We start from the raw sequence: 288358 nt of genomic DNA, 5'->3' as shown, positions 1-288358 counted from the left end.
CAAGTTTACATTCTCCGAGGGAGGCCCCGAGCTGGGAGCACTGATGACTTCTTTGGGGAGGGCGGCTGAAATCACTAACGCCAGCCCGATCTAACTAGCCTGTGTAGTTTTAAGTGGTCTAATCAGCCCCGCTTTTCACAAACACAAATAAATAAAAATTGACATTACATCGGGCAGCAATATGGCATGCCCGGTGCAATTAGAAGCAGCTGAGCTTACGCACCCCACGGTTTACAGAGAAGGCAGCCATGCCCTGCACTCTGGGGACACATGTCTCTGTGGCTTCTTAACCTGTGTTCCTGTGCAGCAATTCCCAACCCCACCCCAGGGAGTGGGGGTGCGGAGTTCTTTCAGACGGCTCCAGGATCCATATGTTACAACAGCCATGTCTCTAGATGGCCTAAAATCCTGGCTCCCGCGTCATCTAGGCCTAATTCTTAAGTGTGCACACATCTATGGGAAGCTTTGTTCCTAGGTATTTTCTCAATTAACAGATACGAAAAGCACAATGACAGTGACAAAGTCTTTCAGGCTAACAGAGGGTTCTCAAGCTCGTAAGTGTTGGATCCCACTGCTCTAAGGTGACAGAAGCTCCGGACTTTATTGGAGTCAAGTTAGAGACTGCCATTAGCCACGTGGGAGAAGAAAAGGAATGACAGGGGCTTGAGAAAGGACAGGAGTCAAAATACCCTGTCAGCTCCAAGGCTGGAGCTGTCCTGGGAATTAGAGGTGCTTCAGACCTACTGTTTCTCTTACCCAGAGCCCCAGACTCTGGCCTTCCAGCCCAGGCTCCCTCTAAAGCATGTTCCACACTCAGCAGTTGGAGTGATCTTTCTAAAACACAAGGCAGAATGTTATCCCCTCCCACCCCCGTTTTAGCGACTGCCACTGCCCCGGGCATGAAGCCCAAACTCTTTCAAGTGGCTCCTGGGATTCTCATCAACACCTATCCCTGCCAGGTGTAGTGCCCATACCTGTAATCCCAGTACTTGGGAGGCTTAGATAAGAGAATTGCAGGTTCCAGGCCAGCCTCAGCAACTTAACAAGGCCCTTGGCAACTTAGTAAAACCCTGTTCCAAAATTAAAAAAAAAAAAAAAAAAAAACAAGGGCTGGAGGATCAGAAGTAGAATGGCCCTGATTTCAATCCCCAGTACCAAAATAATAATTTAAAAAACCTTATCACCCCCATTCACCTCTGTCCTCCCCACTCCCTTGGCTCCTTCCCAGGATCTCTGCCTTCTTCAGCTACATTAAGTCCCCTGCATCATTTCCACCTCCCCCTCTGCATTTAAATACATTTTCACCCTCAGCCTGGAACACTTTCTCCCCTCCTTTGCCTGAATAACTTGTCTGGTCTCCCAATTTCAGAGCTGGGTTTAGATGCCACTTAGTTGAAAAAGTCTGCTGGAATGTTCCCTCTCAAGACAGGGGTAGGTATTAGTTATTCTTCCTGTGGGTCTAGCCCCCAAGTTGTGTCTAAGGCACATGAAACATGGCTGACTCCTAAGCCTTCTCTATCACCACACTTGAAAGCTTCAGGGCCTGAGGATGAGCTTCCTATGTTATCGTGTCCCTCCGGAAGGACCTCAATGAACAGTCTCTGAATGAATGTGTTCAGCGAACATCTTTCCCATTGTGATTGATGAATGATGTTTGAGGCAGAGGAGCCTCTCAGTCCCCACCCCATCCCATTACCACATGTGACAGCCACTTGCACACCAAGCCCGTATTGTTCTCAACATAGGTGCTAGCTCTTGCTAAAGAACTGAGTAAAAACCTTCAGACAGTTTTGGCTTTGGTTGCAAGCTCTTGGAAAAAGAGATGTTTGAGTTGAGGGAAGGAAAAAAGGTAGGAAGGAAGGGAGGGAGGGAGGAAGAAAAATCACTAAATGGAACAGACAGAAGAAGGAAGAGACAGCTAATAAATTCACAACCTCCTTCATCCGCCCTCTCTCCCCTCTGAGCCATTTACTAACCAGAAACCTATTGATTCTCTCATGTCTGTCTTGAAGTCATAAGATGATGCTAAGGGCAAAGGGTCCCGTGCCCAAATTTACCCAGCAAACAATGGAAAGAACTGAAACAGAACCCAGGTCTCTAAAGTCACGGGCTCTACCACACTTAGGCCTGGGCATATACTTCCCTGGAGGTTGGGCCAGACTTCAGAAGTAGCCTATGTGCCCTTCAGCCAGAGACGGCCTTGGTAAATATGTATTGCTTCTTGGCTTGCAAAGCAAATATTTACTCAAAACCCACATAGCATGGTGCATAAGTTCCTGACAGCCCCAGGCAGTTTCTAACTCACTTATCGTTTATTTTTAATTTGTTTTTTAGTGCATATATTTTCTGCGTTAGACCTGAATAAACAAAGTTCAGAGTAGAGGCCGGTTGAACTGAAAAGTGGTCTATACTTAAGGGAAAGAAAAAAATTAAAAAAAAAAATAACCCTAGTCTCTGTGCATTACCTCTAAATTCCAATTTCTCACAAGTATGGAAGCAAAATACCAATCAAGCCTGGATGGAGTTAACGCTGCATTTAAGTGTAGCATTTGCAGCAGTGCCACTGCTGACCTGTAGATAATGGGCTAAAGGTCTAAGGATGCACAAAGGCCCACAGCACGCGTACTGTGGCGCAGGGTATCTGGGTTCTGATGAGGACCTTGTCTCTAAGCAGCTGGTGACCTGGAAGAGTCACTCAGTCTCTCTGAACTTTAGTTTCCTCATCTGTATAATGTGATTAACGATAGCTTCCTCTCTGATTCTCTAGATATTAACAACAGACGGAGCTACAGGTCAAGCCCAATATCTATCCACCAAGCATTTACCAAAGGCCTGCCAGGGGCCTGGCTCCTCTAGGAATGAGCGGACTGCAGTCGGCAAAATGAAACCCTGCCTTGGCGGAGCCAGACAGGTGAGAAGCAAAAAATATGTAGTAAGTGTAATATTAATTTTTTTGGTACTGGGGATTGAACCAGAGGAGGGGTCTACCTTTGAGCTATACCCTTTTTACTTTTTATTTTGAAATAGGGTCTCACTAAGTTGCTGAGGTTGGCCTCAAACCTGTGATCCTTCTCTCTCAGCATCCTAAGTACTGGGATTATAGGTATGTACCACCATGCCTGGCTACCCTTTGGTTTTCTTTATGTGAAACCTGACAGGGGTTCTCAGCCTTGGTCCCTTGCTGGTTAATACCTTGCCAGACTGTACTTTCCAAGAACCACAGAAGAATACGTCTTTTGATCTTGGGTTTTGAGCATAACTGGGAACAGCTGGGGCCCCTGACAAGCAGCCTAGAGCCATAGGCTGGCCCACATGGGCCAGGACAGCCATGTAGGAGCCCGTGTTCTGGGGGGTGAGCCGAGCAGGGTGGACGCTGTAAGAGTAGCACAGTAAATCCATCCAGGGCTTCGAGAGCTTAAGCCTGGCCCAGAAAGCATTGGGATAGGAGCAAAAGGAAAGAAACATTTATGTTAAGCGCTAACTGCTTCTTAAACAACTTCTTCCTAAATCCTCACTAACCTGCAAAATAGGGTTACTATTGTATAGAAGAAACTGAGGTCCAGAGAGGCTGAAGAAATTGCCCAATGGCACATAGATGTTAAGTGCAGGTTGGGGATTAAAACCCACTGACACCAAAGCTGGCCTCTTTCCATGTCACCATGACTGTTGTTCTCTAATGAGCTACATTGTCATGAAACAGGACTCACTCCTGTCTGGAGTTGGGTATTTGAGGTAGTTCAAGTATCATCTTAGGAGTCTGGAGAGATGGCTAGATTCTTCAGACAGATTTGAGGTTCGGGCCGAAGTTGAGGTCCATGTTGCCTGAAAATTCCACTGATCTGAACTCTGAAAAGTATCTCATCCTTACAGATCCAGCTACACTCTGCAGACTCTGCAGGTCTCCTGGCACTGAGTCTCCTGAGTGTCTTTACATTACCCCAGCACCTGCTGACCCACCTGCCTCTCCTGCCTGCACTGGGCTGAGCAAGTCAGAGATGTTGGCTCAATCCCTGTGTCTCTGCAAATCTGTTAACTCTGACGTGTTTTACAACCCTCTGCCTCTGCTTGCTTCTTCCTCCTTGGGTTTGTTGAACCCCACTCTCTTTCCCAGGCACCCTTGTTCATGAAATATCATCTGTAAATATGGGAATTTCTGCACCAGCTCCACATACAAACTGTAGATAGCTCTGGAGTTGTTTATAAAAACATCCCTGGCATTCCCCACACGGCGTGGTTCCACGTCATGCTCCACTTGCTGGCCAGGCTTGCCAGCTCGATAAGGAGCCCTTTATTTGCCCTTTAGGGAAGTTATGACTCACATCACCAGCTTTCCTTCCTTTTCTAGAGTTTGTGTTATCCATAAAAAGGACCATTATGAAAGTCATGGAGAAGATCGATCCCAGTCCTCAGTTTTAAACCTTCTCTTGTAGGACACAGCTAATCAATGATATTTTGTGGTCACTTTTCTTTATTAGGAACAAGGTAGATTAACTGTGAGCTGGTTTGCTTGATCTGTGACCTGTCCATTCATTTTGATACTAGATAGTTTCATAAGGGGCTGGAGACATCAGGTAGAGTCTAGTTAGCAAAATCAAGGATTGGCTAGCTGATATTTGGATTGGAAATTGTAGTTGTTTGCTGATTAGCTCAACTTCCTATAGCCCTGGGCTTTGGAAGAAAGACCCTGATTTTTATCTCCCTGAGAACAAGTCAGCATCGCTCTGCCAGGCTCACTAACCACAGACCTGAGGTCCAAGTAGCAAATATACAGGTATGAAGAGCATGAATGGGTTTCCAGCCTTTGCAGGAAGAACAGCTCTAAGCAAGGCCCAACCTTTAGCTCATAGCTAGGACATTAGTTATATGTCATCTTTGAACCTCAAGCATAGTGTAAGCAGCAAATGGGATCATATTAATCTATGTATTTATTCAAACATGTTTACTCACCATCCACTCTACCTGAGACCTTTTGCCAGGCACTGAGCATGCAGATAAGACAGTATTGTGCTCATTGTTTGATGATGCTTCCCAGCCTCCCTTGCAGCTAGGAATGGTTGTATGACAGGTTTAATCAATGGGGCATGGACATAAGTGATGTGCAGCACATCCAGGAGTAGCCTATAAGATCCGCTTCACAGTCCTCATATTTAGTTTTTATCTTTTTCTCATGTTTGCCAAGGAATACAGAAGGTTCAGAAAGACTGATAGCCCACAAAATGAAGGAGCTGTAAAATGAGTGGATCCTGGGTCCTTGATCACTGCCTGGAGCAGAGGCCGCTCCCAACCCCATGCTCTCTGGCCTTAATGTGAAGAGAAATAAGCTGCTACGACAGGAAGGGACTCAAACCTGAGGATCGTTTGTTGCATTGTTTGTACTGCCCTTCACCTTTTGCTCACTGTGTGCTCAGCACAGCTTGCCTCTTAGTGTTCCAAGAAAGACAGGCCACCCAGAGGGCCCTTCAGTTTCCTTCTACTACCTCCTTGTTTTGTCTGTGTCTTCACTCTTGCTTTCTCCATTAAGGATGAAGCCTCCACCGGGGACTTTGATCTCATCCCCTACAGTTTTTCATCTGCATTCGGTTGACCATCCTCTGCCTAAAAATACACATCCAACTCTCCTTTCTCCTTAAATAAAAGAAAGTCACCAGGCATGGTGACGCACACTTGTAATCCCAGCATTTGGGAGGCTGAGACTGGAGGATCGCAGTTCGCGGACAGCCTCAGCTACTTAGTGAGGCCCTCGCAACTTAGTGAGACCCTGTTTCAAAATAAAGAATAAAAAATAGGGCAGGGGATGGAGTCGAATGCCCCTGGGTTCCATCCCCAGACCCACAAAAATAAATAAATAAATAAAGTCTCCTACAGGAGACTTGGCTAATTGCCCCCCCCCCAATCATTCCAGTCTGAAGAGATGGCCTGATTTTTCAGACACGTTTGGGGCTCAGGCAGGGGTCTGTGTTTGCCCAGTGCTCCATTGATTGGGCCCTTTGAAGGGGAGACCCTATCATTTTAAATAAAGTACATGGGAAGCTTTTTGCCAATCTTGAATCCCTCTAATGCAACTGACCTATTCATGTCTGACCCTTCATGTTTTATTTTTTTTTTTTGGCTTCCTTTATTTTTTTATTTTTTTTTTGGTAATTTATTTATTTTTTTTAATTAATTTATTTTTTAAATTGGTGCATTGTAGTCATATATCAATCACATTGGAGTACAAGACTTGAGAGGATATACAAGCACACATCATCCAATTAGCCCTCCTCCAGCCCCCGTCCCATTCCCTCCCCCTCCCTCCATCCCACACTTCTTTGGTGATTTACTTTGATACATTTGTTTATGTACCTCCTGCATTTTAAAGAGGCTCCGTCCTCCAGTATTACATACCCTCTGATTGATCACATTAGTTGCTTCACTATAGGGCCCTTTCTATAGCTCAACCTCTTCCTGTTGCCCTTTTCCTCCTAGTTATTGCTGATTAAGAGAAGCATCTGATTTATATTTTCTGCGATATTTCTCTGTGCATGCTGCGTTGCAAGTACCAATCCCACTCTTGATGGTCCCAGTAGTGGCCTGGCTACTCAGTGGACTGATCCAGACCTCGCTGGCTCACGCAGCGGCCTTGCCTCATGGGAGGACCCAGTTCTGGTCTCGCTGGCCCCTGAACCGGTCAAACCCCTAAGCTGGCTTTGGTCCCGACCTTGGAGGCCGCAGGAGTGAACTTGCCTCACGCCAGGCTCCGATGCTGGCCATTGACCCCTGCACCGGTCTAACCCCTTGGCAGGATTCCAATCCCGGCCTCGGAGGCCCCAACACTGGTAATGCCTCACGGCAGGCTCCGATGCCGGCCTCACTGGCCCCAGCACCGGCCTAACCCCTTGACAGGCTCTTATCCTGGCCTCAGAGGCCCCAGTACCGGCCTTGCCTCACGGCAGGCTCCGATGCCGGCCTCACTGGCCCCAGCACCGGCCTAACCCCTCGGCAGGCTCTTATCCTGGCTTCAGAGGCCCCAGTACCGGCCTTGCCTCACGGCAGGCTCCGATGCCAGCCTCGCTGGCCCCAGCAGCGGCCTAACCCCTCGGCAGGCTCCGATCCCGGCCTCGGAGGCCCCAGCACTGGTCATGCCTCAAGGCAGGCTCCGATGCCGGCCTCGCTGGCCCCAGCACCGGCCTAGCCCCTTGGCAGGCTCTTATCCTGGCCTCAGAGGCCCCAGTACCGGCCTTGCCTCACGGCAGGCTCCGATGCCGGCCTCGCTGGCCCCAGCAGCGGCCTAACCCCTCGGCATGCTCCGATCCCGGCCTCGGAGGCCCCAGCACTGGTCATGCCTCACGGCAGGCTCCGCTGCCGGCCTCGTTGGCCCCAGCACAGGCCTAACCCCTCGGCAAGCTCTTATCCTGGCCTCGGAGGCCCCAGTACCGGCCTTGCCTCACGGCAGGCTCCGATGCCGGCCTCGCTGGCCCCAGCACCGGCCTAACCCCTCGGCAGGCTCTTGTCCTGGCCTCGGAGGCCCCAGTACCGGCCTTGCCTCACGGCAGGCTCCGATGCTGGCCTCGCTGGCCCCAGCAGCGGCCTAACCCCTCGGCAGGCTCCGATCCCGGCCTCGGAGGCCCCAGCACTGGTCATGCCTCAAAGCAGGCTCCGATGCCGGCCTCGCTGGCCCCAGCACCGGCCTAACCCTTTGGCAGGCTCTTATCCTGGCCTCGGAGGCCCCAGTACTGGCCTTGCCTCACGGCAGGCTCCGATGCCGGCCTCGCTGGCCCCAGCACCGGCCTAACCCCTCGGCATGCTCCGATCCCGGCCTCGGAGGCCCCAGCACTGGTCATGCCTCACGGCAGGCTCCACTGCCAGCCTCGTTGGCCCCAGCACCGGCCTAACCCCTCGGCAAGCTCTTATCCTGGCCTCGGAGGCCCCAGTACCGGCCTTGCCTCACGGCAGGCTCCGATGCCGGCCTCGCTGGCCCCAGCACCGGCCTAACCCCTTAGCAGGCTCTTATCCTGGCCTAGAGGCCCCAGTACCGGCCTTGCCTCAAGGCAGGCTCCGATGCCGGCCTCAATGGCCCCAGCACCGGCCTAACCCCTCAGCAGGCTCTTATCCTGGCCTCGGAGGCCCCAGTACCGGCCTTGCCTCACGGCAGGCTCCGATGCCGGCCTCGCTGGCCCCAGCAGCGGCCTAACCCCTCGGCAGGCTCCGATCCCAGCCTCGGAGGCCCCAGCACTGGTCATGCCTCAAGGCAGGCTCCGATGCCGGCCTCGCTGGCCCCAGCACCGGCCTAGCCCCTTGGCAGGCTCTTATCCTGGCCTCGGAGGCCCCAGTACCGGCCTTGCCTCACGGCAGGCTCCGATGCCGGCCTCGCTGGCCCCAGCACCGGCCTAACCCCTCGGCAAGCTCTTATCCTGGCCTCGGAGGCCCCAGTACCGGCCTTGCCTCACGGCAGGCTCCGATGCCGGCCTCGCTGGCCCCAGCACCGGCCTAACCCCTCGGCAAGCTCTTATCCTGGCCTCGGAGGCCCCAGTACCGGCCTTGCCTCACGGCAGGCTCCGATGCCGGCCTCGCTGGCCCCAGCACCGGCCTAACCCCTCGGCAGGCTCTTATCCTGGCCTCGAGGCCCCAGTACTGGCCTTGCCTCAAGGCAGGCTCCGATGCCGGCCTCGCTGGCCCCAGCACCGGCCTAACCCCTCAGCAGGCTCTTATCCTGGCCTCGGAGGCCCCAGTACCGGCCTTGCCTCACGGCAGGCTCCGATGCCGGCCTCACTGGCCCCAGCAGCGGCCTAACCCCTCGGCAGGCTCCGATCCCGGCCTCAGAGGCCCCAGTACCGGCCTTGCCTCAAGGCAGGCTCCGATGCCGGCCTCGCTGGCCCCAGCAGCGGCCTAACCCCTCGGCAGGCTCTGATCCCGGCCTCGGAGGCCCCAGCACTGGTCATGCCTCAAGGCAGGCTCCGATGCCGGCCTCGCTGGCCCCAGCACCGGCCTAACCCCTCGGCAGGCTCTTGTCCTGGCCTCGGAGGCCCCAGTACCAGCCTTGCCTCAAGGCAGGCTCCGATGCCGGCCTCGCTGGCCCCAGCACCGGTCTAACCCCTCAGCAGGCTCTTATCCTGGCCTCGGAGGCCCCAGCACCGGCCTAACCCCTCGGCAGGCTCTTATCCTGGCCTCGGAGGCCCAAGTACCGGCCTTGCCTCATGGCAGGCTCTGATGCCAGCCTCGCTGGCCCCAGCACCGGCCTAACCCCTCAGCAGGCTCCAGTCCCGTCCTCGGGGGCCCCAACACTGGCCTTGCCTCACGGCAGGCTCCGATGCCGGCCTCGCTGACCCCAGCACCGGCCTAACCCCTCAGCAAGTTCCGGACCCGACCTCGGAGGCCCTAGCACAAGCCTTGCATCATGGCAGGCTCCAATGCCGGCCTCGCTGGCCCCAGCATCGGTCTAACCCCTCTGCAGGTTCCAATCCCGGCCACGGAGGCCTCAGTAGTGGCCCTGCCTCACAGCAAGCTCCAATGTCGGCCACTGGCCCCGGCGCCCGCCTAACCCCTCAGCAGGTTCCGATCACTGTCTCTGTGGTTAGTATTTCAAAGGTTCCAATTGTAATGTATCAGATCTCTGCCTCCCCCAAATATTGGCCACTGGCATTGCCACTGCCTCCACCGTTTCAAATCCTTCCCAGGCTCTTTTTCCACTCTGAATGTTGTCCAGTGTTCCTAAGCATGCGTGATGGTAGCATTCGACATTTGGTGTAATTTCTCCAAAAAAATAAAGTTGGTAAGATCCGGTTTCTGCTTCTCCTGAATACAAGTCTCTACCACCATCGCGAAGAACTCTTTCAACACCGCATTTCTCCTTGGTCTCCGCTAAACTCTCTCCTTATATGTGATGTCTGAGATTCTTAACAATATAGAGAAATAGCAGTCCTCTTTCACGGCGAATTTTTCCATAAGTTCCAGTGCATTTAGATAAGTTTTGTCTGCATCTCCAGTGTCCTGGCATCCATAATGGCTTTCTTACCACCTCTCCGATATTTTTCTTTATCTTTTTCTGTTCTGGGCCCGGTTTCTCCAGGGGTCTGGCGTGCTACTCGCAGTTCGGCAGGGGCCCAGAGTCCCGCGACCCGGGCCCCATCTGGCGTGCCCAGCCCGCGACCCCCGCCCAGAACCCAGCGTCTTACTGGGTCCGGTTTCTCCAGGGGTCTGGCGTGCTACGCGCAGTTCGGCCCGGGGCCCAGGGTCCCGCGACCCAGGCCCCGGCTTTTGTGCGCTGCGCGCGACCCCTGCCCAGAACCCAGCGTCTTACTGGGCCTTGTTTCTCCAGGGGTCTGGCGTGCTACTCGCAGTTCGGCCTGGGGCCCAGAGTCCCGCGACCCGGGCCCCATCTGGCGTGCCCAGCCCGCGACCCCTGCCCAGAACCCAGCGTCTTACTGGGTCTGGTTTCTCCAGGGGTCTGGCGTGCTACGCGCAGTTCGGCAGGGGCCCAGAGTCCCGCGACCCGGGCCCCATCTGGCGTGCCCAGCCCGCGACCCCCGCCCAGAACCCAGCATCTTACTGGGTCCGGTTTCTCCAGGGGTCTGGCGTCTGACCCTTCATGTTTTAATTTATTTGGGTTGCTATAACAAAATGCCATAAACAGAGTAGCTAATTTATAGATAGGTAATGGAAGCAAAAAGTTAGAGCTATATAACTTCTGCAAGGCCAGACAGCTGGCCAGGAGCGGATCTGACAAGCCCAGTGCTTGCCCATAGGCTATCTTGTTTTAAATTAGAAAAAGATGACCACTTAGCCAGGCACAGTGGCACTCATGCCTATAATCCCAGTATTTGGGAGACTGAGACTGGGACAATAGGAACACAGGTTCAAGACCAGCCTCAGCAACTTAGTGAGACCCTGTCTCAAAATAAAACATATGAAAAGGACTGGGGATATAGCTCAGAGGCAAAATGTCCCTGGATTTAATACCTGGAAAAAAAGAAGAAAGGAAGGAAGGGAGGGGGAAGAGGAGAAAATGATGGCCCTTTCTCTGGGCAATGCAGCCCCATGTCAAAGTGCATGGCTTGGCAAAAGAGGACGCATCTAGCCCTACTTGTGTGCCTTCTCACAGGGCACAAAGTGCAGAAGCACTCATGGAGTCAGAATCCAAGCCCTGGCCTCTCTGACTCCAGAGATGTTTTTTCTCACCAAACCCCAAGGCCCTACCACACCCAACACTGTGAGGATTAAAACTAAACAGATTATGGATGTATAGCACTTGGCTCAGAGTCTGGCAAGTAAGAAGTACATGAAATAGGGCAGTGGCCATTATTATCACCAGTATTATTCATATCAACATCCTGATCCGCTCCCAGGACGTCAACAAACCCATTCATCAAACACTTAATTGTCTCTCACATGCCAAGCAGTAGGCTAGGTGCTAAGATCACAAAAATGAACAAAACATGGTTCCTGCCTCGCTGAATTGGAAAATCTAACAGGACAGAAAGGCACACAGACAATGAACTAAGATAAAAATGCTAAGTACAGTGGCAGAGCTGGGGTAAGCCCCGTGAGAGCAGGAGGGAGGGGGAGGGATGGGACCCAAGGCTGGCTTGGCAACAGCCTCAGAGAGGAAGGGACATCACTAGATGTTGACTGGTCTGGACTAGGAGGGGAACAATCCAGAGGGGTGAAGCTGCAGGAACAAGAGCTAGAAGTGTGGACATGCTGAGGTGTGTGCCCTGGAGTGTGTCCTAGCCAATGGGTAGTCATGGTAGTACCCAAGCCGGGCTGGGGCAGGTCAGGTCTTACTTTGAGGAAGCAAGGCCTGGCATCTAGAGCAGTATTTTGCACCTAGTAGGTGCTTAGTAGACATCTGATGGATGCAGCGATGGATGGAAGAAAGAATGGATGACTTGAAGGAAACTTTTTACCTCCTGGTATGAGTGCTGGGACATTCAGATGTGAATTTCAAAAGCCTCTGAAGTTGTGTAAACAGATATGCTCACATATTTATTTTAATCCAATGTGGAACAAACTTGGACTTAGATGGAAAATTATTCGCACCAAAAGAGTTCCTGAAAAAAAAAAAATTGCTGTCTGCCCCTACAGCCCGGAGGCTGAAGCCTAGCAAAGAATGTGGCTCGGGGAAGCAATTTATCACATGACCCGGCCACAATTTCAGCTACTGTGGTGTGTCCATCCTTGACTCTAATGCTTTCTAATCCAAGCTGGTGCTCCATTCAGGGATTCTACCTTCTCTGCAGCATGCCCTTCGTATTTCTACCTCCACGCTCTCTTGGAGGTCCAGGCTCCTATGAGAAAGCCTCCTTCCAGTTCTTCCCAAAGCCCATCCATCCTTCAGGTCTACTTCCCTTCAGGAAGCCTGCCCTGGCAGGAAGTGATCTCTTCTGCCAACAGTGGTTCTGAACACTCTCTTGCCAAGAGCCACTGCTCAGCAATTTACTTTTTTTTTTTTTTTTTTTTTTTGGTGGCACTGGGGTTCCTGGAAACCCTTCTACCTCCGGGCTACACTCCCAGACCTATTTTTATACTTTTTAAAATTTGAAAACAGGGTCTCCTAAGCCAGCGCGTCTGGCTTCGAACATGTGCGATCTTCCTGTCTCTGCCTCCCAAGTGCGGGGATTACAAGCGTGCGCCACCACGCCCGGCAGCAATTTACGTTTCTTATTCCTTACGCTTAATCCTCAGAACAGGCCTATGGAATAAGGACCACTGTTACCCCAGGTTTACAGAAGAGGGTACTCTTCACATATCAAGAGCTAACCACGTACTAGACAGTGGAATAAATGCTTTTTATGAGTCACCTGGATTATCCTCACAACGGCCCCAGTAAACTGATGCTGCTACTTCAATTCCACAGCACTGGTAAGAAAGCGGAGGCTCAGAGCAGGGCGTCTGTCCTGTCCCATAGAGATGAGGAGCTGGTTCCAGGGTCAAATCAGCCTTTTGCCTCCAGAGCCCCACTGACTTCCCAGTGAGGGTGATGATGTACCTGGGGTCACCCTGCAGTACAGGCAAGCCAGGGGGCCACTGGCCTGAAAAACCATGCTCCATCCCCTGTGCCGAACGATCTTTCATCCAAACCACCCATTTGGCTCTTTTTATTGTTAATAAATAACATGTTTGTTCCTGTCTGACTTCTCTAGTTGGATTGCAATTTCCTTCTGTGCCTTTGAGATTCCAGTATCCTCAGGATGCCAACAAAGAGCCACCAACATGTAGATGCTTAAGTGCAATTGAGTAATTGTTGGATTCATGACACACTCAACGATGGACATAATCTTGTATTCTCTTGAGTATGGGGATGGATGTTTGTGTGAATCAGCAAACCAAATTTATATTGTAGAAGCAGCGACTAAAGCCCATTCACTTTTCATGTCTCATGAAGTAGATCCCAGAATAAAAAGCATTAAATTAATGACCACATACTCAAACTAATAACAACAGAAAATTTTTGAAATGTGTATTTCTCTTGAAGGTGGGTTGCCTTCCTTGAAGCCTCCCAAGTATGTAGAATACCAAGAAGTACTTACTCTCTAAGTACTTCTCATCAGTCAGTCCACAAAGACACATTATATCCTACACTAAGGAATATATTTGTTAGGTTTTGGTCCCCAGACTCTTGTTACTTTAGTCCAAATCTCATTGATTTTACATTGGACCTGAGTTCTTTATGTGAATTTCCTCCCTCACTAATATAAGGACCTACTCCCTGAGAACAGACTGTAAAGTTTTGAAACAGCTTTCTACACGAGAAAAAAAAATATTTTACTGCCAGACTTTATTTTTTCAGCTCCTTCACAAGAGAGGTTGAATGGTTCCTGCAGGTTTTCTTAGCCAAGGACCAGCATTAATCCATCATGTTGTCGCCCCCTACTGGTGGCAATTGAAGGTGGCTTGCTCTGTAAGGTGAAGGCTGGGGCATTTTGCTAGAAAACATCAGATACTTTTTGCAACCAAGAACAGTTTGTTTTTAATAGTAAATCTGCCAACGCAAGGTATATATGTTTTATTCACCTCAATAAAAGGCTTTCCTCCATTCTCAGAGCCCTAAAAAAACTAACTGTACTATCAGTCTTACTCCCACTGCATCCCAATCATACCTAAAATTTCCAACACAGTCTACAGCTTCATTCTATCAGACGTGCTCCTGAGAAGTTCATCTTTGTTACTTGTGCACCTAGCATAGGTCTTGAGACGTAGCAGGCATTCAGTAAGTGATCAGAGAATACAGGTATGTGTAAGGGAAAGAAGGAAGGGAGGGAGGGAGGGAAGGAGGGGGAAAAAGAAAGGCTGTTTTTTTTTTTTAATATATCCCTCTGTTAATGACAATCTATAGAGAACTGCATTTATGTACAAAACCATTTAGTTATCCAAAAGTGCTTCGGGACTTTTGCCAATAGATTCAAAAGTGAGTAAAACTGTTTCTCCCCTTTCTCCTGTAGTTGAGCAGAAGTAAAAGATAAAAGCCTGGCACTGTTTAAATTGGGGTCATCAGGCTCTCAGACTAACAAATGTACTTTTCACTTTTTTCTTCAAGGTTCTCATTAATTCAAGGCAGTTGAGTTATTTTTATCTTTTCTAGATGGCGCAATAAAAGAAACTGGCTGTGCACAGCTCTAGTGGATGTTTTCAGGCTGGGCTGGCCAGCAGCAGTCTCCTTTTCTGCTAGGGGAATGACTAGGTAAGTAGCCTGGGGCGGGGGCATGCCCTGCCTCCTTCTCCTGAACTCCTGGCAGCTGCAGACCTGGCATGTAACCCAAGGTCAGTCAGCCGAAACTCTTGCCCTAGACTTGGGCTTATGAAGGGATGACGAGAGGTCATTAAAATTCTTTTCAAGTAATAGTCATGGGGGGTGGGGGTAGTCTTGACTGGAGTGGCCATGTCTGCATCAAAACGAAGTGTCCCAGCCACAGCTCCCACCAGATGGTAGTGGTTGGGGCCCTAGTTCTTGGCCTTCAGGAGTGGTTATGGTTCTAGTCTCTATTCCAAGATGGTCCTGCATGTACTCTGGAAATTCTGTGACTTCCAATCAATTCCTCTTTTGACTCAATGAAACCAGAGCCAGTTTCTGTACTTTCTCTCTCTCTCTAAAAAAAAAAAAAAAAAAAAAAAAAAAAACTAATATAATAGCAACCAAAAGGAAAAGAGAAGAAAAATGAGAGAAAGAGGGGGGAGGGAGGGAGAAGGGAAGAAATAATTAGGGAGAAGGGAAGAAATTAGGGAAAAGGAAGAAGAAACAAAGGAAAAAAGGAACCTGGAGTCCTCTTGTGGCTGGCAGATGGGTGCCTAGCATGTGCTCACTCATAGTAGGCACTCCGTAAGTAAATAAAACAAATCCTTTTATTAAACAATAAAGTACAGAATGCATGTTTGGTAGTCTCCTCACCAGGTCTCTGTCTCAACTCTGGGAGTCCTTTAGGGGTCAGATAACCCCAAATCAACAGCTCAAAGTGTGTGGTCCACAGGCCAGCAGGAACCACCTGGGAACTTGCAGAACTGCAGAATATCAGCTCCTCCCCAGACCTACTAATCAGAATTTGCGCTTTAATAAAGTCCCCAGTGACTCCTGTGCAGATTACAGGTTGGGAAGTGCTAGTCTATGAGACCAGGGTTAAGTTACTTCCCCTCTCAAGTCTCAAACTTTTCATCTGTATGAGAATAATAAGACACAACCCATATGCAGGATAGAAACACATAAAATTGTTATTTTAACCATTTTAACCTATAGAAATACCCCTTCCATATAGTTCTGCCGAATGCTTTCAGAATTAAATAAAATTCTCCATAGGAAATGTTTACCACTGTGCTGGCACAAAGATGAGATGCACAAATCTGTCCCCAGCCTTCCTTCTAGAAGAAACTTTTCAACTCAAGTTCTCCATGCTCAGGACATTGGAGGTAAACGCCAGTATTTCTTGGAGAGAAGGTGGTAAATTGATTGACAGAGAGAACTACAAACGATTCGACTCATCTGCACATTATTTCTCATGCATCTGCTCCGTGCCAGTTACCATGTAGATGCTGAGGACACTGAGAGTCCTCAAGAGAGGACAACCTGGCCATGCATGCGGTCAGCCCGTGACTACCTGACAACGTGGGAGTTATCACATCCATTCTCAGTCCATTCCTCTCTTGCAAAGCCTTGCAGTAAGAAGCAGCCACCTATGTCATTACACAACCAAGGCCTAGCTGGTTTAGGGAATGCTGGGAGCTAGCTAGATGAAAGCAGAGCTAGAATCCAGACAAGATCAGCTAACCATTGTGCCCAACGCCCACAGTATGGTGACTTGACATGTTGGGTGCTTCCAGAAGTCCATAGAGTTTGGATAGCTTCTTTCTCTCAAATTCTTTCTTCTTCCAGCCCCATTCTTTTTACCCATTCTGACATCCAGTTCTAATTTAGGGAAACATTGCTTCTCACACCAAATGGCTTAGTTCCCAAAGGAGGGACTGCTTTTCCCGCCAAGTCTGGGTAGGAGCTCAGTTATCAGTCAGGTGACATTTCCTGGATAGCTGAGGGCCTCTGGACCTTGGGGCCTCTCCAGCTTCAGCTGGTTTTAGAATTTTCAAGTCCTTTCTTTATCTCCACTACCATGGAGTCCCAAAGCCCCAAGCCAAAGTCATCTTACAGTTGTATGAAAAAGCCTCCAGCATGGGGAAGGGCTGTCTACACTTGGCACCCCGCTGTTGCACATTGCACACGGGCCACCTCTCCAGTCTTCACTGCAACCTCAGACTCATTCATTTAGTGAAAAAATGTGGAATACCTGTTCCTGCGACTGGGCACCAGGCCAAGGGCTGGCAGCACTGCAGGGTAGCAGAGGCTACCTCACCTTCTCACTTTAGGGTAAATGGGCCCCTAATACGCTCCACATTTGCATCTCTTTACCTTAAAGCCATTGTTTTCTTTCCTTTTTTAATGGGCAAAGCCTACTCTGCACTTGTACAAAATAGGAGAGATAAGTCTTTGAATTAACATACCTTAAGGCAGTCTTCTATCTTCTATGGGTGATTTCTGGGAGTTGAAATATAAATACTCCAGCCCCTTGGCTCCTCAAACAGGTTAATTCTAAGGCAGGTGTTTTACCTCAGCTCCCAGAGTTTCCCAGTGGAGCTGAGCTCCCCTTCCCACAGTGATAAAGTGGTTTAACAGGAGTTCTTCCTTGGCCACCTCCCTTTCCTGTCTTCCCTCCTCACCTACCCCCAAGCCACCTGTGATTAGCTCTTAAATAATCCACGTACACTTGGATCTGAGCTTGGAGTCTGCCTCTAAGGAAATCCCTAAGGAAGCCTGATGCACGGCACCTGTCCCTGGCCTGGGGGTTACCCGCAGCGATGACTCTTGTACCTGCAGATCATTGTTCTCTAATTATTTATTCAACAGTTATTAAGTGGGGTTTGGTATTTCCTATGGATAAATATTATGAGTAAATACTGGCTTCCTATGAATAAATACTGTTTACAGAAACAACCTAATTACTAGTTCTTGTCTACTGGCTGAAGCAAAATAAATGTTCCCCCAAAATGGGCAATATTTCCACCCTTTCTGGCAATCTGGTTCTCAATTCAGTTTTCTTTGCTGACTTCTTTGAAGGAGACACTTCAAAAGATTTTTAAAATTAGGTGATAAAATACATCCTAAATTTCCAATGAACATCACTAACTTTCCAGTGAGCAGCACTAACATTCACTCTGTAGTTTTCAGAACTTCAGCAGGTTATGGGTTTCACAAGCCATCAGTGTCATAGTGAAGGAATGCAGGAAGAGAAATAAGAAAGCAGGATTAAAGTAGGACCATTGTAGAAGTAAGAAAGTAACAAAACATGTAAGAGTGCTGTGAGGAAACATTCCCCTCTCCTGATAAAATTAAAACTGCGAGTCTCTGCTTCGGTAACCCCACTTGCCAATATAAAGTATAACTTATAAGTTCCTGCTTATGATAACTGCCTGAGTTTTGGCTTCTGTGAAACTGCTTGCTTATATCCCAGCTACCTTAATGTTAAAAGTAACAAAACATGTAAGAGTGCTGTGAGGAAACATTCCCCTCTCCTGATAAAATTAAAACTGCGAGTCTCTGCTTCGGTAACCCCACTTGCCAATATAAAGTATAACTTATAAGTTCCTGCTTATGATAACTGCCTGAGTTTTGGCTTCTGTGAAACTGCTTGCTTATATCCCAGCTACCTTAATGTTAAAAGTTGTTTTATTTTAAAACCTAAGTTACTGTTAGAAATTATTTTAAGGATATTACTAAAGTTTGAAATATTTTAAAATAGTATAAAGTAGTTTAGAGAGTGTAAAGTTTGAAATATTTTAAAATAGTATAAAGTAGTTTAGAGAGTGAAGCTATATGAAGCTATTTTTCTTGGAAGTGAGTCCCAAGCCCGCCACAAACCTTATCTAAAGAAAACACCTGGTACTCAAGGGCCGAGCTGAAGGTTACCATAGTAACCAAGCATGAAAGAGAAAGTCACTCCTTGGCGGGCAGTGACGTAGAAAGGCTGTCCTTTAAGACTATTTGCTGTAATTCAAGTGTGTGTGTGCTTTCTTTTGAAATTATTGGTTGTACTTGTTTACCTTTTTATCTGATTGGTTGTATCCTACAATTTGGCGGGCTGTGACGTGTGTAGCCACCCCTTCAGGGGCTATAAATATAGAGCCTGAAGTGTGCTCGGGGTCGAGCTCCGACCACTTTCCTTGCTGTCTACTGAGGCTGAACGCTAGCTCGGCCAGAGGCTCCCTCTGGTAGCTGCTGGGCAATTCCTCTACTGACAGTCAAGCTAGTGAAGGAGTCTCGACCACTGGCGTGCCAGTAAGAGCTGCAGCACTATAAACTCTGCTTGTGAGTTGCAACCTTGGTGTGTCCTTCGTTATTTGGGTAAGGGGGTGACTCTCGGACCCTAACAATAGAAACTCAACAGAAATGAACTTTCATTTCCACTGACAGATATTCTCTCTCTCTCTCTCTCTCTCTCTCTCTCTCTCTCTTTCTCTCTCTCTCTCTCTCTCTCTCTCTCTCTCTCCCCTCCCACCATGGGAGCAAAACAGATTTCTATTTTGCAAATTCAGTCCAGTAATTAGTCACCTGTGTAACTTGGTGTCTTGGCTGGCTGCTTCCTTGCCTACCCCATATCAGCCCACCTGGTGCTTAGATTGACCTTTTGATTTTATTTATTTATTTATTTATTTTGCGGGTCTGGGATGGAACCCAGAGAGGCATTTGACCTTCGAGCTACAACCCCTGCCCAATTTATTTTTTATTCTTTATTTTGAAACAGGGTCTCACTGAGTTGCGAAAGGCCTCACTAAGTAGCTGAGGCTGTCCGTGAACCGCTATCCTCCAGTCTCAGCTTCCCAAATGCTGGGATTACAAGCCTGCGCCACCACACCAAGCTGGATTGACCTTTTTATTTCTGGCTTTCAGAGACCCTAATGGAAGTAGGAGTATGGCCCAGTGGTTGAATGCTTGCCTAGCATGTTCAAGGCCCTGGGTTACACATGTGCACACCCAAATGTGTGCACAAACACATACAACAAAGAGAGAGAATTTTTATTTGTGTGTGGTACTGGAGATGGAACCCAGGGGCATTCCACCTCCAAGTTACACCCCCAGACCTATTTTTTATTCTTTATTTTGAAACAGGGTCTCACTGAGTTGCAAAAGACCTTACTAAGTAGTTGGGGCTATCTGTGACTGCAATCCTCTTGTCTCAGCCTCCCAAATGCTGGGAATACAAATATGGCACCACCGGGCCCAGCTACAGAGCGTTTTTTTTTTTTTTTTTTTATGGTACTGGGGTGGAACCCAGGGGCTTTTCTACCTCTGGGCTATATTCCAAGACCTATTTTATATTTTATTTGGAAACAGGGTCTTACTAAGTTGCTGAGAGCCTCACTAAGTACCTGAGGCTGGCTTCAAACCTGTGCGATCCTCCTGTCTCAGCCTCCCAAAGACTGGGATTACAAAAGTGTGCCACTATGCCCAATAGAGAGATATCTTGATGAGTAGAAGATTTGGGGTCCCAGGCCCAGATGCCAAGGTGACCTTGACACAGTTTGGGGACATGGCTTTCTACTACTTCCTTCCTCCTCACCTGACCTTATCTTTCCCCAAAACATGGTGGAAGAATGATGCTGCCAAAATGATCTGGCAAAAAATTATAGTGATGGAGAGGATCCAGGACCTGCATCACCCTACCGGGCTTTGAGGACCTCCTGAGCAGTGTCCTGGTTCCTTCATTTCTTGACAACTGAAGAAAATGAGTGAGACACTGAATTATATTTGGCATGACAGCTATTCAAGGGGCATCTTCCATGCCATCTCCCTTGATAGAAATCCCCACACAGGGAGAAAGATTCATAAAATATGGTTTCTGAATTTGATGAATTTATAGGCTTCTTGCCAGGAAAGTGATCTATACTCATTAGACAATTAATTAATATCCTGAACATTAGTAAGTTGTTGTACAGGCTGTTGGTCTATTCTTTAGAAAAGAAAGAAGAGAAGCAAAGGAGGAAATAACTTTTGTTAAGCATGTCCCACTTGGTACATACTTTGCATTCAAGTTCTTATATAATCTTCTAACCATCTTTGAGATAGATGTAATCATTATAACTATTTTCATTATTTCCTTTTCACAAATGAGAAAGAGCAGTTTGTTACACAGCTACTTAAGGGGCATATATGGGATGTGAAGCTAAACATATCAAATTCTAAGCTTTGCATTCTTAATATTAAATCCCATCTGTAGTTAGATTGAGTTTAACATAGTAAAAGAAGACTTTAAAGAACATTAAGAATTGGAACTAGATGTGAGAGCTGGTCATATTTGGATGGGAAGAAAGGAGGAGGGAAGTCATTCTGAGTGTGGAAAATGGCACAAAAGGCTATATGCCATGGGAATGGATGTGTGAGGTCCACCACCTAGTGAAGGGATGGTGCATGGATGACTATAGGATGGGTGGATGGAGGAATGGATGGGTGGAATGGTGGGTGTGAGGGTAGATAGATTAGTGAATGGGTGGTTGGGTGGATGGATGGATGGGTAGGTGGATGGAGGAATGAACAGATGATGCCACTGCATATATGAAATGATCACTTATAAAATATGGATATAAAAATGGGAGTGATTTTTGATTAAACATATTAATATCTTAATTTGAGAACATGCTGTCTTTCAAATGTGTCAGCTGCAAGCGTTGGTGGACATTTTGCTAGGAGGTTTTACCTGCTTCTATAGGTGAAACTGTCTAGTAGTTGAGATCAAAGACTTTCATTTGAATGTGTACTTCACTATTTAATAGGAATGTGATTTGAGGTAAGTTTCTTAACCTTTCTGAGCCTTGGTTTCTTGATGTGTATAATGTGGATAATACTTTACATCTTAACAACATTCTTCAGAGGGGAAAATGAACATGTAAAACTCTTAACCCAGGGCCTGGCACACAATAAATTGTACATAAACTTTAAAAGCAAATAAATACTGGAGAGCTGATGCCTCCAAGGACATTTTATAGTCAAACCTATTCAACAAAGATGATGTTAGTCTGGGTTCTCTGGAGAAATATATATATATATATATATATATATATATATATATATATATGTGTGTGTGTGTGTCTTACTATATGAGTAAGAGATTGATTTTGTATAAAAAAATTGGTCTATGTAATTATGGAGGCTAAGACATCAAAGATCTACAGTCGGCCAGCTGGAGAGTAAGGAGAGCCAATGGTATAGGCTCAGTCCAAGTCTGAAGGCCCGAGAACCAAGAGAGCTCAGAGTAATTTCCAGTCCAAATCCTAGTCCAAAGGTAGGAGAGGACTAGTGATCTAGCTTAGAAACAGAAAAAAAAAAAATCTCTCTTACTCAACTTTTTATTCCAGTGAGGCCTTCAGCAGATTCAGTGAAGCCCAGCCACATTTGGAAGAGCAATTTGCTTTACTGAGTCCACAGATTCAAGTGTTATCCTCATCCAGAAACATCCTCACAGACCTACCCCATAAGTAACATTTAATCAATATCTGGGCACCCTATGCCCCAGTCAAGTTGACACATTAAAATTAACCATCACACCAATGAGAAAAAAATATTAGAGCATCGGGATAGTGCAGGGGATCAAGAATTCCGTTAACTCTAAAAGATCGACAAGTAAATAACGCATGGATGGCAGGTGTAGAATCTTGAGGTTCTGGGGAAATCCCAGAACTGGAAATCAAAATCTGAAATTTATTGCTGGGCGTGTGGCGCACGCTTGTAATCCCCGCACTTGGGAGGTGGAGACAGGAGGATCGCACAGGTTCGAAGCCAGCCGCGCTGGCTTAAGAGACCCTGTTTCCAAATAAAAAGTATAAAATAGGTCTTGTAGTGTAGCCCGGAGGTAGAAGGGTTTCCAGGAACCCCAATACCACCAAAAAAAAATTTTGAAATTTATTTATTGCAGTACTGGATATTGGATAAATGGACAAGTGATGCCACTGCATATATGGTATATATGAGTCACTTAAAAACGTGATACAAAAGTAGGAATTATTTTTAATTAAGCATATCAAGATCTCATTTGAGAATATTGTCTTGGAAGTCCCAATTAGAGTCATAGTCCAAAGGCAGAATACCAAAGATCCATCTTAGAGAAGATAGAAAAAAATGATTTCTTATTCAACTTTTTATTCTAATAAGGCTTCCCAGGGGCATTCTAAGTCTGAGCTAATATCCAGCCTTGTTTTGTATTGTTACTGTTTTTGTTTTGTTTTTTAAAAACAGGGTATTCCTAAATTACTGAGTGCCTAAGTTTCTGAAGCTGTCCTTGAAACTATGCAGGGGATCTTCCTGTCTCAGCATCCCAAGTACTGGATTACAGGTGTGTGCCACTGTGCCCAGCTTAAATTTGAAACTTATTGATTTTGAGATGGCTTTGATGCCAAGGAACTGATGATGTCATCTAATTAGAGAGGAATGGGGGTCTGGGAAGAAGAGTAGGGCAGTCCAATGTGGAATTAGTTTCCAGGAACTACCATGACAAAAGACCAAAGACTGTGTGACTTGGGGGAAAAATCTCGTTTCATAGTTCTGGAGGCTAGAAATCCAAGGTCAGGGTATAAAAAGGTTGGTTTCCTGTGATGGCTGTGAGGGAGTCTGTTCTGCCTCTCTGTGGCTCCTGATGGTTGACTTGCCATCTTTGGTGTTCCTTGGCTTGCAGATGTGAGACCCTCTCTCTCTCTGCCTTCATCTTCAGATAGAGTTCTCCTTGTGTGTATGTCTGTCCCTGTGTCCAAATTTCCCCCTTTTATATGGACATCAGTCATACTGGATCAGGGCCCACCTCATGACCTCATTTCAATTTGATTACTTCTGTATTAATCCTATTTCCTAATGAGATTACGTTCTAAAGCACTGGGAGTTAGGACTTCACTATCAAACATGGGCAGAGGCAATGCCCTGCTCTGTTCACAATTGCATCCCAGCTGGCACCTAAATATTTGAAGGAAGAAAGAGAGAAAGGGAGGAAAGAAGGAAGTTAGTTAATTTCCCAGTGGCCTTTGAGAAAGGATTCCCTAGAAGAAAGGTGCACACCCTCATCCAGTAACCGTGTCCATTGCACAGGATCCCCAGTGCAGCAGTGAGCATACAGTGGGCATTCTGTATCTGCCTACTACTTCATCCTGCGATAATTAGAATGCTCAGGTCTGCAAGTGAGACCAAGGCTTAACCCCCTACCCCAGGAGAGTTTTGCAGGTCCTCCTACAGGGACTCAAGCCATTTCAATCCTCTTCTCACCAGCATCTTGCACCAGCCCTTGGATAAATGAGCCATGAAAGACTGCAACCTGGTCCAGGAGAGGGCCTGAGGACCCCACCAAAGAGATGTGTCCTATATCCCCTGAAGAGGATGTTGGGAACTGAGGCCCCAGGAACCACCTTGGTCAAAAACTCAGGAAGAGAACAAGAAACAGAGAAGGAGTGAATGCAGGGTGGGTGGTCTGGAGCCTGCCCGCAGCAGAGCTGACGTGCTGTTGGTGATACGCCAGCCAGAAATGCTAGACACACACAACACCAGAGTTGGGGACAACAAAAGGAAAGAGCTCCTTCATTCTTCATCTGTGGTCCCTCTCTACTCTATTAGTATCCTCTTCTTTCATTATAAACTTCCCTTTGTTTTTTTTTTCTGTAGCCTTGTTGTCAAGAAGGAAAACTAGTATCATCTCTGAACCTCCCTTTCCTAATCTATAAAATGGAACAATTAGTGTATACCGATCCACGTAGGTTTACAGCGAGAAATGAATAAGGCTCAGTGTGTTGCGTAGTACATAGTCCACGACCAGTAGAAGCCCACATGATTAAAATGATGCAAAAATGTCATGACACTTCACGTGCACTTCATTTTTATTCCAGTTTGTTTTTTCAGGAAAGAGGGAGACAGAGATGGGGAGAGAGAAAGAGAAAGTATAAGTTCCCTTCTGGCTTGGAAGGGAACTTATTATACTTTGAAGCTGACAAGCATAATTTGTCTTGAGACTGCCAAGCGCCTGAGTTGAGCCTTTATATTGGGGGAAAAAAAAGAGACAAGCGAGATTAATCTGGGGCCTTCGTTACTTGCTCCATCTGGCCTGGCTTGGCACAGCCCCTTCCCTCTACAAACCAATCGCTCCTTCAAAGCCTCAGCAGAGGGGTCTCTAATGGATCCTGACATGGCAGGAACAGGACTCACACAGCACAGAGATAAGGGCCCCGGCACCAGGACCGGAACGCTCCCAGCATTACAGCCTCGATGCTCCACCATGAGAGAAGAGATGGACTGAAAGGTACCAGGGCCTCTGGGTCAGAATGAAGCTCAGAATTCCCAGGAGCCTCCGGGGATCCACCGTGGGGAATAGGAGGAGCTGGGCTCATGTGGATGGGCTGGTGACTGGATTACCTGACTGGGACCCTTTCCAATGACCAGGGGCACTTTGTAATCTGGGGATGGGAAGGTGCTTGGGGGAAGCGAAGACATTTGCTAGTAAAAACCTACTGAGGAGATTCTCGTGTTTATGCTATCACGATGGGGATGGGAGGGAGCAGATATGTACTAAGCACCTACTACATTCCAGGCACAGAGCCACGTGAACTCCAGTGTAGATTAGTTACTCAGTGCAGGCCTGAGAAGTGGACACTGTCATGTTTTATTAAGATAAGGTCACACAGCAAGAGACAGAGGCAGGACTTGAACTTTCTACCAAGGATCCAACCACGGCAGCAGCTTCAAGGGCTCAGAGACAAATTATGACCGAGAGAATCTCCCAGAGCCCCAGGAGGGAGCAACTCGGTGGTCTGAGTCCTCTTTCTTGGGACACTGTAAAATGTCAAGGTGGAGAGGGTGCCTTTGAACCAGCCCTGGAAAGCTGGAGTTCTTGGACAGAAGACTAAGGCAGAGCCATCCTCAGTCAGAGGCATGCATATCCTGGATTTGGGGACTGCTGCTTTCGCTAGGACAAAAGCCCTGCTACTGAGCCACTTGGAGCACACAGCTCTTTCAAAGAGACAGGGGCACCTGGTATTTCTATGGCTCCAGGGGACAGGGTCTAACCTGATGGCTTCCAGGGCCTCAGAAGATGCTGGGGCACACGGTGAGCCAGAGACTATGCAACACTGCCACCTCCTGGGAGCAAGTTCCGCTCTGGCCCGGGCAGATGGAAATCCGGCTCGGGATACCCGTCTCAATTATGTGGGAGGTTGTCTACTTCTCCAGGAGCTTCTATCTGTGGTCACAGGATGACGCAGAACAGCCAGTGTCTGATTATTAACAAACGAAGCCCATGGAGATCAAAAGCTTACAAGTTCAAGATTCAATTGTTCTTTTTTCCCCACTTGATAAATATTAATGGGATACCTATTTTGTGCCATGGACCGTGTTACACATTTATTGTGCAGTGATGATTGGGATCAATCATCCCTCACTTCCTGAAGCCGGTGGACCAGTGGAGACAAGGAACTGTAAAAGGAATTGTCTTGTGGTAAACAGGACTTGTTTGTTATTACTGTGATGAGTACCTGGAGGGAGAAGCACAGGGGCTGTAGCAGTAGCTAGCAGAGGGGAGGGTGGCTGAGTCGGGCAGTCATAAGCCTTCCCTGAGGACTGGATCTACTTGCACGCACCTGAAGGATGTGTAGAAATGAGCCAAGCTAAGCAATTCAAGAGAACAACATGTGTGAAGGCCCTGACACAAGAAGCCTGGCATAGGTGAAGACCAGAAAGCAGTTTGTACTGCTGAATCTTTAAAAGAGAAGAAGACAGCAGGGTGTGGTGGTGCACGCTTGTAATCCCAGCATTTGGGAGGCTGAGACAGGAGGATTGTGGTTCACAGACAGCCTGGGCTACTTGGTGAGGCTCTCTGCAACTCAGTGAGACCTTGTTTCAAAATAAAGAATAAACAATAGGGCTGGGGATATAGATTGGAGGTAGAATGTCCCTGGGTTCCATCCCCAGTACAGAAGAGAGAGAGAGAGAAAGAGAGAGAAGGAGAGAGAGAGAGAGAGAGAGAGAGAGAGAGAGAGAGAGAGAGAGAGAACGAGGTGTGAGGGTGGCTATAGGCAATGACTAGATTGCACAGGGCCTGAGAGTGTCATGGGAAGGTCTTGGCTGCATATTGCCAGCTCTTCTTTTCTTACATGTGATTAAAAACATAGTGTAAGCCATGAATGGTGGTGCCTGCCTGTAATACCAGTACTTGGGAGGCTGAGGCAGGAGGATCACAGGTTCAAGGCCAGCCTCAACAATTTAGTGAGACCCCCTAGCCACTTAGTGATACCCTATTTCAAAATAAAGAATAAGAAGGCCATGGGTATAGCTTGGAGGTAAAATGGCCCTGGATTTGATCCCCAATACAAAACAAAACCTACCACAAAAGAAGACTTTCTTTTCACTGATCATCTGTTTATTACTTTCTTTTTAGTTGGCCTCATTCTCTCTTATATCAATTGATTCTGTCAGCCTGGTAGGAAAATATTCACTGATATTCACCAGGCCTATATCTGTACAACTATGATCCAAAAGGAAGACAAAGTTGTCCCTGTACCTTCAATTTAGAGGAAAAAAAAATCAGAGAAAGGCTCTTATTGGCCCAGCTTGAGTCACATGTCTACCTACTGGACCAATCACAATAGCCACAGGGACATAATACAATGATTAGCCTGACCTGAGCCATGTTCCTATCCCTGTGGCTAGCATAAGGGTGCAGGTGAAGAAATGGAGAAAGTACTTTGGCTGATGGCCTCAGGGTCACAAGAAATATGGGGAAAGTTTCCCTCAAGGAAATGGAATACTGACTACAGAAGAGAAATGGGAAACATTGTGAGATTCGTCAGCAAAACACTGTCATAATGAACAGAAAACTGAGAACCCCCTGAAGGTGGTGAAAATAGAATAGAATAAGATTCATTTTTCTTTCTTTATTTTAAGATCATATTGACTATTGTATAGGCTGGAATAAGAGGGGGGAAGAATGAGAGCAGAAAGAATTTCAGATTCTAGACAAACCGAAACATCTTCACCTACATACGAACCACCTAGAAATGCTCAATAAATCGCAGCAAAGGCCCTTTCAAGTGCACAGAAGGACTGGTGAGAACGTATGAGAAGTCTTCATGGGCAAAAGACAAGGAAACAGAAAAGCGAAGGGTTGAGTGGCCAAAAGCTGCCCCGCCCTGGAAAGTTCTTCCAACCTTAGGTAACTGCTATAGCATCTCATGCAGATCTTAAAAAAAAACTCGACCAGGGGACCCACAAAGGTGTAAATCCCCCATAAAGTATGTCTAGCATTCCCTTCTTCAAAAATTTATTTTAGGATTATTTGGATCAATATATATAATTAAAATCTTATATATAAGCATTATAACTAAAATCGATGGGCAGCGGCTTGTAAAAGACTCAGACAACAAAGATTTTTTTCCAAGGATAAAGTTTGGGCCAAAGATTAAGTTCAAACTGACCTTAGTTTGGGCCAATGTATAAAATTAGGTTCAAGCTGGCCTTATAATAAAATAAAGCATACTTTCTATGATTATTTAAATGTCTGACACCCTGCCCTAAAGTCTGTTAAAGACTTTTTCTGTCCTTAAAGTTCCTGTTTGCATGATTATAAAGATTATAACAAATCCTAAAAAGGAATAAAAAAAAATAAGAGAAGCTGGAGAAGCTTCCATCAAAATAAAGTTCAAAAAACTACCATCTGCTCTCATGTGTCAGTGTCTTCTCTCTCATGACCTCGACTTTCCTCTCACCAACACACAAACTTCAACTCTTGCTAGGGCTGGACCCCGGCAGGTAACCAAGAGACATTTTTTTCTTTTTTTGTAGCACTAGGGATTGAACCCAGGGCTTTATAAATGCTAGGCAAGTGCTCTACCACTGAACTACATCCTCAGCCCTTTTTATTTTGAGACAGGTTCTCGCTAAGATACCCCAGCTGGCCTTGACCCTGTGATCCTCCTGCCTCATCTCTTGAGTAGCTGGGATTATAGGCAAGCATACCACTCACAGCTCCAAGAGATTTAAATTTCAACAGCTGCATGAGAAAAGAAGACAAGGTCTTGAGGTTAAATGAGATGGGTATTTGGTCTTTTCCCACTGCTCAAATCCCACACATAGCTGGGTGGTTCAGTAATGGTGAAATAGGACTAGGGGTAAAAAAGAATATACCCATTGCTGTGGAGAGGTAGCAAGTGTCCAGGTAGGTCTTGGCCTGGGTTCTGAGTGGAAAGAAAAGACTCTGAGACCTTATAAACATGAATATTTTCATGGGTTTGGGTTAAAATTCTACTTGCATGGTCTTGAAATCTCCAAGATGATAAATAAATTGTTTATTGGTACTGGGGACTAAACCCAAGAACATTCTATCCCCAAGCTACATCCCAGATCTTTTTATATCTTTAATTTTGAAACAGAGTCTCACTAAGTTGCTGAGTCTGGCCTCAAACCTATGATCGTCCTGTCTCCGCCTCCCGGGTACAAGGATTACAGGCACGCACTGCCAGGCACCCACTTGATAAATTTACTTTGCATAACACTTTTAGAGGAGTCATGCCCTTGAGTTTCCTGAAGAAAGAAGTACAACTTCTCCAGAGACCCTCAGCCTGGGATGCCCAGAATTCCCCAAGAAAACCCCCCAAGTATGTGCCACAACCCCATGCCGGTGCCTTCTGCCAGCTCTCCTTCCTGTGATGACCACGTGGACACTGAATTAGCCACCAGCCACCTGGGCATTCCTGACCCCTTCCCAACCTGTCTCTGTCCTCATGATTTCTCTTCCTTCCTGGGGCCTGAATGAGCCCTTTTAGGCTGGTCTTTACACCACCTCTCTGGCTCAGAGCTTCTGCTTCCTACTCAACCTAGTTTGGGGTCCTCCTTCAGCTAGGAGGCCACTGGCTGCCATGGTAACAATTTTCTCCACCACTTATACCAGCCTGGCCACGGGTTCCCACCTGACCCTGCATGGATGATCCCCACTCTGCTTGGCCTGGCCTGGTATGCCGGAGGCAGGCTGTGGGAACCAAGACTTAAGAAGCAGGCTCTGGGTTGGTCTTCCTCAAGGCTGCGCCATCTTGAGTCGGGGCTCCTCCTGAGTCAAGTCCTCATCTACTTGCTGGCCAGGCCCCAGTCCAGCAAGTGCTGACAGCTGGTGTGGGAGTCTGTCTCATGCCATGCACAGGAATAGAGGGTTGCATCTTCTGAATGGGTGCCAGAAACCCAAATTCCTTCTCACACCACAGCCTGTGGCCATGAGGCTGGCAGTGTGCGCAAAAGGCTGGCACCAAGTTCTGAGGTGGAAATCAAGTAACTACCTGACTTAGAAAAACAGAGCCCACACAGCAGTCTTTGTGAGAAGAGAAAGTCCTGCGAGGGCCAGAAACACTGAAGCAGCCAGGCTGGCAGCTGTGCCCCGCCCCACAGTGGAGAGGAAGGGCGCTGAGCTCCAAGACAAGGAGCACAGCCAAGACGGCCACTGCCAGGGCGGGGTTCTCTTCCTAAGTCCTGACAGGTCAGGATCATGCCCAAGGCCAGGCCCCTCCCAGCAGCCCCCGGAGGTGAGGGGGGCGGTGCTGAGCAGCAGCTCACATGTGGGTGTGCGGTGCTAACTGCAGAGACAGAAGGGTGGCTCTGACCCTGGGCTGCGGCTGGCACACGTGTCTCTGCCCACTGTTCCCACAGCTCCTTACGCACACAAACTTCACCCCGGGATCTGGCACACAGAATTCCCTTCGCGGGGCTAATTCCCTTGGTTCTCGGCTATTCTGTGGCCTCCAAGGTAGTGCAGTGGCCCTCTGTCGGTGAGGCTCAAGCTCTGCATTGTGGGTGCTGCACGTGCATTCAAGACTTGCAGTTGACAGGAGGTCCACAGGAGGAACTCTAGATGAAGAAGAGATCCTATAGAGGAGCAATTAAAGTGACCTATCTGAGGGGATGGGGGAAGGAAATCCTTTAAAGCAAATTATGTACTTACACAAACATATCAAAGTTAATCAGGAAACCAAGCATGGGAAGGAGGGAGGAGGAGGGGAGGGGTTAGGGATTGGGTAAGGGCTGATTGGGTGATGTGTGCATGTATATCTCAAGTTTTTTTTTTTTATCCTATTAAGAAGTATGACTACAATGCACCAATAAAAATTTATTAAAAAAATTAAAAAACAATAAATAAATAAATAAATGGCTTTTCTTTGCATATGATTTAGAAGTGCGGCCTCAGAGACCACAGATGGAAATTCCAAGTCAGGTTCCACCACCTGCTAGATGGGCCTTGCAGCAAGCTATTTAGCCTCCAGGTGTCTCCTGTCTGCAAAATGGGTGTTATAATGCTCATCTCAGGAGGGTGCAATGAGGGTTTGGCGAGGCTGCTTTTGCAAAGCACTTAGCACCAGGCCAGGCCATATCGAGCACTCAGCAAACCTCAGGCGCTGAGTCTAGACTCTATACATTTGTTTCATAATTCATTGTGAACTTGGAGCAGTGTGGAGACAAAGATGGACAGAACAGTCTTCATGTTGGAGGAGGTCCACCTTGGGCATTGGATTCCCGTCAAGTACTCTGCAGGCACTGACAGGGCGGGAGTCTCTTCCTAAGTCCTGACAGGCCAGGAACATGCCCAAGGCCAGGCGCCCTCCAGCAGCTGGGAGAGGTGAGGAGGGTGGTGCTGACCAGCAGCTCACACATGGGTGCTGTGCTAACTGCAGACAGAAGGGTGCCGTATGGTGTGGACATGCAGTTTACAATTCTATTTATAGGAAATGTCCAGAACAGGCAAACCTGTAGGGAATGGAGGGGAGATTTGCAGGTTCCAGGAGCTAGGGGAAATGGGGCCTGGCGGCTAGCTGCTAATGTGAACCAGAGGGTGTGTGTGTGTGTGTGTGTGTGTGTGTGTGTGTGTGTGTGCGTGAAGATGTTCTAGAAGTGGATCATGGTGATGGTTGCACTCTTGCCCAAGTTCATGACTATATGACAAGTCAATGAATTGTACACGAGATGGTGAATGTTATGGTATGTAGTTTTATTTATTTATTTATTTATTTATTTATTTATTTATTGGTACTAGGAATGAAACCCAGGGACATTCTACCTCTAAGCTATACCCAGGGACCTCCTACCTCAGGGCTACACTCCCAGACCTATGTTATATTTTTATTTGGAAACAGGGTCTCTTAAGCCAGCACGGCTGGCTTCGAACCTGCGCGATCCTCCTGTCTCCGCCTCCCAAGCGCGGAGATCACAAGTGTGCGCCACCATGCCTGGCCCTCCTGTTCCTTTTTATTATGAGACTAAATTTTTGAGGCTGGCCTTGAATCTGAGGTCCTCTTGTCTCAGCCCCTAAGTACTGGGATTAACAGGCATGAACCATCACACCTGACTTACATCTCAACTTTTTTTAAAAAAGCTCTAAAGTCAGACTGTCTGCCACTTTCACCTGGGGCGAGTTACGCAACCTCTGTTTCTCTTCCGTAAAATGGGGAGAAGGATAGGCACCAGATGGCACTGAGGCAAATGCCTTCCCCTGGGTGCTGACTCAACCTACCATTGATTTTAATCTGCAGCCTCGCAAAGCCATTTCAAATCACTGGCAGGTTAAGATTCACCACACACACACACTCACGCACACACACACATGCACACACACACACACACACACACATGCACACACACAACCTTTTTATAAATATACTGCTTAGGTTTTGTCACATCACACACACCATGTGCTCTGTAGGAAATATCCAGACCAGTTGGGATCTATCCAGCTCCACGACTCCAGCACTACCTTCCCAGGAAAAGCAAACCTTAACATCAGCCAACTTTGCAACAGTTTGCTCAGAAGGTAAATTCGTCCAAAGGAGGAAAGCATCTAGACATTTTTGTAAAAATTCCCTTTTGGTGCGGGCTTGGTGGCACACACTTGTAATCCCCGCGGTTGGGAGGCTTAGACAGGAGGATCGCTCAGGTTTGAAGCCAGCCGCGGTGGCTTAAGAGACCCTGTTTCCAAATAAAAAAGTATAAAAATAGGTGTGGGAGTGTGGCCCGGAGGTAGAAAGGTTTCCAGGAACCCCAGTACCACCAAAAAAAAAAAAAAAAAAAAAAAAATCCCTTCTTAAACTAATCGCGACTTAATATCTTGAAGCACATCCTTTCCAACAGTATTTAGTTAATTTTTCTCTACATTCCTTAAAATGGCATCTGGCATGAGGCAAGCACGGGAAGACTGGGGAAATTACACATGAATGAAATAAATGCTGAAGAAACATGGAAAGCGAAGGGACTGACTGATGGTGGAAAGCAGTTGTAGGTCAGGGACACAGCTCATCCATTCATTGTGCTTCTCCATAATGACTGGCACATCCGGCCACACAAGTTCCTTAAACTCCCTGCACATCTGCTTTTTTTTTTTGGTGGTACTGGGGGGTTCCTGGAAGCCCTTCTATCTCGGGGCTGCACTCCCAGACCTATTTTTACATTTTCATTTTGGAAACAGGGTCTCCTAAGCCAACGCGCGGCTGGCTTCGAACCTGCGCGATCCTCCTGTCTCCGCCTCCCAAGCGCGGGGATTACAAGCGTGCGCCACCACGCCCGGCCACATCTGCTTTTTATCTATAAAATGGGACTAAAATTCATATTCCCTCGATTTTTGTGAGCATAAAGTAACAAAGTGTTCAATTAAAAAAAAAATCCTAACAGTCTAATGGAATGGGCATCAGGGCCAGATTTAAATTGCTTTAAGATAATAAAGAAATGGAAATTTTTCTTGCCCGCCCAAGTTTGTTGACACACTTCACTTCTCTAGAGCCTCTGCTCAAGGTCTGGCATCGATCTGGACCCTGGGGGTTTAATTCAAGACACTGTTCTCCTCCAGAAATGCTCTGTGAGGAGAATGAAGGACTGCAGCCATCCAGAGAGGCAATCTTACTCCTGAATAGAGTCTCTGTCCTGAGAAGAGTTGAACCTTTTTGAGCCAAGCCATAGGCGAGGCTGTGGGTGTTGACTAGCTGGTGGGCCACCTGCCCTTGTGTTTGGTGCTCCCTCTATTCCGGTTAGCTGTGACCAGGAGATGAGATGGTGGCTTGTAGCATATGCCAGGCCATGGCACCTTCAGCATGAAGGGACTTGGATGGAGCAGACCCCAAGACTATTCTACCAGGGAAGAGTTTTCCCACAGAGGGAACGGTGTGTGCAGACTCAGCTCGATGTGGAAAAGTAACGGGCTATCTGGGGACTGTGGGGTAAGGAGAGTGTAAGGGAAATGAAGTTGGACAGGAGGTTGGGTGGCTTTTGTCCCCTGGCTCTATAATCCAGGACACTTTACCTCTCAGGACTAGAGTAATGGTGACCAGGGTCTTTATCTGAGAGAAGCTGATTGTGGCTGGCTGTGTGCCGAGGATTATACTGAAGCACTAGAGTGGAAATCTTTGCTCATTATCAATGGTTACCTCTATTTTCCCCCAAAAAGATATTTTGAGGGTGTTTTTTCATTTCCTGGAAGTTACCATATATGACAGAAAAGAAAATCTGGCTTGAGTTAGAATATTGAAACATTAGCATGAAGTTAGAGGTCTTAAGATTGACTGGTTCTAGCCTGGCGTGGTGGCGCATGCTTGTAATCCCAATCCTTGGGAGACTGAGACAGGAAGATCACGCAGGTTTGAAGCCAGCCTCAGTTACTTGGTGAAGCTCTCAACAACTTAGTGAGACCCTGTTTCCAAATAAAATATAAAATAGGTCGAGGAGTATAGCCCAGAGGTAGAAAGCCTCTGGGTTACATCCTCTCTCTCTTCTCTACTCTTCTCTTCTCTTCTCTTCTCTTCTTTCTCTCTCTCTCTCTCTCCCTCTCTCTCTCTCTCTCTCTCTCTCTCTCTCACACACACACACACACACACACACACACACAGACTAAATGGTCCTTATGATGCCCACCATGTCCCTGGCACAGTGACAGGCTCAGGAAGCTTGTGAAGATGGGACAGACCTCATCTTTCCTCTTTCCCATGAATCAGCCACATGATAAGGGGTATCTATTGACAGCACTTAGAACCCTTGAACTTGTGCTATTTAAAACTAGCCTTGACCTTTCTCCCAGTACTGGTCATGTAAATATGTCTCTGGTCAGGTAAACATGTCACTACCAGCCATGAGTCAAAGTCATGGGCACCAAATGATCAGTTCATCTTGCCAAAATCATCACTTTAACTGATCTGAGGAGGGAATGGTGGGGCACACCTATAATTCCAATACTTGGGAGGCTGAGACAAAAGGATTGCAGGTTTGAGGCCAGCCTCAACAACTTAGCAAGGTTCTTAGCAGTCTAGTGAGACCTTGTTTCAAAATAAAAAATAAAAAAGGGCTGGGGGTGTAGCACAGACATGACCTTAAAATACTGAAGTCGACTCTTAATTGACTTCTGAACTTAAAAAAAATCAGTAATTTTTTTGAGGGGTGGAGGGAGTACTGGGGATTAAACCCAGTGGCATTCTACCTTTGGGCTACACCCTCAGCTTTTTAAATTCGTTTTTTTTTAAACAAGGCCTTGCTAAATTGTTGATCATGTCACTGGGTTGCTGCGGCTGGCCTTGAACCTGTGTTCCTCCTGTCTCAGCCTCCCAAGTACTGGGGTTTACAGGCATGCAAACCCACACTCAGCTGAGTAAAGTTATTTTATTAATATTGTGTACTAGTTCTAAAGTCAATTGTGATTTTTTCATTTGACTATGACCACTAATTTTCTCCACATTGGAGACATTTTTTGTCCATTTATGGATTGTCTCATCTACTTTCAAAGAGGTATTCACAGTCACAAATATTTATGAAAATAATAGAAGTAGTCTCCAGAAATGGCAAAGTTTATTCATATCCCCACCATACTTGACTAATATTTCTTGTTTAGCACCTTGTATTGAGGTTTCTGAAGCCCTATTAGACCTTAAAGAAATAGCACTGCAATTGATTTGTTATGTCTGTCACGGACATAAATTGAGATGATAGCACGTGCATGCTTATACCTAGATTATTGACAAAAAGGATGTTCTTGGTAGAAATAATTTCTGAATTACATTCATTCTCATATACACATGACTGAGAATGGAGTAAATTAATCACTGAAAAACACAACAGGTATTTCCCAAGGATGGCTACCGTAACTCCCATCACAGGTATTCTTCTGCAATTTGTCCTTCCCGCATCCCCAACAAGAGGAAGAATGCGATTCCCAGCCCCTCGCCCCGAGCTGGCTTGAGTGAGCGGCTGAGAACCAACAATGTGATGGAGATGATCCCGCAGGACATCCAAAGCCAGGTAGGAAAGGAGCTACAGCTTCCACCTGGCTCCCGTGGCACACGTGCTCCCAGGCAGCTCCCTCCTGGAATCAGCTGGGCCATGAGACCAGGGCCGCATGGAGAGGTCCTGTGAAGGCACAACGCCCAGCAGTTGCAGCCAACTCCATGATGCCTGGACTTCTGATGCAAAGAAATTGTGAGCCTAACAAAATCCTGCCAGTGCTTAGCAGCAGTAGGTTTGGGGTGCTTGTTAAATGGCTCCAAGCTCCCCAGGGTTGTAGAGGTGGTGGGTCCACCTTCTCCTGTGGAGTCTACCATTGTAGGGCTCTATACTGGCCACGTAAACTCTCAAAATGTCCATTTCTCTCTCTGGATAGGAACAGCCCTCCCATTACGGTGTGAAATGAAGTCAGAAAGAAATGGAGACAGTGCTTGTCTGAAAGCACGCTGATGAAGAGCAGGCACTGTGGTTGCTCCCGGCTCACAGTGAACTGCAGGAGACATTCATTCTGGAAAACAGTCATCAGCTCACACCCCAAGTCCAAATTTGAGGAGCTAGGTGGAGCTTTTGCACAGGGGTGTGTTGGGGAGGAGAAACCAAACCAGACTCAAGAAGTTCCCATAGGGCAAACAGACAGACAAAGACACGCTCAGCTCACCTGACCTCCTTCCTTTTGTATAATGACACACCGACTGTGAAAATGCTTCTTGTTCTGACAACAGGAACCAAAAGGAGCCTCTCAGCCCTTCAGAAGTACTGGCTTTGTGCCCTGCAGTGCAGGCGCAGGCGCAGGGGCAGGGGCAGGCGCAGGCTGGGGCACCTGCCTTAGCCCAGCACGCACTCCCTTCTGGGAATCTGAGGAGGGCTTTAGGGATTGGGCCTGGCTTTGCTAATTCTACTTTTTTTTAAAAAAGAACCCCTTGGCCGGGTGTGGTGGCGCACGCTTGTAATCCCCGCGCTTGGGAGGCGGTGACAGGAGGATCGCGCAGGTTCGAAGCCAGCCGCGCTGGCGTAAGAGACCCTGTTTCAAAAATATAAAATAGGTCTGGGAGTGTAGCCCGGAGGTAGAAGGGCTTCCAGGAACCCCAGTACCACCAAAAAAAAAAAAAAAAAAAGAACACCTTTCTCTATTCAGTAGAACTCTTCCCCAATTATACTCCTAATTAATTTTTGTAGCATTGGAAAATAAAGTGTCTGTAATACTTAAAAGTTTTGTCTCATGTGTGTGCGCACGCGCACACATGCTACTTATTGGGGTTTGAACCTGGTCAAGTCACTTGTCACCTGTAAAATCAAAATAAACCCAGTCGTAGGTCAAAGAACTCGGCGCAAAATAAAACACGTTGCCTGTTCACCTGTAGATTTCATTCACTTAAGCCAAGTACGTAATAAGGATTTTGCTAAGCACCATATGTGAGCCTGCATCCTGGGTAAACGCTGGTGAATTCAGCAGTGTCTGCTTGTCAGGAGTTTCCAGGGCAGTGGGAGAAATGGAAAGTGCCCAGGTCATTAGCAGGGGGTGATAAGGGCCACGACAGAGGAAGGGGGTGTTATAGGACTCCAGGGGCGTATAAAATCTTCCAAACCAGACAATGGAGGCTCAGAAGAAGCTGCTTGGAGGAAGCAATGTTTACTTAAGACCCAAGGAACTAGCAGGGACATGGGGAACAGGGTGGAGAAGAGGTTCAGGCAGAGAGGAGAGCAGGTAGGGAGGCCCCAGGCAGGAGAGCAGTGCTTACAGGATGCTGCAGGTGGTCCTGTTGGGCTGAGGTCTAGAATGTGAGACAGGAAGTAGACGGAGAAGAGTTGGTAGGGGGACCAACAGGCAGGCGGTCAAGACTTTTAAGCCACAGCATTTGAAAGAGCACTTACCAGGTAAATGAAGAGTGGGTCAAAAGCAAAAGTGAAGGCCAGGAGGCAGCCCACTAAGCCAGGAAGGTACCATGGCTGTCCTGAAGGCCATCAATACATCCTGCTCACTCTGCTGAGGGTTCAGAACGAGGAGCACACGGGGTGTGTCTCTAACACTTGGAGGTATGTTTTCTGGAGGATTCGTAGACAGCAAGGCCAGCTTCTGACAAGCCCAGAGATGTAGCAGAAGGCAGCATGAGCGACATCTGGGGCAGAGGAGGTAGAAGGGGCCCATCCCCAAAGCCTGGCCTGCACAGGCCAAGCACTCCTTCCCACTCCCTGTGTCAGCTGCAGAGAAATTGGCCCCTGCTTTTCTTCTGGATGAGGCAGGGCCCAGTCCCAGGGAGTCTAGACATTTTCTGGGCCCTGGGGGACATTCTGAGCAGGAAACCACTTCTGGGAGATGAGAGCTGAGGGTGGAGAGGGAGGGGGAAGCGAAGCTTCAGAGTTGGACCTAAGCCATCTCTACCCAACTTCCTTACTATAATTCTCACCACACCCAAACAACACAAGCCTGACCGCCACATCAGCCCTGGGAGAAGGGAGCCCCTCTGCTCCTGGTACTCCCCAGGGCTCACAAGCTGGGGTCTCTCTGGCAGCTTCAGGGGAAGGTGGTCCTCATCCATGCCTCCTATGGCTCTGGCCACCCGTCTTCTCCCCCGAGCTTCCAGCTTGCAAGCTGTAGCTGAGTAGAGTCAGGGAAGACAGCTGGCTTACAATGGGAATGAGGAGGACATTTCTGAAGCCATGCCAGGGGCCACAGGACGGGGAGTATCTGCAGCTGGCTCAGCAGACAGGGAGGGGGAGGAGGGTCATGGGAAGTGAACAAGATGCAGGGTGAACTATCCCATTGCGCCGAAGCTGAGAACCTGGGGAAAATCACTGAAGTTTCTGTCCAGTTTCAGTTGGCTGGACTCTAGAACCTGGGTAACAATGCCTTGTTGAGGGCTATTGCAAAGCTCAAGTCCAACATGTGAAACAGAACAGGGGCTCGGGAAACACCATCCCAACAGCGGTGCTGCCTACCAACTCAGGACCCAGATCCTAGTCTTGTATCTGAGCTAGGCCTGGCCCGCAGCCACTCTCACAGGCCACTGGAGGGCAGCGACCACGTCATAGCTCCTTTCCTTGCCCGCCCCGTGCCTTGCCCACTTACTGTGTTTCTTGCCAGGACAAGCTTCCTGGAAGACTGTTGAGATTGCTGGGGGTGGGGGAGACAGTGCCAAAACAACAGTCCCCAGCACCTGGGGCATTTGCACACCTTTCTTCCGCCTGTTAGAAGTAGCTCAGAAGTAGCCAGTCAGTAGAAGAGACACCACGGAGCCGTGGTGTACCCTGAGGGGTTGGAGCTGCACACTTGAGGCATCTAGCATTCTCCATTGCTGGGTGAGTAATTGGAATTCTTCTGTCAAGAGGGGCTATTCAGTGTACTTTCCTCATATCTAAAGAGTATTTGGAAAGCACTTGGAATAGTGCCTAGCATGGGGTTCATGTGTCATAAGACTCATCATCATCACCGTCAGTCAAAACTCAGTTCTGCTTGTAGGGCTGCACTCCCTCATTATATGGTAACACTGGAAATCTTGCCCCAGAAAAAATCCTGCCACCTACACTGGGAAGTTCATCCTGGTGGTAGAGTGGTATGGAGCTGGGCTGCCTTTCTGGAATAACCCAAAGGCAAGGTGACTTTGTGGAAGTGTCTTGCAAAGTATAAAATATAATGCAAATATGTGTGTGGTCATTTTTGGTTTTCCTACACTTTACAATTTAGAAACAATATTATAAACCTAATCCTAGTTCCTGCTTACATGGCAATGTACCTACCATGAACTAGATACTGTGCCCACTACTTTCCACAGTTCTACTCACCGAATGTTCCAAACAGTCCATAGTCAGGACTACTTACACTACCATTTTAAAGATGAGAGGAATGATACCCTAAAGTCATTCAGGGTCTCAGGCAGGATTCAAACTCAAGTCTGTCAGCTCCTGAGTCTAGGCTTTCAACTACTACATTATAACCCATGGGTTCAAGATAAATGTTCTAAGGCGAATAAGACACCAGTGGGTTTGAGATTTCCAGCCCAAAGCCCGTGATCCTGCTCCAGATTCTGAGAGTACGCCCTCTGTGCCTTCAACAAGGAATGTGGTGTCTCAGCATCTCAAGGCACATCACTGTTCTGCTATGTAGGAGCTCCTGAGAGACCATCTTCTTCCCCTTGTTCTAAGTTAGCCATGTGAAGCCAACTGTGTGCCTTGAGAGGATCCAGAGTCCAGCTGACCCTGCTCAGACTTAAAACTACAGTTCCTGAGTCCAAGGATTTTCAAACTAGCAGAGAAACCATTTTATTTCCTGGCTAGGACATCAAAATACAATATATTATCTTCCAACTCTAAAAACAAAACAAATCTTTCAGAAATAAAAAAAAAAACACTCTGCGGTTAAGAAAAGAAAGGCAACAAGAAATAGTAGCTTATTCTGCTTTAATACCCCAAAACATCTGTGCAAATGGGAATATGAGCAGAATGAGTCAGAAACCTACAGATGAGAGTACGTCTCACTCGGTGGAAAACTGATTGGAGAGAAGGCACCAGAAACTGCATTTTGCTGGATTCCATGTAAACATTAAAGGAGAGGGGTGGATTCCCCACAGAGAAATGAACTCACGCTGCCATTTTGTGGGCACATCCCAGGGTGAAAGATGGCCTTGCTCACGGACACTGAGCCTCTACCTTACGCTGTGGTGTAAACAGAGCCTGATGCTAAGGAGACCACTGCCCACACGGCAGTGGTGCGGACGGCATGAGAAGGAACTGGCATCAGTATAAACCCATGGGTCCTCCTTCCCTCTCCCACATGGCTCTCAGGGCATCTCAATGGACAGTGCCTCACAGACGTGCCATTCATCAACAACCGGGAAGTGGAAAAATCAAATCATAAAAGCCTGGGCGAGTACACTGTGTTTCTCTCCATGCTCTTCAATCAGATGACGTGGACGGGGCCTGGGTGGAGGGACGTACCGCAGCCAGCCAGTCTTCTTAGGTGATAACGGTGGGCGCCGTACGTCCCGTCCTCTCCTGGAGCTGGGACACCTTCAGAGCAATGGAAATAAGGGGGGCCAGCATGACCTGAGGGGAGACACAGAGACGAATTTTTCCAGCACTTGCCTTAAACACAGATCCTTGGCTTTAGCCCTAACTTGGCTCCTGAACGCCAGCGCCACATATCCGACTGCCAACTCCCTCAAACCCAAAAACAAAGGGATGTTTTCTCCCCCAAGACCTAGTCCCAGCATTCTCCGTGCCAGTGAACCAATACCATGGTCTACCATATAAAGCAAACTGCTAAGGCACTCTTGTTGCCACCCTCTCCACGGTCCCAGTGTCCACTCTATCAGCAAGATGAAGTGACTAAACAAATGGCCAGGAGTATCTTTTCTACTGTTGCTCTCTCTCACCTAAGTCTCCACCAACTCATTATATCTTGATGAGAAGGAAATTGCATCCCGCGTAACTGAAATTCCATACCTTTTTAGCCAACATCTCCCCATTTTCTCCAGCCCCCTGTACCTACCCTTCTATTCTTTGTTTCTATGATTTTAACTTTTTTGTTTAGCTTCTACTTGCAAATGGGATCATGCAAATTTGTTTCTCTGTGTCTGGCTTATTTCATTTAACATAATTTCTCCAGGTTCACACATGTTACTACAAATGGCAGGACTTTCTTATTTTTCCAGAAGAAATCATTTTTTTACAATGCAATACAGAGTCCTCACTAGCCATTCGTCTACTGACGACCCTTAGGTTGGTTCCCTATCTTGGCCACTGTGAGTGGTGCTACAGTGAACACGGGAGTGTAAACGTCTCTGCATGATAATGACTTCAGTTCCTTTGGACATACATCCAGGAGGGATTGTTGGATCATATGGTAGTTCTATTTTAAAATTTTTTAGAGATCTCCATATTGTTCTACAAAATGGCTGTACCAACTTACAATAACCATACTAGCAGGTATGAGCATCTATTTCATTGTAGTTCTGTGTTGCACTTCCCTGATAATTACTCAGGTTGAAAACCTTTTTTTACACCTGTTGGCCATTTGTATGTGGAACAACACAAAAATGTTCCACTTTTCTCTGGAAAACTGTCTATGCAGGCCCTCCAGTAAATGCCATTGAAAGAGGAACCCTCAGTACAAATTTTCTTGCAACTCTTAAGGCACCGTGTGCGGTGAGTCACTGGCAAGGCCTAAAGTCCCACACTTCCTGAACATTTGGTGGCTGTGGAGCTCTGGCTGCAGAGCATCCGTCAAGAGGAGTGCTGGGAAGAACACGCTTCAGGAAACTGCTCCACATGTCCCTCCTCCCCTTGGCACTTCCACTTTAATAGCTGTCCCTTGAGTTTTTTGTCTCACCCTTGGTCTCTTCTCACTCTGAGAGAATCCCGGAGACTCTGTGGGCATGCCTGGGAACCCAACCTACCTGCCTGCAAGTCGGTAGACTTGTCTACAAAGACACATAAAACTGCCTCTCCCCAGATCTAGAACCAGTGTGTGTTCTACCAGGGCAGGGGATCAACCAAGCAGAATGATGCATGATTAATAACAAGGCAGAATGCCACAGGTGGGGCTGATATAAAGATTAATCATCCTCAATCTGCAACTTACTAGACATGCAAACCTATGAGCTGGTGCTTTAACCTGTCTGTGACTCAGTTTCCTTATCCGTAGTAGGGAAATAAAGCCTACCTTATTTGAGAATTAAGTGACTTTTATAATTAAGTGATTTATATAATGAGCTTAGAACAGAACTTGGCAAATAGTAAATGCTCCAGTAGTGATCATTATTATTGTTCTTGCTATCTACTGTTGATACTATAACAAAAAACGTGGAGGAAAGCGAGCCCAGCTGGTGCCCGATGGATCCCTGAGAAATGGGGGTTGATAATATAGGCTAGGCAGCACGGCGATCATTCTCTCTGACAGCAGCAGAACCACTCCAAGCACAGGGTTTTACCTGTGGGTCCTGGTTGATCTTGGCGACATCCTTCTCATAGCTATCGATGTATAGTCGGATGGTGGCCCCTGCACTCCCAGTGCCACTGAGTCGGAAGATGATGCGAGAACCATCGGTAAAAATGAGCCGCAAGCCCTGGAGAAGATAAGCATAGATTTTTTTCCCCCCACATGCTACGATACTGAAGACTGGCAAGCTAAGAGGGGTCCATCAGTATCTGATCAATAAGAGGATTAGATCCTTGATAAATGGCGGCAACTGAGCCTCATGAGTCTGCCTTCTGTCGGCTCTCATTAAGTTCCCATGATGGGGCTTAGCAAAGCATCTTTCAGCATCAGGTAGGAGATGTGATTTTGGCGATGCTGGATGACTTGAGGGCGCTCCCCTCCCTGTGTTTGGTCATTTATGGAACAACCATTCCAATTTGAAGCTTAGTATATAAGTAAAGCTGTGGGATGCAGAAACTTGATCCCCAGCTCAGGAGGGAAACATGGATAGAATGGGTTAGACCCAGGGTGAAGAGGCTCGGGCAGAGGAGGGGAAGGACTCTTTACAAAACACTAGTCAAGAGCTTCAGAAAGAAAAGAGGAGCCCACGTGTCCCAGAGGGCAGAGAGCAACTGTCCCTAGCCTATGTGGCAGGACCTGGTGGCCAATCCCCTGCTGATGCCTGATGACTCAAAGCGAGGTCCTTGTGGATACAGGGCTGAGCCCGCCATTCTCCCTGCTGTCCTCTCCTTCCCTCCCTGGCAGGGCTGCTAGCCCCAGAGTGCTCACTTCAGGAAAAGATGGGATGCTCAGGAAGATGTTCCCTAGCCTGAGGGAGGAAGGCCAGGCCAAGTGGTTGCTGAGGACTCTTCAGTCTTTATGAGTCTCTCAGTTCTCCATAAAAAGATGGACTTTATTTATTTATTGATGGTACTGGGGATTGAACCCAGGGGCATTCTATCACTACGCTATATCCCTAACCCTTTTTATTTTGAAACAAGTTCTCATTAAATTATTGTACACTGGCTTCAAACTGTGATCCTCCCGTCTCAGCTTTCCAAGTACTGAGATTACAGGAGAAGGCTACCACGCCTGGCTAAAAAGATGAACTTTGCAAAATACTAAAGACTGGCCAGAAGGAAAGACACTACATCCAACCCACTGCACATGGCCCATCTCATGCTGTTTCCATTGTTCCATTCATTAGCGTTCACTGGTGAAGACAGTACCTTCTCCAGTGAGTCACTGTGAAGGATATATCTCATTGCCATTTATCATTTCTAGCTTTCTGGAAACATACGAGGGTGGGTATCCTTCCCCCACAGCTGTTTGTAAATTCTTTCCCTTTGATGACAGAACCTATAGGTACGTTAGAACTTTTTCTCTGCACCTGTTTTCCCACCTAAATGCTGAGGTTTTCTAATTGCACAGAGTGGCACTGTAGCTGTCTTCCTTATCTGGAACAGAGAGAAGCCCCGCGCACGCACTCAGCCTGGGGCCTCCCTCCTGGCAAACACCGGATGCAGCGTGGAGCTGGGGTCTCCTCCCCTTGGCTTCCATTCTTGCTCCAAAGGCTTTACTATAAGAACTCCTGCTCAGCTCTGCCATGCCCTTGGCCGACCCTCTGCTTCTCTATACCTCCTCTCCTCCAACAGGAGTTATGGTCACCTACCCTGGATCCAAAGTCCTCACGGATGATGATGAAACATGGGGGGGGGGTGGCAAACAGAGAGAAATACACCAAGTGCTTTGTGCATGTGTGTTTTGATCACTTTGAATCTTGCTATGATGTATAATTACATTGCATCAAATAAAGTAGAGAGACAGGAAGACAGAAAGAAAGCAAGGCAGAAAGAAAGGAGGAAGATAAGTCACTTGCTAGAGGTGAGTGGGACAGAGATGTCAGGTACTCAGGGCTGTGATGAGGCTCCACCATCATCCGCCTCCTGCTTTCTACAGATAGGCCTTCAAATAAATCCACAGGCCACCTCCTCTCAACCCTGTCAGATGCCTTGAAAAGAATCTGACCCGAACTCTGGGTCTACCCAGAAAAAGCAAAGTGCAAGCCTGTAATGGAATCCTCACATTCTCTCTCTGGCTTTTTTTTTTTTTTTTTTTTTTTTTTTTTGGTATTAGGGATTGAACCCAGGGACATTCTACCTCTGACCCACATGCTCAGTCCTAGTTTATTTTTTATTTTGAAACAGGATCTCACTAAGTTGCTGACTGCCTCGCTAAGTTGCTGAGACTGTCCTTGAACTTGTGATCCTCCTGTCTTAGCCTCCCCAGTACTGGGATTACAAGCATGTGCCACCATACCCAGGCATCCTCTTTGTATTTTCTCTGCTTCTAGATTCTCAGAGATGAGCCCATTCTGTGACCACGACAGGCAGCAGATGCAGAGGTGAGAGGAGCCTGGGCTCTGGGTGTTAGTGAGGAGCTGGGAGGGGCCAGAGCAGCCCTCAGCCTTTGGTGCCCAGCACACAATGAGGGAATCCTCACAACTCTGTCAACTCAGGGATGGTCCACGTTCCCGTATGGTGTCCTATCACACACTGCTGGACCAGGCCAGCTGCAGACGCCAGCAGTCAGCGTTTCTAAGTCTGGGAATGCCTTGTTTAGAAAGGCATATATGAAAGAAACATGTATAATAATGCTTTTCTCATTCTCCTACAATCTTTGAACAGAAAAGAGGAGAGTTGATAGCAAAGGCTAGAATTCACCTTTTTAAGATTCTTGGGCTCCTTTCTGAACATATACTCAGCAAGACATTTTGTGTATGATTCCAGAGGGTGCAAAAGTCCTTCTGGTGCACAGGCTAAGAATCCTAGAATGCGTGTGTAGGGAACTGCACAGAACCAGGGCAAAACCCACTCCCCCTACAAGTGCCCGGGAGGGTTCCATGTACCTTGGCAGAAAACCAATTGAGAACAGCTACCCCAGAAAGTAGGGCAGTAAATAGACACAACCAAGCGGCCTTTCTCATTCCTCTCTTGAGGCTTCAGAGGCGACGCTCTGTGGCCGCTCCCCACACACATGCATCCGTTCCTACCTGATTTCTCGAAATGCTTCCGTCCACCGGGTCGCTGTATTCAAAGTTGTCAGCTTTCTCCACAGTGTAGACTTTGTCACCTGCAGAGAATTGCTTCCCCACGAAGGAGCGGTCAGCCATCAGGGTCTCCAGGTCCTTCATCATCTTGTTTGCACCCTCTGCTTCCACCTCTTCATAATCGTACCTGGAAGGAGCCATGGAGCTGAGGCCTGGGCTGGCTGTAGGTCACCCTGAGGTGCAGCGGCACTGTTTTTCTGACCAGTCTGGCCCTCCCTGGAGCCATCTGACCTCAGAAGGAGATGGCAGAGATCACAGCTTGTCAGTCGGTGGGGATGGGACAGCTGGGAATGATAGGAGGGCTCAGAGGGCTTCAGGAAAGGGGGTAGGGGCTTCTTAATAAGCAGAAACTCCCATCTGGGCTTTTCTACAGAATTGAGCGCTAGGACACTTCAAAGACTTTCAAGAGACACAATGTGAAGTGAATCACCACATCCCCAGAAGGTAGAATCAAAAGCTCTGCTAGCTCCGGAGAGCTCCAGATGAAGGCGCTCATGATTTGACTCAGGTGCTTCTCTGGGGAGATGCTGGAGCTGCTCCCAGGCCGAGGTCTGAGGCTTTGGCTAAGGAGCATCCCAGTCTCAACAGGGGCTTCCTCAAGCAAGGCAGGATTTCACCCAGCACCTGAAGGAGCCAAAGCACTAACTCTACACCTGGAACGTGGGAGGAAGTGGATTTTGGTCTGCAGGGCTGGGGATTCACCCTGACAGGGGAGGCCTGGTGTGGATGCTGGAGGATCAAGGAAGAAAAAGTCACCACCAATGAAATTCTACACAACTATTTTTCCTTCAAGACTTGTTCTCAACTCCTTTCTTATGAGATTAAACACTCCTGCCGGTGGCTTTCCCTGACCTGCTGGCACACACTGTCTTGAAAGAGTTACTTTTTAAAGGCTCAAGATAGAGTCTGTATTTATTTGCAGTAGTGAAACAAATACAAGATGTACAAGACGACACCTCTGAGACATAAGAAATACTGGGGAATTATGGCCAACTTATTTTGGCTCCGGGATTCTATGAATCAAGGACAAAACAGTCCCCTTCATCTTGACTTCTGCTCTTTCCCTCAGCCAAGATGATAAAGAGCAAGAAATTAGAACCAGATGTTTGTGTTTTACGTCTGTGACCTTTGGGCGTCTGAGGGAAATGTTTTATGAATCTTAGGCACAGAACAGTGGAATGGAAAGAACCTGGGTTTTGCAATCAAAAAGAAAGGCGCTGTGAGACCAGCCTTGTAGGCTGTGAACTGGATGTGGCCAGCCAGTTGCCCCGCATTTCAGAATCTCAGGTGCCTTATCAATAACTGTTTGGGGGTTCCTGAGACCATACATGCACAAATGCTTAGTGTTTCTGTTTAATAAATGGAGGGTAGAATGGAGTCAGAAAGAGTTTCAAGAGACAATATGAAATGAATCACCACATCCCCAGAAGGTAGAATCAAAAGCTCTGCTAGCTCCAGCGAATTCCACATGAAGGATCTCATGACTTAACTCAGGTACTTCTCTTCTGAATTCCTGGAGCTTCTCTGGGGAGATGCTGGAGCTGCTCCCAGGCTGAGGTCTGTCTGAGGCTTTGGCCAAGGAGAATTCCAGTCTATAGAGGGGCTAAGTGCGGGTTCTGAGGACCTGATTTGTTACTCGTAGTTAGCAGCTATATTTGATAACTAACAAAAAATTGTTAAAGTAGTTTCTAGGTGGAGACTCTTAAGTAATTCAAGATTGACTCTTTCTTTGAACAACTGCCCCTAATCTTATCCTACTCTGGCTATGATTCCCCCACTAATTTACCCAATTCATCTACTCAAAACATATTTATGAGCTGGGGGCAGTGGCACATAAATACCTGTAATCCTAGTGTGTGGGAGGATGAGACAGGAGGACTACATGTTCGAGGACAATCTCAGCAGCCTAGCAAGACCCTGTTTCAAAACAAAAAACAGGACTGGGGGTGTAGCTCAGAAACAGGAGGACTACACGTTCGAGGACAATCTCAGCAGCCTAGCAAGACCCTGTTTCAAAACAAAAAACAGGACTGGGGGTGTAGCTCAGAAAAATGACTCTGGGTTCAATCCCCCAGTACCACAAAAAAACAAAACAGAACAAAAAACCAACAACTACCAAGAATGTATTTATGCAATGTCAATTATGAATTAGGTACTGGAGGATATCATGGGGAACAAAAACAGAGTCCTATTTATTGAACCCAGGGGTATTCTACCATTGAGCTATATCCCCAGGCCTTTTTACATTTTATTTTGAGACAACATCTAACTAAGTTGCCCAGGCTGGCCTTGAACTCCCAGTCTTCCTGTCTCCCGAGTAGCGGGTGTGCTCTTAAATAGCAGGTGTGCACCACCATACTGCCTCGTGGTTCTGTTTTTATGGCACTCTAGACTCGAAAGAGTTGATGATTTCTGTTCTGCACTCCCAGGTTTCCCTGTCTCCCAGAGTGAACTGTTGCTTTGGTTCCCAGGACCACCACATGGTACCCATGGCAGTTTTTACTTATCCCTTCCATAAGAATAACTTGGGAGAGAAAGAGATTGGTGAACTTGTGCAAAGTGAATAAAAGGATTCTAATTAAGGATCCCAAGGTCCTTAAAGTTGAATTCTCTCTTGACTATCCAAAGTCATGAATTATTAAATATATGATATCTAAATTAGCCAGTCCCACTTATCTATTTTATAGAAAAGGTAGAAGTCCAGAGAAATTATATATAGACATTTCTTAAAAATAAATGCTCTAATAGCTTTTCTCACATTTTCTTTTAAAAATTATATTACTGAGGTCCAGGAAAAGCAATGTTTATTAGGTTTTTATACTTATTGGGGAACAGGCAAATTGGAATTAGTGAAAAATAATACTGTTGATTTTTTTTTAATAGTACTGGGAACTGAACCCAGGGCCTCAGGCATAATAAGCAGATGCTGTATTGCTGAGCTACACTCCCAGCCCTTACCCCCATTTTAATGCTTCTTAAAAAGTGAAAGTATTCAAAGCAAAGAAGAATTACTAAGGGTTCTAATATTTCATTCACTACAGAATCCTCAGTACCTGGTGGAAAAGGGGTAAAAAGTAAAAATTTGTGAATTGATGAATAAAGTATTGACAAGTATATACACAACCTTTGGAAACCTATTTTAGTGAGTCAGAAAAATATATTTGGAGTAAGCATAGCTGTTTTCATAATTTTTTGACAGGTGAAATGTAACTTCTTTTTAAATTACATTTGGAATACATAATTTAAAAACACAAAATGTTCAGATATATCAGATTGCTGTATTATTGTTTTTATAATTAAAAAAAGAACTTTCTACACTTTTTAGTGCCCTAGAGATTGCAAAGTACTTTCAGATTCTTATTTCTTTTAATCCTCTTAGTAGCAGACTGTTATTCCCATTTCTATAGATGAGAAAAAAATGAGCACAGAGAAAAGCCAAAAGACTTCCCAATTTAGTAATGGGAAAAAATAAAATTCGAAACCATTTTTCCGAATCCAAATCCAACGTTATCATGTCCACCCAATGGGTAATTTTTAAAATGCTTATAAAAATTTTTGTTTTGCTTACCAAAAATTTTAAGCCTTGTTCTTTGTGGTTGAGATAAAAATTGACTTTATCCTGGTTGTGCATGGTGGCACAAGCCTGTAAATCCAGTACGTGGGAGGATGAGACAAGAGGATAGCAGGTTCGGGGACAGCTTCAGCAACAAAGCTAGACTGTCAGAAACCTAGCAAGACCCTGTTTCAAAACAAAAAATAAAAGAGGCTGAGGTATAGCTCACAGGCAGAATGCCCCCTTGCAATTTTCCAGTAGCAAAAACAAAACAAATAACAACAAAAAAGTAGACATCATCTCTACTCTGATTGGATTACTTTCAAAATCTCCAACTGGTAGAGGCACGAGAGTTTCATTATCACTTATGACAAGGAAGGCATTGTATGCCTGAGAATTCTCTCTGCCCAGTTCCCCCACAATACCTGGCCCCCAGCCAGGCTGTCTTACCTAGTGAAGAAGTTCCGGCCATACTTTTGCCAGTGGTCTTTGAGAATGTCCTCCACGCTTTGTTTGCGGGTGGCGAGGATAGAGAGCCAAGCAAGCACAGCCCACAGCCCATCCTTCTCACGGATGTGGTCGGAACCTGGCAGGACAGAGGAAGTTGCTATGAAAAATGCAAATTCCCCAAATATGTTCAACAGAAAGCACACAGACCCGACTAAAAAAGTCACCAAACTTTCCTGAGCACCTGAGTGCCTAGAAGGGATCACATTTTCAATAAAGCAACATAGTACTGACAAGAAGTTGATTTAAAAATTTAAGGCAAATGTCAATAAAAAATGGTGGGATAACTGGGTAGAACTTGATATATCAATTATAAAGTATTAATGTAATAGGAAAAAGAGCCAAAATAAATCTTAAAGCAAATAAGCAAAAAAAAAAAATTAAAAATGAGCACTTAAAATGTTTGATACTTAAAATAATCTAATACCTTTGCAGAAACAAAAGAAGGCACCTAGAGAGAGTCCCAAGCACAGAAGAGACTGGACTATAGCATAAAGCTATGGTAAAATAATAGATGCACTTTTGGAAAGAATTTGTTCAACAGTTTTTTTTTTAAAGAAAAAAAAGTTTTTTTTTTCCCTATACCAAAATACCATACCAAAGAGCATTTCAAATAAGTTAAAAATTCAAATGTAAGTCAGGTGTGGTGGTGTCCCAGCTATTCAGGAGGCTGAGGCATGAGGATCACTTGAGTCTACCAACTGGAGAAGAGCCCAAGCAACATAATAATACCCATCTCAAAAAAAAAAAAAAAATCAAATGTAAAAATTGAAAACCTTACACCGGGTGTGGTGGCGCACGCTTGTAATCCCCACACTTGGGAGGTGGAGACAGGAGGATCGCGCAGGTTCGAAGCGCAGGTTCGAAGCCAGCCTCGCTGGCTTAAGAGACCCTGTTTCCAAATAAAATATAAAATAGCTTTGGGAGTGTAGCCCAAAGAGGTAGAAGGGTTCCACTCCCAGTACCACCAAAAATCAAACAAACAAAAAAAAAAAACTACTAGAACACACACATATATATTTTAATACCGTGGGATGATAAATATATGTAAATTCATTATTCACAAAGTGAAACAATGTATTTAAATCGATGTAATCCTAGCATTTGGGAGGCTAAGACAGGAGGATCATGGTTCGCAGCTAGCCTCAGCTTAGTGAGGCCCTTTGCAACTCAGTGAGAGCCTGTTTCAAAATAAAGTATAAAAAATAGAAAATAGGGCTGGAGGTGTAGTGTGGAAGTAGAATGCCCCTGGGTTTCATCCCTAGTCTCCCGCCTAAAAAGCACTGCTATAAAGCTAAAAGGCCATTGACATTCTTTAAAAAGATGTTTATAACTGTAAGGGAGATGTTGAATACACTCAATATAGGAAAATTTTATGTATTAATAAGAAAAACAAAATCTCAATAGAAAAATAAGCCAAGGCTATAACCAGGCAATTCACCAAAAAGTAAATACAAGTGATGAATTGATATTTCTTAAAAAAACTAGCATTATTTAAGAAGAGAAATTTAAGTTAAAACCACACACACAAAAAAAAAAACCACACCCTGATACTTAGCCAGGTATAATGGCACATTCCTGTAATCCCAGTACTTGCGAGGCTGAAACAGAAGGATCGCAGGTTCAAGAACAGCTTCAGCCATTTAGTGAGACTCAGCAATCTAATGAAATTTTATTTCAAAACAAGAAATTTAAAAAAGGGCTGGAGGTGTAGCTTGGAGGTACAATGCTTTGGGGTTCAATCCTCAGTGCCACAAAAACAAAAGACTTGATAGCTGCTTAATCAATGGCCATAGATTTAAAAATTACAACACCTAGTGTTGGGGGAGGTACAAGGCAAATGGGACTCCGACATGATGCTGGTAAGAGTGTATACTGAGTTATCATTTTGGAGAACAAAGCCTTTAAATAGGCCTAACACGTGGATCCAGAGATGCCTCTTCCAAAACAGACTTCAATATCCAATAAGGATTGGCTAAACTCTGACACATCTGTGTCCTGCTAATATTCCTGATAAAATCTTTACCAAAAGTTAAGAGACTGACTCCCCTGGCTGTGTCTGTATGCAGAGAAACCCTTTTCCAAGAGCAGGATGTGGGCAGAACTCTCATTTTCAGCCTTTAGACTCCTCATTCTAAAACAAAATAAAACAGACTGTATTGAGCTCTATTTTCTGATTTCTGAATGGGACTCTACATAGTCCCTCTATAATTATGCTTAAATTATTTATGCACCTTTCTGCTCCACTTGCCCTCCTACTGGGTCTTGTTCTTCTCGGATCTGTCAGAAGATCTGGGACCAGGCTAGCCATATCATTCCCATGTGGTATATTTCTTTCTTTACCCTCTTTGTCCTTTTTGTGATGGGAATGGAGATTGAATCCAGGGGCATTCTACCACTGAGATACAATCCCCAGCCCTTTTATTTTTTTTATTTTGAAACAGTCTTGCTAAGTTGCTGAGGGTCTCACTAAGTTGCTGGGACTGGCCTCGAACCTGAAATCCTCCTGTTTCAGCCCCCCTGCCCCAGTACTAGGATTACAGGTGTATGCCACCAAGCCCCATCCTGCTTCATCCATTTAGACCCAGGTCAAATACCCTCTCCTTTGAGACTAGCCCAGTTTTCCTAAGCAGTTATGAGCTCTTTTCTCTTTCTTCTCCCGTACTAACTTATACAAGACATCTGGGGTGGAATCATCCTTCTTAAGCACCAGTTATCTGTTTCCCACAGTAACCATGCACTTCTTAGAGGCATCTGTTATTTATCTTTGTAGTTAAGTCTACAAGATAGTCTCATAGCACATGGAATATGGTAGATAACAGTGAAGGAGTGCAAACATAAATGAATCCATTAATTCATTCATCTACTCCAATATTTTTTTTCTCATTTTGGCTCATAAAAATACATAACTTTTTCTTTTGAAAATTTTTCTCTTGATGGAGTATAGCTTTTAGAAGTAATGGTTCTTAACACCTGGGTGCTGAAAAAAACCAGAGACCACAGCAATGTTTGTAGTGGTATATATAAAAGAGTTTGGAAATGTTTACTCAATTTTATCATCTATAGCCTTTTATTTGCCTTCATTGCTATTTTAAGGAACAAGAAATTAGCTTTCTGCCTCTTCCAGCCTTTGAAATCCTGATATATTTTGGCAACAGTTCATCCTAAGAAGCAGGATTCTGGCAGCTTCTCCAATATATTGAGAATTCATGACAGTAGTATACAGCTTTGAATTATTTGTCTAGGCTCCAGTGGATTTTTTCTTCCCTTTAAAAATTATTTAGTAAAATAATTTTAACTGTACATAAAAATTATACATCTAGAAAGTGTTTTTTCTTTTATCTTTTTAGCTAGGCTGAAAGCATGGAAATATTTTCATTCTAAATTAATAACTTAGTTTTTTTTTTCTTTTAGGTGGAGATGAAAATAAAATCTAAAAATCTTAACCACTCCTGACCAAATCACTTAGCTAGAACTAAAACACACACCTATTATAAGTGAAATATCTGCCTTGAATAACATAATACAAATACTCTATTCCCTCTGCAAGACCCTCCGACTCTGGGCATTTTGATTAATCTCACTCATCATCTTGCATGTATCAAAATTATAGGTAATTTGATTAATACTCAGAAACCCTGGGTAAATCTCATTTCTTTTAGTGTTCTGAATAAAACTAATAGGTTATTAGTGGAAAAAAAAGAGAAAGGTGAATATAGGTATTTCTAAACTGTTTTTCAGTTAATACTCAGTAGAAAATGCTTTATACTTAAACAGAAAACATGACTTTGAAGTGCTAATACTTATAAGCTGTTTGAATTTGAAAAAGTCACAACTGTTCTGAACTTGGTTTTGTTGATTGCAAAATGGGGGTAATGCTAACCGCTCATATAACTAAGAAATTACTGTAATAAAGCAAATAGAGATGTTTTGTAAACGTTAGTACTATATAAATGAGAGAGACTCTATGAATAAAGAGAAAATGAAAAACTTTAGGGAAAAATGTTTTCACTGGCTTTATTAAAACTTTAAAAAATAATGTTCTAGCTGGGCGTGGTGGCGCACGCTTGTAATCCCCGTGCTTGGGAGGCAGAGACAGGCAGGCTTGAAGCCAGCCTTGCTGGCTTAAAGTTTCCAAATAAAAATATAAAATAGGCCTGAGAGTGTAGCCCAGAGGTAGAAGGTTTTCCAGGAACCCCAGTACCACCACTAATAATAATAATAATAATAATAATAATAATAATATTCCTTAACTACACAGAGTTGGGGAAGAATATGGAAAACATAATCCACTATGCCTTTTCTTCAGGGCAGTGGGAATACAAGTTATTTTCTTCTTCCTTGTTTGCCCATGATGAACATAAATTAACTTGTATCATTAAGATTATATCTTTTTGTTTGTTGTTTTGTGGTACTGGGGCATTCTACTGTTGAGCTACACCCCTAGCTCTATTTTGTCTTTCATTCAGAAAGAGAGTCGTGTTAAATTGCTAAGGATCTTGCTAAGTTTTTGAGGCTGGCTTTGAACCTATGATCTTCTTATTTCAGCCTCCCAAGTACTGGGATGTACTCCCAAGTTTAGGCATACTCCAGCACACCTGGCTATCATCATGTTTTAATTTTTAAAAAACAAGAGGCCAACCTCACTTAAGTGTGAGAAAGGGGCAAACATTCTAGCCAAGACTGCTGATCCTGGGGGCACAAAGGGAGTGCCGCGTTTTGCTTTGGTCTCTTCATTCTGGTTCCAGCTTGGGAAGCCACAGAGCACAGGGCAATTCTGCCCCTTCAGCATCTTCAAACACCTGTTGCTTTGCTTTGGCCTAATCAGCACCTTGTGATAAGTACAAACCCGGCTCAGTCAGGGCATGCTCTGGTTCTCAGCCAAGAAAAATGTCAGCCCTTGCTAAGAGAGCCAAGAGCAAACGGCTTAGGGATTAGGTTCTATTTACCAGCCTGGGCATCTCAGGAGCTGCCCCAGTGTCTGCCCCTGACAGGTGACAGCCTGTGCATGGGGCAGCTGAAAACAGCTATGTGTAGTTCCCGGAAAGGACCAGCATCTGCCTCTCTGTCCGTCTCTTCCCTTTATTCTCTCTCCCACATTTCCTTCAACATGCTATTCTCTTTGCCTGAAAAATCTGCACTCTGCACACCCCTATTAGCTTGGCTAATATCTCTGGCAATTACTTTCAACTTGACCTTACTCAGAATGCCATCCTCAATCTTCCTTGATCCTGCTCTGGGTTGGTATCATTCTCCGTGACCATAACCCACCCTAGACTACACATTGTGGCCCCAGATGGTGCTGAATACACAGTCAGTTTTCCCCAGAAGGGATATCCCCACTCCACTCAGGAAGGGTGGCGAGCTGCACAGGGAGCCTTCCTGAGCCGACTCCAGCCCCCAGGAGCTGTCCCGAGGAACTCCAAGGCTCTTCACTTAGCAACTCCTGTGCACATCTGACCACTCTGGAGCTTTGCTTCTTCTGCATACGGCCCCTCTGGAGGGAAGCAACATATACTAATGGGCAGGAACTGTGTCTTAGCACAAACTTCACTTTATACCCATCAAATAGGAATGAGCACGCTTCAGGTGCCAAGGTGAATGAGATATGTCTCTTGCTTTCACTGATGAGGGTACAGATGTGCAGGTAACAGTTTAACTGAGTTGCTTATAACTAGGCTGGAGGCCTAGTTCCCAAGTCTCCATACATGGGGATGCGACCATCTTCCCCTGGGAGCTTGACCTGTGGGGAAATGTACTCAACAGCTGGGCAAGTTACAATGGGTAGAGATTAAAAAAAAAAAAAAAACTAAAAAAAAAAAAACCATCCAACCTCCAAACAGGTCAGGCAGCCTAAATACAAAGCTCTCTGAGCACCCGGGATGTTGTTTCTTTCACTCTTCACACTTGTAATTACTCCAGAGGCCAGATTCCCCCCCCCCATTGAAATCCATGGGGCCCTCCAGGAGGATGTCTTTTCTGTCTCTGTACCCCAGAGCCTAACCCAGCATCTGGGACACAGTTGAAGGTCAATAAACATTACAGTGAATTGATGCAAAGCAGCACAAACATGATTGGCTTTTTCATGAGAATTTTAAATGAAAAGAAATTTTCAGATGGACATGGTGGTGCATGCTTGCAATCCCAGCATTCGGGAGGTGGAGACCAGAGGATCATGGTTCACAGACAGCCTCAGCTACTTAGCGAGGCCCTTTGCAATTCAGTGAGACCATGTTTTAAAAAAACAAAACAAAACAAAACAAAAAAACAAACAAACAAAAAAAAAACAGGACCAGGAGTGTAGCTTGGAGGTAGAATGCCCCTGGGTTCCATCCCCAGTACCGCAAAATAAATAAATAAATAAATAAATAAATAAATAAATAAAAGAAATTTACAAAGCATTAATTATATATTTCTTCAAGTTACCACTCCTGTATGTTACATTATCACTTTTAAAGATGGGACAAAGGAGCCGGGCGTGGTGGCGCACTCTTGTAACGCCCACACTTGGGAGACAGAGACAGGAGGATCACCCAGGTTTGAAGCCAGCCGTGCTGGCTTAAGAGACCCTGTTTCTAAATTTAAAAAAGTATAAAAGAGGTCTGGGAGTGTAGCCCGGCGGTAGAAGGGCTTCTAGGAACCCCAGTACCACCAAAAAAGAAAGAAAGAAAGAAAGAAAGAAAGAAAGAAAGAAAGAAAGAAAGAAAGAAAGAAAGGAAGGAAGGAAGGAAGGAAGGACAAAGGGAAAAAAATTGCAAGCCCTTAGATCTGAAGAGACCATAACATACTGGCATATCTCCAAGCAATACCGAGTTCATCTTCAACCAGATTTCCTATTCCTCTTTCCCAAGCTCCCCATTTTCCTGAAGAAGGGTTTCAAAAATGGTGACATCCTATACTAGTCACTGATTTCACTTTTATCTTGCTAACAGGTCCTTGGTGGAACAGAGCTAACACTCTGCCCCGCCACTATGTTAAACATACGCATCACTGTCCAGTGTTCGGAGAAGGAAACAGGTTGGCACCAGACCAACCAAACACAGCAGGCTCATCCTGGGTACTTCTGACCCCCATTTCTGACTCCCTATCAAAAAATTCACTTTTTACCAGTGTATGCAATGGTGATGCCAAGAACATGTCCCAGGTTCAGGGTTAGGATAGTCAGGCCAGAAAGGTGCTGCTTCTCCACCCTGAAGAGATTTGGTAATGTTAGTTATACAGTTTATGAGTTTGTTCTTTAAATGCTAGCAGTTGCTGGGTGTGGTGGTGTATTTCTGTAATCTCAGTACTTGAGCGGCTGAGACAGGAGGATCACAGGTTTGTGGCCAGGCTCAGCAACTTAGCAAGGCTCTCAGCAACTCTAGTGAGACTCTGTTTCAAAACAAAAAATACAAGGGGCTAGGGGTGCCACTCATAGGTAGATTGAACACCTGGATTCAATCCCAATACCAATAATAAAAAAAAGAGCTAGTGGTTTGTTTTACTTGATAAGCCAGTTCTTCTGAAGTATGACTCTTTGCAAGTAAACTTTTCTTTTGCACAGGCTTATTTATTTCTGCAAAGGTTCTAGGGATCCCAACCCTGGACTCTGGAGTGCTGCTGAGTTCTCATGGGAGTCCCAGCCTGCTGGAAGAGGCGAGGAGAGAATTCTTCATGGAGGTGGGTGCATAGGCAGGAAAAACACCAACTGGCCGCTTAGGGTTCCAGGCTTACATAAGCAAGCATCAAATGTCTTTTAAAGGTATTTCCTTCCAACAGCAGAATTTTGTTTGTCCAAATGTAAGAGTGGCTGGCTCATCCGTACAACACACGTTTGTTGCACACCTGTTCTATGCTGGGCTACACAGGAGGCACTCGTGATAACAGCAGAGAACAAGACAGAGAAGAGCCCTGCCCTCATGGAACTTACGGTCTAGTGGAGCCAACAGATATTAATCAAATAATCATAAACAACTGTAAAATCACAGCTGCCATGAGTTAAACAAAGGAAAGGCATGTGGTGCCGTGAGGAGCAGGGACCAGGGATCTGGCTCACTCAGAAGGACGAGGAGGCTTTCCTCAGAAAGCACCTTTGCTATCACTTGGAAAAATACTGCAATAAAGCACCTTGCACTCAATTAACTTATAGAATTCAAATACTTCAAAGCTTATAGGATCACTAACACCCACACTCAGAAAATCCATAAAGGAATTATTGGACACATTCACCAGCAAGGCACACAGTAGGTGGACAGCAACAGCCCTGTGAGCACACAGTAAGGAGTCAGTGACATGAGCTCAGCGGCCTTCAACACAGCACTGGAGGCCACAGCTACACAGCCTGGCTTCTGTGGTGTTGAGCAATTTAACAATCTGTTTATCTTTAACACATTTTTTATCTTAATCATTTTCTTTTTCTTCATAGGGAGAGGAAAAGCTTGTGGGTTAGTCTCATGATGCATTCTTTCTCTTTGGATATAAAAGATATCAAAGAGAAGATAAAACCATGGGGCAAGCCAGGCGTGGTGGTGCACGCTTGTAATCCCAGCATTCGGGAGGCTGAGGCCTGGAGGATCGCGGTTCGCGGACAGCCTCAGCTACTTAGTGAGGCCCTCTGCAACTCAGTGAGACCCGGTTTCAAAATAAAGAATAAAAAATAGGGCAGGGGGTGTAGCTCGGAGGTCGAATGCCCCTGGATTCCATCCCCAGACCCGCAAAAAAAATAAATAAACAAATAAAACCATGGGGCAAAGTATTTGTTAAATAGGTTAGTAAATCAGAACTTTAACAAGGAGTAATCTAAAGTCTATTTTTTTTTATCTTAACAAGTGCTCCTGAGTAAAAACATAAAGTATTTCATTATTCATGACCTGATGTGGGCTAAACAATACTATAAAACCTCCTAAAAGCTGGGCATGGTGGTGCACACCTGTAATCCCAGGACTGAGACAGGAGGTTTAAAGGTGCGAGGAAGATCAGGTGTAGTGGCGCACGCTTGTAATCCCGGCGCTTGGGAGGAGGATCGCGCAGGTTTGAAGCCAGCCTCAGCTACTTAGTGAGGCTCTCAGTAATTTAGTGAGACTCTGTTTCCAAATATAAAATAGGGCTGGGAGTATAGCTCGGAGGTAGAAAGCCACACACACATACACACACACACACACACACACACACACACACACACTATGTGTAGTATATTTGGGTAGAAGTGTACTAATAAAATTCCTTACAGAAGAGCATTCTGAAACCTTTACATGCTAATAACATTGTGAATATCCAAGATAGAGAAGTATGTCCCACATTTCTCAATCTTTGTTGATCCCCAGAACCCTCTAGTGGAACAAGCATTCTTCCACATACCCACACACACTCTGGGAAACCTGATTCTAGACTTCTCCCATCACTAGGTTCAGCACTGATATAGTACACGAGGGTAGGAAACCAAAGGTTTAGAACAGTGCCTGCCTCCAGATACATCATCCATAAAGAAGAATGACTGAGGCCAAGCCTGGGCTGGATAACACTGGGAAGAATTTCACTGAAGACCACCTCAAAGCTTCACTGGGCATTCATGTAGAATCTCAGAGAAAAACGTGGCACCACCACATCTTATGAAATAGGAAAGGACCAGGCAGCAGTCTTGGGTTTTCTGATTAAAGACTTAGAGCCTTGGGGAATCATCTAGTATTTTTGTTTTGTTTTGTTTGTTTTTATGAATATTGGTCAAATCCCTAACTCATCTTTGTTAATACCTTCCAATTCTCTTGAGTCAATTGTCAAACAGTACTGTCACTCTCTCAAGAATATAAAATTTCTTAGAACTTTGTAAACACATGCTTCAAGTCTACCAGCTCATACTACCCACTCTACCTCTGGAACTATAGAAAAAGTAAGAAAATCAGTATTCTGTTCCATCTAACATAGAATGAATTACAATTCCATTGTAAGGCTAAGTGAATGCTTGGTTTTGAACTTCTTTTCTTTGCTAAAGGTAAGTGGTGAGCTATAGAATACCAAAGGACAAAGAAGATCCGTTCCTTTACTTTAAAATTTTGGGTAGAGCTGGGCATGGTGGTGCACACTTGTAATCCCAGCACTTGGGAGGCTGAGACAGGAGGATCGCACAGTTTCGAAGCCAGCCTCAGCTACTTACTGAGGCTCTCAGCAACTTAGTGAGACCCTGTTTCCAAATAAAGTATAAAATAGGTCTGGGAGTATAGCCCGGAGGTTTTGTAGAAAGCCCCTGGGTTCCACCCCCAGTACCACCAAAAAAAATAAATGTTGGGTAGAGAGAATAGAAGAGATGCAGCTGCTTATGTACCATGCAACCTGGCTGGAGACCGACATGTGTTTGAAAAAGAGAGTGATATAGGTGAGATGGGGTAGTAGAGAAGGTCATGAAGGAAGTGGAAGGTCAGAGCAATATTTGGACAGGAAGAAAGGAGAAAGGAGAGCACAGAAAGTGGGGTCTAGGGGCACCGGATCACTCCCAAAATATACCCCACTCCTAATTTCTTCCACACTACAACTTACACATACACACTTATGCACAAGGATGCATTTTTAATTTCTTGATCACCCACCAACTTAGTTCCACCCTAATGGCCTCCCTTCATTTAGCCTTGATAAATCATAACTTGTTGCTATAGAAAAATTGGGCCTATCAAAGAGATTTAATACTGTGCTGAAACTTCTTCTTAAATAAAAATTTTAAAAAAACCTGGCTTGCTCCACCATATTTCTTCCCAGAAATGAAAACATTTATTAAGGTTTCCCTGGTCACTGAGGGAAGAAAAATATGCTTATCACTGTTTAATCCCTATAGACTCAATGACCACGCTGCCAAGGAGGCCCCCAAACTTCCTGTCTCGGTGGATGTGATCCTCTGAAAGTAAAATTAGCCCTCCTGGTGGAGTGTGCTCACCACTTTTCAAATGTGTACACTTCATCAGGGTTGTTATAAATAAACTGGGTCTGGATTTAGGACATGTCGGCTACCGCTGCTATTTCAGTGCTATCTTAGCAGTCTAAACTTTCACTGGAGGTGGCAGGGGAGAACATGCTAGCGCAGGAGTGCCACTTACCAGTCCCGAAGCTCTCTTCCCCACAGAGGGACAGTTTGCTTGCATCCATCAAATTCCCAAAAAACTTCCAGCCAGTTGGGGTCTCATACAAAGCAATCTTTGTAGCGTTAGCCACCCTTCAAAGGCATGAAATCAAAGTTAGATCACAGCAGGACTGTGAGCAGGGCCATGGGAGAGAAGGAAAAAAGCAACCGTTATTGTAATCAAGGGTCCCATTTAGCATTGCTCAGAGGTATATATAATTCTAAGATTGGTGGAAAATCATAAGAGAAAACTTGGGCACAATGGGCTATTCTATATGGGCCTGGAGGAAGGGGGAGAACAGGAAGAAGAAAGAATTAATTCAGATCACAGTTTACTATTTGGAAAGAAGCAAGTACAATAAAATATGCAGGGAAGTTTTAAGACCATTTAAACCCATGTGTCTTGGGTACAGATTGCACCAAAGATTATTCTATAAAGAACAAAGGAATGATGTTTTGATGCTTCTATAATCACAGAACCATAAATATTGGGTCATGGGGGTCAGCATTTTACAGAGAAGGGAAAAGGGGCCAGATCAGACCCAGGTCACGCAGGCAGGATGACTGACAGCCAGCATTCTGCTGCCCTGCCAGGTTCTTTCATCTCATGAGAAGGCCCCGCAGGGACAGCGCCCAGTGGGGTCTCCCATTTGCACCGGTTTCCCCACTCTGATCTGTGGTACCTTCTCCCTCAACAAACCTTTTACTCTTCCATATATATCTTTAAAATTTTTATTTTTTTAATTTTTTGTGGTACTAGAGATTAAATCTAGGGGACTTTTGCCTCTGCACTGTACCCCAAGATCTATTTTGTTTTTTATTTGAAAACAGGGCCTTACTAAGTTGCAGAAGGTTTCACTAAGTAGCTGAGGCTGGCTGTGAACCTGCGATCCTCCTGTCTCAGCCTCCCAAGTATTGGGATTACAAGCGTGCGTCACCACACCCAGCCTTTTTAGAATATTTAAAACCTTTGAAGGAGGCTGAGGGGTATAGATCAGTGACAGGGCATTTGCTTAGCATGTGTCAGGTCCCCTGGGTTCAGTCCCTGGCATCAAAAATAATTATTAAATAAATAAGCAAACCTCTGGCTATTTTTCCCTTTAACAGGATTTATTATTGACTTATGTATATAGCAATGCTTTCTTATGCAGCACATATTTATTTGTACCTAATTTTAAGTAGTACATGGTTTTATATATTTTAAGTGACTCACATTCTCATGAAGAATGATGGTTCAGTCTACTTTGAGCAATATTTTGGGTAATGTCCCTTTAAGATAACATAAGGTATTGGGAAAATTAGTGAATAGAGAGAACTGTTTACATATTAAAATTCTATCATGTTGAAGCTTATTAAGAGATTTTGCTTGTTTCATCTTTTATCCAGTCTTATTTTTTATGCAATCACTATTTTATTTATATTTATTTATTTATTTATTTATTTATTTTTTTGGTGGTACTGGGGTTCCTGGAAGCCCTTCTACCTCCGGGCTACACTCCCAGACCTATTTTTGCATTTTTATTTGGAAACAGGGTCTCCTAAGCCAGCGCGCGGGGCTAGCTTCGAACCTGCACGATCCTCCTGTCTCTGCCTCCCAAGCGCGGGGATTACAAGCGTGCGCCACTACGCCCGGCTGTATGCAATCACTATTTTATATATCAGCAAAATCCTTAAGACATATCAAAAAGCACGCATATAATTCCAAGATTCAATAACTGCAGTAAGTCCACAGAGGGTACTGGTATTTCCAGGTTTATCAGTGAGTGGCTATTTTTTTTTTATCCTTTTCCTTTGAACTAGAAATGTGACTTGATAAGTCTCATTCACCATTTCAATGATACTTGCTTTCTAGAACACATGAGCAATGTCATGTTTAGATTTGAATATTTGAGAGAAATTAAATCTATGGCATTGAAATCATGAAAGTCTTGTAAACTTTTATCTGGGTAATAAGACATTTTAGTCATTAGTCCATGTATGGATTATCAATATTTTAAAAAAATTGGAGCTGAACTGTTCCTGGATGCCACACTGGTATTTTGGGGCCTGATCAGTTGGCACAGTAGTGTGCCCACAGCCTGGTCCTCAACTCCACATGCAGAGTCTGCAGGCAGAGGTATCTGGTGCCGATTCTTGCTCTAATTTAGTTGTGGGGTCATAGACAAGAATGCTTATTCCTCTGACTTTCAATTTTCCCCTTTTTAAAAATTAGGATAGCTGTGCCAAACAACCGAGATGGAAAATGTAAAAGCACTACACAAACTATTAATCCCTATCTGGATATTAGTCTTATTTTCTTGCTAGCTGAAATGAAGTGAGCACTAATTCTGTAGCTGTCTCCTCTCTCTCTAGTGCATGACCCAGGCTCCAGGTTCAAATCCTGACTCAGCCATTTACTATCTGGGTGAGTTTGAGAAAATTACTTAACTTTGACCCTTTGCCTTCCATCCAAAAAACGGGGTTATACATAGCATTTACCTCATGGGGTTGGTCTGAGAATTAACCAATTTAGAACACTGAAAGAATTTAGTGTTTAGAACAAGGCAATAGTCAAGATTAGCTGTTATTATAAAAGCCTGGATTTATATATCCTATTTCCCCCCTTGGCCTTGACTTTTTATTTGTTCATTAATTCATATTGATTCATTCCTTCTTTACTAAACATTCAGCAAGAATTTCTGGCCACCTGACATAGTCTAATAATATTTTTCCTGGTCCTCATTTGTCATTTATTACTTTTTATTTTTTGTTTTAGATGCAATCTCATAAGCCACCTTAAAGACTTCATATAATAAAGTGATATATAATAAATAGACAAATATGCATATAAGCAAATCTGAGAAATCAACTGTTTATTCTCACTGATTTCTTTCTATCACATAAAAGTGGAATGCAACTTTTTACCTATGCTATGGTTAGATGTAGAATGTTCCCTGAAGAACTTAAGTATTAATGTTCAGGGTTGATATAATTAAACCATGAGGATTATAATCTCAGTGTATAAATCCACTGTAATGTATTTACAGGGCAGCAACCCAGGCAGATGGGGTGTGGTTAGAGGTGGGTATAGTTCCTGGGGACATGGCCTTAGGGACTATGCTTTTTTCTTTAAATTCCTTTGTTTGCTTTCTCTCCTGCTTCTGGCCTCCATGATGTGAGAGTAAATGCCTTGCCCTCTACCTCTCTCTGCTTCCCACCATAATGCCCTGAGCTCCACAGACCTGGCCTGACATGGACTGAACCTTTAAATCTCAAAACAAAACAAAACAAAACAAAAAAACCCAAACCCTAAGCAACCTAAGCAATTAGGTCTTCCTTCCTCTAAGTTGTGTGGCCAGTTGTTTTGTATTATAACAGTGAGAATGTTGACTGGAACAACCTATTTTACCTATTTGAGGTCTGATTTAGATTTTGGACAATTGAAGAATTACTATATTTGTGTGTATATATGCACAATCCCATTCTATTGAAACTCTAAAATTATTTTAAACTTCTCTTTCATTCAAAGTCCATGCATACGTTTGTTTTTTTGTTTTGTTTTGTTTTTTTTGCAGTATTGGGTGAGACCATGCATACTTTTAAAGGGAAGTGATCCTCAAAAATGATGTCTTAAGTACAATGGAAGTGCCGTCCATCCATTTATTCATTAATATTTAAGCATTCTTTTTTATTGTTTTTGGTTCTGGGGATCTGGGGATTGAACTCAGAGGATTTCTACCTCCAAGCTACTCTGTAGCACCTTTTTATTTATTTTTAAACAAGGTCTTTCTAGGTTGTTGAGGGTCTCACTAAGTTGCTGAAGCTGGCTTCAAACCTACAATCTCTATGATTCAGCCTCTCAAGTACTGGAATTACAAGCATGTACCACCACACATGGCTTCATTCATTTTTTTAAATGATGTATGTACGTATGTGTGTGTGTGTGTGTCCTACTCTATGTCGACACACTATGGTCAGGCAGAGTCTAGTATGGTGACTAAGACAGTCTTTTCTCTGAAGAAATATATAGTCTAGCTGGGCAGCCAATGAAGCAAGCAGGCTATCAGAACACACTGGGGTAACTACCGGGATAGAGGAAGTGCAGGTGCTGAGGCAACTCACAAGGGTGTACGTATACCAGGCATGGTGGCATATACCTAGAATCACAGTACTTGGGATGCCGAGACAGGAAGATCACAGGTTTGAAGCTAGCCTCAGTAATTTAGCAAGACCCTTGATAATTTAATAAGACCCTGTTTCAAAATAAAAAATAATATTGGGGGTGTAGATCGGAGGTAGAATGCCACTGGGTTCCATTCCTAGTACGAAGGAGGAGGAGAAAGAGGAAGAGGAGGGGAAGGGAAGGGGGAGGAAGGGGGAGAGGGGAGGAGGAAGGGAGGAGGAGGAGGCGGCGGCATCTAATTCTAAAAATACTTCACCTGTTCTCTTTTACAAGAAACACTTAGCATGTAGTATGCATCAAGGGCTACAGTAAAAGAGGAAGAAGAAGGTTCCAGGTATAGCAAAGGGCATGGTAAAGACCAGGAGGACCCTAGACAGGAGGGCCGAGGGAGTGGACAGACCTACCGGTCTAGGGCACCACTCGTGGGCATGCTGCGTGCAAAGCCACGGACCCCAGTTTGCTGGAAATATGGAATGCTGAAGATGTTGGCAGCGATGACAGCCACAGAGTCCGATGGATTCACAAAGAACCCATGCTTGCCCAGAATCATGTTTCGATCCTGTAGAAGAAGGGAGATGTAAAAGAAGACTTTTCTTTCTTTTTTTTAATCAAAGCACTAAAGAAATCAAACTATCTCTCATGGAGGTTTGACAAAATTTAAAACTGATACATTTATTCACACTGGGTTTTAAATACTGAATTTTATTTTTAATGGATTTACAGAGTACCACTGGGCCAAAGGCTGCTTTGTGCCCAAAAGTTAAAACTGTTTTCAATTACAGTGTAGCCACAAACTCCTTTTGAGCCAAATCCTGTTCTCCCTCCAGGGGCCAGCTAACTTTAACCTCTTAGACCTTTTCCAAACTCTGGAACCAATCACCTCTCTCCCAGAGGAGAGGAGAGGATGCACAAGAGAGGAAATACGAGCTATTTACAAGACTTCATAGATCTACCAGGCATCCTTTTGGGAACAGAGGCAGATTTCTTTAAGGAAATGCCTTCATTTGATGCTGAACCCAACAAAACATGCTGTCGCCTTCGCTGCTTCCTGGGTGCCTGATCCACGTTCCACTCCAGTACCCAAGAGTGCAAAAACACTCCCAGTATGCACTGTATCAGGAAGATGAACTGCAAAATAATGTCCGCTGTGGAGCCCTTTAGTTACTCAAATACTGATATGGGTAAAGTTATTTTCAGAAAATAGTGGCTTCTAGCTGCTGAAGAACAATAGCAAAGCCAGGGATGGTGGTGCATGTCTGTAATCCCGGTAATTGGGAGGCTGAAACAAGAGGATTACAAGTTTGAGACCAGCCTCAGCAATTTAGCGATACCCTTAATAACTCATCAAGACCCTGTTTCAAAATAAAAAGGTGTAGGGATATAGCTCAGAGGTAGAATGCCCCTGGGCTCAATTCCCAGTATCACACAAAAAAAAGTAAAAACAAAACAATAGAAACAACAAAAATAAATTTCAATTTAATAAACATGTACAGTACCATCTACAAGATGCCAGGAAAAAAAACTGAAGACACAAATCTTCCTTGTCTTTACATGATCACCAATGTAAATAAAACAATTTTTCTAAAAATTTTAATTATAGAAAAAAATAAAATTTTAATTCTCCCAACATAGTTCTCATATAGGCTATAAAATTATAGTTTCTTCACTCTGCTAAGGCGAACAAACAAATGTGTATATTATAAGACAGAAACCTTTCCTAGAGAGTAAATCATTAGTCAGCTACTAGTTGAGAGCAGAAACCTGCTTTAGCATAGGTATCTAGAACTCAAGAGGTTTAGGAAACACCAGTCATTATATCATAACCAAACCCTAATAACTCTGCCACTCTTAGCAAACAAATGTCTGAAATTAAAGGCATAGTTTAAGACAGAGTCATTTTAGTGACTCTAAACTTCTGCTTGAGAAGTCTTTCAATAATTTAATTCTGACCTAAGGTACAATGGAGGAATCCTGGCCCCCAGGGTCTGGGGGAAGCTGCCCTTCCAGAACCAACCCATCTGCAAGCGCAGGCCTGGCCTGCATCAGAATCCACTTATATGCACTTGGACTCACCCCATCTCCATCAAAGGCAGCCCCAAAGTCATGCTCTCCTGACTTCATAGTCTCCACCAGGTCTGCTGCGTAGGTGAGGTTGGGGTCAGGGTGGTGGCCTCCAAAGTCTTCCAGAGGAACACAGTTGACTGCCGAGTTCGCTGGGGCACCGAGTTCTTCACAGAGGATCTTCTTTACATATGGCCCCACGACTATGCAAAGCCAAAATAAAAGTATGAAGAATCAGAAAACAGAACTGATGAAAACAGGTGAGGACTGGGGAGCACGGTGGACACTTCTGGAGAAAGGATGGAGTGACCAACAACGACAACATGCAAACTATCAGAAACTACAGTGGAGTCCAGTGAGTCTGCCTGGGATAGAAGGTTTTAGGAGAGGGGATATGAGATTAGGTTGCAGAAGGCAGGGCCAGTTCAGGAAGGTGAAAGGGAAGGGAAGTCCTACCATACACCTGTGCCAGGTGTTTCTCAACGGTTTGTTTGGAAGGTGATGCAGCTTACTGCGAACAGCCTGGACTCTGGGATCAGACTGTCTGGGTTGAGATCCAAGATTTGCCAGTTACTTGTACAACTTTGGGAAAGTTACCTAATCTCTCTGTGCCTCAGTCTCTCCCATCAGCAGTGAGCTTACAGGGCTGATGAGAGGATTACAGGAGTTAGTAGATAAGTATTGAAGACTGTACCGGATGTTACAAATGTTTATACTATGATTACCATATAAAGATAAGAAAACAGAGGTTAGGAAATGAAGACATTTGCCTAAATTCATACAGCTGGAAGGAGTAGGAGCTAGGATTCAGAGCTCTTCTCTTCCTATTCACACCAAGCTGCAAACACTAAAAACAAAACCCAGTAATAACAACAGGAGAAACCAGTCACATTACAGTGCCGTTTTGTGTAGCTACCAAATGAATAAAATGAATGCTCTATATAAAATGAGTGCTCTATATAAAAACCTATAAGAATGCTTCCTTATTCTCATCAAGGAAGGTACAGGCTTCAAAATATGTCTCAGGGGAAAGCATGGCACAGAATGTGTGTCTCCTCTCAGGGGCCACATGGCACATCACAGAAGGGGCCCAGGGCTGTGAGAGACACAGGCATGGAGGCATCAAAGGGACGGGAGGCCCGGAGAGGAGAGTCTGCTCCTGACCAGCTCGCCTACCCAGCACCCAAGGTGTGTGCGCTCACGCCGGCCCAGGCTTTCTTCCAAGCTTTGTACCTTTGCTATCACCATGACCTCAGCTGGGAACTACCATTGCCCAACGTTCTACCATGCTGTGTCTTTCTTCCAAAAAGTCAAGTTGATTATATATATATATTATATATGTGTGTGATCTTTGCCTCCAGTGACAGTCATATTGTGGTGTCACTGATAAGACAACATAATGCCTATTCTTTCTTTTTCTTTTTCAAAGCCCATTATCATTAAGACTTAATGGTAAAAGCAGAAAAAAAAATAGAGAGAGAGAGAGAGAGAGAGAGAGAGAGAAACACAGCGGAAGTGGTAAGGAATTCTTACATGCTTGCAAGTGAGAATGGGCGGGTACACCACCCACAGAGGATTAAGAGAGGGACTATACATCCTGTTGTTCCTGAATGCAGTACTCAGAACTGCTCCCAGAAAGTCTTTCTTGATGCCCCTAGTCACACCGCCTTCTTTCAAACCCCAAAGAGAATATCTGAAAGTCTTTCTAACCTTCAATCTGTTGGCTTGGTTAGTTGTTTTTGTTTCTTTTTTGGGGTAATAGGAACTGAATCCAGAAGCATTCTACCTCCAAGCTGCACCCCCAGCTCTTTTTTTGTTTTGTTTTGTTTTGAAACAAGGTCTTACTAGGTTGCTGAGCCTCACTCACTAATTTGCCTTATCATCAAACCCACACTCCTCCTGTCCCAGCCTCCCAGCTACTAGGATTACAGATGTGCTCTCACCACTACACCTCTTTTGGCTTGGTTAGTTCTTATGCAACACATCTCTCCAAACATCAGGACGTCTTTGAAGGAAGTCACCTGCCAAGTCCCTGTCTATTCCCCAAACATGTACAAAGTACTCAATGTGTCTGTTGGAATGGTTGGAAATTACAGAATCATGATTTAATTATAAATTAGTTCTATAATGATATTTTCCTATTTTTTTTATTTATTTATTTATTTATTTATTTATTTATTTATTTATTTATTTTGCAGTACTGGGGATGGAACCCAGGGGCATTCTACCTCCAAGTTATATCCCAAGCCCTATTTTTTTAATTCTTTATTTTTGAAACAGAGTCTCACTAAGTTGCAGAAGGCCTCACTAAGGAGCTGAGGCTGACTGCGAACACGGATCCTCCTGTCTCAGCCTCCCTCCCAAATGCTGGGATTACAAGTGTGTACCACCACGCTCAGCTTCTTTTTTAATTTTTTTAATTGGCGCATTGTAGTCATACATCTTATTGGGGTACAAGATGGTAGGGGCACACATGCGCACATCACTCAGTTAGCCCTTAGGTCCACAGACTTATCCTTCACTGCATTGTTTTATCATCTTATTTTTAACTCTTTTTAAAAAAATGACTCATTTTCATATTATATCTTTCTACAGAGGTTACATACATAATGAATCTTATTTTTTAGGTGATCTTTCATTTCAGAATAGGTTTAAGATTTTTTTTGCATACTATATTACATTAATACTTGTTGTTGTTGTTGTTGTTGTTTTCTTGGTGGTACTGGGGTTCCTAGAAGCCCTTCTACCTCTGGGCTACACTCCCAGACCTATTTTTTTATACTTTTTATTTGGAAACAGGGTCTCTTAAGCCAGCGCGGCTGGCTTCAAACCTGCACGATCCTCCTGTCTCCACCTCCCAAGCACAGGGAGCCCGGCTTACATTAATACTTCTGAGTGTCATGTTTTATTTCCATCTTGTCCATGAATATGTATAGATATATCTGTTTATATTTTTTGTTAAAGCATCATACAAACATGCACATACATATACATCTACATATATATCATATAGATATATGATCTATGCCTCCCATGACAGTCATATTGTGGTGTCACTGATAACAGACAACATAATCCCTATTCTTCTTTCTTTTTCTTTTTCAAAGCCCATTATCTTTAAGACTTAATGAAGGTCAGGCACGGTGCCGCACGATTGTAATTCCCCTTGGGAGGCAGAGACAAGGAAGATCGCACAGGTTCGAAGCCAGCCGCGCTGGCTTAAGAGACCCTGTTTCCAAATAAAAAGTATATTAAAAAAAAATAGGTCTGGGAGTGTAGCCCGGAGGTAGAAGGGCCTCCAGGAACCCCAGTACCACCAAAAAAAAAAAAAAAAACTTAATGATAACAAAGCAGGAAACACACACACACACACACACACACACACACACACATACACAGAAACACAATGTAAGTGGTAAGAAATTCTTACATGCTTGCAAGTGAGAATGGACTGGTCACACCACCCACAGAGGAACGAGAGAAGGACCACACATCCTGTTGTTCCTGAATGCAGTCCCCAGCTTGCTCTTGTCCTCTTCTAAGAAAAGAAGCTCATGGGGGCAGGCAAGTGGGGGTGTGCAGCTCAGGAGCACGTTCACATGTGGCAAATGGCTGCCCCCTCAGGATACACAGAGGCATGCAGGAAGAATATGAGTATCTTCTGAGGGCCGGGGAGAGCCCAGGACAACAGGTGCATGTGGCTCAAAACCTGATGCTTAACACAGACCATCAACCTAGATTACCAAGAGGAATATATACTATTTTGGGTGCCTGTGATTAGATTTTTATCTGTGCAAATATTGCTCTGAAAGGATTGCAACATAATTCTGTTTAAAAACTGTCAGAGAGGCCGGGCGTGGTGACGCACGCTTGTAATCCCCGCGCCTGGGAGGCGGAAACAGGAGGATCGCGCAGGTTCGAAGCCAGCCGCACTGGCTTAAGAGACCCTGTTTCCAAATAAAAATATATATTTAAAAAAAATAGGTCTGGGAGTGTAGCCCGGAGATAGAAAGGCTTCCAGGAACCCCGGTACCACCAAAAAAATAAAAAATAAAAAAAATTAAAACTGTCAGAGAGCTGAGGATTTTGTTCAGTGCTAGAGCACTTGCCTGGCATGCATGAGGTGAGGACGTGTGTGAGAGAGAACAAGAGCTTTATCCTCATCAAAGAAAAAATAATAAAGTAAATAAAGGGGGGCAGGGGAAGAAGCAGAGCCACGAGAAGGCTGTGAAGCCTGACCCCGGGACACAGCAACTGCCTCTCTGAGGGAAGAGAGGAAGAGACCCCGTCCGTACCTCCGTGCATGGCATCGATGCGGATCTTTAGTCGGTTTGGACCGGAGAGAAGTTCTTTCAGTGCATTGAAGTCAAAGATGTTTCTCAGCATCGTGGCATAAGCCTCCACCGAATCCACAATTTCCACTGTGAGAACAAGCAACATTAGAAGATGAAAGAATGAAGCACATTTAGGGATATGACACCCTGAAACAGTTACCCTGCTGTAAACCTACAATAACTATCTTAAGTGGACAACTGACCAGCTGCGCGACAACCACATGACAGGGATGTTCAATGACATATCATTCAATACAAACAAATTCCCCCCGAGGTAAACGTCTTAGTCCTCTGTTATAGAGGAGGAGAGGTCTGAAAGGTTAAGGGGCCGGCCCACTCAGCTGGGGTTGGGCACACGTGGGGTTTTTGCTGGAGGTTGTAGACACTCGGCTGCCACACTCTTCCCTGTACTTCCCATAACGTATGTGTTCTCAGTGATAACATAATGCCTACTCTTCTTTCCTTTTTCAGGCCCATTATCATCAGGACTTAATGGTAAAAAGCAGAAAAAAACCAACTCTTTAATGAATCCCTTCTCACATGTACCATGAATGGAATAAAACAAATATAAGAACTTAAAACTATTGTTCTTGTTGTTAGATTTTCAGGGGCTCTGAACATCTTCAACACAGGAAGAGTTTTAAGAAACTCACTATTGATAGTTTCTGGACCCCCATGAATATCTTTGAGATATACCAAAGAGCTATTTTGTCTTTGCTAGGATGTAATCATCAGCAATTCAAGGGTATGTTAAAAAAAAAAAAAAGTACTCCATAAAGCTTCAGTCCAGAGGAAAGAATACATGTTAGGGCAAAGCCAAAATTCAGGCCACTTTGCCAATGTTTTGTCTTCATTTTAGTTATATGAATATATATATATATATATATATATATATATATATATATATATATATATATATATATTTTGGTGGTGGTACTAGGGTTCCTGGAAGCCCTTTTACCTCCGGGCTACACTCCCAGACACCTATTTTTTATATTTTTATTTGGAAACAGGGTTTCTTAAGCCAGCACGGCTGGCTTCAAACCTGCATGATCCTCCTGTCTCCGCCTCCCAAGCGCGGGGATTAGAAGCGTGCGCCACCACGCCCAGCTAGTTATATGAATATTTATAAACATTCATTTCATCCATTATTGTCACACATTGGCATTCAAAAACAAAATGTTAACCAGGGCTGCCTTTGCAGCATTTCAATGCAGCCCAAACAAATGGTATGATTGATTTTACTAATTATTATTATTTTATTTTTTATTTTTTGGTGGTACTGGGGGTGGAACCCAGAGGCTTTCTACCTCCGGGCTATACTCCCAGACCTTTTTTTATATTTTATTTGGAAACAGGGTCTCACTAAGTTGCTGAAAGCCTCACTAAGTAGCTGAGGCTGGCTTCAAACCTGTGTGATCCTCCTGTGTCAGCCTCCCAAGCATGGGGATTACAAGCGTGCACCACCATGCTGGCCGATTTTACTAATTATTAAGGTAGAAGGGGGAAAAAAAATCCTAGGCTTGAGAATCATCCACACTTGAGTCTGAATCCAGGTTTCACCACTCACTATGTGACCTTGGGCCTGTTAACGTCACCTCTCAGCCTTTGTTTCATCCTCTGTAAATAATGAATATTGACAGCTGCCCTCACAGGGCTACTATGAGTATAACATGAAATAATGCACATAAAGAGCTTGGCACAGGCTGAGACAGGGGGATCGCAGATTTGAGGCCAGTCTCACCAAGTTGTCAAGAATCTCAGCAACGAATATGACCTTATAGGTATTTTAGTCAAGGCCATTTGGTTTACAGGCATGGAAACTAAGGCCTGGAAAGTTTGAAATGACTTTCAAGTTACTCAATGTCACATAGCTCATCAATGGCAGGGTCCAGAGAGCCCGGGTCTCTAGACTCTCAAACCTAATTGCAGACCCGCTAACTAATAAATATATGCAAAGCTCAGTGATCACAACCTTGCAAAGCTGAAGACCCATGTGAATACAACCCTGCAAAGGAAATGGCTCAAACTGGAAAGAGGAGGGAGGCGAGAGTAAGCGTGCCTGTGAAGGGCTTGAACTTGTTTTCCAGGTCAAACTGCTGCTTTCCCAGAACACCCAGGTCTACTTTCAGGTCCGGGCAAATTGCATATTCTTCAATTGTCTTGCTGATTTGGAAAATTTTATCAGTTATTGCTTCGGGAGCAGGACCTGGAAATTAAAGAGTAAAAATGGTAAGTCATTTTATGCCATTCACAGGAAAAATCAGCAAGAATCCAAAGCCCAGCGACTCCTCTTCACTACCACATTTCACCATGGTACTACTTAGGGAGCAAAGTACCAAGATTTTCTAAAAGACGCTATCATGTTAATGATGGCTTGTGTGTGGCTCTTAATGATCAGACACAGCAGAATGGGAAGCATTTTACTATCACCAAAAAGACCTCTTCTTGGATGAGAACCAGAGCTCAAGGCTTCAGTTACTGGTTCATCCAACTAAATATAAAATTGCCTGCTCACCTCCATTAGAAATATTGAATTTAATTCCAAAATCTCCATTGGGCCCTCCGGGGTTGTGGCTGGCCGTCAGGATGATACCGCCAATGGCTTTGGTTTTTCTAATGATGCAGGATACAGCAGGAGTGGAGAGGATGCCATTCTGCCCAATAATCAGGCGACCGATCTAGGAGAAGTAATCCAGAACAGCCATAAATGCAGAGCTACCACTCAAAAATGCCAAGGCAACAGGAAGATGGACAAAGGAAATAGTCTATTGGACCAGAAAAGATTTTCTTTAGTGAACACGTTCCACTTGGATGTCTCCACCATATTACTGAAATAAAATGAGCACTGCTGAACAAAACCATTAGTCGGTTTGGGGGACGTCATTTTAGAATAGTGTGTGATCTGAGGGTGCTTTAAAGTTTTCTGGCAAGTAAACAGACCATATTCCTAACCAAGCCTTTCTAGATCGGGTTCATAATTTGGATCTACTGGTAGATTGTGAGATAACCCACATTTTTATTAAACTCAGTCAAACTTAAAATCCACAATGAGAAAAAAGATAAGGGCTTGATTAGTTCATGGGACTCTACCCACAGAGTAAGGTAAAATTCTTAAAATGTAAAAAGAGCAAATTTTATACCAAAAACAAGGTAAATTGTACCTTATAAGTTTTATCTTTCCAGGCAAGCTTAGATTTTCATGTGGTAGATTCCTCAAAACAGGCCGCCTACCCACATGAGGGTATACCTGCTTACTGTGCCCAGGACAAGCTTGCTAGGAGCGATGACAGAGTAAAATAAAAGCCAGTCAGGACTAATAAAACGGGCCAGCTGGGGCTTCAGCTGGGCTTTAGGTGTATTCTTCTGTTGCTGTTTAACCCAGAGGCTTTCTGCCACTGAGCTTCACTCCCAGCTCTTTTTAGTTCTTTTTTTTTTTTTTTTTTTTTTTTTAATCTCGAAACAGGGTCCTGCTAAGTTACCATATACTGGCCTGGCCTTGACCTGCAATCCTCCTTTCTCAGCCTCCCAAGTCCTGGGATTACAGGTGTCCACCACTGTGCCCGACTGTGGTTTTATTCTCAACTCACCTTCCTCTGCTCACAGATGGTATATCAGTCTGGTTCTTAAATCTGCCTTTGCTAAAATGACAGTAATTTACAACATGACCCAGTTCGGAAAAAGGATTTTCGTCAGTTCCTCTGACATCCTTAGAGAATATGGGACTGCTATATTAAACAGACTCCTAATGTGAAGGTGTGTGTGCCTTTCCTCCATTCTCTCTTCTGAGAGATGAAAGTGTCAGGACTATCTTTTCAATTTTCCACTGGTCATTTCTTCTGGCCTCACCCAAGATAAATATGGTTGAAGGAATGACTTCATGATAGAAGAGGGATTTCTAATATGGAAAATGCCAGAGATGCCTGGATTCCCTGGGGAATTTTTTTTCTGGGACTATTAGTTTTGCCATTTTCCTTCTCCCCAGTAGATCATTAAAAATGGTTCTGCCTTATGACCACCCCTCTCCCACTACAAAACACCTCCCAGGAAGCGGCTGGCTCATTTCTATCACTTCTTGCCTCTCCTACATCCATCTCTCAGCTTTTTCCCCCCGCAGTGTTAAGGCCTCACACATGCCAGGTAGATGCTCTACCACTGAGCTACATCCCCAGCCCTTTTTATTTTTTATTTTGAGTCAAGCTCTTCTAAGTTGCCCAGGCTGGCCCCACCCATCTTTCTGTCTCAGCCTCCTGAATGGATAGGATTACAGGTGTGTGCCACGATGCCTAGCTCTGAATAATTTCTGTTGTGGCTGCCCTGATATAGTTATTGCGTCCTGCCTCCCCCAGGAAGTGGTAACCACCAGGGCAGGTGCTATCAGTGGGCTTCTTCTAGGCCAGAGGAACCTGCAGGTGGTGCAGAATCACTACTGGTGATTATCAGTGAGCTAATTATATTCCTAGGGCACTTTTAACGCATTCTCACACTTGCCCTTCCCATCGCACAGCTGGGGAAGCCGAGGTCCAGAGTTGTCATGACCCCGCCCGTCCTTTCACCCTTGCATCTGTTCAACACCAATAGCACTTAAAAGGCACCGATGGAAAGATGTCAAGGCAGTGTCACACAGCAAATCAAGTGTAGCTGGGGATGGCACTGGAATCTCCCGACTCAATACAATGGGGACAGTGACAGCTCATCCTTCCAGGAGTTTCCTCACATGCTGTGTGTGTGTGTGTGTGTGTGTGTGTGTGTGTGTGTGTGTGTCTGTCTGTCTGTCTTACTGGGAACTGAACTCAGGGGGGTATTCTACCTCTGACCTACATCCTCAGCCCTTTCTTTTAAAATCTTTTTATTTTGAAAACAGGACCTCGCTAAGTTGCTGACGACCTTGCTAAGTTGTTGAGGCTGGCATCAAGTCTGCAATCCTCCTGTTTCAGCCTCCCAAGTACTAGGATAACAGGCTTGTGCCATCACACCCAGGCCTTCTGTGCTTTTGATAACAAGAAAAGTCTGGCTGGGCCCTTCTAGGTTGGCAATTTAATCAGCCAGAGTGGCTGGTGGAGTTATGTGCAAACTTTATTAGCACACAGAGCTCACCACCTTTCACTTAGACTTTGTGTGTATTTGATATAGAAGGAGAGACTGATGAATATTAATCTCCACCATCCAACTTGCCCAGGCTGGTCCCAGGCTGTGCCAGGAGGCAAGAGTACAGAGAAAAGCCAAGAGACAAAAGCAGGTAAGTCCATGATCACCTCTCGAGAGAGTCTAAGAGGCCAACACACTCCCCTTCACAGTGAGCTCTGTGAATCACCCTCAGGAACACGATACCTTGGATCTAATACAGGAGAGATACTGCTCCTTGCCTGGACCACGGTGACAGCTCTTTAATGCAATCTCCCAGGCCTCCCTCCCACCTGAATGCCACTTTCTCTGCCAGGCTGAGTCCATCCCACCTGCTCAGGCCCACCTAGTTCATCCTCCGATACATAACTCAGCTAATCTCTACACAAACCACCCCATGTTCTACATGATCCAGAAATGCCACTTCTAGGTATATCCCTAAAGAACTGAAAGTAGGACTCAGACACTTATATATCAACATTCATAGTAGCATTGTTCATAATAACCAAAAAGTGGAAACAACCCAAGTATCCTTTATCAGATGAGCAGATACATAAACACTGCATATATGTACAATGGAATAGTATTCAGCCTTAAAAGCAAAGGAGATTAGACTGGAGGAGGTTACAGACTCAATGAGTGGAAGAGTGATGGAGATAGATTTTTAAAAAGAAGAAGCCAGCAAGGTGGCATATGCCTGTAATCTCTAGTACTTTGGAGGCTGAAACAGAAGGATCACAGGTTTGAGACCAGCCTCAGCAACTTAGTAAGACTCTCGGCAACCAAGTGAGATCTTGTTTCAGAACAAAACATTTAAAGAAAGAGCTGGAATAGATCAGATATAGACTGTCTCTGGGTTCAATCTCCAGTACCATAAAAAAAAAAAAAAAGATAAGCCGGGCGTGGTGATGCACACTTGTAATCCCAGCATTTGGGAGGCTGAGACCAGAGGGTGGTGGTTCACAGGCAACCTCAGCTACTTATTGAGGTCCTTTGCAACTCAGTGAGACCTGGTTTCAAAATAAAGTATAAAAAAATAGGGCTGTGGGTGTAGCTCAGAGGTAGAATGCCCTTGGGTTCCATCCCCAGTACAGAAGAAAGAGAAAGAAAGAAAGAAAGAAAGAAAGAAAGAAAGAAAGAAAGAAAGAAAGAAAGAAAGAAAGAAAGAAAGAAAGAAAGAGAGAGAGAGAAATCCTACAAGATGGATGAATCTTGAGGACATATACTAAGTGAAAAAGTCACAAAAAGACAAATACTACATGACTCTACTTTTGTGAAGTACTTAAAGGAGTCAAAATTGTAGAAATGGAAAGGAGAATGTTGCTTGCCAGTGGTTTAGGGAAGAGAAAAACTGGGAGTTATTCAACAGCTGTAAAGCTTCAGTATGGCCAGATGGAAAAGATCTATAGCTGTGTTGCACAACAATGTGAATTCAGTTGACAAACTGAACTGCACCCTTAAAATGGCTAAAGTGGTAAAGTTTGTTATGCTTTCACTACAAATTAAAATTTTTTAGCCAGGCATGGTGGTGCACACTTGTAATCCCAGCATTTGAGAGGTTGAGATCGGAGGATCTGAGTTAATGGACAGCCTCAACTACTTAGTGAGGCCCTTTGCAAGTCAGTGAGACCCTGTTTCAAAATAAAGAATAAAAAATCCAGCTAGTATAGCTCGGAGGTAGAATGCCCCTGGGTTCCATCCCCAGTAACACACAAAAAAATTGTTTTCAAATATTGGTTACCATAGTCAAAGCTGACATTGCTATCTATAGACTTGGATGAGGTTGCAAAAACATAGGTGAGATAAGTATTCTTTTTAAAACTTAAAAAGAAGGGAACAAGTCAACTACAGTAGTGCACACCTGTAATACTTGAGAAACTGAGACAGGAGGATCTCAGGTTTGAGGAAAGCTTCAGCAACTCAGGAGGAGTCTCAGCAACTTAGAGATACCTTGTATCAAAATAAAAACAAACAAACAAATAAACAAACTGGGATGTAGCTCAGAAAGAGAATGCCTCTGAATTTAATCCCCATAACCAAAAAAAAAAAAACAAAAAAAGCAAGTTCTATGAAACTTCCAATGAAGGCTAATTATATTCTATACCCCATAAATGCACCAGACACACATGTACTACAGGAGGAAAAAGTGAAATGGTCTCTGTTTCATTCACTAGCCTGCAAAGTCCTCTACAAATAAGCTCATGGGAAGAGTTGGCATTGACAGAGTGAGGAACTTTGCCTTTTGCCAAGACCTGTGGCAAGAATGACCCTTCCTCACTTCCTTTTCTATTTCCTCCCTGCAGCCCTCTGTACAAGCAAAGTGAAGTTAACAGAGTCAGAGCTTAGGATGTGTTTGAAAAAGAAGAAACAGAACCATTTAGAACTTAATGGGCTTTATCAGATTAAAGTGCTTTATTCGTCTCCTAAATATTTTAAGTAATTCAGTTGGCCAGTATGACTGCTTTGAATGTAACTATTTTTAATAAAGAATGTCCTTGAAAAGACTCGAAAAATACTGCTTGAACTGCCACAGCTCTAACAAATAGGCACTTACCATATTTAGTCAATTATTATCACTTCAATGTATTATTTAGCAAACCTTCAGATAGTAAATCTGAGAAAGTCTACAGGGGCTGCCTGAATTACGCATTCCTACAGCCTCTTTCACATCCTTCAGCTCCACACAAAAATGAAATGAAGCCAAATATATCACACTGGTTGGGACAGTGTACCAGATCCATTCAACGGTCTCGATAGATGCTGAGAAATAATGTTCCCTTCGTCCCTCTCGAAAGATTAAAAGCATCTTAATACTGTTCCCTGTGCAGCTCTCCTCAGAGATGAAATTTATGGCATGTCACATTTTATCTTAAAAATGTGTATGCTTCATGATAATTTCATATTTGAGTGCTTTATCAGCAATTTCTACATGAAAGGCATCCAGATTCTGAAACTAAGTATCAAAGGGAACCTTGCAGTATAAACCAAAGGGTCCACAAATACCTTAAATTTAATTTGGTGGGTTTTTTTTAATTTGGTTTTTGCAAACAAACCTCTTAAACCTTTTAACCTTTTAATTTTAAGTAATATGCTTGGCATATTACTAAAATTAGACTGAAAATGAATGCCCAATACATTTGGTTGCGATGCTAAGTCTTATGTTCTCAAAATCAGAATCTCTTCTGGAAAAAAAAATACAATGGACTTTAAGATGTACAGGTACTGAAGGGCTTTCCACTCCAAACTGCATTATCTAAAGCACTAAATATATTTTCTTTTTGATCCCACAGAGGAATCCCAGAGCAACACCAGCAATGTCCAGACACCCCCCTTCCTGTAAACCAGTGGGCTGTACAAAGCGTTAGATCATCAAGATCAGTGCTTTCTGCTGCAATATCCCTTCTGATTTGCTTAATCCAGCCAACATGTTTTCCCTGGATGCAGTGCTTCGGCGGGGCCTACGCATATTAGAGTCTTACAGGATCTATTATCTCTACCCTGCTGCACAAATTCGCCGCACACAGGTCTTCTTTGTGTCCGAGGTCATTATAAGCAGATCCCTCTGGGACAGATCCTCTCGGACGGCTCGCACCTAACATTTTCCAATCCCCTCCTGGCATTTCTGCATGACTACCAGGAGCCACAAACAACAGCATGCCCTGGCTTTTGTGTTCCTGTTTGACAAGTGACTGAACTTCAACAAGGAAGCCGTTGAAAGAACACCAAAGCCTCTGCGCTCCACTATTCATCACGGCCCTCTTACAGAGGACAGGGTGCCCCTTGAGGCCAATGGAAATGCAGAGACAAAAGCTGAAGGCCAGGAGTGTGTTTTAAATGGCTAAAAAGCAACAGGTACTTTTCAAGAGACAGAGACAGAGCACAACCAGGCAGATGAAGCTGAACTTGCACCTCCAGATGCCAACGTAGCTAGTGTAATTCTGCAGCAGTATCACAACATGCACTCCTTGAAGTCACAGGGAAACTTAAGCAAAGGCTACTGAGGTGTCTACCACACACAATTCTTGGTACATCTTTACATTTCTGCAAAACTAAGAGGTTATGAGGAGAGCCAGAGACGCTAACAATCCTTATCGTATACCCACCCCATTGGCAGCCGCCATCTGCACTATTGATTCTATTGCAGATTTATTAAAATACCGCCCATCTCCACCAACCACCAGTGATGATCCTTGGCGATCTTTAAGGTCTATGGAAAAGAATATACTCTGGATGAAATTCTCCAGATAGCACGGCTTGGCTTCGAAATAATGGGTTTTCTTCCGTAATCCACTTGTGCCGGGCTTCTGATCATGGTAGGGAGCTGTAGCAAATGTCAACAGAGGGAGAGGACCCTCTTCCATTTTTCTATGTGCCCCCAGCATCCATTCCTCAAAGTCACTCATCTCTCACTTGCATCCGCCTGGCTCAGTGAGGGTGTCCAGAAAGTAGGGGAGGGCCCCCCAAGTAGTCTGCCCAACCTGAGGCTGCCACGGGGTCGCCTGGGTGATGGACATAGATAGAGCTTCTGCCTGGACGATTGCGCTCAATGAGAAAGCGTGGTTAATTCCTGTGGTTGTTGTCCCCGATGAAAACGTTATAGGCCACACCCTCCACGCCCACGGGAGATCTTCAGAGTTGTTTTGGTGAGGGTACTTCTGCCCACACAAGCAAGCCTGACACCCTTCAGTTAGTTCTGCCTCATTTCCGGTTAGGGCAGAGCCAGCTCCGGGATGCCGCATGCATCAGTCTTTGGCCACAAACACCAGACTGCAGCCCCGGGAAGCAGGTTGGTGACCAAGACACCTGGTGCGGCTCTCACTGCTCCGGTCACCCTTAAACCAGAGCCTCTGGGCACTCAACACCCAGGCCATCTGCAGCTAAAGTTGCTCCCAGCCATCCAGCAAGCTAAAGGTCAATCTTAAAATGGAAATGAGGGATCTCAGTTACCTCTGGTTTCTTTATATCACTGTCATCTTGATACCCAAAGGATTTCTTACTTCCCACATATGCAATTCCAGGTAAAAAGCGGGGGCGGGGGGTCATCTAGCACAGTGGATTTAGTCACTGGCCACCAAAAACTTAACGAAATAGCATTTAATTCTAAAAGAACAGATACCTACAAGTAAGCCCTAAAGGGCAAACAGCTTGGTCATTCCCGCAAATTTATGGAAAAGTGGAAATGAGGATACACCCAGTCTTTGAAAAATATAAGCAGAACAAGTGGGGGTAAAATGTATGTTTTACTGAGTGCATGAGGTTGGATCAAGTTATTATCCAAAATCAGAATATGAATGTACATTAATTTTAAAATTTTTCTCAGCCAGGAGTGGTGGTACACACCTGTAATCGCAGTACTTGGGAGGCTGAGATAGGAGGATCTCAGGTTTAAGACCAGTCTCAGCAACTTAGTAAGACTCTCAGCATCCTAGTGAGACCCTGTTTCAAAAATAGAAAAGGGCTAGGGGTGTAGCCCAGAGGTAGAAGGACCCTGGAATCAATCCTTAGGACCACAAAAGAAAAAAAAGAAAAAAGCCCTCAATTTTAAATTAAAGTGACTTCCAAGAAAACATTTTTTAGTGAAGCAGGTCATCTTTTGCATGAGAAGAACTTAAAATGTTTAAGAACATTTTACCTGAATACATTTAATATTCAATCGCATGTGAACCCTGAGATTGTCTTAATAATCTGTTTAAATATAGACCTGTGTTCTTTATCGGGGTCAGCAGGAGTTTCCCATTAAGAAGCTCTGCTGTCACAGTCTTGGCAAGCTTATTAGGGATGCTTAAAAACCAAGCATGGACTAGTGCACCGCTTGTCGGGGAGCCTGGCATATGCTGAGTCAGGGTTTTCAAGGGAAAAGTTAATCACCCCTGGGGGGGAAAAATGTGAGCTGGGTGTAGTGGCGCACGCTTGTAATCCCAGCATTTGGAAGGCTGAGACCAGAGGATCCCGGTTCGCGGACAGCCTCGGCTACTTAGTGAGGCCCTCTGCAACTTAGTGAGACCCTGTTTCAAACAAAATAAAGAATAAAAAATAAATAGATCTGGGGGTGTAGCTTGGAAGTTGAATGCCCGTGGGTTCCATCCCCAGACTCCCTCCAAAAAAATGTATCGTTCTACTAACGCGTCAAGCAAGTTCTGCCAGTAAACAGGCCTGGAGGCCAGCTGTCCTTCCTGAGGCAAGAACAGCCCTGTGTTCTGAGGCTTGCTCTGCACAGGACCAACAGAGCTAACAAGTCCAGGGCAGAAAGCAGGCTGCCGGCAAGGGGGCCCGGTCCCCTGCAAATGACAAAAGGACCTGAGTACGTGCAGGGGAAACTTTGAAATCTGAAAGCAATTCACTAGTCACACCTATAAGTTTGAAAACAAAACAAAACAGCAATAACAACAACAAAATCTACATCTTATAGTTTAGTTGGATCTTTTATTTGGTTTTGACAAGTAAAATTCTTTCAAAATTCAGCTTAAAATGTGATGGCTTGCATACCTTCTGTTTTTTCAACTCACTACAAATGTATTTTTGTAATATTTTTAAAGTTCTGTGCCAAGTTTTCTCTGGTTTTACATAGGCTTGAAAATTAGGCTGACAGATGTGTCTTGACCTACACAATACAAGATCCAGATTTATGAAATATTATTTCAATAATCTCTTCATTAGAATCACAGAGCAACTAACCACGTAATTGGAAGTTTCCTTAATGAGATCCTGAGACCCCAGGGTAGATTCGGGGTACCCAGACACAAGGTGTTCTGACATCTCCCACCAAGCTTCTCTGCCCACCCAGCACGTCTCATTCCAAAATGTTCCCTGCTGGTGGACTGCCACTCTCAGAGAATTTCTCGCAGAAGCTGGAGGCATAAGGGCAATGTTGTGAGCAAATTTATACACTGGCCCTGGTGCCTGGCAATACACAATGAAAGCAGAAGGAAACAGCCCTTACCCTAGAAAAGCTTCTCTCTTCTGAGAATGGGCCGAGTCACAATTTTATGGACACTATAGAACTCAACCCCATATAAAAATATTACCAGAAGCAGCAATGGTAGACAGACTGTGAAGTATGGTAAAAAAAAAAGAAGCGGCATTAAAAACATTAAGCTTCCGACGACGCTGGGACTAAGTGGGACAGCTATTAAGAAACTCATCTGTTTCAGCTCTCCAGCAAAGGTTGAACTTCATCTTCAGAAACGTTACTGTCGAGCATAGCGAACCCAATTTGGCCTAATGAATTCGCCAGCATTGCCAGTACTCCTTCACAATGACACAAATTACATTCAAACCATGCGGGGGATGTAAGGATGACTCCCTCCAGACAGGGAACTTTCATACTGGTCCTGGGCCCCATCAATTTCACAATGGCAAAGTTATGAACCCTTTCATTTCCAGCCTGCAAAGACGGCAGCTCCGGTTCTCTTTAGCAAAGGTACCTTCCTGGCAGGATGCATCAGGAGCTGTAGACTTGCCAATCCTTTATTTCTTCTTCTCCCTTTCTTTCCATTGGCAAATGTTTACTGCGTGGTTAAAGACTATGCTCTAGGCCCCGTGCAAGGACTGGAGCCGGGACCTGCATGGGTTTACCTGTTCATACCAGGAATTCTTTTTTAGGCAATGCCAACAGAGTGGGCACAAGGGACAGAACTACTGTCCTTGTCTCTGGGCACAAGCACTAGAAAGCAAGCTGCTAATTTAGCTAAAAGCATCGAGCTCAACAACCCCTAGCCCAAGGCTCTCTTGTGATGGCCTTGGGCACTAACTAGCCCCTGCATACTCAGGGTGTTGTGTTTGTCCCTAGTGTTGAAAAACAGACACTCATTTCTGCAAGCAAGAGTAAGGAGGTATGCAGAGATGCCAGCCCCCAGGCATTGCAGCCTGTGGAAAGAGCACAGGGTAAGGACACAGACACAAACAGGCTCAAATCTTTGCCTCGCTAAGGTATGAAAGCTGTAATCTGGAGAAAGTCATTTAACAACTGGGCCCACAAAGTGGGGCAGGCTCCCACCTGGAACAGGTCACACAGCATGAAAACACGCAGCACCGTGTCTGGAATGCAATGGACTGCCGGGGAGTGTCAGCCCCTCCCCTTCCTGGCCTCGGCTTCTTCACCTCCAAAGTGGGATCCTAAAGCCCGCCTATGAGGTTCCATGAAAATGACCTCACCAAATGCCGAGGCAAGCCTTTGTGAACTAGAAAATGATTATCAAGATAGGAACTGTGCTGCTTTCACATTCCGAGTGTGAGCAGGGACAGAAATGAAGAATAATGGGCCTTTGTTCTCAAGAAGTTCACATTGGAAAGAAGCCTTCATGGCGGTTGGCCTCCGTACCGTCCTGAAAGTGCACTGCACAGATGTGCTCGAGGGGTTGCAGGGACAGGGTGAGACTAGAGAAGCAGTTAGGGTCAAACTGTGAAGTCACACGAACCAGGCTACGGTTTATTTTGTAGGCACTGGGGAACTACGAAAAATGCTAGGCAAGAAGGACATAAACCAATATGTTTTGGAAACTAGACTGACTGCGGTAGTGTGTTGAATAGCTTGCAGAAGGGGAGACTGGTGAAAGATTAGCCAGGCTTGTAAAAAGCATGCTTCCCCGGCTGGGACTTTAAGGATCCTGGTCAATAGGATGCCGCCCAGCACTGTTCCTCAGCTGCCTCCTCCACACAACTTCAACTTGGAGTCCTTGGGAGTTTGAATGCTGTTATTTTTTGCCACCAACTGAAAAGACTCTCTGAACACCCTCTCTTTTTAACTCCTTGTACATGTAGTAACTTCTATTCATTCTCTGAGAACTGTCCCCTACCCCATCCAATAAACTCAGGCTCCTGGAGACATGTTTCTACAATGAGAACCTGGTTGCAGGCCCTGGTTGCCAGATGTCTACCCCTGGACAAATCTGACTGGATTATTCATATATTTTCTGTCCTTGGGATCTAGAATTGGGATGATTCAAAGTATACTAATCAGATTCACTTAGCTCTTGACCCAGGACGTCAGATAAACTAGGGAGCTGAGGGGCAAGAATATCATGGGAATATCCACAGATCTGTCCCTGGCAGCCAGACAATTCAAGAGGATACACGAGAGCAATGCAGGCCCTACTCTGGATCATTTATATGTCTCTAAAAGTGTGACCCTGATGGATGGGGAGAATCAGGAAAGAATTCAGAATAGAATCAAGCAGAAAATAGGTTAGATGAATCTCCTCAAGTGGGGCAGGGGTTCAGAATCATCAGACGTGAGAATTGGGGAAGATGTGCTGTGAACATAAGTCACTTGAGACTGCACTGGCATTCTGGACCAGAGGGACTCCACATCCAGATCTCTGAGCCAACACGCATTTCCTCCAGCTGACAACATCACCCCCATTTTTTTGGTGGTACCGGGGTTCCTGGAAGCCCTTCTACCTCCAGGCTACACTCCGAGACCTATTTTTACATTTTTTATTTGGAAACAGGGTCTCCTAAGCCAGCGTGTGCAGCTGGCTTCGAACCTGCACGATCCTCCTGTTTCTGCCTCCCAAGCGCGGGATTACAAGCGTGCGCCACCATGCCCGGCAACATCACCCCCATTTAACTGGGAAAGGAGCTCCTAATTGCTTGGGGTGAGAGAATAATTTTTAAGTGGCCATTTTTAAACAAAGATTTAGAGTTAAATGTAGAGATGATGAAGTATATCTCATGGTACACAGATAATAAAAAAAAAATCAAATTTGTAGCTCAGGTTGGGTATCCCTCATCCAAAATACTTGAAGCCAGAAGTATTTTAAATTTTGGATTTTTTTAACTTTGGAATATCTGCATATACATAAGGAAGGGTGGGACCCAAGTCTAAACATGAAATTCATTTATGTCTCAGATGCACCTTCTATACAGGGCCTGAAGGACATTTTGTATAGTACTTTAGTGCATCTGTGTTTTGACTGTGATCTTTCACATGAGCTCAGGTATGAAAATTTCTATGAAGTGTATGTTGGTGCCCAAAATGTTTCCAGGCTGGGAGCATTCCAGCCTTCAGAATTTTAGATGAGGGGTGCTTAACTCTACTAATAGTCTTGGAGTAAGTGTAATTTAGGTCTATTTGGTATTTTAGGTACATTTAAGATAGCTGGGATATTATCTTTTCTACCAATTATCTTTGTGGTTACAGTTTAGTAACTCACTTAGATTCACAATTTTGAACTTAATGGGACAAGAGGATTTTATCAAAATTATAAACAATAGTGGAACATTCAAGACAATTTGGAATATGCTGTACGTTTCACCCATTAAATGCAGATAGTCTAACTACAGTATTTAAGGTAACAGATTTTAAGGATCTGACTGGATCAGCTCCAGCAGTCACGGGCTATAGCCCATTTAACCTCCCAGTGCTTCCAAGTTTCCTTATCTGTAAAGACCTGTAAAGATGGTGATAATAAAAGTTTCCCCATCTCACTTGCTGTTGTCACGACTGAATGAGGTGATATGTTGTCCCTTGAGATCTGCTGGGCGGAGGGGTACCAAAATCTGCAGATGCCCAAGTTTCCTATGTAAAATGACACAGCAGCCAGGCATGGTAGCGCACGCACGCCTGTAATCCCAGCATTCGGGAGGCTGAGACCGGAGGATTGCAGTACGCGGACAGCCTCAGCTACTTAGTGAGGCCCTCCGCAACTCAGTGAGACCTGGTTTCAAAATCAAGAATAAAAAATAGGGCAGGAGGTGTACCTCGGAGGTCGAATGCCCCTGGGTTCCATCCCGAGACCCCCCCACACACACAAACACACACACACACAAAAATTAAATAAAAAGTAAATAAATAGCCGGGCATGGTGGCGCACGCTTGGGAGGCAGAGACAGGAGGATCGCGCAGGTTCGAAGCCAGCCATGCTGGCTTAAGAGACCCTGTTTCCAAATAAAAACTATATATAAAAATAGGTCTGGGAGTGTAGCCCGGAGGTGGAAGGGCTTCCAGGAACCCCAGTACCACCAAATAAATAAATAAATAAATAAATAAATAAATAAATAAAATGACACAGCATTTACATATAACCTATCCTCGTCGTCCCATACTTTAAATCATCTCTAGGTTACTTCTAAGACCTAACACAATGTAAACACTATGTAAATAGCTGTTATACTGTATGTTTAGGGAATAATGACAAAAAAAAGAATGAATACACATTCAGTACAGATGACTTATTTTTCAAATATTTTCAATCCAAGGTTGGTTGAATATGCCAAAGCAGATTCTGCACATATTGAAGGCCAACTGTACACAGAAAGTTCTAAAAGCAGGGCTGGTATAGTATGGCCTACACAGGTATCTGCTGTTAGCACTATTAGAATATATAAGAACAACTTGAATACCTTAAGTGTTGCTTATTAGACAAATAATTTTAAACAAAAGCAAGCATTTTATTAATAAATTTGAAACATTCATAGGAATTTTAATAAATGAGTTTGTGTATAACTCCCCCTAAAAAATACCAACTTACACTGACGAGTACGTCAGCAGAGAGAAAGAGATAAAAATGAAGCATATGTGCTGAGATAAACAGAGATGAGAGACAGAGAGCAGCTGGATGGCTTCCTCTGTGCCGGCTCCTGGGAGGCCACCTGCACACCTGCATACCTGCACACGCGCCCTGGCTTCCAGGAGACCTGGCCCCAGGGTGCGGTCCTCCTGGCCACTCACTGCATGTGACTGGGCTTCAGCAACCCCTCCATCTCCTCACGGTGCTGATGGCGCTCTGGTGCTCTGTGGGGCCCAGGGCTTGCTTGCCAGCCCTGAGCCAGCCTCCACCTGCCTTTCCTGACAGGCAAGGAGAGGAAACTCTCTCCCCTTCTCCTCTGAGAAACTTTAGGTGTAGAGAAAGAGACAGGTGAGTCAAAAATCACCAAAAACAGAATGAAGACTGCTCATCTAGAAGCTTCCAAGGATCACCAAGAGCACAGAGGAGAGAGAAGCAGCGGACGGCATTCTCTACCTGCACAAATGCCCTTGTCATCTGTGTGGTTAGTCTAAAAACTGTCTTCCCAACTTAGAGCTGCACAGGCCTTAAACCCCCTTCCTAAGTAATGTCCATGGGAAAATACCTATTTTATCAGAAATGACCAATATTCAACAATCTTGGCCAATAAAAGTAATAATTTATATGGTTCATATAAAATTTTCATATAAATTTTTTATTTCCTCTTTAGAGTATTATTGAGGAAATTTTCATTGAAATGGCTTACGAAAATTCATTTGGAGTTAATGGAAGAATTTCCCACATTCTGGCTATTACTAGGAGTTAGTGTTAAAATCACTTGCTAAAAAGAGGCCGGAGTCCAAGAAACGTCACATGATAAATGTTTAAAGAGAGGGAATGCTAAGAACCATTTGACCTCTGGACACTGTGTACATGTATTGAACTCTCACACTGTACCCCACAAATATGTATAACTGTTATGAGTTAACTCAAAAAAAGAAAGAAAAAGTCTAGCTTAAAAAAAAAAATTGCTTCATTTTCAAATCATTTATGGTCATATGTCTCCCTCTTGTGGTAGAAAACATAAAAACATTCGAGTTTATTGCAGCCCCTCCCTCCCAGAACTGCAGCTTGCACATAGAGGGCTTATTACAATGTCTGAACACAGTAGCCACTCAGTAATCCAAATGACCAGAAACAGAAAGAGGAATTGATAAGGACTGATCACATCCTTCTAACCCACCCCCTAATCTGGAAGTAGCTGAGCAGGAGAGGTCAATGGGCTCTGTGGTAAATACTGGTTAAATTGCTCAGTGGGCCAGGCACTGGGGGGAGGGGAAGGTGGAGGAAGGGGCATGGTCCCTACACAGGGAGAGGGCTCCGGTCAGACAGGCCTGGGTCTCAATCCAGGCTTTGGCACCTTCTGGCTGTGCACAGCCTCGCTGGCATCAGTGTTTGTAAAATAATGACAGCCATGAGAGCTACGTAAAGTTTGTTTTATTGGATGAGATCGTCACAATAGGTCACTTCATGCTGGACCTTGTTTCAAGGGCTCTGTATGCATGAACTCCTTCTATCTTCATACAATCTTATAACGTCAGTGCTAGTAGTCTCAGCCCCTATCTTAAGAAAGAGGAAACTTGTGGATACAGAAGTTATGCCCTGTGCCCAAGGTCAGGCAGCTGGTGGATGGCAGAGACGGATTTAGGACCCAAGGCCCACACTCTTAATCAACATGCTGCTTTGCCGCTCTGCTGTTGTTGTTGTTTGTGGTACTGGGGATGGAACCCAGGGGCCTTCTACTCCTAAGCTATACTTCCAGACCCATTTTATATTTTATTTGGAAACAGGGTCTCACTAAGCTGCTGAGAGCCTCACTAAGTTGCTGAGGCTGACTTTGAACCTATGCGATCCTCCTGTCTCAGCTTCCCAAGTACTGGGTGCTTTGCCTCTTAATGTCATATGCAGCCACAGGAATGGCTTTTAAAACAGTGATCTGAAGAACGGTGGACATTTGTGGGAATTCCAGGGATGAGCTCAAGGGGGCAGCAGCAAGACAATCCGTCTTGGGCTAGGGTATAAGTGAGTGCCAGGATTCATGGTCAAAAACAACATAAAAAGTTGGGAAACCCATAGACTATAGCTCTAGATAATTCTTTTTAAAATATCTGCCTTGAGGAATTGAGCACAATAGAAACCCAGGGATTTATTTATTTATTTATTTATTTATGTATTTATTTTTGTGGTACTGGGGTTCCTGGAAGCCCTTCGACCTCCGGGCTACACTCCCAGACCTATTTTATATATATATTTTTATTTGGAAACAGGGTCTATTAAGCGCGGCTGACTTCGAACCTGCGCGATCCTCCTGTCTCTGCCTCCCAAGTGCAGGGATTATAAGCGTGCGCCACCACGCCAGGCGAAACCCAGGTTTGACTCCCAATCTGTGGCCCTTCTCAGTACCTTGGTGATCTTGAGAAAGTTGCTTGACCACTTATTTCCTCACCTGTAAAACTCTCAAGAGTTGCTGAAAAGATGACATGAGAATATGGGAAGCACTTAGCACAGAGAATACCATTACATGTGGGTTTTCTTACAGACGCAATAATCCAGTATTGTGGTATCTCACTATTCCCCTATTACAGATGAGGAGACTGAGGCTTGGAGACGTTATGTGACTGGCTCACAGTCTCACAACTCTGAGGGAAGGCGGGCATCCACACTAGCTCTAATGCCAAAAGTCATCATAGAGCTGTCTAGCTTCTTTGGATGCTCAAGCTTGTTTGAACTTGGAGAAAATGAACAGGGGATAGATCCCAGGTGACTCCATAGGGCCAGGCACATAGAGAGACGCAGAGGCAGAGGTGGAAGATATGCCATGCCACTGACTGGCAGCTCCCCTGGGGCTGGCAGGGGGCAATGAGTGTTCTCTAGAGCCTTCAGGAGAAGCATGGCCCTGCCGTCACCCCAGTTACAGAATTCTAAACCCTCAGAATTATAAGAGAGTAAGTATCTGTTGTCTTAAACCACAGCGTGTGGTACTTTGGCATAGCAACCCTAAGAAACTAATACAATAGGTAAATAGTAAATTTAAAAAACAGTGCAACTCCAGGGACAGCTGGCCCCAGCAGCAAAGGCCTGGGCTGAGCGAGGCACTCGGGTAGACCATTCCCCCACTCCCATCGAGCACATCTTTTCTTTGCCCAGAATGTTTGGTTCTGACCACTAAGTAAAACAGCATGCGCTGTAGCTCACTATATACAAGCAAGCTTCCTCCCTTGCTCAGTGTGGCCGAGGAACTATATCTTACCCATTTGTAATCTCAGTGCCTAGACTAGGGTTTAGCACACAGCAGATACTCAATAAATGTTTGAGTAACTAAACTACTGAAACAAGAGCATCTGCTGTTCTCTGTGACTAGGGTCTCTGGTGAATGCAGGAGTTTTTTTCAAGCAGAAGCCAAGTGAAAGATCTCTCTTCCTAAGACCAAGCTCGACTAGAAAATTACCCCCCATTCCAGATGACTTCCTGAAGCGCAGGGCACCTGCGGAGAGCGCTCCGCCTGAGAACCAGTATCCTTAGTCGTGTCTACAGTATGTAATATAGACGTGGGCAGTAATAATCAGGAGCATTGCTAGGAGCCACGGGAGTGAGGCAGGCATGTGACTAGTCTGAGTGGTGAGGCTGAGAGCTTGCACCGCTCCTGGGCAGGCAGAGGCTGAGTGGGGATCTCATAGTACTCCTGTGTGGGGCAGAATTGGTGTGGGAGTGAAGGGGGGATGCAGACCAAAGTAAATGGGAGAACAAGAGGATCACAGCACACCCAGCATCCCAGCCCATCAACGATCTCAGAGTGAGAGCTATAGAAAGTAACAGACACACTGTATGTCTTTTTTTGTCTTTGCATCTGTAAATGGTTAACTAAGTGAGCTATGCATCATTCATTCTAAAATATAGATTCAGACCGATCAGCCCAAGTTAAAAGGTTTGCTCTAATGAAGACATCAGGTCACGTGCAGACATGTTACATATCATGTTACCTGCTGGTTAAACATAGGTTGCAGCAAATGATTAGCATTTTAATGTAATACTGTGGCCAAGTTCTCCATATAAATAGCTTTTTGGGCTTGCTATCTATGGCTCCAAGACCCTCCTTCCCCTTGAGGTCATGAGATAATTTTAGACTGGGTCTGGCATTGGCCTGTGTATCAAAGGAAGCCTGAGGAGTGCAAATGCTGGTAACATTATGGAGAAAAGGCATGTCCTGTTGATGGGACACAAATTAGCAGGGCTGTTAAGAAAAACTATATGGATCAAAAATTAAAACTACCATAGGATCCAACAATACCACTACTGGTTATATATCCAAAGGAGATAAAGCCGGGCATGGTGACACATGCTTTTAATTCCAGCATTTGGGAGGCAGAGACAGGGGGATGGCGGTTCATGGACAGCTTCAGCTACTTAGTGAGGCCCTTTGCAACTCAGTGAGACCCTATTTCAAGATAAAGAATAAAAAATAGGCTGGGTGTGGTGGCGCACGCTTGTAATCCTCACGCTTGGGAGGCAGAGACAGGAGGATCGCGCAGGTTCGAAGCCAGCCGTGCTGGCTTAAGAGACCCTGTTTCCAAACAAAAAAGTATAAAAATAGGTCTGGGAGCATAGCTCAGAGGTAGAAGGGTTTCCAGAAACCCCAGTACCACCAAAAAAATAAAAATAAAAAATATAATGAAATAAAAAATAGGGCTGGGGGTGTAGCTCGGAGGTAAAATGCCCCTGGGTTCCATCCCAGTACTGTAAAAAAAAAAAAAAAAAAAGAGATGGTGATACCCATACACTCATGTTTATTGTACTCACTGTTCTCAATAGCCATGATCAGGAATCAACTGAGGTTTCCATCAGTGGATGAACAGAGAAAAAAACTGGTATATGTACACAATGGAATACTAGTCAGTCATAAAAAGAATAAAATCCTGTCATGTGTGGCAACCTGGATGGAACTAGAGGACACTGTATTAGGAGAATAAGCCAGGCATAGGACAAATACCACATGTCCTCACTCGCCTGTAGAAATTACCAAACTTGATTTCACAGAAGGTGAGAGTACCTAGAGATCAGGTAGGGAATCAGAAGAGATCAGAAGGGAAGGGAGGGGGAACAACAATCCCAACATAGTTCCATAGAAGGAATATGCTCTCATGTTTTATAGCACAGATGATTACATTTACTACAATTTATCATCTATTTCATAAAGAACTAAAAGAGAGGAGTTGGAAAGTTTCCAACTCAAAGAAATGTTATGAAGATGGAAATGGTAATTATATTGGGTTAGATCACTGCATACTGTACACATGTATCAAATCACCACACTGAGGTCTACAAATGTGTACAACTATTATATGTTAATAAAAATTAAGATGGGTTATAAGATGGGAAAAAGAAAGCCTCAGGGCTCAAGGACCTGTGAGGTGGTGACCCAGGCACCTGCTGCCTTCTCCCTCCTTCTCTTCCCGCAGAGTCAGAGAAGAGTGCTGTTTTCAGGTCTTACTTTCCATGATGACCTCCTTGCTTTGCCTGTTCTGTTCTCTCTACAAAGGATGTCTTTCCCCACCCCTCCGTATCTCCGTCCTGGCTTTCTTTTCACCAGCCTTCAGGACTTGAGAGCCTCTCTGACCACGCCTGCATAGCACCCTCCCCAGGGCTGTCACGCACTCCCAGAGACACTTCTCAGACTACATGCAAAGTCCACTCACAGAGATGTTTGGAGGCTTCTGCATGCCCCAAATGCATGGTGCAGTACTGAGCAATGAAGAAATGCTTTGGATCATGTTTGAGGGATAGAAAGTACTCACTCAAGTACAGGAACAGTTCCTAGAACAGGCAGACCCAACCAACCATTTGCCAGAATAACTATCCTAAAACCCTTCAGAGTAAACCTGGTACACAAATACCAAAGCCTGGGATCAGAACTGAAGCCATTCAGGGTCAGCTCTGCTCACTGCTGGAATGCCCACTGTGGTCTTTTAAGACAAGATAGCTGAGTATCAGGCAGATGATGTACTACTGAAAACCTGAAGTTATGTAGAACACGTTCCTCTTCCCTTCAGGCCATGCACATTTTTTTCTCTGTGAGAAAAAAAAAATACTTCTTTTCTGAAATTTATAGGTAAACTGGTGTGAGGCATTTTGATAGGTCACTGGAAAATCTGGGAAGAAGAGAAGCAAAAATGAGAGGGCAGTAGCCGGCTAAGGGATGCTTAGCAACAAGTTCCAAGTGTTTGTATTACCCATCAAAACCCCTGTTGATCCAATGTAGCAAACTGCTTATTTTGACTATGTACATGTGACTATCTTATCCCAATACTAACTGGGATATATAAGGTCAGATATGTTTATTTTTTAAAAAATCTTCCAGGTGTGGTGGTGCACACTTGTAATCCGGCATTTGGGAGGCTGAGATAGGAGGATCTCGGTTCACAGCCAGCCTCAGCTAGTTAGTGAGGCCCTTTGCACCTTACTGAGACCCTGCTTCAAAATAAAGAATTAAAAAAAAATAGGGCTGAGGGTGTTGCTCAGAGGTAGAATGCCCCTGGGTTCCATCCTCAGTACTGAATTAAAAAAAAAAAAAAGAAATCTGAATTATGCAAAGTAACTTGGTATGCATCATCTTATTATTTCCTAAACAAATCTCTGTGACATATTATTTTAACTTGACAAACAAGTAAAGGAAATTTAAGCAATTGGCCAAAGATTAAAGATCTAATAAATAGCATAGTCAGGAATCAAACTGAGGACTGTCTGATCCCAAAAGTTATATTGCAATAAAATTCTAACATAAAACACATAATTTTGATATCCTACCCCAAATCCTCAAAATGGCATGATATTTACTTTTTTGGTTACTCTTTAGCCTATCTGAGACCTCAGCACATGGACTTTGAGATATGCTAGATAAACTTGCATGTAGAGGTTGGACTTTGCTGAATCAATAGTGGAATTTCAAAAACAACTGTAACAGTAGATATTTGGTCACACCTCAGCGTTCCCCAAACCTTTACACTTATGTTATTGATTCAGTTCTCATAAACTCTTGAATATGGCTGTGGGCTGAATGGCCTTCCTCTGCCACAGCCTTCCACCACCATGTTCTGCCTTATCTGGACCCAGAGCAATGGAGTCAGTCAACCATGAACAGACCCCTGACACTATGAGCCAAAAATAAATGTTTCCTCCTCTAAGTTATTGGTTTTAGTCACAGTGGTGAGAAGCTAACCCAAAGCCACCCAGAAAGTGATCATTTGACCCAGAAGTCACAGGAAACTAATATTCACATCATATTTTTCCAAGTACCCATGAATGAACCTGTCTCTTCTACTAGTGTGAGCATCTTGAGACCAAAGACTTTGTCTTACTCATCTTTATACTCTCAACTACCTTGCACAGTGCCCAGCACAGAGTGTTCTTGCTTGTTGAATGATCAAATCATGAATCCCAAGAGGTTGACAGCAAGGCTGCACACATTTCTCACAGCTTCCTATCTCTGGCATGACGTTGGCGTGGGCCAGGTAACCATTCCAGATCTCCATCCTGAAGCAGCCATTCCCACCTGCCCACTGCTAGCTCATGACTCAAATTCGGTGAAGGTCTCAAGTCAACAAGCCTGTGGTTGAGCTTTATAGGAACTGTCAACCTCTGCCTGATAGATCAAACCCAAGAGAAAGGGTATGGATGGAGACAGGATTGATTGGACATCCATGCAGTGGAGGTGGGGGCACACACAAGAGCCTCCCTGAGTCCATCTTCTTGTCCCCCTCCCCTGCTCTCCAATGGCCTCAGTATTTAGAATAAATATAACTATTAGGCTCGTCAAAATCTTTTATTTACTCAATAACGTCAGGCACTATGATAAGTGCTTCACAAATGTTGGTTCATCCTCACAAGAATCTTTCAAGGCAGATGCTATTACTCTTCATATGGGACCTACCTATGGGGGAACTGGCTATGGTGACCTGTGCTAAAGGTATTTCTCATGGATCTGTTCACAAAGAGCTTGGAGCCGATGGTGTGGCCCAGCCAGAGGGGAATGTTAGTTTTCATGACAGGTGCCAATCTTACTACTGAGTCCATCTGAGTTTTCCACATGTATTTATTTCCCCTTTGCTTCATTTAAAATATCCCTTTCAACTTTTGCTTCACAGAATGTATTCTTGGGGGCCCCATGGAGGCCCCATAACACAATATTTTATTATTAAATCAAAAGACCTTTTCCCATTCCCATCCAGTTAAGCCATCCCAGCTTCATCCTCTGGCATCTTTGGAATCATGAGACCATCTCTCAGAGTCCTGGTGGGCACTGGCTTAACACTTGTGTTTCTGATTTCTGTGGCTTAAAGCTGACTCTCTTCGTAGGTCAAGGCCCAGTATTTTGTCTGCGTGTGTTGGAACAGACCTATCATTGTGCATAGCTCCTAAATGCCTACACAAAGCAGCTTCAACATCCACAGAATGAAAGAGCCATATCCCCAGCCACTGCAGTAGACTTCAGTAGGAAAGGAGAAGAGCAGAGTCTCCCTGGGTATGAGCCGTCTACAGTCCTCTCGACAAGGCAGTGTGCTCAAATGGTGTAACATATGGAGGCTCACTTGAAACAGTTATGCCAGAGTAGATTCGTCTCAATTAGCAGCTCCTTCAAAACCACCACCTTGGGAAGCAGCAAATTTATTCAAACAACGCTAACACCGCACTAACTCTTTTTGGGCGGCCTGCCTTTCTTTCCTGTTGGCCGCACTTTCTTTGAAAGTCCTCAGTCATAACAGATTTCTTCCTCTGAGAATAGACTTGAACTTTGGAAAGAGGCAAAAATTGGTTGGAGCCATATCTAATGGATAAAGTGGGTGATCAAATCTTGTTATAGCGTTTTAGGTGAAAAATGAGGCATGACTGTAAAATAATGGGACTGGTTTTCCTAGGTGACCCATAAATCAACTGGCTGAAAAATAATTCCCACGGAAGAATCAAAATGCTCTCGGCGCTGGACGCATTGATGGAGTAAAAGTACAGTTCCCAGAGTGGCCATTTGGCCATTTGGCAGGGCACAATACTAATTGGGATAGGAAAGTTCAAACATGTTTGTAAGAAAAGAAATCTAATTGTGTATACTCATAAAAACGATGAAGCTATTCTCATGATGAAATTTCTGCTTTTTTTTTTTTTTTTTTTTTTTTTTACATCCTGGTCTACTTTGGATAGGAAGTGTACTGAGAAAAACAGACTCATCTCCTGCAGAAAGCCTTCCCTGGTGGCACTATCCTCTGCCACATCCACACTTCCCATACCAGGCTGGTCCTGAGCTCCCATAGACATCTTTTTCCTGGAATATTAACTCGTGTGTGTGTGTGTGTGTGTGTGTGTGTGTGTGTGTTACTGAGGATTGAGCCCAGAGGTATTCTACCTCTGACCCATACCCTTAACCAAATACATATATATATATATATATATATATATATATATATATGTATATATATGTATATATATGTATATATATGTATTTGTATATATAGTATATATTTACATGTATTATATATATTTATATTTTGTTGCTATTGTCTTATAATGTGCTTTTATTGGTACATTATAGTCTCAAGTCATAATGTAAATCATGTTAATAAGTTGCTGAGGCTGGCCTTAAACCTGAATTCCTCCTGTCTCAGCCTTCCAAGTACTGGGATCATAGGTACACACCTCCTCTCCTGGCCCCGAGTATTAACCCTTAGAATACACAGTGGTGACTGTCTGTTGTTCGATGTGCCACTCTTCCCATTCGATTGGAGGCTCCCGGAGAATAAGGTCAGCTTCAACTCCGTATTGCCACCGCTTGGTAGAGTGCACACAGAAGCATGACACTGCCATAGCTTGGATCCTAAATGTCCCCCAAAGGTCCACGTGTTAAAGGCTGGGTCCCCTAGGTGATGAAACCACTGGGATGTGGGGCCTTGTGAGAGGTCTTCAGGTTATTGGGGGTGTGCCCTTGAAGGGATTGTGGAGCCCCAAGCCTTTCTTTTTCTCTTTGTCCCCTGGCTTGTGATGTAAGTGGTTTTGCTCTGCCTCGTGCTACCCACTTCCATGATGTGCCATCTTAGCACAGACTCAAAAGCAGTGGGTAGACTGGAACCTCTAAAACCATGAACCAAAACAAACCCTTTGGGTTTTTAAATTAATATCTCAGGTACTCTGTTATAATAATGAGCTGAGTAATATAGTCATATAATTTCACTGCTCTTGACACAAACCCTTTACCTTTTTTTTCTCATGCTTTGGGGGCTTTACTTGCTAAATGTAACTTCCTCTGCCTGGCAACCAAAACTGGACATTCAGTCTGTGTAAAATCCACCTTCACAAATTTAGATACCTAATGTAGACTAATAGTTGCTTAAAGCTGAAGGGGTTTAGAAGACCAAGCGAGATCACTGCTAATATATGAGGTATCTGTTAGGGTCATGGAAGTAGTCTAAAATTAGATTGTGTTGATGGCTGCAAAATTCCATGAATATACTGTCACCAAATTGAGAAGAAATAACTGGGAATAATGTGAACTGTTGGTTTGTTCTACAAAATCAATCTTCCTCTTCATTTAGGTTGATAAACCTCCAGTGTTTAATAGGACATACAATACCCAGAATAAAATTGATATTTCCCAGCCCCTCTTGCTGCTCGATGTGGACTTAGCTAAGTTTTGGCCAATGGAACATGAATGAAATTTTAAGTGTCATCTGAGAAGGATGTGCCTGCCTTTTTCCTCCCCCTTTCTGTTGGCTAGAATGAAGATGTGGTGGTGGTCAGCTAGCTTGGACCACACTGATAAGGGCAACACCCTAGAGAAGGCGAAGACAAGAGAAGGGGAAGGAGTTAGAGGAAGAAGGAGAGGGGAGGGAAGGGGAAGGGGAAGGGAAGGGAAGGGAAGGGAAAGAAAAAAGAGAAGAGAAAAAAATTCTTTGATGGATGACAGAGCCATACACTAGTCCTGGGCTGCCCATACCTGATCTATGACAGGGTTCTATTACTACATGCTTTTAAGCACCATATTTTGGAACTCTATTTACAGTGCCAAAACTACATTTTACCTTTTAATACGGAAAGTTATCCAAGAGTGATGGTGTACCATTCTAATCCCAGCTACTCAGGTAGGAAAACGGTTTGCAAGTTTAAGGCCATCCTGGGCAGCAACTGAGACTCTGCCCCAAAATAAAATAAGAAAAAAATAAATAAAGGAAGGCTGAAGCATAGCTCAGCTCTAGAGGGTTTGTCTAACATGTGTGAGGCCCTGGGTTCAACTCAGTACTGTGAGAAAAGAAAAAGAAAAAAAGAAAAGAACTCTGTACCAAAAAACCTAAAATATGTGGCATTATTAATGTTTGTATGCCATGCCAAAAAAAGCTCATATCTTACTTAATTGATGGTTATTTTGAGTCTTCTGATACAAAAATTCAACGTATATAATTGTACAAATTATTTGCTTAAAATATAGGCTATGTGGCAAATATCCAATTCACTTTGGCAAGTACTTCAGAGTGTCATCTTCCAGAGAAGCCAAAAACTTGAGTTACAGAGCAAGGGCCACGCTTTGATGGGGAATCTAACAGAGATTTTCAAATACAAGCCAGGTAGAGAGCCACAGAGCATCAAGCTCCAAGTCACGCGTTTTGGATTACAATGGAGATGGTCCCCATGTGTGCAACTCTGAGGAGCGTTAGGGATCAGCAATGCAGTCACGTCATGCAAGTAATTTCTCTTGCACAAATTTAATTATATGTAACTGACAAGGAGACGAAGAGGAAAAGAGTGAAACTTAAACAGCTCGGGCAACTCTGTCTCCATTTCACTCGGTGAGCACAGGCCCTCGCTCAGTCCCACCGCCTCTCAGAGTCTGAGCCTCTCGCCCTGCTCTGTGTTACTCTCCTATCTACAGACTTACATACTGTGTTACACATGTTCTCCATTGTGGTCTCTGTATAAGGGACTTTTTTTTTTTTTTTTTGGTGGTACTGGGGATGGAACCCAGGGGCCTTCTACCTCCAGGTCACAGTCCCAGACCTATTTTATATTTTATTTGGAAACAGGATCTCTTAAGCCAGCGTAGGCTGGCTTCGAACCTGCATGATCCTCCTGTCTCAGCCTCCCAAGCGTGGGGATTACAAGCGTGAGCTACCACGCCTGACTTGTATAAGGGACTTTAAGGATGCTTTTGACCCAAGTGTCATCTTCCACTCTTAGCTCTAAAACCTATCCCATGGTAAAATGTAATTGTCCAGTATGAACTGGATAGTAGGCAGTGATCTGTCACCATCAATCCCCAAGAGGCCAGCTGGTCCTAGGATTACAGTCTACCAGCTTAGTTTTCATTTTTTTTATGGGGACTATCAAAGGTAGAAAAACAGCTGTGCCTTGATGTGTTTCCTTTTTTCTTTGTGGAACTGGGGATTGAACCCAGGAGCATTCTACCTCTGAGCTACACCACAAGCCCTATTTTTTAATTTTTTCTTTTGAAACAGTTGCGGAAGGCCTCACTAAGTAGCTGAGGTTGGCCACGAATCTGTGATCCTCTTGTCTCAGCCTCCCAAGTACTAGGATTATAAGTGTGTGCCACCATGCTAGGCTTGATGTGGATTTTTTTTCACATATCTTTTATACTGCGATTCCATATGCTGTTTTTAATTCAGTCCAGTCATGGAAGAGTAGCTTTGACCCAAGCAACAAGATCTGCAACTTCCTCACCCCAAGAGTTTACTTCCGGCTTTCAACCTTCCCCAGATTGGGGGTGTTCTCAGCCACTCACGGGGGTGGGGGTGGGGGAGCTGGCATTTGGAACATGGCACTGAGGTTTTTGCGTCCCTCCCTCAAAATCTAGAAATAGTGGGAGCAGCTCCCAGTCTCTTTTCTTGACTTTGTGACCTGGAGCACCTAGAAAGTTTGCTGTCAAAAGGAAATGAAGCAGCTGGGCGTGGTGGTGCACGCTTGTAATCCCAGCATTTGGGAGGATTGCGGTTCGCGGACAGCCTCAGCTACTTAGTGAGGCCCTTTGCAACTCAGTGAGACCCTGTTTCAAAATAAAGAATAAAAAATAGAGACAGGCGTGGTGGCGCACGCTTGTAATCCCAGCATTTGGGAGGCTGAGACCGGAGGATCATGGTTCATGGACAGCCTCAGCTGCTACTTAGGCCCTCTGCAACTCAGTGAGACCCTGTTTCAAAATAAAGAATAAAAAATTGGGCAGGGGGTGTAGCTCGGAGGTCAAATGCCCCTGGGTTCCATCCCCAGACCCACAAAAAAAAAAAAAAAAAAAGTAGGGCTGGAGGTTGTAGTTTGGAGGTAGAATGTGCCTGGGTTCCATCCCTAGACCTGCAAAAAAGGGGAAAAAATGAAAGAAAGAAAGAAAGAAAGAAAGAAAGAAAGAAAGAAAGAAAGAAAGAAAGAAAGAAAGAAAGAAAGAAAAGAAAAGGAAATGAAGCAACACCTGCTGGAGTATCCTGGAAAATGTCAAACATAAATAGGTTTTAGCGTACTTGCTTCTTGTGCAGTATGAATTAAAGATATAAAGTTGGAGGGGGGCAGTTCTTCAACATGCCGAGCCCTCACCCCTGCTGCTGCCTGGAATATTCTCTTCTTCTCCTCCTCCTCTGCAGGTCCAGGTTTGGTGGTCACCCTGCTCCCTCTGCCTGAATCAGCTGCACCTCCTGCCTTACTCAGCTGGTAGCAGCGCCGTACCTTGCAGCAGTTGTAGGTCTGTGACCCACCACACTCAAATGCAAACCTTTCAACCCCAAGTCCCAAGCAGGTGAGGACTGGCCTGGCTTGTTCTCTGCTCTAACCAGGAAACAGAGCAGTTAAACTCATGAACTCATTCTGAGCTTCCCACAAGTGCTTACCAGGCTCACACTGGTTTGGCCCCCAAATGACCACTGTACCATTCTGACTAAGCTGACTCGACACCCACAAGACAGGAGCCATTGTAATTCACTCCTGAGTAACAGAGACGCTCATGAGCCTGCTGGAGTACAGTGCAGGGGACGACTATTTGGTCAGAAGGGCTTCGGTTACTTTCCCTAGGCCTCGACTACTTGGTGCCCTGAGAGGAAAATACACCCCATGCTGAATCAATCATGCTCAAAGTGCCCAAGAACAAAATCATGCCACTAGTTGCCAGAGTGAGCCAGGTGGCATATGTCTACAGGAAAACATCTCATCACCCCACCACCTGCTGAACGTAGGGCCATTCTACCTCTGAGCTAGCTACACCTCAGCCCTAATTTTTTTTTTTTTTTTTTTTTTGCAGGTCTGGGGATGGAACCCAGGGGCATTCAACCTCTGAGCTACACCCCCCTGCCCTATTTTTTAATTCTTTATTTTGAAACAGGGTCTCATTAAGTTGCAGAGGGCCTCATTAAGGAGCTGAAGCTGTCTGCGAACCACGATCTTCCAGTCTCAACCTTCTGAATGCTGGGATTACATGCCTGCGCCACCACACCCGGCTCCTATTTTTTTATTCTTTATTTTGAAACAAGGTCTCATTGAGTCTTGGAGTTCCTCACTATGTAGCTGAGGCTGGCTGGAAACCACGATCCTCCTGTCTCAGCCTCTCAAATGCTGTGATTACAAGTGTGCGCCACCATGCCTGGCTGCAACAACAGTCTTAAAAGAAAAAAACCAAACTTAAGTTTGAGGAGAGTCTGCGTAAGGCACTGATGGTCATAGCAACCCGACAGGGAGTACATTAATAGTTCCCAGAATCGTTCCATTTGGGGTCCTCTTGCACACTCATGGGACTCATTTGAACATTAAAAGCTCTTAATCCCCCAATCCAATTCCTTCAAACTTTTAACTGGGTAATTATAACCTCCAGAACTACTTGCTTTGAGATAATTATTTATGGAAAAGATCAACTGGATGAAATATCAGAAGACCAAAGATCTAGTTCCAACTCCACTAGCAGGCTGTACCAGTCAACTACATTTCATGGATCACATTTCATCTTTTAAAAACACTTTTGGGTACTGATTGTGTTCATCCATTTTGTTATAATAGCAAAATACCTGAAACTGGGTACAGTAAAGAGGTTTATTTAGCTCGCAGTTTTGAAGGCTGAGGGTCCAAATAGCAGTGGCGCAGGCTCTGGAGAGCACCTGCTCCACCAAACCACCTCATGGTAGATTGTATCTTGATGGCAATGCACAATAGAGCAAAAGACCATATGACAAGTCGGGAAGCCAGAGCCTGGGAGCAGCCAGTCCTAGAACCTCCCGCTGAATTTTGCTTCTTTAAAGGTCCCACCACCTCTTACTAGCACCACACTAGGAACCAAGCTTCTAAGCCATGAACCCCTTGGAAGACACACTTAAACTGTATTCAAACTAGCACTCATGAAAAGGAAAATGTTTCCAATATGAAAAAAACAGTGTTCATGGTGCTTCTGGGTCATGGTTAAAGGTTTTTTCGGCATGATTTAATTGTCAGTACCCTCTCTGTTTATTCAGGACTGTCTATATGCCTCAGGACGGTCATGTCTTTACGAGCTCAGGGACTTAGCTCGGTGGTGACTGGGAGAAGCAATGGGAAGGAAGACTTCCAATAGTTAAAGTAAAAAATCACACACAAAAACCTACCCAGGAGCTGGGCATGGTGGCGCACACTTGTAATCCCAGCATTCGGGAAGCTGAGACCAGAGGATGGTGGTTCACAGACAGCCTCAGCTACTTAGTGAGGCCCCCCACAACTTAGTGAGACCCTGTTTCAAAATAAAAAATAAAAATAGGGCAGGAGGTGTAGCTCAGAGGTCAAATGCCTCTGGGTTCTATCCCCAGACCTTAAAAAAAAAAAAAAAAAGAAAAAAACCCTACTCATATTATACTTATTTGAATGAGCCGAGGTAAAGGTACATTCTTCTCATCATTTATTTATTTATTTTTTTTTTTGGTGGTGGTACTGGGGTTCCTGGAAACCCTTCTACCTCCAGGCTACATGCCCAGACCTATTTTATATTTTTATTTGGAAACAGGGTCTCTTAAGCCAGCGTGTCTGGCTTCAAACCTGCGCGATCCTCCTGTCTCCACCTCCCAAGCGTGGGAAATACAAGGGTGCACCACTACACCCAGCTGCTGCTTCTCATCATTTTTAAACATCCCCGTAGGGCTGCTCCTTTGTGATTCTTTTCCTCCCAGAAGACACCAGATGAGAAAAGTCTTCTCTTCTAGATCCACCCAGATGAAGCCCTTCCTGTGCCCTTAATAACTTTACACACTCAGCAGCCTTTCAGTGTGTGTGTGTGTGTGTGTGTGTGTGTGTGTGTGTGTGTGTTAGTTACTAGAACTTAAACCCAGGGGCATTCTACCTCTGAGCTACATTCCCAGCCTTTTTCTTTTTTGCTGAGGCTGTCCATGAACCTCTAACCCTGCTGTCTCAGCCTCCCAAGTACTGGCACTATAGGCATGGACAACCACATCCAGCTTCAGGAGTCTTTTTTCTTTTATTTAATAAATTGGGTGCATTGTAATTTTTACATCACATGCCTACAACTTTTGTTACCCTTCCCATGGGGTCTCCCTCCCTCACCCTGCCAAGTCTTTGAGATTGAAATTGACGATTTTGCAAATGTTCATGGCATTATTTCTACTAGGCATTCTTTATGACTTCCTCTCCCTCCTCTTCCCTGAACACCCCAGTCACTCCCCTGGAGTCTCTGTTCATCTATCTGATCTTGCACTTATTTCTGAATATCCCTCTAGCTTTCACATAAGAAAAACATACAGAAAAAAAAATGTTCATCATTTTAGCAATCAGGAAAATGCAAATCAAAGCTACACTGAGATTTCATCTCACTCCAAGTTAGGATAGCAATCATCAAGAACACAAATAATAAGCCAGGTGTTGGTGGCACACGGTTATAATCCCAGCATTCGGGAGGCGGAGACAGGAGGAGCGCAGTTCGTGGACAGCCTCAGCTACTTAGTGAGGCCCTTCGCAACTCAGTGAGACCCTGTTTCAAAATAAAGAATAAAAAATAGGGCTGGGAGTGTAGCTCAGAGGTAGAATGCCCTAGGTTCCATCCCCAATAGTGAAAAAAAAAAAAAAAAGAACACAAGTAATAATAAATTCTGGTGAGGAAGTGGGAATAGCAACCCTATTACACTCTTGATGGGACTGCATATTATTACTATTGCTTTGGAAATCATTATGGAGGTTTCTCAGAAGATTGGGAACAGAGCTACCACATGATCCAGGGGTAGCACTCCTGGGCATCTTCCCAAAGGAATGAAATCAAATCATTTTAATCATACTTGCATATCATTGTTAATAGCAGCACAATTTATAATAGCCAAATTATGAAATCAGCCTAGGTATCCATTAGTGGGCAAATGGATCACAAAACTTTGGGATAAACACACAATGGATTTTTTTTTTTTTCCAGTACTGGGGATGGAACCCAGGTGCATTCTACCTCCGAGCTACAACCCCAGTCCTATTCTTCATTTTGAAACAGGGTCTCACTGAATTGCAGAGGGCCTCACTAAGTAGCTGAGGCTGTCCACTAACCGTGATCCTCCTGTCTCAGCCTCTCAAATGCTGGGATTACAAGCGCGCGCCACCACACCCGGCTAACACACAATGGAACAAGATTACATCATTTGCAGGAAAATGGACAGAAGTCAAGAATATAACACTGAGTACACCCAGTTCCAGCAGCCATTTTTAAAAGGCGGACCCCCAACGGTGAGCATAGTTTCAGAGTCAACAGAAAGACTAGAAATGTCCATGGAGACCTCAAGGGAATTGAGGGGGAAATGAACAGATCGATTCAAACTTTCTTGCTTCACTGTCTTAGAAGTATAGGCTGGAAGCTGGATATAGTGGTGCATACTGGGAATCCCAAGATTTGGGAGGCCGAGACAGGAAGATTGTAGGTTCAAGGGACAGCTGCAGCAACTTAGCAAGGCCCTCCACAATTTGGTGAGACTCTGCTTCAAAAATAAAAAATAAAATAGGGCTAAGGGTGTAGCTCAGAGGTAGAAAACCTCTGGGTTCAATCTCCAGTACTGAAGGAAAGGAGAAAAAGGAAAAGAAGGAGAGAGAAGTAGTGTGGGGCTGGGAATGTGGCCAAATGATAGAGTGCTTGCCTGGCCAGCATACTCAAGGCCTTGGGTTCCAACCCTAAAACACAAAACAAAACCTCACAGCCCAGGTCACTCAAATTATTCTCCTGAAAACGCTTCTAAAATCTGAAGAGTCCCAGCCTATACCTCTGTGGTACAAAGGTTATTTTGAGCTGAAGGCATTTAAGAATAGGCTTCTAGTAAACCCACTCTCTTAAGGGCCCATTTATTACTCCTAAAATCCACACTTTCTAGCAAGTGTCCTTCTTACCCTCCCCTTCCCCAAATAAGATGGTATATAAGCCACAAATGCTGTCTCCAGTCATATTTTCCTGTGAGCCTCCATAGATGTCTTTTTGTTGCTAATCTGTCTTTCATAAATTTGATTTGCAAATCCTCCATATCTTAACATAAGAGGGTAGATGAAAAGTTTTTCCTATAATTTCAAGAGAGAAAAATTATTAACTATTTGACAATTGATGATTATGTCTCATTTTAGCCTTAGACTGACAATACAATACTACTTGCAATACACTATATATAAACCTTCATAACATATTTGAACCCTTCAAACAACCAAAAATTACATCACACTTGGGGCATAATTTTACACTATTAAGTGGTTAAATGTGAGTCCTCTTTATACTGAAGCCTCCCTCTGCCAGGAAGCCTTCTCACAGGCCACCTACCTGGCTCACTGCTTCATTCTGTCCAGGCCTCTGCTCCTGTGAGGTTTACCAGAAGCTTCCCCACACCGAGAAGAGCAGCATGCCCTGAAACACTCTCTGTCTCTACCAAGTTTTGTTTTCTTCAGAACATGCATCTTCATCTGACACATATTCACCTGTCTCCCTCAACTAGAGCCCCACAGTTACAGGAGCGTGGACCTTGTTCTCTGCACTGCTATGTCCCTGGTACCAAGAACAGCACCCAGTAGGTACTCAATAAGTATTTACCAAATACATCCCTATCTAATATTGTTTACCTCCCCCCCAAAAAATAAAGCTTTATTTTGAACAGGGAGGATGGTTTTCTTTTTGAGTTTTAAATGTTCTATGGGCATTAGATTTGATTAAGAGGAAAAAATGTTTTTAGTAACAGCATTAGTGAAGCCAAGAACAATCTGATTTAAAGATTTAATGCAACAACATTATTTGTGATTAAGTGCCTGACTCTAAAACACAATCCTGCCCATCACCCTTTCTTTCCTTCTTTGCTGTTACCCTCTCCTGAAGGTAACCACATCGCTTCTCCCACCTGTGACCACTCTTTAGGACCCAGCTCAAGCTCAGTCTCTTCTTTCCCCAATCCAGAATGTTCTTTCCCTTCTCTGATCTCAGCACTTTTTCAGTTTTCACTCTTTGGGTATGTATTTTTTGTATATTATCTCCCTCAAAGGACTGTATATTCTTATATGGAGATGCCATGTATTCACACTTGGGTTTAATGCTGGTTCATAATCAGAAAGTATAAATGAAGGGAGAATAGTTATTTTAAAGGCTCATCATAATTAAAGACCTATTTATTTTAACATGGGAGTCACATCATATTAAAAGGTGACCCAAAGATGTTTCCTATGTCGAGAACATCAGGTTTTAAGTGTAGCTACCTGCCTCCACCTAACACAACTACCTTGGAGTTCTAGAGCCTTTCGACTTCTGCCAGTGCCTTTTTTTTTTTTTCCTCCCTTCTCAGAAAGGAACTAAGCCAGGCCTGGTGGTACACACTTGTAATCCAAGTTTTGGGAGGCTGAGACAGGAGGATCGCAGCTACAAGGTCGATCAGTCTCAGCAATTTGGTGAGGCCCTTAGAAACTTAGTAGACTCGGTTACAAAATTAAAACATAAAATATGGCTAGGGATTTTAGCTCAGAGGTAGAATGCCCCTGAGTTTAATCCCCAGAACAACAATAACAACAGTAATAACATACAAAAAAAAAAAAAGAAAAAAGAAAATGTCGTGAACTACAGTCAGAGGCATAATACTTCACCAGGGCTTGCAGCTCGGCCTCATGAAAGTTTGGAAAAGAGTGATTCATCCCACATGGGAGACAGCAGAGTTCGGACTTCCTAGCAGTGTTTTCTTGCCCTCCTCTTAAGAGTTCCTCTGCTCTCAAGTGAAGTTCTCAAAGCCCCACTAGTCTGGTCTGAGAACAGAAGACCCCAAATCACTGGATCAGGCATATGAGGTCCAATTTAGTATAGGTGGCACCCCATGCTAAAGGGCGCCATTTGATGAGTGCAGGGTCCTGAACTCCGGATGCTTGACGACATGCTCCTCGCCGTCTAACAGGTCCATGGGTAAAATTCAATGGGGTCCCTAAATGTAAGCCACAAAAACTTTTTTGTTTGTTTTTATTAATCTCTAACTGAAATTTAGCATTTCTTCAATTATAAATATAGGAAGCAAGCCACATTATTGCTATTACTTCTATTTATTACAGTTATTACTACCTAAGATTTTGTCATCAATAGAAATCACACATATTTTCATATCACATTAAAAATTAGCTCAAAATATTGAGACTACAGATATCATTTATCAGGGTATCATTTATACTCATCACTGCTTTGACACAGGGTAGTACAAGGCGTTCCACTAGACCTTGAGACCTACTATGTAAGAAGCACAAACATCTCTTGCCACAACATACTTTTAATTAAACAAAGGAGCATTCTACCTTGGAGCTACAGTTCTAGCCCTATTTCACTTTTTACTTTCAAAAAGCATCTTAACCTGCAATCCTCCTGTCTCAGCCTCCCAAGTACTGGGATTAATGTAGCCACCACACCCAGATGTTTTTTTTAATATTTTAGTAGTTGTATTTCAATATCATCTGTTGTTTCCTTTAGAATCCTTTGTGCTGCCAGGCGTGGTGGTGCGCTTGGGAGGCGGAGACAGGAAGATCATGCAGGTTCGAAGCCAGCCATGCTGGCTTAAGAGACCCTGTTTCTAAATAGAAAAGTATAAAAAATAGGTCTGGGAGTGTAGCCCAGAGGTAGAAGGGCTTCCAGGAACCCCAGTACCACCAAAAGAGAATCCTTTGTGCTTTGTTTTACTCACTTACAGCTATTCCAAAGCAGTCCACAAATTCACAAATGAGTGGAAAAGGGGTCCATGACAAAGAGGCCCTGTGAATTGATGAACATCCCACTTACTCTGAAAGCATTCATTTTACTTTGCTTAGGATGGAGATACATTACCCTTCAAAATACCCATGTTCATTTACTTGTGCACTTGAACTCTCCCAATTCCTACTACTCGTCACTGAGCCCCAGAGTTGTTCTTAGAGACCAGGAAGATTTAAGGAGGCTGCACTGAGCTTCTCCTGCACTTTTCAGCAACACGGCCCCATACGTTATTATCTCACTTGGACTATCCAGGTTAAGTTTCTCTCACTTGTACCGGCGAGTTCTAACTCACATGGAGTTTCCAGGTGGGAGTGGGCTGCCAGGTACTTTGGGTGGGGGATACTAGGGATCGAACCCAGGGACAGTCTACATCTGAACTACACCCCCAGCTCTATTTTTTATTTGTTATTTTGAAACAGGGTCTCAGTAAGTCAACATGCTTAGCCTTGAACTTGCAATCCACCTATCTCAACCTCCAAAGTACAAGGATTACAGATGAGTATACCACCCCTGGCAAGCCTGAAACTTTTAAATATATTCCACTTAATTCTTACAACAGCTTCTCTGGGTATCATTCCCAACTTTTACAAAAATCAGAAATTAAATAAATTGCCCAGGCAGACATGGTGGCACATGCTTGTAATCCCAGTGCTTGGGAGGCTGAAACAGGAGGTTCACACATTCGAAGCCAGCCTCAGCAGCTTAATGAGTCTCTCAGCAACGGAGATCCTGTTTCCAAATAAAATACAAGTCTAGGAGTGTAGCTCAGAGGCAGAAGGCCCCTGTGTTCCATCCCCAGTACCACAATAACTAAATAAATAAGTTGTGAGAGAACAGTCTCTGACTCCCACACTTCCTACTCACAGTACTCCCCCATGCATATTCATACCTCCTGCCCTGTACAACTGACTCCAACTTATCCTTTAAGACTCAATTCAACTCCACTGTGTGTCTATATTACATTTTCTTTATCCATTCACCTGTTGACAGACACATGGATTGGCTCCATAATTTGGTTACTGTGAATTGTGCTGCTATAAACAGATATGCATGCATCACTGTAGTATTCTGCCTTGTTGGAAAGATACCGAGGAGTGTTGTAACTGGGTCATACGGTGATTGCCCCCTCTAGTCTCTTGATCAGCTTCCATACTGATCTCCACAGTGGTTGTGTTCATTTAAATCACATCAATAGTGTATAAGCATTTCTATTTCCCCACATCCTCACCGGCATCTGTTATTGTGTTCTTGATTACCATACTAACCGGAGTCAGACAGAATCTCAAAAGTATACCATTTTTAAGAAAATGACGGAACTAGAGAATATTATGCCAAGTGTGATCAGTCAGTCTCAGTAAGCCAAAGGTCATATATCTTTTCTCATATGTGGAAACCAGAGAGAAAATAGGGCGGGGGGGGGGGCTTCAGATAAAAGAGAGACCAGTGGAATAGTAGTTGAAGGGGGCTGGGGGAGATAGCTAAAAAGAAAGCTTAAGAAATGAAATAGTCAAAATAATATCATGTCATAGATGATGGTGTCACTACCAATCTCTCTAGTATGTACAGAAAAGGAGTAGAGGGTGATCCAGAGGGAAACATACCAAGTTATGTGTGCATATATGACTGTATCACTTTAGATCTCACTATGATGTATAATTTTTTTTTTTTTTTTTGGTGGTACTGGGGTTCCTGGAAGCCCTTCTACCTCCAGGCTACACTACCAGACCTATTTTTACATTTTTATTCGGAAACAGGGTCTCCTAAGCCAGTGCGCGCGGCTGGCTTCGAACCTGCGTGATCTTCCTGTCTCTGCCTCCCAAGCGCGGGGATTACAAGCGTGCGCCACCACGCCCGGCCTTATGATGTATAATTTTAATGTACCAATGGAAAAAATAAATTTTTTGGTACTAGGGATGGAACCCAGGGCATTCTACCTCTGAGCTATACTTCCAGACCTATTTTATTTTTTACTTGGAAATGGGTCTCTCACTAAGTTGCTGAGGCTATCTTTGAACCTGTGATCCTCCTGTCTCAGTCTTCCAAGTACTGGGATTACAAGCATGAGCCACCACACTAGGCTCAATGAAATTATTTTAAAAAGAAGACTCAATTCAACCATCTCCCCTCTAAGAGGCCTCTTCATTTCACCTTCCCCATCAAAGGACAGCTGTCTCTGTTCTTGCCTCTGTCCCAGCAACACACCCTGTTCATTCCTAGCTATCCTTCTAGACCATGTCTCTCCTGGGGAAAGGAACATTTTGTACACAAAGCACAATGTGTGATACAAAGCAAACACATATTAAATGTTTGATGAGAATGAGTTTATTGGTTACCACCTATATACTGGCTCTAAGTGCTGAAATACATACGTAATTTGTAATTCAGAGCAACTGAACAAGAATGCACTGAATGTTACATTGTCCCAAGTAGTATAAATACAGTAGGCCTTCTGTACCTGTGGCTTCCACATTTGCAGTCAACCAAACAGACTGAAAATACTCAGAGAAAAATAAAATATACAACTATTTACATAGCATTTACCTTGTATTCAGAATTATAAGTAATCTAGGGATGATTAAAAGTATACATAAGTTATACACAAATACTACCCTACTTCATACAAGGGACTTGAGTGTCTTTAGATTTGGGTATCCAGAGGGGGGCCTGGATACCAAGGGCCAACTTACAGGCACAACACAGACAATCTTAAAGAAGCCAGCTCTCCAGTGGGGAGGTATAAAGAGTTCATTTAAGTGGAATTTGATTAATGTCTGCTTGCGTTATCTGTGAGAGAGGGGCTGTTGGGCACAGGCGAGCAGAGAGGAAAAGGTGTCAGGGAAGGGCTGTCTGAAAATGCTGTCTAAACTGAATCACTCGGAAGAAGTTGCACATTTATAATCCCTAGTGGGTAGAGAGAATGAGCAAAATCAAAGGGCAGTAATCCAAGGACAGAAACCAAGGGAACAGCTAGGAGAGGCAGGGCACGCAATCCCTGAAGGAGCTTGCGTGCATGGAATCAGGAGAGCGATCAAGGCCTGGGAGTCAGACACTAAAGGAGTGCAAAGTCAGCTGTGCCAACTGCAGGAGAAAGGTCACAAGAAGGCCTAAATGGATTTAGCAACCACAGAATCACTAGTAACTTGGGCAACAACACTGATTTTTTTTTTTTTTAATAGTACTAGGGATTGAGCCCAGGGGCCTTCTCCCTCTGAGCTACACCCCCCAGCCTTTTTAATTTTTATTTATTTTTAATTTTATTTATTTATTTATTTATTGGCACCAGAGATTGAACCCAGAGGCTTTCTACACCCCCAGTCCTATTTTGTTTTTGTTTTGAAACAAGGTCTCACTAGGTTGCTAAGAATCTCTCTAAATTGCAGAGACTGGTCTTGAACCTGCAATCCTTGGACTCCCAAAAACTGTGATCACAGGTGTACACCACCATGCCTACCTATTTCTGCAGTTTTAAAGGAATTCGTTCCTTCCCACCTCCCACTATTCCCAAATGGATAGATTTCCATTTGGACCCTAAAACTAACACACACACACACACACACACTCTCTCTCTCTCTCTCTCTCTCTCTCTCTTTCTCTCTCTCTCTCTCTCTCTCTCTCTCTCTATATATATATATATATATATATATATATTAATATTATAAGCTTTGAAGGACAAGTCTTATGTTTCAATCATGATTATAGTCCACACATTTCTCTACAAGGTATAGGCTCAACATCTGTGGAAGGAATGAAAGAAGTGTGTATCAGCACAGGCAGTTACAGAGAGATGGAGGGGTCTGGTGGGATACTATAGCTATTGTATGGAAATTTGTGGTTGCCAAGAAACTCCAGGAACATAAAGAAAACCAATCCAAACTTCCCCTGCTGGTGTTTAGGACACATTTGATCTGGCTTGGCAGGTATAGATGGGTTAAGTGTGGATTCTGGAGACTGAAAAGTGGATCTTTAGATTAAAGGGCTCCTTCATTCTCAGAAGCCGCTCTTGAATTCAGGGCCTCATGCACAGTAGGCAGGTGCTCTAACAATCAGCCACGCCCCCAAACCAGTTCTCCTAAAATATTTAACCTAAGTGTCTATATTCTCACTGGTGACTAGAGGCTACCTATGAGAGCATCTGCCTTTTAGCGTTGCAGGAGGATGAGACAAGGCAACTGAAGTTCTTATGGTGCTTGGCAAAAGAGCTCACAACGTGTTAGTAAAATAAGACAAAGTACTACTAATAAAGATATTACTAAAGGAGCCGGGCGTGGTGGCGCACACTTGTAATCCCCGCGCTTGGGAGGTTGCGACAGGAGGTTCGAAGCCAGCCTCAGCTACTTAGTGAGGCTCTCAGCAACTTAGTGACACCCTGTTTCCAAATAAAGTATAAAATAGCTCTGGGAGTGTAGACCGGAGGTAGAAAGCCCCTGGGTTCCACCCCCAGTACCACGGAAAAAAAAAAAAAAAAAAAAAATATATATATATATATATATATATATATATATATATATATATATATATATACTAAAGGGAATCAGTTCCAGGAGACTTGGGTAATAAGACAAATCTTTTTTTTAAATACAGAAAGAAAACTCACTCCTTAGAACGCCTTAGAAAAATGTTACAAAAGGGAGTGAATAACCAGGTCCAACTTAGCGATTTTACCAGATCACATTTCTTTCCTCAGATTTGCCAGGAAACCTCTTCTAAAGTTTCACCTCTCGGAGTGGACCTGCCCAATGAAGTCAGTTAACGTTCCTCGGCCGGGCGAGCCGGGAGTTGCATTAATATCCTGGCCGGCCAGGCCTGCTTGCACAAGGGCGCCCTCGGGTGAGTTGTTTCTGTTTAATGAAAATTCAGCTCCAGCCCCCTGGGAGGCCCAGGCCCAGGCCCCGCCGGGCGGAGGCGAGGCCGGGGAGCCTGCGGCAGCGGGCGGGGGCTGCGGGCTCTGCGGGCTCGGGCGGGCGACCCCGCGGTCAGGTGCGCGCCAAGGTCGGGGGCGTCGGGAGCGACGGCGCCCAAGGTCAAGGCCGGTGTAGACACGGCCGCGCGGCGCAGACCCGCCCGCGGGCCTCTTACCCCGTTGGCGGCGGCGATTTGCACGATGAGCTGGATGGCCTCGCGCATGAAGAAGCGGCCGTCCCCGCCCACCACCAGCGCGGCCTCCTGCCGCAGCGCGGGCTCCACGGTGGAGACGATGCTCTGGACGAAGTTCTCCGCGTAGTGGGCGCTGCTCTGGAACACCTTCACGCGCTTCCGCAGCCCGCTCGTGCCCGGCTTCTGGTCGGGGTACGCCTGGGTCTTCACCGTCACGATCTTCACCATGGTGGCCGCTGGCTCGGGCGGGCGCTGCTCTGCTCCGCGGCGCTGCAGCTGCTCGGAGCCGGGAGCCCGGGCGGCGTCGCCTCCTCCTTAAAGGGGCCGGGCCGCCCCCCCACGGCCCGCCCTCCCCCGGGCCCACCTCTGCCCCAGGCCCGGCCTCCCAGAGGTGGGTGGAGCCCCCGATGCACCCTCCCCCTCGCCAGCCAATCCACCCCTCCCCTAGGTGGAGGGGCAGGGCCTGGAGTAGGGACCTGGGCCGAGCGCGAGGACGCCAGGCGGCTGGGGACTAAAATAAGCGCGCGGGAGGAGCCTCCCTGCGGTTCGTCTAGTGTGTCAGGTTGTAACTTTCTGGAGATTTGTCGTGAAGGATAGAAAAGCCAATCTCAGCTAGGTTTTGTGACGCCTAATTCTACTCTCTCCCCTAAAGTAAGGGTGTTCGATTTTTTTAAAAGAATTTAAAAAGTCGACCACAAAGGTGCAGTTCGACTTACTGCTTTCCATGTGTTCATGACAGGCCACACTCTCCTGTTGGTGAGAATGGGTATGCGGATTAGAATTAACTGGATGTAAAGTTTCTAAACCTTACTAAAGTACGAGATTTATTTTTCCCCATTTTATGCTTATGCAGCTCAAATTCAAAGGAATTCTGTGTCTGGGCCACACAGCCAATTAATTATAAGAAGCCAACTTCAGTGGGTCCGAGCACAAACCCAGGGATCTTATCATGATCTGCCTGTCTGTCCTTCGGTTTCACAACCGAAATGCGAGAGGGAGGATGATTGACATGAAACTAGATCCGTTATTTAATAGAAATTCGGTAAAGAGATCCAGGACTGAGGCGGCCAGAACGGATTCACAGAGGATGACGGGGTGAACAAAGGGGATCCAGCTACTAAGTGCAAATCTCCCAGTGAATTCAGTTTTGTTCGTGTTTCTTGAATGGTTCACTGGTATATCCTGAGCAAGCAGGGAGGCTGACAGATCCATGGGAGCGCTGCCTGTCAGAAACCAAGTGTTGAGATACATATTGATAAAATCTGTTACATAGATGTAGTGTGTGTGAATATAATCACTGTAGATGAGTTTCAGAGGCAAACAATATATGAAAACTGAATCTTGGACCCCTGGTAATGATTTCTAATATTTACTTAAGAGTTCAGAGTTTATAGAATGGTGTAATATTGAATTAAGTGGTATAGTCAAGCCCATTTTATAGGGGAGAGGATTGAGGATGGAATGCTGTATATAATCAAGATTGCTTAACTCCACAAAATTAATATATCGCTGGGCATGGTGGTATACACCTGTAATCCCAGCTACTCTGGAGGCTGAGGCAAGAAGATTATACTTTCTAGGCCAACCTGGCAATTTAGCAAGGTCCTGACTCAAAAAAATAAAGAAAAATGGCTGAGGGTCAGGGATGGGGTATATGCCTGTAACACCAGCTACTCTGGAGGTGAGGATTGCAAGTTCCAGGCCAGCCTGAACAACCAAAGGAGACCCTGTCTCAAAATAAAAAGGTGGGGGATCTAGCTCAGTGGTAGAGCATGTCTGGGGAAGGAAAGGAGGGAGGGAGGGAAGGGAAGATATAGAATCACTGAGTCTTAGAAATACTTAGAGGTATATGGCTTGACATTAGATGGCTTTTCACTTAAGAGGAATGGCTCTATACGTCTCTCACTTCAGAAGACAAAACAGCTTCCATTGCGTAACAAATCAGTCTGAAACTTACTGGCTTATGACAACCACCATTTCTTATTGCTCACTACGCTAAAGTTAACTGGGCCATTCAGCTGATCTGAGCAAGATTCTGCCGATCTTGGCTGGCCTTCAGTGGCAGACAGACCGAAAGTGGTCCCATCATCTTTGCCTCCTGGTAACCTCGTCTGTAGGTATGTAATCCCTTTGTATTACTTTTCTACTACTCCGTATCAAAGCACCACAAACTCAGTGGTTGGAAACACCCATTTATTATCTCAGAATTCTATAGGTCAGAAGTCTGCATGGATTTGGCTGGGTTCAATGTTCAGGGTATATAACAAGAAGAAATTATCTTCAGCGAGGCAGGGCTCTTATCTGGAGGTTCTGAGAAGACTCTGCTTCCAAGTGTTAAAGACAAGTCAGAGAGTAGAGACAACAGTTATATACCCAGTGTCCAATCATACACAGCCATGTAACCATCCCAATTGCCCGCAACAGACAATATACTCTTATCATCATGATTCAGTAAAATCATCTATAAGCAAATCAGTGTAAATAGCTTTGCTTACCTTAAAAGGAATGTTAATGTAAAAAAGCCAGTTATGAATCCAGGTGTGTTGGCACAGGCTTATAACCTCAGCATTTGGGAGGCCGAGACAGGAGGATCTGGGTTCATAGACAGCCTCGGCTACTACTTAGTGAGGCCCTTTGCAACTCAGTGAGATCTTCTTTCAAGAAGAAGATCAGAAGTAGAATGCCCCTGGGGCAGACCCACAAAAAGAGAGAGAGAGGGACTTCCAGGAAGATGGTGACAAGAAGCAGCATTTACGAGTCCTGCTAAAACTTGATCTCTGTTGCCACAAAATCAGCGCTTTTCATAGCCAGAAAACACCATCAGCAGAGAAATAAAAAATGTAAACACAAGGGACAGAGGAAAAAAAAAACTAGAAGAACAACCAGAGACCAGAAATCAAGCCCACAATGTGGCAGCGGAGCCGCGCCAGTGCCATCTTCCCTCACAGCACCAGGCTCCAGAGAGGAAAGGTAAACAAGGAGCTGAAGTGAGCAGCTGTGGATCATTGGGGTGTAATTCAACAATTTTCTCAGCGCAATAAATGTCTAAAACTCCCAGTATCCAAGCTCATCACGCCTTCCAGGGACTCAGAATGGAGCTCAAAACCAGAAAAGAAATACACCAGCCTCACAGCTGAGGGCATAGCAGTAGCGCCATATTGCCAGCGTTCATCGCACCCTGCCACAGCTACAGATCTGTGCACACAACAACCATGAGTGTAATTGTGGCCCCTAAAGGAGAAATCTCTGTACTGCACTCCCAGGGACCTGCGTAGCTTTGATAATCTCCTTGGGTTGGATAATTTACAGTCCAACCCAGTGAAGGAGTAGCAGTGGCGGAGATACCACACCCTAGTCGCAGATCCCCATGGGAAAATGCCCAGCCCAGTACCCCACGGTCTCGCGCAGCCTTGATTAACTTCCTGGGTATGAGACTATGTGATACAACCCAGTAAAGGAGTAGTGGCGACTGAGATTACAACAGACTCGAGATACAGAGCACACTAAGTGAAGTCGTAGTGACCCAGGGAAGGCACAAAATTCTGAAATCATGGGAAAGAGGAACAACAATAGAGCAATGAATGCCCACAAACCCATATTATCAGAACACGTAACACAGAAATTCAGAGATCTCCAGAAGATCAAATCAGGAATATAACTGTAGAAATAATACAGGACTTTTGAAAAGAATTTAGAGAGAGTCTAAAAGAAATAAAGGAAGCAATCATTGAGGTAAAGGCCTCAATTCAAAGTATAAACAATCGATTAGACCACATGGAGAATAGAATCTCGTTCCTAGAAGATGGTCACTCCAAAAACTAATGCATAATTTCTAACTTAGAAAAAAAAATAAGACAGCAGGAATCTGACATTGAAGAAATATGGGCCCATTTTGAGAGCTAACCTAAGAATAATTGGAATAGAGGAAGGAAAAGAAGGTGAAACCAAAGGGATCAATAATATCTTCAAGGAAATAACAGCAGAAAAATTTCCAAACATAGAGCAAGAGGTTGATACACAGGTCCAGGAAACTTATAGAAATTCCTTTAGACAGGATCAGAGAAGAGGATCCCCACGCCACATAATTGTCAAAATGACCAACATGGAAGCCAAGCAGAGAATCTTAAAGGCAACAAAAACAAAAGGCCAAGTGACATTCAGAGGCAAGTGAATTAGAATCACTCCAGACTTCCCAAACCAAGTCATGAGAGCCAGAAGGGCTTGGAGTAACATATTCCAAACCCTGAAAGAAAACAACTTCCAGCCAAAAATTTCCTACCCAGCAAAACTATCAAATTAGATGGGGAAATAAGAAGCTCTATGACAAACAAACTGAAGGAATTCATGCCTTCAAAACCAGCGCTAGAGAAAATACTCAAAGAGATTAACTACAAAGAAGAAATAGGTAACACACACCAGAACCATAGAAACAAGATTTTTCATCCAGCAGACAACTAAGCAAAGAATAATATATTCATGTGTTTGTAGGTTAAAATCTTTGGGGATTCATTACTTATTTCAGTCTTTTACCTATTTCTAAATTGTATTTCTGAATTGTATTGTTTGCTTTTATTGTTGCTAATTTTTAGGATTTCTATTTGGAATATTAATATACCTTCAGATATAGCATTTGGAAATATTTTAGCCCATTCTATCAGTAACTTTTAACTGCTTACATTTTCTTTGGATGTACAATATTTTTATTTTTTAGAAAGTTTATTCTTTTGTTGCCTGTGCCTTTGAAATCATATCCAAGAAATCACTGCCAATTAAATGTTGTAGTGTTATGACCCAGGTTTTTGTCTAAAAGTTTATAGTCTTAAGATTTACATTTAGGTCTTTTATCTGTTTTGAGTTATTATTTGTATATGGTGTTAGGTAAGGGTCCAATTTTGTTCTTTTTCATGTAATTATTATTTTTCAACAATATTTAGTGAAAAGTTTATTATTTCCTTCACCAAATGTTCTTGGAAACTTTGTCAAAAATAACTTGACCATATATGGAAGAATTTATTTCTAGGCTTTTTATTTTACTCCACTGGTTTATATATCTGCCTTTATAGCAGTACTACACTGTTTCAATTATTGTAGCTCTATAAGGTTTGAAATCAGAAAATGTATATCTTCTAGCTTTGTTCTTTTTCGAGATTGTTTTGGGTATTTAGAGTTCATATTTCATGTTAGGATAGATTTTTTTCTGAAAAAAAATAAATGTACGATAGTTTTACCTTAAAAAAAAAAAAAGAAAAAATTATCCTCTGGTAAGAAAGAAAGCAAAAAGAAATACTGAAATGTTATCTCTAAGTGATCAAAAGTTTGATATCAGACAAATGAATCTGTTATGTGAGATTATCATTGTTAATTTTGGATAAATTGCTATAATATTAGATGTCAACCACTAAGCCAAGCATGGGAAGGGGGGATGGGGAGGGAATGGGGTGGGGATTGGGTAGGGGCTAACTGGGCGATGTGTGCATGTATGTCTACGCAAGTTTTTATCCCATTATGATGTATGAATACAGTGCACCAATGAGAGAGAGAGAGTGAGCGAGCGTTTGCGTGTGATTAGATTAGGCTTACCTGAATTATCTCCTTTTGCCTGTAACATAACATGTTCATGGAAGTGATGTCATATTCACCCACACTCAAAAAAATTGGTTTGCAGAGATTTTCAGGTTGTAGTATTGAAAAAAGCAACAGAATGATTCCTATTCCCCCTGGGTGGCAATGAAATTGAGAAAGAAGCCATTGGACCTGAAGAACCCATTCACACAGAAGTGAGAGATATCTTTTTTTTTTTTTTTTTTTTTTTTTTTTTGGTGGTACTGGGGGTGGAACCCAGAGGCTTTCTACCTCCGGGCTATACTCCCAGACCTTTTTTTTATATTTTATTTGGAAACAGGGTCTCACTAAGTTGCTGGAAGCCTCACTGAGTACCTGAGGCTGGCTTCGAACTGTGCGATCCTCCTGTCTCAGCCTCCCAAGCGCGGGGATTACAAGCGTGCACCACCACGCCCAGCCAGAAGTGAGAGAATTCTTGGGAGTATGGACCAAGAATAAAATAGGATGACTGTATGCCTGCAAACACATTGGTATCAGAGAGCATATTCTTCCCCAATGCTTTGGCACTATATAAGCTAAATGTACTTAATTATGGGCTATCTCAGTGGAATAAAATAAAAATCAAGATGAATTCTGAAGAACAAAATGTTATCTCTTGAAATCACTGTGGACAGAAGGTTGTAACTGCTCATAGAATCTGGATCTCTACTACCCAAGATGTATGGAATTTTGAAAATATTGTTACAGAAAAAGTATGTTGTCTTTCTTGCAGAGTTAGATTATGTGCCATTTCATCTGTTTTCTTATTTTATATATATAGTTTATTGGTGCATTAGAATCTCACATAGTGTAAGTCATGTTGATAGTGACATACATGCACAGAGTACTTGGTGGCTCTCCCACCCCGCTTCCCTTTCCACCCCCCCATTCCTCATACAAGTCACTGAAATTAACACTGGTATTTTCACATATAGACACAAAGCCAATGGCGGCTAATCCCTTCATTAATTCTCATTTTCTCCCTCCCCTTCCCCTAGACCACTCTCTGGCTCCACTGAAGTTTCCCCTCCATTATCTGGAGTCCCAGGGTATCCCCATTACTCCCTAGCATCAGCATATTAGAAAAAAATATATGACCTTTCACTTTCTGTGACTGGCTAATCTCTCTTAACATAATGTTTTCCAGGTCCTTCTATTTTCTTACAAATGATATAAATTTTTTCTTCGTTATTGCTGAGTAGAATTTCATTGTGTGGATATCTTGTAATTTTGTAATTCATTCATCTGCTGATGAACACCTAGATTTGTTCTTTATTTTAGCTACTGTGAACTGTGCCACTGTGAACATGGATATGCATATATTACTGTAATTCTCTGGTTTCAACTCCTTTGGAAAGATACCCAGGAGTGGTACAGCTGGATTTTCATCTGTTTTCTAATTCAGGTTTTTTCATGTTCACATGGTATAATCTACTTTTATTAATCCTAATAAAAACCCAGGATGCAAAGATTTATTTAAAATATTTTAACTCAGAATTGCTTATGAGAATAAGTAAATAAGATAACAGAAATAAAAGAAAAAAAATGTACGTATGCACATTATTCAACTTGAGCATTTTATTTCTTTAAGAAACACACATAGGAGCCCAGTGCGGTCATGCAAGCCTGTAACCTGAGTACTTAGGAGGCTAAAACAGGAGGATGGCATGTTCGAGACCAGCCTCAGAAACTTCGTAAGACTCTCAGCAACCTAAAGAGACCCTGCTTGAAAACAAAACAAAACAAAAATTTTAAAGAACTGGATATAGTTCATTCAGAGGTAGAATGCTCATACAGAGGATTGGAAGGAAATATACCAAGAATATGTAACAGTGATTATCCATGAAATAGGGACATTTTTTCTTTATTCTTTTTATGGATTTTCAAGGTTTTCTACAGGGATTTTTTTTTTAGGGGGTGGTTACTGGGCATTGAACCCAGATGCATTCTACCTCCAAGATATACCCCCAACCTTTTTTTGTTTTTGTTCTATACTTTTCATACAGAGCCTTACTAAGTTGCTAAGGGTCTTACTAAATTGCTGAGGCTGGCCTTGAGCCTGTGATCCTCCTGTCTCAGCCTTCCAAGTACTTTCGTGCGCCAATGCACCTGGCTAGAATTTGTATTAACTTTCTACCCATAAAAATACACAAATTTTTCCTTTGAAGTACCTTTTAAATTATCATCTTCCTGTTATTTCACCCTAGTTATATTCAAAGGCAAGGCAGATCTAATTTGAGCAAATTACAATGTGCTATTTAGGAGCATACCTACAAGCCACACCACCTAGATTATGATTAGGTACTATTGCAGTCAAGGAACAAATAATTCTGAGTTTCTCTGCCTATACTTACTAATGTATATAAATGGAAAGTGGGTTAATGCCTGGATAGATAAATGTATGATGCTGAATCAAACCCTATTTCCTAGTACAGTATTCATTAAGGAAAGTTTTACCTGCATTATTCACAAATCATTTGCAGTCCAACCATAAGGATTTAGTGAAATGTAGTTTTCCTCATTAACAATCTTTGATAACTACAATAAACAATGGTATGTACATGAAATTTATAATAAAAAAAGCTATATATAATAAAAACAATGGATGGTGATGTGGAGTTATCCAATGGCATTAGTTCTTTTACATGTTTTTATTCCATATAGAAACTGATTTAGGCTCAAACAGAAACTGATTGAGCCTAATGATGATTAGCCTAAACTGTTCAGAACAAGAAATACTGAAAAGCAATTTATTCATGACATGTAGACAAAGCCCTAGAAGGCACTTATATGATATGATATACAATAAAATCATGCATCATATTGTTGTTAAAAACAAAATACAGCTGGGCATGGTGGCGCACGCTTGTAATCCCCGCGGTTGGGAGGCAGAGACAGGAGGATCGTACAGGTTCGAAGCCAGCCGCGCTGGTTTAAGAGACCCTGTTTCCAAACAAAAAATATAAAAAATAGGTCTGGGAGTGTAGCCTGGAGGTAGAAGGGCTTCCAGGAACCCCAGTACCACCAAAACAAACCAAAACAAAACAAGACAAAATACAACCCTCTATTTGTGAACATTCATCTTCTTATCTGGTGATGTCAAATCGCTGCGATAATCTCTATTTAGGAATATTGGGATTATCTCCAATAATTAAATCTCCAATAAATATCTCCAATAATTATCTCCAATAATTTATCTCCAATAAATAAATTAAATTGGTCCCCCAAATATCTCCCATACCCAAGAATTCTACTAAGCCTGACAAGCAGTCTTTTCATCCAGAGAATACTAACAGAATAAGTCAATTATAAATAATCTCCTATAAAGGTTTTAAATAATGTGTAGCTTGAAAATAACCGACTAATGATTTTATTTAAACCCAAATTAATGATAAAATTTTGCAAATGTCGTTGTGACCCATTTGTTAGGCTTAAATCATTGGTTCTTCCTTAGCAAAAATTTAGTTTATTACATCAAATTCTGATTTATTTGAAACCTGTTGAATTGACTAGTTCCTATATATGGGATCAAGCAATGTGAAACCATTGAATGTCTATTTATAAGTTATTATGGTACTTAAATTTTTTATTGGAATAAAAGTCAATGACTTTGAAGACTGTGATTCTGAAAGTAAGTTTGTTCCTGTGCCAAAATAGTAATAGTTTCTGAACTCATATTTCAGTGTCAAGTGGTATTCCTAGGCTATATATGAAAAGAATTGAAATATGATAAATTGGATTTTTTCCTTAGAATTCATTTATGGAATCTTCTATAAAAAATATCAGTCTGAATTAATTTATATGAATATTTGATGTGCAAATATTAATATTTTAAATGGCAAAAGATAAGATTTTTAAAAATATAGATTGTAAAGGACATTTTTCAAGAGATAATGAATGTCTTTGTTATCCCATTTCATCAGTGTTCTCAATTTCCTTGTTAGCTGCTTTGGTAGGTTAAATCATGGCCTCTTAAAAGATATCTATGTGTTAATCCCCAGAACCTGTGAATGTTACCTTATATGGCAAAACTGACTCTGCAAGTATAATTAAATTACAATTTTGGAAAGGGGGGATTTTCCCCAGATAATCCAGGTGGGCTCTGAAAGTAATAAAAAGTGTCTTTCAGGGGGATTTAACTATATAATTGGAGGCAGAATGACTATGGAGACAGAAATTAGAGTGATGTAGTCACCAATCAAGGACTGTCAGCAGCCAGCAAAAGTTGGAAGAGGCAAGAAATGCCTCCACTACAATTCCCTAAGGGGCGGGGCGCAGCCACCTTGTCACTTTGGTACTTCCCACCAATACTGATTTTGAGCTTTTGGCCTCCAGAAATATGAGAAAATAAATGTCTGTAGAAACTAACAAAGATACAATAGTTTTGTGAAGGTGCATAAGCCAGGAAAATTTGTGGAGGCCTAAAGTATGACTTTGTTTGTCCAGCAAGTGACAGAATAAGGGGTCAGGAGGAGGAGGCTATACTAAGACTCTACCAATGAATAGACAGCAAAGAAATGTATATTGAATGTAGCACAAGAAAGGAATCAGGAAAATCATGCAGACAATTACTTCTTGTTTCAACCAACATTCTCACTGCTGTCATCCAAACTGAATGATCACACAATTTAGAGGAAGATTTATTTGCTCACAGTTTTTGGAGATTCCAGAGTTCAGTCTGTCAGTCAGTCCTGGTCTGCAGAGCTCAAGGCATGAGGTGGGATGCAAAGACAGAGAGCAAGTGCTAGGCTCTGTTCTCACACCCTGTAGGCCAAAAGCAGAGAGAGAGAGAGAGAGAGAGAGAGAGAGAGACAGACAGACAGACAGACAGACAGACAGACAGACAGACAGACAGAAAGACAGTGAACAGGACTTGGTTGCTAAGGAGGGGCCTCTGGAGTGTGGCCTTGGGGATCCGTCCTTAGCAACCAAGCCCTGCTTCTAACATTGCTATCTTGTTTCCAGGAGGGCTGGGGGACCTTCTAAATCCAAACCATTATACTTTCAAATCATCATTTTGCTTAAGTAACTGAAAGAGCTATGGACAAAATGTTTGGTTTTTTTTCCTTTAATTGACTTAAGAAATTGTTTTCTGTTTATCCACTAAGAAGAACTGCCTCAGTATACTGTGAGTTTTGTTTTAACACCACCTGGAGATTCTGAATAGGGTGTATCAGAATCACTGTAGATATGGTGTATGTAGATATTAGCAATTCATTTTGGGAGAATTGTTAATCTTTTGTCCCTTAATATTACTGATGTTTAGTTTTTGTAATTTTTTTCTTCTGAGGCCATCTTTGAAATAGTTTATATTCATTGCCTTAGCTTACTCTCTTCTTATCCAAATTTTCCTATTCAACTACCAATCAGCAAACTAGGATAAGAAGGAAATTTCCTTAGCTTAATGGTGAGAATCTACATAAATATACACAGCTAACAATCTATTGTAAGGTTAGCTAGTCACAGGAAGTAAAGGGTCAAATGCTTTCTCATATGTGGAAGCTAGGGAGTAATCAGGACATAAGAATTTTGTTTTTAATACTATTGTTGGTACATTATAGTCTCATATCATAATGCAGCTCCTAGTGATAGGGATGGACATGCCGCATAGAGCACTTGGTGAGCTTCCCCAGCTCTCGCCCCACTCCTCACCTTCCTCATACTGTAAGACCCCAATGAAAAATTATAAGCCCCTAGCAACTAGCCAAATGCATAGCAAATAGTTCCTCATTCCTGTTAAAGTGCAGATTTGAGAAATCTTTCTGCTACGGGTTAAAAGTGCAAGCTTAGGATATATTTCTGCTGCAGTTTGAAAAGTACAAGCTTAGGATATATCATGGTTAAGGGTACAGTGATAAAAAAATATGTGACCCCCAGGTCAGTATGACCCCCAGGTCAGCCCGCCTTGTTCCAGAAATCTGCTGACTACAAGATGGACACACCTAGTATCTTGTCCAACGTTTGACCCCAGATTGTGCTTTTTAAATGATTTTGTAATTTTCCTTTGACGTATGTAATCCGGCCCAATCCCCTCCCCAGCTTGTGATTTTTCCCTATAAATAATCCCAGCCCCTAGCACTCGGGGTCGATCGCAGCTCCTGCGTGAGTCATGAGACGACCCCAGTGCGCACTGGCTTCTTAATAAACCTTTTGCTTTTGCATCAAGGTAAAGTTTCTCGTGGGTACTTGGCGTCGCTAATCCCAAGGCTTGAGGGTCTCCCCTCTGCGGGGGTCTTTCAATACAAGAGGAACTTTAGGTAACTGCAGTGGAGTGTTAGTGGGTATAGGGAAGGGTGGGGGAGGGAGGAAGAATTAATGAAGGAAAAACATTGAAGTTATGTACACATGCACAGATGGGAAATTATCAGTGCCACTGTAAATATCATGCACAGGTTAAGGAGGGAAGTATGGGGAGGGAGCTGGGGGAACCCACCATGTGTGTTCCTATCCCTCTGAACTACACTATGATATGAGACTACAATGCACCAATAAAAGCATATTTTTAAAAAAAAGACAATGCCTTTCCCCTTAGAGTATAAGTAAGGTAAGGATATCATCCACTCTCCTCATTCTTATGTGACACCATAGTCAAAGTCTAAGCTAGTGCAATAAGGCAAGAAAAGAAATAAAAGACATACAAGACAGGAAAGAGGAAAACAAACTATCCTTAATTGCAGATTACATAATTTTCTAAATAAAAAAAAAAATCTACCAAAGCAAACAGACAAACACAAGAAAAAAAATAGAAAACTTCCTAGAACTAATAAGTGAGTTTAGAAGCTTATCAAACCAATACACACAAAAGGCATAAGTCAACTGTATTTTTATTTTATTTATTTTATTTATTTCTTTGTGGTACTGGGGGTACCTCTGGGTTATACTCTTTGTGGTACTGGGGGTACTGGGGATACCTCTGGGTTATACTCTCAGACCTATTTTATATTTTATATTTTATTTGGAAACAGGGTCTCACTAAGTTGCTCAGAGCTTCACTAAGTGGCCAAGGCTGGCTTTGACCTGTGCGATCCTCCTTTCTCAGCCTCCCAAGCGCTCGGATTACAAGTGTGCGCCACCACACCCGGCTCAGTTGTATTTTTTATATATTAGCAATGTAAAACTAGAAACTGGAATCTTAAATACAATATTTATAACAACTTATGAGATGTTTAGGTATAAATCTAATAAAGAATGTTCAGAAAATGCTGCATACACAATGTTGATGAAAAGAATGAAAAAAATCCCCCCAAAATGAAGATATGTGTTCATGAATTAGAAGTCCAAAAAATATTTTAATCCCCCCAAAATGATCAATATATTTAACATAATAGCAATGAAAATCATAGAAGAATTCTTTGTAGAAATAAATGAGTTAGTTCTAAAATTTATATGGAATGGGAAAGAAACTATAATAGCTAAGAAAATTCTGAAAAAGAGCAAAAAATAATCACATTATTTGATTGTAATATACATAGAAAGCTATAGTAACCAAAATCATGTAGTATTAGTGAAAGGGAAGAAACACAGATCAGTGGAATAAAAAATCCTCAGAGATAGACTCACAGATATAGATCTATACAACCAGTTGAGTTTTTAGCAAAGATATGAGAGTAAGGACAATCTAATGGAGAAAAGATAATCTTTTCAACAAACAGTTCTGCAATAATGGATACCCACACTTAAAAATGAATCTCAACCTAAACTTTATAATAAATATAAAAACTAATTCAAAATTGATCGAAGATATAAAGACACAAAGTCTTTCTGACCCGAGTACAAAAGTACAAAGTCTTTCTTTCCTAGATATGACACTAAATGCATAATTGTTTAAAGGAAAAATTGATAAGTTGGACTTTATCAAAATTAAAAACTTCCACATCCATATGATCTAGTTAAGAGCCAAGCTACAGATTAAGAAAAAATATTTTCAGATTACATATATAGCAAAAGATATCTAGAATTTGTACAGAATTATCAGAATTCAACAGTAAGAAACCAAACAAACCAAAGTAAAAATGGGCAAAAGATGTGAAGAGACACCTCATTAAAGATAACATATACTGATAGCAAAGAAGCACATGAAAAGTTGTTCAACATCATTAGCCATAAAGGAAATGCAAATTAAAATCACAACAAGACACCACTGCACATCTATTAGAATGTTAAAATAAGAGAAAAAGTGTTGACAAGGATACAGAACAACTAAAAACCTTATACATTGCTGGCGAAAATGCAAAATGGCACAGCTACTCCCAAAAATACTTTGGCAAACTTGATGACATTTTCTTCTCTCCCTCCCTCCATTCAGATTGAACTCAAAAGTGCTATATCACTAAACTACACCCCCATTCTTTTTTTTTTTTGGGTGGGGGGCAGTGTCTTTTTAAGTTGCCAAGGTTGGCACTGAATTTGCCTCAGCCTCCTGAGTAACTGGGATTTTTAATACCTGAGATTATGCTCAATCTCCTGATTAGCTGAACAGCTGGCACGCTTTGTCAGCTTCTTAAAAAGTTAAACCAGGCATGGTGCATACTTATAATTCCAGTACTTGGGAGGATAAGACAAGAGGATCGCAGGTTCATGGCTAGCCTCAGCAACTTAGTGAGTTCCTCCACAATTTATTGAGACCCTATTTCAAATTAAAATGATAAAATAGGCTGGAAGTGTAGCTCAGAGGTACAATGCCCCTGGGTTCCATCCCCAGTACCCCCCCCACACACACAAGAAGTCAAACATATATCTACATATGTGACCCAGCAGTCACTTGAGGGTATCTACTAGAGAAATGAAACTTATGTTTACATAAAACTGTACAAGAATGTTTATAACAGCCATTAATAATTGTTAAAATTTGGAAACAACCCAGCATGTAAATGAATAAACAAACACTACTGAACAAAAGAACTACTAGCACATGCAATTTGGATGACAAAGGCATTCTACTGAGCGAAAGAATTCTCAAAAAGTTACATATTGCATGACCCCATTTACATGATGTTCTCAAAACCAGAAAATTATATGATGAACAGCAGCCAGGGAATTAGGGCTGTGTGTGCGGTAGAGGGCAGGAAGCAAGGTGCAATGTGACTCTAAGGGAGAGCCTGACAGTTTGGTGAAGAGGCTCTGTATACTGATTGTGGTGGTAGTTATGTGAATCTATTATATGTGTTAAAATAACAAAACTATACAATCTCCTCTCCCCCTCCCTCAAAGCATCAAAGTTACTAGGTAATTTTTTAAAATCTGAAATAAAAACCCATAGGAAAAAAATGACACTAGTTTTAAAATAGAAGCTCAAGATGTGAAACAGTTGCTTCTAGGTTGGAAAAGGATTTAAGATTTCATAAAGGACAAGGCATTTAACAATGCACGCTAGCAGTACAGCCTGTAATAGTTGTTCATCATCTATCTCTTCTGACAGACCGTGTAGAAGGAGGGCAGAAATAATGTCTGGCTTATTCACCTCTGCATAAGCTGTGCCTAGAGCAGTGCTCTGCACACATTAGGCACCCAATAGGTTTATGACTAACTGACCCATTGCCTGATATTAGTAGGCAGAGATAAGATGACAGACATTCTAGTAGAAATGAAAAGCATTAGAAATACCTGAGATGCTCAGGTCCCTCTTCTAAGTCCTTCCTATCCCTTCAAGATCAGTTCAGGTTCTAGCTCATTCCCCAATTCTTCAGCCCACACTCGTTTTTCCACTGTTTCCAAATGTGCTTTGTCACACTAGCCTATGAGTTTAGGTGTAGCACTTCTCTGCATTTTGAAGTCTATGCTTCATTGTATGGCTAATATTAAATCAAAGCACTTAGTTTCAGACTACCCTTTCTTCATTTCTTCAATCCTAAGACTCTCATCTACCTCTACACTCCCTAAAATGGGCAAGCCTTTCTCTCTTCTGTTCCCATGTCCTCATCACTAGGGTCATAATCACAGTGTTCACTAAGGTAAGATGTAATATTATTCCCTTATGGGCTAAGATGTTACGTGTTTCCTCCGTTTTCTTTTCCTGAGGACAGAACTCTTGCTTACTCCTTTATGACAACTAATGCAATATGTAATTGATGCCTGCTAATTTGGCATCCCTGTGTACCATTTCCTGGCCTACTTACTCCTAGTATTTTTACTTCTTTGATGTTTTTCTAATGTTAACTTCAGAGCTAAACTTTTATAATAGATGTTTAGAAAAGGCATAGGGACATGTGATTTTTAGTAATGAGGCATACTCATATCTGATACTGCCAGAGAACTTTGAATGCTGATATTCTGTAGCTGGCACAATTGCATTTACATTATATGCTAATTTGAGCCTCAGTTAGACAGTTAAACTTAAGCTGGCATTCAGTTTAACCTGGTTGATCTATATGCAATTGTAAAGGAGAAATTTAAGAACATATATATATTCTCAAATATATGTTCTTTATATATAATTATAAAATGCTGGAGAAACTGAAAGGTACTTAATATTTGCAGAATGGAATGATACTTTAACTCCTTTTGAATATGTAGGTCTTTTTTGACATTCATATGCATTTTCAAAAATATGTAAATAATAGGTACTTATTTTTAAAGTAACTGACTAGTTAAATAACATAAGCATAGGTAATTTGCAAATTATTCATAAGATTTGAATACACCTATCGCTCATTTTCTTAGTATGAGTGTAATGGTTTGAATTTGAGATCTTCTCCAGCTCTCATGGCAATGAGGTGGGAATGTTGAAAATAGTGCTTGGCTGTAATCTTGGCAATGGACAAATCCATGGTACTGGATTTCTCTGGGTGGTAGCCCAGGCCGGTAGGGTGTGGCTGGAGAAGGTGGGTTCCTGGGGCTGAGGCCTTGGAGGTTATAGACTCCTCCCCTTGCTTGCTGTCTTGCTTCTGGCTTCCATGATGTGAGGAGCACAGCTCATGTGTGCACGCTTCTTTCTCTTTCTCTCTCTCTCTCTCTCTCTCTCTCTCTCTCTCTCTCTCTCTCTCTCTCTCTCTCTCTCTCTCTCTCTCTCTCTCTCTCTTTGCCTCCTGCCACCATGCCCTGAGATCCCTGGCTCCTGCCTCAAAAGGACTGAACCCCAATATCTCCGAGGAAAACTGAGCAAATTCATCTTCCTTCCTCTAAGTTATGTGGCCAGGTCTTTGAATTAGAGCTGTAAAAATGCTGACTAAGACAATTAGCTGCAATTAACAAGCACAGATACTTGAAAGCAATCAAAATCTTGTACCCCTTAGACTTTCAACAACTATTGCTAATTACTAGTCCTCAAATTATCTTCCCATAGGAATTAGCAGATTACTTCCTTCAAATTAGTTCCATTTGCTCTATTTTCCTCAAATCATTATATAGTTATTTTTTCTCTTAGAAATTAAGCAGGGTAGGAGGGAGGGGGTGGGAACTGGGGAAGGGGTAAATGGATGGTGTGCACACGTATACCTCTTCCATTTTGTACCACATTAAGATGCACTACAGTGCACCAATTAAAAAAGAGAAAAAAAGTAAAGCAAAAAGTATTTATCAATTTGCTAAAAAAAAATTAAGCAAGCTGAATAACAAAGATAAGACTTTTTTTTATACAATGTAAAGCTGGAAAGGCCATGTCTATACATGTACATTCTTGAAGAAATGATGTCCGTACTTTTTTTTTTTTTTTTTTGGTGGTACTGGGGTTCCTGGAAACCCTTCTACCTCCGAGCTACACTCCCAGACACCTAATTTTTAAATATTTTTATTTGGAAACAGGGTCTCTTAAGCCAAAGAGGCTGGCTTCGAACCTGCGTGATCCTCCTGTCTTCGCCTCCCAAGCGCAGGGATTACAAGTGTGCGCCACCACACCCAGCATGTCTGTACTTTTTTTTTTGTGGTACTGGGGTGAAACCCAAGGGCTTTTCTACCTCCGGGCATACTCCCATACCTCTTTTTATATTTTATTTGGAAACAGCCTCCCAAGCACTGGGATTACAAGTATGCGCCACCACACCTGGTCTGATGTCAGTACTTTTTAAGAGCAGAAGACTTAGTATCCATTTTACAAGTTAGCATTAATTTCTGTGTGTGTGTGGTACTGAGGGTGGAACTCAGGGGCGATAACAAGCATTGAGATTACAAGTGTGCACCACCACACCTGACTAGCAATAATTTTTATACATTTTCTAATAAGAAGGGGTAGTATATATGCCTCGGCACATATATAGTTATATGTCCACCAAAAACAGTTTTAGAAGACATAAAAGGCTTAACACTGAAAATTATCAGTATCTTTCTCTAATGAAGAGAATTATATGTTCACCCTCTGGTGGCCAAAATCAGAAATACATTTCCATTTTCCTGGGTTATATCCAAAATATGATTAGTGTGGTGTATTAAGTTTCTGCTCTATATTTAACCTACAACAAAAATATATTTAAAAGGCTACTGACTTGAAAATAAATAGGTCTCCTAAAAACATCACATTATTTAATAGAAAATCAACAAAATTATTAAATATAGTAACTTAAGAATTATTTATTACAGCATTTGATACTTAACACTTAAACTGGTTTTTAAAATACCAGAAGTGTAGAATTTTAGAGTTGGAAGAAATTATAGGAAACAGCTAGTCTATTCTCCAATTTAAAACTCCATGTTAGATACTAAGTAAAAAAATTAAATTTTGTTTCCATTATTTTTGTTAAATAATAAAATGAAAAATGAAGTCTACAACAGTGAAATAGAATAACAATAAGGCTTTTTATTCTTGTGCTTCTAATTTGTATTTATAATTAGTTAAGAATTTAAAAGTATTCAGAGCCGGGTGTGGTGGTGCACGCTTGTAATCCCTGCGCTTGGGAGGCTGAGACAGGAGGATCACACAGGTTCGAAGCCAGCCTCAGCTACTTAGTGAGGCTCTCAACAACTTAGTGAGACCCTGTTTCCAAATAAAATAGAAAATAGGTCTGGGAGTGTAGCCCAGAGGGGCTTCCAGGAACCCCAGTACCACACACAAAAAAAATATTCATAATACATATAAGCATATTAATTTTTCACCTATTTTATGCAACTATCCTAGCAATATTTACTGGGTATTAAGAATGGTTTCTAAGGGACATGCTGGGATTATAACTGTCCCAGCTCCCAACTTAGTCCAGGGTACAGAGAGATAAACAGCAACGTCAATACAGTATAATGAGGGCTGTAACAGAGTGAGTATAAACTGTTAGGGCCATCAAAATAGCCTTGGTTAGGGGAGTAATCAAGAATAATTCTCAGAAAAAGTGACAAATTGACCTGGGTGTGGTGGCACATGCTTGTAATCCCAACCTTCAGGAGGCTGAGACAGGGGGATCACAGTTTGCCGACAGCCTCAACTACTTAGCGAGGCCCTCCACAACTTAGTGAGACTCTGCTTCAAAAAAATAAAAAGATTTAAAAAAATAGGGCTGGTGGTGTAGTTTGGAGGTAGAATGCCCCTGGGTTCCATCCCCAATACCGAAAAAAGAATAAATAAATAAAATAAAATGTGATAAATTGAATGAGACCTAAAGTAAGAGGAAGAGTGGAGAATTATTCTATATACAAGAAGGAAATATTACATACAAAGAAGAAATATGGAAGTCTGAGTAGAAACAAGGCTCCATGAGGAATGGTTGGAGGTGAGAAGAAGGCCTGAAGCACAGGTGTTTGGAATGACCAATAGTGTCCAGGACTAGAAAGACTTCGAAATATCTACTGGACGTAATGCTAGCAAGTGGGGTTTGTTTGTTTGTTTGTTTGTTTGTGGTACTGGGGATGGAACCCAGGGGCATTCTACCTCTGAACTACAAGCCCAACTCTATTTTTTTTTCTAATTCTTTATTTTGAAACAGGGTCTCACTGAGTTGCAAAGGGCTTCACTAAGTAGCTAAGACTGTCCACAAACCGTGATCCTCCTGTCTCAGCTTCCCAAATGCTGAGATTACAAGCGTGTGCCACCTTGCCTGGCTAACTAGGAGATTTTTTATATCTGGGAGGCAACAACCACAATTAACTAGAAAGCACAAGAGCCACCAAAGTATGCGTAGTAAGTGTGGACAATTCTTTGAAGTCTTTTCATAGGAAAAAAGAGGTCAGAAATAAGATAATAGAGGGGAAATGATATGCTTCTTAAAGATCAAGAGTCTCGTCCAGAGCATGTGTAAATACTAATAGGGAAAAGCCAAATCTGATAAAATGTTTGTGGGCAAGACTCATGAGGCACTGAGGAAACAGGCAGGGATGGGACCCAGAGCACAGCAGGTCTGAGGCATCAGTGCCTCTGTAGAAAGCTGCACCCTAATGCTTTTTATTTTTTAATTTAATTTTTTGCAATGCTGGAGATTGTTTTATAATTTTTTTTTGTGGGAGTTCAGCAGGGATTGAACACCACTTGCTAGATAAGTGCTCTACTACTAAGCTACATCTTCAGCCTATCTTCAGCTTTTTAATCAATTAATTAGTGTGTGTGTGTGTGTGTGTGTGTGTGTGTGTGTGTGTTACTGGGGATGGAACCCAGGGGTCTTCTACCTCCAGGCTACACTCCCACACCTATTTTATATTTTTATTTGGAAAGAGGGTTTCACTAACTTGCTGAGAGCCTCACTAAGTAGCTGAGGCTAGCTTCGAACCTGTGTGATCCTTCTGTCTCAGCCTCCTAAGTACTGGGATTACAAACCTATGCCACCATGCCCAGCTGCTTTTTAATTTAAAACATGTGAAAAATCACCTTTGCAAACAACATAGTTAATCTGTATAAAACTACTCTAAAAAAGGGAAGCACCTTTCAAATTTAAAGACAACATTCTTATATATTAATCAACTATAATTTATTTGGTTAAAGAATTACTAAAACCTAAGAGTCAAGTATTTCAGGATTTGAATCGAATTTTTCTAGATATTCCAGAAGCAAAGTATTTAAGTAATCCTTAAAATGTAGTTCACTTAAAGGTCCAAAAATGTAACCCAGTTTATATTCATTATGTATCTGATTCCTAGGGTTTTCATTTTCCTGAAAGAAACTTAACTTAAAATGTCTTTTCAGCCGGGCGTGGTGGCGCACACTTGTAATCCCCGCGCTTGGGAGGCAGAGACAGGAGGATCACGCAGGTTCGAAGCCAGCCGCGCGCGCTGGCTTAGGAGACCCTGTTTCCAAATAAAAAAAATGTAAAAATAGGTCTGGGAGTGTAGCCCGGAGGTCGAAGGGCTTCCAGGAACCCCAGTACCACCAAAAAAAAAAAAAAAAGTCTTTTCTACCGACTAATTGAAATGGGACTGTTAAATAGCATTTTATTTTGTTTTGTTTTGTGTGCTGCTCTAATAAGTGAGTAATGAGAAAAAAAGATCTGGCATTTCTAAGTGGTGCCAGCAGTGGCAGGCAGGGCTTATGTGTTTATTATTCTTTACAACTTGGTTAAAAGATGATAATTTTATTATATATGTTTAGCATCACAGGCAATTTTCTGCAACTCAACACCTGACAAAATAGAATATATGGCCACATTTATTGTATAAAGCATTTGGCAATTAATAAAATGCTTTCACACTGTATTACTTTTTAAGACATGTCATCTGAAAAAGTTCAAATCTCTAGATAATGACAACCCACTTTCCAGATATCTAAATCAAAGCCCAAAGTCCAAATGACATTTTAACTATGTGCTGGCATGTACCATGTGCAAAAATAATTTATATTATATGGTATTCATATTTCCAAAGGTGACATTTCCTGACCAGGTATTTTGTTATGCATATTGCCATATAGTTCTAAGTTGCTTAACATCATTTTTCATGCCATGTACTATTTCATTAAATGTTATATAAATTTAACTCCTATTACTTCAAAGTATTTTTAATTAAGAGCAACCTATAAATAAATTAATAAAAGATTAACTTAGAACAAAATATTCCTTATTGTTGCTATGTGTTCGTTTCCTAACATAGAAACAAATCTTTCCAAAATTTTCTTTAAAAATATTTTATGATTGGAAAAGTAAATGACTATATTTATATTTTAGATTTTTTTATAAGTAAGATAAGCCAAATGTGGACAGGATAATAAAGAATTTTTATGACTTTTAAAAAGCTTAAACATAATTTTCTTTTAGCTTATTATTCCTTAACAAAATATGCTTAGTTTCTCACAAAATTAATAAGGCTACACATCAAAACACTACTTATATTTTAATAATGAAGTATATGAAGACATAAAATATAAATTATTAATAAGGTACATCAGTTACATCAAATGGCATCTAATCAATAAATAAAATACTAAGATATAAAATAATTTTAGTTCAATCGCTCCAAGTGAAATTATTTATGATATAAGGGAATACACACAATAATATACCCATTCTTGTCGTTCATTCAGAGGCATTACATGTTGACAAACCTGCAAAAAAAAACCAAGAAAGCTTTTAGTTCTCTTTTACTTATTGAATAATTTTCAAAAGGACAACATTTCTAGTCTTTGTATAAAAATATCCCTGTGAAGCTGAGCACAGCTATGTGCCTGTAGTCCTAGGTACTTGTGAGGCTGAGTCAGGAGGGTCAGTCCATGAGTTGGAGACTAGTCTAGGCAACATTAACAAGATCATCTCAAAAAATAAGTAAAACTGATATTTGTCTTTAGCAGATATTAATAATCTATGATTTAGGTTAATGAGATAATCTAGTCTAAATCCTCTATGATAGTACTTGTTGGTTTCTGTGTGTAAATATCAAAGAGAGGTAATAGAAATAGCAATAAAATCACCTCTTTGCAATATAGTACTTAAGACTCTAGCTAGAGCAATAAGCCAAGAGAAGGAAATCAAAGTAGTACAAATAGGAAAAGAACTAAAACTACACCTATTGCAGATGACATGATACTCTACTTAGAAGATCCAACAAACCCAACCAAAAGGCATATAGAACTGATCAACAAACTCAGCAGTGTCTGGATACAAAATCAATCTTAAAAAAATCAAAAGCTTTCCTGTATGCCAACCATAAATCCACTGAAACAGAAATCCATAAAAACACTTCCACTCAGGATACCCCATAAAAATATAAAATATGTAGGAATAAACTTAACCAAGGAGGCAAAAAAACATCTACAAAGACAATTATAAAACATTGAAAAAAGAAATCGAAGAAAACCTTAGGAGATGGAAAGATCTTCCATGTTGTTGATTGGACAAAATAAAAATAATCAAAATGGCCATTCTTCCAAAAGTGATCAACAGATTCAATGCAATACTTATTAAATTACCAAGGTCATTTCTCACTGACATAGAAAAACCCTTCCTTAAATTCATTTGGAACAATGAAAAAACCAGAATAGCCAAAGTAGCTCTCAGCAACAAGAACCATGAAAGAACCATGAAGGAGGCATCACAATATTTGACTTCAAACTATTTTACAAAGCCATAGTAAAAAAAAAAAAAAAAAAAAAAAAAAACAAACAAACAAACAAACAAAAAAAAAACAGCATGGTACTGGCACAAAAACAAACACACAGACCAATGGAACAGAACAGAAGACTCAGAAGCAAATCCCCACATTTACAGCCAATTGATTTTTAACAAAGGGGCCAAAAACACACTAGAAAAAAAGACAGCCACTTCAATGAATGGTATTGCCAAATTGGTTAACCATATGTAGAAAAATGGAAATAAGTCCCACTTTTTCACCCTGCACAAAAGTCAATTCAAGATAGATCACAGACTTGGAAATCAGACCAGAGATATTGCAGCTCCTTGAAAAGGGCACAGGTCTAACACTTCAACACATAGGCACAGGTAAAAGACTGCAAAGGTAAAAGAAATTAAAAGGAGTACCAATATGTGGGATTACATGACATTGAAGAGCTTCTGTACAGCAAAGGAAACTATCAAGAACCTCAACAAAGAGCCGAAAGAATGGAAGAAAAATTTGCCAACTATTCCTCTGATAGACAATTAATATCAAGAATATACAGAGAATTCAAGAAACTCAATGCAAAGAAAATAAATAACCCAATCAAAAAATGGACAAGTGAAATAGATACTTCATGAAAGAAGATGGGCAATAAATGTATGAAAAAATGTTCAACATCATTAGCAATCATAGAGATGTAAATCAAAACTACCCTGAGATTTTACCTAACTCCAACCAGAATGGCAACCATTCAAAACACAAACAACAACAAATGCTGGCAGGGATGTGGAGAAGTGAGAACTCTAATACATTGTTGGTTGGATTGCAAATTAGTGCAACCACTTTGAAAAACAGTATGGAAGATCCTCAGAAGAATAGAATGAACCTACCATATGATCCAGCAATACCATTTCTGGGTATCTACCCAAAAGAATGGAAACCAAACTACAAACTAATGCATGTGTATCTATGTTTATGACCACACAATTCACAATTGCCAAACTATGGAACTAGCCCAGATGTCTATCAAATGAATGGATTACAAAACTATGGGATATGTACACAATGGAATTTTACTCAGCCATAAAGAGGAACAAAATTACATCATTATAAGAAAATGAATGGAACTGGAGAACATTGTGCTAAGTGAGATTAGTCAGTCACAAAAAGTAAAAAATCGGATGCTGCCCCTAATATGTGGAAGCTAGAGAGAAAAAGTATCATAGAAGAAACTCTAGACAAAGAAGGAGAAACCACAGATGAGCAAATAAGGCGACCTAACTGAGGGGATGGGAGGGGGAATGAGGGAAATTCCCAATGTATGTGACTAATGTACATTCATAAACATATCAAAGTCAATCAGTAAGCCAAAGATGAGAAGGAGGGAGGAGGAGGGAATGGGGTGGAATTGGGGAAGGGCTAAATAAGTGATGTGTGCATGTATGCCTCTACCATGATGTACCCCATATTAAGATGTATGACTATAATGCGCCAATACAAAAATTTAAAAAAATTTAAAAAGTGCAATAAAACCTTTCCTTGCTCAGCAGTGTCTAAAATCTTAGAGAAACATAAAAGATCATCTCTCTTTATCCTTTATTTTGACTCATTCTAGAATGTTTTAGAATTTCCTAGACAATATGGAGAAGCTGGGATTATAGGCATACACCACCACACCCAGCTAATTATAGGAAATTTTAATACTGCAGATAAAATATTTTGTGTCACCGGGCATGGTGGTGCACGCTTGTAATCCCCGCGCTTGGAAGGCTGAGACAAGAGGATTGCACAGGTTCAAAGCCAGCCTCAGCTACTGAGTGAGGCTCTCAGCAACTTAGTGAGACCCTGTTTCCAAATAAAATATAAAAAATAGGTCTGGGTGTATATCCCAGAGGTAGAAATCCTCTGGGTTCCACCCCCAGTACCAACAAAAACAAAACAAAACAAAAATATATTTTGGGTCATTAAGATTATGATTACTACTACTTTGTGTTTTTCTATATGATGTTCAAAAGCGCTTTCACGTATCATTTTAGTTTTAGCTTTAACCTTGTAAAGTACCTAAAACTAGTGATACTATCTTAATTTTACCTCTAAAGAGACTGGAACAGGGAGGTTAAGTGAATTTTCCATAGTCACTCAACCAAAGAATGACAAAGTTAGAACAAAAATTCCCTGTGTCTGGGCATAGAATGACACTAATATGAATATCTCACTTAAATTTCCACTTCATTTCATATCTATGTGTTTACTCATAGCATTATAGCAAAAAAAAATCCTTTCAAAGAGGTGAGACAAAAGGCTTTAAGTAGTAAATAATGTATTACCATTGTAGACTTTGGTGCCACTTCTATTGCAAATATGTTGAGTCCTCTGTTGTTTACGCAGTTTTTACTTAGCTCATTGTTGATGTGAATAATCACTTTATTATCTGACTATAAAAAAATCACAAGTTGGTAGTTCTTTCCTCAGTAGAAACATATATAAATATCAGAATAAGCCCTAAAATTTTATATTAATATAAGAAAGTCTATCACAAATTCATAAAACAAACTGGCTCCTTCTTTCAACTTTGTGACATTCTATTACCATTCTCAGTCCAACCTATCTCCATTTATATACTCTTTTCTTCTAAATGTGACCTGGATTTGCCATTTAGTCTTCACCCATTATGGATGCTAAGGCCATCTTATCTCATCCTTGGCTTACTGCAGCAATAGCCTGGATTTCTTTTATTTTATCTCTAATTTTTCTACCCTCCATTTACTCTTGATACTACTTTCCAAATATATGCCAGAAACATCCATGTAATTGCATTACTCCTTCCTCACTTTTATATATTTTATTTATTATATTATATTATATTTATTTTATATTTCATCACAATATATATTATTTAGTTTAACTATGTGTTGGGCACTGTTCTAGGTTCAAAGACACTGAGATAAAAGATCCAATTCCAGACTCCATTGAACTAATTCATAGTCTAGGGGAGAAAAAAAAGGAAAATTACAGAATACATTGCTAAGACTTACAGTAGAAGTTTTCATAAGGATCTACCTTAATATTATTTATCTTCCTTGTAGTCCTTCAAATAAAGCTGTCTGCTTCTGCAAAGCAGCCATTCTCTCTTTCATTTAAACTTCACACTGACTTTCGCCCATGTTTCTCCTGTGCATAATGTTTGTCTTCTTCTAAAGGTGATTGTTCTCCCAGTGTATCTAAATCATGTATCTAAATCCAAGTCATCACTAATGCTCAAATCCCACATCCCCAGGCCCTTTCCCCTCAAGACCAATCTTTCCTAAATCCCATGGTCAAAACTAAAAATAGCTATGAAACATACAAATAGAGCAAAACTATTGCATATACAAACAATATTATATAATTTTACTTTTAATTTTTTTTATCTTTTTGGCAGGTATTAATTGTATCTTTTCATTTAGCCCATAAACTCCTAGAAATCAAAGTCTATATTTTATACTTTCTGGTAGCCCCTATTGGGTAACAAATTAAACAAAACTCTGTTATATATCTTTATTGATCTCCAAATATTTAATTTTCACATTTAAAAAAAATAGTAATCTCGCCGGGTGTGGTGGCGCACACTTGTAATCCCCGCTCTTGGGAGGCAGAGACAGGAAGATTGAGCAGGTTCGAAGCCAGCCGCACTAGCTTAAGAGACCCTGTTTACAAAAATAAAAATATAAAAAAATAGGTCTGGGAGTGTAGCCCGGAGGTAGAAGGGCTTCCAGGAACCCCAGTACCACCACCAAAAAAAAAAAAAAAATGATCTCAAGCCTTTTAAAATCATGTAAGGATAATCATGCCCAGTTTGATTTAGAAAATTGCCCATTTGTTATAGATAGATATAAAATATCCCCTAAAGAGCTCATTTATTAGTATTCAGGGTTGATGCAGTAAAGTCATGAGGGTTGTAATTCCAGCAGTGGATAAGCCCATTGTAATAGATTTACCTGGGTGGTTCCTGGTAGGCCTGAAGGGTAGCTGGAGGAGGTGGACCCTGGGGGTGCAGCCTTGGGGATTCTATGTATGGTTTCTCCTCCCACTGATCATTCCCTTGCTTCTGGCCTCTGTGGGGTCAAAAGCATAGCCCACGCCGAGGCTGGGATCAGAGCCTGCCGAGGGGTGAGGCTGGTGCCCGGGCCAGTGAGGCCAGGATTGGAGCCTGCCGTGAGGCAAGGCAGGTGCTGGGGCCTCCGAGGCCGGGATCGTAGCCTGCCGAGGGGTGAGGCCGGCGCCGGGGCCAGAGAGGCTGGGATCAGAGCCTGCCGTGAGGCAAGGCTGGTGCTGGAGCCAGCAAGGCCAAGATCAGAGCCTTCCGGTGGCCAGGCTGGTGCCGGGGCCTCCAAGAGTGGGAATGGAACATGCAATGCGGCATACACAGAGAAATATCACAGAAAATAAAAAATCAGATGCTTTCCCTAATATACAAAAACTAAGAAGAAAGGGTAATAGGAGGAAATCCAGTTGAAGAAAGGGCCCTATGGAGGAGCAATTAAGGTGACCAATCAGAGGGGATGGGATGGGGGAAGATAGAATCACTTTAAAGCACATGATGTACGTAAACAAATATATCAATGTTAATCACTAAATCAAGCATGGAATCGAGGGAGAGGGAGGGAATGGGATGGGGATAGGATAAAGGCTAATTGGATGATGTGTGCTTGTATACCCTCACAAGTCTTGTATTCCATTGAGATGTTTGACTACAATGTACCAATAAAAATATATTAAATTTAAAAAAAAAAGCATGGCCCATGTGCTCTTCCTTGGCCTTCCACCACCATGCCCTGAGGTCCTGGATCCCCAGCCTAGCACAGACTGAACCCAAAACTGTAAGAAGGTAAATCATCTTTCCTCTAAGTTACATGATCAATCTTTAGATTATAGCTATAAGAATGCTGATGGATACACCACTACAAACAGTATTAGTATAAAAGAATATTTATCATGTAAAAATACAGTAAGAAAGTAGATAATATATTAGTAAATTTCATAGTAAAATAAAAAGAACCACATCATAACTGGTACCTTATTTTCAATAGCTGATGTAATCCAAGTGTTACAATTGTAAGTGTATACGATTATATTTTCAAAGCCCTCCATCACTTTGGCATCGCCCTTGTTAAGGACAGAAGTACAAATGGCTTTCTCAAGTTGCCCACTGCTTGCTTCCAAATGGACAGCTTTGATTCTTGGCTTGCATTTTTCTGAATAGATATCAATCACAAATGGACATGCCTGATATGGAAGAAAAAGAAAATCTTGCTTTAGCTTTCTGGTAGAATCTTAAATATATTATTATTAATACATTTATCATATGATTTAAGAAAATATACTCAGCTTTCTAGTTTGTCTAGGTATACTTTCAGAACAAAATTTTAGTAATATAAATTGAATTGACTGATTTAAAAAAAAGCATGAAGCTGGGCATGGTGGTGCACACTTGTAATCCCAGCATTTGGGAGGCAGAGACAGGAGGATCCAGGTTCAAGGACAGCCTCAACTACTTAGTGAGGCCCTCTGCAACTCAGTGAGACCCTATTTCAAAATAAAGAAGAAAAAGTAGGGCTAGGCGTATAGCTTGGAGGTTGAATGTCCCTGGGTTCCATCCCCAATACTAAAAAAAAAAAAAAAAAAAAATGCTGACTTCTTCATAGCATATTAATAATGTTCATAGAAAAGGAAAGAAAATAACCATTAGTAAATCAGCAATATCTCCTTTAAGCCATAATACCATTCTTCCATTTGGTTCAGTCATAACTAATATCACGTCTTTTAATTTTGTCTTTCTACTATTAAGTTTACAGAAGAAATTCACCAAGGAGTTCTAAAGAAATCATGTTGAACAGGATGTGGTGGCTCACACCTATAATCCTACAAGTTGGAAGGCTGAGACAGGAGTACTGCAGGTTCAAGACCAGCCTCAGCAACATAGTGATACCCTGTTTCAAAATAAAAACTAAACTGGGCATGGTGATGCACTCTTGTAATCCCAGTACTTGGGAGGCTGAGACAGGACAAACACAGGTTGTATCCAGCCTCAGCAACTTGTTAGACCCTGTTTGAAAATGAAGAACAAAAAATAGTGCTAAAGGTATTGCTCAGAGGTTGAATGCCCTAGGGTTCTATCCCTAGTGTAGCTCAGAGGTGGAATGTTCCTGGGATCACCCCTATTACCAAAAAAGAAAGAAAGGAAAAAAGAAAGAAACAAAGACAGAAAGAGGAAGGAAAGAAGGTTATAACTGAAACAATACATGGAATAGGATACTAAGAAGAATCTAATGTAGAAAATAAATTCATAATTCAAACAGCCTAAAAACACCTATGAAATCTGATACCTGAGAATATTTTCTGCAGTTGGAACTGTACTTTTTTAGTCTCTACCTTTAGTCTTTACCCTAGCCTTCACTGTGCTGGCTTTGCTATGTTCCAACCATACTGATGGTCAGATCTCTGAGCAAGTGAAGCTCCTTCCCTTCCCTGACAGGCAGGGCCTGTGTCTGCAGTGTTCTCTCACACTGCGAGGCTCTTCTCTTGTCTCATTCTCCTTCATGCCATCTCTGCAGAGATCTGCTCTCTTCTCCCAATCTCTCTCTTTCTTTGCTGTTCTCTTCTTCAGCTTCTTGCTTGCTTCTTCAAAAAACACTTTTAAAATGATTTTACTTATTTTTCTTTTAATTAGCCATTCTCTTTTATAGAATATAAATTCCACTGTACTATCCTTGCTTCTTGTTTAGACTTATCACATAGTAGGTATTCAAAAAGTACTCATTGAATAAGTGAATAAATTCACAAACATCAATGGTCATCTTTGGGAAGGTAAAAGACAAAAGCTGAGGTTAATTTAGTAAAATAGCAATAGAGTTATTTATTCTTTTTGGTAATGTTGGGGATTAAACCCAGAGCCTTACACTTCCTAGGCAAGCACTATACCACTGAACTATATCCCTAGGTCCTAAAACATTTTAATGACTCCAAACTTTGGCAATAATAAAGTTAACCTTTAAAGAGAGATAATAGGGGTGGGGGAGGGTTCAGCTCAGTGGTAGAGTATGCTTAAATGCACAGGGCCTGAGTTTAATCCCTAGAAAAAACAGCAACAACAAAATTGCAAAAGAACTGGCTTTGTAATTGGATTGTCATTTATAACCTGCATAAGCTAGGGAAAGTCACTTAGTTCCTATGGGGCTTGGTTTCTTCATTTAAAAAATAGAAATAAACAATATGCATTCTTCCAAGAGTTGTTGGAAGTATCTAATTAAGTAATGTGTATGAAAATATTTTATGATATAAAACTAATAATTTTTACAATAATTATAATGTGGCATTTAAAACCAAAAGCTGGTTTTTTGAAAAAATTAATAAGGTAGATAAACCATTAGCCAACTTAACCAATAAAAAGAGAGAATCAACCCAAATTATGAAGATAAGAAATGAAAAAAGGAGGTATTGCCACTGATAGTATAGAAATCCAGAGGACTATCAGAAACTACTTTGAAAAACTATACTCCAACAAAATGAAAAATCTGGAAGAAATGAAAACTTTTAGATAAATACCATCTCTCTAAACTGAGCCAAGAAGATATAGAAAATTTAAACCAGCCAATAGCAATCAAAAAGATTGAAACAGCAATAAGGAAAAAAGAAAAGTCCAGGATCAGATGGTTTCCCAAGTGAATTTTAGGAAACCTTTATAGAAGAGTTACTCCCAATACTCCTCAATCTATTTTGTGAAATTAAAAAAAGGGACGCTCCCAAATACATTTTATGAAGTCGACATCACATTAATACCAAAACCAAATAGTCATCTCAAGGGAAGAAAACTACAGGCCTAGATCTTTGATTAATTTGGATGCAAAACTGATAAACAAAATACTAGTAACATGAATTCAAACCACATCAAGAAAATCATACACCATGACCAGGTAAAGTTCATCCCAGATATGCAATGCTGGTTCAACATATACAAAAATCAAATCATGCTGGGTGTGGTGGCACACGCTTGTAATCCCCGTGCTTAGGAGGCTGAGACAGGAGCATCTCACAGGTTTGAAGCCAGCCACAGCAACTTAGTGAGGCTCTCAGCAACTTAGTGAGACCCTGTTTCCTCTGGGTTCTTCTTGTCACCCATTTGCTCTATTGAGCTGATTTTGGTTAAATATACTCACTTTTTGATGCTTTAAGAAAAACAAAACAAAACAAAAAATGGCCATTCTGCCAAAAGTGATCTACAGATTCAATGCAATTCCTATCAAAATACCAACGACATTCTTCAAAGACCTAGAAAAATCAGTCATGAATTTTTATATGGAGAAAGAAAAGACCCAGAATAGCCAAAGCAATCCTCAGCAATAAGAACCATGCAGGAGGTAACAGGGCATGGCGGGACACACTTGTAACGCCACAATTGGGAGGCTGTGACAGGAGGATTGCACAGGTTCGAAGCCAGCCTCAGCTACATAGTGAGGCTCTCAGCAACTTAGTGAGACCCTGTTTCCAAATAAAAGTATAAAAATAGTTCTGGGAGTATAGCCCAGAAGTAGAAAAGCCCCTGGGTTCCACTCCCAGTACCACAAAATAAAAATAAAACAAAACAAAAAAAACATGCAGGAGGCATCACAATCCCTGACTTCAAATTATACTATAGAGCAATAGTAGTAAAAACAGCATGGTAATGGCACAACAATCAGCATACAGACCAGTGGAACAGAATAGAAGATACAGAAATAAACCCACACACCTATAGTCAATTAATCTTTGACAAAGGAGCCAAACTCATACACTGAGAAAAGACAGCCTTTTCAACAAATGGTGCTAGGAAAACTGGCTATTCACTTGTAGAAAGATGGAACTAAATCCTTACCTCTCTCTGTGCACAGTAATCAACTCGAGATGGAGCAAAGACTTAGAATATTAGACTAGAGACTGTGAAGTTATTAGAGGCGGGCAAAGGCTCAACACTACAACATATAGGCATAGGAAGTAACTTTCTAAAAAAGACCTCCAAAGCGCAGGAAATTAAAGCAAGAATTAACAAGTGGGATGGCATCTAACTAGAAAGTTTCTTCTTATCAAAGGAAACCACTAGGAACCTAAAGAGGAAGCCTACAGAATGGGAGAAGATCTTTACCAGCCACCACTCTGATAGAATGTACAAAGAGCTCAAAAGACTCCACACTAGCAAAACAAATACCCCAGTAAAGAAATGGGCAACTGAATTGAATAGACACTTCCCAAAAGAAGAGATACAAGTTGTCAATAGATACATGAAAAGATGTTCAACATTAGGGAGCCATTAGGGAGATGCAAATCAAAACGAATCTGAGATTCCATCTAACCCCAATCAGAGTGACAAGCATAAAGAACTCAAATAACAACACATTCTGGCAAGGATGTGGGGAAAGAGGAACTCTTTTACACTGTTGGTGGGAGTACAAACTAGTTCAGCCACTATGGAGATCAGTGTGGAGATTCCTTAGAAAATTGGGAATGGATCCACCATAGGATCTAGCTCTACCACTCCTGGGTATCTTTCCAAAGAGGTTGAAATCAGAGAACTACAGTAACATATGTATACCCATGTTCATAGCAGCACAATTCATAATAGCCAAAATATAAAATCAACCTAGGTCTCCATTAACAGATGAATGGATTGCAAAATTATGGGAAATACACACAATGGAATTCTACTCAGCTATAAAGAATAACAAAATAATATTATTCGCAAGAAGATGGAAAGACCTGGAAAACATTATGTTAAGTGAGATCAGCCAAGCACAGAAAGAGAAGGGATATATTTTTTCTCTAATATGCTCAAACTGTGGACTATTAGGAATACCAGAGGAACTCCAGATAATGGAGGGGAAACCTCCTTAAAGCTGAAAAGGAGGGGTAGGAGACGAAGAAGGCTGAGGTTGACTAATGGAGGAGCTACATTCGAATATGTGTAAAAGTATGAATGTAGCATGGTTAACCTGGACACTCATTATTGGGAGGGGGAAGGGGAACTGAGGGGGGAAGGGCACCAAGCACAGTCTGAATGTATGCCATTTTCAATATGATCCACATAAAAAAATAAATGTGAAAAATAAATAAATAAGAAATTAATGAATGAACGAATGATAGGCTGGGGTGATGCTCAGAGGTATTCAGAATGCCCCTGGGTTCATTCCCGAGTACCACCAAAAAAAAAAAAAAAAAAAAAACTAAAAAAAAGAAAAATAATAAAAATATTCTGAATACTTAAATCCGCTTGGAAACTTTGAGAATGCTTTACCTCGGTCAACTCCAGAGCTTTGTTGTAGCCCATTGAGTGTAAAGTTACCCAAAGGTCACGAGGATCTCCTTCTCGATCATTGGCTTCCATTAGATTCAAATCCATAAATCCTTGTCTTGTTAGTTCATTCTTCTTTGTATCAAAATTTTCTGTTAAGCAGCCAAAAACGTTTTTCTTACTTAATTTAAAATTAATAAACTGAGCATGGTGGTGCAAGTTTGTAATTCCAGTACTTGGGAGGCTGAGATAGGATTGCAGCTTCAAGAACAGCCTCAGCAAGTACTGATATTAACACTAACCTATTGAGACCCTGTTTCAAAATAAAAATAAAATAGGGATGGAGGTGTAGCTCAGAGGCAGAATGCTCCTCAGTTCAATCCCCAGCGAAACACACACACACACACACACACACACACACACACACACACAACACACCATACATTTAATAAAATGCCCATGATAAATTAGTCTTCATAATTGATTATCTTAAAGGAAGACTTATGAATCTGCAGGCAGTCTCAAGTGGAGTAGGATGTCTCAAAACATGCTTGAGAACCACTTTTTAAATTTTCCATAACCCAGCAGAGGCACTATCACAGAATATGATTGTTTCTAACAAATCTTGAAGTTGTAAATAGTGCAAACACATTCCAAAATTAGAGGAAATTCTAACTCTTCTGGGTAAATTTCAATCTGCCTACTCATTTAGTTCATATTGACTGCTGTGTTTCATATATATTTGACCTCAAACTCAACAGAACCTAGATGAATTGAATAATATCCCCCAAGTTCCTGAAGTTTCATAAAGGGAGATGAGGATAGTGCCAGGTTTAAAGAGAATACTGTATACCCAATTCCTCTAATTTTAGCTGAATTCTCTTAGTCCCTGAAAGACTATTCGACAATGGGGAACTAATTTGCCCATTCAAATCTAAGTATGCCCATTTTAACATTATTTATGAGAAAACCAAATTCATCTAACAGGATCTAGACACATTCTTTCAAAATTAAACATAGTCTCACCAAATAATTAAGCAATTGTTAAGGTGAAATGAATTTAAATGAGTTAAAATTTGTCTGCACAAAAATCTGCACACAAGTGCTCCCAGCAGCTATATTAATAATTGCCAAAAAATGGAAGCCACGACATCCTTCAGTGGCTGCATGGATAAACACAAACTGGTCTATCCACACAATGGACTTTAACCCAACAATAAAGAGAAATGAGCTATCAAGCCATGAAAAGACATGGAGGAACCTTAAATATATCATATTGCTAAATGAAAGAAGCCACTCTGAAAAGGCTGACTATTGTGTAAATCCAACTACATGCCACGCTGGAAGAAGAAAAATTATACAAAAAAATCAGCAGATGACAGAGGTATGGAAGGGACAGATAATTAGATGAAGAGGTAGAGCTTGAAATTTTAGGACAGTGAGACAGAATATTCTGTAGGATACCACAATGGTAGATACTTGACATTATATATTTGTCCAGTCCCATAAAACTATACAAGAGGGAACCCTAAATAAACTATAAAATTTTAGTTGATAATGTAGCAATATTGGTTCATTAGTTATAACAAGTATATCATACTAATTGAAGATGCTAATTATTGTGGAAATTTGGTGGGGATGGAGCAGTGGAGACATATATAGGAGGCCGGCCTGCCTGCCTTCCTTCCTTCCTTCCTTTGTGGTACTGGGGATTGAATCCAGGGGCCTTCTACCTCCAAGCTACACATCCAGCCCTATTTTTTATTCTTTATTTTGAAACAGGGTCTTACTAAGTTGTTGAGAGCACTAAGTTGCTGAGGCTGGCCTTAAAACTATGATCCTCCTGTCTCAGGTCTCAATTACTGGGATTACAAGCATGTGCCACCATGCTTGGCTTAGGAGATCTTGGTATTTTGTAATCAATTTTTCCTGTAAATCTAAACTGGGAACTGTCCAAAAAATAAAAATGAAGGCACTCTTAAGTCTAAAGACAGTTTAAGATGATCTTAGTTGGGCATGGTGGCACATAAGTATAATCCCAGCCACTCAGGAGGCTGAGTTAGGAGGATTAAGAATTTGAGGCCAATTTAGGCAACATATTGAGACCTCCCCATCTCAAAAAAAAGTCAATTTTATAGCTAAATAATAAATTTTCTTATTATCAAGGGGAAGAATGAGGAAAATATTACATATGATGAGAAAGATAAAAATTTCAGAAACTAAAAAGCTTTGTAGTATTATTGTCAGTAAAGAAGATAGTTTGTCTTCTTTCTTTCTTTCTTTCTTTCTTTCTTTCTTTCTTTCTTTCTTTCTTTCTTTCTTTTTCTGTCTGTCTGTCATCCTTGTACTGAGATTGAACCCAAGTCCTCACACATGCTAGGCAAATGTTCTATTACAGAAATATAATCTAGCCCTCCCCAAATGATTTTAAATCAATCATTCTTGGACACTTTTTGATATCATTAGGTTTAAGGTTCTAGAGCCTGACCTCTGGGTTTCCAAACCCAGCTATAAAACTTTCCTGCTCTGTGAACTGGGTCAACATACTTTTTATTTATAAAATGATAATAAGAATAGTACTTCCTCACCGAAGTGACTTGTAGAATTGTTTTGATCAGCACTTGGTACATGATAAGCTCTCAAAAAATATTAACTGTCAATTCTGTCAATTTAACTAACTTTTTAAACTAGAATTTTATTTACCAACAATTTTGCCATAAGAAAATCCTAATTATAACTCACTCTTATGGAATATGCTTTAGTATTTAGTGTGCTTTAGTATGGAATGTGCTTTCATGCCAACAAATTGAGAATTAAGATTATGTCATTAAAATTATAATCACATCTTTTTAAAGATAAAACTTCATTATGTATACTAGCAATCATAATCCAAAGTTTATTATTATAAATCCATGTATAGCTTTATTATTGGTTATCTCTTTAAACTTTCAGTAAAAAAATAAATGTACTAAAAGGCCTTTATATTAATGATATTGTATTTCTACTTTACTTGCTGTATATATAAACAGATTTATCGTAGCCCCACCTGGCTCACGGCCTGCCAAGGTCAGACCATTCTAAGAAACATACACGATCATCCCAGTGTCAGCATGTGTGATTAATCTCTCTCATTTCTGAGCTCCTCATACTTCCTCTGTGACCTATAGGTGGATGCAGCTTGTTAGTTTCCCCTTTGACTGCTCAGTTCTTGGTTTAAATACACAGGTCCTACCCTCAACCCAGACTCCTAAGTGACAACTGACTTTGCCTCATTTTCAGCGGTGTCATCTGTCCATCATGGCATTAGTGGCTTCCGTATCTCCAGAGATGAACTTTTTGAATTCAACTCAAATTCAAAAAACATTGAGAAAATCTTAACATGTATAAAGAAGTTCCCTGACCCTTTACTTTTTTAGTGAAAGGCTAGCTTATTAATTCTCTGCTGCCCTCTTCTGGGCACAGTGTATGCTCCAATGGTATCAAGAACTAGGATAGTTTTTTCATCTTTCAAGGCCCACAGGGCATAGGCTGAAAGCTGAAATTATGATTATGTAATTCATGTTATGATTATGTAATTCATATTTTATTTCGAGTATTATACAAACTATTAGTTTAAGAAAAATAAATGTTTAAGTTTTTATGATGTACACATTATGCTACTATGTTGGTTTTTTTTTTTTTTTTTTTTTGGTGGTACTGGGGGTAGAACCCAGAGGCTTTCTATCTCCGGGCTATACTCCCAGACCTTTTTTATATTTTATTTGGAAACAGGGTCTCACTAGGTTTCTGAGAGCTTCACTAAGTAGCTGAGATTGGCTTTGAAAATGTGCGATCCTCCTGTCTCAGCCTCCCAAACATGGGGATTACAAACTGTGCCACTACAACCGGCTTGCTACTATGTTTAAACTGTCCTAAATGTGCTTTAATAATATTCCATGGAGGAGAAGACTGGCTTCTTACTTTTTAGGAATAAAAGGATGTTATATATTTTTCTACACATCCATCTAGATAAAAGTGTATCTGGTGTAGCTTGTAACCCTAGCTACTTGGGAGGCTGAGGCAGGAAGATCACAAGTTCCAGGCCAACCTCAGCAACTTAATGAGACTTTGTCTCAAAATTAAATTTAAAAAAAAAATGCTGGGGACCGGGTATAGGAGTACATACTGTAATCGTAGTACTTGGGAGGGTGAGACCGAAGAATCACAGGTTTGAGGTCAGCCTCAACAACTTAATGAGGTTCTCAGCAACTTAGTGAGACCCTGTTTTCAAATAAAATAGGACTGGGTATGGTATAACTCAGAGAAGAATGCCCTTGGGTTCAATCCCCAGCACCACAGAAAGGGGGCGGGCCAGGGACAGAGTAGCATAGCTCCCCTAGGTTCAATCCCTTGTACTACCCACCAAAAACAAAACAAAACAAAACAAAACAAAACAAAAACCTGCTTACCTCTGCAGATAGCCCAAGCATCTTCATCACATTTCTCACCACTTGTTCTCAATTCAAAAAAATTGTATTCTTCAAGACTAAGAAGCCCGTTTCCATCTAAGTCAATTATTTCAAATATATCTGATAATGCTGACCTAAAATTATAAAAATCAACAAGTATTTCTTGTCTTTAAAATGACTCAACTGAAGAAGGTTTTTATGAGGAAACTTACAGAGGAAGTAATATAAGGGCATTAAACAACTTTTGTGAACTATACTCAATCTAAATGCATTTGGGCTCAGTCTAGTAACACATGAGATAGATAAGCTCCTAAAGGAACTAAGGTATCTCAACACTTAGAGGAACTCAATGAATAGTAGTGCTTACACCCCCTTTTTTTCTCCTTTTCTCTGGTCTACTTCTTTCTTTCGTTCTGCCTGTGGCCAAATCTTACTGTGTATATCTAGGGCATAGGAGAACTATCGAACTTTTGGATTTCATATTTGAAAGTTATAAAAATCAAGAATCCATCTAGCAGGATCTATTTCTCAAGGCAGTGTCTAATAGAAGAGAGATTAGTAGATGTGTGACTAAAGTTGACTTGCTAAGTATATGGAACACAGAAACGAATAACCACCCCAGAGTCACAAAGGGAAGGTCACTTTCAGATTATCTATGGAATAACTCTGTGTGTGTGTGTGTGTGTGTGTGTGTGTGTGTGTGTGCGCGCGCACGCGCACACACACTGATTCTGTGGTCTAGGAATTGAACCTAGGGGTATTATACTTCTGAGGTACACCCCCAGCACTTCTATCTTTTTATTTTAAAACAGGGTCTCATGGCCGGGCGTGGTGGCGTACACTTGTAATCCCCCCGCTTGGGAGGCAGAGACAGGAGGATTGCGCAGGTTCGAAGCCAGCCGCGCTAGCTTAAGAGGCCCTGTTTCCAAAAATAAAAAAAATATAAAATAGGTCTGGGAGTGTAGCCCGGAGGTAGAAGGACTTCCAGGAACCCCAGTGCCACCAATAAATAAATAAATAAATAAATAAATAAATAAATAAATAAAGTCTCACTAAGTTACTTTGTACATGCTTCAAACTTGTTATCCTCTTGTCTGTTTCCCAGGTATTGGGATTATAGGCATATACCACTATACCCAACATGAAATAAAATCATATACATACATACATACATACACATACACACACATATTTTGTGGTATAAGTCAAACTAAATAATCTAGCCATTATTCACATACTTAGTCTTTGTGGTGAGAACATTTAAAACTTACTCTTTCAGCAATTTTGAAGTTTACAATACATTGCTATTAACTATAGTCACCATATTTTACGTTATACCTGAACTTACTCTTCTTGCCTAACCAAAATTTTGTATTCTTAAACCAAAATCTCCCAAACCCCCTACACCCCTAGTCTTTGGTAACCACCATTCTAGTCTCTGCTTCTATGAGTTTGATTTTTTTTTTTTTTTTTTTTTTTTTTTGGTGGTACTGGGGTTCCTGGAAGCCCTTCGACCTCCGGGCTACACTCCCAGACCTATTTTTACATTTTTATTTGGAAACAGGGTCTCCTAAGCCAGCGCGCGCGGCTGGCTTCGAGCCTGCGTGATCCTCCTGTCTCTGCTTCCCAAGCGCGGGGATTACAAGCGTGTGCCACCACGCCCGGCTAGTTTGATTTTTAAATTTTTCTTAGCATAGTATATTTCAGGCTTAGTCATGTTGTCATAAGAGTTGAATTATAAATTAAAATATGATGGGCTGGAAGTTGGACAAAAAAAGAGGAAAAAAGACAGCCTATTGATATATATCCAGTCTAGATAAAGTCTACATATAATAGTTATAGTTTTAACTTGAATAAACAAAACTTACTTAAATTCCTTTGTAAGAAATAGCTCTCCTGTTTCATCTCTATATACAAGCTGAGCTTCTTCTGTTACTGGTTTTATTTCTTTCTTCAGCCTACAGCCAGTTGTGGAAGGAATTAACCAGTAAATTCCAGGTCCTAGTTCACCAGTCCAACCAAACTCCTTTTCTCAGAAGAATTAAAACAAAACAATCATGAGTCTTAATGACTTTAATTTTCTTCTAAAAGGAAAAACTAAAAATGATTTTTAAAATCAATATTCAACAATTCTATTATAGTTCTATCAACTTTTTATAGGCTTCAGATTATTTTTCTTAACAGTAATTCCCAGTAGAAGACCACTAGATGTATGTATGTGTGTGTGTGTGTGTATATATATATATATATATATATATATATATATATTCAAACAACTGCATAAAACTATAATAGGTAAAAAATTATTATATATCTTATATTTTCCAATAATCTTCAAAAATTTTTATGTAAATATCTTCAAAGAAAGCAATCTTGGGATAATTTTTATACAAATACTAAGCTCATTAAATAAAACTAATAATTTTCTGGGTTATGGTTTTCTACTATGATTAAAATATAAATATATGACTGTAAATCAGATCTCAATGATACAAAATAAAAATTAAATATATTTTAAAATAGCTCATTATTTGTATGAATTAACCATATTTATAAAAACCCAATTATGTAGACTGGAATTTTGCTATTAAAGTCCATATATATATAATATGGATTATAGGATAAGATGTGGAATCCCAGATAAACCTGCCTTATATGAAATTCTGTTTTCTATCAAATACTGTATATTTATAATGGGATGTCAAGATATTTGTATAGGAGAACATTTTATTCTCCTATTCTATGAAAGAAAGGAAATGGTATCCCCTCTATATACCTCCTAGAGCTTTCTGGAGCTCAGACATTTTGTATAAAACCAGGGTTGTCTGTCAAATATATTAAATCTATGTATTTTCTAATTGTACACAAAAGCTAAACAATTATTTTCCCTTCAACACAGAATACCCCAAGGGAATCCTGTCATATATTATGTCCAAAAGTTCATTTCAAAACCCAGGTATGTTTTAGGCCATCCTGGAAATACACAAAATCGATTTGCTTTTCGTAATCCTGGGTTCAGTACTATTCTTGCCCTCATTAGTCAAACAAACCACAATCATCCTAAGGTCACCATGTCCTACAATACAAGAAGCAGTCCAATATAACTGAGGGTCATGTGAACATTAAACAGTTACCAAATCCATCCTTTGGAAACAAAAATCTTTTAGGTTGGCCAGATGTAGACTGATATCCAGGAGTTTTTTTAAAAAAGGATTTTTTTCTGATTACTAATATGTTATCCCATGAATCTCCTTTATTCTTCATATATAACTTTCAACTGCCAATTGCGGATGGCAAATGGAAAGTTTTTCAGGGACACAAAACTCTTCTTAAATAATTGTGAAACTAAAAATACAAATAAAATAGTTTATAAATATGATATATTACAGATAAAGAGAAGCCTATATAGTAAAGAAGTAAAGAGAAACTCATTCAAACTTTATTATAGCCTTGCGATGTACTAACTTTTTTTATATATGCAATCTCATAAGAAAGTGATTTTACCCAAAACAAAATGGGAAAAGCTATTGTTTTAGACAATGCTTTATCTTGAACTTAACTTTGTAGTCAGTTCTGAAGAAGAGTTTTAGTCAAAACATTAACTTCTGCCATTTTATTTGTTTCTTGCCTGTAACTATTCTTGTCTGTTAGGAAGCCTACAATAAAGACTTTTATATAACATTCCATCAGGGGAATGTTTGTCTGTCGTTGGGCCTATATAAAGATTAAATATGATATTGCAGTAAGCCCTTGAATAGTATTATTTCTGTTGTTGTGTAGCAGATGTACTTTGTAGACCTCATAAAATAAATAGCCACATTTATGTATCTGCTTCAGATATTTGACCTCTGAGTAAATATATAATTAGAAAGATTAGAACAACCCCAAGGACAACATATAAAAACATTAAAAGCATTTCTTCATATCAGCCTATTTTTGAACCCTATGATGAGTCAAGCCTGAGGATAATAATATTGAAGTTTTTTGTTTTGCAGTAGTAGTACAAGCAAGACAAACATCTAGAGCAACTTTTCCAAATTCTGGAATTGCTTGTACATAGGGAGAAAAAACCTGCTAGCAGCAATCTTCTTTTATTGCACATAACAAAAAAAATGTTCACATGTGCAGCATCAGGGCATAGAGAAGAGGAAAGTAAAGTACAATGTCAAACAACCTATATGGTATGAAGTAAAGCTTCCAGACAAGCACTAATCCTTAACAAAACTCGGCAAACAAGCCCCTCACATTAATAAAATATAGATAATGCCTACAATGTTTAAGTAATATATATATACCTTAATTAGAAGGGAGAATATAAAAGTTCAAAAAGTAAGATAAAACAAATGTAGAAAATGACAGTTCCTCCAACTTCAGTTCATACTATATTTTATACTTTATACTATATTTTATATTTTAAACATTAGAAAATAAATGTGTACCTCTCTATTTCGTAGTTCTGTAAAACACAAGAGCTGTAGGTTTGCTTGATTCTCATTCTCCTTAAGAATATATAAGGCAGTATCAACTGATAACCAAGGGGATAGTTTTCCTATTAAAGAAAACAAAAATATATTAAAATAAACAATCACTACTTACTCTTTCCTATTTAGAAAAGAAGTAGTTTCTTCCCCCCTTGAATTTTCTTTTCTTTTTATTCATACATTATGGCCAATTGGATTTTTAAAAAAGAAATATACATATTATTTTATATGTAAACATCTTAATATTTGCAGTAAGTCATACACCACATACAATGACCTTATACATTCTCTACATACCCACTTTCTAAAAATCCCAACTTTTCTTGGACTCATCAAAAGCTGAAGTTGCAGGTTAACTAAGTTGCCCTGAAATATAAGGAAATATACCTGAAATATAAAGAAAAACAAACTTTTTCTGGAAAAGAAGGGATATAGTACTGGCTTATCTGTGGAAGGTCGCAAGAGCAAGAAACCATGTATGTGCTCACAAGCACAGAATTCTTATCTCCAGCAGGACTTTTCCTCTAAATGTTAGTCCCATTCAGCAAATACCTACTGACATTTCAACTTAAATTTCTATTTCCAAAAATGAACTCCTGTCCTCCTCTAGCCCTTAGAGAAGACTATCTATCCATTCTCTTTTCTATCTCAGATGAAATGGTAACTCATTCTTCCAATTGCTCAGCCCAAAAATCTTGGAATCATCCTTTAACACCTTTCTTCCCTCATGCTCCAAAACCAATCCTCAGGAAATCCTATGGTTCTACTTTCAGAATATGTCTAAAATCCTGGATCAGACTAAACAAATTGTCTACAACCTCTATAGACTCTATAGTAAATGAGCATTTATTGTTTTAAGTCATTGAGTTTTGGGATAGCTATGCAACAATTAATAATTATTAACCTCCTTTATTATTATTATTATTTTTTTGGTGGTATTGGGGGTGGAACCCAGAGGCTTTCTACCTCCGGGCTATACTCCCAGACATTTTTTTTTATATTTTATTTGGAAACAGGGTCTCACTAAGTTGCTGAGAGCCTCACTAAGTAGCTGAGGCTGGCTTCAAACCTGCGCGATCCTCCTGTCTCAGCCTCCCAAGCGTGGGGATTACAAGCGTGCGCCACCAGGCCCGGCTATTAACCTCCTTTAAAGTCTTTGACTACATGTCACTTTCTTAGTAAAACATACACTAATAACTAGTTTAATGGCAAACTACATTCCCTAAGCATTCACAGCCCCTTTTCCTTTGGTCCCCTGGCACTCATTACTTTTTAACATGCCATTTACTATTATGTAAATTCATTGTTTCTCCCACTAAAATGTCAGTTCATGAAATCAGGTCTTTTTGTATTTTTTATACTCTGATATATCCTAACCACCTAAATTTATACTGGCTATATATGGCTCTCAATAAATACTTGATAAATAAATGGATAAAAGAATTGGCCCGGTATGGCGGTGCATGCTTGTAATCCCAGTACTTGGGAGGCTGAGATAGAAGGATCACAAGTTTGAGGATAGTCTCAGCAAGAAGTGAGACTCTCATCAACCTAGTGAGACCCTGTTTCCAAATAAAAATAAAATAGGGCTGGGGGTGTAGCTCAGAGGTAGAATGCCACTGGATTCAATCCCCAATGCCACACACACAAATAAAACAGAGAATTGTATCATAATAATATAGACAACATTGAATTTGCATGGCTATCTTGATTCCCTTCTCTGAAAAGTTACTATTGTAAATATTATGTGAAGGTATCAATCACCAAATGTAATCTACAAGATATGCAGTGTAACCTTTCAAATTTTCTATGGGGTGGGGCAGAATCCTCTAAGAAGAAAATGATAATATATAAAAAAGTAAAGGTTAGCCAGGCATGGTGTCTCATGCTTATAATCCCAGTGTTTGGGAGGCTGAGACAGAAGGATCCAGGTTCATGGTCAGCCTCAGCTACTTAGTGAGGCCTCTGTAACCTAATGAGACCCTGTTTCAAAGTAAAGAATAAAAAATAGGGCTGAGGGTATAGCTTGGAGGTAGAATGTCCCTGGGTTCAATCCCCAGTACTGCAAAATTAATAAAAGTAAAGGTTGATTTAGAACAATCAACATTAGAAGGATATGTAAGGATGCTAATCTTAACCCAATACAGCAATTTTTATTTTCTGTGGAATATTACACTTTGAGAGATCAGGAAGTAAAATTTTAACTAAATATTTTACCTATTCTTTATGTGTGTGTGTGTGTCTGGGGATGGAACCCAGGTGCATTTGCCCTCCGAACCACACCCCGTACCCTATTTTTATTCTTTATTTTGAAACAGGGTCTCACTAAGTTGCAGAGGGTCTCACTAAGTAGCTGAGGCTGTCTGCAAACCGCGATCCTCCGGTTTCAGCATCCCGAATGCTGGGATTACAAGCGTGCGCCACCATGCCCGGCTTTAAATAAATGTTTTAGAAAGCTAAAAAGAAAAAAAAAATCAGGAAAGTGCCCCTTATATCGTTCATGGATTAAAAATTATATAATTATTTTATTTACTAATAAAGATTGTCTCTGTCATAAACATGGAATCTGAAGATATAAAAACACTTGAAATTTCATAATCCCAAATTATGTTCCTAGATTAGACTTATTAATTTTGAAAATTGATAAATGGAAAAACTTAAGATAAATTAGCAATTAAAAGTTAATTCTATATCGTATAGAAATCAGGTATAATTTTGTTTTTGTTATTAATCAAACATGCTTTAAACATGTACACAAAGCAACTTATTTGCTTTGTAAAATACAACACAGTCTATGTATAAATTAACACTATCTTTTTTGAAAGATTTGCATACATTTCAGACTTAATTTTCCTCTCTAATTAGGACTACTAAATACTTGAATACATATTTTCAGAGGAAATACAAATTGATATTTAAAAAATAAACAGAAAATTTAAACTTGCCTTCAACTTGACTCAGGTTTAATGGCTTAATTGTCAGATAAACCATGGATCTTTGAGCTATTTGCATCCTGTACTGATGACTAATGATTTCACCATCTTCTTCTAAGAAGAAGCAGCCTTTTGACTGCATGCACTGCCAGTCCTGAAATGAAAGAAAATTTTTTTCAAATGATATTTATTAAATATCTCCAGCATGCATAACAATGAGGAGAAACCCAAGGAGGATATAAAAGAAATGTCAAATATAGTCCTTGCCCTCCAGGAATGTGTAACATAGGAGGTAAAAAGTAGGGACAACAGAAATCAATCATAACTGGCAGTAATATATGTATGGTTAGGGCAAAAAAAAAGAATTATACATGCAGTTCCTAAAAGTGCCTAGCACATAAGAGGTATTCGACAAATATTTATTTCTGATTGATGGGGAGACATTCTAAACTTAGTGGGAAATCACTAAACTGTGCCATGAAGAATCAACATCATTTAAATAATGAAAAGTTCGTAAGGAGGGTGGCGGAGGGAATGAGGCAACAATTGGATAAGGGCTAACTGGGTGATGTGTACATATATGCTGCCACCATCTTGTACCCCATTCAAATATATGATTACAATGCACCAATACATTTTTTTTTTTTTTTTGCAGTGCTGGGGATGGAACCAAGGGCATTCTGCTTCTGAAGGACACCCCCTCCAGCCCTATTTTTTTTTTATTCTTTATTTTGAAACAGCATCTCATTGAGTTGCAAAGGGCCTCACTAAGTGGCTGAGGCTGTCCTCGAACCTTGATCCTCCTGTCTCGGCCTCCCAAATGTTGGGATTACAAGTGTGCGCCACCATACCCAGCTACCAATAAAAAGTTTTTTTTTAAAGTTAGAAAAATGCATAATGGAGAATACATAAGAAAAACATATGAAAGTGGAAGAAACACTGAAACGAAACAATATATAAATATTCTCAAGTAATAATCTGGGTGAGATTAGTGCCAGGAGCATAGGTAGAATAAAGAAGTAAGGACTGCTAAAACAAACATACTTAAAGTAAAAGTGATAGGTCTCTGTACATTTAAAAAAGTACACAACAACCAAAGTAAATGTTTCAAAACTAACTAGAAGAACAATGAATAAAAGTGTCACAGCCACAGCAATAGGCTGATAAGTAAGAAGTAGCATTTTAAAGAAAGGCCTTTCTATATTAGCTCTCCTACTTCTTGTTCCAGCCAAATCCCTTTTCTTAGTCCAAATTAATATATCTATATGAGAACTCATAACTAGAATTAAGTAAAACTTGAAAATGGCACATTGGGCAGAAGTTTTAAAATATTCTTTATTGAAACTATGAGAAATTGTGCCATTTCACCATAGATGTATGCAAAATGCTTTTCACTTTATCATTAGTAGGCTTGCCTACCTCTAACGTAAGACATAGTCTACTCTATTCTAATGACTTCCAAAAAGAGAGGATTGATGCGGCTTTGAGGTGACTTCATAAAAGAAGCTTTTAGATGATTATCTGTAAGAACAGTTAGATTCTATTAAGTTCAATACTTTAAAAATGTTGACAACTACTCAAAAAGTAGTTAGCTCTAGAAGAATAACATCATAAATACTTTTAACCCATTATAAAATATATATATATGGGCCAGGCATGGTGGTGCATGCTTATAATCCCAGCATTTGGGAGGCTGAGACAGGAGATCATGGTTCGAGGACAGACTCAGCTACTTAGTGAGGCCCTTTGCAACTCAATGAGACCCTGTTTCAAAATAAAAATAAAAATAGGGCTGGGGGTATATTTTGGACATAGTGTGCCCCTGGGTTCCATCCCCAGTACCACACACAAAAAAAGATATCTAACACTGAAAAAGAAAGATCAAAATAATTCTCATTTAAAAATTGAGTGTGACCGGGCGTGGTGGTGCACGCTTGTAATCCCAGCATTTGGGAGGCAGAGACTGGAGGATCGCGGTTCGCAGACAGCCTCAGCTACTTAGTGAGGCCCTCTACAACTCAGTGAGACCCTGTTTCCAAAAAAAAAAAAAAAAAAAAAGACTAAAAAATAGGGCTGGGGGTGTAGCTCGGAGGTACAATGCCCCTGGGTTCTATGCCTGGTGCCGCAAAAAAAAATTAATTAATTAAATAAATTAAATAAAAAATAAAAATTGAGTGTGATTAATTTCTCATTCAACTTTTTAAAGGCCTAAGTACGGGAGCCGGGCGTGGTGGCGCATGCTTCTAATCCCTGTGCTTGGGAGGCTGACACAGGAGGATTGCACAGTTTCAAAGCCAGCCTCAGCTACTTAGTGAGGCTCTTAGCAACTTAGTGAGACCCTGTTTCCAAATAAAATATAAAAAATAGGTCTGGGAATAGAGCCTGGAGGTAGAAAACCTCTGGGTTCTACCCCCAGTACCACCAAAAAAGAAAAATAAAAAATAAAAAAATAAAGGCCTAAGTACCCTAACATATACTTTTGCAATCATTTTCCTCTTATTTAAGTCATAGTTACATTAATATTTTAATTATATATATATTTATTTATTTATTTACTTACTTATTTTTGGTGGTTACTGGGGTTCCTGGAAACCCTTCTACCTCTGGGCTACACTCCCAGACCTATTTTATATTTTTATTTTGAAACAGGGTCTCTTAAGCCAGCGAGGCTGGCTTCAAACCGGAGCGATCCTCTTGTCTCCACCTCCCAAGCTGGGGATTACAAGCATGCGCCACCACGCCTGGCTAATATTTTAAAATAAAGAATTCTAAATAGGAAAAATACTATAATTCTTCTACCCTATGTGATGTAATTGAACCCAGAAATGTTCTACTTTCTTTTTTTTTTGGTGGTACTGGGGTTCCTGGAAGCCCTTCTACTTCTGGGCTACACTCCCAGACCTATGTTTTTTATATTTTTATTTGGAAACAGGGTCTCTTAAGCCAGTGCGGCTGGCTTCGAACCTGCCTGATCCTCCTGTCTCCGCCTCCCAAGCGCAGGGATCACAAGCGTGCGCCACTACTCCCGGCAGTTAAACTACACTCCCAAGCCAGAGTCTTGCTAGATTACTAAGAGTCTAAATTGCTGAGGCTGGTCTTGAACCTACCATCTGTCTCAGGCTTCCAAGTACTGGGATTACAGGTATGTGCCACTATACCCAGCTGCTACTCTGATTTTTATGTAATCCTTTCTAATAACAATCTTACATGTAAATCTACTTTTACATTTTATTAAATATCATTTTATGATTCACTTTAAAAATTTAATCTCATGCCGGGCGTGGTGGTGCACACTTGTAATCCCAGCATGTGGGAGGCTGAGACTGGAGGATCACGGTTCGCCAACAGCCTCAGCTATTCAGTGAGACCCGGTTTCAAAATAAAGAATAAAAAAAATAGGGCAGAGGGTGTAGCTCAGAGGTAGAATGCCCTTGGGTTCCATCTCCAGACCCGCAAAAAAAAAAAAAAAAAAAAAAAAAAAAAAAAAAATTAATCTCATAGCCAAAATATTTTGGTACTAGAAAGAAAAAAAGTTGGAACACTCATATTTTCAAAACTTACTACAAAACTACCGTAATAAAAATGGTATGGTACTAGCGTAAAGACCAATTAATAGAATAGATAGGCTATAAATAAACCCTGACATATATGGTCAAATGATTTTCAACACAGGTACCAAGACCAAATAATAAGAGAGAGGAATTTTTTTCAACACATGGGGCTAGAAAAACTGGACATCTACACAACAGTTAATGAATTTGGGCCTTTGCCTTATGCCATACACATAAATTAAACCAAAATGATCTAAGACCAAAACATAAGAAAACTATAACACTATGAGAAAAAAAATTAGAGGAAAAGCTGGCATTGGGCCAAAAAAGAAACACGCTACAAAAGAAATTGAACTGAAGCTTTCAATCAGTTACTAATCACATGTACTGACATACCTTTGGGGTATGAAAGATATGTGTAATTTTAAGAAATTAAGATATAACCTTAAATTTTTAGAATTCATCTTAATTATACTCAATTGCGTACATAAGTCAGTATAGAGATTATTTCAACAACATCCCTGTGAGGCAATATGGGGCAGATATAAATGAGTCTTTTTAATTGTTGTTCTGGGGATTGAACTTAGGGTCTCTTCCATGCTTAGGCAATCACTATAACACTAAGATATACCTCTACCTCAAAATATTCAGTTTAGTAAACTGAGAAATTGAGGTACTGAGAGTTAAATGCGTTCAGGAGTTTTCTAAGGAGTTTATAATCAATAATTAAAGACTTTGAATCAATGGTTTTACCATTAGATAATGTTTCCATAAGAAAATATAATCAGGTACCAAATACAACATTCTATTATCTTTAACACAATGCTAAAGCTTGCACTTGAGTCAAAAGTTCAAGTTCTGTTACTAATGATAAATAAGAGTGTGCACAGATTGTCATTCCGCTTCCCTATAAATCTCTTGGATGGACTCACAGCAGATGCTGCTATTACCTCAGAGCCATGTGGTCTTAACATAATCAACATGACTGGATGATGATGGTTGCTAAAGACAAGAAGCAAAGATGTACTCAATTGGTATTTTTGGTTTTTTGTTTGTTTGTTTTTGTGGTACTGGGGATGGAACCCAGGGCCATTCTACCTCTGAGCTACACCCTCACCCCTATTTTTTTATTCTTTATTTTGAAGCAGGGTCTCACTCAGTTGCAAAGGGCCTCATTAAGTAGCTGAGGCTGTCCGTGAACTGCGATCTTCCAGTCTCAGCCTCCGGAATGCTGGGATTACAAGCGTGTGCCACCAAGCCCAGCTTCAAATGGTATTTAAACAAGTTGCCCTTTGAGATAATTTGAACTATGATTCTAATATTAAATTTTTTCCTCTCAATTAGTTTTGATTGGCATTAATAATGGAATATGATCCAATGCAATTTATGAATAAACTTTCATATTACTTATATGGAATGGTAAATAATAATTTAGATAATAATTTTGATACATAATATAATTAAATATTATGACAATGTTATAATTTGTTAGTTTATTACAAAATATAGGTTGAGTACCTCTTTCCCAAAATTTTTGAAATCAGAAGTGTTTTGGAAGCTGGGCGTGGTGGCGCACGCTTGTAATCCCAACATTTGGGAGGCTGAGACAGGAGGACCATGGTTCGCAGATAGCCTCAGATACTTAGTGAGGCCCTCTGCAACTTAATGAGAACCTGTTTCAAAATAAAGAATAAAAAATAGGGCAGGGGGTATAGCTTTGAGGTCAAATGCCCCTGGGTTCCATCCCCAGATCTGCAAAAAAAAAAAAAAAAAAAAAAAGTGTTTTGGATTTGAGATTTTTTCAGATTTTGGAGTATACACGTATACATAATGAGATATCTGTGGATGGGAACCAAGTCTAACTTGCCATAAAGTTCATTATGCTTCGTAGACACTTTATATTTATAGCCTGAATGTAATTTTGTGCAATATTTTTAGTGTAACTGCATTTTTACTATGATCCCTCACACGAAATCAGGTGTGAAATTTTCTACTTGTGGTGTCATACTGGTGCTCAGAAAGTTTGATTTTGGAGCATTTCAGATTTTGGATTTTCAGATGAAAGATGTTCAACCTGTATTAAAGATAAAAGTCATCTAAAAAGCAAGTTAGAGCCAGGCGTGGTGGCGCACACTTGTAATCCCCGCACTTGGGAGGCGGAGACAGGAGGATTGCGCAGGTTCGAAGCCAGCCGCGCTGGCTTAAGAGACCCTGTTTCCAAATAAAAAAAAATATAAAAATAGGTCTGGTAGTGTAGCCCGGAGGTAGAAGGGCTTCCAGGAACCTCAGTGTCACCAAAATAAATAAATAAATAAATAAATAAATAAATAAATAAATAAATGCAAGTTAGTGCATCTTTCCACTTCAGCTGATGAGAAAAGTCTGGAAAATAGAGTGATAGGCATAATATCACAGTGCTCACTGACTGCACAACCAGAGCTTACTTTCTTTCCTTACTTTCTCCTCCTTACTTTCTTTCCAGTCTACTAGTTATATCCCAAAATCTGTTTTTACATTTAAATATCTTCCTTTTTTTTTTTTTGTCACACTGGGGGTGGAACCCAGGGGCTTTTCTACCTCCAGGCTATACTCACAGACCTATTTTATATATCATTTGGAAACAGGGTCTCACTAAGTTGCTGAGAGCCTCACTAAGTAGCTGAGGCTGGTTTTGAACCTGTGCGATCCTCCTATCTCAGCCTCCCAAGTTCAGGGATTACAAGCGTATGCCACCATGCCTGGCTATCTTGCATGACTTTAAAGCCAGTTTTTTTTTAAATTTATATTTATAATATTATATGAAAGTATACTGAAGCACTATTATTCTAAGTTACCCATTACTTAAATGTTAAAAACTTATTTGTTTTTTTGTGGTACCTCAGAGCTACACCCTCAACCTTCTTTTTTTTTTTTTTTTTTTTTTTTTTTTTTTTTTTTTTTCAGCACTGGTGATGGAACCCAGGGGCATTCTACCTCTGAGCTACACCCCCAGCCCTATTTTTTTATTCTTTATTTTGAAACAGGGTCTCACTCAGTTGCAAAGGGCTAAATAGCTGAGGCTGTCTGCAAACCATGACCCTCCTGTGTCAGCCTCCCTAATGCTGGGATTACAAGGAAGTGACACCATGCCTGGCTCTATTTCATTATTTAAAATTTGAAGCAGGGTCTCACTAGGTTGATGAGAGTCTCACTACTTGCTGAGGCTGTTCTCGAACCTGTGATCTTCCTGTCTCAGCCTCCCAAGTACTGGGATTACAGGTGTGTGCCACCACACCCAGCTGGTTTTCTTTGTAAAAAGCTTAGATTTAGTAGCTGCAATATTTCTTATATTTGTATTGAAATCATAGTATATCAGCTCCCCCTTGTTTAAATGAAATTCAAAAAGTATCACATATGTTGGTATATTGGTGTATATTGGTATGAACATAATTTTGTGCCATTTGGGAAACTCAAAGATGAAAGAATTTTAGTAGCTGATGGTACATTTGGGGATAGTACCATGGGCTAACAGAAGATAACTTTATACAATATACCTAAGAAAGATTTAAATAGTTTTATTAGAGCTCTTTCCTGAGTACCAATTCTAAAAAAATAAGGCTATATAGTACAAGGGTATTAATAAGTTTCTATGGAAAGGCTGCCAAAATATATATTGCAATATTATACATAGGCTACTAAGGCTGTAAAATGGTAGAATAACAGCTATCATAGAAGTAAAACAAATGCCACGTGATTGATACCACCCATACTTCTATGTAAAAATTAGATTGTGTATGCACGTTTTACTGGGGATTGAAACAAGGGCAGTTCTACCACTGAGCTAAACCCTATGCTCTTTTTTTATTTTGAAACAGAGTCTTGCTAAATTACAACATACTGGCCTCGAACCTACAATCCTCCTCGTGTCAGCCTACCAAGTTCTGGGATTACAGGTATGAATCATCATACCTGACTAACTAAATTATTTTATTTTATTCTTTCTCTCTTTCTTTCTTCCTTTCCCTCCCTTCTCCCTCTCTCTCTCTCCCTCTCTCTTTCTGGTGGTACTGAAGATAGAACCTAGGGGCATTCTACCTCCAAGCTACATCCCCCAGCCCTATTTTTTATTCTTTATTTTGAAACAAGGTCTCACTGAGTTGCAAGGTACCTCACTAAGTAGCTGAGGCTGGGTGCGAAATTCAGTCCTCTTGTCTCAGCCTTCCAAATGCTGGGATTTTAAGCATGTGCCACCACGCCTGGCTCTAACCAGATTATTTTGAACAGTAAATAACATTACTTGGAGAATTTGTAGCTCCACTCTTTAAAAGGGAACATTTAATCTCTTAAGATCTGTCACAGTTATATAAATAAACAATGTTTATTCAACATAAAATTTTCTTGGAAACAGACTTTCAATCACGCAAAGATTTTCTCGTGATCTAGACTAGAATATCATGAATTTTTTTAAAAAGTACTAATAAATTGGATGGCTCATTCAAATAGATCAATTTAAAAAGATTATAGATTAAGATGACCGTTTGAATATCATGAGAAAAATGGGAAGATTGAGGTTTCTAATAATTTTAGAATGATAGAGTAAAAGATTCCATGTAAGAAAATTTTTGACAATATAAGCAGAAATAAAATAATAGCTTGTAATTCTTATATAGTGCATGAGGTGGTGCTATATTCTACCAATTCAAGTAAATTTATATAAATGCAAAGGGAACTCTTCATTTATTTATCATAAATATACATATTTTACTTATTTTCATTCATAATGTATAAAAATGCTGAAAAGCACAAATTACAAATAGTAAAGTGAAAAATAGTTATCTAAACAAATGTACCAGTGGAGTGAGTAGAATAGTAATATTCAGTAGATATGCCATAGATATCATCAAAAGAGGAACTTATTGTTATCACTGGTTTTTTTCCAGTGTTGGGGATAGAACCACGGTCATTCTAACTCTGAGCTACACCTCCAGCCCAATTTTTATTCTTTATTTTGAAAGAGAGTCTCACTGAGTTACAAAGGGTCTCATTAAGTAGTTGTGTCTGTCTATGAACCGCAATCCTCCTGTCTCAGCCTCCCAAATACTGAAATTATAAGCATGGGCCACCACACCCAGATATCACTGTTATTTTTATAAACATATCCAATGTCATATAGTCATAAGAAAGCTAGTTGATTTTAATATTAAGCCAAGTAGTGTAAAGAGAGCTACTGTCATTTCTTTTTTCTTTTTTTTTCTTTCTTTCTTTCTTTCTTTTTTTTTTTTTTGCAGTACTGGGGATGGAACCCAGGGGCATTCTACCTCCGAGCTACATCCCCAGTCCTATTTTTTATTCTTTATTTTGAAACAGGGTCTCACTGAGTTTCAAAGGACCTCACTAAGTAGCTGAGGCTATGTGTGAACCATGATCCTCCTGTCTCAGCTTCACAAATGCTGAGATTACAAGTGTGCACCACCACGCCTGACTGAGAGCTACTGTCATTAAAAATACTTTAAAAGTGGAGAAGAAACCCCAGTGGGCTGGAGGAGGATGTCTTGGGGTACAGGAGGGAGAATCAATGAAGGAATCATTTCCACTGACATTAAGTACATTGTCAAAACACCAATGGCAATCTCAATATCCTGTATAGGGAAGGGGGGAGTGGGGAGGGAGCCAGGGGAAGCCCACCAAGTGCTGAGTACATGTATATCACCATCACTATGAACTGCATCATGATATAGGGCTACAATGCACCAATAAAAGATTTTTAAAAATACTTAGAAGATCCAGGCATGGTGGCACACACCTGTAATGCCAAGTACTTGGGAGGCTGAGATAGGAGGATCACAGGGTCATGACCAGGCCTAGCAACTTAACAAGATCCTCAACAAGTTAGGAAGGATAAACAGGGATGGGCATCTAGCTCAGAGATGGAATTCCCATGGGTTTAGTGCTTAGCACCAAAAATAAAAATACTTAAGAGGTTAAACAGATATTAACCTGTGGAGGGAAAAACAAATATTTTCTCCTAAATGATAGGTTAAACTGACCAATATTTTATAAAAAGCAAGAAACTGTTGTAACAATGCTATTTGGAGCTTTCATAAAAATGAACAGTGAACTATATTGAAGTTGAAATGCTTATATTTATATTGTCATATAGAGGCATATTTATAACATATATATGATATATAACACAAGTGTATAGTTTGTATACATAGCATGTCATATGCAGTTATAGCATATACACTGTAAACTATATGTACACAGACATTATAACCCTTATAGGCTGAATATGTATACTGCTATGGGCATATAATGTGCAATATACACATGTAAAATATATGTTTAGACTTATTTTAATTAGGAGTCTGAATAGAAGTATTGCATCTTTGAAGTTTACATTTCATTGTTTGGTGCTGAATCTAGTTTTAATTTTGACTGGCCTTAGAAAAGAAGTTGAAGCTATTCCTCTCTCAAAGGAAAATTCGTGACATTCCTTGATCCTTACAGAGCCTAAGAAAATAGAATTCAGGAATAAGAAAAGAATAGTAATTCAGTGTCTACACATAGCCAATAAAAAGTAATAAATGGATAGTCACTGTAAAATTCTTATTTTCCTTCTGTGAATCCAGTCCTTTACCAATTGTGTACATTTATGTTTTCAGAGTTGGCTGTGGATTGTACTACACACCTGTAGTCCCAATTACTCAGGAGTCTGAAGCAGGAGGATCACTAGAGTCCAGTAGTGCTAGAGGCAAAATAGTGAGACCCCAGTACCAGAGGAAGAGGAAGAAGAGAAAATTTGGCTTATGCCTCCCCTATTACAACAATTTTCAAACTTCTGAGAAAGTCTCTTCTCTATTCCAGATAAAACTGATATTACCCAAACTTATTTAAAGTAGACTTAATGTATTTAAAGAAAATTAATTTAACCATCCTTTTAGTAATTTATTCTGTATTTTCATAACCAACTGTTTCTCAGTATTTGATTATAGAACCTAAGAAATGTATAAAATTCATGAAACTAAACAAAAGTGCTTCGAGAGACTCACAGATTGTTAAGAATCATTTTAGCTCAGCTCACTGAATAAATATCAGCTAATTAATAATAAAAAGAAAATGTTAAAATCAGAAATAGGAAATAAGAAGGTAATGAATACAGGAATAAGAAAGATTTCCAAAGTTAATTCCAAGTTAAATTTTATATTCAAGTCACAGAACTAAAAGTTGACAGCAATCATTAAGTCCTCTTAGTATCTTTTACTTAATATCAAATAATTAGCATCTGGTTTTGATGCCTTTGATACAAAACCTAAGTGGATGCTTGTTAAACAAGAGCTATGGCCTCTAGACCAGTTTTGGCATTATCTATTAGATCTGCTCCTTCCTTACTAACTTTAAGTACTAATCTAGGCCAAGCTACCATCACTTTATTTCTGGATAATTCTATCAGTCTCTCAAATAGTCTATCTAACTTGAGGCCTCTATACACAATAGAATACTGGAATAACTTCTCTTAAACTACATTTTCATGTCTTTCCTATATAAAGACCTACAGTCATTTCATAGTTCTATAAAAATATTAACAATGCTATTTTTATTAAAGTGAATACTATAGTACTTGGTACGTGCTAAATGCTTTATATGTTAAATATTTAAATCTTTCCCTAACACACTAAATACAATTATTCCCAACTTACAGGTAAGAAAACTGAGACTCAGAAGGGTTGCTGATAAATTTACCCAAGTTAGCATAGTTATTAAGGAAGAACTAGGATTTAAGTTCAGGTCATTTCTAACCCAAAGTTCTTCATCAATGCCAAGAATACTGCTTGGCACAGAGTACTCAATCAAATATTTGCTGAAAAAGCAAATTAATAAATGAAATGAAATATTGTACTATTAAAATCAAATTATCTTTTAGCTCAAGATCCAAATTTTGCACTGAGTAAAATTGTTGGCATGCATTGTCTACTTTGTGATTATTTGTTGAAGTGAACTAAATTAAAGAATTTGTGTTGGTTTGAGTTCAGTAACTAGCACTTAGAAAAAGTGTTATTATGACTTAATATAATTTATATTAATATTTGTTTATATCCCTCTTTATGCTAGATAAATTTACATTTATTTATACTTTTGAATCAGGCAAACCTATTATTTAACTGTTAATTTTATGAGCATTTAACTTTGCAAAATACAAAAGGGTTCCCTTGGTGGAAATAATATTGTTGGAACACTAAATATTGTGCGAACATGGTGGACGTGCGTACCAAATTGCTTAGGGTGTATAGATTCCTAAACAGTCTGAACAAAATTCCTTGGAGATAATGTTTTAAAATTTTAATATAGAAGAAATGTCACTGTCTAGCAATTTAAAGATATAAGGGACTTCAGAGTTCAATAACAAATACAGAGTTGTTATTTGAAACAAAAATGTAGCTCTTGAGAACAATCAGTTCGGTTTTCTAACAGCAGTTAGAGTATGTGGTCATAACCATTTTTTCCCCTTTTACAGAGGTCTCTAGGTGCACATTTTTAATGTATCCTAGCAGTTTCCAGTTAATGTTTTATATTTCTGTAGCTATTATTTTCTGTTGAACGAAAACTAGTAAATGTTGAGTCTAGAAAGGGAAAACAAAGGAAGAAGATCAATATTAACACTCTACAAACATTGACTTAGCAAGTGACTCTGTTGTCTTTCTCTCATAGGAACTGATATTGAGTGAACTATTTATTAATAATAAAAACCTATGGAAAGTTTTTGTTAAAAAACAACAACAAATTAACTTGATAAAACATAATCAGATAATCTACTCAATAAGTTAAAATATTAAGCCATCATTTTCAAACTAAAACCCTTATAGTAAGTAATATTCTTACTCATTATTTTACTTTAAAAATGTCACAACTGGCTTACAGATAGAAATGCAGCATCCTACAGAAAAAAAAAAAAAACCCTCACAGAATTACTTCACAAATCTTAATGGCTCTCTGTACACACTGGATAGTTATTAATAAACTTGATGTTTTACTTCAGAAGTTATATCTGTTAATTTAAAATACTATACCTTTAAATTTGGCTCAGGTAACTTTGAGTTTCGATTACTATTAGCACCCATGGTAATTGTGAAGGAAATAGATGTTTTGAACTTTCTGGTAGTTGACAGTAAAGAATTCCTTGTGTCACCTGTAACAAGTAATAGTTATTTGATCCAACATTATGAAAAGTCAACTGGAGTTTGTTTCTAAACATAGTGTAATATAAAAGGTTTATAATATTAGTTTCACTCTTTGTTCTCCTTATTGAAATAAAGTAAAAAATCCTGATATTTATCAGACTTTAGTTGCTCCTAATTTATGGGCTGCAAGATTCCTTACTTCAATATGTCACCTTTTAGTCTGAAATTTTAGTTTTAATAAAATATAATGAGCATAGCCAAGTGAAGTTCCACAATAAAATTTTATTTCAATAGATTTTTATAGCTAAGAAAGTCTAAAAAATGGTAGCTAACAAAAGTTGGATTCTCATTTGTTTTATCACTGATAACCTGAGATGGAAGGAAAATTTTATCTGAATTATGACCCTTCATTGTTCATCAAAAAATTCTACATGGTAAAAGTAGATACCTTTATTTGAGAATGCTTCCTGGTCATTTTTTCTTATGATTCTAGGTGATAGTTTTTGTACTGGTAGTGGGCCCCTTTCAGGGGACCTTTCGACGTGGCTTCCAAATTGTTGACGCCTCAGTTTACTGTCAACCTCCAGTTTTTCTAGAGTAGTCTTGAGACATTGCTCATTGGTTGTCATATATAATTTACAAAACTATAGGAAATAAAAAAGTAGCCCAGTGGGTAAAGCATTCAATCATTCATTTAGGAGAAGGAGAAAGTAAATGTACATTAGTAGGCAAGGGATAGACTGACAGATGGAATATATTTCTTATTGAACCCAGCTACTCATTTTATTTTCTTGAATGAGATGGACCATTCTCAAGTGGCCTAGTGAAATGCAGCAATGAATCAATGATGTGGCCATACTCTGAGTGGAAATATTACAAAGGAGAGATGATTTATTTTTTTTTACAAGATGCATAAGCTTGCTTTGTTCTAAATAATTTTTATGATTCTTCCACTACAGAAAAAGTACATTTCTGAGGAGAATGTCTTTTATTGTGTGTCTGTGTGTACACATGTATGTATTTTAACTAAGTTGTACAGCTTGAGTTGTCCTTATTTAAAAATGTCTGGACTGAAAATGCTTTGGTTTTCTTTTTCTGATTTTAGTAAATTTACATATACATAATGAGATATTTGGGGAATGGATCCTAAGCCTAAATACAACTTTCACTTGTGTTTTTTTTTGGTGGTACTGGGGTTCCTGGAAGCCCTTCTAACTCCGGGCTACACTCCCAGACCTATTTTATATTTTTGAAACAGGGTCTCTTACACCAGCGTGGCTGGCTTCGAATCTGCGCGATCCTCCTGTCTCCGCCTCCCAAGTGCGGGGATTACAAGCGTGCGCCACCACGCCTGGCTTCACTTGTGTTTTATAGACATCTTATACACATATTCTGAGGTAGTTTTATGTAATATTTTTAGCATGCCTGCATTTTAACTGTGACCCCTCACATAAAGTCAGGTGTGAAGTTTTCTATTTGCAGCATCATGCTGATATGCAAAAGAGTTTCAGATTTTAGAACATTATGTATTTTTAGATTATTTTTAATGTAATTATCATATCACTATTGTGGAACTGAAAAGAATTTTTTTTTTTTTGTGGTACTGAGGTTTCTGGAAACCCTTCTACCTCCGGGCTACACTCCCAGACCTATTTTTTATATTTTTATTTGGAAATAGGGTCTCTTAAACCAGCGTGGCTGGCTTCGAACCTGCAAGATTCTCTTGTCTCCGCCTCCCAAGCGCAGGGATTACAAGCATGCGCCACCACTCCTGGCTGAAAGGAATGAATTTCAAGTACAATGAATTGAATGCACAGTATACAACTCCATCAATGCCAATATTAAAATTATATAAAAGCAAACACACTTTTATAAAAGTTAGAGGTAGCCGGGTGTGGTGGCACAAGCTTGTAAACCCAGCATTTGGGAGGCGGAGACAGGAGGATGGTGCAGGTTAGAAGCCAGCCTCGCTGGCTTAAGAGACCCTGTTTCCAAATAAAAATATAAAAATAGGTCTAAGAGTGTAGCCCGGAGGTAGAATGGTTTCCAGGAACCCCAGTACCACCAAAAAAAAAAGTTAGAGGTATAGTTCAGTAGTAGAACACCAAGCAAACACAAACTCCCCCCAAAATTTATCTGATTATTAGCTTGATTTAATCACATTACAATGTATACACACAAATATTACATATATCATACGTATAGTTTTGTCAATTATACATTAATAAATCTGGGAAAACTAAATTTCCATATGTAGACATACCTTAATGTAGTCGAATTTGCCATCAGCATTTACATCAGCCAAGTTTATTATGGCATTTACTTCTTCTCGAGTCATCTTCTCACCTCTCTGAAATAAAACAAGATTTGTTTTAAAACAACATGATTAGCATTGTATTATTCATGGCGATAGTGTAAATACAATTTAATCATTTCTACATAAGTTGGAGTAGTTTCATTATAAATCATAATAAAATAAAATGACAATCTTATGATAATGTGCTATGTTTCACAGTACTAAGTTTTAACAACTGTATATCATGGAATCAGTAATAGCTGCAATTGAATATAGAGTAATGGGTATTTTTTAACATTGTAAGAAGAAATGGAATGAATTTCTAATTCCATTTATACTTTGTTTTCCTTTTACTTATCACTCATGGACCTAACACTGATTTTCAAAGAGATATGCAAAGAACTGCATAGGAGGAAAAAGGGTATTGCGACGTAGGCTCAATTTTATACTTGATCTTTTATTTACAAAGCATTTTTCATCCAGAAGGGTCTTCAAGTTCTTTATAAATAGCATGTAGGTAATTCATTTCACCTGTCAATGAAATAATTAATGTGAACTTTAGTAGCCAAAGCTAGATTCTAAGTTGTTTAGCAAAAGTGTACAGTATAAAACAGTTTCACGATCTTACCTTTGTTAGAAATTTATAAAGGTCACTGTGTAAAATTGAGCCATCATCATTTACATCTAATTGCTTAAATGATTTTAGTAGTTCTGCTTTTGAAGTAGGTTTTTCTTTCCTTAAAATCCCACAAAAATCATCAAAATTCAGTTTGGCAGTTTGAGGAGTCCAATACTTATTAATGGTCTTTTGGGATGGATTTCTTCCTGCATACTGAAGAGCTGCCCGATAAAACAAATAATATCTGCTATTGTAACATTTAGAATCGATAGTTAAGTGTACTTTTTCAAGCTATTATATATTATATCAAGCAAATCTCATATACACCAGTATGTTGCCTTGGTGTTGACTAGTTATGTCAAATGTATGACTGATTTTTCATAATAAAAATATGTATGCCACCAGCTAAAGATTCTTGATTTACTAATGCTAGAATTGAGTGGATTTTTCCTATTCTGTCAGTTTGGTTCTAAGCCTATGCTGTGTGTGTGTGTGTGTGTGTGTGTGTGTGTGTGTGTGCCCACACACTGGTTATTGAACCCAGAGACTTCTGCCTCTAAGCTAGACTCACAGCCATATTTTATTTTTTTATTTTGAAACAGGGCCATGTTAAGTTGCTGAGGCCCTAAGTTCCTATGGCTGGCCTTAAACCTGCAATCCTCCTGTTTCAGTCTCCCAAGTAATGGAATTACAGGAATTACAGGTGGTTACACCAACCCTTATTTTTTTTCTAAAACAGGCTTCTCAGTAGATTGCTGATAGTCTGGTTTCAGACTATTCTCGAACCTGTGATCTTCTTGTCTCAGCATCCCAATAACCGGAATTACAGGTGTATGCCCCCACGCCCAGTTCAACCTACATGTTTTAAATAATCTACAATACCTGATTAACTTAAGAGCTTTTAGAAGAAAAAAAAGATTTAAAAAACCATCCAAGCCAGGCGTGGTAGCGCACACTTGTAATCCCAGCATGCGGGAGGCTGAAACCTGGAGGATCGCGGTTCGTGGACAGCCTCAGCTACTTAGTGAGGCTCTTTCAACTCAGTGAGACCCGGTTTCAAAATAAAGAATAAAAAATAGGGCAGGGGGTGTAGCTTGGAGGTCAGATACCCCTCGGTTCCATCCCCAGACCCGCAAAAATAAATAAATAAATTAAATTAAATTAAAAAAAATAAAAACCATCCATTTGTCTTGAGGACATAATGATAACCATAGCATAAATTATTCCTTTTTCTGTCTCAATGAATATTGTAATGAAGTAAAGAAATCTTTCATTTGAGAATATTAATGTCAACAAGGCATGATATCTAAAATATTCATCATTGCTGGGTAATAAGCTTTCAAGAACATTAATCATGTTCCAATGTCAAATATTTGCACAAAAAGTATCCAACGATATGGCCCTGTTAAAAATCAAGACTATCAACACTGGTTAAATTATTTCATTTCTAGCCATGCCTTATCTCTATGAAAGAAAACAGTGTGGGAAAGGATCTATATGTCTGCACATGTCTGCACATGTCACATCATACTAACATATATGGTTTTAAACAATTATAGATGTCATTGTACTGTTGGATAGAAAAACTTGGCTTTAAATAAGCTTCTGTATATTAAGACATTACTCTATATCTCTATATAAGATGAACAAATGATAAGCTTCCTAACCACCATTGAAGGAATTAACAATTTTTTTAAAGCACAGCTATCCTGAATTGTACTACCAAATTCTATTATAAAGCATTATCTTTCTGGGCATGCTGGCACATTTCTGCAATCCCAGTACTTGAGAGGTAGAAACAAGGAGGACTGTAGGTTCCAGGGTAGCCTCAGCAACTTAGCAAGAACCTCAGCCAATTAGAGAGATCTTCTTTCAAAATTTAAAATATAAAAATAAAAAGGGCTAAGGGTATAGTTAGATCAGAGGTAGAATGACCCTGGATTCAATCCCTCATACCAAAACAAAACAAAAACTTATATTGGCCATTTCTAATTATCTTAGGTGTAAATTTACAAGATCTGTGAATCATAAATCGGCGTAAAATGATAATCTGAATGTTCTACACTTTAATGTAATAAGGACAAATATGTATAAAAATAATTTAAAGAAACATCCTCAAATTAAAAACTAAGTGAGGGTAATAAGTTCAGAAATTTTCAGTCAGTTGTACTAAACATATGTTGTACACAAGCACATACAAGGTGATTTTTTTCAGAGATACAAGCTCTTTAATTTCAAAGAAGTTTTATAATGTAAAAAGGAAGTCTATATCTGAAGTATAAACTTGGTATTTGTGGTCATGACTTATGGTCAATAATATTTTAAAAATCTAAAGACAAAGGGAAATTTTCCCATCCTACAATTTATCCTGGTACATTATACCTAAATAATTTAAATTTTGGCACAAAAGAGAAACAAGATAATCTAGAGGTGACCTTCAGAGCTAACAAAGTTGTAACTGTAGTAACTGCCATCTTCCATTCACCTATAAATCCTCTATGGAAATTTGAAGCATTGGAGATAACATAATTTTTTATATTCATAGATTTATTCTGGATGTAGACAATCCCTGATTACTATGCTGCCCTGGGAATTAAAGGTAAGTATTTTACCTATTATATAAACAGAAAAATTGTTTAATTCATTAATGAACAAAATCAGAAATGGCATATGTATTTTAGCATTTCATCCACAGCCAATCTTCCACTCTTTAAAAGTTAGTAATATAAGCTGGGGATGGTGGCCCACACTTATAATCCTAGTACTTGGGAGTCTGAGATAAGAGAATGGAAGGTTCGAGGCCAGCCTCAGCTACTTAGTGAGGCCTGTTTCAAAATAAGAACTAAAAAATTGGGCTAGGAGTGTAGCTCGGAGGTACAATGTCCCTAGGTTCCACTCCCAGTACTGAAAAAAAAAAAAAGTTAACACAAGAACATGAATGAAGTTATACTTTTTTTTTTATGGTACTGGGGGTGAAACTCAGGGGCTTTCTACCTCCAGGCTATACTCCCAGACCTATTATTTGGAAACAGGGTCTCACTAAGTCGCTGAGAGCCTCACTAAGTAGCTGAGACTGGCTTCGAACCTGTGCGATCCTCCTGTCTCAGCCTCCCAAGCGTGGGGATTACAAGCGTGCACCACCACGCCCAGCTTGAAGTTATACTTTTAAGGTCAAAAACATACATAAAAATTATATTTTTTGTCCAGCTTTGGGAAAATAGGTGTGTAACTTTTTCCCATAAATGGTAGCTTAGTATACACTTGTTATCTTCAGTAAAAAGAAAATTTGTTAATTTTTAAAAACTCTCAAAATAAAATTAATTATGCAAAAATCTATACTCAGCAAGTAGATATCCCATTCTCTAAGAAATTAATACAATGATGCCAGGCATGGTGGTGCATGCTTGTAATCACCGCACTTGGGAGGCAGAGACAGGAGGATCGCGCAGGTTCAAAGCCAGCCATGCTGGTTTAAGAGACCCTGTTTCCAAAAATAAAAAAGTATTAAATAGGTCTGGGAGTGTAGCCCGGAGGTAGAAGGGCTTCCAGGAACCCCAGTACCACCACCACCCCCAAAAAAAAGAAAAGAAAAGAAATTAATACAATGTAGGTACAAACTTTAACTTCTAGGTTTAGAATTAGTTGGAGTTCATTATTAAGTTTGATGACAGTGAAAATATTATGTAACTGGTAGATGTTTAAAGGCTGATACTAGTATACTGCCAAGGTTTACCTTCAGCTTTGACATGGGTCTCTAAAACCTTTATTATTTATAAAATCGACAAAAAAGTAACTCCCACTCTGGAAATGGTACTGTTCTCTCTGACTCTGAAATGGAAATGTCAGACCACATGTTATGTGCATAAGTGGCCAAAGACTACAGAAGAAAGCAGAAAGAAAGAAATATCACTGGTTCATATTACTTTTTTTGCGCATGGTGTACACACTTATAATCCCAGTACTTGGGAGGTTGAGACAAGAGGATCACAGGTTTGAGGACAGCCTCGACAATGTAGTGAGATTTTCAGCAACCTAGTGAGACACTATTTCAAATTAAAAAATAAAATAGGGCTGGGGTGTGGCTCAGAGGTAGAACTCGCCTGGGTTTAGTCCCTAGTATCACAAACACACAAAACCCTAGATCATCTGAAATCAATTATTACAATGCTACAAAGAATACTTCACCATAAAACCAGATGTGTGCATATGTATATAAATGTGTATATGTATATATATATATATATATATATATATATATATATAAAACACTGAAGAGACAAATGCTGCATTATCTTCTCTAATTTCATAAAACAGCAGCTTAATATATAGTCATTGATTTACAAACTAAATGCCATAGCTATGAAACACATGTTAAATTTGCACACTTAGCAGATTCATGATCTCAGCCTATTCATAAAAGAGGAAAAAGGAAAAACTCATATTTTAGAAACAACAACAGGATGTTATTTTAATTCTAATTAACTGAATTTCTGTTTATAGCCTTTAATGTATATTAACTAAACACTAATATTTAAAATTCAAAATGAGACAAAATAATTTAAAAATTATGTAATCAAAGTAAGATTAAACAATACTTTGAAAATCATTTCAATCATCTACATTTACATTTAAACTACTTTACAAATAATGTCTTTTATTTAGACATTGGATAAGTTTGAATCTCTCCAAATCTCATCTTCCCCCAAATGGAGGTCTTACTGCATACAAATCAAAGACATTGCTGCAGAAATATGACAGAGTTTTGGTTTAAGAAAACTACTTTTTTTTTTTTTAGTACTGGGGGTGGAACCCAGGGGCTTTCTACCTCCAGGATATATTCCCAGACCTATTTTGTATTTTATTTGGAAACAGGGTCCCACTAAATTGCTGAGATCCTCACTAAGTAGCTGAGGCTGGCTTTGAACCTGCACCATCCTCCTGTCTCAGCCTCCCAAGTGCTGGGATTACAAGTGTGCGCCACCACGCCTAGGTAAGGAAACTACTTTAAAGATGACAAGATAACTCCATTTCCATACTCTAAAATTATCGGCTTTGGTGAAACTGACATGAGTAGTCAATATTATCTAGTATTGCTGCTTACACTCTCTCTAGACCGTAGGCCTTCAAGAACCAAGTTCAATAATTTGGAGAACATTTGCAACCAGAGAGATTTTAAACTATGATAACAGAAACAATAAGAGATTAAAAAATAAATTCCTGAACTCTTTTCAAATTTCATTTATCTCTCTGTACCTCTCTTTTATAGTTATTTGACCTCATTTTTTATATATTCTTTAAAGGTTCCTCAGTTTAGGTCACAATTCAGATTAATGATTCAGATGCCATGTATCTTAATTCTACTGTTATAAATCTTAGTGGGTGTGGTGGTATATGACTGTAATCTCAGTAGTTGGGAGACTGAGAAAGGAGCATCCTAGATTCAAGGACAGCCTTAGCAAGTACTGAGACTCTCTGCAACCTAGTGAGACCCTGTTTCAAAAACAAAATTAAAAAAGTCTGAGAGTATAGCTCAGATGTAGAATGCCCTCATCTTCAATCCCCAGTATCTCAAAAAATGAAACAATACAAAATAAAATAAAAATAAATCTTAAACCACCAAAAGGAGAATTTAAAAAATATTTTAAGCAAGCAGCAGTTGATGGAAGCTCTTAATATATCAATATGGGCTGTATAAACACTGAAATTTTTATTTTTAAGTTCCTCAAATGTGTATCTTACACAAAATGGAATAATAGTTCCACTATTCAAGCTTCAATAGGAAATTTGAACAAATGGGATGAAATAACAATATAATTTTTTTCGACAATGTAATTCTTTTTTTGGGGGGGGGTGGTACTGGGGTTCCTGGAAGCCCTTCTACCTCCGGGCTACACTCCCAGACCTATTTTTATATTTTTTATTTGGAAACAGGGTCTCCTAAGCCAGCGCGCGCGGCTGGCTTTGAACCTGCGCGATCCTCCTTTCTCTGCCTCCCAAGCGTGGGGATTACAAGCGTGCGCCACCACGCCTGGCTCGACAATGTAATTCTAATTCCAGTATTTCTGACCTATTCTGACCTGTTATTCGTTTCAACAAATAACACAAAGTAAGTTAAAATTTTTTACCTAGGTAAAGTTGATCTTTGGAAATAATGTTTTCTAAGCTGCTTTTGAAGATAGCTAAGTAGGCAGCTCTACAATTCATATAGAATATCTCCTCTTCAGTTAGTGGAAACTTCTTTGTTCGAAGACTCTCTGAAAGCGTTGAATTCTGACTGGTAAAAGTGGCATCACTTCCTGGACTGATAGCCATTCTATTAAAAAATAATTTGAAAATTTGTCAATATTGGTCAACTAAAATGCAAATGTCACTATATCTTTCAAGCATGTGGGGAAACCAAGATGTCAACGTTTTTATATGTGGAATAAAATGATGACTGTTATAGTATATATGGGACTTACTATCATATGTGGAACTAAAATAACCTTTTGACAACTGATTTCTAATACACACACACACACACACACACACACACACACGTTCCTGAAATATGTAATCACAGCCAAAAGAGCAAAAACACACTATAACACAAAAGGAGAATCAGAACAAAGGAAAAGCACATATCCTATCAAAATAGGACAGAGGCGGGTGTGGTGGCTCACACCTGAATCCTAGTACCTGGGAGGCTGAGATTGAAGATTTGCAGGTTGGAGGACAGTCTCAGCAACTTAGGAAGACCTTGTATCAAAATAAAATAAAAAAGTAAAGAAGGGCTAGGGGTGCAGCTCAGAGGCAGAATGCCCCTAAGTTCAATCCCCAGCACCAAAACCAAAGGACAGTTGGATAAGACTCTTCACAGGTTAAGAAGATTAAATCAGTTAATATATATGAAGCATATAGAACCCTGACACAAAATAAGTGCTAAATAAACTGTACTGTGAAATTCCATAATAATGATTTTTTTTTTTAATAAAGCAACTAGCAGTTAGCACCCATCCTCCACAGCAGGACCAACCAAATCATTTCATTGTACAGATAATGCAGTCCCACATTTCAAATAACCCAGGGGCATTTGACCTCCGAGCTACATCCCCTGCCCTATTATTTTTTATTCTTTGTTTTGAAACAGGGTCTCACTAAGTTGCAGAGAGCCTCACTAAGTAGCTGAGGCTGTCTCTTAACCGTGATCCTCCAGTCTCAGCCTCCCGTGCACCACCACGCCCGGCCAAATAGCCAAATATTTAAAGTCTCATTTATAGCATTATCATGGATCCCTACCATTTATTATTAATAATCTCTAGGGTTTATATAGCACTTCTCATAGAGCTTAAATGACATACATCTTGTTTTTGTTTTTTGTTTTTTGTGGTGCTGGGGATTGAACACAGGGGCATTTTACCTCCAGACTACATCCCCAGCCTGAGTTTTTATTCTTTATTTTTGAAACAGAGTCTAAGTTGTGGAGGGCCTCACTAAATAGCTGAGGCTGGCTGGGATCCCGGATCCTCCCGTCTCAGCTTCCCAAATGCTGGGATTACAAGTGTGCACCATCATGCCTGGCTATACAACTTGTTTTATCCTTACCTTTTGTCCATTTAACAGATGAAGAAATTAAGAAACAGAGATGTCACCTATATGTAATAAGTGGTTAAAAAAAAAAGCAGTAAATTTCAGTAACAGTTCCTTTTTTTGTTAATGTGGATGGAGGTGTATTGAACAATGGCTACTATGAGGTACTAAATCGTGCTGGTAGTCTAACAGCTTCCCACATTACTTTATCCAGCTTTGACTTCTAAAAATACATTCCAACCTAATAAATTGAATATCTCAAGTTCAACAATAAGATGACACAGGTAAGGTCCCCTTCAGGACTCATTGGATTCTTCCTCAGGAGGCCTAAATCACTGGCACCTTCTTGAATTATATAGGCCTTTTACACTTGGGAAAGAAAGATAATAATCGCTTATCATGGATGAAGTACCCTATTTATAATACACAGACCGCCTGCCTGACACTTTCATATTACACCGGGTTTAGAAGGACCCCATAGGGATGTGGTGTCACAGTCTGGTTACTGCAAATTGGTATCCCTATAATTAAGCATCAGAGTTTTAAACACATATGCGTGCACGCCATCCCCTCACCAATGTGAAAGAAAACTGTTCCAATAAGGAAGAATGAATGTTCTCTTTGAAGCAAGCAATTGTAAAATAGAAGTAGTTTTTTAGGATCTTCTTCAAATACTCTGCAACTAAGGCGACTCTCTCACATGGAAATCCCCTGGTAGAAATGTTCTAGAATTCTATTCTTTCCCTTGCTGTGATGAGAGAAGAAACTGAAGCTTAAATAAATATATAATTGCACCCCTCAGGCTTGGAAACCTCCTTTATTTAAAACTCCAGCCCGAGACCGAGACAGGGGCCTAGAGAGCACATTGCAGCAAACGGCTCCATAAATAACCAGGCACTCAATAGCTGGAAAAATAAACTGTTAACAAGCGCCTACGGCTTCCAAAGGGCCAAGTGAAAACAGAGCCATCCAGTGCCGTCCCTGCGCCGGGAAATACGTTACAGCTAAGCTCGGGCCACCTCTCTCCAGTTCAGTATTTCTCTGAACATAAAAACTGTATTGATGTGTACATTTTAGGTCCGAGAAGTAAAAGAAGCGAGTGGGAGAAGAGAAAGGCGCCCAGAGAGGGACGGAGCGGGAAAGACAGAGAGACAGCGAGCAGTTTCTACCTAATTCCCGCTCACAAACGAGGAAGCGCAGCCAATTCTCTCCACCGATTCCAGGACTCTCTCCACCCCGCGGGGCCGACAAAGCCTTTCCCTAGTCACCATGGCAACGACATTTCGCCGCTACCGGAAGTAAGCTGCGGTGCACCTCCTCAAATGGTCCGCCTGGAAACCTACGGACCACTGATCTACAGCAAACAGACGGGGCTCGGTTGCTCCTCTGTCGGGGAGTTGCTATGGCCGGAGTAGTGAAAGAGGGGACTCTGTTGAGCCTGGTGGGGACTGCTTGTGTCTCTAGACCTAAAATCCTCACGCACTCTTTTCCTCGCATACCATTGGTTCCCTTATTGCGGGGAGAGTGTTTCCAGCCGGCCGCGTTAGCTGTGACACCTGGCGGGGTTCGCCCGCGCGCGCTTTTCGTACTTTCTGGTTTCCTTCCGCAGGTTCGCGGTTCTCGGAAGAGGTTGTTTAGTTCGTTTCATCCGGCCGCTGTGGTCCTTCCCCGAATCTCGAAATGCCGTAGGTATTTCCTCCCCCAATATTGCTGTGTTTAAGTTTCTTCTGTGACCAAGAAAAGTATTTGTTAGACCCAATAGATTTTTAGTTTGTTTTTCTGCCCCCCCTCCAAGACTGTAAACTTATCTCTGATGACAGTTCATGGTGCTTGGTACTCTCTGCCCCTTTCCAGCAGTCTTCATCTGGTTGACCTTGCAGCGTGTGTTTAAATAATGTCTAATCTGAAATAATTTAAATAGTTACTTTACCGAAAACGGGACCAGAGTTGATTAAAACTCATTCATTTAATTTATAAAGCCTTCTAACGCCTAGAATTGTGTAGTGAATTAATATAAACTCGTGAGAGATTTCATAAACAGTCTCGGTTCTTGGATTCCACTTAAGACTCATCGTCTGGCAAGTCACTAAACGACTCAATGTTTTTATTTAAAAAGTTCATACTGGGCTGAGTGTGGTGGTTCACGCTTGTAACCCCAGGACTTCAGAGGCCTAGACTGGAGGATCGCAGGTTCGCGACCAGCCTTAGCAATTTAGTGAGGGTCCCTGCAACCTAATGATATTGTTATTGTTTTTGTTTTGTTTTGTTTGTTTTGTTTGGTTTGGTTTTGGTGGTACTGGGGTGGAACTCTTCTACCTCCGGGCTACACTCCCAGACCTATTTTATATTTTATTTGGAAACAGGGTCTCTTAAGCCAGCGAGGCTGGCTTCAAAACTGGCTGATCCTCTTGTCTCCGCCTCCCAAGCGCGGGGATTACAAGTGTGTGCCACCACCCCCGGCTGATATTCTGTTTTAAAATAAATTACATAGGCCTGGAAATGTAACTCGGAGGTAGAATGTCCTGAGTTGCATCCCCAGTACCCTCTCCCGAAATAAAATTTATACTGGATGATCTCCAAATTCCCATACAATCCCAGTAATCTGAATATTGAGAATAACCATAGCAGGGATAGGAATTTTGCTAGATTGTAGTTATTTTTCCTACTCTTTATCCATCCTATAATGAGATGAATAAAACAATTGGCTGCTACATAGAAACTTAAAAATCACTAAAGAACTTTCTGGGAGGGTACCTAACACATGAAATTATCTGGCTGTCCCCGAGTTGACTTACCTGTAGAGTAGTATATTTCTTAGTCATTACCAGGGTTGAGTAGAATGCTAAGTAAAAGAGCAAGGAAAATTCTTGTATCAAATATGAATTGACATCAAAGTGAAAAGATGTGCAGAAATAATAATAACCTATATGTATTGAATCTTTATGATCAGAGTACAGTGGTTAGCAATTTGTTTACACTTTCTCTTTGAATCCTAAAAAAAGACGTTAGGAGGTAGCGGCTGCAATTATTCTTACTTTGTGGATAAGGAAACTCAGCATCTAATATGGTACCTGTCTTTCACACAGGTATCAATAAATGTGTGTTTTACTAACACTTTAAGGATTATGGATCATTGAGGGTTTTTTTGTGTGTGTGTGTGTGTGGGTCTGGGGATGGAACCCATGGGCATTCGACCTCCGAGCTACACCCCCTGCCCTATTTTTATTCTTATTTTGAAACCGGGTCTAACTGAGTTGCAGAGGGCCTCAGTAAGTAACTGAGGCTGTCCGCAAACTGTGATCCTCCGGTCTCAGCCTCCCAAATGCTGGGATTACAAGCATGCGCCACCACGCCCGGCTTTTCATTCCCCCAAATTAACTTGTCTCCCTGTTATCGCATTAGAGAAGAAAAAAAAAAAAAAAAACACTTGTTGTCACATACAAAGCTACAAAGGCAGTGTAACAAAAAAAAGAAAAAAAAAAGCTAAGTAGGAATACAGTGAAAACAGACTGGTGTGTATTTGCTTCACAATCTATCATTTCCTGATTTTCTGTTCTGTTGTAGAAATGGGGAACCAAAAACTGATTGATTCCACTTAAGACTCATCGTTTTGGTACATACTTGCTGGGCTATATATAATGCCAGGCATGCTGGGGCACACTTGTAATCCCAGTGCTTGGCAGGCTGAGATAGGAGGATTATGGTTCACAGCCAGCCTCAGCTACTTAATGAGGTCCTCCACAACTTAGTGAGATCCTGTTTCAAAATAAAGCATAAAAAATAGGGCTAGGTGTATAACTCAGAGGTAGAATGCCCCTGGATTCAATCTCCAGTACTGCAAAAAAAAAAAAAAAAAAAAAAAAAATCCAGTTGGGGGGAACTGATGGTATAGAGGAGTATGTAGGTATCTCTGAAATATTGGTAATGATTACTTGGTGAAGTTTGGGATGCTTATTATATTTTATAATTTTCACATCTTACATTTATTCTTTAGTGTATATCTGATAATACTTAAAATGTTTCCAAAGGATTTAGATATTAACCTATCTTAAATTCTGAGGATATAGCTTGGAGGTAGAATGCCCCTGGGTTCAATTCCCGGTATCATACACACACACAAAAAAGCTATGTCTCATTGGAGAAAAGGCTTTTTCTCCAAGTGGAGAAAAAATTATGGATGCTAGAAAATAGGAAGTCTTCAGAGTTATGGGTACATAAGGTAAACAGGAGCCAGCATGAAAGGCATCCTATTCCAAATCTAGGACGGTTAAACATAAAAATAAGCAGTGGTAGGATGGATTAAATCCATCAGCAGTAATGAAAATCCAGATTAAGGGAGAATAAAGAGATGGTGAAACTAAATGGAATGAGTGTTTCAGGATTGGATTCTCAACCTGCAGAAATATTAGCTGTAAGAGATATTAGAGCCGGGCGTGGTGGCGCACGCTTGTAATCCCCGCGCTTGGGAGGCGGAGACAGGAGGATCGCGCTGGTTCAAAGCCAGCCACGCTGGCATAAGAGACCCTATTTCCAAATAAAAATATAAAAATAGGTCTGGGAGTGTAGCCCGGAGGTAGAAGGGCTTCCAGGAACCCCAGTACCACCAAAAAAAAAAAAAAAAAAAGGATACTAGAGCTGGGCATGGGGGCCCACACCTGAGTACTTGGGAGGCTGGAACAGGAAGCCAGCCTCAAGCAACTTCTTATCAATTTATCAATTCAAATTATCAATTCAGCAATTTATCAAGACCTGTTTCAAAATAAAAAAGAAAGGACTGGGGTGTAGTTTGGAGGTAGAATACCCCTGGGTTCAATCTCAAAAAAATAATAAATAAATAAATGGGATATTATTGGTGATAACATTTTAATAAAGATTGTTGACAATAATGCTATATTAATGATATTGTTTCCCTTTTTTGATGGTACCAGGATTAAACCCAAGGATGTTTTACCTGTTTCTGTTTGTTTGTTTATATTTTAAAACAGGGTCTTGTTAAGTTGCTGAGGCTGCTCTCAAACCTGCAATACTTCTGTATCAGCCCCCCAAAAACTGGAATTACAGGTGTGTACCACCAATGTTCCACAATGCCCCCAGTGCCCTATAATGACAATATTTTTATTTTGGGGCATATGTAAGAGTTTTGGTTTTCTTTTTCAGTAGGGCATGGAATCCAGGGGCATCCTACCTCTGAGCTACACCCTCAGCCCCATTTTCTCTTTATTTTGAAACAGGGTCTCACTGAGTTACAGAGGGTCTCACTAAGTAGCTGAGGCTGTCCTCGAACTGCGATCCTACTGTCTCAGCCTCCCAAATGCTGGGATTACAAGCGTGTGCCACCACACCCGGTTTATAAGAGAATATTTAGAAAACCACATTGAGCTGGGCGTGGTAGTTCACGCCTGTAATCCCAGTACTTGGGAGGCTGAGACAGAAGGATTATAGGTTCAAGACCAGCCTTAGCAACTTAGAAGTCTCTCAGCAATCTAGTGAGACCCTGTTTCAAATAAATTAAATAAATAAATAAATAAATAAATAAATAAATAAGGGCTTGATTATAGCTCAGAGGTATAACTCCTGTGGGTTCAATCCCCAGCGCCATAATAAAGAAAAAAAGAAGGAAAAAAAGAAGAAATGGAGGAAGAAAAAGTAAAGAAGGGAAGGAAAACCACATGGAAATGTTTATGGATAAGGTTATACTATGTCTCTAACTTATTCTGAATGGTTCAGGAAAATCAGCATATATTATAAATTTATTAGTTGGGCATGGTGATGCATGACAGCCTCATCAAGGAGCGAAACTCTCATTAACCTAGAGAGAACCTGTTTCAAAATGAAAATAAAATAGACCTGAGGGTGTAGCTTGGAGGTAGAATCCATTGGGTTCAATCCCCAGTATCACATACACAAAAAAGAAATTTATATGTATGTGTTTTAAAAGAATAAGTGGGACAAAATGTAAACAAATGATAAATACAGATAAAGGATAATAAAGGATAAGAATTCTATTGTTGGAACTTTTTTTTTCTTTTTTTGTAGTACTGGGGATGGAACCCAGAAGCATGCTACCTCCGAGCTATACCCCCAGTTCTATTTTTAGTCTTTATTTTGAAACAGGGTCTCACTGAGCTGCAAAGGGCCTCATTAAGTAGTAGGCTGAGGTTGTCTGCAAACCTGGATCCTCCTGTCTCAGCCTCTTAAATGCTGGGATTACAAGCGTGTGCCACCACACCCGACTTATTGTTGGTACTTTTTAAAAGTAGAAGATTATATAAAAATTAAAGTTACCCTAAAAGTCATTGAAATTTGTTCTCAAAAGTTAATGGATTGATTAAATAGGTTAGACACAACTGAAGAAAGAATTAGAAAACTGGAAAGTCAGTCTGAAGAAATCACCTAAAATGCAGCATAAACAATTATGATATGAAATAGAACATTAAGGTATGGAAGATAGCTGGGCATGGTGGCACATGCTTGTAATCCCCACACTTGGGAGGCTAAGACAGGAGGATCGCACCGGTTCAAAGCCAGCCTCAGCTACTTAGTGAGGCTCTCAGCAACTTAGTGAAACCCTGTTTCCAAAAAAAGGAGAAAATAGGTGTGAGAGTATAGCCTGAAGATAGAAAGCCTCTGGGTTCCACCCCCAGTACCACCAAAAAAAAAAAAAAAAAAGATATGGAAGATAGATTGAGAAAGTCTAAACATAATTATCTTCAGTAAAGAAGAGTGTCTATTTTAAGAATTATAAACCAAAATTATTTGTCTTAAGTACTCAAAAATTGGGGCATTATACAAAATGTAAGGAGTTAAATATTCAATTCTTTGAGATTAATGTTCCTAATAAAAAGCAAATGTTATTAAATAATTATATACTATTTGGGTCCTGTTGGGCTTTGGGATACAAATATGAACAAATACTCTACTATCTAGTGGTTTTAATTTTAATGAAAGAGATAGTTTAATAGGCATTTTTATTTATTTATTTTTATTTTTTTTATTTTTTGCAGTACTGGGGATGGAACCCAGGAACATTCTACCTCAAAACTACACTTCCAGCCCTATTTTTTTATTCTCTATTTTGAAACAGGGTCTCACTGAATTGCAAAGGGCCTTCTTGCCTCCGCCTCCCAAATGCTGGAATTACAAGCATGCCCCACATGCCTGGCTTCAATAGGCAGTTTTAGAACTAAACTTGTTGATTATCAGGCAAGATGTTAATGATATAAATATCTTAGTCTAGGGAAGAAAAGCATAAATAGATTTTTTTTTCTTTTTTGTGGTACTGAGAATTGAACTCAGGGACGTTCTGCATTCCGAGGCCCTACCTTTTTTTTTTTTTTTTTTTTTTTTTAAACTTTGAGAGGTCTCACTAAATTATCACAAGTAGGCCTTGAACCTGTGTTGCTCCTGTCTCAGCCTCCTCAGTACTGGGATTAGACGTGTGTGCCACCACATCTGACCATAGACTGTTTTAACATAAAAGGTTTAGTGAAAAGGTTTACAAGTGTTATTAGGTAGAATTGAAGTATCCTTAGTACAAACTAGAGAGGGCCAGAGGAAACTTTTTAGAGATGATTGTGTTGGAGTCTCAGAAGCAGAGTTGCATTTTATTGTTACTTTTATGTTGTAAAATATAAGTCATACCAAAAAATACATAAAATATCACCCTTCTGCTATGTCCTAAAATTCTTATAGAATTTGAGCCCTTTCAATAGATTTTTTAAAGGATATAATTATAGCCTCACTTGGTATGTAGGTATGTGTAATATACATATACAAGTATCTATCTATATATGTGTATATATAAATTTATCTATGTATGTGCATGTATAAATTTCTGACAAAAAGTAGTATTGATTTTCTATTTGGGAGTACTCATTTAGTAGTAAAATGTTCTTACTGCATTTCGTATTTTACTCAACCCAAAGGATATCTCACCTACATCTATCTTCTGAGACTAATAGCTCAAAATATATCATTTGACTTCTATAAAAGTTCTTTGGTTGACTATTAACCTTTTGATAAGGAAGGTTTTGATCCCAGCAACATGTGTCCAGTAATTGTTCAAAGTTCTGGGACAGTTTTATCATTAAGAATAACAGGGCTAATTATGTATATTTATTTATGTATATTTATTTAGATGCTTTCACAGTGATCACACACTTACATGTAATGGTTTGGTGATCCCACTCAACTTGAGGGTTTTTGTGTAAACCCTCGAGTTTAGAAATTTTGAACACAAAGGAGCATAGGCTTGTATAAAAAGGAGGTGCAGAAAGGATACTAAGGACTTGTCTTCCTTCTCTGTTCATTTCCATACAAAGAATGGAAAATAAATCATTTCAGATATCTCAATTTACACTAAAGAGCCACATGGGACATGAATTTAGCCATTGCCTTTCATCAAAGGATTTCTAAGCATCCCGTGAACATACTCAATAATTCTCTAAACACTCTTGTGAATTTGGTAGCTGGCAATATTATTATGTCCATTATGTTGAGGAGAAAATGGAAGTACTGAAATACTAAGTGATATTTTTATCTTCCACTCAGAAATTTCTTACTACTTTACAGGCCAGTACTATTAACAACTTTATGAAGCTTAGTGAGATTATGTGATTTGCCCAACCTTAGGGAAGAATTTGGCATAGCATCAAAGCTCCCTGAGTCTTCTCTGCTTTACTAACGTTATTCCTCACTCTCTACTCCCACTTGCTGTCCTGCCTTTCGAAATTGTGTTTAAAGTTTTAAAAATCCTATGAAAAAGAACATCAAATCATATAATTTTGTGAGTTTCTAAGGTGTCATCCCTGGTGTTTGGTTAGGAATCATATGAGAGCTCCCCCCCCCCCTAGGATAAGTTCTTTAATAATTATAATAGTTATTAGTAACATTGTATAATAGAACTTACCCACTCATTTTGCTCTGATGAATCAGAGAATCCTATTCAGGTTACTAAATAAAATAAGTAAGGATAGTCATAAAGTATAGCATAGCTAATCCTACAGTTACTTTCTTTCCTGTTAAATTGCATGTCAAAATTTTTTAAATCTTTTTAAAATTCTAGTAATGTTGGGCATGGTGGTACACACTTATAATCCCAGTACGTGGGAGGCTACAGTTAGCAGCCAGCCTCAGCACCATGAAGCCCTTTGCAATTTAGTGAGACTGTTTCAAAATAAACAATAAAGTAGAATTGGAGGTGTAGCTCAGAGGTAGACCCTTGGGTTCAGTTCCCAGTACCACAAAAAAATAAAATACAATTCCAGTAACAGTAGTTCTGGTAGCAACCAAAATTGTAATCCCAGTGAATCTAAACCTAGTATACCCAAAGATGCAATATGTTATGTATGTATGTATTAAGTATGTATTAAGTATGTATTGTGGTACTGGGGATTGAGCCCAGGGGTGCTCTTAAACCCAGAAGTGCTCTACCTCCGTGTTACATCCCTATTCTTAGTTTATTTATTATTTTGAATCAGGGTCTTGCTAAATTGACCTCACACTGTCCTCAAACCTGTAATCCTTCGGTCTCAGCCTCCCAAATCCTGGGATTACAGGCATGCACCACTGTACCCAGCTAGAATGTAATATTTAGATTATGGACATAGGTGCAAATTTAGAAGTAAAAAGTTACTAATAGAGGTTGTAAGAGGACCCATGTAAGGGAGGCATATTCATACTATCATGCAACCATCACCACCATCCATCTCCAGAACTGTTTCATCCTGCAAAACTGAAACTATAGCCATTAGACAATAATTTCCCATTCTTTCCTTTCTCTAGCTCCTGGCAACCACCATTCTATTTTCTGTCTTCATGAATTTGTATACTCACATATGAGTAAAGTCATACAGTATTTGATCTTTTGTGACTAATTTTACTTACATCTCTAATGTCTTCAAAGTTCATCTATGTTGTAGCATGCGTCAAATTTCCTTCCCTTTAAAGAATAAGTAATATTCCATTGTATGTATTGCCACATTTTTTTACCCATTCATCTGTCAATGGACCGTCTAGCTTTCTTCTGCCTTTTGGCTATTGTGAACAGTTCTACAGTGAACATTGACATACAAATATCTGTTTATGTTCTAGCTTTCAGTTCTTGGGGGAATTGAAATGCTGGATCATATGGTAATTCTATTTTTAATCATTTGAGGGACTGCCATACTACTTTCCATAGCTGCTGCACCGTTTTACATTCCAGTCAGCAGGGTACAAAGGTTCCAGTTTTTCCACATCCTCATCTACATTTGTGAGTGTGTCTGTCTCTCTCTTCCGTTTTATTTTACATATTGTTTTAGTAGCCATCCTAGTTGATTTGTTTATCTCATTGTGGCTCTGATTTGTATTCCATAATGATTAGGAAGCTTGAACATCTTTTCATGTTGCTTATTGGCCACTAGTATATCTTCTTTAAAGAAATGTATATTCAAATTCTTTGCTCATTTTTGTGTACACATTTTTCAAGCCAAGATAGTAGCCACAGGAACCACTTACAACCTTATAGAACTACAAGAGAAATATCACTTCTAATTGTTAATTAATAATGGTAGCAAATAAATAGATATTGTAGGAAATGTTTATTTCATTATATCTAATCCATTTAGTATCATTTCATTCTTGCATTACAGTTGTTTAAGGTAAAAGAATGCCTTGTACATAGTAGACGCTCAATCTAGTGACTGATAACTCAATAGTGGGTTCAGTCTACTAGAACACTAAGTGGTCATAACTCCCTCCTCCTCGATTCAACAAAGACTTATTATGCACAGGAACTGATCTGAGTTTCCCTCTCGTGAAATGTGGGACAGTAGGCAAGTTACAGAAACTCTTAAACTCTTTTCCCTTTAGGCTAAACTAAATAATTCCTTAGATTTCTTCTAGTCTTGCCTAATACTTTTTTTTTGTGTGGTGGTGGTATTAGGGTTCCTGGAAACCCTTCTACCTCCGGGCTACACTCCCAGACCCATTTTTATATTTTTATTTGGTAACGGGGTCTCTTAAGCCAGCAAGGCTGGCTTTGAACCTGCGCCATCCTCCTGTTTCCACCTCCGCCTCCGCCTCCCAAGCATGGGGATTATAAGCATGCGCCACCACCCCTGGCTTGCCTACTTTTAAATATTGCTAGCTTTTGGACTTTAGATGCCTGAATTATCTGAACACTATGTTACCATCAATGAATCAAATTTCTAGATCCTCAGCAAATTGAGAGTGGGATGGGGCAGCCTATTTTAACTCAACTGACTTTCTTGAGTGTTTTTATGTATTTTTATGGACTTCCTAGATCTACCTCTGCCCTAATCTGGAAACCTTTTAAATCCAGAGTTGCTTTCTCTAATAGTTTACCAATGATAATACAACAGTAATATTTTGAGCAGTTAATATCAGGGTGTGTCTTTTAGATGCTACAACTTAACTACATTTAAAAAAAAATGCTATACTGTGTTACTTAAGTTTTTGGTTTCTGAACATCCCATGTAGGGCCATATATATTTCAAAGCTAAATATACTTTTGAGAATTATCTGCCATTTTTATTTGCTCATACTTTAGTTCTCTCCTTGCTTCATTGAGAATTCACACAAAATTTTTGTTTACGTTTTTGTTTTCTTTTTTAGTCCTGGGGGGGTAAACTCGGGTTCTTGCCTTGCACATGCTAGGCAAGTGCTTTACCCCTGAAGTACATCCCCAGCCCCTAATTGATTTATATGGATTTTAAAATATATAAACAATTCCTTAGACAAACTGAATATCAAGAAATAATGTGATTGGCTAATGTATAATGTAATAGCAAAATTAAGTAAATCCTTTTTAGAGAGATTTATTTTTGTATAATATTATTTAATATTTACTGACAAGTAATTTTAATAGACTGACCATCTCTCATTTTCTTATTTCTATATGTTGTTTATAAATTAATATTTAGGAATTAATTTTCTAGAATCTATACAAACTTGAGGGGTTTATAATAGAGCCCTTACAAAATGATTTTTTGCATTATACTCTAATTCCCTAATACTTTAAATAATTTAATTTCTGTTTCTCAGGGACCAAGAAAGTACTTTTAATACTGCATTTGTCACTGGGAAAACTAGTTTTAATTTATATTGACCTTTTTCTCCTTTGAGCATTTAGTCTGCATTCAATAAAATGTTGATGACTGCTCTTTAGAAGACAGCTGTACGAAATAAAGTATTATAAATATTCAGCTTTCCTTTCTAAGCACTGTCACCAACAGCTGGGCATCCAGTTTAGCACAACAGATTTTGCACACAGAGAGCTTGGCATGTTTCTGAATCAGTTTAGTGAAGGAAACAAAAAATTGTTTCTTACGGATTGGGGACTTATAAAGACATAGAGCATCTGTTCCTTGGTTAAGTCTTAGTCTGGTTGCACTGAATCATGTTTAATGCTAGAATAATGTGTAAAACTTTTTCACCTTGCTCATACTTTCAACACATACAAGCACTATTTTTGTAAATAATATACTTTCAACATCTTTATTGCAGGTATGTAAATTATTTTGCTCTTCTGTATAATTTTTTATTTTTTATTTATTTTCTTGAGGTACTGGGAATTGAGCGCAGAGGTGTTCTACCTCTGAGCAATACCCCCCCCACTCTATTTTTATTCTTTAATTTGAAAAAGGGTCTCACTAAGTTGTAGAGGGCCTAAGTAGCTGAGGCTGGCTGGAACCTGTGATCCTCCTGTCACAGCCTCTCAATTACTGAGATTATAAGTGAAGGCTTTATATAATATGACTTTAATGTTTATATTGTTGGGTACTCCATGTATATAAAATAACACATAATAAGAAAGTGGTTCATTCCTATGATCCCATATTGAAATATGCTACTAAAAACAAACCACTCATCATAAAAAAATTGTTTTCATTTGATATTCTGCTTTAACAAATAGTACAAAAATTAGTTGGGAAAGGTAACTTAAAATCTTTGTTTATACATCTTACCCTTAAATATTTGGCTACTGAAACCATGTGAAATCTAAGATTTTTAAAAATATTTTGTTTGCAGTGTTAAAAGATCACTGAAATTGGACAATCGGTTTACAGAAAATGTAAGTATTTGCTTAAGAATTTGTGATTGCATGATACAATTGTGTTTCTAATGTTAATTATTGATTTATTTTGCTAAATATAAATTATCTAAAAACAATTGGGCAAAGTTATTATTGCTATACCATTTTCTGCATATGAAATATTATTATAAATCTAATGTGTGGACGTTTATGGCCAGCTTGAGATGTTTGTTTTATCTACTTATTTATTGTGATACTGGGGATTAAACCCAGGGGCATTCTACCTCTAAGCTAGACCCCCAGCCTTATTTTATTTTTTATTTTGAAACAGAGTCCCATTAGGTTGATTAAAGTCTCACTACTTGCTAAGCTGTCCTCGAACCTGCAATCCTCCTGTCTCAACAACATCCCAAGTACTGGGATTATAGGCGAGTGCCACCATGCCCAGCTTAAGCAAATCATTTTGAAACCTAACTAATATAATTTCCTAGAAATTAGTTTGTAGAAAAAATTGTCTGCCACTTAAATGTACAATAAATAATAAGGAATAATGGCAATATTCTAATCTGCATACCATAATCTACTAAAGTAAAAAAAAAACCATGAGCAACATTTTCATATAAAAAATGTAATTATCTCCCTCAGCTATTGTCATAGATTAAACAACAAAGAACTATATTGTAATAAATTTTACCATGCTATCACAATAAAAATGAAATTATACTGTTGCTATTACTTTTTGTAAATATAGCAATGCCAGTATGTCATGACATATGTTAGTTTATTTTTATACCAACTATGAATTTAGATATAAACACTAGTACTGAGATACTTATGACCTTGATAATCTTAAATGCAAGTAAATTGGTGAGAAAGTAAATTAAAACAAATAGCTAGTCAAGAAATTGGCTCCGACAAAATCCCATACACAAATGCCATTTGAAGAAATGGGCTTTATATGGAGTTTCTCTTTGAAAGCTCACTGGTATTTAGCAAAACAGAAATTTAGCATTTAAAAAACTTCCTAGATGCATTTTAAAAAATTTTTATACTAAGGTGGCAGAATACTGCAGTGACACTAAAAAAATCATTAACAATGTAATTAGCAATTTAGACTACCATTATCCAACTTGTTCTGTGCAGAATGCAGCTGTGACTGTAATTCTGCATCTGTTTCTGTGGTCAGAATGGTATTTTGGTAGATGAGGAGTCCAGCTTGAAATGAAATACAGTTCTTTCCTGCCCCAGAGCTGCTCTTTAGGAGATGGTAACAATTATTTGAATAGAAAAGAAGGACCATGCAGAATCCATTTTCTTCATGAAGCACAGTTGTTATCATGGCAGTCTCCTACCTGTTTGTTCTTCAGATGAAGATGTATCAAGGTAGCCAGTGCCACAACTAATATTCAGTATGAGAAATACACTGTTATATTTGGCCCAGTCCTATACCTTTCATTCAGTTACCTTTGAATGGTAATTATTTGTTTGCTATTGATCTTTTCTTTTTTATTTTATTTTATTTTTTTTTTGGTGGTACTGGGGTTCCTGGGAGCCCTTCCTACCTCTGGGCTACACTCCCAGACCTATTTTATATTTTTATTTGGAAATGAGGTCTCTTAAGCCAGGGAGGCAAGCTACGAACCAGTGCGATCCTCCTGTCTCCACCTCCCAAGCACGGGGATTACAAGCATGTACCACCACGCCCGACATTGCTATTGACCTATTTATATTTTCCAGTTCTTCATAATTCAGTCACAGCAGGTTGTGATTCTGAGAATTTGTCCATTTCATCAAGGTTCTTAAGTTTGTTAGCATAGAATCATTTATAGTATTTCCTTTTAACCCCATTTGTCTGCAAGGTTAGTTAGTATAAGTTGAATATCACTAATATGAAAATAAGAAATCTGAAGTAATCGTAAACCAAATGATTCCTAGTACTAAACATAGAGTCGCATTTGCCCATCTCCTATTAATCAATCAATCTTTGGCCACCGTGACATACATACATATATGCTGTACCTGTGTAAAAGTTCCTGGGTGACTTGAATTCATGCATCTTTGCATTTATCTTTCTTCATCTTCTACCCAGGATCAGATATGTAACACCCAGTGTACTCTTTCAACACAATATGTTCCTGTATTGTGATCTCGTGATATATAAATGAAATCCTTTCTCTTTAATGTTATAATCAACTACTGCAGCAAGGCAGGACACTGGCTCAAGATAATACTCAAAAACAAAACCCCACAATAATGAGCCTTTCTAGAAGCCATAAGCCCAGAAGTTTAAAAGGTTAAGAATTTTAGTCTTTGTTTCATACAATCATTCTGGGACAGTACAAGGGGTGTTTGGGGACTCTGTTGTTTAGATCTGGAATGTCCACCAAAAGCTCGTGAGGTCTCTAACCTCATCAATGGACTAATCCATTGATGAATTCATAGCTTAATAGCTATGGAGGTTATAAAATCTCTCCCTCCTCTTCCTAGCTGTCATAAGGCGAACAGCTTTACTCCACCTTACTCTCTGCCTCATGACAGGCCCAGAAACATTGGAATCACATAACAATAGACTGAAACCTCTGAAACATGAGCCAGAATAACCTTTGCCTCTTTTAAGTTTATTGCTCTCAGGCATATTATCATAGCAACAGAATGCTGACTAACATGCTCTCACTGGCATGTGTTTATTTGATTTGCTGTACTGGGTACTTCCTTTACCTTGCATTAACCTTCTGAAAATCTATACTTCCAACTCAGATTCTTATACACATATATATCACTGTGCATCATAAGCCTAGATTAATCTCAGTAAAGATGGATCTTGTGTGTGAAAGCAAGTCTGTATTCTAGGATTTGAGGTTTGGAACAGGAATCTTTTATGTGTAGACACCCTAATCTAGTTTTGACTTTCTCTTTAGGCCTTCCTCTTGGCCCTGGCCCTGCCCTCTCTGCATCACCTTTCTATTGATTCTCATTTTCAATTTTCCAGTAGAAGAAAACCCAGTCCTGGGCCTAACCAATCAAAACCAAGTTTCCCATGAAGCATTATCAAGCTGGAGAAGTTTCACAATGACACTATAGTAGAAAAGCCAATAGAAAAGGCAGTTCAGTAGGTTTTGTACCCCAACTAGTTGTTCTTTGTGATGATAAAACAAGTATTCCTGCTGTGCAGACCTGGAGATGCTGCCAAATCATATCTGGAATTGTTTGTGTACCTATGAACATACTACAAGAATGAAGACCTTAAATTTATAAATATTTACTTTCAGAAAAATTACAATGCACAAAATACATCACTTACATACATATAGTACACTTGGCCTCCTCAGGAAAGTGAGAACCAATGTGCAGTTATTCAAAGGAGCAAATAAATAAAGTCCTAGCAGCCCAGAATGGAGTGGGAGGTAAACTCAGGAGTTGCAGATCTGCAGCTGTCCCAACCACACCTTTGCCTATCAGCAAGCCCTTGCTTGGCACAGTCCCCTGCTCCCTCTCCCAAGAATGGGTTATGAGGAGACATGGAAGGCCCTCAATGACCTGAGAGAGGCCCTTCACAGAGTGAAGTGGCCTACAGGTCAAATAATCAGCCTGGTTTCATGCTTACTCTTTTCATTCTGGCATAGGAAGTATTATTAATATCTTTTTTCTGGTACTGGGGATAGAACCCAGGGACATTCTACCTCCAAGCCCTATCTTTTATTCTTTATTTTGAAACAGGGTCTCACTGAGTTGCAAAGGGCCCCACTAAGTAGCTGAGGCTGTCCTTGAACTGCGTTCCTCCTGTCTCAGTCTTCTGAATGCTGGGATTACAAGCGTGCGCCACCACGCCCAGCTTATTAATATTATTTTTAAAAATGAAAATAACTTCCCAACCCAGAACAATTAAAAAGCTCAAGGTTATAGGAATGAAGCTTCAGATAAAGCATGCAGGTTTAGGAATTTTCCACAGATGTCTTCACTTGTATTTGAAATAACATGTTTGGAATTCCTTGGCCTCCTCTCTTTCCCCACCAAGAGAGAAGAGAGTGATGTTGTGGATCCAGTTGTGCTTTACCTCCCCCATCCTGCTTTATCCACTCCATGCTAGTTAAATGAGGTAACGTATTAATTAGTTAAGGGAAGAATTAAAGTCCATATGATTTGTGCCCATGATAGCATAGCTAGGAAGCAGCAATGCTCTTATATGAGCCCAGGCTTTCTGAGCTTAAGTCTAGAGCTTTCTCCATATACCAGCTGTTTTTCCTTTAGTGTAATTGTTTAAATACTCCATGAATCTTCTTTTTTGAAAATCTTATTTCCAATGCATTTTTAGTTCTTATTCAACAGTTATCTAAAATTATTAAACATGTTTAAACATTAGGTTAATTCATTTGGGAAAAAAGACTTTACTTAATAAGTCATATCCATAAGGGAAGAAAAATTATAAGAACTCATCAGGCTGAACAAAATCTGTACAAGGGGCATTGTACCTCTGAGCTATACCCCAAGGTTTATTTTTTATTTTTATTTATTTATTTTTTTTGTGGGTCTGGGGATGGAACCCAGGGACATTTGACCTCCAAGCTTCACCTCCTGCCCTATTTTTTTATTCTTTATTTTGAAACCGGGTTTCACTGAGTTGCAGAGGGCCTCACTAAGTAGCTGAGGCTGTCCGCAAACCGCGATCCTCCAGGTCTCAGCCTCCCGAATGCTGGGATTACAAGTGTGCGCCACCATGCCCGGCTTATTCTTTGAAACAGGGTCTCACTGAGTTGCGAAGGGCCTCGCTAAGTAGTTGAGGCTGTCTGTGAACTGTGATCCTCCGGTCTTTGCCTCCCCACCCCAAATGCTGGGATTACTAGCATGCGCCACCCCACTTGGCCTACCATGAAAATATTTCATTAAACACTTGAGTCTAGGTGTGGTAACTCATGTCTTTAACTCCAGTTACTCAGGAGGCTGAGGCAGGAGGATCTAGGACGATTGTAAGTTCTAGGCCAGCCTCAACAATTTAGTGAGACCCCTGCATCAAAATTTAAAAAAAAATGGAGGGGGGCTGGGAATTGAACCAGTGACATTCTAACTCTGAGTTACACCTCAGTCCTTTTTTATTTTTTTATTTTTAAACAGGTTCTCACTAAGTTGCTGAGAGTCTTGCTAATTGCTGAGGCTGGTTTCGAACTGCAATCATTCTGTCTAAGCCTCCCAAGTACTGGTATACAGGTGTGTACCACCATGTCTGGCTAAAATATAAAAAAAAAACTTAAAGGGTTAGGGATGTAGCTCAATGGTAAAGCAACTAAGGGTCAATCTCCAGTATAGATAAACAAACAAATATTTTAATATTTTAAAATTTTGGTGTAATAATGAGCACCAAAAAAGTGAATAAACTTTTAGCCAGTTTTATTTTCCTTATTAAAATTTTTAAAGATGAAATTTGCATACCGTTAAATTCATAGATCTTGAGTATACAAGTTGATGAATTTTAATAAATGGATAACCTGTGTATCAAATACCCAATTAAGAAATAGAACATTTCCACTATCACAGATTTATATATCCATCATATTCTTTTCCTGCTATCCTTAAAAGATCAATATAAGTGCTTTTATTCTCTGTAGCTACCATAAAAACAACAACACACCTTCACAATTGTAGAGCCATTAAGAATGGTAATTGTGTCAGATGATAAGTTAGTTGATATTATTACTATTACTCTTTCAGGAGTGTAAGGCCCAAAATGTGAAAAGTGTTTAATATGGATAGAGTTTTCTAACAAAAATTCCATAATTGATGCTATTATGTAATAATTATATCTGAAGTGGGATGTTAACCAATTAATAACCTAATTAGCCAGTATAAAGTTACTAAGAATTATCTTCCATTAGCTACCTTTTGTTTCTGGTTATCTAAATACTGATAGTACCCATGTTTTAAATATTTTAGTGACAGCATAGGCTAGTACTTCATAATAATAATAGCAGATCCATTATATCCTATGTCTCACCTGTGAAAGAATGCTTAGTTAGTACTTTCTAGACTGTTTATAATAGGTGAAAAGTCAATAAAGTGAAGGCACATTTTGCTAGCATATACTTTAAACAAGGTGATGAAGCAAGCTACCATTTGTGAAGGATATTGAAGGAGACTGTCATATGTATTTGAAATGATAGAGGAAACATTGATTTTTTTTTTTTTAGGCAGAAAAATCAATGCCCAAATTTTAGTTTTGCTAATGTACAAGGTTTAACTGCTTTACAAAAAGTACAGTGGCATTGGCTTAATCATACACCTAATCTTAGAACATGGCTTTGTTCTTGTTGCTGTTTAGTGGTAGCATTAAATATCTCTGAGAAGTTAGTATATGTTAGACACAATTGTAAATTATTATAGAAGTGGTTCTGGCATCTATTTCTTGCATTTTGTTTGTGTCCTGAATCCTTTCTTTTTTGTAGTCAAATCTATTCCTCTCTTGCTTTCTTCATTTTTCTAAAGGATCTGGTAGGTAGCACACATTCTTGCTGGGTGAAAAGAATGCTGACTTCTTGATGAGTAGCCTAGACAATCCTAGGATTCTTCATTCTTATTGTGGGAAACTGATGAGTAACCAAGTCCTTTAAAGTTTGGACAATAGCAAAATGAAGTTCTTAGATAGATTCTAGGGTCACTTTTAAGCATCTTAAAAGATTAACTGTTACAGGACCTTGGTAAAACCTTGAGGGAAAGAAAATTAAAAAATTAAGGTTGTGTTTTTGTATATACCAAGAATGTATTATTTATCAAAGAATATTTACTAGGAGAATAGAGAAAGATCTATTTTTAATTTTATTTCTGTGTATAATAGTGATAGACATATTTTTCCTTCTAACACGGATGACCAAAAAAATAAAAAGGAAACAGTATTTTTTAAGTAAGATAAAATAAAAAATAAAGAAAAATATCTTTATGTGTGTACACATGAACACAGTTATTTTTCTGTGTTGAAAGCTTGAAAACTGTTCTCAAGAAGAAATGTATTGTCTACAGTTACAATGTTTAGACATTTGGCAATTGGATAAAATAATTTGTTGGTGAAAATAGGAAAACATCGATATAAATGTACATTAGGGTAGTGACTTTCATTTCTTGTACATACACAGTGAAATAGTTCTGGGCAATAAATTCTTGGAAAAGTAGAATAGGGATTGGATAAATGTCATAGTTTATGACTGAATATATATAAACAGGTGAAAACACAAGATGGAAAGGTTATAGTAACCACCTGATAAAGAGACTTAAAACCTTTTCACCCTATGAAAAACATTGCTTTAGAGCTGTAACTTTGATATTAAGTTTGACATTTTTAAAAAAGATATTGGTCACATTTGTGGCTACTCTGGATACATAAAAAAAGAAATGCCTTCTGTTCCCCCAAACAATTACTTGTCATTAAATATCAACTATAAAAATATTTTGATACTATAGATTCTGGAACTAACACCAAGATTATTGAAAAAGGTGACAGCCACTATTTTTGCTGTGGGTATTGTAAAAATAAAGGACTATAGGGAATTATGTAACCACTCCAAGTCATCTACCAAGCTAAAGTTTACTTCTATTTTGTTGGCAACGTATGAGCCTCTGCGCCTTTTTCTTTATTCCCATATTTATTCTATGCTGTCTCTTTCACCTCTAGAGTTCAAGTTTTTTTGTGCCTTTTATATTCATGGCCTTCTCTTTCACAGGACTCCTTAGTAACAGATTACTGCAGGCCACTTTGATTCCCCCCCCCCCATTTCTGGATTTCTCTAACATACATACTGACTTTAGACCTCATTCCTGTTTGGTTAGCTTTTGTAGATGCTCCTTGAGGGTAGAACAAACACACACACACACACACACACACACACACACACACACACACACACACACATTAGTTAGCAATGCTGGATGATCAGTAAACATTATGGAAAGCAAGTTTTAGGAGAACTTAGGAGAGCAAGCAAGTAATAGTATGATAATGGATGTTTGGAGAATGAGGATCGTGAAAAGAGACCTAAACTAAAGAAAAACTAGGTCTTGGGGAAGATAAGAAAGAGAACATCCCAAGTCAAGATCAGAGATGATCTAAGAGCCAAACGTACATAGCCTAGTAACTGAAACTATATAGGTACCAATGGATACTGGAAGAGTGAACTAATAAATGAGTAGATTCTGAATAGAGTGATGTGGCCAAGTTTACTGGAAAGTCCCTTTTAAGTCATTCATTCCAGGTACAGTGTTACTTCTCCAAGGAACAAAGATAAAGAAGTATTTCTTTTCAGAAGTAAATTCTAATGGGGGTAGACAGGAAGGTAACAAGTAAACAAACTATGTTCCCTGTATTAAGAGGGATATGTACCACCTAGAACAACTCAGAGGAGGGAGCTATCATGGGGATTTTGTTGCTTAGGCCAAATTCTCAAAGGCTTTAAATACCTGACTTAATTGTTTAGACATTATCTTGGTTATTAAGGCAAGACAGTGTCAGAAAACTGAAGAGGTTTAGGACAGCGCTGATCTTTCCTAGGATTTCCTTGTAGCACCACTGAGAGTTTTCTTGGCCTTGTCCCATAATTAATACTTCAGGTTCAGCTGAAATTAAAGTGAGATGTGCTTACATGAATCTGTCATCTCTAAGCCTTGGAGAGTATCATCTCAGATGTCATAACGCTTTAATGTTAAAATTTTATAAGTATCAAATTGAGATGCCCTAAATATTGTAGAAACATGGTATATCTTCACAATTTGAAAGAATGTCATTTGTGATAATTGAGCTTATTTGAAATCTGAAAAGGAAGAGCAATAAGACTGGTATTTTGAATTTTGCTGAATTTTTAAAGGTATTTTCAAACGTTCATTACTAAATATTTCTGTTCCAAAATCATTATTTATTTCTAGTCATTTGATCCTTCAAAAATCACACAGAAGAAAAGTATTACAGCTTATTCTCCAACAACTGGAACTTGTCAAATGAGTCCATTTTCTTCTCCCTCAAGCTTTAAAGAACAAGAACACAGAAATGAACCATCAAATGGTTAGTTGAACATTCTTTTCCATTTATGATAAGATTTTTCTAGTTATAGGTTAAATCAAGATTTTTATTTAACAATATATGGATCTTGCTGCAGCTGATTTTTCTTTTTTCTCAAAGAATATAGAAATGGCTAGAATGTAGGTATTTTGTTGGACATAAATGTAAACTTTCCAGGTACTTATTTTAAAATGCTACTGCAGACTTTGTTCCCTTACTATCCCATCCATTAAATTGAAATTATGGTCTGACTGCCTTCAGCTACCATCAATTATAATGGTTACAGATACGCCCCTTAACAAGCCATCTATCATGTGCATAAATTAAAGGGCACATAACTCAGGTACTGCTGTACTACAGTTTAAGAGCCATACTTCTAAATGTTATTTTTATCCATGTTGTCCGTTTTATTTTATCCACATTTAGTGTATTTTTATATAATTTGCCTTTGTTATATGTCATTTCCTTCTTTTTAATAACTATTTCAAATGCATTTGCAATAAGCTTCTAGAATTTCTCCTAAATAAACCTAATTTTAATATGAAGTGCTTATCTTCAAATATTGCTAATTTAAATTTGACCATATTTGCTAATGTCTGGCAGTTTATTTCTAAAATATTTATTGAAAAGCACAAATCTCAGTTTTTTATATTTGATTTTTTTATATTAGAAAGGTCATGAATCAGTAACTTGTCAGTTTCCAGTTTCTGTAACGTAAGATCTTAAATAGGTTCAATGTGTGTGTGTGTGTGTGTGTGTGTGTGTGTGTGTGTGTGTGTGTGTGTATGGTGTACTTGGATGGAACCAAGGGGCATTCTACATCTGAGCTATACCCCCAGCCCTATTTTATTTTTTTATTTTTAAACAATGTCTCACTAAGTTGCTGAGGCTGGTTATGAACCAGCAATCATCCTGTCTCAGGCTCTTAAGTACTGTGATTACAAGAATGTACCACCATCCCTGGATAAATAGGTTCAAATTTAATAAAATATATTTTAGACATGCTGATTAGCCTGATTCATATCTTTTTGTTTAACATTTATTAAGTACTAAGCATGTACTAAAATCTACATAGAAACAAAGAAATCTCATTTTATCTAATTTGTTGATGAAACACATAATGAGATCTTACATTTTTTTTTTTAGCATGGGGTGGGGACTGGGGGAGGGTTGAATCCAGGGTGCTTTACTACTGAACTATATCCCCAGCCCTTTTTCTTTTTTATTTTGAGACAGGACCTCATTAAGTTGCCCAGGCTGGCCCTCAAACTTGTAGTCCTCCTGCCTCAGCCTCTTGAGTAGATAGGATTACAGGCATGCACCAACAAGCCCAGCAAGATATTAAACTTTTAAATGTCTTTTATACTACTTTAATCAAATGCTTTTATATTAAAGCTATTACTGTTAGTTTTGCTTTCACATAAATTTAGAAAAATGTATATTATTTTCCTTCATTTCCATAGTTCTGTTTTTTATGTAATTGATGTATCTTTTTAATTAAAAATTAATGGCTTAGAGATTACACATCGCTATACCAAAATGTGAGTAGATTTTAAGTTCATACATACTTAATTTCCATATTGAAATTAAATATGGACTTAAGGGAACATTCCTTTTGCCCATAAAAAGATCAGTCACATGATTCAGTTGACATTTAAGTACGTAATTATCACAGATTATAGTACTAAGTATGCTCTTTTCAAAAAAGTCAGATAGCAGTGGTTTTGAGGTGCTGGCAGTATTCATTTTTTTACCTACATGATAGTTATACTGATTCACTCTAGTTATTCAGTAAACTGCACATACATGTTTTATGTGCTCTCTCTATATAAGATACACACACACACACACACACACACACACACACACGTCTTACATATACAAATATCAAAACAGGAGAATGTTATCTGGGATACTGAATCAGATTTTATCATTTGTAATCATTACATTGCTCATACTAAAACTTCATCTTCTACGTATTTTAAAAAATGAGAAAATTCTTATCTGGTAACTTAAATTCCAAATAAATAAGAAAATGTGACTTATGAGATCACTTAAGTTCTAAATGAAGCCTTAACCTCTATTAGCAATTCCTCTTTTCAAGTGTTATTCAATTCCATTTAATTTCAAATGTTATTCAGTGAAATGTTAAAATAAATGATGTTTATTTATTTATTTATTCATTTATTGTGGTACTGGGGATGGAACTCAGGGGCATTCTACCTCCGAGCTATACCACCTGCCCTGTTTTTTATTCTTTATTTTGAAACAGGGTCTCACTGAGTTGCAAAGAGCCTCACTAAGCAGCTGAGGCTGATGATGTAAAATTTAAATAACAAGTACAGTGTGGTTTCTTCTTACTTCCCACTGTACTTACAATAAAACCTTTATTATGGGTTTTCAGTCCATACATCCATCAAATACCTGACCACCTCATCCGCTTCATTTTTTACTATTCTTGCCAGGTTTACACTATTTTAGTCACTCTTTTCTTCCTACTCTTTGTCCAGCATACTGAGCCCCTTCCTACCTTCCTACCTACCTTCATCGTGCATGGAAGTTTTCTCCACTTGGAATCTCTTCCTTCTGATTGTGTGTGTGTGTGTGTGTACACACACACATACATAATATATATAATATATGTATATATACATATATATACATAATATACATACACATACATACATATATATAGTATAAAAGGTATATATTCTATATACACTTGAACCATGTACTATGTGAACAGAAGACTTAATATTACCTTTAAATCCATTTATATCTGGACATGGTGATGCACATTTATAATTCCAGTACTTAGGAGGCTGAGACAGGAGGATTGCAGGTTTGAGTTCAGCCTCAACAAGTAATAAAACTTATGCTCATCAACCTAGGGAAACCTATTTTAAAATAAAAGTAAAAAAAGGTCTAGGGGGCTGGGCATGGTGGTGCACGCTTGTAATCCCGCGCTTGGGAGGCAGAGACAAGAGGATCACGCAGGTTCGAAGCCAGCCACACTGGCTTAAGAGACCCTGTTTCCAAATAAAAATATAAAAATAGGTTTGGGAGTGTAGCCCAGAGGAAGAAGGGTTTCCAAGAACCCCAGTACCACCAGAAACAAAAAAAAGTCCAGGGGTGTAGCTTGAAGGTAGAATGCTCCTGGATTCAACCCTCAGTACCAAAATATAAATAAATAATCCATTTATAATTATAAAAGAATGAAAAATCTGTCTCTCTATCTTTCCTGTACTTTGCTTCTACATCAGCCCAAAATGGAATGATTTGTTTCACACTTCCATTTCTCCATTTAAGAGCTAGATATGGGAGGTATATATCACTTACTTATTACATTTTATATGTTTATATAATTATTGTATTTCTGCCCTTCGCAACTCAGGCCCTGTTTCAGAAATGAAAAGACTAAAAAATAGGGCTGGGAATATAGCTCCAAGGTATAATGCCTCTGGGTTCCATCCCCAGTACCACAAAGAAAAAAGAAAAAAATACAGGTTACAAGCTGGGTGTGGTGGTGCACGCTTGTAATCCCTGCTCTTGGGAGGCGGAGACAGGAGGATCACCCAGGTTCGAAGCCAGCCACGCTGGCTTAAGAAACCCTTTTTCCAAATAAAAAAAAGCATAAAAATAGGCCTGAGAGTGTAGCCCAGAGGTAGAAGGGTTTCCAGGAACCCCAGTACCACAAAAAAAAAAAAAATGAGATTAGAAAGATAACAAAATTATATACTCATATAGAGTACTTGTTAACTGGATATTAGATGTGCAGAAATTATCTACACTATAGCAATATAATAGCACAGAGAGATAAAGTGATGGAAAATGTGATAAAATAGTAAGGAGGAGTCATGAGCAGAATAAGAAGCTTCAACATCTGTCAAATAAGAGTTCCACAAGGAGGAAATAGAATAACGCAGAGGCAGTATTCTAAGATGTAAGGACTGCCAATTTTTCTTAATCAAGAAAAGATAGGAATTTCCAAATTAAAGTAGGGTGCTTAGTCTAGACAAAATAAATTAATACTAACCCATACCTCGTCATACCATGATAAAATGGCAGAACACCAAAGACAAAGAGAACATTTTAAAGGCAACCAGAGAAAAGATACTATCTACTAAGAAATGACAGACTGATAATGTCTCCACAATACCAATAGTATGTCTCAGAAACACCAATAGACTTCATCAGAAAATGAAGAAATAAAGCTTGGCGTGGTGGCGCACATTTGTTGATAATCCCAGCATTTGGGAGGCTGAGATAGGAGGATTGTGGTTCGCAGACAGCCTCAGCTAGTACTTAGTGAGGCCCTTTGCAACTCAGTAAAACTCTGTTTCAAAATAAAGAATAAAAAATAGGGCTGGGGATGTAGCTCAGAGGTAGAATGCCCTTGAGTTCTATCCCCAAAATGTTTGCTTGACACTAATAAGTATAAACATCATGTTCTATCAGCAATGTAGGATCAAATTTACAATTTCAACCCAGGTAGAATTTAGGGGATATGTCTTCAGTTTTGCCTTTGTCAACGTATGAAATTTGTAGAAGTTAAGATAAACCATGACCTCAGATAACTATATATTTTAAATGGAATATAACCATTTTCTTATTATCCAAAATAAACACTTTAATAAATGATATGTATTAGTATGCACTACCGGTTGACTAGCCCTTTTCTGAAATGCTTGGGACCAGAGCTGCTTTAGAGTTTTGCTTTGTTTTTAATTTGGGAATATTTGCCTAGGTTTTACAGGTTGAGAAACCCTAAATTGAAAAGCCTGTACTCAAAAAGTTTTAGATTGGAGATTTGAGATTTTCAGATTAGGAATGCTAATAAGGATCTTCCCAAAAGTTTAATAAGTCAGTATGTACTTAGAAATTAGGTCCTTAGAAACTTTAATATAAACTACTGTATGCCCTATCGATCTCACTATTAGGTATATATCCAAATGATATGAAAATGAGTATGTCAAAGGGTTACCTATATTCCTGTATTTCACAGCATTATTCATAATAGCCAAGATATGGAATCAATCTGAATGTACATCAGTGGTTGAATGGCTAAAGAAAATTGATCCAACATATACATGATGGAATACTACTCATCCTTTAAAAAGAGGGAAATTCCACCAATTGTGACAACATAGATGAACCCGAAGGACATTATGTTAAGTGAAATAACCTAGGCACCAAGAAAAGCATAGTGATTGGTCTCGTGTAGAATCTTAAGAACTCAAGTTTATATTGCAGAGAGTAGAATGGAAGCGACCAGAGGCTGAGAGTGGAATGGGGTGAGGGGTATTGGGGAAATGTTAGTCAAAGGATAAAAACTTCAGTTAAACAGGAATAAATTCAGATCTATGTATAGTATGGTAACTATAGTTAGTAACAATGAATCTTACTTAGAAATTGCTAATAAATGAGATTTTTAATGTTCTCGCCACAAAATGATTAGTATATGATGTAGTAAATATGTTAACTTGATTTACCCATTCCACAATGCATAATTAACAGACATCACACTGTGATTGTAAATATGTGTTAAATAAATAGTAGTCCAGTACTTTTACCACCAAAGTCAAATTTATTTTACTGTGCCGTCACTAGGAACTTAACTGTTTTTTTCTAGGAGTTGGTATCACAATCCCTTCTTAACTTGGAGTGAAAAAAATAGTAATAATGAAAAAAATTGGAAGCCTTAATATATCGTTAATGAAAATATTTGATTATATTTATTATCTTGTAAAGTTTGCCATTATATTTTAGCCTAAGTATATTTTCAAGGATTACTCTAGTTCTCTTTAATACATTGTATCTGAATGGAAATTTTATTCAAAAGATTATTGTTTCTGTATGTCATCATGTATAAAAAGTTGAGAATGGGAAATGAAAAACCTAACTAGAGTCTTTTCCTTTTCCTACCTTTCTTTCATTTGTCTACCTTTTATTTTCTAGTTAAAATTTGGCAGTCTAAATTCTATTTAAAATTTGACATTCTTAACTTTATTCTTTTTTATTTCACATTTATAGGAAAAAGAAAAAAATTGAATCATCTCAGTTTGACTGAAAGAAAGGAATCTACAACAAAAGATGATGAGTAAGTTCATTGTTTTTGAAGTTATATACACTTTTTTTTTTTTTTGCAGTACTGAGAATTGAATCCAGGGGCATTCTAACTCCAAGATACACCCCCCACCCCTATTTTTTATTCTTTATTTTGAAACAGGGTTTCACTAAGCTGCAGAGGGCCTCACTAAGTAGCTGAGGCTGGCCGTGAACCTGCAGTCCTGTGTCAACCTACCAAGTACTGAGATTACAAGCGTGATCACCATGCTCAACTTAAGGAGCTCAGATATTTTAACATTCTTTCCCATGGCAGTTTGCTTTCAAATAGCCAGGAGGAGCTAGAATCTTTGTTATGGATAACTTAGGAATTCATCTACATTTATTTAATTTATTAATTACTCCAAATATTGTTTCCAGAGATCCTCATCATTTCTATATATTGATAACTAAGACGGTGTTAGAACTGGTGAGTTGAAGTATAAGTGAAGATATTTTTAAATGTAAGAGTGATGCACTTTGTTTATTCCTTATAAAATTACTCAGTCCTTGCAGAAGAGCCATTTTTTAGTGTGCACATCACCCCCAGAAGTAATGAGTTCTTTATTCCTTTAGAATTATTTTATTATTTTGGGAAACTACTTTTTCTTTTTTTTTTAATCCCAAATTAAATAAGTAGTTTTAAATGATCATAGCATTTTGCATTTTGTTTTTGGCAATATTTCCATCTATTTTTTTTCCAATTTGGAAAATATTGTGTGAGATAGTGGGGGGAGGAAGCAAGGTACCTACTTCTAGAATGGTCATGGTGCTTCAGTACTTTGGATTCACAGTTGATTTGGTGTTTGGTCCTACCATTTACAAATTCAGAAACGCACCTGAGATGGTAAGGCATAAAGCATTAACCAGTGCTAACCAGTCTCAGGAAAAACTGTTGGATACTGATGGCCACTGATAGCAATGCCATTTTATTATGAGAACTTTGTTCATCAAATATCTGATATCAGTAACTAGTTTCCTCTTCTCAAAGTCAGTCAGTTCAGATAAAAAGAAATTCAAGTTCCCTTTAATCCGAAACCATATTTTAGCCTTTCATTACCTTCTCTAACAGTGTTATTTTTTTTTTTTTGCGGGTCTGGGGATGGAACCCAGGGGCATTTGACCTCCGGGCTACACCCCCTGCCCTATTTTTTATTCTTTATTTTGAAACCGGGTCTCACTGAGTTGCAGAGGGCCTCACTAAGTAGCTGAGGCTGTCCGCGAACCGCGATCCTCCAGGTCTCAGCCTCCCGAATGCTGGGATTACAAGCGTGCGCCACCACGCCCAGCTTTAACAGTGTTATTTTTAAAGAGTACAGAAGAAGCATGTTGTGTCATTCCCAGTGCATTACATTAGGAGATATTTTGTCCTACTCTTGAGAAGCTTTTAATGGCTTGATTAAGGTGATGTTTACTAGTTTTCTCTACTATATAATTAATCATTTCTATTTGTAACTAATAAATACTTCACAGGGAGACGCCTGAGGCCATGTTCACCCAGTGGCGTTAGCGACATTGCTGGTTCTTGCCTGAGTCAGCTCTACTCTAGCAGTTGCGCTGGTGCTCTTCTAACTCCATCGTTTATTTATTAGTTGGCCTTTGTCCACTCACCTTTCTTAGATTCATGAATTCATAGTGATGCAGGGGGTTTTTTTGCCTTTCCCCTTTCTATATTTCCTTCTCTTCTTAAACATATCTGTCTCCAAAAACAACTTCGTCCATCAACCTACATAAAACAATTTTAGAATTTCTACATTTGCAGCTTCTAAGCATTAGAGACCTAGTGTTCTTCTTTTGAAGAATTATTCATTTGGAATAGGTTCTTATCTTGGCGCTTGATTTTTTTTGTCGTTACTGATTTAATTTTATTTTTTATTTTTTATTTTATTTTTTAACTATATGAAAATTTAATACCACCATAAAAGTCAAAACAATGCCAAAAAGTAACTCAAAGAAATGTTACATCCTCCCCTATTCCTTTTACTTACTCTATGTAGGTGAATAAATCCATTAGATTTTTTTATTTTTTATTGGTGCATTGTAGTCATACATCTTAATGGGGTACAAGATAGTGGAGGCATGCATGCACACATCACTCGTTTAGCCCTTTCCCAATTCTCCCTCTCTCCTTCCCCTTCCCTCCTTCTCATGTTTGGCTTACTGATTGATATGTTTGTGAATGTACATCATGTACTTTAAGGAAGTTCTCTTCCCCCCTCCAGTCCCCTTCAGGTTGTCTTATTTGCTCATCTATGAGTTTCTTCTATGACCCTTTTTCTCCGTAGCTTCTGCATATTAGGGAAAGCATCCGATTTTTTTTTTTTTTTTTTTACTTTTTGTAACTGACTAATCTCACTTAGCATAATGTTCTCCAGTTCCATCCATTTCCCTGTAAATGATGTAATTTTGTTCTTCTTTATGGCTGAGTAAAATTTCATTGTGTACATATCCCATAGTTTTGTAATCCATTCCTCTGTTGATGGATATCTTGGCTGGTTCCACAGTTTGACAATTGTGAATTGTGCCACTATGAACATAGATACACATGCATTAGTTTGGTAGTTTGGTTTCCATTCTTTTGGGTAGATACCTAGAAGTGATATTGCTGGATCATATGATAGGTTTGTTCTCATTCCTCTGAGGATCTTCCATACTGTTTCCAAAGTGGTTGCATCAGTTTCTTAACCACCTTTCATATATTTTTATAAAATCAAGCAGCTTCACTTATTTTTGTGATACTGGCTGAGGGACATTCTACCTCTGAGCTACATCTCACATACCTTACTTTTATTTTTTTATTCTGAACAGGGTCTCAAAAGTTACTGCATGCTGGCCTCATCACTAATTTTTTTTAATACAATATGTGTTCTTTTGCACTTTACTATTTTCACTTATGAATATTTTCTGAAATTTCTCCTACTAGTTAGCTTGGAGAACCTTATGTATTTTTTATTTTTTTAACTTGGAAACTTTTAAATGTAAGAATTTTCCCAAAAGGAAAATACAGTTCCATGTTCTAAATTTTTTTTCAGAAAACAAGCAGTTAGTGGCATGTCAATAAAGCCCATTTGTAAACAAACACCTACACATTACTGTTTTATGTGAAGTTCCATATCCTTTATGCTCTGCAAGGAAAATATATAACTCACTGCCATCGGCTTTTCTTCCCCTTGGCAATTTGCTGCTGTTTCTGGCACTGCTATCAAACCATAATAATGACGGCTATCCTTCTGGAAGGTTTATTCTCATTAAACTTTTTATTCTCAAATAATTATAGATTCACATACCATTGAGAGGAGTGAAACAGACCTTGCACACCCTTTTTCCAGTTTCCTGACGTAATAACATCTTACAAAACTATAGGACAGTGTCATGCTAGGAAATTGTCATTGACCTGATACACCAACCTTAGTCACATTTTTTCAGCTTTATATACTTATGTGTGTGTGTGTTTAGTTCTATACAATTTTATCACATGTGTAGGTTCTTGTTTCCACCACCACAATCAAGATACAAAACAGCGATAGCACAGAGACTCTTCCTGTATAGGGCTTATATTTAATCACTGGTATCATATTTAATACACTTGTATCACGTGTATTCAGGAGAGTAACTTTCTTTTAATTTTTTGGTACTGAGGACTGAACCCAGGGGTTCTGTACCTCCAAGCCACACCCTCAGCCCTTTTTATTTTTAAAAACATTATCTCACTAAGTTGCTGAGAGTCTTGCTGAATTGCTGAGGCTGTCCTCAAACCTGCAACCCTCCTGTCTCAGCCTCCCAAATACTGGAATTACAAGTGTATGCCTTCACATCCAGCTAGGAGAGCTGCTGACAAGCGTGAGCTACTCACCAACTTGAAAGGAGGGCAGGGAGTACTTGGAAGTATTGTACTTGAGAAATAAATTTTGTTGGAAGCTTAAAAGAAATACAAGATTGTGAGTTGTCAGAATAAATAAATCTGTAAAGAACAACAAGATGATACTAAAGAGGGACTCAAGCATACAATAATGCTGTCATAGCAAAGTAAACTGAACCATTCATGGATGGTGTAGTTAAAAAAAACAACTATCAATAGCAATGAAAATCTCGTGTCCAAATAGGAATAAGTGTGCTTAAAAGTTGAAATTTTGTGCCAGGTGTGGTGGCTCACACTTGTAATCCCAGTGCTCGGGATGCTGAGCCAGGAGGATTGCTGGTTTGTGGCCAGCCTCAGCTACTTAGTGAGACCCTGTTTCAAAATAAAGAATAAAAAATAGGGCTGGGGGTGTAGTTCAGAGGTAGAATGCTCTGGGTTCTGTCACTAGTACTGCAAAAGAAAAGAAAGAAAAAGGAAGAAAGGAAGGAAAGGAAGGAAGGAGAAAGAAAAAGAAAGAAAGGAAGGAAGAATCTGCAGTTCTGTCTAGGATAAAGAAGTAGCCTCTATTATCCCACCCACCCCCCAATTTGTACATCAAGCAGTTTACCTCCAGATATTATGAAGGCTTCTTCACTCCAAAGACATAGAAAAGCACTCTTCCACCCATTTTCCTACAAGTCAGCGAAGCGTACCACCAGCTCTTCATGCTACAGTGTGTAGGACATTAGGGCAAGGCTGTGCCACTCCAGCTTTCCCAGTAAAGGGAAAGAGCTGCCAGGATCTGTCCACATAACAGAGCAGCTTGTACTCTCTGTGCATTCGGGGTGCTCAGCAGGCTGTGGCATCAATAGGAGAGACTGGGGGTTGCCATGTGGGTAGGAGTCGTTGAGGCCCACTTGTGCCTTCAGGTGTTCCAGAGGGTGCGGTGCCTTCATGATGCTGTCTCTCAAACGGAGGTCCAGTGCTAAGCAAGTGGGGCCTCAGGGTACTTTTAATTGAAATTTATAAAAACAGGAAATTTTTAATGGAAAAAAAATCACATGTGATTTCACTATCCTCTCCTTTCAATTTTTCCTTGCATACTTAAATATGTATTTTTTACTTAGTTCAAAATACTGCATACATCCAGTATATATGAAAATTCTAACTTGTCATATTTGTCTTTAGTAGCACAAAACTTTAATGAGTAACACTGTTAAAATCTTGAAAAGCTTTTAAATAAAATTTCTGGTTTCTTATAAAATCATTAGTATTGATCTGTGCCCTCTGAAACAGTCGTCACGAGCACTTGAAATGGGGCTAGTCTGAAAGGATGTAAAAGGATGTGTGCTGTGAAATACACTGGACTTAAAAATATAAAATTTCTGGGCTGAGTGTGGTGGCCTCTAATCCCAGCATTCAGGAGGCAGAGACTGGAGGATGGCAGTTCTTGGACAGCCTCAGCTAATTAATGAGGCCCTTTGCAACTCAGTGAAACCCTGTTTCAAAAAAATATAAAGACTAAAAAAAAAAAAAAATGGGAGCAGGGGTGTAGCTCAGAGGTAGAATGCCCCTGGGTTCCATCACCAGTACCGCAAAAAAAAAAAAAAAAAAAAAAAAAAAAAAAAAATATATATATATATATATATATATAATTTCTCAGCAATTTTTACCTTGATTACGATCAAAAGATGATGTGATGATATTGAGTTAAGGAAAATATATTAAAATTAAATTCATGTGTTTCTTTTTACATGTGTGTGCACGCACACATGCGTGTGTGTGTGTGTGTGTGTGTGTGTGTGTGTTGTGTGTGGTATTGTGGATCGAACCCAGGAGTGTTCTATTTCTGAGCTTTACTCCCAGCCCTATTTTGCTTTTTATTTTGAAATAAGGTCTCATTAAGTTGTGGAAGGCCTCAGGAGATTGCTGAAGCTGAGTAGGAACCTGTGATCCTCGTGTCTCAGCCTCCCAAGTACTGGGATTACAGGCATGTGCCACCACACATGGCTTCTTTTTACTAAATTTAATGTGGCTACTTTAACATCTATAGATTATATATATTATAAATTGTGACCAATGGAGCAGAATAGAAGACCCAGAAACAAGTCCACCCACTTTTAGCCAATTGATTTTTGACAAAGGGGCCAAAAACATACACTGGAAAAAAGATAGCCTGTTCAACAAATGTGTTGGCAAAACTGGTTAACCATATGCAGAAAATTGGAAATTAATCCCACTTTCTCACCCTGCACAAGAGACAATTCAAGATGGATCAAAAACTCGGAAATTAGACCAAAGATCTTGAGGCTCCTTGAAGAGGGCATAGGTCCAACACTGCAACACATAAGCACAGAAAAACACTTTCTCAACAAGACCCCAAAGGCACAACAAAAGGGCAAATCAATACGTGGAATTGCATGAAACTGAAGAGCTTCTGTTTAAGCAAAGGAAACTGTCAAGAACCTCAATTGAGAGCCAACCGAATGGGAGAAGATTTTCACCACCTACTCCTCCGATAGAGGACTAATATCTAGAACATACAGAGAACTCAAGAAACTCAACACTAAAAAAAAAACAAATAATCCAGTCAAAAAATAGGCAAGTGAACTAAACAGATACTTCACGAAAGAAGAAATTCAAATGGCCAATTAATGCATGAAAAAATGCTCAACATCACTGGCAACTCCAACTAGAATGGTAACCATTCAAAACAAACAACAACAAATGCTGGCGAGGATGTGGAGAAGTGGGAACTCTAAAACATTGTCGGTGGGATTGCAAATTAGTGCAACCACTTTGGAAAACAGTATGGAGAATCCTCAGAAGAATGGGAACAAATTTACCATTCGATCCAGCAATACCACTTCTGGGTATCTACCCAAAAGAAAGGAAACCAAACTACCAAACTAATGCATGTGTATCTATGTTCATAGCTGCACAATTCACCATAGCCAAACTGGAACCAGCCAAGATGTCCATCAACAGATGAACAGATTACAAAACTGTGGGATATGTACACAATGGAATTTTACTCAGCCATTAAAAAAAACACAATTGCCGCATTTACAGGGAAATGGATGGATCTTGAGGACACTGTGCTAAGCGAGATTAGTCAGTCACAAAAAGCAAGGAATCGGATGCTTTCCCTAAGATGTGAAAGCTAGGGAGAAAGGGGTCATAGGAGGAACTCCAGGTGAAAAAGGAGATCCTATAGAGGAGCAAACAAGGCAACCTAACTGTGGGGATGGGGTGGGGGTGGGGGGACTCTTTAAAGCGCAGAATGTACTTCTTCATATCATAGTCAACCACTAAGCCAAGCATGAGAGGGAGGGACGGGGAGGGAGTGGGGTGGGGACTGGGAGGGGGCTGGCTGGGTGATGTGTGTGCATTTATGTCTACACAAGTTTTTTGCTTCATTATGATGTATAAATAAAATGCACCAGTAAAAATTTTTTATAAATTGCATTATTTTCTTATATACTGTGTTGATTATAGGTTATCATATATGGCTATGGGATGTTAAAATTGGAAAACAAACTAAAATTGCAACAATAAAGGAATAATCAAAGCATCTTTGGTATGTTTACTAGAGAGATGATGTGTAGCCTTTAAAATTACAGACATTTGAACTATGTGGCAAAAATATTGTTTGTGGTGCTCTTTTAAGTAGAGCATAATTTGAATTTACAAAATTTTTTAAACCTAGAATTTTTCCAAATGACTAGCTAGAATATATGTTCTGAAGGTAGGATTACAAGTTGTCTTTTTTCCTTTCCTTTGTTTCAAATTTAAAAGACTGCCTTCATTTCTTTTTCAAACCGAAATATATGTCATAAAACTTTTATTAAAAAATAAGCCACTGGGTAACACTGCTTCACAAACTCTGATTAAGGTAAATACGTGAACAGCAATGCATTAGCATTTACAAGGTATTAATGGAGAAAGGAATGCACCGTGTCTTCTCTCCCATTGCTCAGTAGGAATGAGAAAAAGTGAAACTCTAAAAGGATAGGTAATCATATATATTGTGTTTGTATACAAGTGAAGAAGGAAGTGGGTACGGTAGCGCACCCTATAATCCCAGTAATTGAAACAGGAGGATTGCAGGTTCCAGACCAGCCTCAGCAACTTAGTGAGAATCTTTGTCAAAATACAAAAATTAAAAATAGGGCTGGGGGTAGAGCTCAGAGGTAGGGTGCCTTTGAGTTTAAAAAAAAATGAAGAAGGAACATTTATATGTTTTACCACTTTGAAAAATATAAATTATTTTTAAAAACTGAATGTTTTTTTTTAATAGAATTAAAGATCCACGAAGGACTTGCTGTGTTAAATGCTTACTCTTTCTAAGTTATTTTTTTTCTTCATTTCTAGATTGATGGTGTTGCTATCTGAAGTCGAGAAATCATCAAAAGAAATCACAGAAATAATGCAAAACTTAAGTAGTATACAGGTTTGCCCTTTTTATGCATATATTTTTCATACTTCTACTACCCCATTTGAAAAGGATAATAGGAAAGAAGCTCCAGACTGGAAAATCTAATTCAGTAAAGAATCTACAAAGGATATGTTTAATTTACTTTTCATGGGAATTTCTTTGCTTTTATGAATATTACTTAACCATAATATTTTAGTAAAAGCTGGCTTTTCACATTTAAAAATAAATTTATAGGTTATGTCTAATCTTTTTAACTAATAATAAATTGTTTTTATTCAGACATTATAAATCTTATTATACTTGACGTACCAGAAAAAGTTAAATTTTCTAACAGAGTTTAAATTTCTCAAATAAAGGAAACAGTATACTGTATTTTTTTTTCATGTTAATGATCTTATACTTGCAGAGAGCCTGTTTACCTCATTTTACATGATTTTCTTTCAGGCTTTAGAGGGCAATAGAGAGCTTGAGAACCTCATTGGCATCTTCAGTACATCTCGTTTCTTAAAAAGAGAAATGGAGAAAACCAAAGAACTATGTAAGAAAGATTTGTGCTTTCATTGGCAGTCATTTTAAAGACAAATCTCTTAATTTTTCTCATTTTAAACTTGATAGGCTTCTTTATACATGCATCACTACTGGATGTGCGATAAAAGCACTATTGCCAACTGGGCGTGATGGCACACACTTGTAATCCCAGAACATGGGAGGCTGAGACAGGAGGATCGCAGGTTCGCAGCCAGCCTCAGCTACTTAGTGAGGCCCTCCACAACTTAGTGAGACCCTGTTTCAAAATAAAAATAAAAAATAGGGTTGGGGGTAGATTGCTCCTGGGTTTGATTCCCAGTACCACCAAGAAAAAAGAAAAAACCACTATTGCCTTCTTTAAATTAGCAATGTGTCTTTCACCAGGATTTGTTATTTTGGGGATTCCTCTTTAGTGTAAAGGAGAAGAGTTGTTTTTGTTTTTGTTTGTGGTACTGGGTATAGAACCCAGGGACATTCTACCTCTGAGGTATACCCCTAGCCCAGCCCTGTTTTTTATTCTTTATTTTGAAACAGGGTCTCACTGAGTTGCAAAGGGCCTCACTAAGTAGCTAAGGCCGGTCTTGAACTGCGATCCTCCTGTCTCAGCCTCCCAAATGCTGGAATTACAAGTATGTGCTACCACACCTGGCTAGCAGACTGTATTTTTGAAACTGCTAAAAGTGGGCATGGTGGCTCATGCCAGTAATCCTAGTACTTGGGAGGGTAAGATAGGAAGGTCACATGCTCAAGGCCAGCCTCAGCAAATTAGCAAGGCCCTCAGCAACTTAGTGAGACTGGTTCAAATTTTTAAAAATGGGGGGTGGGGGCTGGAGGCATAGCTCAGAGGTAGAGGTAGCCCCTAGGTTCAATCACCAGTACCGAAGGAGGAAGAGGGGATGGGGGAGGAAACTGCTAGTAGTAACAGTTTTTATGTAGAGGTCATTTATTTTTAAAAAGATAAAAAGGCATTGCATTTTATATTTGACACCTATAAATTTGTATTGCTTTGATCATTTTTACTTAAAAGTTGTTTCTTCCAAGTAATGGGCAATTATTCATATTCTAACATGAGGTTTTTTTTTTTTTTTCTTTTAGTGACAAAAGTAACAAAACAAAACCTGTTTAAAAAGAAGAATTCAGTGCCTCCTCACAAAGGTAGAGTTCTGTTTTAGTCTCTTACATAAAAAGATATTGCATCTCATTTCACCAAGTATATCCCTTTAAAAGACCATGCCTGAGCCCCGGCGTGGTGGCGCACACTTGTAATCCCCGCGCTTGGGAGGCTGAGACAGGAGGATCACACAGGTTCGAAGCCAGCCTCAGCTACTTAGTGAGGTTCTAAGCAACTTAGTGAGACCCTGTTTCTAAATAAAATATAAAATAGGTCTGGGAGTATAGCCCGGAGGTAGAAAAGCCCCTGGGTTCTACCCCCAATACCACCAAAAAAAAAAAAAAAGACCACGATTGAATTTTTTAAAAAGTAAAAAGGTTTTGAAATACAATTTTAAATTTTGTTTTTTTATTAAAATAGAGGCAACAGTGCATTAATATACCAGTTTTTAGTGGTGATCAGAATGCTATGCCAAGCATTAAAAGTTACCTTGTGGTACTGGGAATGGAACCCAGGAGCATTCTACCTCCAAGAGACACTCCCAGGCCTATTTTTTTATTCTTTATTTTGAAACAGGGTCTCTCTGAGGGGAGGAAAGAAAAGTTTTCTTGTAACCAGTGTCCCGGAAGCTTTCAAATTATTAATGACATTTTGACAGTAGTACTATGAACTCATGCCTCCGAGCATTTCAGTGTGGTTTAAAAAGAATTCAGTGCCTCCTCACAAAGGAGGAATTAGCAATTTTTAAGTTCTCATAGGAAATACACATCTATGCCTCAGCAGGTGAAGTTGTGGGCTCTAAAATGCTAAAACTGTTAAACCAACTTAAGATCACATGTTTGAGGCCAACCTCGGCAACTTAGTGAAACCTGTTTCAAAACAAAACATAAAAAATGGCTAAGGGTATAGCTCAGAGGTAGAATGCCCCTGAGTTCAATCCCCAGTACCACAATACATAAATTAAATAAATAAATAACATGTATACACATAAATACAAACATATGCATGATGCACACACATATTTTTTTTACTAAACAACTTTTTCCCGCTTGCTGTTTATACATTAATTTTAAGAGAACTTTGCTAATATTGTCTTTTTGACATTTCTAACTTGTTTTGTATGTTTCTTGAGCTTTTTGAGGTTTTCAGCTTTTTATAGACATAATTACTTTTTTCCTCTTACTATATGATTAAAAAGATTTGTTTAAATTTTTAAATGTTTTGGGAATTTGGGACATTCGAAATTGTATAAAATAAGCCGGGCATGGTAGAGCGTACTTGTAATCCCAGTACTTGGGAGGCTGGGACAGGAGAGTTGAAGGTTCGCGGCCAGCCTCAGCTACTTGTGAGGCACCCTGCAGCTTATCGAGACCCTGTTTCAAAATAAAATTTAAAAAAAAAATAGGGCTGGGAGTATAACTCAGAGTACAATGCCCCTGGGTTCAATGCCCCAGTACCGCAGCAAAAAAAAAATAATAATAAAGTGTAAAATAAAAATCAGCCCTATACAAAACCTTGTACAAAATAAGTATGTACTTGATTTGCTTCAATTAAATGATTATGGAAATTAGAATAAGCCAATTACTTGTTTCACTATCAAAAGTATGTTCCTCAGCCACTGCTGCTCCTGTTGCTGCTTCTTCTCCTCCTCCTCCTTCTTCCTTCTTCCTTCTTCCTTCTCCTTCTCCTTCTTCTTCATGATAGCAGGGATAGAACCCAGGGGCATTCTACCTCTGAGCAACCCAGGGGCATTCTGTCTTGAGCTATACCCCTAGCCTTTTTTAATTTTTATTTTGAAACAAGATCTCGCTAAATTGCTGAGAGCCTTCCTAATTTCCTGAGGCTGGCCGCAAACCTGCAATCCTCCTGTCTCAGTCTCCCAAGTACTGGGATTGTAGGTATGAGCCGCCACCACCAGCTCAGCTTAGTGTTTTAAATAATCAGACATCTGACGTACTCCTGAGGCTTACTGGGCCATATAATTTCACTAAATGCTTTTCCACCTCTTCCTCTTGTTCTTTATGTGTATATTTTTAGTTTGGGGGTTTTTGTCATCATTGTTACTGTTGTTGTTAAAGATGATATGCAAATTAGCTGGGCATGGTGGCAAACACCTGTAATCCCAGTACTTGGAAGGCTGAGAGGATAACCACAGGTTCAAGGCCAGCCTCAGCAATTCAGCAAGACCATGTTTCAAAGTAAAATAATAAAATAGGGCTGGGAGAATACCTCAAATATTTATTACTCAAATAAGGCTTTTCTTATTCAAGGGAAACTTAAAACTACACAGTAACGTGAAAAGGTACACTGAAGTTTTCACAGTTTGCAGAAGAATTGGACCTTATAAATCAGAGAACACTTTGGTAAGATTGTATGAATAAAAGAGGCCCTTCACTAAAGACAAGTTTCTCAAAGGAAGGCTTCTTTCACTTACTTAGGAAGTAAGCCTAGCTTCACTTTCCTTAATAATATTGGCTTTATGACTAGTAGGAAAATACTGAAATGAAAGGTCCTTTTTCCATTAGATTTAGATGTGAATTTTCATAATTATTTTAAATTTGTCATGCTGAAGATTTCAAACACATGACCCTTCAATGGACTGATACAAATGGAATGTCACGTTATCATCACATGGTGTAAGGCATGAAATTTATGTCTTGACATAATCAACCTCTACTTAAAACAACTTGATACAACCATTCCTTAGTCAGTAGATGGCATTCTGTAGTTCTTGGTATAATCATTTTTTCTGGAGATATTTTTTAAAAGGCCATCATTGTTTGTCTATGACTACTACTTCCCAGTAAACAAAATGTTTTCAGAAAGAATGTAAGCAAATTGTAGAGCAGTTGCCAAGATCTGAAATCTGAACACTTAGCTTCAGTCCAAAACATATTTTATCTGTTTTGAGAATAATTGTGTAGGTTGCAGTATGCATATTTTAAATGAAGCATAGCCATCTGAACTTTACATTGTTCAAAGAAGTTGATTGTTTTAGCGGTTTCGAATAGAAAATATTTCAGAATTTCTAGCTCTGGTGTTTAAAAAGAGCATAAAGTATAATGTTTTCTTTTTTTAATTAACTTACTGTGTTCTTACATTGTGAAATTCATCTTGTTTATAAGATTTTCAAGTTATCAAATTTTTAGACCCCGGGACAAATTTTAAATTCCTTCTGTTCTAGGACTATAAAATAGTTTGATATTCCCTTTTTATTCTAACCACCCACAGAAGTATTTTTTAAACATAAAAATATGTTGTCCTTTCCCCCACTCAATCTTGAAAAAGTATTCATTATGTCAGCTAAATAATTTTACTCCCAGAAGACTACTACCCTTTTGTTTTTTTCGATTATATCTTGACATTAAACAATATCTTTTTTCACACAAATACTTCAGTTTTAAAAGCACTGAGGTTTGAAGTTTAGACATGATGAGTTTTAGGAGAAATAACAAAAATTCACCCTCATGCTTTTACATTCCGAGTTTATCTGGAGATAAAAAATGGTGCTATTAATTTTGGTAGCACAAATATACATTAATGTACACTGTAGTCCTCAGCTCTTTATAAGGACTCAGTTATTATGTATGCCCTGTGTAGGTCATACCTTTTCTATTTATAATGTTAATGCTCCTTTTTTTTTTTTTATACAAGTCATCATTCTTTGGAGGATACATTTCAACTGCTGAAAATGCTTACTTGAGATTTGTCTAGGATTTAAGGAAAAACAAGCTGGTTTCTTACTGTACAAAGCCTTTTAATAATTTCCCCTATGATTTAAATTTTTACAACTTACACAGAAGTGTGATAATTTTTCTCTTGAATAAAATCAGTAAAAAGAAACGTTAAAAATGTGGATTTGGATTCACTTAATAGCAATTACGTGTTTAAGAGGTGTAAATAAACTACTAGCAGACACTACAAATATCCAGGTGCTCTGTATGTGCTGATGACAACAAAATTGAAAAGAAAGACTGTAATAATTCTGACTGGTTTTCTCTGCAGAAGATATTGATTATTTGTGTGTGGTGAGAGATTTGGAAAATTCAATTAAAGGAGTTGTGCAAAGGTTTCATAAATTTTCCTTCTACAGCGTGTACACAGACATTGTTGCGTATTAAATCAATGCAGCACTTCACAATATATTTTCTTTGAAACATAAAAATAAATAACATTTAAACAGTTCTGCTTACTACAGAAACAAATTTTATTTTCTGTGAAGCATTTAGTCATGTGCTATCACTGACTCATACACATTTGCCAGCTGTAACAAATTTTATAGACATTTTCCCCAGAGACATATCTCACATACTATGAATTTTTAAATGAGCAAATGGCGAAGAAGGGATGTCAGCAATATAAAAATTGATCAGTTAAAAGATGAAAGCATAAGTAAAGAGATTTGTATGGTAGTCTTAATAGGTTTTATTAAATAAAAATACTATAAAAAAGACAGTAATGAATAGACCGAAGACTGACTATTCTTGAGATGGAGAAAAATTATTCAGCAACATCTATAGAAATTGGCTTTCTGTCACCTGACAGGTGAGCTTGCTCTTTAATCCGCATCTTAACTTACAGTAGCACAAAGAGGCTCCCCAAGCGTAATAAGAGCAATTGTCCACGTGGCGTACATATTTTAAACGCATACATAATAAAGCAGGTATTTTATAGTTAAAAGCAGGACTTGTGTCTTATGCAATAAGGAAATTCAGGTGAATTTCTTCCCTCCAGCTGAGAATTCAGAAAGGAGAATGGCCGCTCTGATGCTACGTCACAGCGCGCGCTTTGGCTCTCCAGAATCTCTCGGTGCCCGGGCCTTTCTCGTGTCTCCTCTTCCTACATTGCCTTTTCTTCCCTCTCCGCTTCCCAGACTCTTGCTTATTCTTTAAGGTCAGCCTCGGATGTCCCACCTCTGTGGAGCCAAATTACTTCATCTTCTAGTCTCCAACAACACTTGTGTGAATTTTTTTTTAGGGGAGTGGTACTAGGAATTGAACCCAAGGGCATTCTACCTCTGAGCTACACCCTTAGCCCTATTTTTTTTTTTTTTTAAACAGGGCCTCGGTAGATTGCTGAGAATCTCACTACTTGATGAGGCTGTCCTCCAATGATACTCCTGTTTTATTTTTTTTATATTCCTCAGATATATGAAGCAGAGAGCATAATACTTTTTATTTTGGTGGTACTAGGGGTGGGACCCAGGGGCTTTTCTACCTCCAGGCTATACTCCCAGACCTATTTTATACTTTATTTGGAAATAGGTTCTCACTGAGTAGCTGAGGCTGGCTTTGAACCTGTGTGATCCTCCTTTCTCAGTCTCCCAAGCGCTGGGATTACAAGCATGCGCCACCACGCCCGACCAATAATCCTGTTTTAGCCTCCCAAGTACTTGGATTACAGGCATGCACCACCATGCCTGGGTTTGAATATTTATACACGTATCGTGTTGGAATGTGTTGTGATTCTCTAGGTACAGGGCTCTTTCTTGGCTCTTCTTTGAGAATCAAAGAAAGAGACTTTTCTCTATATTGTAACACAGAACCCAGTACAGAAGCTAGATCAAAGGTCCTCAACATGGTGCAATTAGCACGTGAACAAATGGCTATTCGTGTGTGTGTGTGTGTGTGTGTGTGTGTGTGTGTGTGTGTTACTGGGGAGTGGACTCAAGGACATTCTACCTCTGAGTTGTACCCTAGCCCTTTTTTATTTTTGTTTTAAAACAGGGTCCCATTAGGTTGTTGAGTCAAATCTGTGATCATCTTGTCTCAGCCTCCCATGTGTTGGGATTACAGGAATGCATACCACACCTAGCCATTCAAGTAATTTTTTAAAGAATTATCTAAACCAGGTAGGGCAGCACATGCCTGTAATCCCAGCACTTAGGAAGCTGCTACAGGAGGTTCACAGGTACCGGGCCACCTCAGCAACTGAGTGAGACCCTGTTTCCAAATAAAAAATAAAATAGAACTGAGGGTGTAGCTCAGAGGTAGACCGCCCATGTATTCAATCCCCAGTACCAAAAAAAAAAAAAAAAAAAAAATTATCTAAGTATTTCCAAACGCTTGAAAATTGCTCTCTTTACACACTTCATTAATTTAATGTTTATTGAATACCTATTACAAATGAGACATTGTTCTATCCTTGGGGACGCACTAGCAAACAAAACAGACATCGCCCTGCCCTCAGGAATATAGAATCCAACACGAATGACAAGCGATCATGAGGAAGCCTAAGGAGTACACTAACAGTAGGGGTAAACATACTTTGCAATACTTGCTGGTCATTCTTATCATTTTAAAGTGTACATTCTGAAGTAGAATTGGGCTAACTGATAGAATATTGAAATGAGAATTTATAGCCCCAAAGATGCTATTTATCATGCAAAATAAATCTGAGTTATTTTAATTTCATTTTGATTCAGTATTTATTTTGCATCATATAATGTGACAAGTTACCTTGAACTATTTTCTGAAAAAGTCTTTCTTCTTTCCTATAGAATTACATCATCTCGACAGCTATGAATTCCTCAAAGCCATGGTAAACTCAGGTACTATTTCACTCTTCTAATTCAGCTTAATCTGGCTAAATTTCACTGTGGTTTGTTCAAGTGAAAACATTTTATTTACATTATCCAATTTGGTACTGTCTTTCTATAAGAAAATAGGTATGTGACCTTTATAGCTTTAGTTGGGCAGTCTAGCAAGATCTGTGACTTAAAGGCTCAATGAAAATGCACATTGTAAAAGTCAGAGAGGGGACACATGTAATTGAGTATAAGGAGGGCCCTTGATTGAGCACCTTTGGTATAAATAGCTAAATGGATTTTTTTTTTCTGGTTCTGGGGATGGTTATGCCTCCAAGTTGCTACACCCCCGGCCCTATTTTACTTTTTTATTTTTGAAACAGGGTCTTACTAGGTTCCTGAAAGTCTCACTAAGTTGCTGAGGCTGGTCTCAAACCTCTTGTCTCATCCTCCCGTGTACTGGGATTACAGGCATGTGCCACCACACACAGCAGCGAAATAGATTCTGACAAGTATTAAGCACATACACTTGTTCTAGCTGAACAAGACATAACAGATATGTTACATTTGTAAATGGTACTAAATTTACTAAATAATTTCATGTTAATTACTTGTACTTTTCCTTTGAAATTATTCCTGTTAATTCAACAATACAAGCATATCTTTGTGATATGTTTCTGATATCTTATTATAACATATGAGCTAGAAGCAATATAAGTCATGGTATGATATTAATGTTCAGATATTCAGTTTATGTGTAACACAGGGTACACATTAGGATCTGGTATTCCACACTTAGTGATGTTGTCTGCCTTTTGTGTGTGTGTGTGTGTGTGTGTGTGTGTGTGTGTGTGTGGTGGTAGTAGTGGTGGTGGTGGTGGTGGTAGTGCTAGGGATTGAACCTACGAACATTCTACCTCTACCCCAACTCTGTTTTATTTTTTAATTTGAAACAATGTCTGGCTAAATTGCAAAGGCTGGCCTTGAACTTATGATCCTCCTGCCTTAGCCTCCCAAGTGTTGGGATTACAAACCTGGCTTACTTGCTATTTCTTAGAAATTAAAACAAATGAAATAATTATACTTTTTTGCTACTGGAAATTAGTCCCAGAGGAATTCAACATCCAGCTGTACACACATCCTTTTTCATCTGTGTTTGAAATGGGGTCTTGCTAAGTTTCTGAGGCTGGCCTCATCCTACAGTCCTATTTCAGTACTGGGATTACAGGTAATGTGCCACCAGATCCAGCAAAAGAATTATATTCTATCTAGAAAATTCATTTATTTGGAAGTGGTATCTCAAGTGATTAAGTTTAGCCTAACAGACTAGCTGTTCTTAAAACAGTTGCAAAGCATCTTATGTAGAAAATTACTTCACTTTCATTCATTAAAATGTTGTTATAAGCTGGGCGTGGTGGCGCACGCTTGTAATCCCCGCGCTTGGGAGGCGGAGACAGGAGGATTGCACTGGTTCGAAGCCAGCCTTACTGGCTTAAGAGACCCTGTTTCCAAATAAAGATATAAAAAATAGGTCTGGGAGTGTAGCCCGGGGGTAGAAGGGTTTCCAAGAACCCCAGTACCACCAAAAAAAAAAAAATGTTGTTATAAAGCCGGTCGTGGTAGTGCACACTTAGAATCCCAGCATTTGGGAGGCTGAAACAGGAGGATCGCATTTCATGGCCAGCCTCAGCTACTCAGTGAGGTCCACAACTTTGCAACTCAGTGAGACCCTGTTTCAAATTAAGAATAAAAAATAGGTATGGGGGTGTAGCTGAGAAGTAGAATGCCCCTGGGTTCCATCCCCTGTACCTAAAAAAATGATAAATATGATAACAGTTTATGATACGAGCTAGCACTTATTGAGCATGTTTTATGTGTTGGACACTGCTATAAGCACATACATATCCACTTGATTTTCACAACTTGTGAGATAGTTACAGTTATTACTTTTTTTTAGTACTAGGGATTGAACCCAGGGTCTTTCTATGTCTCAGCTACACCCCTAGCTCTATTTTATTTTTTTCTTTAGGAACAGAGTCTAAGTTGTGGAGAACCTCACTAAGCTGCTGAGGGTGGCTGTGAACCTGGGATCCTCCTGACTCATCCTCTCAAGTACCAGAGTTACAGGTGTGCGCCACGCCCGGCCAGTTATTTAGTTATAGGTGAAGAAACTGAGGCACAAAGAAGCTAAGTATTTTGTCCCAGAATCACCTGGGACAGAGAGCCAGCCCCCTCACCTGAGTAGTCTGATGTAGAGCCTAAGTTTGGGACTACTGCACAGTAGTAATCTATGAATGTCAGGTTTCACTGCTGCTTAAGGATTTTATATCTTATTAAGGAAGGATATACACATACACATATTCATTCAGTAGAGGGTTAAACATTTTATGAATTTCTGGACCATGAAAATCCAACAGGGAACTATTATATTAAATGATGTTCATGAATACATATTCACAGTCATATATTTAGCAAGTGAGCACACACATTTGGTATATGATCGTTTCACTAATAAACTGAGGGGAACTGTTGGGGACGTGGTTTAGTCCGTGGCTGAGGACTTGCCCGCTATGTGTAAGGCCCTGGGTTCAATCCCTAGCACAACAAATCAACAAGTAAGCAAATTATAGACTTAGGGAGAACTTACATTCATGGATTCTAGTAAAGGTCATCCATTTTCAGGGGTGTACTTTTGACTTTGATTTGCAGAGTACTTCAAGAAACTTGAAAGAATTAAGGTTGGGCCACCAAACCCTTTCCCAGTTCAGTGTAATGATGTCACCTTTCAGGCACTGTGCTGATGGCTGCTTCCGACTGTTTCCTTCTCACTTTGCGCACTTCCTTCAAGATCTCAGTCACTCCTTTGACTTGAGTGGTCACCTTAGTGGAAAAAGTCTCCCACCCTTTTCTGAGCTAGAAACCTACAATCTCAGCTGCCATCCAGAGTCTCCCAAGTATACTGACTTCCATAATTTCCCCTTCAAAATTGTTCTTCTACCTTTCTAGGGATTACATCATTCCACTTATCAGGCTTAAAATCTCAAAATGTTTAGCAGTCAGATGTGGGTCAGAAAGGCAGTTTTGAGCTATGATAAGTGATAAAAGTTCAGACTCTTCTTTCTAGGGTTCTGCCAGTACCAAGTGCAAACAAAGGCTCTGAGCCCAGTGAGGATGCAAGTATCAACGTGGTTAGCAGATGAATCGATAACTTCTAACATGGCAAGGCCTCTGGTAGAAGATAGGGGTAACTCCTATGGATCATGCCCTAAATAGCAGAAGTGGAAACTCTCATCTCCCACACCTAATATGAACCTTGAATTTTGTCAGTGTGCTTGCAAACCTGGAAGAAAATTCAGTCCTGAAATGGACCCAAGTCCTTGTGCCTTTAAAGCTGTAAAGGCCACAGACCTGCCGTAGGTGCATGATGCCACTCAGCACAAATCATGCAGAATCAGGTGGTCTCCTTACTACATGAAATCAGGAAGCACAAAGGCCCACTGGATTTGAGAGAAGGCAGTGATAGGAAACAGAATAATGTGTAAAAATAATTACCTGTAATATTAGTAAAACGTGGACCATTGGACGTACTGGACTCTAAACAATCAAATGTGTCCCCTTGTAGAAAGAGGAAGAGATGACAGAGTGCTTTTCTCTTCAGAGTCTACTGTCTACTTAGCTTTGTGACCTAAACTAGGCACTTGGTTCCCCTAAGCATTGATTATAAACTGAGACTAATAACAATGGCCTTGTAGAAATATAATTGGCATAATTAGTGCCTCCTCCATAGTAACTATTTAATAAATGATAGTCTTCCTTTCTTTCATAGCTCTGACAACTGTATCAGTAATCTCTAAGGATATTAAGTGAACTCTAAAGTGCTCAAAATCTGCTATAGGAATGCAGACCAGACTCTTGAAACAGTAGGCAAAAGTAGGTTGTCACGTTGGCATCTAATCTTCTGAGCCAGGGAGAACACATGTGGACTCCCATGAACAGGGAAATTCATAGAAGGGCCCCTCGCGCACTTCAAAGCTGCTGCCGGGAGCAAGGAAGCAAAAGACCCCCAGGCCCCGGGGAGCCTATGCCGTCTTTTGCCAATGGTGGTTTCTGAAGCTTCCTCTCAGCCGTGCTAAAGCCACATCAGACAAGAAGCTCCATCACCACTAGGAGTCCCCAGAGGGATACACTCTGACTAGGAATCTGTCATAGTAAACAATTTTGGGAAGAAACACCTGCTAGAAGACACCTAAGCCTTTGAGACAAAGGCATGTAAATTTGGTGTTTTCAGTAGGTCATGTTTAATATTAACATTCTCTCAAAGGTATCATGGAGGTATCTTCACAGCAGAGTGCTCTGTCTGAGTAGTCATGCAATTATCTGTAAAGGTGAGTATTACTTAGACTCAAATATAAGAAAATGAGAGGTTACCAGACCTAAACTAGATTCCATATTACATGGTAAATAGGCGTTTAAGCTATTACGTGATACATGTTAATTTGGAAACTAATTCATGATGATATCATAATCGTCTTTTATATCCTGCAGGCATTTAGAAGAAATGTACTCACTGTGAGCACAACTTCTGCATCTGCCTGATCATATTCAAAGGAACAGAAGAGATGTTTGTAATTAATCTGCCCAGTAAATACCAGCTCAGAGCACTCAGCAGGTGCAAGTCTAGATAAAATTTCTTGCAGCTAATTTAAACTTTAGACACACACCAGTAGGTGATCTTAATGTAAATAATACATTTCTTTTGGACCCTTTATGTAATCCAGTATGTGGAGAGGAGGATATTGACATATGTTCCGTATCACGTATGTTTCTGCACGCTTTCAGTATATGTGGGTTGACTAAAGGATGTATGAAAATGGCCCTACCTAGATTTTCTTGGAACTCAGACTAAATTTAATAGTGGATCTAGGTACCACTCTTCACATTTAAAGCCCCAGCTGCTTATTATTTTATAGATTCTATTACATTTTTATTTAGATACTTCTTATATAGCCACTGTCTCTGGAATGAGTTATTATTTTACTTCACGGTTATTTTTTTATCTTATGCTTATAGAGAAAGATATTTTCAAAGTTTTAAATTTCACTCATAAAATATGTGAACAATATGTATGTGTGTATGTGTGTGTTTTCCTGGGGATTGAACTCAGGGCATTCTGCCTCCAACCTACACCTAGCCCGCCCTATTTTTTTTGAACCAGGGTCTTGCTAGGTTGATGAGTCTCTCTACTTATTGAGGTGTCCTTGAACCTGTGATCCTCCTGTCTTAGCCTTCCAGGTACTGGGATTACAGGCATGAGCCACCATGCCTGTAATCTGTTTTGAACAGATTGTTCAGTAGACATCTAAACATGAAGTTGTTTTTGAACTAACTATATAGCCTCTGATTAATTTAAAGAACAGACCTTTTTTGTGGGGTGGTATGTGCTCCTTTCCAAATTATTTTAAGAATTAGCTTCAATTTCTCTTCATCTATGGTATTTGTATCACTATCTGTGTTGTCATTCATGAAATGGAGGGGAGAACCAGAGAATATCCCATATACTTTTGGGGGGTTTTTCTTTCTTTTTTTTTTTTTTTTTTTTTTTTTTTTCTTTTTTGGCAGGTCTGGAGATGGAACCCAGGGGCATTCTATCTCCGAGCTACACCCCCTGCCCTAATTTTTATTCTTTTTACTTTGAAACAGGGTCTCACTAAGTTAGAGGGTCTCACTAAGTAGCTGAGGCTCTCCGCAAACCGTGATCCTCATGGCTCAGCTTCCCAAATGCTGGTATTACAAGTGTGCGCACCATGCCTGGCTATGCTTTAAAAAAAAAAAAAAAGCACTGGGAATTAAAACCAGGGGCTCATGCATGCTAGACAAGTGCTCTTCTATTGACCTACATTCTAGCCCTGAATACCTCATATATTGAGAAGTTTTTTAATTTGGTAAAAATGTTGTATTTTTCTTGACCACTTCTATAGGAGGGAAAAAAAATGTTATCCATAAAATTTGAATGCCATCTGATTCATTATGTCATTAAAATAAAAATTTTATATGAAAATATGAAACAGTTCAACAAATTAAGGTTGAAAATAACTCATTTTCTAGTTAGAGTGACTTTAGATACATATCTTAAAATGAAGGGTTTTTTTAAAAAAAACTACTTATAAAGGGCATATGTACAAAACAGTTAAACCTAATTGTCTTTAGTAACAATTTTTAGCTTAAATAGATTTTTTAAGATAATCTGTCTGCTAAATATTGAGTACTTTAAAATATACTTAAAAGAAATCAGATGCTTTCCCTAATATGTGAGAGTTAGGGAGAAATGGGTCATAGGAGGAACTCTTGAAAAAGGAAATCCTATAGAGGAGCAAACAAGACAACCTAAAGGAGGAGAAAGGAGGGGGGAAGAGGAAAATCTCTAAAACACACAATGTACTTAAACATATCGAAGTCAATCACTAAGCCAAGCAAGGGAAGGAGGGACGGGGAGGGAATGGGGTTGGAATTGGGTAGGGGTTAAATCAGCGATGAGTACATGTTTGTACACACAAGTTTTTTACCCCAATATGATGTTTGAATATAATGCACCAATAAAAAAATTTTAAAGGAAAAAAAAAGAACTTGCAATGTGGCATACACAGAGAAATATCACAGAAAATAAAAAATCAGATGCTTTCCCTAATATACAAAAACTAGGAAGAAATGGGTAATAGGAGATCTAGTCGAAGAAAGGGCCCTATGGAGGAGCAATTAAGATGACCAATCAGAAGGGATGGGATGGGGGAGGATGGAATCTCTTTAAAACACATGATATACATAAACAAATATGTCAAAGTTAATCACCAAATCAAGCATGGGGTCGAGGGAGGGGGAGGGAATGGGATGGGGATTGGATAGAGGCTAATTGGATGATGTGTGCTTGTATATCCTCACAAGTCTTGTATTCCATTGTGATGTTTGACTACAATACACCAATATATATAAATATATATAATAAAATATATATTAAAAAATAAAATATACTTAAAAGGATTGCTCTAGCATCAAATACCTTAGGATAGAGGCCAAAGCATTTTATAAAGTAACCTACATTAGTTAGGAAACAGAGGGTTAAGAAATAGATAGCTGTCATATGTAATCCAAGTTATGTAGGTATGTGCTTAATGCTGTTAAACCAGTTACTGTACGTTTGACCTCTTGATATACTAAGCTTTTGCCTTTCAGAACAGCTGGGTCTGCTAAGAATCATTTCCCAGTTCTCTTCATTGTAGATCAGATGACTCTCGCTTTATCACCCTTGGAGGCTGCATGAAGGACAAAGCAGAAAGATCCACACACAAAACTAATGTTTATATGGGGGGAAGGGAGGGGGGTATACTTGGCCCTGATCTTCTGATGAACGTAACAGAAGAGAGACCAATTGAGACTTGAAGCCACTGCATTACTCCAACCATTATTTAGTTATAACCTATCCATCTCTTACTCTCTTTTGAACAGAGAGGCTTCTTTGGCTCTCCTGACTTTTGTAAATGTTTTACTTCCTTAGTTGTGGTTTATCATTTGGACAGAATGCTACATCGGGGATTTTTCTCCCCTCCCAAAGGCCTCAAGGGAAATGACTTCTGTATGCCTCATATATGATACATGAACACATACCTATTCTTTTCATTGCCTCAAGAAGCAAACCTAAGTTTATTGGCAGTGGACCAAACTGTACTCAGAAATGTCTCTTTCTCCTAAAATGTACTTGATAATAACATAAAAGGGTTCATTTGTTGAGTACATTAATGAAGAAAGTGAGAAAACTTTATATATTTTTGTATAACCTAAATATATATTAAAACGTCCCTATAATCCTGAGTTTAGCTGAAAAATACTTTATTTCAAATGCCACAGAAGTGACATATGAAGTAGCTTACTTCTGTGACTTATGTATTTTTAGTACCTTAGAACCTAATTCCTCTAAATTTAAAGTAAATGTACTGGGTTCTAATAACTGAGAGATACTAGACTTATGATCACTATAAAACTTCTTAAAAGCTACAGTGTAACAGTGTGATTAGATTAAATCATCTAAGAAATATTGTTTGCAGAATTTACCTGATATCTGAATAGAGATGCCACATTATACTGATGTGTAGTAATACTTTTTTATTTCAAGTAAATTTCTCTACTCCTACTTGGCATTTCCTTATCACTAATTTATTAAATCAACACTTTTGATTGAACTGAAGTATACTCTTACAAGTTTGTTTTTTTTTTTAAGTAAGGCTATAGTAGCCAGCCAAGATGCTGACATTTGGGCACAGTGTTACAGATGGCGACCATGGGCAGCCGAGTTCCTGCTGATTCGGCAGCGACTCAAGGCTGCTTCTCTGCTGACCTGCCCTTTGAGTCTTTATACCGTTTGCTTTGAGAAAGAAATACTTCTCGATTTTTGCCTTGTCTAAACCCAATTCCTTTATCATACTTAGAAACAGCCTGTGTGTGTTCCTCTGTATATGGGTTTGACTTACATTTTCTAAAATACACCACCACAACTTGGAGGTAGAATGTCCTTAGGTTCAATCCCCAGCACCACAAAAAAATAAAAGATAAATTCCTCAAAAACCAAAATAAAATATACCGCTACTTTATATGCTTTATGGCTACCTTATGAAATGAATATATTCTCTGAAAGAAGGAACTTAATGGTAAAATGTCTTATTTTAATCACAGAGACCTTTAGATGGGAAGCTACAGCATGGCTACAATATTCTTACCAGTTGTACTGTATAGTAAACATGAACTTCTGCTTGTGTGAGGGACCCCATATTAACAGGACAATGCCACACACAGCATGCAGAGCTTCTCAGTCAATCGAGGCCAGTGGTGACCTTCAGCCAGACTGACAAAGAGAAGAGTGAAATCCTACATAAGCTTGACACGTAGACCTAATGAGTGAAGACATTTCAAACCACTTGAACTTCAGAAAATTCATTTTGTAAATGGATCCAAGTAAATCTTCACTCTTGGAAATTAACAAAAATATAATTTAAAAATACCACTTAAACTATTTGCCTTGTTAAAACACACACATACAAAAAAAAAGAAAACTTTAAATTTAACTGGTCGTTGTGGAGCAGGCTTGTAATCCTAATACTTGGGAAGCTAAGAAAGGATTGCAGGTTTGAGGACAGCCTTAGCAATGTAGCAAGCCCTGTTTTAAAAACAAAAAACAGCCTGTCGTGGTAGCACATGCTTGTAGTCCCAGTACTTGGAAGGCTGAGACAGGAGAATCGTAGGTTCGAGACCAGCCTCAACTACTTAGTGAGGCCCTCCACATCCTAGTGAGACCTTATTTCCAAATAAAGAATAAAAAATAAGCCGGGCGTGGTGGCGCATGCTTGTAATCTCAGCATTAGGGAGGCTGAGACCGGAGGATCGCGGTTCGCAGACAGCCTCAGCTACTCGGTGTGCCCCTCTGTAACTTAGTGAGACCCTGTTTCAAAATAAAGAATAAAAATAAGGCAGAGGGTGTAGCTCGGAGATCAAATGCTCCTGGGTTCCATCCCCAGATCCGCAAAAAAAAAAAAAAAAAAAAAAGAATAAAAAATAGGGTTGGGGGTATAGCTCAGAGATAAGGATGCCCCTGAATTCAATCTCTACTATCTCAGAAAAATAAGAATAAGGGGCTAGTAGTGTAGCTCAGGGATAGAATGCCCCTGAGTTCAATCCCCAGTAACATCACACACATACACACCCCCTTCAAATCTGCATGTTCGAAGACAAACTTCAAGTAGCTTAATGTACCCTCTCAGCAATTTAAAAGATGATCCCCAAGTTAATTCCCTGAGAACGAATCTAAACAATGAAATAAACACGTGTATGCTAAGATGCAAGAAAACTAAGTTGAATAAAATTAATAATTTCCTTTAAAAAGGGAGATTTGATTTTCCCAGTAAACTTAATATGTTCGCTTTTTTCCCAGACATAATTTATACAGTACATTTCCTAAGTAAATAGTGACACTAAGGACATTTTTCTCTTACCACTTGAATAGCTGTATTAATAAAACTATAATATGTTTTAGCCCAACAATACTTAGAAAATAAAAGCTTCCATTGGTCTTTGGTCCTCATATACATTTATTTTGAGTAGGCAACAATGACTTTTTACCATTTCCATGATTCTCAAAGTAATCGATTATTTTATTTATACATTTTTAAAAGTTCGCATTGGTTTGAGCTAGTTGATTTTCCTTCGATTTCTTCCATTTTTGGAATCCCACAAAATTATAATGTTAAAGTAGACCAAGAAGAACAGAAAGTTCAAGCAGGATACAAAACACACCAATACAGAAAATAAGTCTGGTAATTTCTGAGGAGGATCCAGTGTGACAGTCATCAGCGTCAGAAGGACCATGATAATTACTGAGGTGAGAAACTATAAGGAAAAAATACATTACTGGGTAGTATAGGAGGCAAAATGTAAATGCACTAATAACAGTGATTTGTAGCTATTATAGATTTGTGTGTGTGTGGGTCTAGGGATGGAACCCAGGGGCATTCGACCTCCGAGCTACACCCCCTGCCCTACTTTTTATTCTTTATTTTGAAACTGGGTCTCACTGAGTTGCAGAGGGCCTCACTAAGTAGCTGAGGCTGTCTGCGAACCACAATCCTCCAGGTCTCAGCCTCCCGAATGCTGGGATTACAAGCGTGCGCCACCACGCCCGGCTTGATTTGTAGCTATTATAAATGAGCAGAACCGAAAGCGTGGTGTGGGGGGAAGGGATTGAGGGACCCAATCACTTTTTTTTTTTTTTTTGCAGTACTGGGGGTACCAAAAAAAGTTTTGTTTACTTAGGGAAATATTACATAAAACCACAAGGTCACATTTAATTTAATGCCAAAATGAGTAGTAAAAATAATTATCACATTTATTTATTTATTTATTTATTTATTTATTTATTTATTTATTTATTTATTTATTTTTGGTGGTACTAGGGTTCCTGGAAACCTTTCTACCTCCCAGACCTATTTTATACTTTTTTATTTGGAAACAGGGTCTCTTAAGCCAGCCGGCTGGCTTCGAACTTGCGTAATCCTCCTGTCTCTGCCTCCCAAGCGCAGGGATTACAAGCGTGCGCCACCACGCCCAGCTATCACATTTATTTTTAATAAATTTTTTTATCTAGACCAATGTACAATAAACTTTCAACAGTAATGAAATATTCTATAAATTCATACTTCAATACAACAGCTACTAGCCACACATGGCTACTCAGCATTTAAATGTGCCTACTATGGCTGAGTTTATACTATTTCATTTTAATTTAAAATTCTATGTGTGCAGTGGCTACTGTAGTAGACAGCTCAGCTCTAGATTGTTAGACATGGGCAAGCCAGATACTACTTATTTTTATCCCTAGCACCACACTTACATCTCTAAAAGCTATGTGAGTGAATGTAGACACGAGCAGAGAAAAACAGTGATTTTCCTAAAGGAAGTGGGACATAAATGGAACCCTAAGGATGCCATTATGAAAATACTGGTAAGATCTGAGTAGAGACGAACGTAGTGGACCTTCCAGCTGAATACTTAGGCTTATAAACGGGTATAACAAAGGTGCAAGTATCCTCCAAAGGGAAAATCCCTGAGGTAACTTGGTGACGATTAAAAACTTCTGAGTTTAAATTACTCATTACAAGATCATAAGCATGAAGCTGTAATCCAACGGCACTAGTGTCCTTTATGAAAAGGAACCGACACCAGAGATTTCTCACCATGTGCACACAAAGTAGGTGCCATGGGCAACACAGCAAGAAGGTGGCGATGTAAACCTATTAAAAAGCAGCCCTGACGGCATTTGGATCTTGGACTTCCAGCCTCCAGTACCAGGAGGAGTCAATTTTAGGCCACCACCCTGATACTGTGTTATGGCAGCCTGAGCTAACAATGACATTCCATTTGTACGAAAGGTCCAGAGTGTAGAGACAAAAAGTGGATTGGTGGCTGTTGGGGGGGGGGGGGTTGGACATGAGAGTATAATGAGGAGTGACTGATCATGAATACAGGGTTTCTTTGGTAATAATCTAGCTGGGCGTGGTGGTGCACGTTTGTAATCCCAGCATTCGGGAGGCTGAGACTGGAGGATCACAGTTTGTGGACAGCCTCCGCTACTTAGTGAGGCCCTCCACAACTTAATGAGACCCTGTTTCAAAATAAACAATAAAAAAATAGGGCAGAGAGTGTAGCTCGGAGGTTGAATCCCCCTGGGTTCCATCCCCAGACCCCCCCAAAAAAATCTAATACTAGATTATGATAATTGTACATATATCTGTGTATGTACTTAAACATACTAAAATATGTAGACTAAATATGCCATGTGAATATCTCAAAAGCTATAAAAGAAAAAAGATACTTCAATAATTTGAAAAACTAGGGCACTCTAGGAAATGTACCATTTCTTAAACACTGAACTTACCAAATATTGTATAATTCTGGGAAGAAATGTGAAATGTGGAAGATATTTCCTTATAGAAACGGAAAAGGATTTCAATTGCAATTCTTCTTCAGAAGTTTTTTCGAATATTGGAAAGAAGGTTGCACAGGCTATGAAAAATGCCATCACTGTGACAATGGAGGGCATCAGGAGTTCATCCTTCAGGAGAAGAGGCAGCATGCTGCAAAGGACAACAGGAAAAACCACAGCACAGTCATCGGACTATAATCACTTGGTAAAAACGAGTTTTAAATGAGCTTATAAAAATCATATTAAGTATGTTATATAGAAATTGGTTTGACTCACCTAAATGTTGACACAAGTAAAAACCACGTAGCCATAAAAGGAATTTCATTTAAAACTAAGCACACTGGCCTAAAATGACAAAGAAAAAATATTTTAATGTTACAGAAAATAATTTCAACTCCCATTTATAAAAAATATAAACACGTTTTATCCACCTGATTTTCAAAGGTAGTTATAAAAGGACTCAATAGACTAAGTCTAGTCTCAAGATGTCAACTCCTCATGACTGGAAAACCCCTGCTTCCAGTGTCAGTAGTGAACATGTTTTCTCTATCTATCTTACAATAGCGCCTTAAGGAAAGGATCAGGGAGAACAGATCTGAACATTCAAAGAAAGCAAGCTCTTCCATTTATTTCATTCTAGTTAATAAATATGAAATAAATTCCCAAGATAGTTGTTTTCAAACTTCTGTTTTATGATTTTCCATGTTACCTATGACTCAGCTAAGTTAAAACCTAAAGTTATGACACATAAGATTGTCATGCAGCCGGGTGTGGTGGCGCACGCTTGTAATCCCCGCGCTTGGGAGGCGGAGACAGGAGGATCGCGCAGGTTCGAAGCCAGCCACGCTGGCTTAGGAGACCCTGTTTCCAAAAAATAAAATAGGTCTGGGAGTGTATCCCGGAGGTAGAAGGGCTTCCAGGAACCCCAGTACCACAAAAAAAAAAAAAGATTGTCATGCTGAAGAAACGACAACAGACCCGAGTTATAAAGGGAACAAGTTGATGATGATTGGATGAAAAATGAGTAGGTAGAATGTCCCTGGGTTCCATCCCCAGTACCACAAAGAAGAAAAAAGAAAGAAAGGGGGTAATAGCTCAGTGGTAGAGGACCCCTGGGTTCAATCCCCAGCACCACAAAAAATTAAAAAATTCTATTTTTTTCCAAAGACAAAAATAAAGGTTTATTTAGGAAAGTGAGAATACATGGTCAGGGAAAATGCAAGCCACCTTGAAAGTGTGAGAGCAGCCAAATAAATTCTTAAAAAGCAAAGATGATAAACTCCAACCCAAGAAAAGCCTCTTTGGAGCAGGTCTGGGGATGGAGCCCAGTGGCATTCAACCTCTGAGCTACACCTCCTGGCCTATTTTTTACTCTTCATTGTGAAACCGGGTCTCACTGAGTTGCAGAGGGCCTCACTAAGTATCTGAGGCTGTCTGCAAACCACGATCCTCCAGTCTCAGCCTCTCAAATGCTGGGATTAAAAGTGTGCGCCGCCACGCCCGGCTAGAAAAATTTTTTTACATCTTTTGTTCTTCGTACACATGAAGAAACAGGAAGAGATAAGAAACAATTATGTCAATAATTCTGTCAGTTTTTGGTAAAATACATTTTAGAAGATCATTAAGATATTCTGAAAAATAACAATTATATAAAAATTATTTTAGCTTTATTTTACATTTAATTATATTCAAATTATAAATTTATGTATATGTTATAAACACACAATAATAAACGTATACTTCAGACATTTTTACTTACAATGATACCAAGAGAATGGACTTTTCATGGACTTGGAAAGAAAACAAAAAGAATGACAGCGCACAGCTAACCTTTAAGAAAAAGGGGGGAGGAATAAGATATGATAATTTGTAAAATATATCCATTTAATCATGAGTCTAAAAACCATTTCAAATGTAATATGAACATTTGTTATAGTGTCTATCTAGAAGTAAAATACAAATGTAGAATATGCATAATATTTTAATTTTAAAATGAAAAGACGTTTTCAAAACATGATAAAGCTATAGATAACCATCTAAAACAAGTTCATTGCGATTCAGTTACTAACATACAAAACTACTAAAAATTTCAGAGACAACAACTACCCCTTCTCTTTCCCTTGGAATCTGACAGTTGAAATTAAAAAGCTGTCAAAATCTAAAACTGGTCAAAATCTAAAATTGACAAAACAAATCTGTTTGCAGTGTTTTTAAAAGATGCATGAATGTCAATAAAATATAGTACATGTTTTATAAATCATGTGTTATTTAAGGGGGGCTAAATAAATTACTTAGAAGCTAGGCGTGGTGGCATAAGCTTATAATCCCAGTACTTGGGAGGCTGAGACAGGAAGATCGCAGGTTCGCAGCCAGCCTCAGCTATTTAGGCCCTGTTTCAAAATACAGAATAAAAAATAGGACTGGGGGTGTAGCACAAAGGTAAAATGCCCCCAGGTTCAATCCTCAGTACCACAAAAGATAAATAACTTAGATCTATTTTCAGAAAATTATATTCTGCATATTAGACATATGTCTATATATATCCATCCAGTTGTTCAAACAAAACACTAAATTACTATCTTGTATACCTCGTACATCTAATTCATCAGCAAATCCTATCTACAACACTCCTAAACAGAACATAGTCTCCTCTCCATTCTCCTTGGCTAAGGGTGGCAAAGTGGTCTAAGCCACAGGCATCTTTCTCCTGAACCAGGGCAATAACTTCCTAATTGGCAACCCTCCATCCCTATGCAGTCCATTCTCCAAACAGCCACCATATCATCATATGTTAATTTCTATATTTGGAATTGCCGCTGGCTTCCCATTACACTTGAAATAAAATCCAAGCTCCTGCGAGGTCTTCCTCTTGTAGCTCACTGGCTGCTGCTCCCCTCCCTTGCTTCACACCTGTGCCTTTAAGCATGCTTATAAGCATGTTGAATGTGTTCTGCCTTAAAGAAAACTTGATTTGTAATTTCAAGGCCTAGGTCTTCTTGTGATTGGCTCTTTCTGTCTGGACATTCGTTTCCTGGCCCAATTGTGACTTCTCTGGAAAGGCTTCCCTAACTCCATCTAAAGTATTGTCCTCACTGGGCACAGTGGCATGTGCTTGTGGCCCCAGAGACTCGGGAGGATGAGGGCGAGGATCGCTTGAGCCCAGGAGTGCCAGGCCAGCCCAGGCAACACAATGAGACCACGCCTTAGAAAAAACCTGAATTCATAAATAAAAAGAGTGTCCTTTAACCCCACCCCGTCAGCTCTTTTCACATAGCACTGCTGTTTTCTTTTCTTTTGTGGCACTCATTACTGTCAGATAGCTTCTTAAGTGACTTATGTAATTTCCCATCTCCTGCCAATAGCATGAGAGGCCCTGAGGAAGACAGCAGTGATGTGGTTTGTGACTCACTCACAGGTAAGTACCTAGAAGAGGACCTGGCACAGTAGAGGACAATCACTAAATACTACTTGAATAAAGCAGACATAAATCATTGTGCTGCTACAGATGTATTAGTAATCACATGATCAGTGATCTCAATTATAGATTATCATAGATATACTTCAACTGGATAATTATGATGTTTTTAAAGCTCTAAGAAGTACAAAATCAGAATTCAAACAAGCGCCAAAAAAACCAAAATAACAAAATCACTGTTTTAGCATAGTAGATTTGTATTAAAATATAGCAAACAATAAAATTAGAAAACTGAGAAATGTTTTGTTTTGTGTTCTTTGCAGTCCTAAAAATAATCATCTCTAACTGCTACAGTTACTCACACTCTAAAGTTCTATTCCATTATCTTTGAAATACACATTTATTTTCCATGTTATTTCCTAGAAAAATAACACAATATCCATAAATTTGAAAATATTTCAAGTTAGGCCTATTGAAGACATCAGAGCATTACTAACCCTATCCATCCTGTTCTAAACAACCTAACGAATATTAACAATAGATGACTTAATATGCTTAGAGTTCATTCACAGAATGAAACCAGAGAAATTATCCATCAAAGGTACCAAAGCTGGGTGTGAGGCACATGCCTGTAATCCCAGTACGTGGCTCACCAGAGGACTGCAGGTTCAAGGATAGCCTCAGCAAGTAGTGAGACTCTCTAGTGAGACCCTGTTTCAAAATAAAAATAACATAAAATTTTAAAATAGGAGTGGGGGTGTAGCTCAGAGATAGAATGCCTCTGGGTTCAATCCCCAGTACTGCCCCCAAAAAAGGTAATAAAAAAAAAAAACAGGAACAGGAAAATACTCTTGCCCTGGACAATGAGATGCACTTTTGATTCATTTCACTGTCTGACTTGTTTTTAGCCTACAATGCATGTAAACAGCATTTATTCTTCTATTATTCTTCTACTCAGAATAGAAGCCCTAAGTTCTAAAATGTTGTCCTCCTATAAATCCACTGAGGTTACTATTTTCACAAACTAACTGTTCTTGGTACTTTAAAGGCTATTTTTAAATGTCACTTTATAGACCAAAGCACACATAGTAACTAAAATGTAAATGCCAGAGATATATAACCAGGAGGATTTTAAAAGCCCACTCAGAAAAGCCCTAAACTATAGGAAATATGCCCCATCCATTTTCACACGGACATAAGTCATCTTCCTAAAACAGGAATCTGCCCCTTCCACTTCCCCAAAACTTTTTTGGCTCCTCTGGCATGCAAATGAATCTCCAAACCTTTCAACCAGAAATCCAAAGTCTTTTGAAATCTGATGTGTTGTTTTAGATCCTTATTTCTCACTATATCCCCACCTATCCTCAACACACACACACACACACACACACACACACACACACACACACACACACACACACACAATTTTACTGTTAATAGCTGCTCCCAGAACGTCTCCTGTCCTTTCCTACTACTGTCCTTTCAAATTCTTCTGGTCCTGAATTTCTTTTCTGCTATGTAACCTCCTGTTCCAAATCTTACCCAGCTTTCAAAATCTGGCTCAAATCCCACTTGCTCTCAGCAGCTGTCTAAAATCTTCCCCCCAAGATGCTATCTCTCTTTCCCACACCATCACAGGACTTGATTTGTACCTGACAGAACTCAGCACCATCTGTCTGGCTGCATAATCACTTAAGCATATGTTCATCACCACTACCTTCTCTGCATTCCCTCACTAACCAATATAAAACAGGAGGTTAATAGTTGGTGAAGTAAACTGAGAACAGGCTGAGCAATCTAGTGCCCACCACAGCATCTCAGTATGGGAGACACTCAACAAATGTCTAGAAATAATGAAACGATCCAAAAAAATCTTGATCAAAGCAAGAAATTTTTTTCCTTTTTTTTGGGGGGGGGGGAATGAAACCCAGGGGTATTCTATCTCTGAGCTATACCCCCCAGCCCTATTTTATTCTTTTAATTTGAAACAGGGTCTAAGTTGCAGAGGGCCTCCCTAAACTGCTGAGGCTATCCTTGAACCTGTGATCCTCCTGTCTCAGGCTCGCAAGTATTGAAATTACAAGTGTACACCACCATACCCAGCTGTAAATATATATATGTGTGCGCGTGTGTGTGTATGTATATATATAATTTTTTTGGTACTGGGGGTGGAACCCAGGGGCTTTCTACCTCCGGACTATACTCCCAGACCTATTTTATACTTTTATTTGGAAACAGGGTCTTACTAAGTTGCTGAGAGCCACACTAAGTAGCTGAAGCTGGCTTCAAACCTGTGCAATCTTCCTGTCTCAGCCTCCCAAGCGCGGGGATTACAAGTGTGCACCACCACGCCTGGCATTGTCAATATTTTTTAAAAGATCAGTAGTAGCAAGAATTAAGTATTTTAAGTAATGATAAACTTACCAGAGTAAATTTGAATCCTTTGGGAGTGGGCTGAAGTACTAATTTTATACATGCAGGAAGCAAGCTCAAAAATGTAAAACAAAAGCTAAAAAATTAATAAAAATAAAATATTAGTTTTCTCTGTAGATATATAAATCTATTAAAGCAAAGAAATACTTTTTAAAATATAAAGATCACATCAATAGGTTGATTTTAAATTAGAGTTTATTACATGTAAATATAAAAACAAGTAACATTTAAATAAAGTTTATACATTGGAATATGCATACACTTGTATACATGGTTACATAATACAGAACAAACCACTTACTAAATACTGCTTATGTTATTTAAGTATTTAATATCATGTACAGAAAGGATACAAAGACACATGGTTGGAGATCAATTATCAAGCACTCAAAATAAGAAGACATAACCAGGCATAATGAGACAATTATTGTGTGTGTGTGTGTGTGTGTGTGTGTGTGTGTGTGTGTGTTACTGTGGGTGGGACCCAGGGGCTTTTCTACCTCTGGGCTATACTCCCAGACCTATTTTATACTTTATTTGGAAACAGGGTCTCACTAAGTTGCTGAGAGCCTCACTAAGTAGCTGAGGCTGGCTTCAAAGCTGTGCGACTCTCCTGTCTCAGCCTCCCAAGCGCAGGGATTACAAGCGTGCACCACCACACCCAGCAATTACTGTATTTTCATCAACGTTGGTACGCTTTACTTACAAGAGAGTCTCTTTGGCTCTCATTTCATGAAAGTTGACTCCCTGACTTTCAAGCCCATGGTAAATTAGAACAAACTATAAAGGGAGCAAGAAACTGGTAGAGCACCTCTGTGATGGTGGATGAGAGGGAAGAAAAAACTGGAGAAGGCAGAGGCTCAGCAGGCAGCGCGGCCACAGCCACTGAGGACCAGGCACACGCGCCCCACAAGTCAGTGCCCTAACGCTGCCACCAACTCCCCGCCTGTGGTCACTCTGTAGCTTGCCAACTAGGCAAGGCTGAAGTACCATTCCCTGAATGCCTTTTCTGTATGCATCCCGCCAGGGTGGGCATAAGGGACATTCTCACAAGAATTGAGAGGACAGAGGGAGAACAACACCCATCTCCCATTTACTCAAACACTGGATGCTGCTGCGAGGCGATTTCAGATAGAAAGTCCAGATTCAGTTGATTTTAACGTTAACCAAAAAGGAGATTGTCCTGGGCACCTGGCTTAATCAGTTGGAAATCCTGGAGAGCTTAGGGCTTCCTAACAGCAGCTGGATCTCAAATCACTTTTCCTTCCTGACCACCTGCCTTGTGAACTTCTTTGCTTAGCCAGTTCCCACAACTGCAGAGAGCCTATTCCTTAAAATAAAATCTCTCTCTCACACACACACACACACACACATCCAACTTGTTCTGTTTCTCTGGTTGACTCTGGCTGATAAAACCACTGAAGATTATGACTTTTCAAGATAATGTTAAATCATGTTTAGTGTACTCTCTGTTTAAGGAGAAAATTGGATAAAAATGCAGAAGGACTTTCACATAAAATAATTCAAATAAAAGAGTTTTACTGTAGAGAGGGATAGGTTTAAGTGTAAAATTCACTAATGAACAGCTCATTCCCTAATGATGCCTGGTAAATGATATACAATACTTTTAGAGAGTATTATAAAACACTATAAATGAACTTATAAAACACTATATATGAAATGTTTCTATTACCTGATTATTATCTGGATATGACGTGGCAAAATGTCCTTAATCTTCAGAAAAACACTGAAGCTGCACCAAATATTGGCTACTTTATCCTTAAAAGAGATTTATTAATTTACATTCTAATTGAAAGAAATGCTAAACCCCGTGAAGCATACAGCCCATAATCTCTAGGTAAGTAAACTTTTGAGACATGTAAAAATGCTGGTTCCATTATATTCACATTTATAAGAATTAGATTAAATTCTTCCAGCAATAAGTGTGCATATACCCACATTATCAAACATCTTTCTTTTCTTTTTTGCAATATGAACTAACATAAATCATCAGCCAACCATAATCTGGACATTCCAAGAAACAATGTTTTTCAGAAAGAAACACATTATCCGTAAAGACTGAAGTTATTCCTTTGGAATTTTTTCCTAATAAATACTTTTCCCACTAATCACACTGGAACTTATTTAAAGTAAACCTACTAGGTACTAGTAATGACAAGAGCTGATTGCTAGTAAATCAGGAAGTTTCATTAGCGGTTGTGCTAGGATCACCTTCAAAATTAAATCTGTAACCAGAGCTCCTCTGCTCCTGACACTCTCCTCACTACAGCTGCTCCACTTACAGCTGTGTAGGGCGTGACTTCTAGAAAGTAACAAGGCAAACACATCGTCCCAGTTCCTCTGTGTGATCCAAGGAAATTCTCTTCAGCTTTTGAGGGCAAGGAGGGAATGGAAGAGCCTAGTGACACTATCAAACCTGAGGATGATCATCCCCGCAATTACCAGTTATCATGACATATACCATTTCTGAAATGGTATTTGTGGAGAATACCATGGAGAATTAAACTTTTACATTAAAGTATTAAAGTTAGAAGTTATACAAAGAAAAGGTCAAGGGCACTGTTGTCAGGATTCAAGCTGCGGGTGGTGGCACACATGCCTGTATTCCCAGTAGTTGGGAGGCTGAGACAGGAGGATTGCAGGTTCTCAGCCAGCCTCAGCTACTTAGTGAGGCCCTCTGAAACTTAGAATCAGTTTCAAAATAAAGAATAAAATACACCAGGCGTGGTGGTGCACACTTGTAATCCCAGTGCTTGGGAGGCTGAGACAGGAGGATTGCACAGGTTCGAAGCCAACCTCAGCTACTTAGTGAGGCTCTCAGCAATTTAGTGAGACCCTGTTTCCAAATAACTTATAAAATAGAGCTGGGGGTATAGCCTGGAGGTGGAAAGCCCCTGGGTTCCATCCCCAGTACCACCAAGAAAAAGAAAAAATTCAAATGACAGCTCTGCCACATGCTTGGTACATAACTCTCCAACTCAGGTTTTCTTATCTGTAAAGAGGGGATAACCGCTATCTCAGAGCTATTATAAGGCCAAATAAATTACAGGAAGGGCCTGGCACCTAGCGAGTGAGGGTGATGACCACAGTGACTATTTATTATTATCAGTATCGGCAGCATCATCATCCCATCCACACAGTCACACCTTCTTTTTAACAACAAACTCCTTTCTTGGTCTCTTTCAAAATGCTGGTTCATTCCTCTCAATAAAGCTACGGAAAGATATTCTATAGAAATTTATTTATTCAAAAATTAGAAAGATAATATATGCTTTTTAAATTCTTTTTTAAAAGAAATGTTATTCGAAAGTAAATTATCTATAAATATGTTGTCTTCATCTAACTTTATTAAAAGGCCTCTTTGTTTCAGAAAAAAATGGTTTGTTTAATTTAATTACTAAATCTAAATGATCAAATTATTCACGTAATAAAAGTTTAACAAGAGTGATTAAGCTAGCATTAAATGAAATGCAATGAGAGATTCCCATTAAAAATTACTATGGATGACAGTTATATATCTCATAATGAATCATGAGATCTTTCTGAAGCAAACACGATTATTAGTTTAGCAAGTAATTGTCTAAGACTAAAAAGAGAATATAAACCAAAAAATTACAGAGCTGTTAATGCTGTAGCTTCAAGTTCTCACGGTACGTAATTGAATGATGGGTCTGATGGTGGCAAAAATATTACCTATGCAGGCAACGTGCTACAAAATACCAACTGAGCTAGGGTCCTCTAGCTGGACTAATAGCCTGCAAGACAAAGGTCCAATTCCAGTACCTTTCACATGAACTCCCCAAATGTTACAGGAAAGGTACAGATACAGAAAGGAACGACAGGCAAGTTTTTAAACATACCTCAAATAATCCACGATCGACAGGGAAGAGTCTTCTTAAGACTTGCAGGGTTTGTTCTCTTTCTGTAAAGAACGGCAGCCAGCAGAGAATGAAGGAGGCCACCACGGTACAAGCTAGTTTAACCAATAACTCAACGCTGAAATGAAAACAAAGGTGAGCGGTAAGGCGGGAAAGCTAAGAGTTGTGCAAAGCAGTGTGAATCTCACTGATAACAATAAATGTGAATGTACAGTGATGCTACATCTACTACCAAAGCAGATTTAAGATGAAAGTCTGCTCAAATCAGAGTTCAAAACTGTACAACTGTTAAGATGTGTACTTTAACTAAAAGACTCTTCTTACCATCTTAATTAACTTTTTTTCTTCCTTGTGGTACTGGGAATGGAACCCAGGGGCATTCTACCTCCAAGCTACACCTCCAGACCTATTTTATTCTTTTTTTTATTTTTGAAACAAGGTAAGTTCCAGATGACCTCACTAAGTTGCTAAGGCTGGCTGTGAACCTGTGATCCTCCTGTCTCAGCCTCCCCAGTACTGGGATTTTAAGGGTGCACCATGCCCATCTCCAAATTAACATTTAACATTGATGCCACTTCTCTGGGAAGAAAGAGATAAAGTCTCAAAAATGTCAAATGTGGAAGTATTTCTAATAAGGATATAATGTAATAAATGCTAAAGTGACAAAATCCTATACCAATTAAACAGTCCACATTATCTCCAGTAGATGTATATTGAGCTAAACATTTCTCCAATTAGGAAGATTTTTTTTCAGTACTAGGACTGAACCCAGAGGCATTCTACCTCTGAGATACACACCCTGCCCTATTTTTTATTCTTTATTTTGAAAGAGTCTCCCTAAGTTGTGGAGGGCCTCACTAAGTAGATGAGGCTGGCCAAGAACTTGCAATCCTTCTGTCTCAGCCTTCCTTCCAACTCCTGGGATTACAAGCGTGTACCACCACACTCAGCATGAAAATTTAATAGAGAACATGACCATCTCGTTCACCCCATCCATCCATAGCCACTATGTTTATAATGAATCACCACCTAGAAAAGCAAAAGACAGCCTTCCTCCATGTATGCCAAATCAACTCTCTGAAGGAAGCAGAATGTTGAATTCTGGTTTAAAAGCCACTCACCCAGCCGGGTGTGGTGGCGCACGCTTGTAATCTCAGCATTCGGGAGGCTGAGACCTGGAGGATTGCGGTTCGCAGACAGCCTCAGCTACTTAGTGAGGCCCTTTGCCACTCAGTAAGACCCAGTTTCAAAATAAAAAAAATAAAAAAATAGGGCAGGGGGTGTAGCTCGGAGGTCAAATGCCCCTGGGTTCCATCCCCAGACCCACAAAAAAAAAAAAAAAGAAGCCACTCACCCCTTTCCTTTGAGGCCCTTTTTAAAACACTTGCCAAGTAAAAAGCAAAAAAATGGCAAGGAATGATAAAGTTCCATCTGTTTATAATTTATAGCTAGACAAAACGCCAGTGACCCTAGCAGGTCCCAGTCACAAGACACTCCAAGAACACCCCACAAAGCAAAGCCAAGACTCACAGAATTATATATGTTTCTGTGTCAAGGAAATTACTTCAGGATTAAAAGAGTACATCTTATGATTTATACAGTATATCTCTTAACATAATTTTAAATAATAAGCATGTATTATGAAAGCTTCTTCTAGACAGAAATTAAAAGGATTAAAGGTGATGAACAACTATGAAGTTATATACAGTCACCTAAAAATATTAAGTCTCCTGCTAAAGAACACCTGATGTGTTGAGGTTTAAAAGAGCTCTAAATAGTGAAGACATAGCTTTATTTCTGTTAGACTACTCCACAGTACTATCATAACCACATATCAAAATCTGAGATTACAATACTTCTTCTATAATGTGCCTCATTAATACAAAGGATCAAAAGAAACAGGAGGATAAGGAAAAAATGGCAATTAAAATTTCAAAATATAACTGCACGCTTGTAATCCCAGCACTTGGGAGGCTGAGACAGGAGGATTGTGCAGGTTCGAAGCCAGCCTCAGCTACTTAGAGAGACTGTTTCCAAACAAATTATAAAACAGGTCTGGCAGTGTAGCCCAAAGTTAGAAGGCCCCTGGGTTCCACCCCCAGTACCACACACACACAAAAAGCAAATAAATATTCAAATAAGATTCAGGAAGCAAGTGATATTTAAAAAGACATTACAGGGAAAGTCAAATTAATCATCCAAATCATAAAAGGCAACCTAGTGAAACCCTGCTTCAAAATAAGAAATCAAATAGAGCTGGAGGTTTAGCTCAAAGGTAGAATGTCCCTGGGCTCAATTCCCAGTACCACAAAAAAAAAAAAAAAAAAAAAAGGTACTGCAGATGTAGCTAAAAGATCTAACATCTGACCAAGAAACTCAAGAAAGAAAAAAATTCTAGGTATGGTCTTGTATGGTCTTGCATATCTGTAATCCCAGTACTTGGGAGGCTGAGATAGGAGAATCCCAGGTTCAAGGTCAGCCTTAGCAACTTGTTCCTGCTTCAAAGTAAAAAATAAAAAGGGCTGAAGGTATACCCTGGAGATAGAATGCCCTTCAGTTCAATCCCCAGTACAAAAAATAAACTTGGTGTGGTGGACACACCTGTAATCCCAGGACTTGAGTGGCTGACACAGGAGGATCACAGGTTCAAGAACAGCCTCAGCTGCTTCAAAACTAAAATATAAGGCTGGAGGTATAGCTAAGAGGTAGAATACCCCTGAGTTCAATCCCAGCACCACAAAAATAAAAATAAAAATACAAAATCAGTAGAGGATAAACACACCTGGCACTCTTTCCAGCTCCCCAGAAGGAGCTCAGCAACTATATTCTGTTCTCAAGCCAAACAAATATGGAAAAGGAATCCTACTTTTAATACTGTATCTTTCAGAGTAAAAGCATGGTGAAGAGATTCTTTTATATGACTGTGAAAACAGTCCATGTAAGCAAGCACACTAACCAAAAGACATTACCAAATGGCATTATTACATGAATTGAGCCTAGATTTCCTAGCATGGAGGCTCTCGTTTATGAATTAGTAAAGGATACTGAAAATGTCCATAGTCGATGAGAATAAGACCTGGATACAGCAATATGCATAATGCATTAGCAATCTGTAAAGAAAAATATTGTGAAATGAGAAAGCAATCTGTTACCCAAATAGGAAAAAAGTATAGTTTACATGTAACATAGCAGCAAATGTTCCCATGTTCCCAAGGTAATATAACTTTTTATAAATATATATATATATATATATATATATATATACACACACACACATATATATATAGAAACGTGTGTGTGTGTGTGTGTGTGTGTGTGTGTGTGGTGCTGGGGATGGAACCCAGAGGCTTCCTACCTCTGGGCTACACTCCCATACCTGTTTTCTATTTTATTTGGAAACAGGGTCTCACTAAGTTCCTGATAGCCTAAGTAGCTTAGGCTGGATTCGAACCTGCACAATCCTCCTGTCTCAGCCTCCCAAGCACTAGGATTACATGCATGTGCCACCATGCCTGGCTAAAAAAGCAACTCTTTAAAACACTGAAGTCTGACATATGATATATCGATAAAAAAGAAAAAAATCACTAAAAGGTATTTGTCACTTTTAGATATACAAATAGAGAAGTTAGTGATTAGACTATCTAAAATGGACAAACAAGAATATTTAATAACTCTAAAAATGAAAGGATATAGCAAGTTTTCAAAATGCCTCCCAATTTGGTCATTCTCGCAAACCAGCTCAAAATTCAGATTTATCAGTTAAACAATAAATTCAGTAGAGTATATAGCTCAGCAGTACATAACTTCTAAAATTTAGTACATCTTGTTATTATAGTAGCACATAAAAATAATTACTGTTCAGATAAATTAATAGTAGAATACTTCTCATTACTCTTACTGTCTATTCCCAAAAGCACGATTTCCCTAAAGTCTACCCTTCAATTTAATAAATTAATTAAAAAATTCAAAACTGAAATGTGAGGTTACTTTAAAACTTATTTTTCTTTTATTTAATTCTTTTTAGTTCATGTATGGGGGGTACTAGGGATTGAATTCAGGGGCTATCACTGAGCTATACCCCATCCTATTTTTTTTTTTTTTTGAAGTAGAATCTCACTAAGTTAAAGCACATGGGCCTTGAACCTGTGATCCTCCTGTCCAACCTCCCAAGTACTAGGATTACAGGCATGCACCACCGTGCCCAGTTTCAAACTTACCTTTTTCTTAGTTGAGATTTCTTTTAAACAACAACAGTACAAAACCACTGCGGGTATGTAAATCAGCAAATCAGCAATTAAAACTGAAAAACCAAGCAAATAATTGCAAACATGAGTCCATCAGGATCTACAACCGCCTTCCTTCTGCCAGCCTTGGCTGAGAATTCTATTTGCTACTGCCCACTGCAGGGAAGTCCCTCACACAATTAGCCCTTTTCAATTCCCTTCACCCATACCTGATTTCAAACGCTATGCTACAAGACTCTCAGACCGCTCTTACAAATTCACACACTGAATCATCAGGAGTTAGACAATGTTCTCTCTTTGCTTGAAAATGAAGAGGAAGCCGGGCGTGGTGGTGCACGCTTGTAATCCCAGTACTTGGGAGCTGGAGACAGGAGGATCACACAGGTTCAAAGCCAGCCTCAGCTACTAAGTGAGGCTCTCAGCAATTTAGTGAGACCCTGTTTCCAAATAAAGTATAAAATAGGTTTGGGAGTATAGCCCGGAGGTAGAAAGCCTCTGAGTTCCACCCCTAGTATAACAACCCAAAAAAAAAAAAAAAAAGAAAGAAAGAAAGAAAAAAGAAAAGTACTTGAAGCAAGGGAAGACGACATCTTTTTCCCTCATTATGTGTATGTATGTTTCAAGTTTTCTTGTGTGAAGAACAACGCAGATGTAGAAATACACAGGAGAATCTTTTTTTGTGTGTGTGGTACTGGGGTTCCTGGAAGCCCTTCTACCTCCAGGCTACACTCCCAGACCTATTTTTTATATTTTTATTTGGAAACAGGGTCTCGTAAGCCAGCGCGGCTGGCTTTGAACCTGCACGATCTTCCTGTCTCCGCCTCCCAAGCGCTAGTATTACAAGCGTGCGCCACCATGCCCAGCCCAGGAGAATCTTTTTAACACATTACTATGTATAAAAATCTGCAAACTTTTGTTAACTAATTCATATAAAGACCTTGAAAAGCCCAGGTGTGAAAGAAACTAGAAAAAAACACTAAAAAAAGCAATTAAAATTCGGAATGTGCAGCCTTCTTAGTAAAAAGAAAATATATTAAATTCTCCAACAGTACAACATAGCTGTCCAAAAGCCTATTTTTTCTTGTATCTCACTAAATAAAGTGTCCAGAAAAAGCGTAAAACCATCAGCGCTAAATGTTTATGATCTATTTTTAACTACAGATACCATATTTAAGAAGACACTGGGGCTGGGATATAGTTCAGTGGTAGAGTGAGTGTTCAGCATGCACAAAGCCTTGAGTTCAATCCCCAGTAAAACACACACACACACACACACACACACACACACACACACACACACACTGACACTGACAAACTAAAACATACCCAAAGTAATGCAACATAGACCTCATCAAATTGGCCATCTAGAGAATAGCTAAGCCAGATGTGGTGGCGCACACCTGTAATCCTAGTACTTAAGAAGCTGAGACACAGAAGTACTTGCAGGTTCATGGCCAGCCTCAGCAACTTAGTGAGATTCTACTTCCAAATTAAAAAGAGGGAGGGGGGAAGCCTGGAGTATAGCTCAGAGACAGGATGCCTCTGGGTTCCATCCCCAGTACACACACACACACACACACACACACACACACACACACACACACACACACAAATAGCTAAAGTATCCAGGACTGTTTAACCAAGTTGACTTCAAATGTTTGTAAGATGTTAGGTTCTCTGTAACCTAATAAAACAAAACCTGAAATACTGGTGAAAGTTTCATTATAAGAAGGAAATTTTGAGCTGGGTGTGGTGGCATACACTTGTAATCCCAGTATTTGGAAGGCTGAGACATGAAGATCTTAGGTTTGGAGCCAGCCTCAGCAACTTAGCAAGGCCCTCCACAACCTAGTGAGACCGTTTCCAAATAAGAAAGAAAATTGGGTTGGGGGTATAACGTGGAAGTAGAATGCCTCTGAGTTCAATCCCCAATATCCCCCCAAAAAATATAAAATAAAAAGGAAACTTTTATGCTGAGGCAGGAGAATTGTAGGTTCAAGGACAACCTCAGCAACCTAGCATGACTCTCAGCAACCTAGCTAGACCCTGTTTCAAAACAAAAAGTAAAAACAACTTCAGGTGTAGCTCACAAATAGAACATCCCTGGGTTTAATCCCCAGTACCACAAGAATGATTAAATTAAATATTAGAAGATAAAAGGGAATTTTTTAAATGATTCCAGCTTTCTGAAAATAGAATAGTGGGCCGGGCATGGTGGCGCACGCTTGTAATCCCAGCATTTGAGAGGCTGAGACAAGAGGATCGCAGTTCGAGGACAGCCTCAGCTACCACTTAGTGAGGTCCTTTGCAACTCAGTGAGACCCTGTTTCGAAATAAAGAATAAAAAATAGGACTGGGGGTGTAGCTCAGGGGTAGAATGCCCCTGGGCTCCATCCCCAGTACCACAAAAAGAAAAAAAAGAAATCTGAGCGTGTTACTTTCAAGCTCCTAGAACAACACATGCAGGTGCCCATGAGCATTGCTCAGTGATGGTTTAGTTTGGCAACACTGCACAGCAGTGTACTGCGCTAGACACAGCTCAAGACTCACTAAGAAAGAGCTGAAAGGTCCTTGGAATTAGGATATTAAAGCAGCAGTCCAAATAACCACAATTTCATTTTAAGCTTGCTGACCTCAGGTGAGTTATTTGCCTCACTGAAATGAGCCTCAGTTTCCCCAGCTTAAGAGAAAGATGATAAAAGTATTTATCTCAGCTGAGTATTCAAAGAATTAAGTGAGATAAATGGAAAGTCCTCAGAAGCGCCCCTTTCCGTTTTTTTGTTTTTGGTTGTTTTTTTGGTGGTACTGGAACCCTCCTACCTCCGCCTCCCAAGCGCAGGGATTACAAGCATGCGCCACCACGCCCGGCTCCTCTTTTTTTTAGCTTACATATAAATATGGTCTTACATCAGGTATGCAAATATATGCATGCATATACTTACACAATTTTAAAGGCATTAAGAACAATAATAGTATCTTTTATCAGTTTGTCCCCAAATTTATAAAAATCAAATTTTACACTTAACACCTACTGCTCCTTTACCTGTTGTGCGCATGAAGAGCTTATGTGCCTGACTCTCGTACCCGCGTGATGTGTGGAGAGCAATCCAGTCTGGATTTATAAACTTTGCCCTGCAAATCCAAAGCATAAATACATGCACATTATTCCTCATCAGCTTTAGAAAGAAGAATACTTGAGGGCTTAAGAACTCATTTTTGAGAATTAGCCAGTGTTCTTATAAAGCAACAGAGTCAATGCTAAAGCCTTACTGTTTTTATTTACTTTTTTTGTGGTACTGAGGGTGGAACCCAGGGGCTTTTCTACCTCTGGGCTATACACCCAGACCTATATTATACTTTATTTGGAAACCGGGTCTCACTAAAGTTGCTGAGAGCCTCACTAAGTAGCTGAGGCTGGCTTCGAAGCTGTGCGATCCTCCTGTCTCAGCCTCCCAAGCGCTGGTATTACAAGTGTGCGCACCACGCCCAGCTCCCTTACTGCTTTTATTTAATCATGTGAAGCTGACTTAGGCTATAAAACAGCACCTGCCTTGCTCATTTTGTAACAAAACCACATAATACGTAACTACAGGCTCAACCTTCACAGATCTGGTATAAAAACAATCTGATATGTCACATTTCATACATTAAACACATTCTTTATGAACAATATGTTCATGTTTTACAGTTTATAATCTTTTAAACTATAACAACTGTCTACAATAAACAGCTATTAATCACAAATCAATGCACAAAATTAGACACAGTTGTTAAAGATAAATAAAATTTCAATATTACTCTGAACACTGCAAATTATAACTAATCGCCCTGGTGCTTATTTTTATTCCATATAGTTTATTTATTTATTTATTTATATTTATTTATTTTGGTGGTACTGGAGTTCCTAGAAACCCTTCTACCTATTTTTATACTTTTTTATTTGGAAACAGGGTCTCTTAAACCAGAGCGGCTGGCTTCGAACCTGCGCAATCCTCCTGTCTCCACCTCCCAAGCGCGGGGATTACAAGCATGTGCCACCACGCCCAGTGATGTTTATTTTTATAAAATATAAAATAGTTAAAAATTGAAATAATAAAATATGAAAAATGAGTTCAAGAAATGCTATAAAGAAGTTTCTCAAATTTTTGCTGAAACACTTCAAGTCTAAGATGAAATATTACTACAGAGTAGAACAGGGTTCCACTGAAATGCAACTCCTCATTTCTATAAACAGTAAACTATTTCTTTAAAAGAGAAAGGAAGAAATAAAAATAAAGGAGAGAGGTAACCCGGGTATGGCAGCCACAGCTCTAATCCCAGTACTTGGGAGGCTGTGGCCAGAAAAATCACAGGTTCAAGGACAGCCTAAGTAAGCAGTAAGATTCTCATCAAACGAACAAGGCCCTATTTCAAAGTAAAAATAAAAATAGGACTGAGGGTGTAGCTCAGAAGCAGAATGCCCCTGGGTTCAATCCTTAGTACCAAAAAAAAAAAAAGTCATAAGTGAAATACCACATTAGTTCTAGTTTCTAACTTGACAGGTTAGTCAGAATACCATCTGGACCTAACTTGCTCATTCACCTTGGGCCACTCCAGAAGAAAAGCTTGCCTAGGGTTGGGGCACACCTCCGTGGCAGAGCACTTGCCTAGCACGCACGAGGCCCTGGGTCAACCCCAGCACAAAGAAAAAGAGAGAGACGAAGCTTTCCTGTGCACAAACAACCCACATACAGCTCAGTAGTCCATGTACAAGTAGAACCATCTATACTTCTAAACAAAGCTAGCCTGTCCTCCCAAGAAACTACAGAAATGTTCAAACTCTGATATTTGCCTTTCTTAAGACCCCATTTATATTATATAATACAGGTAAAGCTAGAGATGATCTCTTCTTCATTAAATAAAGTAAGGTCACATTGCTTCTTACTATATCTGCTAAGGGCTAAATATTCAAAGTTTAATAAGAAAAGAAAACTTACACATATGCACATAGGAGACTATGATAAGCTGTAAGAGGAGGGTAATCCAATCCCCAGTACAGTAAATTGTTATCACTGCTGTTAAAATACCTAAAAAGAAAAAAAAGCACCATTCTACTCAGCAAACGGACTCACAATTTAGCATCTCATATCACCTGATTGAAATTAAGCTTGCCATGCATGGTGGCACATGCTTGTACTACCAGTACTTGGGAGGCTGGGACAGGAGAATTTCAGTTTCACGGTCAGCCTCAGCTACTTAGTGAGTGAGACCTTCTGCAGCTTAGTGAGACCTTATTTCAAAATAAAGAATAAAAAAAATAGGGTTTGGAGTGTGGCTCAGAGGTAAATGCCCCTGGGTTCTGAGGTAAATGCCCCTGGGTTCAATCCCCGGTAATCCCCCCCACCACCACACACACACAAAATCCTGCTACTGCAGGCTTCTTCCCTTTGTTCAATTTCAGCTCCTCAAATTTAGCCCTCTGCCATTACCAAGACCCTGTTCTTTTTTTTTTTTTTTTTAAGTACTGGGGATGTAACCCAGGGGCATTCTACCTCTGAGCAACACCCCCTGCCCTATTTTTTATTTTTTATTTTGAAACCTGTCTCATTGAGTTGCAAAGGGCCTCATTAAGTAGCTGAGGATATCTTTGAACTGAGATCCTCCGGTCTCAGCCTCCCAAATGCTGGGATTACAAGTGTGCGCCACCACGCCCACCATCAAGACCCTGTTCTGTTTTTACCTATAGCTCAAATGAAAGTGGAATTCATTTTAGCCCATGACGGTATTTCTGTAGTTTATGTCCAGATGAGTTCTTAGGACAGATAGTTGTCCTATCATCGAAGTTCCAGTTCAGGAGCAATCCCAGCTGACTAAACAGACTGATAATTTTCAGGATTATGAAATTTCAAAGGTGAGACTACAAATATGCAGACCATGAGGCTGCTCCAGAGGAACAAAGAAGCATTTTCCTTTTAAATACCTTCAAAAACCTATATTAACAATGGTAAACAACAAAACCAAGTTAAAATTATCCATACCATTGTTTGACTGGTAAATTAAAAGTAATTTCTTGCCAGTGTCTCTGAGCTTCATAATCACCAAACATAGGGGGTTTCCCAGCACCTAAGATGAAAGGTAAAAGAGCAAAGCAATGTACTTTAGCATTTCTGTGGCTTTTATCTCCTTATACAAATTTCCTAAATTATTTGGGCAGTATCTGACTCCTAGCAAGCTAGCACATGGCATGCCTCTGAGATGGGCAAATTACTTACCCGTAAGCCTCAGCATGTTAAAAACAGGACTGATAGAACCTACCAAGAGGGCCATTCCAATAAATAACACATATAAACTACCCAGCATAGAGCCTGGAACACAGAACATATTCAATAAACAGAAGCTATTGTTAATATTACTTAGTAATAAACCTCCAACTTTATTTTTAATTCATGAGAAAGTCTGTCAACTATACTGTCCAATAAGTGTAATAAAATCCTAGTAACAAGCTGGACGTGGTGGCTCACGCTTATAACCATAGTACTTGGGAGGCTGAGACAGGAGGATTGCAGGTTTGCGGCCAGCCTCAGCTACTTAGGCCCTTGGCAACTTAGTGAGACCCCCGTTTCAAAATAAAGAATAAACTCGGCTTGGTGGCGCACGCTTATAACCCAGCATTTGGGAGGTGGAGACCGGAGAATTGGAGTTTGCAAATAGCCTCAGCTATTTAGCCAGGCCCTTTGCAACTCAGTGAGATTCTGTTTCAAACAAATAAAAAGACTAGAGCTGGGCGTGGTGGCGCACGCTTGTAATCCCAGCACTTGAGAGGCTGTGACCGGAGGGTCGCGGTTCGCAGAGAGCCTCAGTTATTAAGTGAGGTCCTCTGCAACTCAGTGAGATCCTGTTTCAAAATAGAGAATAAAAAATTGGACAGGGGGGTATAGCTTGGAGGTCGAATACTTCTGGGTTCCATACCCAAACCCACACAAAAAATAAAAAACAATAATAATAATAATAATAATAATAATAATAAAATAAAAAGACTTTAAAAAAAATAGGGCTGGGGGTGTAGCTCGGAGGTAGAATGCCCCTGGGTTCCATCACCGGTATCACAAAAAATTTAAAAATAAAAAATAAAGAATAAAGCCGGGCGTGGTGGCTAACGCTTATAATCCCAGCATTTGGGAGGCTGAAACAGGAGGATCATGGTTCGTGGACAGCCTCAACTACTTAGTGAGGCCCTCTGCAGTTCAGTGAGACCCTGTTTCAAAATAAAAAATAAAAAAATAGGGCTGGGGGTATAGCTCGGAGGTAGAATGCCCCTGGGTTCCATCCCCAGTACTGCCAAAAAAAAAAAAATATTAAAAATTAAAAATAAAATAATGAATAAAAAATAGGGCTAAGGTATAGCTCAGAGTAGAATACCGCTGAGTTTATCCACAGTACCATAATAATAATAATAATAATAATAATAATAATAAGAAGAAGAAGAAGAAGAAGAAGAAGAAGAAGAAATATCATTTTATAAAGGGTTTTTACAAACTAAGTATAAATACGTCAATTACAGAACTAAAAACAGACTATATATTACAAAGACACTAGTTAGGTCAGAATTTGCTATCAAATGTTATATAAACACCTTTAGTTTATGTTTTTTATCCCCAAATTGTAAATAATGGATAACAGACCTTTAATAACTAACATTTAAAATTGCTAAATACAACGACCCTATGAAATAAGCTGTGAGTTCTTTTTTGTTTTGTTTACACGGCTTAGTATCATTATTATAATCCCCATCTTCAAGCTACACAGAGGCAGTGTTAAGAAACAGGGTCCGGATTTGAACCCGAGCAGATGGACTCCATAACCCCTGTTCTTGCTCCTCCTCTGCAATGCCTCACAACTTGGTTAAGCAGGTCACTCTCCTTAAGTCATTGTAAATGCCATTCAGGTATTTCCTTTTAGTAAATAGTAAACATACACTCACTATTTAACTAGCTGTTGACTACAAAACTGTGAGAAATTCCAAAGAGATACAGTAAATTCCCAGGTTTTTTTATGTTAGCAAGTACGGTGGAAGTCACACAGAGTCAAAGTATACCCAGTAAAATCCCACTCAGATTCCCTGCATCTTTGGGACTCTAGAGTAACTAAACTGTATTTAATGTTGTATTTAACAGCTTATTCTACCAATAATCATTAAGTGTTCAGATCGCTAAGGAAATAGTCACACTATGAGATAATTATAGAAAAAGCAGATTAACAGTTCTACGGGATACATAGAGTGACCAACACATTACCCAGTGTCTCTATCTATTTATCTATCTCTTAGAATTAACCATATCTTAATCATTTTTGTTTATTTGTTTGTTTTTATGGTACTGGGGACTGAACCCAGGGGCATTCAACCTCCAAGCTACACCCCTAGCCCCATTTTTTTAAATTCTTAATCTTTGAAACAGAGTCTCACTAAGTTGTGGAGGGCCTCACTAAGTAGCTGAGGCTGGCTGCAAACCTGCAATCTTTCTGTATCAGCCTCCCAAGTACTGGGATTACAAGTGTGAACTACCACACCCGGCTTACATAGATATTTTATAGGAAAGGGAGAGAGAGAGAGAGAGAAATAGACAATTTCAATTAATAGAGTCATTAAGTATGGCTTACTTTGGGGGAGGAAGAGAGACGATTTTTACTTTGTGTTTGTTTTTGGAGCACTGGGATAATAAAAGTCAAGAGAGAATCTTAAGTAATTTCCTATACCTCAAAAAATTCCAATTATCTAGATTTTCTGAAATTGCTCTAGACTTGTGGTCAAGGTAGAAGAATTTATTACCAATCTCTAACAAATAGAAGAATGGATAATGACTCTCTTTAGAGTTGGGAAACAAGTTTTTACCCAGAGTCTGACCTACTTCAATAAATTCACCTGACACTGGCTATGAAATTAGTACTTAAGTTTTTAAAACTGCTAAAGTGCCCTTAAAGCAACCTAGAAGGACAAGCCAACTGTCCCTATGGGAGCTCCACTTGGGAAGGACAAAAAGTATTCCTTCCACACTGATTAATTCTATAAATTCACTTACATGAGATTCAGAATTACATAAAGAAAACACATTCATTATATGTATAGAATTTCAATTTAGTCTCATTGCCAGGAAAGTGGGCTTAAAGAACTAAATAAATGTTCATTTTATTAATCACTTACTTAGAATTATGTTTGAATATAGTTTCTTTGTTAACTACATATTTACACTGAAATTTTAAACATTCTAAGAGATTTGGGTAAATTTCCATAATAAAATTCCCCTTTTATATATTCCTGGTAAGAACTTGTTAATTCTTACAAGCAGTAGAGTTCCTATGTTGCTATTAATTCTTATGAATAGCTATTGTTAAATTGAAAGAAACTAACAAATAAAACAGTCATACTTGAACAATGACTGATAATTTTCCCTAAGCAGTCAATAAAACCTTGAAGAGGGGGATTATTAAAATAACCTTTCTCAGTTAAGTGGTTGAGTTGTTTGTTTGTTTGTTTGTTTGTTTGCAGTACTGGGGATTGAACCTACAGGCATTCTATCTCCAAGCTACACCAGAGCCCTATTTTTTATCCTTTACTTTAAAACAGGACCTCACTAAGTAGCTGAGACTACAAATTCAGCAAAGTGTCTGGATACAAAATCAATCTTAAAAAATCAGAAGCTTTTCTGTATACCAACCATAAATCCACTGAAAAAGAAATTCAGAAAACACTTCCACTCAGGATCTCCCACAAAAAATTAAAATACTTAGGAATAAACTTAACCAAGGAGGTAAAAGATCTCTACAAAGAAAATTATAAGACACTGAAAAAAAAAAATCGAAGAAGATCTTAGAAGATGGAAAGATCTTCCATGTTCATGGATTGGCAGAATAAATATCATTAAAATGGCCATCCTTCCAAAAGTGATCTACAGATTCAACGCAATGCCCATTAAACTACCAAGATCATTCCTCACATACATAGAAAACTCAGTCCTTAAATTTATTTGGAATAAGAAAAAGCCCAGAATAGCCAAAGTAGTTCTCAGCAACAAAAACCATGCAGGAGGAATCACAATACCTGACTTTAAACTATACTATAAAGCCATTGTAATAAAGACAGCATGGTATTGGCACAAAAACAGATACATAGACCAATGGAGCAGAAAAGAAGACCCAGAAACAAGTCCACACACTTTCAGCCAATTAATTTTTTACAAAGGGGCCAAAAACATACACTGGAAAAAAGATAGCCTGTTCAACATATGGTGTTGGCAAAACTGGTTAACCATATGCAGAAAATTGGAAATTAATCCCACTTCTCACCCTGCACAAGAGACAATTCAAGATGGACCAAAGACTTGAAAATTAAACCAGAGACCTTGAAGCTCCTTGAAGAAGCCATAGGTCCAACACTGCAACACATAGGCACAGATAAACACTTTCTCAACAAGACCCCAAAGGCACAACAAATTTAAAGGCGAATCAATACGTGCGATTGCATGAAACTGAAGAGCTTCTGTTTAGCAAAGGAAACTTAAGAACCTCAACCGAGAGCCAACAGAATGGGAAGAGATTTTTGCTACCTACCCCTCCAATAGAGGACTAATATCTAGAATATACAGAGAACTCAAGAAACTCAACATTAAAAAAAAATCATCCAATAACAAATTGAGCAAGCGAACTAAACAGACACTTCATGAAAGAAGAAATTCAAATGGCCAATAAATGCATGAAAAAATGCTCAACATCATTGGCAATCAGAGAGATGCAAATCAAAACTACCCTGAGATTTCACCTAACTCCAACTAGAATGGCAATCATTCAAAACACAAACAACAACAAATGCTGGCAAGGATGTGGAGAAGTAGGAACTCTAAAACATTGTCGGTGGGATTGCAAATTAGTGCAACCACTTTGGAAAACAGTACGGAGAATCCTCAGAAGAATGGGAACAAATTTACCATTCGATCCAGCAATACCACTTCTGGGTATCTACCCAAAAGAAAGGAAACCAAACTACCAAACTAATGCATGTGTATTTATGTTCATAGCTGCACAATTCACCATAGCCAAACTGTGGAACCAGCCAAGATGTCCATCAACAGATGAACGGATTACAAAACTGTGGGATATGTACACAATGGAATTTTACTCGGCCATTAAAAAAAAACTCAATTACATCATTTTCAGGGAAATGGATAGAACTGGAGGACATTATGCTAAGTGAGATTAGTCAGTCACAAAAAATAAGAAGTCAGATGCTTTCCCTAATATGTGAAAGCTAAGGAGAAATGGGTCATAGGAAGAACTCTAGATGAAAAAGGAAATCCTATAGAGGAGCAAACAAGACAACCTAAATGAGGGAATGTGGGGGGTTGGAAATTCTCTAAAACACACAATGTACTTAAATATATCGAAGTCAACCACTAAGCCAAGCAAGGGAAGGAGGGACGGGGAGGGAATGGGGCAGGAATTGGGTAGGGGTTAAATCGGTGATGTGTACATGTATGTCCACACAAGTTTTTTACCCCAATATGATGTATGAATATAATGCACCAATAAAAAATTTAAAAGAAAAAAAGTAGCTGAGATTGGCCTTGAACCTGTAATCCTCCTGTCTCAACTTCCCAAGTTGTACTGGGAGTATAAGCATGTGCCACCACATCCATCATGTATGTACATTTTCAAAGGAGAAATAATGCATTAATAGTGAACAAGCTAACCTGGGTTTCCACATTTGATTGTGACAGGGTTCTAGACATGCTGCCCAAAATATGACAACTTGGTATGTTGCATATTTTAAGTTGAAGGAATTTGAGAAAATACAGATACAAGAAGGAACCCTTGACCTTCCCCTGAAATTAGCCATAAGACTCTCAGTGAGAAGTGCCCACCCTGAACCCAAAGGAAAGGAGGAGCCTTCTCTCCAAAGACTCAGGCAGAGGAAGCAAAATGAACAGGCTTTGCCATGTCTCCTCCTGTTTAAAACTGTTAGCTCATAATCCTTACATCCTATTATACTTTCCTACAACTTTCCATTTTTGATCAAACCTTGTACAAAAACACTCAAGGTTTAACTATTTCTTCAGGTCTTCATTTCCTCATGAAGACTCCAAAGTCATATACAGCTTATATCGAATAAATCTACATGGTTTTCTCTTATTAATCTCTTTTGTCTACGGGCCCCAGTAGAAAACCTAGAAGAGTAGAAAGAAGAAATTTTTTTTCATACTACTGCTTTCTAATTACAATCTTAAATGAAGATAAAACCAAAAAGAAACTAAAATAAGCATGTTAAAAACAATACCTAAGCCGGGCATGGTGGCGCACGCTTGTAATCCCCGCGCTTCGGAGGCTGAGACAGGAGGATTGCGCAGGTTCGAAGCCAGCCTCAGCTACTTAGTGAGGCTTTCAGCAACTTAGTGAGACCCTGTTTCCAAATAAAATATAAAATAGGTCTGGGAGTATAGCCTGGAGGTAGAAAGCCTCTGGGTTCCATCCCCAGTACCACCAAAAAAATAAAAATAAATAAAAATAATAAAAATAAAAATAAAAACAATACCTAGCCAGGCACAGTGGTGCACATCTGTAATCCCAGTACTTGGAAGGCTGAGACAGCAGGATCATAGGTTCTAAGCTAGCCTCAGCAACTCAACAAGACCCTGTTTCAAAATAAAAAAGAAAAAGGCTGGGAGGATAGCTCAGTGGTAGAATGTCCCTGAGTTCAATACTTAGAGACAAACAAACAAAAAACCCCGAAGTGAAAAACCTCAGCAGAATCAAAGATATTTTTAATTCTCCCAGCCTCCTGTGGCACAGAAGTTCTTCACATGTAGATGCCAAAGATGTTATATTCTTTGTGATGGGGTCACCATTTTCCTAATGTTTAGCATTTTTATTTTTCTTATCTGAAAAATGACAAAAATATATAACTGCCATCCATAAAAGATGCCTGCTAATACCCCACTGATGTGTAATAACAACACACCTGTCTTATATAGCAGCCTAAATGTAATCTCATTCAATGTCTAAGACATAATCATTTCTCAACTTGTCATATTCCCAGTTAGACTAATTTTAGTTTTCTCACATCACAAAGTGCTTTAGATCTTACACATTTGCCTTTTATTAGAATTAGGTGTTTAAGAGCCAAGCATGTTGGTGTACGCCTGTAGTCTCAGTACTTGGAAGGCTAAGACAGAAGGATTGCAGGTTTATGGCCAGCCTCAGCAACCTCATGAGGCCCTCTGAACTTAGTGAGACCCTGTTTCCAAATAAAAAAACTAAAAAATAGGGCGGGGGATGTAGCTCAAATTAAGAATGTCTCTGGTTTCAGTCCCTAGTAAGATTAGATACTTAAATTACACAAAATTACACAAAAATTAGATACTTAAATGCATTTTCTTTTGACCGTACCAATAAAGGCTGAAATTCTTCTCTGTCTTGAAAAAAAGTCAGTCGGTAAACTGTTACCAAAAATAAAAACAAAAATAAAAGATCTATTCAAAGGAATATTTAAACAGCAGAAATGTATTACCTGAATAAGAATTAAGAGACACTGTCCAGCGGACTGTTAGTCCTATTAAGACCACCAGTGTCATCCAGCACCACTGCTCCATAGTGCCAGAGTCCAGGAGGAAAACAGAACCAGTTCCAGAACACTTTTAATGCACAGGCAGGCAGTTCTTTTCTTGATCAGAGAAATGTTATTACTTCTTTGGAATAACAAATTGAGAGGATTTTAAATGATACTTCACTTCCAGTCAAAACTTGAAGAAGTAGCCTAGGGGAAAAGAGAAATCAAGATTTAGCTAAGCACGGTTCCTTGACAATGAACCCATTAAACCAAGTAGAAAGATGGAGAATGGGTGGGGCCTAAAATAAGTAAAGCAGAGGAAAGGGAATGGTTAAATTCCTTATTCCCTAGTCCATTAATTGGGAAATATACCTCAAAATGTAGCTCTCCCTGTAAAATGTGACTGGATATGTCTAAAGATACATATATGGGAACATTTTTTTTCTTTTTGTTTTTTTCTTTTTGCTTTTTCTTTTTGGCTTGTTTGTTTTTGGGTGTTGTTGTTGTTGTTGTTGTTGTTTTCAGTACTAAGGATAGAACCCAGGGGCATTCTACCTCCAAGCTACACCCCCAGCCCTACTTTTTATTCTTTATTTTGAAACAGGGTCTCCCTAAGTTGCAAAGGGCCTCACTAAGTAGCTGAGGCTGTCTGAGAACCAAGATCCTCTTCTCTCCACCTCCGGAATGCTAGGATTACAAGCATGCGCCACCACGCCCGGCCTACATGGGAACATTTCTGAGAAGAAAAATGATACAGACAGCCAGGCATGGTGGTGCACGCTTGTAATCCCAGCACTTGGGAGGCTAAAGCAAGAGGATCACAGGTTCAAGGACAGTCTCAGCAAATAGATTCGTGTCTCCAAATTAAAATAAAATAGGGCTAGGGGTATAACTTGGAGATAGAATGGCCCTGGGTTCAAGCCCCAATACCACAAAAATAAATAAATTAATTGATTGATTTGATTACAGAGAATCATAGACAGTAACACAGTCAATTGTATCCAAAGCATGTTCATGTACAGGTAAATATAAGATCACAAAAGTGGGCTAAGTGATTTACCTTTAGTACAGAGAAAAAGACCTCTGTCTTTGCATTTCATTTATAAAACTCTTCCACTAAAGGGCTCTCTATGGTTTCATTTTTAATTTTCTTCCAAAATATAAGTGCACTAAACATATCATCTTAGAGAAATGAAACTTTGCAAAAACAAGTAAGAATAACCCAAATCTTAAGAGAAAATACAAAAGCAGTTATATGCACACACACACAGATACACACACACACACACACACACACACACACACACACACACATACACACATACACACACAATTTTTTTCCTTAGGTTGAGCATTTAATAGAAGCAGGATTGAGAATAAAGTTCAGCAGTACAGTACTTGCCTAGAATGCGCATGGCCCTGGGCACAATCCCCAGCACTGCAAAATAATAATAAAAGTAAGAAGAAAATTGACACTTTCCTCTCTCTTTGAAAAATCATGGGCCATTTTAACTACAAGATATATTTTAACTTAATATATTCCTAAAAATATAAATAATAAATCAACTTAAAACTAATATATCCCATCTATTGAGTTAAAATTATTTTACTTAAAATAAAAACATTAAGCCAGGAGTGGTGGCACAGGACTGTAACCCCAGTACTTGAGAGGCTGAGACAGGAGGATTGCAGTTCTCCGCAGCCTTAGCTACTTAGTGAGACCCTCTGCAACTTAGGGAGACCCTGTTTCAAAATAAGGAATAAGAAAAGGGCTGGGGGTGTGGCCCTGGGTTTCATCTCTGATAAAACACACACACACACACACACACACACACACACACACACACACACAGAACATTTCTTTATATCTTCTCCACCACTTTGTCCAGGTCTTTCCTTTCTTCCTAGGACCTGTCAAATTCATTCAAGCCTCGGTGCCCTTTCCCTTCTGTCCCTCTGCTTGGACACTTAGCTCACTTGCTGAGCTTTTGGCATTCACATTCTATCTCAAGTCATCCCCTTGGAAAGATCATTCTCTCCCCACTTTACTAAAAATTTCCTTCCCTAACCATCTGTACCTACTTATTTTTATCATCAGAAGTTATATTTTCACACAACATAGGACAATGTCACATACAAAATCTTGAGTAAATGAAGCTAGACAGTAGAATACATATCATATGGTCCCAGTACAAAAGGCATATTCACAGGCAGAACTAATCAATCTATGGTGTGAGAAATCAGGAAAGAGGTTGCCCATGGGGAGAAAAGAAGGGATAGTGACTGAGAGGGGCTTCAGGGAGGTCTTGAGGGACACTAATGCTCTGTGTCTTGATTTGAGTAGTGATTAAAAGATGTTAAAAGATGTGTTTGCAGATGTGTTTGCTTTGTGATAAATCATCAAACAACCTTTGTGTGTATGGTGCTGTTCTGTACATATGTTACATTCCAACAGAAGAAGTATTAGAGGAAAAGGCACTGACTTGTCAATTAGAATCTAAGCAGGGATCCTCTTTGCCTTCGATCAAAGAACAACATTGATAGAAAGCAGGAACCCAAGAAGTATTTGGAGGGGGGGGGAGGATATGGAATGTTATCAGTCCTGTGTGGTTAAAGGTGTTCAGAATGACTGTTCTCTTCCCACTTTTTCCACCTGTAAAGCAAAGTAACTTTCTAACTCATCCACACAGCAGGAATCTGCCCCATAGGTGGACGAGGAGCCTCCTGCCCTACTCTGCTCCGAGTGCGTCCTACGAGAGCGGGTCCGCCGTGCACGTCCAGGGCCGGGGTGCCTCGGGGTGTGACAGGTCCTTCCCGCACAGTGGCCACAGACCCCAGGGTGCGGCTGGCCCAGGTAAGCACACCTGGCAGCCGGGACTCCTCCGACGTTTCTCCTCCCGTTCTCCGGAAGGCCAGACGCTCAGGACCGCTTCTGCCGGGGTGCCACCATGGCCGACCCCACCCGCGACCCTGCAGGCTGGGCTGGGGAGGCCTCGCGTCCGATCCCTTGGTGTGCACAGGGGCTGGAGGGCGGGTCGCCAGCTCCGGCCCGGCTGGTGGCGCGCCGCGAGTCCCCGGCGCCCCCCGCCCACGCTGGCCCGGAGCTTGGACCCGGGACCCCGTCTTACCCACCGCTGCCCGTCGCTGGGATTCGCGCCCGCAGCGTCCCGGGGAAGGCGCCTGCGCGCTCGCTCCCGCAGCGGGGCGTCCTCCGGCCTGCGCTTCCGCGAGCACGCGCTCCCGGCGCGGGAGCGAGCCCGTGGAGCGCGAGGGCGGGGCTAGAGGTCGCGGGGCGTGGCCGTTCTGGGGCGGGGCCTTTACGGGGCGGGGCTTTTGTGGGCGTGGTCATCCTGGGGCGGGGCCGGCCCGCTGGAACTCGCACGCCCTCCTGCCCCGGGTGAGGCCAGGGGCAGGTGGAAAGCCCCTTGCTCCTCTTTCCCGGGATCTTGGCCAACCCGAGCGGCTGCTTGGCCCACAGATTCCTGCCTGGGGCGGGTCCTGGCTCACGGCGCTGAGTGGACAGCCCTTCTCTGGTCCTCACCACCCGGCAGTAGGTCATCCTCTGAGCCTGGGCCCTCCAGGTACCACCGCAGCCCTGCTGCGCTTTCTAACATCTTAGTGCCTGCGAAGAATAGTGCTCAGTGAGGCTGGACAAATCTCGCTGTTTTCCAGAGCCTGTGGATCGTGCACACGAACACCCCTGCCCTCCAGAAGCCACCTCGCAAGCCCCATCAGGCAGCTTGAATTATCCCACCTTTACCAAAAAAAGAAACACACTCCCCTCCTTCCTTCAAAGAATGCTTCACACCGTCCCTTCCGAATCCTGCTGCCTGTATAAGCCAATTCTTCTGTGTCAGCAAATATTTGGGTATTGCTATAGTTATACTACATGAGGCGGAACACTCTCTAGGCCTCGGTTTCTTCATCTGTGAAATGAATCAGTAGAGCTACGTGAACTTCAAGATCTAAAGTTTTATCCCTATATTTAAAAGACCATCATCTTGGAAATGCGGGAAATGTGGCCTAATCCCTGCCCTTAAGGAATTTAATTCTCTTCGAAACGACATTTTCATGCAAAAAGAGGATAGAAAGCAATAAAAGGAAGCAAACGCTAAATGTCACATTATGTCACTAAGCACTGTTGGAGTTAGGAGAAGACTTGGGCTCACTGTAAACTCTGCACTATCAGGAAATACCTTTTCTGGAAAAATCTGCTGAGATTTGAAGGAAAGTTTAGGCTTAGATAAACCAAGAGGATGGGAAGCCAAATCTAGACAAAACAAAATGGTTCTACAGCCAGACGTGGTGGCGCACGCTTGTAATCCCAGCATTTGGAAGGCTGAGGCAGGAGGATCCCAGTTCGCAACAGCCTTAGCTACCTAGTGAGGCCCTTGCAACTCAGGGAGACCCTGTTTCAAAATAAAGAATAAGCCGGGTGTGGTGGCGCACGCTTGTAATCCCTGCGCTTGGGAGGCTGAGACAAGAGGATCGCGCAGGTTCGAAGCCAGCCTCAGCTACTTAGTGAGACCCTGTTTCCAAATAAATTATAAAATAGGTCTGGGAGTGTTGCCTGGAGGTAGAAGGCCTCTGGGTTCCATCTCCAGAACCAAGAAAGAAAGAAAGAAAGAAAGAAAGAAAGAAAGAAAGAAAGAAAGAAGAGAATAAAAATAGGGCTGGGGGCATAGCTTGGAGGTAGAATGCCCCTGGGTTCCATCCCCAGTATCGCAAAAAATAAATAAATAAATAAATGAATAATAATTTTTAAAAAATAGGGCTGGGCGTATAGCTCAGAGGTAGAATGACCCTGGATTCCATCCCCAGTACCACAAAAAAGAAAGAAAGAAAGAGCAAATGTTTCTATCGTAGCCAAAATTGTGGCAACTGAGAAGCGCAAACATTCCCTTCAGTTGGGATGGGGCATGAAGAAGGAAAGGAGTAATCGTAGAGAACCGTGAATATCAGGCTGTGGTGTTTCTCATTTATTCAGTGATCAGTAAGGGGCCATTAAATGACTTTTAGCAGAGAATCAAATGTATAGTACAGTGTTTGAGGAAATATGAAATGGTGATAATGGACCAGATGAATCAGAGGGAGAGGCAGACCTTATTACAGTGGTCCACGCATGGTTAGACAGGGCCTGGGCTGAGATGGTAATAGTGGAAATGGAAAGGACTGAAGCCAAGGGGGAAATGTCCAGGTTTGGTAACACAGTAAATATGTAGAGGAAGTGAAACAAAGGAGACGGAAGAATTAAGGACGACTCCCAAGGCTTCACATCTGGATGATAGAAGAACTGATAGACTTTGGGAAGCCTGATTTAGTGCCTTGGGGGGAAAATATAGTAAGGTTCGAGTGCCAGTTATGAATCAGAAGCCAGAGCCCGGCGTGGTGACACACACTTGTAATCCCCGTACTTGGGAGGCTGAAGCAGGAGGATCACAGGTCCGCCTCAGCAAGTAATAAGACTCTCATCAACCTAGCAAGACCCTGTTTGTTTCAAAATTATAATAAAATAGGGCTGAGGGTGTAACTCAGAGGTAGGATGGCCCTGGATTCAATGCCCAGTACTACAAAAAATAAAATAAATTAAAAAATCAGAACCCAGGGAAAAAAAGGTAGATGGGAGCTTATCATTTACTAAAGAAGGAATGAGATAATATAGAGGGGAAAGAGACAACCATACATGACTAAAACACATATTTAGCTGGGTAGAGTGGAACACATCTGTAATCCTAGTATGTGGGAAGCTGAGACAGAAGGGCCGAAGGTCCCAAGCCAGCCTCAGCAACTGTGAGGCTCTCAGCAGCTGAGTAAGACCCTGCTTTCAAATAAAAAATAAAATGGGACTGGGAGTGTAGTTCAGAGATAGAATGTCCAACACCACAAAAAAAGAGAAATAAAAAACATATTTAAACCCAAGAAGAGAAAGATGAACTAATGAAGTATTACATTACAGGAATGTTTTTTACATACTTAGAAATATAGAGAGAAACCCCATACATCGCAGGATCTTTTTTTTCTTATGGGCCTGGGGATGGAACCCAGGGGCATTTGACCTTCAAGCTATACCCCCTGCCCTATTTTGTAGTCTTTATTTTGAAACAGGGTCTCACTAAGTTGTGGAGGGCCTAAGTAGCTGAGGCTGTCAGCAAACCACGATCCTCCAGTCTCAGCCTCCCAAATGCTGGGGTTACAAGCATGTGCCACCACACCCGGCTTTGCAGGATCTTATATATATATATATATATATATATATATATATATATATATATATATATAATTTTTCCCCCACAGCTCGGGTTTATTTGTAAACAGCCCAAGATCACCAGTCCTTCTGCCCTCCTTTGCAGAGGCCTTTATTGTGCAGGCTTCGTAGGGGCCTGTGCAGGCTTGGCGGGAGCCTGTGCAGCCTTCGCAGGGGCCTGTGCAGCCTTGGGCGCTGCGGCTGGGGCCTGTACACCCTTGGGCGCTGCGGCTGGGGCCTTGGCTTGGGCCTTAGCCGGGGCCTTATCCTGAGCCTTGGTTGCGGCCTTATCCTGGGCCTTGGTCTGAGCCTTGGCCTTTGGCCGGCTGATCCGGCGAGCTTTGGCGATGCGGGCACGGATGCGCTTGCCGAGCTTGGGGTGGGCAATGAGCGCAAGCCTGTCGAGCTTGCGGGTGGCACCCTTGGGGATCTTGGGCTTAGATTCCACGGGCTTCACAAGCGCCTTGATGGCCTCGGCTCGCGCGCTCATGGCCTTGGCATTATTGGCCAGCATTTTCTTAAAGCCCTTCTTGTTGTGCTTCTTGGCAAAACGTATATTCCTCAGGAACTTGGGGTCCACCCCCTTTAGAGATTCGTATCTCTGGGATCGAGGTTTCTTGATGCCATTTCTGTGCCATTTGCGGGACTGGTTGTGCGTGGTGTGGTTCTTAGACTTGGCCATGTCTGCACCGCAAGCCGCGGCTCCAGACGCTCCTGGGACCGGAAGAGGAAGAGCAGGATCTTTTATATTAAGAATTTTGTGAACAAGAACCATGTTTGGCAAACCAAAAATCATGTTTTATTCAAAATAAGATTTTTCCCATTGGTTGTTTTGTTTTGTTTTGTTTTGCTTTGGTATTGGGAATTGAACCAGGGGCATGCTACCTCTGAGCCACATCCTCAACCCTTTTTTTTGTGTGTGTGTGTGTGTGTATACTGGGGGTGGAACCCAGGGGTTTTTCTACCTCCAGGCTATACTCCCAGACCTATTTCATACTTTATTTCGAAACAAGGTCCCACTAAGGTGCTGAGAACCTCACTAAGTAGCTGAGGCTAGCTTCGAACCTGTGCAATCCTCCTTTCTCAGCCTCCCAAGAACTGGGATTACAAGCATGTGCCACCATGCAAGGCTTTATCCTCAATTCTTTTTATCTTTCATTTTGAAACAGGGTCTTGCTAAAGGACCACATGCTGTCCTCAAACCTGAGCTCCTCTTGTCTCGAGTACTGGGATTACAGGCATATATCACCATGCCCAGCAGGTTCTGTCTATCGTAAGGAACAACACCCCTACTTTATGTACCACAACAAAAAGGCTACAACTTAAAGTAGTAACTAAGCCAGACATAGTGGCACACACCTGTAATCTCAATACTTGGGAGGCTGAGACAGGAAGATCACAGGTTCACAACCAGCCTCAGCAACTTAGTGAGGATCTCTGCAACTTAGTGAGACCCTGTTTCAAAATAAAAAATAGGGCTGTGTGTGTGTGTGTGTGTGTCTTGGAAGCAGAACACCACTGGGTTCAATCCCCAGTACCAAAAATAAAAATAAAATATAGTTCTAATTATTGTAAACCATATAATTCAAAAATATTAACATGAAAAACTAACATCCCAAAATGATGAAAGTTGATATTAATCTGTTCTTCCTGCCTCGCAACTCAAATAGCTTCTGACCCAGTGTTTAATACAAAGTGGATCTTCACAATCTTTATTGAATAAATGGTATAAAGGACTTCAAAGCCTCTAATTCATAGCTGAATTGCCCCACTACAGCCATCTACATGCCTGCTCCTGATCTTTTCCTCCAGTGGATGCCATCTTTCACCTCTGAAGGTCCACTTCTTTAAAATAACAAAGCTGCTGGGCTTGGTAGCGCACACTTGTAATTACAGCATTCGGGAGGCTGAAAATGGAGGATCGTGGTTCGTGACAGCCTTAGTTACTTAGTGAGGCCCCTAAAAACTCAGTGACACCTTGTTTCAAAAAAGAAAAAGAAGCTGGGCATGGTGGCGCACGCTTGTAATCCCAGCATTAGGAGGCTGAGACAGGAGGATCACAGGTTCGCGGCCAGCCTCAGCTACTTAGTGAGGTCCTTTGCAACTCAATGAGACCCGGTTTCAAAATACAGAATAAAAAGTGGGACTGTAGCTCAGAGGTAGAATGTTCCTGGGTTTCATCCTTACTACCACAATAAATAAATTAATTAATTAATTAAAGCTGAGTGTGATGGCGCATGATTGTAATCCCAATACTAGAAGGCTAAGACAGGAGGATTACAGGTTTGAGGACAGCCCCAGCTACTTAGTGAGACCCTCCGAAACTTAGTGAGACTCTGTTTCAAGGAAAGAAGAAAAAATAGGGCTGAGAACTGGGCATGGTGGCTCACGCTTGTAATCCCAGCATTTGGGGAACTGAGACAGGATTGCAGCTTGCAGACAGCCTCGGCTACTATTAGGCGAGGCCCTTTGCAACTCAGTGAGACCCTTTTTAAAATCAAGAATAAAAAATAGGAGCCGGGCGTGGTGGCACATGCTTGTAATCCCAGTGCTTGTGAGGCTGAGACAGGAGATTTCTGCAGGTTCGAAGGCAGCCTCAGCTACTTAATGAGGCTCTCAGCAACTTAGTGAGACCCTGTTTCCAAATAAAATATAAAATAGGTCTGGGAGTGTAGCCCAAAGGTGGAAAGCCTCTAGGTTCCATCCTCAGCATCACCAAATAAATAAATAAATAAATAAATAAATAAATAGTACTGGGGTGTAGTTCAGAAGTAGAATGCTCCTGGGTTCCTTCTCTAGTACCACACACACACACAAAAAAAAAATAGTGTTGGGGGTGTAGCTCAAAGGTAGAATGTACCTGGTTCAATTCCACCACAAAAAATAAAAATATAGAAACAAGGGCTTAGTAAATGCATTTTGAGTGATAACATTTACTGTCAGCAAAAGTGATAAGCCATAGCAAAACTGTAAAGCAGACTTAAGTTCAGAGGCTTACAGAATGGTGGTCAGGTCGTACTGTCTGAGTCTACAGACATACAGGTTGAGATTTAAGACTCAGGTCTTGTTGTGTGACCTTAGTAAAGTCTCCCCATGTCATTACGATGTAATTTCTTCACCTACACACACACCTACACACACACACACACACACACACACACACACACACACACGAATAATAGTAGAATACCATTAATAGGAGTTATAAAACTAATTTTTTTGTGTTTGTGTCCAGGGGTATTCTGCCTCTGAGCTACACCTTCGAGCCTATTTTGCTTTTATTTCATAATGGGTCTCACTAAGTTATAGAAGTCCTCACTAAGTTGCTGAGAACCTGCAATCCTCCTATCTCAGTCTTCCAAGTACTAAGATTACACGTATGTACCAACACACCCAACTAAAATGAAATCATGCATGTAAAGCTTTGAACCTATTGCCTAGTATATTGTATGCAATCAATAAATAACAGCTAATATAATTTTTTTTTTTGGTGGTACTGGGGGTGGAACCCAGAGGCTTTCTATCTCTAGGCTATACTCCCAGACCTATTTAATATTTTATTTGGAAACAGGGTCTCACTAAGTTGCTGAAAGCCTCACTAAGTAGCTGAGGCTGGCTTCGAACCTGCGCGATCCTCCTGTCTCAGGCTCCCAAACGCAGGGATTACAAGCGTGCGCCACCACGCCCAGCTAATATAACTTGTCTTTAATAATTCTCATTCTATGGTAGCATTTTTCTCTCTTTGATATGTCTTCTTTCTCCTACCACCTAATAGCCCATACATGCATATCATCCCCACCAAAAAACCCACTATAGCCAACTCTGGAAAATTTCTCTGAAACCAATTGATACTGATGTATAGTATAGTAATCCTTCTTTTTTTTTTTTTTTTTTTTTTTGCGACAATGAGGGTTGAACCCAGGGGAATTGTACCTCCAACCTATACTCCCAGCCCTATTTTATTCTTTATTTTGAAACAGTGTTTCACCAAGTTGCGGAGGGCCTCACAAGTTGTTGAGGCAGGCCGTGAACCTGCAATCCCCCTGTCTCAGCCTCTCATGTATTGGGATTACAAGCATGTGCCACCCTGCCTGGCTGGAGATCAGGAGTTTAAAGAAGCCCAGATGGTGGTACATGCCTGTAATCCCAGTACATGGGAGGCTGTGATAGGAGAATCACAGATTTGAGAACCGCCTCAGCAATTTAGTAAGACCCTATTTCAAAATAAAAATAAAATCAGGCTGGGCCTAACTTGGTAGTACAACACTCCTCAGTTCTATCCCCAGTACCACAAAAAAAAAAAAAAAAAAAAAAAAAAAAAAAAAATATATATATATATATATATATATATATATATATATATATATATATATATATATATGCTGGGCATGATGCCGCAAGCTTGTAATCACTGTGCTAGGGAGGCTGAAACAGGAGGATTGCACTGGTTTGAAACCAGCCTCAGCTACTTAGTGAGGCTCTCAGCAACTTAGTGAGACCCTTTTTCCAAATAAAATATAAAAATAGGTCTGGGAATATAGCCCGGAGATAGAAACCCTCTGGATTCCACCCCCAGTACCACCAGAAATAAATAAATAAATAAATAAATAAATAAATAAATAAATAAACAAACAAATAAATAAGTAAATAATAAATATATTTTCAAGAAGTAAAGTTAATTCCAGCATGGTGGCGCATGCTTATAATCCCAGTACTTGGGAGGCTGAGACAAGAGTTTCAAAGCCAGCCTGAGAAACTTGGTGAGGCTCTCAGCAACCTAGTAAGGTCTGTTTCTAGTTAAAAAAAACAAACAAAATAGAGCCGGGGGCAGTGGCAAATGCTTGTAATCCCGGTGCTTGGGAGGCAGAGACAGGAAGATCGCACAGGTTTGAAGCCAGCCGCACTGGTTTGAGACCCTCTTTCCAAATAAAAATATAAAAAATAGGTCTGGGAGTGTAGCCCGGAGGTAGAAGGGCTTCCAGGAACACCAGTACCACCAAAAAAAAAAAAAAAAAAAAAGGGACTGGGGGTGTAGCTGCTTTAATCTCCAGCACTACTGAAAAGAAAAAAAAAGGACTGAGGGTATAGCACATAAGTAGAATGCCCCTGGGTTCAATCCCCAGAACCAGAAGGAGGAGGTGGAGGAAGAGGAGGAGGAGAAGAATTTTGCTGGGTTGGGAACATAGCTCAGTAGTAGAAGGCTTGCCTAGCAAGCATAAGGCGCGCGTGCACACACACACACACACACACACACACACACGAATAATGTTGTTGGTATGAACCATAAAAGAAACCAAACATGTTCCTGCCACACAGTTAAGTGTTATTATAATCTAGGAGCAATTTTAAGAACATATATTCATATTTTCTCTAATGTCTAAAGAGATATAAATACGGCAGAAGAAATGTAAATCTACAAAGATCCCTGGATAGTTTGGTGTAGAAGTCTAAGTTCTATAAAGTCATAATATTTTAATACCCTATTTTTTAAGTTATTTAAAAATATAGGATGGGGCTTATATCTTTACAGATAAAAACAGTTCTTTAACATGGCAATATAGTGTATTCATTGGTTCATGGACCCTAAACCTCCAAGGAGTATCACAAATCTACATTGCTCTCAGCTCGGGATTTTGAGTTTCAGTTTAAATATATGATATATGATATAACGTAGCCCAACATGTTTCTGGAGACCCACAAACATCTGTAATTCCCAATAATGAGTCATGTTATTGGGTCAGCATGAAAGTGGGTTTGTAAAGCCAACAGGGTACCACGAATGCAGCTTTATCACTTCATGTCCAGTCTCTTTCACAACTGAGTGAACGGTCACACTCGAGTATTGACAACACATCCATCCACTGGCCGAGAGCTAGTATGGCTCTTGTCTAAAACGGTCTTGGAAAATGAAATTTTGGGCTAAATATAAAGGAAGCAACCCACCAGTAAGAACTATTCAAACCAAAAAGTCTTCCCAAGGGAAATGCTACAAACTCTACTTTAAAATCATATAAACCGGGCGTGGTAGCCCACGCTTGTAATCCCAGCATTCGGGAGGCTGAGACAGGAGGATCACAGTTCGTGGACAGCCTCAGCTACTTACTGAGACCCTCTGCAACTCAGTGAGACCCGGTTTCAAAATAAAAATAGAAAATAGGGCAAGGGGTGTAGCTCAGAGGTCGAATGCCCCTGGGTTCCATCCCCAGACCCACAAAAAATAAAATAAATACATAAATAAACAAATAAATAAATAAAATCATATAAATCAAGATGGTTCCAACCTCCTGGTCCCAACTTGTAAAATTTATAGCAAATACATCAAGATTGAAGGTCAGATTTTTTATATTTTGTTTCATTTATTTATTTTTGTGGTACTGGGGGTTCAACCTGGAGTATTCTGCCTCCAAGCTACATCCCCAGCCCAGCCCTATTTTGTTTTTTTTTTTTTACTTTTTATTTTGAAACAGGTCTCACTAAGTTGCAGAGAGCCTCACTAGGTAGTTGAGGCTGTCCGAAAACCTACGATCCTCCTGCCTCAGCCTCCCAAATCCTGGGATTACCAGCGTGCACCACCACACTCAGCTTTATATTCTTTATTTTTAAATAGGGTCTCACTAAGTTGCAGAAGGCCTCAGTAAGAAGCTGAGGCTGGCCGTGAACCTGATATTCTCTTATCTTAGCCTCCCAAGTACTGGGATTACAAGTGTATGCCACCACACTCAACATAAAGTCAGATTTTAAAATAAATTTGTATTTATAGTAAGGAATCAAAGTCTATACCAGAGACAGAGGATAAGGCACAAAATAAAGTCTTTGATTACTACTTAATTTTTGTGGGTTTTTTTTTTTTCAACAAAGTTTTTAGAAGACAGCCAGACTAGCTGGGCTTGGTGGCACACGCTTGTAATCCCAGCCTTTGGGAGGCTGAGACAGGAGGATCACGACTCGTAGCCAGCCTCAGCTACTTAGTGAGGCCCTTTGCAACTCAGTGAAGCCCTGTTCAAAAAAAAAACAGGGCTGGGGGTGTAGCTCGGAGATAGAATGCCTCTGGGTTCCATATCCAGGAAGAAGAAGGAGAAGAAGGAGAAGAAGGAGAAGAAGGAAGAGAAGAAGAAGAAGATGATGATGATGACTGCCAGACTAAGCCAGGCTCTGTGACACACACCTGTAATCCCAGGCTGAGACAAGAGGATCACAGGTTCACTGCCAGCTTCAATAACTTCTGAGGCCCTCCAGACCTTAGTGACACTCTGTTTCATAATAAGGAATAAAATAGGACTTAGAATAGAATGCCCTGAGTTCAATCCCCAGTAACCCCGCACTAAGAAAAGTAAAATAGGGCTGGGGGGCTGGAGGGTACTTCGGAGTAGAATGCCTCTGAGTTCAATCCCCAGTAACACTAATAAAAAAACAAAAAGGGCTGCTAGTATAGCTTAGTGGTAGAGCACTCATCGGTTCAATCTTCAGTGAAAGACACACACACACACACACACACACACGCGCGCGCGCGCGCATGCACACACAGGATGGTCAACCTATAAAGTATCATTGAGAGAGGGGCAGGAGGCCAGACTTGTAGGGTGTAATTTTTGTATCACCATATGGTTGGATGGTGGGTTTCAGGTTTGGTTTTAATGTGAAAGCAGGTGGCAGAAGTTGTCAATAGTAACATTTTGCCCTAGAAACACGGATTTAAAAATCTAAGTGAGATACCACATGTGCCTGACAATAGTAGCTGCTACATATCACCTGAATGATTCTCATAAAACGAAGAGAAGAACTTAGGTGATTTGATGGTGCAAAGCAAAATCATCCTTCCTTGGATATGCAGAGAAGACAGGTTTAGAAAAATTCTACCTATAAAAAGTTATTTTCTATAATTGATGGAGTTAGTTTTCTGGAATAAGAGGTGAGCTGAACAGATCTAAACTGTTATTGAATCCATAGTAGTCAGTTAAGCTGGAGAAGTAACCTCTATGTGCCCTCCTCTTCCAGGATTCGTTCTGGGATGCAGGGAAGAGGCCTCCAAGAAAGACAATACATTCTCCCTTTAGTTATAGATAGCACCCAGCTCTGTAACCCAAGACAGTGCACGATGAGCTGGGCTTGGTGACACATGCCTGTGATTCCAGTACTTAGGAGGCCGAGACGGGAGGGTGGGAGGTTTGAGGACAAAACAGTGCAGTGAGATACTCAGCAATCTAGAGAGAGCCTGTTTCAAAAACAGAACATAAAAAGGCCTGGGAGTGTAGCTTGGAGTAAAATGCCCCTGGGTTCAATCCCCAGTACCCAAAGAAAAAAATTAAATATTTTTTGTTGGGTTTTTCAAAACCCCTCCAAAGTCCAGGCATAGTGGCACACTCTAGGAGGATTGCAGGTTCAAGGACAGCCTCAGCAAGTAGTGAGACGTTCAGCAACCTAGTAAGACACTGTTTCCAGATAAAAATAAAAAAACAGGTCTGGAGGTGTAGCTCAGAGGTAGAATGGCCCTGAGTTCAGTCCCCAGTAGCACACGCACGCATGCATGCGTGCATGCGTGCACACACACACACACACACACACACACACACACACACACACACTGAAAGATGTAGTCCATATTGTATCATCTACTTTTTCAACACTGGAGTGCTTTTCTTTATAATTGTTCTTGGAAAAGCTGGAACTACCACAATACCCTAGGTATACATTTGAGCTGATTGGAAGGGTGAGGCCAGAGAGTACTAAATCCTATTCAAATAAATTTGAAAGGCTGGGGGAAAAAAAAGTGAGAACAGTTGTTCTCCAAAATAGACCCCGGTGAAATGCAATTATGATCCGTCAGACACCCTGCATTTTCCTCTCCAAAGAATTCTATCACACACTGTGGTGTTTAAGTAAAATGTACCAAAGTTAGTATCTAGTGTCATTAAACCTTAATTTGACTACTTGGCTTCTTCTCTGCTCTAAGCTTTAGACCTGTATATATTTCTCTTCCCCCCCCCCAAATTTTTTTTTTGTGGGTCTGGGGTTGGAACCCAGGGGCATTCTACCTCTGAACTATACCCCCTGCCCTATTTTTTATTCTTTATTTTGAAACCGGGTCTCACTGAGTTGCAGAAGGCCTCACTAAGTAGCTGAGGCTGTCCACGAACCGCGATCCTCTGGTCTCAGCCTCCCGAATGCTGGGATTACAAGCGTTCACCACCACGCCCGGCCCAAATGAATGTTTTCCTTATAGAGGCATCAGGGAAAGAGAAAATCTTTCTCCGGAAGTTCCTTTTCTAGTTTTTGCCCCTTGCCTTTTGTAAAATACTCAGTTCCTTTAAGCCATTTCTCAGTATGGGGTTTGTTTGTTTGTTTGTTTCTTGTTATTGGTTTATGGGGGGTTAGTATGGTATTTCTTTTTTATTTTTGGTACTGGGGATTGAACCCAGAGGCATTCTACCTCAAGCTACAGCCCCACTCCTTTTTATTTTGAAACAGGGTCTCACTAAGTTGCTGAGGCAGTCCTTGAAGCTGCGATCCTCCTGTCTCAACTTCCCAAATGCTGGGATTCCAGGCATGCGCCGTCCTGCCCGGCTTAATGTGATGCTTAGATACATTCAGGTTTGATTTTCTCCCATCCTTCCTTGCTATTACAGATTTGATCAGATCCCCCAAGTACAAATTTTTATTGAGTCCTGAGAGCTAAGACATCCAAATCAAATTTTGGAAACCTTGTGTTCTGAATAAAGTTCTCTACTTTCTCAGCACACTTATTTTACATTGAATTAATAAAGTTTTGGGAGTTGTTTCAATAGATTAAAAGTCACACTTTCAATCGAAAGAGAAGGCTCTCCATAACTGACCTATTTTTCTTCTGTGATTTAGGAAAAGGCGAGATTAGCATGGATATTGCATTTTCAAGGACCTCACCACTATTAAATAGACTGTTAAGTGCATTTTATGGCTGAAGAGTCTGTTCCCAGTTCAGTCTACAAGAGGCGCTGAGTTCATCTCTACTTGCTACATTGAACACCCACTGACTAAAATACCTCCTGTGGAGGTAATAGCTATGCACTGTATCTTTTAAGTACATAACTCTAAATATTTTAAAATGAATAAAACGTAACTCGATAAAAGTCCTGAGAATATGTGTTGTCCCTCAAGAAAAAGAGCTTGTTCGTATTTATCTGGTGACAGACAGACAGACAGACATTGCTCCATGAGCATCTGCATATAATAAGGTGACCAGATGTGGAAAAATAACGCTGGCACTCATAAAACAAGATCCCAGGCTTACTTACACCAAGACAGCAGTAGTGGCTGGCTGGAGCGCCACCTCACAGCAACTCCATTTCTCAAGGTTTGAAGGCCACAGGGGGAGGAGTTTACGAGTAAATATTCAGAACTGAACAAAATCACCATTTTACCATTCATTTTCACTAAAATATGGACCAATTTTGGCTTTCTTTTTTTTCTTTTCTTTTTTTTTTTTTTTTTTTTTTTTTTTTTTTTTTGGTGGTACTGGGATTTCCTGGAAGCCATTCTACCTCCGGGCTACACTCCCAGACCTATTTTTATACTTTTTTTTTTTTTTTATCTTTGGAAACGGGGTCTCTCAAGCCAGCACAGCTGGCTTCCAACCTGCGCGATCCTCCTGTCTCCGCCTCCCAAGCGCAGGGATTACTAGTGTGCGCCACCACGCCCAGCTTGGCTTTCCTTTTAAAAATATTTATGCCGGGCATGGTGGTGCATGCTTGTAATCCCAGTACTTGGGAGGATGAGACAGGAGTATCTCAGGTTCAAGGTCAGCCTCTGAAATTTAGTGAGACCCTGTTTCAAAACAAATAAAATAGGGCTGGGAGTGTAGCTCAGAGGTAGAATATGCCTGAATTCAATCCCCAGTACCACAAAAAAAAAATAAGAAGAAGATCTACTTAACCAGGTATGGTAGCAGATGCCTGTCATTATAGTACTTAGGAGCTTAAATAGGAGGATCAAAGGTTTGTGACCAGCCTTAACAATTTAAGGAAACCCTGTTTCAAAATTTAAAAAATAAGAGCTGAGCTTGATGTCACACACCTGTAATCCCAGTACTTGGGAGGTTGAGACAAGAGGATTGCAAGTCCGAATACAGCCTCAGCAAGTAGTAAGACTCATCAAACCTAAAGAGACCCTGTTCCCAAGTAAGAAATAAAATCAGACTGGAGGTATAGCTTAAAGGTAAAATGCCTCTGGGTTCAATCCCCAGAACCCCCACACACATACACACATCAATTAATTAATTAATTAACTTAAAAAGACTATCTACTTAATCTTTTTACCTTTTTTCTTCTTCTTTCTTGGTACCAGGGATTGAACCCAGGGGCATTCTACCTCCAAGCTATATCCTCACCCTGATTTTTTTTTCTTTATTTTGAAAACAGGGTCTCACTGAGCTGCAAAGGGCCTCACTAGTAGCTGAGGCTGCCTGTGAACCGCGATCCTCCTGTCTCAGCCTCCCACGTTCTAGGATCACAGGCATGCAGCACCATGACTGACTTGCCTTTTTTATTTAGATGGTTTTGAACACAAAAGAAAATGCCAGTGAATGAACATGAGATAAAAATGAAAGACACTTACATAACTAAGCAATTATTTTCCTATATTTCTCCTTTTCATCAAAGCACATATTCTATTAGTGCTAGCAAATTCCAAAAGAAGTGTCCTGTTAAAGGAGTTATCTGTTAGAAGGATTTTTTTTTTGCTTGCTCTTGCCCATTTGGTATACCCAGACTTCAATTTTAATTGTTGTAGTCTCCATCTAATCCAAATATCCATGCATTCTTCAACTCAGAAATGTATGAACCAAATCAGACATGGTGGTGCACACCTGTAATCCCAAGACTCGAGAGGCTGAGACAGGAGGATTGCAGGTTCAAGGACAGCCTCAGCAAGTAGTTAAGACTCTCATCAACCTAGGGAGACCCTGTTTCAAAAAGAAAAATAAGATAGGGCTGGAGGGTATTGTTCAGAAGTAGAATACTCCTGGGATCAATCCCCAGGACAGGGAGAAAGGAAGAAAGGAAGAAAGAAAAAGAAATGAATTTATGAACCAAAAAGATCTTGTTGACATTTTTCTTCTTGAAGAAGCCTGTCAGTTCTGAGGGCTCCCAAGAGCCCAGCCCTGAATCGTCAGCATGTAAGTTTTTCAGTTCCCTCACTTGAACTTGTTGTAAGGAAATGCCGCTGACCACCCTAAGTACACAAAATGTATCTTTTGGGTTTTCATTCTTTCTGTCACAAATAATGGTAAGTTGCTCATGGTGGCAGATGCTTGTAATTCTAGAACTTGGAAGACTGAGACTGGAAGATCCCAGGTTGAAGGACAGTCTCAGCAATTTAGTGAGACTTTCTAGTAAGACTCTGTTTCCAAATAAGAAACAGAATCAGTCTGGGGATGAAGCTTGGAGGTAGAATGTCTCTGGATTCAATTCCCAGTACCACAGAACAACAACAACAACATACAAACAACAAACAAAAAAGCTGAGCTTGGTAGTATATGCTTGTAATCTCGGTACTTGTGAGGCTGAGACAGGAGGATCGCAGATTCACAGCCAGCCTCAGCTACTTAGTGAGGCCCGCCGCAACTTAGTGAGGCCTTGTTTCAAAATAAAAATAAAATAAGACTGGGGTGTACCTCAGAAGTAGAATACCCATAGGTTCAATCCCCAGTACTGTAAATAATAGTAATAATAATAATGGTAGAAACCAGGCATGGTGGCACACATTTGAATCCCAGTACTTGGGAGACTGAAACAGCAGGATCACAGGTTCAAGGCCAGCCTCAGCAACATAGTGAGACCCTGTTTCAAAATATAAAAACTAGCAGGGCGTGGTGGCGCACGCTTGTAATCCCCGCACTTGGGAGGCTGAGACAGGAGGATCGCACAGGTTTGAAGCCAGCCTCAGCTACTTTGTGAGGCTTTCAGCAACTTAGCGAAACCCTGTTTCCAAATAAAATATAAAAAAGGTCTGGGAGTATAGCCCGGAGGTAGAAAGCCCCTGGGTTCCACCCCTAGTACCACCAAAAAATAAAATAAAATAAAATAAGTACAGTAAAGTAAAGTAAAATAAAATAAAATAAAATGAAATAGGAGCCAGGCGTGGTGGCGCATGCTTGTAATCCCAGCATTCGGGAGGCTGAGACCGGAGGATCACGGTTCACAGACAGCCTCAACTACTTAGTAAGGCCCTTCGCAATTCAGTGAGACCCTGTTTCAAAATAAAGAAAAAAAATTGGGCAGGGGTTGTAGCTTGGAGGTCAAATGCCTCCAGGTTCCAGCCCCAGACCCGCAAAAATAAATAAATAAATAAATAAATAAATAAATAAATAAAATAGGGCTGGAGGTATAGCTCAGAGGTATATATAGAATGTTCCTGGGTTCAATCCCCAATACCATACACACACACACACACACACACACACACACACACACACACGCTACTAATGGTAGGGGCCAGTGTCTATGGTGGCACACACCTAGAGTCCCAACTTCTAGCAAGCTGAGGCAGGAGAATCTCTTGATCCCAGGAGTTTGAGACCAGCCTTAGACAACATAGCCAGAATTTGTCTCAAAAAAATTAAGTAATTAGACAAAATAATACTGTACCCTTTCCCACTCAGTTGGCATTACTACAGTCTATCTTCCTTATAATTCTTGTTTCATAAGACCTTCCTTATAGTATCTCATGTATTCCTCTGTGTAGTACTTAGATGTATACATTTTTTCTGCAAACAGATTTTTTTGTGTGTGTGGTACTGGGGGTGGAACCCACGGGCTTTCTACCTCCAGGCTATTTCTACTCCCAGACCTATTTTATATTTTATTTGGAAACAGGGTCTCACTAAGTTGCTGAGAGCCTAAGTAGCTGAGGCTGGCTTCGAACCATTGTAATCCTCCTGTCTCAGTCTCCCAAGCACGAGGATTACAAGCATGTGCCACCACGCCTGGCCCTGCAAATAGATTTTAGGTCTTTTTTTTTAGGGGTTGCTGAAGATTGGACCCAGGGCCTCACACATAGTAAGCACATAATCTACCACAGAACTACACCACCAACTCAACTATATGTTATTTTAGTGTGTGTGTGTGTGTGTGTGTGTGTGTGTGTGTGTGTGTTACTGGGATGGAACCAAGGGGCTTTCTACCTCCAGGCTACACTCACAGACCTATTTTATATTTTATTTGGAAACAGGGTCTCACTGAGTTGCTGAGAGCCTCACTATGTAGCTGAGGCTGGCTTTGAACCTGTGAGATCCTCCTGTCTCGGCCTCCCAAGAGCTGGGATTACAAGCTTGCGCCACCATGCCCGGCTTTCAACTATATTTTAAATATTCTTATTCTTGTCTACATTCTTTTCAATTTCAGCACAATGTTTTGGACCAATGGGTTCACAATAAAGAGCTGCTGAGTTCATTTAAAAATTCATTATTAGCCAGGCGTGGTGGTACATACTTGTAATTCCAGTACTTGGGAGACTGAGACAGCTGGATCACAGGTTCGAGGGCAGCCTCAGCTACTTAGTGAGGCCCTCCACAACTTAGTGTGACCCTGATTCAAAACAAGAAAAAAACTAGGACTGGGGGTGTAGCTTGGAGGTTGAATACCCCTGGGTTCAATCACAAGTAACAGAAAAAAAAATTCATTTTTTGCCAG

The 288358-nt window shown here is 40.4% G+C and overlaps 5 protein-coding genes across 7 annotated transcripts; 1 reads left to right on the top strand and 4 right to left on the bottom strand.

Annotated features, from left to right (window-relative positions):
- Positions 1–40705: 40705 nt before the first annotated feature.
- PGM1 (phosphoglucomutase 1) lies at positions 40706–114641 on the bottom strand (the record flags this gene model as incomplete). Of its 3 annotated transcripts, none has more annotated exons than XM_080691966.1 (11): positions 40706–40795; positions 42682–42816; positions 45721–45904; positions 49781–49916; positions 60898–61013; positions 65487–65641; positions 67156–67346; positions 71439–71564; positions 73540–73686; positions 73996–74158; positions 114360–114641. In XM_080691966.1, the coding sequence occupies 11 exons, from the start codon at positions 114639–114641 to the stop codon at positions 40706–40708; spliced, it is 1725 nt and encodes a 574-aa protein (XP_080548092.1). The 3 variants fall into 3 exon arrangements, with proteins under 3 accessions (XP_080548092.1, XP_080548093.1, XP_080548091.1); XM_080691967.1 differs by having other exon boundaries at positions 114396–114641; XM_080691965.1 differs by lacking the exon at positions 114360–114641 and adding an exon at positions 80705–81004.
- Positions 114642–136320: 21679 nt separating this feature from the next.
- On the bottom strand, positions 136321–181500 carry EFCAB7 (EF-hand calcium binding domain 7; the record flags this gene model as incomplete). Its single annotated transcript, XM_080691964.1, has 13 exons — positions 136321–136395; positions 139730–139837; positions 142458–142667; positions 147706–147854; positions 152151–152284; positions 154019–154176; positions 156590–156699; positions 159577–159718; positions 172163–172281; positions 172722–172917; positions 174537–174623; positions 175198–175409; positions 181314–181500. 13 exons carry the CDS (start codon positions 181498–181500, stop codon positions 136321–136323), a joined length of 1887 nt encoding a protein of 628 aa, XP_080548090.1.
- A 2937-nt stretch (positions 181501–184437) lies between these two features.
- Positions 184438–231503, top strand: ITGB3BP (integrin subunit beta 3 binding protein; the record flags this gene model as incomplete). Its single annotated transcript, XM_080691434.1, has 9 exons — positions 184438–184442; positions 195790–195832; positions 204692–204827; positions 210858–210924; positions 219142–219220; positions 219650–219743; positions 220829–220888; positions 227344–227394; positions 231367–231503. 9 exons carry the CDS (start codon positions 184438–184440, stop codon positions 231501–231503), a joined length of 672 nt encoding a protein of 223 aa, XP_080547560.1.
- Positions 231504–237600: 6097 nt separating this feature from the next.
- On the bottom strand, positions 237601–267497 carry ALG6 (ALG6 alpha-1,3-glucosyltransferase; the record flags this gene model as incomplete). The annotated part of the gene is made up of 14 exons (XM_080691968.1): positions 237601–237798; positions 239843–240041; positions 240167–240235; positions 241650–241720; positions 245730–245814; positions 247432–247517; positions 249620–249755; positions 250992–251183; positions 252683–252747; positions 253855–253937; positions 256925–257013; positions 258858–258947; positions 259899–259983; positions 267416–267497. 14 exons carry the CDS (start codon positions 267495–267497, stop codon positions 237601–237603), a joined length of 1530 nt encoding a protein of 509 aa, XP_080548094.1.
- Positions 267498–273810: 6313 nt separating this feature from the next.
- Positions 273811–274383, bottom strand: LOC308260103 (large ribosomal subunit protein eL29-like; the record flags this gene model as incomplete). Its single annotated transcript, XM_080691433.1, has 1 exon — positions 273811–274383. Exon 1 carries the CDS (start codon positions 274378–274380, stop codon positions 273811–273813), a length of 570 nt encoding a protein of 189 aa, XP_080547559.1. The 5' UTR covers positions 274381–274383.
- Between the last annotated feature and the right edge of the window lie 13975 nt (positions 274384–288358).

Source organism: Muscardinus avellanarius (assembly GCF_963383645.1).
Source record: "Muscardinus avellanarius genome assembly, chromosome: 3".
In the NCBI taxonomy this organism is placed as follows: Eukaryota; Metazoa; Chordata; class Mammalia; order Rodentia; family Gliridae; genus Muscardinus; species Muscardinus avellanarius.
This window is presented reverse-complemented; position numbering and strand designations above follow the sequence as displayed.